We start from the raw sequence: 272,555 nt of genomic DNA, 5'->3' as shown, positions 1-272,555 counted from the left end.
GCAGCATCTCCTAGCAGAGAAATGGGAACCCCAAATGCATTGCCATGTGCAGTTAACAGAACAAACGGGAGACACCCTACGCAGACCCTGGTCAGGAGAGCTGGGCAGACGCCTGAGCTGCAGGGGCCTCGGCCCGAGCCCAGACCTGCTTGGGCGGGGCGGGTGCGGCCAGCCCCGGGTCCTGAGGGATTGTCTGGAAGTGGCCCCAGCCCGGCCACCTCCCCGGCTTCTATGAAATAAGCAGCCTCACTTGTCACCACGGATACAGGGCAGCCCCTTTCGTGATGCTGAGAAAGGTGGCAGGGAGTGGGCAGATGGCCGAGGGCACAGCGTGGGGCAGCCTAGTGTGAAGATGGCCTCGGGGACCTGGTTGTCCCCCACGGGCGGACAGTATAGGGGCAACCTAGGTGTAGAAGATGACCTCGGGGATCTGACCGTCTTCCACGGAAGTGCCGTTGTTGTTCCCGGCCGCATAGCAGAAGGTGAAGCAGGTCTTGGCCCCCGTCGTGGGTGACTCATGGGTCACCTTGCGCAGGCCTTTGGTGCCGTAGTGGGAGTCCGGGCCCTGTGGGGTGGGGCACAGCGAGGTCAGGACCCCGACCAGGGCCAGGTCCCCAGACACCTGGGTCCCGATAGCCAGGGAGGGAGTCTGTGCCAGAGGCCTCCGGCCCCGCCGGCCACCCCTCCCACCCAGTCCCGTCCCTGCCAGCCCCTGTCCCACCGCATGACCTTGAGCGTGGCGCAGGCCGTGTAGTTGACGTTGGGCAGCACCTCCACCGGCTCCTTGAACATGACGCGGAACGTGCTAGCCGAGCCGTCGCAGCTAAAGCCCGTGTCGTTCTGGCCCAGCACAGTGTTGCTGTCCGTGTGGATGATCTGCAGGTGTGGGGCGCTCAGCGCCTGGGGGAGCAGGTGGGACCCGCCACGCCCACACCCACCTGCCCAGGTTCATGGGCTCCGGAACATTCTCTACCACCACAAGGTAAAGAGGGGACGGAGCAGGCCTGGGGGGAGTGGGGCGGGGCCTGTGGGTGGGGCGGGGCCTGCGGGGAGTGGGGCGGGGCCTGTGGGTGGGGCGGGGCCTGCGGGGAGTGGGGCGGGGCCTGGCCACAGACCTGGATGTTCACTTGGTAGTCCGTGGGCCCGTGGATGGATCCGTAGAGCCCAAAGCCCACCACAAAGATGCGCTTGTTGACCGAGAACCTGCAGCAGCAGGTGGCAGAGGCCGGCAGGTTAACATCCAGGGACCGAGAAGGTGACCAGAAGGGGCCCCTGCTGTGCTGTGACCTCCCAGGTGGGCACAGACCCGGCCACAGGAAAACACCACCCACCACCTACATCCCCCTCCCATGGGGGGGCATCTCTCCATCTGTGCCCCGCCCCCTGCCCACCTGCTCCCACCCCCTCACCCCTCCGCACCCCACCTGATGCGGTCGCTAGTGCCGCTGTAGCCCCAGCGGCTCTCGACCTGCTGGAAGCGGTTGATGCTGCACTCCTTCCCGCGCAGGCAGCAGCGCGGGCGGTCGATGAACTCCACGCGTGGCTTGGGGTTGACGGTGAAGTGCAGGAAGAGGCTGACCACCTCGCGGTCCACCAGGATGCCCGACTGCGCGGGGCCTGCGGGCACAGGAGGGCTGGCCTTGGGCTGGGGAGAGGGTGGGAGGGAAGGCCCAAGAACATACTCCTCCTCCTCCAATTCTCAGAATATGGGGGACCCCTACCGCCACCCACCACCCCTTCTGGTGTCTAGGGAGGGGTCCCACAGAGACCAGGGGCTGACTCGCTCCATGACTGGGCGGAACCTCAGAATCCAACCCCAGGGGGTGGGCACCAGGTCTCAGCACCGCCAGTGCAGCAACCACCCCTCACTTCGCAGTGGCAGAGGCGCTGCTCTGCCCGGCCATGCAGGGCCATGGCCTCGCAGAGGGTTACTCGCAGCTGGCACACCAGGCTACAGCCCTGGCTTCTAGGTGGCCCCAGGCTCCTGGCCGCAGGGTGGACCCTAAGCAGCCCATTCCTGAAGCGCTTACACCAGCAGGGAGGTGACCCCTGAGCTGTGGAAGAGTCTGGAAGGTTGAAATCCAGATGCAGAGATGCGACAGTGACTTGGACGCACCAGGCTCTGGGCCAGGAGGGGCAGACCCAGGTGGATCCAGAGGCCCCACCCCTGCATGGCTTCCAGAGTCACTCACTGAGCAACTTCAGGCTCATTTCTGTGTCACGCCCGGCGGCAAAACAGCCCAACGTTTAAGCAGAGATTTTAGTAACAGCTGAGAAGCCGCGCCCAGTGGCTCGTGCCCGAGGTCCCAGCCACTCAGCGGGCCGAGGCAGCAGCATCGCTTGACTCCGAGAGCTCGAGACCAGCCTGGGCAACACAGTGAGAAATGGTCTCTAAAGTAAAAATCACAACAGGTGAAAATATAGACTTACGTGGATTAAGTGAATAAGGAAGACTGAATAACAAAACTGAATGAAAAATGTTAACTGTATTTTTTAAAAATAAATCTCTGCATAAAACTGCAGAAAAAATACACCAGGACGTCACTGTGACCACACACTTGGCAGGCCGAGTCTCGGGGGCTCCTGCAGACCTCTGCCTGCTTTCTGAGCAGAGAGGGTCCTCTCTGCCACATACCAAGCAATCTGGGGCCAGGCCAAGCCTTTGGGGATCTGTCCCTGCCACCGCCCTGGTTTTTGTGGACACCCGGCCAGATTCTCGAGAGACGAAGGATCCTTCACTCGTGCCAGACACTCACCTGGCACCTTCTCTGACCCGACTGCCCGTGCCCTGGGGGCACCCACCAAGGCGGGACCGGCCAGGGAGAAGGCCCAACCCTAACACCAAGCGGGGGGGGGGGGGGGTGCACAGTGGGGGGTTCCATGGAGGTGTGAGGGAAGCTTCCAGACCCTGGTGGGGGTGGCCCCACGTGGGAGCAAGCAGACGGACCCCCGGGCCACAAGCAGGAGCTCCATTCGGCGAGGGAAGCCACTTTGGGATCTGGCCCAATGTGGTCCGGGATTTAGGGAAACGGCACAGCCCTTAGGCTGGGGGCTCAAGTGACAGCTGGGAGACCCTGTGGGGGCTCCCCTGTGTCTGGTCCTGCAGGTGGATGGCTGTCAGGGCCATTTCTGGGAACAGCAAAGGTTGGGGAGGATGCTCTTGGGGGAACACCTGGATTCAATCAAGTTAGCACGTGAGATCCAGACACACGGTATGTTCCAGAAGGTGAACCCTAGGGAAGGAGGTGGGACAGACAGAGCGACACAGAGGGAACCCAGGGGCTGCATGGGGATGGCACATGGAGGAGGTGGATGGTGTCCATGCTTTCCTGGCAGGGAGGACGGCGGTTTTTTGGGAGAGCTGGGCTGATGCGGCTCCAGCAGGGAGGGGTTGGGCGCACGCAGGGCCGCTTGGGCAGGTGTTTAGGACGGGGTGTGCCCGGGCTGCTGTCACTGCCACATTCGGGGCCTAGACTAGACCTGGTGCGTAGTAGGCGCTCAATAAATACTTGACGAATAGCAATGCCCACGACATGCAGACATTCCCTGGAGCCTCACCCAAACAGACACAGTCGTGGGAACTGCCCCACCCCATTCTCTGCTCAAGACACCCCGTCCTCGCCAGCCCCAGTCCCAGGATGGGGCAAACCCAGGGCTCAAGGGAGCCGCTGAGCCCACTGGCCAGGGCACCGGATGAGGGTGTGAGGGTCTCCAGGCAGTGAGTATGCATCGTCAGCACCAGCTGAGGGACACCTGGGGACAGGGGCACAGCCATCCCAGCCCTGCAGCTCCGACCTCCGTGCACTTGGGAAGTGAACCCCAGCGTCACGGAAGGGTCTGGGCATCAGCCCCGCCTGCACCTCAACCAATCAACTGTCCACCCCCCCCCCCCCCCACGAAACAGTGACCGCGTGTCCCCAGTGCTGGGCACAGACTTCGGCGGGTGACCCTCTCTGGGCCTCGATATTCCTCTATAAAACACAGACGACGCAAAGTCAGACGCGCAAGATACAACTCTGGGCCTCGAGGAGATGGCCCTGCGTCCAGGTGGGGATGGCACAGACCCCTCACAGCCTTCACGGACAGGCAGCCTCCCCCCGGGCCTCTTCCCGCCAGCGACGGCGCGCCAACCCCAACACCTGCTGACTGTTCCCTCAACAGGTCTTGTACGACCCAAGGCCACCCCACCCTGGGCAAAAGGTGGGCACTGGGACAACACATGACTTGTTGAAGACCCCCCCCCCCGAGGGCATCTCCTAAGCCCACAAACCCAGGGAGTATCCCCAGATAAAATGTCGGTTCCAGTTAAATCTGAATTCAGATCAATGAGGAATAATTTTTAGGGTAAGTATGTCACAAACAGTAGATGGGAGACACTTATGTTAAACTACTATTTGTTGTTGTTGCTAAATCTGATGACCCTAATTCAGGCAAGGGCAGGGGCCGCATGGACCCAGGAGCAACAGGACGGCGAGTGTGCACCAGCTCTGGAACCTTCCAGGACTATCTGGCTCCAGGGACACACAGCCCTGGATGTGAGCAGCCACACAAGCCACACACCGTCACCCCAGAGCTCCAGACCCTGCAACAGGGGACCCTGAGGGGCACAGGGACTGGCCCCGGCCACTTCAGACTTCTTCACATGGGCTTGTCATGGACGGTGACACCTGAGCTGACAGATAGGACGAGAGCCCTAGGCTGGTGACGCCAAAACCCAACCAGACATAGCAGCCAGCAGCGCACAAGCGTGTGCACAGACCAGGGCTGCAGAGGGGACAGGCGCGCCTGCATGCTCACGGTTCACAGATTAGGTTTGATGCCATCTTTATACTTTTATGCATTTTCCAAGTTTTCCACAATGAACACGGGAAACCACAGTTGTCAGCGCCAAGAAGCACGTCTGGGTTCCCGGCGGGGCAGATGCAATGTGGCCAACGAGCCCAGTGGGGTCACTGGGGGTCACACTCCTCCCGCGCCGGCCCCTCGGCCCAGGCCCCCTGGGCTCTGTTACCTGCGGCAAATTCCTCGATGGTCATCAGTGGGAAGCGGATGAGGCCCAGGGCCTTGCCCAGAACCTTCCGCTTGTTCTCGGGCGTCACCTGCAGCTGCTGCCGCTGACATTCGGCCTCAGACCAGCGGACAACGGCATTGAACAACCGCACCTCCCGGATTCCCAGAGTGTCACGCTCCAGGACGGCCACCAGCGTGTCTGCAGGGAAGGGGAAGTGGCTGTGTGAACCGCGGTGCCGACCCTGATGCGGAAGCCGTGGTTAAAGCTGGGGGTCGGCAACCCAGCCCCCTGCCTCTGTTTGTAAATAAAGTTTTATCGACACACACGGCCACTCCCATTCACTTCCCTATTGTCTAAGGTGGTTTAAAGCCACAAGGGCAGAGTTGAAGGGTCTCAACAGAAGCTGTTTGCCAGCAAAGCCAAAAACATTGACCACTGGGCCCTCTGCCAGAGAAGTTTGCTGGCCTTAAGAGGATAAGGTGGTCTCCGTGGCTGTGACTGTGGTGACCCCAGGATGGGGGGTCACCTCCTGCCACGACTGATAGTAGGGCCCCATTTGCGCCCTTCACGGAGGCTGCAGCCCAGACTGCCCGTGCGTGTGCTCACCCGAGCTCCTGAGGGCGGCGAGGGCCCGGCTCACCTGTGGGTCTCCCTCGGGTGGGCCCCAGCCAGAGCCCCCACCACCTACCCCCAGCCCTCCGGCTGCGGCCCAGCTCAGATTCCCGCCTGAGGCTCCCTCAGGCCCTCAACAGTGCCCGAGGTGGCCGGGCCTTACCCAGGTCGATGTCGGTGAAGCCCTCGGCAGTGATGGCGTCTGACGTGTTCTTGTCAATGTTCTCCAGGCACAGGCTGGCCAGCTGTGGCTCGTCAAACAGTCTCGCCTGGTGGGAGGCGTCCGGGGAGACGTCAGTGCCCAGCCCCAGGACAGAGCCACCAGTGGGGCCACAGCGAGGTCGGGGGAGCTGGTGAGGCCCCTCCTGGACGGCAGAGGCGGAGGAAGGAAGGGACCTGTGCCCACACAGCCCCGCCAGGCGTGTGCTTTAGGGCGGCATCCTGACCCTGACCCTGACCCTGACCCTGACCCTGAGCAGGATGCAGTGAGTGGGCCAGGCAGGGGCGACCTGATGAAGCTTCCGGGCCTCAAGACGCCCTCGTCCTCTGGCTGGAGGGGTCACGTCCCAGGGCACCAGCTCCACCCCGGGACTGTGGCAGGGCAGTGCCATGCTACGGGGCACCGGGAGGGCTGTGCCGACGGGATGGCGGCCACCGGGGCTCCTCCCCAGCCACAAGGGAGAAGGTTCTGGCTCGGTCCACCAGGGAAGCTGAGCCTCTAGCCCCAGTTGGAAACTCGGTAGCGCTCGCCCCAGCCCTGAGCCTTACGGACACGGGATGGGAAAGGGCGCCAGAAAACTCATCAATCGAGGTAAATAATATCGTGCTATAATTATTTTCAAATAGCGCAGCAAACCCACGAGGACCAGCCCCGCGGTTTCCCGCCCACCTGTGTGAGCAGCATGAAGGCGTTGTCCGCCCGGAGGTTCTTCTTGAGGAACTCCACGCAGTGGGCCTCGAGTGCCGGCACCGCGTACTTCTTGGCGGTGTACAGCGTGGTCATCACCGTCTCGGGCCCGATCTGAACCTCGTCCGAGTACAGAAACCTGAGGGCGCCACATGGTGGCTGTGAGACGGGGCCACCGAGGCTGAGTCCGGGGACAGCCCAGGTGACCGCTCAGATGTCAGACTCGGCCGCCCTCTCTCAAGCCGGCAGGATCCAACCACTCCACCTCACCGGCTGGAAGGTTCCAGAATTGGTGCCCTCTGACCTGGGGATACTTGTGAAAACATGCCAGAGGCTGAACTCATCTATAGGCAAACTCCATCCGAGTGTACACACAGAAACACGTGTGTTCTGGCCTTGGAAAATGAGTTGGGAAATGTTTCCTCCTCTTTTTTTTTCTTTTTTTTTTAGAAGCAGGGTCTCACTGTCACCCAGGCTGCAGTGCAGTGGCGTCATCACAGCTCACTGCAGCCTCCAACTCCTGGGCTCAAGCGATCCTCCTGCCTCAGTCTCCAAAGTAGCTAGGACTACAGGTGCCACCACCACACCCAGCTAATTTTTAAAATTTTTTGTAGAGACGGGGTCTCTCTATATTGCCCAGGCTGGTCTCAAACCCCTGGGCTGAAGCGATCCTCCCACCTCAGCCTCCCAATGTCCTGGGACTACAGGCCTGAGCCACACCTGGCCCTACATTGTACACTTTATTTATTTATTTTTTTTGAGACAGAGTCTCGCTCTGTTGTCCAGGCTAGAGTGCCATGGCGTCAGCCTAGCTCACAGCAACCTCAAACTCCTGGGCTCAAGCGATCCTCCTGCCTCAGCCTCCCGAGCAGCTGGGACTACAGGCATGTGCCACCATGCCCGGCTGATTTTTTCTATATATATTTTTAGCTGTCCAGATCATTTCTTTCTATTTTTAGTAGAGATGGGGTCTCACTCTTGCTCAGGCTGGTCTTGAACTCCTGACCTCAAGCGATCCTCCCGCCTCGGCCTCCCAGAGTGCTAGGATTACAGGCGTGAGCCACCTCGCCCAGCCCATTGTACACTTTAAATGTGTGAATTGTACGGTATGAGAATTATATCTCAACATAAAAGATACAAAAATAATTTTTAAAAGGGGAAGCCTCTGGAGCCCAGCCCTCCCCATGCAGGCAGGTTCTAGAAACCTCCACGGAGGGGTGGCTCCATTCTGAATCTCGATACCCAGCTTCCCCTCCCCAGGACCCCGCCCCCCGCGTCAGGACGGGCCGGCGAGCCTTACTTGAGCAGGGCCAGGAAGGCGGCCGGCTCCACGTCGGGCAGCTCGATCTCGGTGGACGTGGTGGCCATTCCCCCATTGAACATGGCGTCGAAGACGGCGCTGCCCACGGCCAGCACGAACCTGGCGTGGGAGAGAGGAGACCGTCAGCTGCCACCGCACAGCGGCAGGAGGGCAGGAGCTGGATGGCTGTAGCGGGGTCTGAGGGTGGCTCCCCACTGGGACCCTCGGCCAGCCCCCAGCAGACACCGCGCCCAGCACCATGGCAGCGGAAGCTTCCTGAAGGATGGTGTCATGAGGAGGTAGCAGTTCAGAGGGGTCAGTAGCAACAAGAGGCCAGAGCTGGACAGATGTCCCTCAAGTCACATAGGGTCGGATCCCCTCTGCCCCCTCCAGCTGCCCGTCTGTCCCTGTAACACCACTCACTCACTCAGCCACTCAGCCATGTGCTCATCCACCCATTCATCCACTCACTCATTCATTCACTCATCCACTTGCTCAATCATTCACTCACTCAGGCACTCAGTTATTCATTCCCTCACCCATTCATTCACTCACTCATGCGCTCATCCACTCACTCATTCATTCACTCATCCATTCGCTCACTCACTCACTCATTCATTCATTCCCTCACTCATTCATTCAGTCACCCGTTCCCTCACTCGCTCACTCACTCAATCAACACCGCTTCTCCAGGGCTGCAGGCTGGGGCTTTGGCCCTCATGGAGGGGAGCAGACGAGGTCCGAGCGGCTGGACAGCCCCAGAGTGGGTAAGAGGGAGGGCAATGTGCCATTGTCGGGAGCACGAGGCCTTGGCAGCCCTGTGGGGTCATCTGGGCCGGGCTGAGTCTGAGAAGGGTGTGGAGGCCCAGGGAGCAGCGGGAGCACGGAGGAGCGTTAGGAGGCAGGTGGGGACAGCCCTGGCCCTGGCAGGTGGTGACCAGGGGAAGGCCTGGGGGCTCCACCCAGCACAGGGTGCTGTGGGCACGGACAGGCTGTGGGGGCCTCCTGGGCCTCTAAGAGAGCCAGCCGTGACCCCTGCTCTCGGCCTGGCCGTACGGGGCTAGGGAGGACTCCACAGTGACCAGGCTGAGGACGGCGACAGTCCATAAGGATGGTGCTGTCCATACACAGCCCCCGGGGGGCAGACAACCAGGAGGGGGCGCAGGGGGAGATGCAGCCACAGCCACACGGCCGGCCTGGTACAGAGCGCCTGCCCTCAGCCTGTGAGGTCCCTGAGTGCCCTCCCCTTGGGTTGTCCCCTCCTAGGGTCCCCACTTGGCAAATGCTGGGCTGAGAAGCCACCCCCTGCCCGGAAACCTCTGGAGCCGGCAGACGGGTCCACATGTCCCAGGTGGGGCGGAGCCTGCAAGCCCCAACAGGATGGCCTCCCACTGCCGCATGACACCAGCCCCCCACAGCTCCTGGGGCGCCCAGCCCGGGAGGCTCCCGCCTCTCAAGGGGAGACGCTGCTCTCTCTCCCGTCTCAGGGCTCCCCCCGCCAGCCCCGCTGCGTGCCCAGCTCAGCTCCCGGGGCCCAGGCCAGAAGCCAAGTGCAGCGGGCTCACCAGCATCCCCAGGAGGGTGCCCGTGCCCGGCCGGAACTGCGGACAGCGCGCCCACCCTTCCCGGCCCCAGGACTCAGGAAAATCCGCTGCTCTGCGCGCCCCCAGCCTCCAGCGCGCGTGACCACCCGACAGCCCGGCAGCCCCGCCACGGCCAGCCCCGCCACCACCACGGCCGGTGCCCCAGGCCCACACGCTTCCCTCCCACGAGACATTCTGGAAACAAAGTGCCTCCGTGTGGGGAAACCTCTGACAACTCAGAAGCAGAAAGTGAGAGGCGCAGACCCGGCCCGGTGTGGCCGTCGGTGCCCAGGGCGGAGTCGCAGCCGCCCTGGCATGGGCAGGGGCCCCGTCAGCACCTCCCGTGCCCTGCGAGGTGGAGACCACGACCCCGTCGCAGGCAGGTCCTCAGGCGGCTCCACTGCCACCACCCCCTGCCCTCAGTCACCCTCACGAGAAGTTCAGCTCGAGCCCCAGCCCACGCCCAGCCGGCCACCCCTTCACATGTCTTTAGCCCCCTGCTCCTTTCAAAAGAATCAGAAATGGCCGGGCGCGGTGGCTCACGCCTGTAATCCTAGCACTCTGGGAGGCCGAGGCGGGTGGATCGCTCAAGGTCAGGAGTTCGAGACCAGCCTGAGCGAGACCCCGTCTCTACTAAAAATAGAAAGACATTATATGGACAACTAAAAATCTATATAGAAAAAATTAGCCGGGCATGGTGGCGCATGCCTGTAGTCCCAGCTACTCGGGAGGCTGAGGCAGTAGGATCGCTTAAGCCGAGGAGTCTGAGGTTGCTGTGAGCTAAGCTGACGCCACGGCACTCACCCTAGCCTGGGCAACAAAGTGAGACTCTGTCTCAACAAAAAAAAAAAAAAAAAAAGAATCAGAAACGTCTGTCCACGCAAAGACTTGTACCCAAAGGTGCACAGCAGCAAGATCCCCAACAGCCACAAGGTAGAAACAGCCAGTGCCCGTCGACAGAGGAGTGGACACATACACGTGGTCCGTCCACACTGGAGTATCATTCGGCCATGACAAGGGACGAGGCTCTGACACAGGCCACAGTGTGGATGGACCTTGAGGACGTCGTGCTCAGTGAGAGACGCCAGACACAGAAGGACACACAGTGTGTGACTCCATTTATATGAAATGTCCCCAACAGGCAGATCCAGAGACGGGACGTGGATTCGTGGGTGCCAGGGGCTGGGGAGGGGGTGGGGAGTGAGTGTTTCATGGGGACAGAGTCAGTTTGGGGAGACGAGAAAGTTCTGGAGACGGAGGGTGGTGCCGGCTGCACAGCACTGTGCGTGTGCTTAATGATGCTGAGCCGGGCACTCAAAAATGGTTAAGATGGTACATTTTATGTTATGTGGATTTTACCACAATTTATAAACTAAACAAAAAGCAGAACGACATACCACTCTGAAGGCGCAGAGAAGAATCCCCTACGTAGCTTTGGAAAACAAGTTAAAGGCTGAAAGAGCTGCACGGCACCCAAACAGGTGAAGATGTGACGACTTTATCCTACGTCACGGAACCTTCCTGAACACCCTTAAACCTCGGGGTTCAGAGAGTTTCCAACTGGGTGAATTCACCACTGCTGGGGGGTGACCCACCCCAGCACCACGGGGACAGAGGCTCCTGCGCCCGGGACCCTCCTGGACCTTGCCCCACGGACCTCCCCACCACCTGACTGCTCAACTGTACTGTTATTAGATCTTTACAATAAACTGGTCAATGTAACGTGTAATAAAAGCAAATGTTAAGAGTGTCCCTACGCTGTGACAGGAAATTACCAGGCTGAGGTTTAGGCTGAGGGAACCCTTGACTCCAGGCCAGTTGCACAAAAGTGTGGGTAACCCGGGGCCTCCGCTCGCGACTGGCGTCTGCAGCAGGGGCAGGTGTGGGCCTGAGCAGGTGCGGGGTCTGTGCTAACGCCGGGCAGTTAGTGCCAGAATTGAATTAAATGGCAGGACACTGGCTGGGCGCAGTGGCGCACGCCTGTAATCCCAGCATTCTGGGAGGCCGAGGAGGGAGGATCGCTTGAGGTCAGGTAGAGGCTGCAGTGTGCTGTGATGATGCCACTGCACTCCAGCCTGGGTGACAGAGCAAGGCCCTGTCTCTAAAAAGAAAAAAAGAAAAGAGGAGGAAACATTTCATGGCTCCTTTTCCAAGGCCAGAATTACAAGGACACCCAAGCCAGACAAAGACGTTATTGGACTCCTCCTGCGTGGCTGCTGGGATGTGAAATGGTGCAGCTACTTTGGAAAACACTTTAGCAGTTTCTTAAAATGTTAAACATCCGGGTTACCCTGTCACACACCAGTCCACTCTGAGGAATTCATACAAGAGAAAAGGAGATATACGGCCCCACGTAGACTTGTGCATGAATGCTCACAGCAGCATGATTCACCATAGCCAAAAACCGGGAATACCCATACAGCAACTGCCTATATGGATGTTATGTGGACAAACCGTGGTCCAGCCATTCGATGGAATTCAGCAGCAAAAATATCACCTTAGCAATCAAAAGAAATGAACCACTGATGCACACAACAGCATGGACCTCACAAACTTGATACAAAATGAAAGAAGCCAGACCAAAGACTACACACTGTATGGTCCTAATTCTATGAAAGTTCTAAAAATAGCAAAATTGTAGAGCCAGAAACCAGCTCGGTGTTGCCTGGTGACCGGGGCAGGAGCAGGCACCAACTGCCACAGAGCAAAAGGGAATCTTTGGGGTCGTTGAAGCGTTAAAGAACTGGACTATGGCCAGGCGCAGTGGCTCACACCTGTAATCCCAGCTACCTGGGAGGGTGACGTGGGAGGCTCCATTAAACCCAGGAGTTTGAGACCAGCCTGGGCAATATAGCAAGACCCCATCTCTAAAAAAATTTTTTTTTTTAATTAGCTGGGCATGGTATAGTCCCAGCTTACTCAGGAGGATCATTTGAGCCCAGGAGTTTGAGACCAGCCTGGACGACATAGCAAGACTCCATCTCTAAAGAATTAAAAACTAAAAACTAGGCTATGGTGATTGTTACACAACTGTATGCATTTTCTACATAGGCAATTGTCAGATCAAATAAACCAAACTCCAGCAAAAATAACATTCCACACCCACACGTCATAAAAACTCTTAATACAAAGAGTACAAAGAAACTTTCTTACCTTAATAAATCGAATTTGTGAGAAACCTATATCAACGATCATACTTAACCGTGAAAAACAGGCTGCGGCTACCACCTCTGTTACGTGAACAATGGTCAGAAATGCAGAAAAAACAGAAAAAATAAGAGAGAGGAAGGAAAATATATGTCCACAACCAGAGTCTCAAATTTAAAAGTCTAAGCATGCACCACCCAGAGAGGTCAGTACCAGCCAGGCATGGCTGTTCAAATCTCAATTTAAATTTAAATGATTTAAAAATTCAATTTCTCGGTCACACCATCCACATGTCCAGTCCTCAGTGGCCACAGGTGACCAGTGTCCAGTACTAGACAGAACAGACGCAGAACATTCCCACCAGCACAGAAAATCCTATGGGACCAGAACGCAGGACCAACAGCAAAATCACTAAAACTAGTAAGTGTTCAGGAAGAAATCATCTGAATCAGATAAAAGTAAACATGCAAAAATCTACAGCTTTCCAGAAACAATCAGCTGGAAAAATATAATGGAAAAAAGGTAATATTCACAATAGAATGAAAATCCTATGAAATAAATGAAAAGGTCAAGCACAGTGGCTCAGGGCTATAACCCCAACACTTTGGGAGACCAGCCTAGGCAACACAGCAAGATCCTGTCTATAAAAATGTTTTAAAAATTAGCCAGGGTGGTGGTGGCAAGAGCCTGTAGTCCTAGCTACTCGGGAGGCCGAGGCAGGAGGATCATTTGAGCCCAGGTGTTGGAGGCTGCAGTGAGCTGTGATAATGCCACTGCACTCCAGCCTGGGTAACAGAGTGAGACCCTATCTCTAGCAAAAAAAATTACCAAATTTGGTATCTTTGGGAAGACCAAGTTCCCGTATAAAATCCTTTAGCATTTAACAAATTGATTCTGCAAATCAAAGGGTACCAGAAGGCCAGGGGCCAGCCCTCAGGGCAAACCCGGCCCACCACTTATTTTTGTTAATAAAGTTTTATTGGAACACAGCCACCCCCATTCATTTTCAGGTTGCTGATTTATGGGAGTTTTTGTGCTGCAGCAGGAGGCAAAAGACCCACCAGAAATATTCACTCTCTAGCCTTTTCCATTAATCTGCTGGCGCTATGTGAGAATTTAAGTTCCACAGTGGAAGAGATTTTTTCCAGCTACCTTCAGCCCCTGCACCCAGCCCTGTGTCTCAGTGGACGTACCTGTAGGATATAGACGGGTCGATGGATGGGAGAGGATTCTGGGAGAGCAAATGCCTGAGACCACCTGAAAAGTCTTGGCAAAGAATAAAGTTAGGAAGAATTTGCTCGGCGGTTCTCAAACCACGCCAGAAAGCAAGAATCCTCGAACACTGTGTTTGCTAAGAGTACACAAACTGATCAATGAAACAGAAGAGACCCCAGAACAGACTGTCTACTTTCTAGAGAGTTCTCCATTTCCCACGATGGAAAGAACATATTTCAGATACTGATGTTAGGGGCCTGGCTGATCCATACCTTTAAAACAACGCCGCCCTGAAGATACTCAATACCTCCTTCGAGCCCCATGAGAGAACAGAGACTCCTAGTTTCAGCAGGTTGTCCAACACGTGTTTACTGAGCACCTACTGTGCGCCAGGCCTCCAGGCAAAGCCTTGCAGAGATAAGATGGGATGTGAGCTTATCCAGGCCCAGAGAACAGCCCAGAAGCCGTGTGAAATCACAAATGCCAACCGCTATGCTTCGGTCCCAGGTACGGGGCCTTCCGTCTGCCACGCCCAGTCCACCCCTGCACCCAGAGTTCAGGCCACTCTGAGCCCCAACCCTTGGCTATGCCCACCGAGGACTATGGGTCCAGACCACCCGGAGAGCAGCCCTCCTAGCAACTCGCGCGGGCCCCTGCCCCAATCTGCTTTGTAAGCGAACTCCAGACTCCACTACACTGTCCCACAGTCCTCTTCCTGTCCCGGGACCCCCTCCACGGTCCCACGTGGCATGTAGTCCTTGCCTCTCCCTGGGCTCCTCTGGGCTGTGAGGGTTTCTCAGGTGCTCCTTGTCTTCTGCGACCTTGTCAGTCTCAGGAGGCCCGGCCAGCTGTCTTGCTGGTCGCCCCGATCTGGGTGCGTCGGTTTTCTCGTGGTTAGACCGGGTGTTACCGGTTTCTTGTCGCAGCGGCAAGAAACGACCACAAGCTGGGTGGCTCAGAGCAACAGGAATCTGCACACGCACAGTCCCAGAGGCCAAAAATGTGACGTGAAGGTGTCTCGGGGCCATGCTCTCTCCAGAGGCTCCAGGGGAGGGTCCTCCTGCCTCTTCCAGCTCTGGGGGCTCCGGGTGTCCCTTGGTTTGTGGCCACATCACTCCAGCCTCTGCCTCTCTCTGCACGAGGCCTTCTACGCTGACTTCTCTCTTATAGGGACATTTGTCACTAGGTTTAGGGCCACCTGGATAACCAGAACGAGCGCATCTTGGGACCTTTCACTTAACCACACCTGCAAAGACTCGTTTACCAAATAAGGTCACACTCAACAGGTTCCGGGGATTAGGATGTGGACATCTTGTGGGGCCACCATTGAGGCCATTGGGGTTATGGGTTTTGGGGACATCCAACCAGGGACATCTCATACCCACACGACATCACCCGTGATGTTGGCCGTGGCCACCTGGTGAAGGTGGGGTCCCAGGGTCCCTGGGGCCAGGTTACCATCTTCCTCTTTCTGCTCTGTTCCTTACAGAGAGCCCGAGGCTGGCCCAGCCTGGACGTGGGGCGGGGACTAAGGTCCGAGGGGCATCTCTCCGCCTGCTGTTTGGGGCCCTCCGGTGGGATGCTCCACATCCCCTCCCATGGAGGCACGTCTCTACCCACATGGCCTCTGGCGTAGTCATCTCATGCTTTGGGTCTGTCCCCACCTCCTGTTTTTATCTCGGGGACGAGCCTGTGCCACCATTATAAGCACTCCATCCGGGGATGGATGCACCTGAGAGCCCATTTCACAGCTGTGGAAACTGAGGCACAGCACTCGGGATGCGTCGCTCAGCCAGGCAGCTCAGCCCCTCCAATGCCCGTGCTTGTCCCTTCCAAGCCTGTCGTCACCATGACACTCCAGCCAGAAGTCTGAGAGACCCCCACTGCAGGCCCCCACTGTCCCTCACCTGCCACCTCCTCACCTGGCCATAGGGATGAGGCACTGCTGAATCCTCCTTCCCCTTTCTGCCGCCACCCCCCCCCCCACCAAGCCCACTGTCCGTCTCGAGTCTGTGGCTGCCATTCCGCAGGCCTCGCCCATGACCCACTCCATGCCTCAAAGCAGATCTGGTCCCTCTGGGCCACAGCGAAACCCTCGCTGCTCCCACTCTGGCCTTGCTGTGGCTCCCAGGTGCCCAGATCCTCTGGCCTTGAGGGCTCACACAGAGCCCAGGGAACCGTACATGCCCTCAGCATCACACGCTCAGAGGGGCGTTCTGGACCCCGTCGGTGCCCAGCCTCTGCTACCACCCCCCAGACTCTCCTGAAATGCTGGGCATAAACAGCTGACCCTTGAGCCACACTGCGGTCCACTCACACGTGGATTTTCTTCTGCCTCTGCCACGCCAGAGACAGCAAGACCCACCGTCCTCTTGCTCCTCCTGCACAGCGCAAAGACAGCAAGGACGGAGACCTTTAGGACAGCCCACTTCCATTTCATGAACAGTAAATCTGTTTTCTCTTCTTTGTGAGTTTCTTAATAGCATTTTCTTTTCTCCAGCTCATGTTATTAAAATACGCACCTGATGCATCTAACGCACAGAACATGTGTTCACCATTTACGTTACTGGTAAGGCCCCATCAGCAGAAACCTATCAGTAGTTAAGTTTTGGGGGAGTCAAATGTTATACACGGATTTTTGACTGAGCGGGGGGGGGGGGGGGGTGCCCCTGACCCCGCGTTGTTCCAGGGTCAACTGTACTGCACCCACCAAGGCCAGACCCCTAACCTGCCTCTCTCCAGGGGTCCTCATCCCACTTTTCCACCAAGCCAATGGACCCTCAAGCACAATCAAGTACATGTCCCAAGGTCAGCCGGCGCCTGGGGGGTCCCCTCCAGCCCTCTCCAACAGAAACCTTGGGATTCTCCAATTCCACCTGCTGCGGGGTGGGACCTAGCTGGATGCGCCCCTCCCCAAAGCTCCAGGAGAGTGAGCCCACGTGGGGGTGCAAACCAGGCAGCCCCCCACTCCCAGCCTGTGGGGGAAGGGGAGAGGCCAGCCCCTCTGGAGGACAGATAGGGAAGGGGAAGGCCACATGAGGTCCCAGGACCCTCCACGGGCCGGAACCTCTGCTGAGCACTGCAGGGGGATCCCCAGCTATACACAGACACCCAGGAAGGAGCCAGAAAGGCACCAGTCAGGAGGCATCAACTGCTCACAGCAGGCTCTGGGGAACATTCCAGGCCCCAGAGGCAAGAAAGCCTGAGCCCCTCCCAACAAGCCCCCTGAAATGAGGGACTGGGAGTGCACAGGGGCCTGGACCAGACCCCCTCCTTTTCCAGAAAGGAGGTCTGGGGGCTGGGGACGGTCCTGGATGGGGGGTGGGTGTTCCGGAGCTGGAGATCTCTGGGTAGGAGGCGTTTGCAAGCTGGGCGCCTCGGGCAGGGGTGTGGGGTGATGGCCCAGGAAGGATGGGTGGGAGCCACGGGGCAGCCTCAGGCCCAGGGTCAGGGCCTGGACTTGGTGGAGCTGGGGGAGGGGTGGCCAAGGTGGCAGGTGGCAGGGCGCAAGGGTCTCTGGCAGAGGTGCTGGAGCGGGGCTATCAGGGTCTCAGGGCCTGAAGGTTGCTGGGCTTGGGGAGGGGGGTGGCTGTGACCTGTGACCTGACTCACAGGGCTGGGGGAGCACCGGACACCAGAATGGGTGCCACGAGGAGTGAGGGTCTCTGGTGGAGACGGCAGGGCCCAGGACTGCAGAACTGGGGGTCACAGACGGAGGTGGCAGAGCCTCAGTTCGGCCTGGGTTGCATGGGAGAGTGGCGGGGTCACGGGTTCGGGGATGCAGAGGGGTGGCGGACCTGAGGGGTCGTGGGGGTCCCGGAGCGCAGGGGTGGAGGGGTGGCAGGTCGCAGAGGTGGGGAATCCCCAGAGTAGAGGGTCCCGGGTGCCACGGTCCTGGGTGGGGGGTCCCAGATAGGGGTTCCCAGGCAGAGGGTCCCAGGTGGGGGTCCCAGGCGGAGGATCCCGGTCAGGTGTCCCAAATGGGGGTTCCCCAGGCGGAGGGTTCCCCAGGCGGAGGGGTCCCCAGGCGGAGGGTCCCGGATTGGGGTCTCTAGGCAGAGGCTCCCAGGCCGAGGGTGCCGGTCGGGGCTTCCCAGGCGGAGGGGTCCTGGCAGGAGGGTCCCGGATGGGGGGTCCCAAATAGGGGTCCCCAGGCGGAGTGTCCCTGGGCGGTGGGTCCCCGGGCGGAGGGTCGCCTGGTGGAAGGTCCCGGGCCGGGGTCCCGGATGGGGGTCCCCGGGTGGAGGGTCCGGGGCGGGGGAGGGTCCCAGGGCGGGGGTCCCGGGCGTTGGCCCCCTGGCCCCGTGGCGCCCGCGCGGCCCACCTGTGCGCCGGGATGCGCTGCGAGCTGAGCCCCTTGCCCACCAGGAAGTGCACGTCGCACAGCACCTCGTTGTTGAAGAGGAAGGCGAAGCGCTCCTGCACGGTGGGCTTGGTGGCCTGCCAGTTGTACACGGGCTCGCGCAGCAGCGCCGCCCCCGCGTCCTCCGCCCGCTCCGCGCCCGCGGCCTGCGCGTCCGCCCCGGAACCCGGCGCTGGGGGCGCGGCGGGGGCGGCGGGCCCGGGGGCGGCGGCGGCGGCGGCGGCCGCATTGCCGGGGGCCGGGGCGGCGGCGTTGGCGCTTGGCCCCGGGGCGCCCCCGACCCCCGGCGGGCAGGACGCGCGCCCGCCGCTCCCACCCGCCGCCATCTTGTCGCTGCGGCGCGGGCGGGGGCGGGGCGGAGCGAGGGGGTGGGGCGGGAGGGGAGGAGGAGGGAGGAGGGAGGAGGGGGAGGAGAGATGGGGAGGGGATGGGAGAGGAGGAGAGGGAGGTTAGGAGGGAAGGGGGAGGGGCAGAGGAGAGGCGAGAATGGGCTGAGCGTCACAGAGGACCCCTGTTCCACTCCGTGCCTGGAGGCCACCAGGCCCTTGGAGCCAGGATCGCAGCCCAGACACTGGACCCTGAACCCCGGGACCCAGATCCTGACCCCAACCAGCACCCAGACAGAGGCCAGACCCAACAACTCAAGACGCCAGACTCCAGACCCCTGTTCTATTAATAGATCCCAGAGCCCAGACCCTGGAGCCCAGACCCCAGGAGGCAGACCCCAGACTCAGGGATCCCAAACACGGGACCACAGCACCCAGGTGGTCTGCATGCCCAGCAGAGGGCCCCTCTGAACACAGGGCAACCCCAGCCCCTGACGTTGCTGACTGAGGGGGGAGCAGGTATGCTCTATGCGTTTAAGACACAGAGATACACAGGGCCCCCTCTGGGCCAGGTCTGGGGTGCAGTGTGGATGGAGCTGGGACTCCCCCAAAACGCTGACCACATCCACAGAGTCGCAGTGGACAAATGCCACAAGCTGGGGTGTGGAAGGCAGGGAGGATAGGAGAGCATAAATGGGGTTCCTCCAGCAACCTGGAGGTGCAGCCCACGGAGGGCTTCCTGCAGGAAGGTTGGGGGTGCCTAAGCCGGGGGCAGGGTCCTGAGTGGCCTCAAGATGGCTGGAAGGCCTGGTGGGGCAGAGGGTTGGGGAGAGGTCACCGCCAGTCAGCGCAGACCCAATGCCCCATGATAACTTGGCATCTACTAAGTAGATAGGAGACCCTCCACCCCCTGAGGTCTTAGGCCTGCCCCTTCACACGGAGAAGGGACTTCTTCTGTGGGCTGCGGCCGGTCAACACCAGCAGAGCCACTGGCAGGACATTCCGCACTTAGTGGCCAGTCTCTGCCCAAATCTTATCTGTTTCTTTACCTCCAAAGCAGACCTCGAATCCGTCACCTTCCTTGGGTCCCCACCAGGGCTGGTTTCAGGGGTTTGCAGCCATTGTGGCTGCCCTGATTACTGTCACCCTGTTACTGTCTGGAAAAATTCTTAGTTGTGTGTTTTTGTTTTTGTTTTTTTTAAGAGACAGGGTCTCACTCTGTCCCCCAGGCTGGAGTGCAGTGGCGTCATCACAGCTCACTGCAGCCTCCAACCCCTGGCCTCAAGCGATCCTCCTGCCTCAGCCTCCCGAGTAGCTGGGACTACAGGCAGGCACCACCACTGGGGCCGGCCAACGTTCTTAGTTTTTGAACCAGAGGCCCCAAGTTCATTTCCCACTGTCCCCCAGAACTCTGTAGCAGTCCTCCCCTCCTCAGTTCCTTTTAGAACCTGTCCTCCAAACTCCCTGCTTAAGGTCTTCCTGCAGCTTGCCTTGGACAGATACCCAACTCCCTGGTCCTGGGGACAGGACAACCTCCTCCCCCTGATGTTGGCCGCCGCCCCCAGCTCAACCTCCCAGCCCCGGCCCCCCAGAACCCTCCGCCTCCAGCCTCCGGTGCTGGATTGTATAAAACCCCACTTGTAGCACTGCCTTGTTCTTCAGGGCTGAGAAGTTTACCTAAGGCCAAAACCATAAAACTTTACAACCAGGGACATCAAACAAAGGCAACAAAGACATGGAACCTGGAGATTAAAGTTTTTTCACTCCAGCTGGCCCTCGAACAGCACAGGGCTTAGGAGCGCCCAGCCCCCCCACGAAGTCAAAAATCCGGGTATTAATATAACTTCTGACTCCCGCGAAACTACTAACAGCCTCCCCTTGATGGGAACCCTAATCGATAACAGAAACAGTGGATGAACTCACATTTCGTGTGCGATGTGTGTTATCACTGTATTCTTCCAATAAAGTAAGCTGGGGGAAAAATATTAAGAACATCATGAGGAAGAGAAAATAGATTTACTGCTCATGGAGTGGAAGTGGATCATCCTAAAGGTCTTCATCCTCCTCAGCTTCACATTGAGGAGGAGGAGGAGGAAGAAGGCAGGGGGCGGGGGGCTTGCTGTTTTGGGGGTCGCAGATGAAGAACACCCACCCATGAGTGGACTCGTGCAGCTCAAGCCCGTTTAGTTCAAAGGTCAAATGTCCATGAGAAATAAAGGCCAACCTTGGAAAAGCCAGAAACATCAAGAAAGAGAAAACAAATGTATCATCTCTGGCCCTACGACCCAACAATGAGGGATGTTAACACTTTGTTGTATTTTCTTATTGTCTTTTTGTTTCCTTGTTTGTTTTATACAAAGAGTAGCATGTTTTTATATAAGCAGTTGGGATCATGATGAATATGTATAATTTGATAAGGGGGGTTTACCTTTTTGTGTGGAGGTGCCAAAAAATGCTTCATCTGCATAAAATCAGGCTTGAATATAGTACTTGTTACTTGATAAAGAACAAAAAATCGGTTTCGTCTCCACTGAGGATAAATATGGACGTGTGGCATTTAGTCACACATAGTTTTAATTAACTATAATTATTGATAAATGACATACTTAGTGGGCTCCCAGGTCCTTCCAGTATCACCCAGAACTTTATTTTTTAATCTCGAATAATCTCTGCTGGGAGCCCTGCAACTTTAAGGAGCACCCTGCTTTCCCACAACCCGATATCCCAGGAAGCCCCACACTGCACCTTTCCTGACTCAAGACACAAAATCAGCTACTCTACGAAGATAAGCGTATGGATAACCACAGTTTAGGTGTTGGGGAGACCACTCCAATTATTGTACACAAATTTTTGATGGAAAACTCCCCTAATGACTATTTCAGTGATCCACTAGGAAAGGCACATTTTTAAGGATCATGAGTTTATATCAGTATTTCCAATTTAACTCTTTTTTTATTATTTTATTTATTTACTTATTTATTTTGAGACAGAGTCTCGCTCTGTTGCCCGGGCTAGAGTGCTGTGGCATCAGCCTAGCTCACAGCAACCTCAAACTCCTGGGCTCAAGCGATCCTCCTGCCTCAGCCTCCCAAGTAGCTGGGACTACAGGCATGTGCCACCATGCCTGGCTAATTTTTTTTTCTATATATATTTTTAGTTGTTCAAATCATTTCTTTTTATTTTTAGTAGAGATGGGGTCTTGCTCTTGCTCAGGCTGGTGTCAAACTCCTGACCTCGAGCGATCCTGCCACCTCAGCCTCCCAGAGTGCTAAGATTACAGGCGTGAGCCACGGTGCCCGGCCTCCAATTTAAGTCTGACAATACTCCATAACAGACGCCTCTCTGGGGGCCAAATCTGGCCCACTACTTGTTGTAAATAAAGTTTTATTGGCACACGGCCATGCCCGTTCATTTGCAGGTTGTCTAGGGCTGCTTCCCGACTTTGAACAGCAGAGCCAAAAATATGTTCTATTTGGCTCTTTGTTGAAAATGTTTGTCAACCTCTGCCTTATCAATGCCTATTTAACTTTTTAGCCCTTCACCCAAAGTATAATTTTACACTTTTCTTTAGTTATTAAGTGAACCATGTAAGTTTCTGAAGATCTTGGTTACAACTTGTGTAATTTCTTATGCATTTTTCCTGTCCACATACAATGTAAGTACAGACTGTAATAGTGATACCAGCAGTATCTAAAATAAAGAAATTGAAAACGAGGATCTGAGATAACAGCTTCCATGTCCAGCATGGATAACTCCCCGGGCCTGCATGTGAACAGACTTGGCCAATGAGGAAAGGTCTGCATGGGCAGAGGATTCTGGAAAAAGTTTCTATAGAGAGACCAGGAGAGGAGGGGGCCTGACCCCCGTCCCCCAGGCCACATGGGGTGGCAGACAGAGCCATTGGAAGAATTCTGGGTCAGGGACAATATCCCTGAATGGCCTTGATCATTCTGTGCCTGAAGGCTGATCTGGCTTGGGGCTTTTTGTTCTGTGAGCTAATAAATGTCTTTACGGTGTTAAGCAGGTTGAGTCAGGTCTTCTGTTACTCGTGGCCAAAGGCATGTAACTTAGGCACCTGCTCCTGGTGGCCTGCTTTGAACACCTCCCTGTAATGGCAGACAGGGAAGGGACTTTGTTCTCGCTTCTCTAAAAATAGTCCCTCGTGCTGTGTGGTTATTTATATAAACAGGTGCCCGGTGAGTAGGTTTTGTTACCTAGTAGCACACAACCTACCACGGAAAGACTTACAGGCTTCACCTGCGGGGAGAGAGCGGGAATTGGCTGGGAAGAGGCGTGGAAATGTAGGGAAGTATGTATTATTAATAGTTTCCTGTGTCTGCTGTAACACATTGTCAGAACAGAGTGGCTTAAAACAACAAAGATGCGTTATCTCACAGCTCTGGAATTCAGAAGTCTGGCATGGGGCTTACGGCTGACATCAACGTGTGGGCAGGGTTGATTCCCTCTAGGGACTCCAGGGGAGAACCCATCTCCCACCTTTCCCAGCATCTACCGGCTGCCCAGCCAACAGCCAGCACCAGCCGCCCAAGACCTAGGCTCTTCCAACTGAGCCAGGTGTCTGCAGCCTCATGAGTTAGCCCAGGTGAGACCAGCAGAGGAACTGCCCACCCAACACCCCACGATGGTAAAAAATAAGTGATTCCAAACATATAGCAAAGTTTAAATAATTTCACAGTGAACATCCACATAGCAAACACATAAACTCTATCATTACCATTTCATTGTATCCATCACCTCTTCCTTGGTCATCACTCCATCTCATTTTCTGATACATTCCAAAGTTGCAGACATCAGTCCGCTGCCCTCTCCAAGAATAATTGGCATGCATATCATTTGCATAAGATTAACACCAGTTTGATATTTGCTTACATTTTTTCTTTTACAGTAACATTTTCAGCCAATAACTTGGGCAAATATTAAGTATATGTGTGCTGGGTTTTGATGAATGCACACATCTGTGCAACTGAAATCTCTACTAAGATATAGAACATTTAAGGTCAGGCACGGTGGCTCACGCCTGTAATCCTAGCACTCTGGGAGGCCAAAGTGGGCAGATCGTTTGAGCTCAGGAGTTTGAGACCAGCCTGAGCAACAGCAAGACCCCATCTCTACTAAACATAGAAAAATTAGCCAGGTGTCACAGTGCATGCCTGTAGTCCCAGCTATTCCAGAGGGCCTCCCAGACTCTAAGAAGCCACACAGCTTCCTTACATCATGGCGGCTGAGTTCTCACACCTCACTCTGCCACATTCCATTGGCCAACGCAAGTCACATGGCCATGGCTGGAGTCAAAGGAGCGGAGAAATAGTCACCCCTCTAGATGGGAGGAGCATCAAAGCCCCATTGCGATGGGAAGGCACAATGAGACGGGAGGAATTGTGGCTGTTGCCCAATCCACACCAAGTGCTTTGGTCTAGATGTTTAAGTTCACAACAAGTTAGAAGGGGTTTGTGTTTTGACTCCTGAAACTTCTCACTTGGTAGCTTTAGTTTGTCAGTTCTTACCTGATAACGGTGTTTATCTACCGCAGGAGCACGGTGGGCTGCTCTAAACAGTTCACACTATGAGACAGAATGACACAGTGAAAGCCATTCCACATGTGAAGGTTTCACAAGGAGACTCTGCAACCAACTACCCACCTGCAAAAGCATCTGTGGGTGGCAGGAAATTAAGATTGAAATGCATGCAGCCGGATCAGGTCCCACTGGGTTTTATGGCTGGGTGCCCAGATAGTAGCTCCGAGAGTTTGCAACTCTTCAGGGAAGTATCGATGCAGGCAAAGGTTATCAATGGCACTGAGACCTTCAGTGCACAGAGACATTGAAGCTTTATACGTGCGGACGCTCATCATCCGCACTAGTATTGCTATAGAGACTCCTCACACAGATACAGCCATTAAGATGGGCTTAGGATAGAAAAATGGGTAGGTCGGGAGCCCTAAGACAGACCATACCTGCATCTGGAGGGTTGATTTACAACAGAGGTGGCAGTGTGAGGTAGCACAGAAAAAAACTACCTCTTCGATAAATGGTGCTGGGACAATTAGATGTCACTATAGAGGAAACACAAAACGTGACTCCTACCTAACACCATATACACAGAGTCAACTTGGGGAGGACTTTACACCTAAATATTTTTACTTTTTTTTTTTTAATTTTTTTTCCTAACAATAGAGATGGAGTCTCACTCTTGCTCAGGCTGGTCTCAAACTCTTGACCTCAAGCAATCCTCCCACTTCGGTCTCCAAAAGTGCTGGGATTATAGGTGTGAGCCACAGTGCCCAGCCTTATATTGTATTAAAATTAAGAACTGTTCAAAACACATCATGAAGTGGGTGGCAAAAAAAAAAGCCTGGGCAACACAGTGAGACCCCATATCTAAAAATATTTTGTAAAAAAATTATCTGGGCATGGTGGTGCATGCTTGAAGTCTCAGCTACTCAGCAGGCCGCAGTGGGAGGATCACTTGAGGTCAGGAGTTGGAGGCTGCAGTGAGCTGTGATGATGCCACTGCACTCCAGCCTGGGCCACAGAGTGAGACCCTGTTTCAAAAAAAAAAAAATTACAATTTTTTCCTTCAGGTCCTGGCATCTTTCCAAAGACACAAAGATTATCTGTGAAGGCAGAAAGTTAAGCCTGCCCCAGCCCCAGGAGTTACCAGGGGAGTGTGCCAAGCCTTTTTGCTCCCCGTCAGTGACATTTTTTGCTGTGTGCAGATCATACACCTGCCCCAAGTCCGTGGCAGTGACAGTCCAGCCTATGTGGTGGTGGCCTCTAGGGGGCGCCCCTTACAAAGCTGAGCCCTGGGACTATCGTTTCTTTCAGGAGAGTCTGCAAGTTTTACGCAAAATCCTTTTCTTCCGTCCCTCCTCCCCACCCCTCGCCCCTGATTCAAGGACACTGGGGCTTTCATGTAGGAATATTATTCACACCAAAAATGCCTGACATTGAAGAAAAAATTGGATAGTCAGCAAAAACATTTGGAGGGTGTAACTGAGGGAGATCAGGATATGCCACCCCAAAATATGCCACCGTGGCATGGGAATTATTTTGAGCTGAAATAATTTGAGTTGCAGAAATCTCTTATCTTCTTTCCTAAAGGGAGATTTTTTTTTTTTTTTTTTTGAAACAGGGTCTCTCTCTGTCACCCGGGCTGGAGTGCAGTGGCATCATCACTGTTCACTGCAGCCTCCAACTCCTGGGCTCAAGCAATCCTCCTGCCTCAGCCTCCCGAGTAGCTGGGGCTACAGGTGTGCACCACGACACCTGGCTAATTTTTCTATTTTTTTGTGGAGACAGGGTCTCACTCTTACTCAGACTGGTCTCCAACTCCTGGCCTCAAGCAATCCTCCCACCTTGGCCTCTCAAAGTGCTGGGATTACAGGCATGAGCCACCATGCCCAGCCAATACCTATTTTTTAAATGGCTTTATTTAGCTATAATTCACATACTATACAATTCACCCATTTTAAGTGTATAGATTCAGTGGTTTTAGTATATTCACAGAGTTGTGCTTTTATCATCATAATCAATGTTAGAACATTCCATCACCCAGAAATGCAACCTCATCCTGATCAGCAGTCACTCCCCAGCCCGTCCCAGCCACTGGCAGCCACGAGTCCACGTCCCGTCTCTGTGGATCTGCCTGTTCTGGACATTTCATATAAATGGAGTCTCACACTGTGTGTATCCTTCTGTGTCTGGCGTCTCTCACTGAGCACGATGTCCTCAAGGTCCATCCACGCCGTGGCCTGTGTCAGAGCCTCATCCCTTTCCATGGCTGAATGATATTCCAGTGTGTGGATGCACCATGTTGTGTTTGTTCATCTGTCCACAGACACTTGGGTTGTTTCCTTTCTTTGGCTTCTAAAAATAATGCTGCTATGAATATTCACAAACAATTTTTTTGTAGTAGCCCAAACCTACGTGGCTTCAAGCCACTCAGATGCTGGGGCTATTTGTTCCTGTAGCATAACTGAGCTTGTCCTGACAGACACAGAGGAGGCAGAGAGAAAGGGACCTGGGCCACTGCTGTGCCTCCTTCCTTTCCATCTCAAACATTTATTGAATTCTTATTGAGTACTCGGCCCTGGGAGACAGAGGACTGTGCAGGTAAACCACATGCCAGGTGGGTGTCTCTTCTTTGAGGTCTAAATGACACTGCCTTGGCAAGACACTGTGGCTCATACCTGTAGTCCCAGCTACTCGGGAGGCTGAGGCAGGAGGATCACTTGAGCCCAGGAGTTGGAGGCTGCTGTGAGCTGTGATGATGCCACTGCACTCCAGCCTGGGGGACAGAGTGAGACCCTGTCCCTAAAGAAATAAAAAATAAATAAATGACACTGTCTCAACACACCTGGTGGGAGCTTGTTTCCAAGATGATGGCCTTGGTTTCTTTCTTCCTAACAGGTGGTGGAGTCTATTCCTTCACCTCCTTGAATCCGGGTGTCCTCCTTCCCGGCCACCCCAGCTGATACCATGTGGATCCAAGACAAACTTCCCAGGTGAGATGAACCACCCAGCTGAGCCCTTCCCAAATTCCTGACCCACAAAACCACAAGCAAAATCAAGTGGTTGTTTTAAGCTGTTAAGTTTGGGGGTTGTTTTTTTGCATAGACCACTGGAACACAGCCTCCCTCCAATTCCTTGCTGGGGAAGTGTGCTAGACCTGTAGCTCAGCTTGGTCCTGGGTCCCTGCCACAGAGTGGGTGGGGCATCATCCCAACCTTGGTCCCACTTCCCTGGGTACTGTGTCTGGTGTCTGTCCCCCCTGTCTGCCTGGGACATGGACCCAAACTGCAGAGCCCAGCCCTTATCAGCTCTCACAAGATATCTCACACCATTGATGTTGTCCTTTCTGGCAATTTGGGACAGAGGAAAGGTCCCATCTGAAGCCCCTCCCATTACTCTCCCTCCTTCTCCATTTCCAGAATGTTCTGGATTTCCAAATTCTCCTTGCAGTTCTCACAGAGAAATCCAGCCCTCCCCACCCTGCCCAACCATGAACACAAAACCAAACAAGACCAGACCAAGCAAGACAAAGAGGTGAGCCCCTTGCTCACAAAACCTGATGTCTCCTGATGTCCCCAGGGTGGAACAGGGTGATGTGGAGAGCTACTTCTCTCCCTAGCAGCTGGCAGGAGAAACCTGCCCCAAGAGGGGGGTCTCTGGGGCTTGGATTTTGTGCAGGGGTAGGAGGTTTTCCTTCATACTGAGGGAGGGAGGAGGCCAGGCATGCGGAAGTGTAGACTTGAAATCCTGTCCAACGGGGACAAGGAGAAAAGACCTGGGTGTGAAATAAGAAAAAGAAACTTGCACAGAAAGAGGCCAATCCAAGAGCCAGAGACACCCTGGCTGTTTGGCTGTGACTGGACATCATCCCTCAGTTTCCCCATCTGAAAACTGCCTCCTCCTCCCTCTTTGGGACACTCAGACGCCCCCTCCCTGCCCACACATGAAGGGGTGGGGGGGTTCTCCATTCTCACTGGGTCCTCATCCTCTGCCCTCTCCCTTGCTCTAGAGTGGGAGTCCCAGTGACCCCCTGAGATGCCACCACTGCTGCAGAGTGTGTTACCCTAGGTGGCTGTCGGGGCACAGGACCCGTGCATGGAATGGCACCAGCGAAGGGCGAAGGCTTGATAGACAGGAGGATTGTATCAATGTGGACACCCTGGCTGTGACATTGTAGCAGACTCTTGCAAAATGTTATCCTTGGGGTAAATCTGGACAAAGTGTTACTTCTCAGAATGGCTGCATCTACAACTGTTGCAGCAAACGCTCCAGTTACAAAATATCTTCATGCCAGAGAAGTGGGAAATAGGCAAAGATTCACAATAAAAAATAAAAAACAAAACAAAGTATCTAGATGCAGGAGGTTTTGGGAACTCCCTCCCCTTATATTTTGCTCCCAGGTTTGGGCAGTCTTGAGTGGGGTTTGACACCACCCAGGCCCCTGTGGAAGGGACACAGTCATCCCCGGACACAGGGGTGGGGGTGAGGACCAGGGCTCCACAGGGGGACAGCAACTCAGCCTATGACCCCAGGTTGGAACCCATAACCGCTGCGTGGCCTCCTGCACCTGGAGGCGGGTGACGCTTTTGACATGCAGACAAAATCCCTGCTCGTCTGTCTATGAATGACTGTTCCAGGGACACACTGGCGCCAGACAGGACACTCTCCCCCCAGGGTCGTTGGAAGGGGTGTCCAGGACCCTGAGGCCTCTGTGGCCTCCCGAGCCAAGGGTGCAGGGTCTCGGCGAGCACCCCCGCCCCCACCTTGTTGGTGTTCGAGCCTTCCACTGTCTCACAAAAAGTGCTTGCCAAAGGGAAACTGAGGCAGGAGAGAGTGGAGCTGTTGCCCTCACATTCCACATGGGGAAACTGAGTCTCCATGGACAGGGCGGGGCAAGGAGTGCGATACCTCCTTGACAAAAGGAAGGAACACAGCCCAGAGAGGGGATGAGAGAGGGCCAGCGCCACCAGCGGACGCCCGACCTCACTCAGGTGCCCTGACCAGGGACTCCAGCAGGTCCTCCCTGCCCTCCTCACCCAAGCTCACGCCACCAGTCTTTGACCAACAGGGTAAGTCCTTCCTCAGGTCTGACTTGATTCCATTACACTTCACTTCAAACCAGTTTCTCCTCCTCCAGGGTGAGTCAAAGACCAGGACAGGACACAGGGGTTTCCTGTGGCCACGGGACAATTAAAGACCAGACAGAGACATGGGAGGCTCAACTTAATAACTGGTGACAATTACAGGGACTACTAATATAATAAAGTGTGAGTCCCTCTGTGCTGGGGAGGGAGGGCTCCTGCTGGCCTGCCCCCACACCCCCGGGGCGACAGGTCATTCCTCAATGCATTTATTGAGCATTTACTGTGTACCAGAGCCTATGCAGACTTGGTCCTGTTGGCTCTTTTATTGAGGTGAAATTCACAGAGTATGACCCGCCCTTTTAAAGTGAATGATTCAGTGTCATCTAGCACATTCACAATATTGTGCCACCATCACCTCTAATTCCAGAACATTCCATCCCCCTAAGGAAGACCCCATCCCCATCAGCAGTCCCTCCCCAGCCCCTGCCACCCACGAATCCACGTCCCGTCTCTGTGGATCTGCCTGTTTTGGACATTTCATATAATTGGAGTCACACAGTGTGGCCTTTTGTGACTGGCTTCTCTCAACTTTATATTTTTTTTAATAAAAATTATTTTTTAACAAGTTTTAGGTTTACAGAAAAATTGTGAAGCTCACAGAGTTTCCATACACCCCACATCCAGTTTCTCTCCCCCATGAGCAGTGTGTCCCCTTATAATATCTTTTCCAAGGAACCCCCAAATCACAGATGTGACAGAGATGGGGTTTCGACGTGGCAGGACTCAGTTTGTTCACGTCCCTTACCGGGCTGGGACACGGAGCCCACCCCCAGCTGGGCGCCTGGCAAGCCCCAAGCTGGCGGCTCCCTTACCCAGATGGAGCCTGGGCCCCAGAGGCCAGGCGCGGCCACGGTGACACGGCCTGAGACAGGCTTCCGGCTTCTCCAGCTCCGGAATTTTCCTGCCACTCCACAAGAAGAGAGGCGTGGAAGAGGGCGGGAGCAGCAGAGAGGAAACCACAAAAACAAAATCTAGAGCAGCAGCTCAGAGGACAAGCTGTTCCTGGCAGGCGGCAGGGGGCAGGGAGCGGTCAGCGCGAGGCCTGGCAGGGCCGGTCGGGGCCAGTGCCACTGGGGAGGGAGGGTGGTGACTTGGCACGTGGAGCCCCCCACGCCCCCTTCGCGCACACACACACACACACATGCCAGGCCAGGCAAGTGGGCCAGGGAGCCCCCAGGGGTGGCTGGGCAGAGTCCAGCTGCTCTTCATGCATTCATTCATTCATTCAGTACCTGCTGAGCAAGCGCCCTGGAAGATCACACCCCACGCCCAGGAAACCCTGGGCCCAGGCAGCATTCGGGGTTGGTAGCTGAGTCACCACAGAGCCAGAAATGTTCCTAGTAGGGCAGGCGAGCTGGAGTAGGGGAACACCTACGGCAGTGACCCTTGAACCGGGGGCTGAAGGATGCAGAGGAGAGACCAGGTGCGGTGGAGCGGGGAGCTCTGAGCAAGTGCCAAGGCCGAGCATGCAGAGGGAGCTGGGTTGGAGAAATTGACAGGACTGCAGGGCTCAAAGGGGAGGCACTTTGTCTTGGAGCAGTGGGCAATGTGGAGCCACAGGAGGTGTTAGAGTATGGGAGGGGATGGGGTTGCTTTTAGGTCATTAGGACAAAGGAGGTAGAGGAGCCTGGCAGGGACAAGAGGGAGTCATTTTGACAGGGAGACTTTGGGTGCAAATGGGCCGTGTGCAAAGGGGAAAGAGCAGGAGACAACAGAGCAGATCATAGCCAGGAAGGGGAGAGACTTCAGCTGGGGTGAGGGTGGAGAGCCCAGATGAGGCCTGGCTGGGTGAGGGAGCTGGAGAGAGGATCACTTTGTTCTCCAGATGGGGAAACTGAGGCCCAGGGGTGGACAGCCCTTGCCCTGCTGGCTCCTTCAGCTCCCACATCCAGGATCTGAAGTCAGCCCTCGGCTGTCCAGCATGTCTCCCAGGCCACTGGCCCCAGCAGAGTCCCGCATACAGCAAGGGCTTCATTATGGCTAAGGGGATGGACTCCAGAGAGGGCAGGGGCCAGCCAAGCAGGGAAGGTTTGAATCGCTAGGGCTTGTGAGATTGCATTGCTTAAAGGCAGCCACGACAATGTCTCCCTCTCCCTTCCCCAGGGAGATCAGAGCTGGGAATCAGCAGCCATGTCGTGAGGAAGCCCAAGCCACAGGGGGCGGCTCCTTGCAGCCAGGCAGGCGCTGTGCGCTGCTGAGCCCTACCTGGGAGTCACCCCAGCTCGCCTGCGAGAAGACTCCCGAGGAGGATGAGCTCAGCTAAGGATCCAGACGTCCCAGAGGAGAGAAAAACCAACGCCATCGAGCCCCCCTCCGAATTCCTGACTCAAGCATCACTGGCAACGTGGTGTTTGTACCGGCAGGTTTGGGCCAGCTCTGATATGAAGCAACAGAAAACCAGAACTCAGACACACGTGACCGGTTTTTACAACTTTTATTAAATCCTTACAAAACAGAATACAAAATTCCGGCTTTCGACAGTTGGTGGAAAGGAAAACTTTTGAGCTCGATCAGTTCACCTGGTACAATGGAATTAAAGTGCTTGGATGTTTTTCCCCCACTTTAAAAAATTTTTGAGGTTTTTTTTTTTGTTGTTGTTTTATCTTTTTTGAACATCTTGACATTGATGTACGGCCGTTCTCCCAGTGCCCGGGCCGCTCCAGATCTTCTGCTCATTCACAGTTAACGGTTACCAGTCCTCCAGGCCGCCACGAGACGGGGTGGGGGGAGGGAGGAAGTGACTGTCCCACCTTCAGAAAAACAGAAGCTGCAGCCGCCAAGCTTTCCAGGCACAACAGCCATTGGTGCCTGCAGCATTTGTTCTTTTATACAAAAAGGCAGAAAAATCCCCAGTTGCAAAATGTGGAATCGCTGCTGGGTGATAGGTGATGCGGGGGCAGGAGACCTCCTCCCGCCCCACGGGGGGTCTTTGGAAAGGCCAGTCCGCAGATACAGGCAGGGGACTGGGGAGGGCGCAGCAGCCCCATCGGCCATGAGACTAGAGAGGGAGAGGGGGGCTGGGCAGACGGTGTCTGAGGCCCCCACCCAGAGGCCCCTCCGACATTCAAGTATTCTTCAAGAACAGGGAAGCGAAGTCAACTGATGTTTTCTTTAAAAAACTAAACACGACGACAATCCCCGACCACGGTTTAGAGGCCAGAGGGGCTGCCCTGGCAGACACCTGAGCGCACCCTGGGCTGGGCTGGCAGGAAAGCGACACCCCAGCTGCCACCCCTCCCCACCAGCAGAGCCACATGTGCACATAGAAAAATGGAAACTCGTATTGCATAGTACTTCACCGCCGAGCAGGGGGTGGGGGACCGAGCAGACTCTTCCTCGCCATTTCTGGGTGCCCAAAGAGAGGCTGAGGTCGTGGCAGCAGCGGCCGTTTTCCTGAAGGTGGGCAGACCAAAAACGCTGCCCTCGCGGGTGGGGGAGTCAGCGGACCCTCCGGGTCTGGCCCCAGCCGCGGGGATGGGGAGGGGGCTGACAGTTTCTGTGCCAGACCCACGTGGGGGTGCAGGGCAGGACGTGCCCATGGTCAGACTGAGCCCTGAGAAGGGGCACTCGGGTGCCCCGAGGGGGTGTTGGGTACCCCCAGGTTGGCTGACGGGCACCTGTCCAGCCCCTCCCACCCGCCGTGACGTGGTAGATGCCTGGCTCCTGCTGCTTCAGTCCCTGGTGGGGTGGGGAAGAGGCAGTGGGTGTGTCCCCGACATCAGCTGCAGTTTAAGGTCAAGGTCAGAGGTCGAGTCCCACCATCAGGGACCTGGACAGCTAGACTTGGAAGATGCCCCGATTGTCAACTCTCATGGGGACAGGGCGCTTAGGTGAGGGTCTGGGAGAGCTTGGAGGGTGGGCGGCCCTCTGCCCTGCCTGCCTGCACCCAGGCCCACCCTCTGGGGACAGGGCACGCCCTGTACCCAAGCCACCAGGGTGTCTGGGGTGAGGGATTCAGGAGCTGCTGTTCCTGTGAAACAAGGGGGAGGGAGAGCCATCCCTGAAAATTCTGAGGGCTGGGGAGGCAGACAGGGAGGGGATGTCCCTGGGAGATGGCAAACCGGCTGGGAGCAGGCTCCCGAGTCACCGTGCAGGCGATGGGGGCAAGGAGGTGGCGGTGGGGTGCAGTGACCTTGACAGTCCAGGTGAGCTTGGGGACAGGAAAAACCCAGCCACAGGCACCCTCCACTCTCCACCCCATCAAAAGGAAAAAAACAAAAGAAACGGGGAGGGGGAAACAGGAAAAAAACCCCAAAGCAAAAACCTTCTATAAAAAACAGCCCCTCCACTGAGCTTAACGCTGGGGAATGCAGCCAGAGGAGGGAGCGGCCTGCGGGTCGCGGGCTCGCGATAGCTTAAAAAAAGTTTAGATCTGGGGGGCACCTATGTACAGAGGGAAGGCAGGAGGGCGTCAGGCGCGGTCTCCCACGAGGACCACGGGGGCCGTGGACAGGCTGGCTCTCTGCCGCCGCTGGGCCAGCTTGGACTCAGAGGGCGGGGACAGCTGCAGGCAGCGTGAGGTAGCTCGGACGAGGACGGGCTGGCCCTGCCCCACGGCCTCCTCCTCCGCCAAGTCCTCTTCGCGCTGGGCCAGCTGCCGGTTCATGGCGATGGCCTCGGCCGCAAAGGACGTGAGGTCTTTGGCACAGCTGTTCCTTGGGGGGGGGCGGGGGGGGGCAGAACAGGGGACAGTCACTGAGGTTGCACCCCTTCCCACTTCGCTGGGGGACCCTTGGGGTCTGCGTAGTGCCCTTTCTGGACACCAGAACCCCAAGGGCGGCTCTAGCAAGTCATCGGTATGAGGACATCCAAGGCTTGAGTTGGGTGTCTTTTCCCCACCTGAAGAGGTTTTTTGCATTTTTGAAACATTTGAACATTTAACCCATTCCCCCCACTGGCTTGGGTGGCCCAAGACCCCCCGCGGGCCTCACCTTTGCAGGACCATGGGCGTGGGCAGGGTGTTCTCTGGGGCGCACTGCAACAAGACAGGAGGGGGTAGCTAGAGCAGGCCTGGCTGGCCCTGAGGATGTCCTGCCGGCTCTGGTGGCACCAGGGGAGACCCCAAGCACACCCCCATTGCCAGGACCCGCCTGGAGACAGGGGCGCGACTGGTGCCCATGAGCCGAGGCTGTACGTGCACCTGCCTAGGGACCCTGAGCCAGTCGGGGGGCAGGACGGTGTGCGGCCCCAGGCTCCAAAGCCACACCCCTCCTGGAGGTTTTCAGCCCAAGCCCACCCCCAGCACACAGGTCTCCGGAGGCTCCAGAAGGGCTTGGAGCCCTCCCTTGCTGTGGAAAATAGAGTGACCCAGGCTTCTATTTTTAGTAAAGCCTGCTGCCCTGGTGGCCTCACTCCCCTGGGGTGGCAGCTTGGCTCAGATGACCCCTGGCCAGGAGCAATGCAGGGGGTGGCGGAGGGGCAGAGCCCTGGGCTGACACTGGCAGTCTCAGGCATGAGGCCTCTGCGCCTCCACTCAGGGGCCCAGGGCCAGGCGGGCCAGGAGGATCCTCTGAGCCACTACTCCTGCCAGTCCCCACGTGGCCACAGCCATTCTATGGGAGTGCCAGGGGGGATTTCAGTAGCGCCCCCGGATCCCATCTCATCTCCAGGTCTCCACATTGCACCCTTGGGGTGTTTCATATGCATGCTCAGAGCCCTGTGCCCTCCCCAGCCCCGGCATCCGCGCTCACCCCCTGCACCCAGGGGTGCTGCAGGACTTGGGCGGCGCTCAGCCGCTGCTTGGCGTCCCGCACAAGCAGCTTGGAGATGAGGTCTTTGGCAGCGAGGGAGATGTGGGCCCAGTCCTTGTCAGGGAACTCGTACTTGCCCTCCTGAATGCTCTCGAACAGCATGCTCTGCGGGACACAGCGGGGCAGGGGGGTCAGCTACAGCTGGCAAGGTTGGCCAAGCCCCTGCCACCCAGACAGCAAACTGGACTGATGGTACCCCAGGATGGGCAGACGGCTGCAGGGCCCAGGGTCCTGAGATCCGTGGGCAGTGCTGGGGCCTGTGGGGGGTGTCACATGAAGGGGAGGGGACATAGGTCCAGAGGTGGCTAGGAGGCTGGGCCGGCAGGGTGGTTAAGTGGCGCTCAATTTACAAAGGTGGTGCCAGGGAGCACCAGGCAGGGATTGCTGAACCATGAGCCCTGCGCAGGAGGCCCAGACCCAATCACCCCAGCCACAGACCTCACCCGCTTCTTTGCTCCCGGACCCCTGTGTCCCTGTCTGACTCCCTTGGGCGGGGAAACCCAAAAGCCTTCAAAACCCTGGAGAATGGGTGGTCACTGCCCCGTGGATGTTGTCAGTGCTTGGTGTTGGGGGGGCAGGTCCCCAAGGGATGAGGATGGGTGCACTAGGCAGGTCCCCAAGAGAGGAGAGATGTATGGGGCAGGTCCCCAGAAGCAGGAAGGAGGGGTGCACAGGGCAGGTCCCCAGGGGTACATGGGGTGGTGGGGGCCAAGTCCTGGGCGTGGGCAGAGGAGCTGAGGGGGCAGGTCCTGGGCGTGGGGACGCAGGGTAACAGGGGCGTACGGGGAGGAAGGGCCCTCGAGGGCACACGGCGGGGGGGGGGGGGGGGCGGTCCCCGGGGGCGCACCTGGCAGGCAGGGCAGGCCTCCCCGCGGTCCCAGCCGCAGTCACTGCCACAGTGGCCCACGAAGGGCGGATAGCCGCTAAGCAGGATGTACAGGATGACGCCCAGGCTCCACAGGTCGCAGCGCTTGTCGTAGATGCTGGCCTCCTCGCTGAAGGCTTCCACCACCTCAGGGGCCATGTATTCGGCGGAGCCGCACTGCCGGGGCGGCGCGTCACGTGAGCGCCGGGACCGGCAACTGTGGCCACCGAAGCCCGCCCGCTCGGCCCCGCCACAAGCAGCTCGGCCCAGCCAATCAGCGGCTGCCCGGAGCCTGCCCCGCCCAATCAGCAGGTTCTGGGAGTCTCCTGCTGCGTCTGGCCAATCAGCGACAGGTGTTGGACCCCATCCCACTCACCCAGCCAATCAGCGGCTGTTGCTAGGCGGAAGCGGAGATCCGCGGCCTGAGCCACCAGGCCAGCCAAGCGGACGAGGTTACGCAACCGCAGAGGCGGCCATCTGTCCGGGCCCTGCACCCCCTGCCCTGCCCTGCCCTGCCCCGCACCCCTCCGGGCGCCTCGGCTGCGCAGGCTCACCGGGGTGAGCAGCTCCGGGGTAGAGATGGGGGAGCAGTCTCCATTGAGCTTGATGCCACTGCCCAGGTCGAAGTCACAGATCTTCACAGGGGACACCTGGGCGGGGTGGGGGCATGAGCGCTGGGGTGCCCCACCTGGCCGGGGTGCCTCACCTGGCCGGGGTTCTGCACCTGGCCGGGGTTCTGCACTTGGCCTGGGTTCTGCACCTGGCCGGGGTGCCTCACCTGGTTGGGGTGCTCGCAGAGGATGTTTTCTGGCTTCAGATCCCTGTGGGCAATGCCTGGAAGGAAGCCACACAAGGGCATTGGGGTAGGGCATCTCCCAGGAGTCCTGGGCAGGTGGACCCGGCCTGCGCTGAGGACTCACCTTTGTTGTGCAGGAAGTCCAGGGCGCTGGCCACGTCCTGCACCACCACACTGGCCTCCAGCTCGTTAAAGTGCCGCCGCTTGTGGATGTGACTCAGGATGGAACCTGCGGTGGGGCCCAGGCAGAGGGAGAATAGGCGGGGTCACTTCCCAAGGTCCTGGGCCCAAGCACTGCACCCACACCAGCTCCCTTGGGCCCAGAGTCCTGGACCCTGTGCCACAGGTGCACAGGATGCTCAGACCCCACAGATCCCCTCCCATGTGCAGGACCCTCTGAAAGGTCATTCCTGCTGGCTCTAAGCCCCTATCCCATAAGGGGGGTTGAAAATATCTCCCAGCTCCTGCCCTCCCCACAACCAGGAGCTGCCACGTACCACCCCGCATCTTCTCAAACACCAGGTAGAAGCGGTCCTCCTCCTCGAAGAACTCAATCAGCTCTAGGACGTTCCTGGGGGAGGGGTTAGGAGAGGAGCTGAGGCTCCCTGAGGCCCCTGGGCACCCAATACCCAGCCTAGGAGGAGCCCTTGCTCTCTGTGCCCACCTGCCCACCTGCGGCTTCAGCCACACTGCCACTGGGTCCACCCACATACCCAGCCTGGCAAACAGTGGGTGCTCAATAAATGCTTGCTAGGGGTGATGTGGCACTTAGGCTCATTCATCTACTGAAAGATGGCTCTGGGCCTGGTGCTGTGGCAAGAGCAGGTCACTTTACCTGTGTCCCTGGCACTGATACAGCATCTCCACCTCCCGGAAAACCCTGCTCCGAATGTGGCCCGGTTGCTTCTCAATGATCTGCAACAGAGAAGGGACATGTGCCTGGGTCAGCCAGATCTGCCATAGCTGGAAAGAGACAGGCAAGGCCCCACGACACTTTTGTGCCACGTCTGAAATTCCATTAGAGCTCTGGAAAGCAGGGCTCTCCTGAATTTGCCAGAAGTCAAAACTTAGGAGTCAGCAGGGGGCTTAGCGAAGTGGACCAGAAAAGAAAAGCTGATAGAAGACAAGCCAGCTGGGGCAGCCCTGCACCCCTACCCTGATGGGCCTCAGGGGCGTATTGGGGACCGGGGGCCTCTGAAAAATACCCCCACATACCGTGTCAGGGTCCCTTGGACTGGTGGTCACCCCTCTCTGACCAAGAGACCAGCCAGCTATACTTCTTGGCTCCCATAGGACCCGTGGAATAAGGGAAGCTTCCAGGTACCTAGCTGCCAGCCAGGCTGGTCCCCACGCGCCATGTGGCCACAGCACCAAATTCTGCATCCCTGGCTCCACCCCAACCTGGGCAGGTGCCTCCCCGGGGCCCATCAGCCTGCGTCTGTTTCAGGGCAGCCCTGAGTGTCCACCCCAGAGAGGGGGCCCAGAGCCCAGGAAGCCGGCCCGAGCCCCACCCCACTGCCCTCTGGCACCTAGTACCTTCTAAGGACCAGAGGGTTCTGCCCCCATCACATGCCCCCCAGCCACTTTCGCTGGCAGAGATGGGGTCAGAAGGTGGGGCCAGCTCTCCCTAGCACCTGCCGGGCACCTCTTCCCACGCTGGACACCCTGGCCCCCCTCTCACTGGGCAGGTGGGTGGAGGGTGACCACGTGTGCCCAGGGGAGGTCTGGTGGGGGACAGAGGATGTGTTTTTCCATACTTGAGCCCCCTGGCTACCGCCTACACACTGTTGCTCATGTCTTAGTGACAGACACACCTGCCTTAGCGAGGGGCAACAGAACCACCTGATTCCAACGTCTCTTGAGACACCTCCACCACCCAGGCTGACCTCACCCTGTCCCTTGGGAAGCCGGCTAGGATGGCCAAGTCCCTCCTGGCAGGGGAGCGGCCTACTCTGAGGTCCCAGCTGGGGGTCTGCACACCGCCGCAGCCTCCTCCAGCTACAAGCCCCCGAGCTCCCCACCTGCAGGCCCAGGCCACATTCCTCAAACCCACAGGCATAGCAATCTGGCTGCTCTACCCTGGGGCCCACCTGGTTTTTGTCTCCTCCACCCAGGACACCTCTGCCCTTGGCTGGGCCACCTCCTCCCAGACTTCAGTGGTCTTCAACACACTCCCGCCAGGAAGGCCCCCAGATCCCAGCACTGACCACACCGGGTCATGGTGTCAAGGTGACCAAGGAGGCAGCCCCAAGACGGCAGTCAGGAGCCCCAGTGAGGCCACGTAGTGCAACTCAGGCTACCTTACTCCTCTGAGCCTCAGTTTCCCCGTCTGTCAAACGAGGACAGGAAGCCAGGGCCATTGGGAGGACCATGCTCAGAAGGACGCCCGCTGTGCAAAAGTGCTCCATGAGTGTCCAAGTCTCCGGCACCTTCGCCCTGCCCCACCTGTGAGCTCCCAGGGAGCCGGGACCACAACTGTATCTGTCACCACCTGTGGCAGCCATGGCCCCAGCGCCTGGCCAACAGCCTCCCTTGACTTGCAAAAGCGAGGCTCCCTCCTCCCTCCACAGTGGGCTGAGCATTCCCGTTCCTCTCTCCTCTAACACAGTCACTGGTGTGGCCTGGCTTCCCACCAGCCCTGCCTACCAGGGAGCACCTGGCCTCCTCCCTGGGCAGCTGGCCCTCCAGTGACCCCAGCCAGCCCGGGAGCCGGATATGGGATCACGAGGGAAGCCTGGAAGGTTTCTTGGAACACAAGACCCAACTGCATGCCCTGCAAGGTCACAAGGCCAGTGCCAGGGTCTCAGCAGAGTCCTGCTCCCAGACCGCTGGCTGCGTGGGACTGGGGGCCACACGGGAAGCTCCCAGGCGCCTGCACTGGGCTTCCCCAAATGCAGAGCCCCCTGCGACACCCCCTGGGAGGGTTCTGAGGCGGGGCACCTGCCCAAGGGACCCAGCAGGCAACCTCAGACCAAATTCCCCAGCTCTGGGCAGCTACTCTGGCACCAGGTCTTCGGCCACCAGGACACAGGGTGGGCAGGGGGCCGCCCTCACTGCCACTCCTGTCTGGACTCGGGGGCTTAGCAGAGGCTGACCTGATTTCCCAAAAGTGGCCTGAGTCACCAGGCCTGGGGACCATTTTTAGATACTGGTTTTCCCTGGCTGTCAGTCTGGGAGCTCGAATGCCACCCCCCTCCTCCTGTCACCCCCAGTCGGTGCCAGATCCCGGGGACTGCCGGGAAGGGCCAGGAAGCAGCTCCAACGGCCAGAGCTCACCTTGACAGCGTACTCCTGGTTGGTGATGAGGTTGACACAGGTCTGTACGCGGGCATGGGCACCTTCCCCAAGCACGTCCTCCTGCAGCTGGTAGACATCTGTGGAGCGGCGGGGTTGGGGTGAGGGAATCCGCAGCTGGCCCTGCCTCCCCACCGCCCCACACCCGCCACCCTCTCACCTTCGAACCTGCCCGAGAAGCTGTCGGTGGCTCGGCTGCGCTTCTTCTTCTTGCTCCTCTTCTTGGCATCCGGGATGTCAATGGGCTGGCTGGCGGGCATGTCTGCGTGGAGGGACACCCGCCAGGGTTCAGAAGGGAGCCCTGCCCTGCCAGCACCCCCTGCCACAGGGGAGTCGGCTGCCACGTGCCCCCACCTCTCGGGCCTCTCACCAGGGCGGGCCGCGTGCTGCAGGCTGAAGTCAGGGTCCTCAGGGTCCCCGTGGTGGGCCTGGTCTAGGGAGAAGGCCAGCTCGAAAGGGTTCTGCCCCTGCAGGACAGGACAGGAGAACACTCAGGCCCCGTCCTGCTCAGCATGGCCCCAGCACGGAGAACGGTCCTGGCTGAACGTCCACAGGCCAAGGCTGAGAACCCCCCAGTTAGTTATCCGGAAACAAATTCAGTCTGACCCTGCTCACACTGGACACCAGATAAACTCCCGATGGGACAGATGGACAGACCAGGCGACCTCCAGCTCCTGGGACTCCCCGCCTCTCTCCCTCCCAACTCAGTGTGGATTTAAACCTGTGCAGCCTCCTAGGACCTCAGTAGGGCAGGGGATCACGGGACACAGAGTCTCCTGGGTGTCAGTGGAATCCCCTAATCCAGTGGTTCTCAGCTAGGGGAGATTCCAACCCCCCAGGGGACCTGGGGCAATGCTGGGTACATTTACGGTTGTCATAATTGGGGCTACTCCTGGCAGAGTGGGTGGGGGCAGGACGCTGCTCAGCACCTGCAGCGCCCAGGACGGCCCCTCCCCAGGGAATGACCCGGCCCCAAATACCAACAGTGTCGAAATGGGGAAACCTCATTCTCCCCCTGAAGGAACCTGACCCTCTGCCTCCAGCCCAGGTCCCTGGGCGCCCCAGGGAGAGGGTGCAGTGTGGGGCAGGGACAGATGCAGGCAGACAGCTGCCTGGGGGCCCTGCCTCTGATGCCAGGGCTGAGTCACTGCAGGGCCCAAGCCACATCTCATGCCTCAGTTTGCTCGTGTGCAGAATGGGGGCCGCCTGGCTGACCTCTGGGGATCAAAGGCAGTGGGGCGGCACAGGGAGGTGACTCACCGGGCAGGGCTCCCAGCCTGGCAGCCGGACCTGCTTTCCCACGGCCTGCTGGGCTGTCTCAGGCCCGCTTGGCCCTGCCTGGGCCTCAGTTTCCCCCCTCCTTCCCTACCTTGCCTGGGGAGGGGGTGGGGGCTGAATCCAGTCCCTGTTGCCCCGCCTGCCGCCTGCCCTGAACAGTCTCAGGCCCACCTGTGCTGGGCCCTGAAGCTGCATGAACACCTCCCCACCCCCAGCTCTGTGTATCCAAACCCTCTGTATCCTCTGAGGACCACAGCCCCCTGCTGAAGTGACCGACTTGGAGCTTGTGGCACCGCACCTGCTGGTGGCCAGGGTCCAGCTGGGTCCCTGCCTGGCCCCCGGAGGCTCATGGGAGAGGGCCGTGCCCAGGCCACAGCCTGCGTGGTCCCATTTCAGTGCCAGACACCCCTGGAGGGAGCCCCCTCGCACGCTCTGGTACCCAGCTAAGCCCACCCCTCTCAGGGAGGGGCTGTGGCAGGCAGGATCTGCATTCGGGCCTTTCGCAATCAACAGCCTGGAGCTTGGGCGAGAGACGACAGGAGAGTATGACACCCTCATCTGCGGTGGGAGGATGCTGGAGGTCCGACAGACCTTTTCCTAGCCCCAGACACATGATGGCTGAAAAAACAGTTTCTGCAGAGCGGGTGTCATCCAGTCGGGGATGGAGGGTCCCTGGCGGGAAGGGGCGGGGCCTGGTTCCTGGGCGGCTGAGCTCTATGCTCTAAGGCAGTGTCCCCAGCCAGGGAGGCCTTGGCAGGCAGGGGGACTGCAGATGCGGTGGCAGGTCCTAGTCCCAGCGAGGATGCTGGGTGGCCTGGGCTGAGTAGCTGCCCCTCTCTGAGCTCCTAGACAAGTGGGGCGGGGCTCTGACAGGAGGATCATCTGGCAGAAAAGCAATACCAGGAAAGCCCAGTGCAGAGGGGCCAGGCCAGACACTTCGGCTGACACGGAGGGGCAGGTGGTGGCCAGATAGTGGGAGGGTCTGAGAACCAGGCTGCAGTCCCTGCCTCCCGCCCACCCTGCCCTGGGCAGATAGTTCCTAGGAGGCCTGGCAGGGGAGAGGAACGGGGGTACTCCAGCTGCCCTACAGGGCACCAGGCACACCCAGCTCCGATAAGGTCCCCCATCCAGAGGACCTGGTGGCCACCCTGGGGCCACCACAAAAGCAGCATGACTAGAGTCAAAAGCCAGGCACAGCTCTCACTTCCTCTCTAACCTTGACCTAGTGACCACCTTAGGCCTGTCAGGGGCACAGGAGGCAGGTGCCTGCAACCTGTGGGCCCTCAAGAAGGTGAAAGGACTCGGGGCTGCAGGGGCCAGTTTGAGCCTGGCTTGATCTGGTCACCGTCCCTACAAGCCCATCACGGCCTCCCAATTAGAAAAGCAGAGACAGATAGGCAGGCCAGAGCGACCATGGGGAAGGGACAGATCTGCTGTCACCAGGCGCTGCGTACTGTCACTCCTGTGTCCTCGAGCAGAAGGGCCCCAGGCAGACGCCCACTGTCTGGGAACCTCCACCTTCCCAGCGTGCCTGCACACGTCCTCCCCACTGCGTTGTGGCTGACAGGGGCAGGGAGGGCATCTCAGGAGAGGTGGCCCCATCCAAAGGGAGCTGGTGGATGTCCTGGGAGGGGATTCCTAATGTGATCAGACCCTGGCCACCTGGAAGGACCCCTTCTAACCACCCCCCACCTGGGTCCCAACTCTGAGTGGGGCTGTCCGGCAGCCATGCAGACAGGCCAGCCCAGTCCCGATCAGTGTGGGCGGTCCCGCCCAGCCCGCCCTGGGTCTGGCTGCAGGATGCGAGTCAGCAGTCCTTGGCAGGAGGCAGCCTGGAACCATCCGGAAAGTTCGAGTTTGCTTTGGCTGCCTTGCTGGCCCCATGTGCTGACCTGGTCTCGGCTCACGCCCAGCCCCAGGAGGGGAAAGCCCACAGTCGGAGATATCTCAGGTCCAGCCCGGTCCCGCCCAGCCCCAGACACTCTGAAGGCGGCCGCTGCCCTGGGGGAAACCGCAGGTGACAGGCATGCCACAGGGCCAGGGGGGTAGGGGAGCTGGCCTGGGACACTGGCTGGACAGGTCTGGGAATTGTTCCGGAGCAGCCTCCATTTGCTCCTCCCACTCTGGTGCGCAGCATGTGTACACACCACACACCACCCACACACACACACAGTCCTGCCTTCCACCGGGCAACAGGTCCCTGCCCAAGGAAGCCGGGGAGGCCATTACATAACCCGGCCTGTGGGGTGGGGCGGCCGGCTGACATCACTGCGTCCCCTGGGCCAGGCCCTGTAGGGCCCTTGCCCAGCACCTGCCCTTCCCACCCCTCCAGATTTGCTCAGCTGAGACCAGGGCTTACCAGCCGCTACCGCCAGGCTGCTGCAAACTTCCCGCTCTGACAGGAAGCAGCACTTGGGCCTGGGTGTCTGGGAGGTGCGGGGCGGAGGGGACATGCAACCCACTCTCTCCTTTCACAGGCCACCTGGGCGAGGGTGGTGAGGAGCACCTGACCAGGCCCAGGAGCCTGGAGCAAGGGCCCCACAAGCCACACCACGGTAGGGACAGGGCTGTTGTGCACTGAACCCTCCCCCCTCAGTGCACAACAACTGGGGCTTGCAGGGGACACCCAGGCCCACCTGGGATACTGGACGAGGGACCCCACAGGCCACACGCAGGGCTTGGGACAGGACTACGGCTTGCAGACTCCTGCCCCACAGAACACAGCGGACGCGGGCTTGCAGGGAACACACAGCCAGGCACCCCCACAGGCACGGTCGGCCCAGCCCCCCCTGGGGTTCCCACGGGCCACAGCTGGGGAGGGGCCTGCGGCCTGCGGACGCCCCGTTGGCGCACCACTGGCTGGGACAGCCCAGGCGCAGGGCGGGGGCCTGCACGAGCCCGGGCCGACCCCCGAGGCGGGCTCCGCGCCCCCCCTCACCGGCCGCTCGGGGGGCCAGCCCGGAGTGCCCCGAACTGATCCGGCCCTCACCTTGAACGAACGGTGGAAGCCCTGAAGTTCGGCTGTTTTCTTCTGCACCATCTTCCGTCCGGGCCCCGCCAGCGGGGGAGGGGACGACGGGCCGGGGGGCGGCCTGGGGGCGGGCGGCCAGGCGGGGGGCGGCCGGGGACGGGCCCCTGCGGGCGGAAGCAGACAAAGGGAGCGCGGTGAGCGGCAGCGGCGGCGGCGGCCGCCGGAGCGCGGCCCGGGCGGGGGCGGCGAAGGTGCCGCGGGGGCGGTTCCCCGCGCCCGGGCCGGGGTCCCCAGTGCCGCCCCGGGCTCGCACTCACCGGGGTCGGGCTCGGGTCGGGGCCGCAGTGCCGCCGCCGCCGCCGCCCGACGTCGCGCAGCCCGGACCCCGCTCCGCGGACCGCGCGGGGAACAGCGCCGCCACCGCCGCCGCCACCGCGGACTCCTCCGCCTGGGCCGCCGCCGCCGAGAGGAGCCGGGCGCGCTGCCGCCGCCTTCGCCTTTATAGGCCCGGCCCGCCCAGGCCCCGCCCCCGACGCAGGCCCCGCTTTGGACACGCCTCCGCACGCCAGGGGCGGAGCGTCGTGGAGCCGGGAAGGCGATCCGGGCGCCGAGTGCGGCTGCGCGCTCTGAGTTGGGGGTGGGGGGGCGTGCCCGCGCCGCCGCTCTCGCGCCTGCGCTGTGCGGCGGTCGGGCTCCTGGCTGTGCAGCTGCTCGGCGTCCAGCCTCTGTCTGGCCGCCTGGGGCTCGGGGGTTCCTGGGGCCCTGCGGGGCCTGGCACCGAGCCGAGGCCTGCCGTATGCCCCATGCAGGGCACCTCCCTCAGCCTGTCAGTCGAGGCCCAGCATACACTGACTCCTTTGCGCGATGCCCCTGCTCTAGAACCTGCCATGGCTCCCGCTTGCAGCTCCCCGATGCTGGTCCCGTCCTGGCCCCTCGCACACCACCAATGCGCTTCGAGGCCCAGCCGCTCCCTCCTTCTTGTGTTGGGGGACCGGCCGCCACCACCTGCTTCCTTCCCCAGCAGGGCCACCCCTGCTCAAGGAGCAGGGAGCGCCCCCAAGAGTTCGCCTCGCACTTGGCAGGCCCCAGAGTGGCGGGTGGGGACTGAGATCTGTGAAGGACCCTTCTTCAGTCCCGGGACAGTATTTCAGGGAGAACTTTGGGGCTCCAGACTGCGCAAGAGCCCAGAGGGTGGATGGAGGCCAGGGCAGGAGGTGAAACTCAATCCCACCCTGGCTGGGCCCCCAAACCAGGCTTGGACAGGATCAGAGAGTCGGCCCCTCCTGAGCCTCCTGAGCCGGGCCAGCTCCCCATCCCGCCACACCTGTTCAGCGTCCTCACCAGGCCCCATGCCTTGGGCTTCTCCTGCTGGATGGAATGCCGTTTCTCTTCTCCTGGCCTCAGCTTGGCCTTCCAGAAGCTTCCAACAGCCCATCTCCACTGTCCCCCAAGCAGGCCCTGAGCTCAGAGAGGCTGGAGCCCCAGTGACCTGAAGCCAGACAGGGCCCTTTCCCAGTGGGGCAGCCTCTGTCTACCTGCTGCCCCCCAGGTCTCAGGCCATAGGAGGGGCATCAGTCACTCCCAGGGCGCTGAGGAGAACCTGCGGGGAACTCCCCAGCCAGACCCCAGTCCTTGGTGTTGCCCTGCGTCTCGGCCATAGAGGGATAGACAACCTTGAGCCCCCAGCCTCCCCATTCTTGCGTGCGTGTGTGTGTGTGTGTGTGTGTGTGTGCGCGCGCGCGCGTAGACACACGTTGGCTCCAGCTGCCTGGGGTGGGGCCACTAGACTTGCCTGCCCAGGTGAGAGACCTCAGGCTCCCTCCCCTCCCCGCCACTGGCCTCACCTGGCTGTCCCTCTGCCCTGCCTGTGTGCAGGTGGTCCCTTGCAGGTCTTGCGTACCAGGTGCAGGCTTTGCTCTAACGTGCCTGCGCTCCTCTGTGGGGAGGACAGGAGCAGAGAGGGCTTTGCCCCGGCCCAGAACGTCAGCTCTGGGAGAGCTCAGATCTGTCCGCCGTGTGCACAGTGATGCTGCCCACCAGTGTTTGAAAGACGTGTTTGAGCACGTGTGTGTCTGTGTGTGCACGGCATGCAGGGGCTGTGTGAGGGCAGGAGCGTCCTGGGGCCACTGTAACAAAGCACCACAAACCCGGGGGCTCAAAACAATGGAGATTTATGTTTTCGCAGTCCTGGGGGGCAGAGGTCTGAAACCAAGGTATGGGCAGGGCAGTGCTCCCTCCGGAGGGTCCCAGGGTGGATCCTTCCTGCCTCTCCCAGCTCTGGGGGCTCCAGGCGCAACCTGGGAGGAAGACCCCACCTGCCTGCTGGAGGCAGGAAGCCTGGTCCTTCCTTCATCCTTCCGCAGTGTAGTCTGGGGTTGTGAAGGTGACAGACCGGCACTGGGCGGGGCGGGGGGGGGGGTGCTGACCAGGAAGGGCCCAGGGCCAGGACAGCCCCCCAGTGCTCCCAGGGGAGGCAGCCAGCCTGGGAGGGGGGCTCAGGAGTGCGGGGGGGGGGTGGCCTGAGGCCACCCCGAGAGGCACTGGCCCTGGGAGGCCTGGCCCCCAAAAGGGACAAACAGGAAGTGAGGCGGCAGCAGGCGGGGCAAGCGCCTGCATCAGATGGGGCTGTTCCCGCCCGCACGGCCCGCCCCTACTCCTGCATGCAGCTCCCCCACTAGCAAACCCACACCTGAAATGCACAGGCTCCCAGACACAAGGACAGTGGCCTTGGCCCCAAATGATCTCACATTTCCCCCCACACTCCATGGGTCCCCATTCCTGGTGTGGCCACCAGGTGCCCTCTCCCAGCCTACCTTGGTGCACCTGACCAAAGCTGGGGGGGGCCTCCCTGTGTCTCCCCTGGAGCCCCACCCCCACCCCATTGGGCACCTGCAGGCATCCTCACATGGGCAGGTGGAAGTCAACCCAGCAGCTCCTTGACCCCCCAGGACCTGTTTTGGGGTATGCTGGGGCCCGATTGGCCCCAGAGAGACAGGGAGGGTGTGAGGGGCCATGCAGGGGCTGGACAAGTGGGTGGGCTCTGGGACCCTCCCAGCCCCAGGACTCACTCTGGCTGGGACATTTCTGCCACAGTCTCCGCCTCTGCCAATGTGCACCTGCTGTCCCTCACCAGAGACCCCAGTGGCCATGTGTGTGGTGCCCACCCTGTGTCCCTTCTCCCCTGGGAGACCCCCAGCAAGCAGACCCAGCCTCTGCTCCAGGCTGGCCTGCCACAGGTCCCACCTCCAGGGGGTTCCCCGGGGCCCTGGCAGAGTGGCCTGGGGACCACACAATGCACAGGGATGAGCCTGTATTCCCTGCGGGCCACCCCCACCCTGCCCACCACCCTCCTGGCCACCTGCCCAGGCTCCCACAGCCGGGAGGGGAATCCCTGCCCACTGGGCGGTGGCAGACTCCTGCTTGCCTCGAGGGATGACAGGTGGGTGGTGACAGGCCCAACAGATGCTGCCCTTCCACCCTGAGACTCCACAGGGATGGAAACCCAGAAAGCTCAGCCTGCTGGGACCCTGCAGCTCCCCAGAGGCCCCTCCTGCACCCAGCCTTGGAAGGGGCTCAGCCAGCCTGAGCTGAAAACTGCAGACCACCTGCTTTCTCAGGGAGGGGGTCCTGTTGGCCTTCGACAACCCCCCAAGAAGCCCCTTGCTTCTACAGGGTGATTTCAGCCTGTGTGATACATAGGGTCTCCCTGAAACCCTAGAGGAAGTGTCTGGGCACGTCCTTGACTTGCCGGCTGGGGCCTTGGCTTCCCTTGTCCTCGCTTGAGCCAGGGGGAGGCAGGCTGGCCAGGTGATGGCCACTGTGACCTCCTCCCTCTGGGCCTGGGGTGTCCAGGGGCTCCGTAATCCAGAGTCCCCCTCCTGAGCCATATAGTGGAGCTCAGGTCCTCTGCAGCCTGTAGGCACGGCCACCAGATCTAGCAAACATTTAATAAAAATATAGGACGCCCAGTTCACTTTGCATTTCAAACAGTGAATAACTTTTCAGATGTCCCAGCTGTGAGTAAGCCTAGCTGTCAGTACACCAGATGATTATTCCTTGTTTAGCTGGAATTCCAAGGTAGCCCAAGGTCTCGTATTTTATCAGACAACCCTACAAGGGAGTGACAGTAAAAGACCTTTACCCCCAACATAAAAAAAAAAGAAGAGTGTGGCGTGGGTTGTGCAAATGTGAGCAGATAGGCATGTCTGGGTGTGCCTGAGAGAGGCACCCAGCTTAGGTCCACTCGGGGCCAGCATGTGCACCTGTGGGAGCTGGGTGGGGACGCAGGGCGTGGGGCCGTGCACACCTGCCCATGTGTGTGTGCACGCACTGGAGAGTGCGGTGGGTGCCCATGGGAGCCCACCTCCTGGTTCCCAGCTGTTTGGGCATCCCCGGGACAAGAACCTCAGCCTGGGAGTGGGGGTCCCAACTATGTGAGAGGCCTGGGCAGAGTCGTCACGGGACCCCGCTGGCTAGGACCTGTGGCCATGTGGCAGGAACGTCTGATGCAAGTGGCTGCAAGCGTCCCTTCCTGCTGGCTGACTCACCCTCGCCTCATTCCAGTGGCTCAGCAGTCCTGGGGACAGAGCCAGGGCCTGCTGTCCTCCGCTGGGGGCTGGGAGCAGGCAGGGCAGGTGTGGCCAGGAGCTCGGGGCTGCCCATCTGCCCAGGCCTGCTGTGGGGCCTGTCCACCCTGCCGTGATGCAGGGAGGGTAGCACTGTGCATGTCCCACTTCGCTGGGGCCAGTCTCTGCACAGTTCCCAAGGGAAGTGTGGGGGCAGGGCCAGGTGGCTGGGCAGGGCTGGCCCAGGAGACAGCCAAAGGCCACCACCCTGCCCCAGTGACCGTGGAAGAAGCCCTTGGCTGGGAGGCTGGTCACCTGGTTTCCTCTCCTCCTCCGCCGCCTCCTCCAAGGATGAGGAGCCCAGATGACACCCAGGCCCAGGTGGCTCTCACGAGGAGCCTGGTGTCCTGCTCCCAACAGGGACCTGGGCATCACATACAAAGGAACCTTGTTTTGAGAGTGGTCTTTTGGGGTACATGTGCAGATCCTGAAAGGGGAATGGCCACGGCACCTTCCATAGCAAAAGGGACTCTGCAGATGGGATTGTGTTGAGGACCCGGAGACGGGAGGTCACCCAGTGTCAGCACAAGGTCCTCGCACGAGGGGACAGGAGGGTCGGAGGCAGAGAGACTGGAAAACGCTGTGCTGCTGGCTCCGAAGGTGGAGGAAGGGCTCCTCTAGACGCTGGGAAACGGGGTGAGCCCTGGTGCTGGACTCGGACCTGTGGGGCTGTGAAAGCCCCTGCCCTGGTGGTGACCTGCGACAGCCGCACCGGGGGACTCCTGCGGCACCTCAGAGGCTCCGGGGTCCCCGTGCTGCAGAAGCAGGGAGGGAGGAGGGCGTGGCCAGGCGGGCAGGGGGCCGCCCTGGGCTTCTTGGCCGGGACCCCCGACGGTCACAGGCCCGCAGGGCTGGGGACACGCGGTGCCTCCGGGCGGGCAGGGCCTGGCCGCCGGGCTTGGGGTGGTGGGGGGGACGGGCACCCGCTCCCCGCAGGTGCACTGCGGTGTCGCCCAGACACAGGAGCCCCGCAGGCGCCCACCAGGCGGGTCCCCAGGCCGTGGCCCCGCAACTGCCCCGGAGTGACGGCAGCGAGGGTACACAGCAAGTGCGCCTGGCCGCGCGCGCCTGCGCACTGGCTGGCCCAGGTGCCAGGGCCCCTACGCCCAGCGGGGTGGGCGGCGGTTGTCGGGCAACGCATTTGCGTCATCCAACCTGGCGCGGCGCCCGGGACTCCAAGGCCGAGGGAGGCGGGGCCCTGGATCTGGACCAATAAGACTCCAGAGACCAAGCGTGAGAGGCGTGGCCAGAGCTTGCTCTCAAGCCAATGGAATTGTTGTTGTCGGGCCGCGCGAGCAGGGCCGCGCCCCTCTTAAAGAGGCCGCGCGCGTTGCTGCACGCCTGGCTCGCCTGTGGATTCTGGGCAGCGGCTTGGGGTTAGGGGTTGGGGGTCAGGGGACCGGGCTAAGCCCTACCCCGTCCTCTGACAGGCTGTGTGACTCCAGGTCAGGCCTCGGCCTCCAGAGCCTCAGTTTCCCCAGGGGCGCAGAAAGGGGTGGCGCATCCAGGCTGACTTTTATTTATTTTTTTCTTTTATTTCTCTACTATTCCAGGTTCACAGCAGCAGGATTCACGGGAGCTAAAAGGCAGAAACAACCCCTCATGTCCATGGACGGATGGATGGACAAACACATGCTCTATCCACACTCAGTAATATCACGCAGCCATGAAAAGGGACGAGGCTCTGACACAGGCCACAGCGTGGATGGACCTTGAGGACATCGTGCTCAGTGAGAGACGCCAGACACAGAAGGACACATCCTGTGTGATTCTATTCACAGGAGGTCCCTGGAGTCGTCAGATCCACAGAGACAGGAAATAGGATGGTGGGTGCCGGGGCTGGGGAGGGGGTGGGGAGTGAGTGTTTCACGAGGAGAGAGCATCAGTTTGGGAAGATGAGAAAGTTCTGGAGACGGAGGGTGGTGATGGCTGCAGAACCACGTGCATTTACTTAGTGCTGCTGAGCTGTGCGCTTAAGAATGGTTAAGATGGTAAATTTCATATTATGTGCATATTATTAAATACCATAAGTAAAAATGTTATAAAAAGGGAAGTCATGTTCATTATACATAGTAAAACAAACTGATCACCTGTTTGCTATCCTCATCCCCTCCCCAGAAGAAGCTGGGGCATCAGGAACAGTGTGGCGCCTGCAGTTCCAGATGTTTCCATCCACTCACATTCGCACGGGGGTTTGTAGCAGCTGTGCTGGAAAAGGCAAAAATAAACACAAAATCTGGAGCCATCCCCAGAGTCTGGTCACGGGGGAATCCGTGGACACACGGCAGTCTGTTCCCACAACGGAATACTAAGTAGCTACAGGCACTCGGGAGGGGCAGACGCCAGGCATCACCAGACAGCAGCTGCGGGAAGAGCCAGGAGCGCAGCGAAGGTCAGCAGAGACGCGGCACGCATGTGGGAGACTCACGTGGCACACAATCCCAGTGTTAGGTTGAATAGCGCAGGGGCATTCACAAGTGCACTCACACCACTGTGCAGCCACCACTTCTAATTCCAGAACATTCCATCACCCCAAAGGAAGCCCCATCCCCATCAGCAGTCATCCCCCCCCAGCCCCTGGCGACCACGAATCCACGTCCCATCTCTGTGGATCTTCCTGTTCTGGACATTTTATATAAACGGAGTCACACACTGTGTGTCCTTCTGTCCTCAAGGTCCCTCCACGCTGTGGCCTGTGTCAGAGCCTCATCCCTGTTCATGGCTGAGCAATATTCCAGTGTGTGGATGGAGCATGTTGGGCTGATGTATTCCTTCATGGCTGGACACTTGGGCTGTGTCCACATTGTGGCTGTCGGGGATCGTGCTGATGTGAACATTTGTGTACTAACGTCCCTTTGAATCCCTGCTGTGACTTCTCTTGGGTACACACTTAGAAATGGGATTGCTGCATCATATGGTAATTCCATGTTTAAGTTTTTGAAGAACGGTCAGACCGTCTTCCTCTGCGCTGCACCATTTCGCCTTCCCGCCAGCCGCGCGCGGTGAGGGTTCCAATTTCTCCACATCCTCTCCGGCACTTGTTGTCATCCATGTTTTTTTCTTTATTTTTTTTTTCTTTATTTATTTATTTATTTATTTTTTGAGACAGAGTCTCACTTTGTTGCCCAGGCTAGAGTGAGTGCCATGGCGTCAGCCTAGCTCACAGCAACCTCAAACTCCTGAGCTCAAGGGATCCTCCTGTCTCAGCCTCCCAAGTAGCTGGGACTACAGGCATGTGCCACCATGCCCGGCTAATTTTTCCTATATATATTTTTAGCTGTCCATATAATTTCTTTCTATTTTTAGTAGAGACGGGGTCTCGCTCTTGCTCAGGCTGGTCTCGAACTCCTGAGCTCAAACGATCCGCCCACCTCGGCCTCCCAGAGTGCTAGGATTACAGGCGTGAGCCACCGCGCCCGGTCCATCCATATTTTTGATTAAAGCCATCCCAGGGAGAGTGAAGTGGTGTCGCGCTGTGGTTTGATTTGCATTTCCCTGATGGTTCGTGGTCTACAGACACTGGCCAGCACTCGTGTCAATGTTTAGGAGCCATGGATTTAAAAAGCAAAAAGAATCAGTTGAAACTAATTTTAGTAATATGTTTAATCTAATCCAATGGAGCCAAAATATTATCATTTCAATGTGTAACCAACATGAGAACAATACATGAGATCGTTTGTATATTTTTTTTCCAGCAATGTTTTTGAAATCTGGCATGTATATCAGACTTCAGGCTTCTCAGCTGAGATAAAAACACAAAAGCGATGAAGCTACATTTAACACGAAAATATCGCGCACTGTTTCCGTTTTAAAATTTACATTGTAATTAATTAAAGTTAAAATTCTGTTCCTCAGTCTCACTTGCCGCGTTTTAAGTGCCAATATCCACCCTGGGTGGTGGCAGTTTATTAAACAGTGCAAGGCTACTGTGTGAGACTGTTTTTATAAAGTCTACAAAAAGACAAAATTTTTTATTTTTTGTTTTCATTTCAGGACATTATGAGGGTACAAAGGTTTTGGTTACACTTTATGTCTTTGCCTCACCCAAGCGAGGATTAGAGGCTTGCCCTTCCCCTCTACAATGCACACCGTGACCATTAGTTGTGAGTTTACCCCCCCAACCCCCTAATGCCTGGAGAATATTACTACTGTGTGAGCACCACAGTGTTGACCAGTCAGTGCCAATTTGATGGCGAGTCCATATGGAGCCTATTCTTCTGATCTTGTGATACCTCACTGCGGATAATGGGCTCAAGCTCTATCCAGGAAAATATAACAGGTGCTAGATCACTGTCGTTTCTTATTATTGAGTAGTATTCCATTGTATACATATACCAAATTTTAATAATCCACTCATGAATCGACGGGTACTTGGGTTGTTTCCACATCCTTGCAATAGTGAATTGTGCTGCCATAAACATTCGGGTGCAGATGTCTTTATTATAGAATGTCTTTTGCTCTCTTGGGTAGATGCCTAATAGTGCTATTGCTGGATCGAATGGTATTTCTATTTTTAGCTGTTTGAGGTATCTCCAAATTCTTTTCCACAGGGGTTGCACTAATTTGCGGTCCCACCAGCAGTGTAAGAGTGTTCCTGTCTCTCCACATCCTCGCCAGCATTTGTTGTTTTGGGATTTTTTGACAGAGGCCATTCTCACTGGGGTTAGGTGATATCTCATTGTGGTTTTGATTTGTATTTCTCTAATGATTAGAGATGCAAAAAAGACAAAATTAAACACATATATTTAGGGATAGACACATACGAGGTAAAACTGTACAGAAAAGCATGAAAAAGATTTTTTTTTTTTTTAATTGAAGATTTGGCTGGAAGCAGTGGCTCATGCCTGTAATCCCAGCACTCTGGGAAGCCAAGGTGGGAGGATCGCTTGAGCTCAGGAGTTTGAGACCAGCCTGAGCAAGAGCGAGACCCCGTCTCTACTAAAAATAGAAAAATTATCCGGCATGGTGGTGGGCACCTTGGGGTGCTGGAAGGTGGGCCAGAGGTTGGGAAAACAGTGGGGCCGAGCCTCGGCAAGACACCTGCAGCTACCCCAGGCTGGCGTCCACCTCCCAGCCAGTTGTGACCTTCCAGGGACCTTGCCACAGTGTTTCAGCCAGCCTGCGTCCATCACATGCTGCAGCCGGTGCCTGGCAAGGCAAAGAAGTTTCCAGCAACTTTGGTGGATCAGGGATGGGGGCCTGGGGTGAGGGGATCTGGAGTGACCACACTGGAGCCCAGGTTCTATACTTTCCAATAAAGTGCTGGGAATGGCCAAGGGTCCCAGCCGGCAAAGGCAGGTGCACCCTCTGCCTGTGATCAGAGCCCAGTCCGATCCCCATGCTGGCAGCAGGCAGAGCCACCGGGAAGCTGGCCTGGCGGGGCGGGGACAGCCTGGGAGCTGCTCTCCAGGACAGACAGACAGAGCTGTTTCCAGGCCGGGCTTCCCAGGAGCAGAGCCCCATCCGGGCCCACGAGGCCGTGGCGGGGCGGGGCAGCTGCTTTTGTTTTCCATCCACTTCTCTGGCTTGGTCACACGGCCGTGGCAGCTCCAGAAATATCTAGGAACGTGGGCCACGCCCCCGGGGTGGCCGCCTGGCAGTAGCACCAGAAGGTCAGCAGAGGTGCAGTGTAAACAGCGGCTGCAAAACACCAGTGCGGGACGCAAGCCCTGTGGGCAGGTGGGCACAGCACGTGACCCGCCACAGCCACGGGGCAGAGACAGCCCACGTGGTTTAGCCAGCAGGGAACGGAGACACAACGTGGCCGGCCCAGAATGTGATTCAGTAAAAAAAAGGGACGAGGCTCTGACACAGGCTGCAGCGTGGAGGGACCTTGAGGACATCATGCTCAGTGAGAGACGCCAGACACAGAAGGACACACAGTGTGAGACTCCATTTATATGAAACGTCCACAACAGGCAGATCCACAGAGACAGGACATGGATTCGTGGGTGCCAGGGGCTGGGGAGGGGATAATCGGGGGTGACTGCTGATGGGGCTTCTTTGTAGAATGTTCTGGAATTAGAGAGAGGTGGTCGCACACATTGTGAGTGCACTAAAAACCACTGGACCATTACACCTTCAGTGAGCAAATTGCATGGTGTGTGGATTATATCTCAATAAAGATATTTTAACGGCAACCAAATCCCAGCCAGCACCTTGGCGGTTATGACCTTGCCCTCGAAGAAGCAAACACGCCCAAGCCCTGATGCCCAGCGCATGTCCTGGCCCCTGACACGTCCTTGAAGGGGAGAATCTTTTTTTTTTTTTTTTTTTTTTTTGAGACAGAGTCTCGCTCTGTTGCCCGGGCTAGAGTGAGTGCCGTGGCGTCAGCCTAGCTCACAGCAACCTCAAACTCCTGGGTTCAAGCAATCCTCCTGCCTCAGCCTCCTGAGTAGCTGGGACTACAGGCATGTGCCACCATGCCCGGCTAATTTTTTCTATATATATATTTAGCTGTCTATATAATTTCTTTCTATTTTTAGTAGAGATGGGGTCTCGATCTTGCTCAGGCTGGTCTCGAACTCCTGAGCTCAAACGATCCGCCCACCTCGGCCTCCCAGAGTGCTAGGATTACAGGTGTGAGCCACCGCGCCCGGCCGGGAGAATCTTTGAACAACGCCCAGGACAGGGTGGGCAGCGCCCACATCAGGGCTCAGTGGTGAAGACCCGGCTCCTCGGAAAATATTGACAGCAGTGAAATAAGGGAAATACCTGCTTGCTTTGCTTTCCTTTTTTAATATGAAGGGGGAGGGGAGTGAGGAGGAGGTTCAATTGCCTTTCTTAGACCAAGACTTTTTTTTTTGAGACGGAGTCCCACTCTGTCGCCCAGGCTGGAGAGCAGTGGCGTCATCACAGCTCATTGCAGCCTCCAACTCCTGGGCTCAAGTGATCCTCCCACCTCGGCCTCCCAAGGTGCTGGGATTATAGGTGCGAGCCACCGTGACTGGCCAAACTCCTGCTTTTCACTCATAGGACATCTCTGGGATAGAACTGTGCAGGGAGACAGGACAGGAGGAAAAGTAACCCCACGGCACTGGGAGGGTGCAGGCTCAGCAGTAGCTCCTGGGTCCTGTCTGGTGATGGGACAGGCACAGACGTCCCGTGTCAGGAATGAGGCCCAGAGTAGGGCTCATCTGGGGGTGATCCCACCTCCAGGGGACACTGGGCAGTGTCTGGGGACACCTGTGGTTGTCAGGACTGGGTTGGGTGGAGCTCCTGGCATGGGGTGGGTGGGGGCAGGGACGCTGCTCTGCACCCTGCAGTGCCCGGATGGCCTCTCCCCAGAGAACGCCCCAACCCCACTGTCCACAGCTCCGTGGGGAGATTCTGGTCTAGTGAGATTCTCAGCAAGATGAGAACATCAAGAATGTTCCCAAAACACTGCCTCTAGAGGGCAAAAGTTCCAACTACTGGCCCGGTGCAGTGGCTCACACCTGTAATCCCAGCACTTTGGGAGACTGAGGTGGGAGGATCCCTTGAGGTCAGGAGTTTGAGACCAGCCTGGCCAACATAGTGAGACCCCTATCTCTACAAAAATAGAAAAATTATCCAGCATGGTGGTGCACACCTATAGTCCCAGCTACTCAGGAGGCTGAGGCAGGAGGATCGCTTGAGCCCAGGAGTTGGAGGCTACAGTGAGCTGTGATGATACCACTGTACTCCAACTTGGTGACAGAGCAAGACCCTGTCTCAAAATAAATAAATATAATAAACATAAATATGTGTGTATATACATATATATATTTCAGCCTTGTGGGCCACATGGTCTGTGTCAAAATTACTCAATTCTGCAGCCACAAATGATATGTAAATGATGAGTATGGCTGTGTGCCAATAAAACTTTATTTACAAAAACAGTCAACCCCTGATCCATAAATGATCCGGTTGGCTTTACTTGTACTAATCTCATTTTCTGCTTTAAAAACATGTGTCCGTGCTGTTTTATTTAGCACCTTTTGTTTTCACAGATGATGTTGTTCCAGTCTTTTGCCCACTCTAGTTTAATCTAAAGGCACAACATGTACTGTTTTAAATTTTCCTAGTGGTTAACTCTATGTTGTTTTTAAAAAAACATAGTGAATTGAATTTTGCCAGTTATCATTTATGCAACAGAATGTACTGATTCTGGCCATACACAATGAATATACTTAATTATCGTCATCTGCAAATGTGAATTCCCGCTGAGAAAATGCCAGCAAAATTAACTTAAAATTCAGAAAAGAAGCCAGTTTCTAAATCAATTCCAAAATCATGAGATGTTCCATATATAGCAGACTTAACCATTTAAGAAGTGCAATGGAAAAAAAGACGTCATGGAAAAATATCTCATTCGTATTAACAACCAGAAATAACTTCATATATTTACCCTTTAAAAGAAACGTGCAGATAAAAGATGCCCTACAAAAAATAGAAAACTTAGCCGGCTGTCGTGGTGCGTGTCTGTGGTCCCAGCAGCTCAGGAGGCTGAGGCAAAAGGATCGCTTGAGCCCAGGAGTTGGAGGCTGCAGTGAGCTGTGATGACGCCACTGCACTCCAGCCTGGGCGACAGAGCAAGACTCTGTCTCAAAAAGAAAAAAATTTTTTTTGCAAAAGGTGTATGAGTTTCCTATAGCTGCTGTAACAAGTGACCACAAAGTTAGTGGCTTAAATGAAACAAACTTACTGTCCCACAGTTCTGGGGTCAGAAATCTGACATGGTCTCCCTGAGCTAAAATCAAGGTGTGGCAGGGCCTATCCCTCCTGGGGGATCCAGGGGAGGACCCCTCTCCAGCCTTTCCCAGTGTCTAGCAGCCGCCCGTGTCCCTCGGCTCGGGGCCCTTCCTCTCCCTCCAGAGCCAGCAGCGCAGCGTCTTCCAGTCTCTCTGCCTCCGACCCTCCTGCCCCCTCGTGGGAGGACCCTGTGCTGACACTGGGCCCCTGGGTCATCCAGAATGACCTCCCATCTCGAGGTCCTTATCCCTTTTGCCACATGAGGTGACATACCCACAGGCCCCAGGATTAGAATGGGGACGTCTTTGGGGGCTGTAATTAAGCTGACCAGAAAATGATGATTTAGAAGTCCTGTAAGCTCCATAATTCTTAAACTGGCCCTGGAAGTAGCTGGGGTGTGTTGCAAAACCAGAGTCACAAGGCAGTGTAGGAAACAGCGGCATCTGTGGAAGGCATTTCTCAGGCATCTGCACTTGGCAGGAGAGAAATTGTCCCTTCCTGGAGCCGCTGCGCCCTCTGGGGGAGCGACGTTGCGCACGGCTGTTGAGCGTGGCGGGGCTGAGGTCTCCTGTGCCCTGGTTGCCTCCGTCTAGCCCTTCCCTGCAGCCAGAGCTGCAAAAAACCGCATCTGTGAGTCCAAGCTGCTCTCCTGTCAGCTCCTGGAACAATGTTCCACATCGAAAGGGACCCCAGAGATTGTCACCTGGTCCCCACATATTTCACATATATAAGGAAAAAGGTTTGTGGCAAAGTCACTTGTCTAAGGCTGCGGAGCTGGTTAGCAGCGGCTGGGCCACAAACTGCCCGTCTTTTCCCTGAGTCTATTCTTTGATGGCTGGTTAAAAGTTTTCTGCCATGTTTTCTTTTTCAAGGCAAACAGGGCAGAGAGTAAAGTCACATTCGGTGAGAGCAGGAAGTAACTCTCGGGCAAAATGAAAACACAAAGTCGATATGGGCCCCTTCACACACCAGCTTTTCCCAATCTCTATTTTCTAGACGTTTCTATCTCAGTGGTCCTAACTTCCCACCCCGTGAAATTTAAACCCAGCGACAACACACTGTGTCTTTAAGTATTTGGGTCCCTTGTGATATCTAAGATGTTCTTGAGGCCCAAGAACCGAGACTCAGCCCCTGGGCACAGGCATCCTGTTGACAAAGGCAGGAAAACACAATTGTGACTACCGGCAGCAGCCGTGGGCACCAAACGACACAATTTATTCTGAAGTTCACATCTGGCTCATGAGGGCGGCCAGGACTGGGACCCTCCCCGCCACCCCTGACCCACATGGGAAGCTGCCTGGCCAGGCCACTGGGGACACCCTGCATCCTTGGGGACACGGTGGTGCCGAGCTTTGGGCGTCATCTTGCAGGGACAAGGAGATACATTCAAGCAAACAGTTCCCGGTTTCCTGAAGTCCCACTCGGGCTGGGCTGTGAGGTCTGTTTCCTGGGTGCCCTAAGAGCTGGACCCCAGACTCGGGTGGTTTCTGCGAGGACCAGGGCACGTGCCTGGAGCTCTGGACTTAGGCAGTGACAGTGGGCTAATTGCACTTGTTCCATTTCCCAGCAGACACCGGGAGACAGGTGGACAGTGCCCCTCTTGCGATCATCCGGAACACCTGGAGATAACCCGAGCTGCGTGTGTTCTGGGATGGTGCGGGGGCCGGGCAGGAAGGGCTGCCGCTGACAAAGGCCACTGGCTACTCTGGAGGGGCGGGAATGGAAGGGGCTCGCAGGGGCAGGACGTGGCCTCCTTTGGTCACGGGCCCTGGTCCAGGCCCCCAGATGAGCAGACAGTGCTCACGGATTTTGGTGCCGAAGCCCCTGGGGCCATGGATTCCAAGGCTGCCTAGCAGCCGGCAGGCATCCCAAGTAAGGCCCGTTACCGCAGATGCAAGGACACCGCATCGCAGCAGGGAGAGAAGTTCCCCGGGACAGAGTCACTCCCGGGTCAGTCACAGGGAAGTGGGTGCTGTTCCGGTGAGGGGGCTGATGAACTTCTGGTGAAGAAAAGCTCTTTTAAAAAGATATCTTGCCAGGCGCGGTGGGTGGCTCACGACTGTGACCCCCAGCACACTGGGAGGCCGAGGCGGGAGGATCCCTTGATCCAAGGAGATCGAGACTAGCCTGGGCAACACAGTGAGACCCCGTCTCAAAATAAAACAACTCAAGGTGGTCATCAATGAAACTGTATAAAAGTTAGATCTTTTATGACACACAAAGGGGCGCTTAGGAACTGACTCAAACACGGGACGCAGGACCTAGAGTCGCAGCGTCCAGGAAACCCCAGAGAGCGAGTGGCACACTCGGGGGAACCGCAGAGACGGAGTGAGTTAGGAAGAGCGGGGGCGAGTGGTCACGTCGTACCTGTGTGTGAGCTCAGCAGCGGCTCCAGTGTGCGCTGAGAGGAGCGGCAGCGGTGTATTCCCGCCCTCCACTGGCCGGGGATGGCTGTACTCTCTCCTCCAGGCAGGGCCAAGGCTATGCCTACCCAGCACCCAGCGGGGGCCAGGCAGGTTGGGGTGGGGGCCGGAGTGGGGACAGAATTTCCTGGGAGGCCAGTGGCCACAAGGGCTGGGGCAGCTGAGGACGTTCTCCAGCTCGCTGAGAAATGCAAGTGGTTTAAAAACACAGGGTTTTCCAGTTGCTGACAATGCACAGAATTAGAGTTCAGGTTCAATCCCTCTTCACAGGCGGGAGACAGGCTCAGAGAGGCGGGCGCTGGGCCTGTCAGCCCTATGTGGCCAGGCTCGAGACTGGGGGTAAGGAACCCGCCGTCCAGGGCTGGGGTCTCCTGGCGACACCCCAACAGCGGTGGGAGCACAGGTTTGAGGGAAGAAAAGCTCCTGAGGTGCTCGGGTCGGAGAGAGATGCTGCTGTCCCCAGGCATCCTCCTCCAAGTCTCTGCAGCCTGGCGGGGTCCGCACCGAGGGGCCCTCGGGGCTCTTAGTGGCACATCCGAGCAGTCATTTCTTTCTGTTAAGAGCAAGCAGGACGTGAGATAGGGCAGCCAATCACAAAAGGGGCAGCATGGATAGCACACACATGGAAATTCATGGCAATGCAGGTAGGGGGGCACCCGAGGGCTTCCCTGAACCCCAAACTGACAACACATGCCCTCGACCAGGCGGCAGCAAACTACCTCAGAGTCAGAGTCAGCATTGTCGGATTTGTGGGCTACATGGTCCCTGTCTCGAAGACTCAACCCTATTGTGCAGCTCACGAGCTGCCAAAGACAACTGGTGATCTGATGTGTGGGCCCATGTGCCAATAAAACTTTATTTACAAGAACAGCAGCCAGCCCGAAGGGCGGGAGTTTGCGGAGCCTCGTATGGTTTTTGGGACACTGAAAGGAAAGTTCTGGAAGGCAGCCTGCAGATAAAGATGAAGCCCTTACACCCACCAAGCATGTGTGCTATCGATTTTAAATCCAGCAAAACTTTCACTGGCAGGCAAAGCGGGCAAGGGAATATACGAAAATGAAGAAGTCGTGTGAAGATGTTTTGAACCATTTTTAGAAGTTGTGAAAAACAGACTTCCAGAGATCTGAGTAAACGAGGGCATCTCCAGCCAACGCTGGACTCCAGGATCCCAAGAGAAAATGAAGCCAGTGAACTCACAGAGCCTCGGCCTTGATCTTCCCTGAGGAGCAAACCCGCGAGCCCTCCTGCCGCCACGCGTTTCTAGCCGGAGATGCCCCCTGGCCCTGTGACTGTGACTGCCCTAAGGTTGCTGCTGAAAGAGGCTCTGGACCCCTGAATCCACCCAGCTCCTGGGCAGGTGACCCCCTTCTGGGGAGGCTGGTGGGGCCCCCAGGTCCACATTGGGGTACCCACATCCCTAAGATGCCCCGGGGGCGGGTCTCAGGTGCCAGGTCCTACATCGCCCTTTCAGACCTTCCCACCCAGAATTGGGTGACCAGTGCAGCGCAGGTCCCTGTCACTCCATCACAAATGTGGGCCCCAATCTCCAGAAAGGACACTGGCTTCAGGAGCTCTGGTTTTGTGCGAGAGACCCGAGGGTGAGAACAGCATCCCTGCGTCTGTCTCCTGATAAAACCCGGAAATGGACAGGCCAGGCAGGCGCCAGAGGCTGGAACCCCCCACGCTGGCCTGCGTGTCCCTGTTGTAAGTGACACTTAGAGGATGATTTCTGGACACCTCTGAGTTCAGAACCACGAAGGCGGAATGAACCAGAGGCGGGGGTTGCATGGAGGCTGGTGAGGAACCCGTGCTCCTCCCAGATCTTTTGCGGGGGGACCCGGGATCCCTCCTGTTATCCCGCCTCCTGCCCCACCAGGAAACTCCCCAGGGCTGTGACCCAGAGAAGGAGGGGCCCGAGAGCTCACCAGCGGCTCCAGCTCCTTGGTGTCGATGAGGCCGAACTCCCTGACGAAGTAGTAGAAGTGCTTGTAGCAGGTGTTCACGTGGGCCTCGGAGCCCATCTGCGCGATGCGGTCGAAGTGGTGGATGTAGACGTGCACGAACACGCGGAACAGCCGAGACAGGATCTTCCGCACGGCCTGCAGGAAGTTCTTGGGGAAGGGAGTGCCTGGGGGTGGTGGGAGGGGCATGGGGAGAGGTCAGGGTCGATCCTCGGCCGCCTGGAGTGCTGCGATCACAGGCTGAGCTGTGCGGCCGGCCCTGCCAGGCACTTGGGCAGCATCTACCTCGACTCTACGTACATGTTCCCAGGGAGGGAACTCATTTGTAGACATTTCTCCTAGAGGGTGTGACAAACGAGTGGACATAGATGCATGTTTAAGGAAGGTCGTGGGAGCAGTGTCTGCAGGACCCTGGGAAGGGCCAGTCCCGGCAGTGGGATCAGAGAAACATCGGGTGCGACGTGGCTCTTGCCCCAGGGAGGGATCTCAATGGATCAGGAGAAGGCGGCAGACTGGAACGAACAGGCATTCCCAGGGCTCCCGCGAGCTGGGCCAGGCCCTGACCCGGGGCCTTCCCCAGTGAACTTCACCATGAACGTTCCGGTTTCCACCCAGCTCCCTTCTCTGTGTTTGAGACAAGTTGATCTCCCAGGCTGCACCCTTCCCTACAGAGCACCGCACTGCCCCCAGCATGTCGGTGCCTGTGTTTCGTCACCTTTAGGCTTCTGTGTGTGGCTATGACACAGGCCCTGGGAGACCGACTGGGGAAGGTGCGTTCCCCATCTGTGAGGACCCTGGGTTTCCTCCTCTGTCGCTGTGACAGGAGGAAAGGACTGAACACAAGGTATGCTCTACTCTCGAGATGCACCCTAACAATCGTCCACAAACCGACATTTATGGGGTGTCCCTGAAAACCTCTGAAAGCCACAAGGTGCGTCACAAACACTGAGTGGGGTGGGGAGTCCCACCCAGGGGTGGTAATCCTGATGGACTGCTGGGTCCGTGACAGTGGTGACAAAGCTGACAGTGCCTGGCACCAGACCTGCTAGGGACTCTGGGCTTGATGCTGACGCCACCCTTCTCCCCTAGGATGGGAGTGAGGGTGACAGGAGCCCCCAGGAACGAGCCAGGGTGAAGGACAAGCTCATTTTGGTTTTTGAGATAGGGTCTTGCTCTGTTGCCCAGGCTGGAGTGCCGTGGCGTCATCACAGCTCACTGCAGCCTCTAACTCCTAGGCTCAAGTGACCCTCCTGCCTCAGCCTCCCAGTGTGCTGGGATTACAGGCGTGAGCCACCACACCCGGCCAAGGAAGAGCTATTGAAAAGACCCAGCTTAGGCAAAGGATTCAGAAATGGAAGCTTTGAGGGCTTCACTGCCCACACCTGTGATGATGCCCTTACACGGGGGTGCAAACTGCAGCCTGAGGGCCAAACCTGGCCTGTTGGATAAATAAAGTTTTATTGGCACAGCCGTGCCCTTGTTCACACACTGTCCACACCCATGGTTCCTGCCAAGGTTATTCTCTGCTCTTCTTGGTACCACGACAAGAACTGACTTTCCATGCATGGGGAGCTGACCAGAGGTGCTTGGGGTACTTCCTGCTCTGAAGTTCTGGGATTTGGACCCCTCAGGAGCTGGGTAGGACATCAGGGGGTCCCAGGAAGTCCAAGGTCAGAACCCTAGGCAGTGTAGGCACAAAGACCCTACCCAGATCTGATCTTGGGGATTGGGAAACCCAGTAATCCCTATTTTGAGAAAAAGCCGATTCTGGGACGCCCAGCTTCCAGATGGGCATCCGAGAGCCCCCTGTCAGAGTCCGGCCCCGCCCACCAGGCAGACGCAGGTGAGGCCACAGCAGCAAGAACCTAGACCAGGGTGCGCAGCTGCAGTGTCCACAGGCTGGGACCGCAGGCCCCCAAGTGCATCTGGGACGCTTCCCCCCGTAGGTTCCCAGGGCCGCCATGCTGACTCCGACGGGAACAGTGAGAGAGACCCCTGAATGCACCCTGCACCTGCCGTGCCAACCACCAAAAACACAGGGGCTTAAAACAGCACACGCGTCCGCCCCCTGTTCTGGGGGCCGGGAGTCCACACCCTGCCCCTCCCAGAGGGTCCAGGGAGACCCGTGTGCCACTCACCGACGTTTGTGGGGAACAGGTCCTCGTTGTTGATCTGCACCTCGATCCAGTCCATGAGCAGGTCCATGTACCGTGGCGCGGACAGTGCCGTGGGCTTGCGGAACCTGTGCTCGTCCTGCCAGCGGTACTCATACTTGGGGCCCCCCGACATGACCGGGCAGGACTCCTCTGTGCAGCCGTCACTGATGGTGCCGTAGATGAGGTTGACGCGGTTGAAGAAGTCCACCACATGCACGGCCACCCAGTCGTTGAGGTCCTCGCCTGGGGGCAGCTGCACCGCCAGCCTCAGGTCCAGACCCGCGTTCAGCGACGCCTGCGCCTTCTTGTGCAGCTCGAAGCGCTGGGTGCCCGGCTCGAACTTGCGCTTCGGGCGGAACGTCTTGTCCTTGTTGAAGACTTGCTTCAGGAAAGGGTTGGACATCCTGGTGGCGCCTGCTGTCTCACGTTTCCTGGGAGAGGTCCCGGTGGGCTGGCTCCCCCCAGAGATCTGAAACAAGAGAGGGAATAACTGTGACCTGCCCCATTGACAGGGTTCCCTGGACACTCGGTTCTGGAGGCAACAACGGGACAGATTTGGAACGTTCCCCAGGACTTTTGGTTTCAAAGTGTTTCACCAGAAGGTGTCAGTTTCTCAGAGGATAAAGCCTCCACGCAGCATGGCCTGGACGGCCCAGAGCAGAAGGCGCCAACAGCTGGGGCCCGAGTGACCCAGAGTGGCTGCGTCCTTCCCCCAAGCCTGGCCCAGATGCTCTGAGCACGCTGGGATGCCACAGAGGTCACAGGTGAGCGTAGCAGCTGAACTGTGGCCTCCACAAAGGGACATCCCTGTCCTGATGCCTGGAATCTGTGCATGTGGTCTGAGGTTTCTTGCAATGAGGCCACCCTTGCTTATGTGTATGGGCCTAAGGCCAGTGACGAGTGTCCTCACAGGAACAGAAGAAGAGAGACACACAGGGGACACTGAGGCAGGGATCGGGGTGATATGTCCAGAAGCCATGGGATGCCAGGATGGCAGCAGCCCGCAGAGCTGGGAGAGGCCTGGGCGGACCCTCCCTCAGGGCCTCATGGGGCGCCAGCCCTGCCCACACCCTGACCTTGGACTTCCGGCCTCCAGATCTGGGCGAGGGTGAAGTGCTATTGCATCTGTGTCCTGGCCATGTGACTGTGTCCAAACCCCAGACACTGGATCAGGGCCCCTAAGCCACTGTGACCTTGTCTTCACCTAATTACATCTGCAAAGATCCTACTTCCAAACAAGGTAACTCGGTGGGCTCCAGGTAGATGTGAATCTTGGGGCAATACTATTCACCCCAGTGCACCATCTAAATGAAGAAACCAGTGGGCGTGGTGGTGGTGCCTGTAGTCTCAAAGCTTTGGGAGGCTGAGGCGGGAGGATAGCATGAGCCCAGGAGTTGGAGGCTGCAGTGAGCTATGATGACGCCCCTGCACTCCAGCCTGGGCGACAGAGCCAGACCCTGTCTCTAAAAACAAAAACAAAAACCCCAAAACAAACAACTAACAAAAATAAACCTCCCCAAGTGGCTCTAAGTCTTGTCCGTGCCTACGCAGTAGCTCGGCAGCCGCCCGCCAGTGCCCTAGATGGGGCCCTAGCTCCCCCACCCGCTCCCCCCGAGACTCCTGTGTGCTGAGTGGGGACAGCGGCTGATTCCAATGCACACTGGGAGGTGAGGGGACGACACGATCCCACGGTGCACAGGTGCCTGGCTCACACTCACAACCGGTCCCTGTGTCACCACTCCCTCGTTACTGTCACTGCTAGGATGATGGCACAGTGGCCCCGTGCCTTGTCCTCTGTTTGCAGCGGAGCAGGCCATATCCTCCCACGATGTGCACCTGGCTGTGACAGACAGGGGCGAGGCCCGTATGGGGCCTGGAAGAGGAAGTGCAGAAAGGGGAAGTGTCAGAGAGCAGGGTGGGGGAGGTGGAAGCTGCGGTGGCTGCGCCCCGCAAGGCCTGGCAGTGTCACGGTCACCCACCCCGAGTATAACAATAACCATTTATAATGTTATAATAAACCACACCACTGTTTTTTGTTTGTTTTTTGCTTAAACTGCTGGAGTTAGTTTCTCTACTTGTGGCCAGTAAGTCTTGTCCTTTGCCCACATCTCTAGACCTAGAGCTGGGTTGGAGGAGTCTCCTGTGGCTGCTGTGACAAACTAGGGGCTTAAACGAACACAAATTTGTCATTAGAAAGGAGGCAGAGGGACTGGGAGACGCTACGCTGCTGGCTCTGGAGGGGGAGGGAGGGCCCTAAGTGGAGGGACGTGGGCGACAGCTAGACGCTGGGAAAGGCGGGAGACGGTTCTCCCCTGGAGCCCCCAGAAGGGACCGGCCCCACCACACCTTGACATCAGCCCAGTGAGGCCATGTCAGATTTCTGACCCCAGAACTGTGAGATGACAAATGTTGTTTTAAGCCCCTCAGACTGTGGCATCCCCAGGAGACCCACATAAGAGCAAACAGTAAAAGGCTACTCTGATATTCCCAAGAGCGGCAGTCAGAACAAAGCGCAGGTCCCTTGCCACGGGCCCCCTGAGCCTCCCTGTCTCTGTGGCTTCACCTGGGGGGTCATCCCTCCTGCCCACCACCAGGCCCTGCCGTTCCTCTGGGCCGTGGGTGTGGAGGGCAGACTCCGGGCAGCACACACGGACACGGCAGCCGGGCAGAGGAATTGGACACGCCCTGTGAGAGGAGGGGACCTCTTCACCTGCACTAGGAAGGTGACTGCCCAGAAGGGTGGTGATCACAGTGTGGGTGAGGATGTGCAGACATTGGACCCTCCCACGGCTGGTGGGAACGCGATGTGGTACAGCTGCTATGGCAAGTTCCTCAGGGGTTGATCAGAGACACTAGCTGACCCAGCAATCCCCCTGACCTGCATATCCACGTCCACAGTGGCCTAACGGGGAAACAGCTCAAGTGTCCCTGACAGATGGATGGACAAGGACAACGTGGTCCATCCACACACTAGAGTATCACTCAGCCATGACAAGAGATGAGGCTCTGACACAGGCCACAGTGTGGATGGACCTTGAGGACATCGTGCTCAGTGAGAGATGCCAGACACAGAAGGACACACAGTGTGTGACTCCATTTATATGAAATGTCCAGAACAGGCAGATCCACAGAGACGGGACGTGGATTTGTGGGTGCCAGGCGCTGGGGAGGAAATGGGGAGTGACTACTGATAGGGACAGGTGCCTTTTGGTGCAATCAAAGTTCTAAAATAGAATGCAGTGATGGTTGTACAACTCTGTCAATGGTCTAGAAACACTGAATTGTATACTTTAAGTGGGTGCGTTACACAGTACGTGATTTATATCTCAGCAAAGCGAGTGTATAAAAACGTGGTGCTCACACACCCAAAAGCACTAAAGCCAGCCGTCTCGGGCCCAAACTTAGTCAAGGACAATCTTGTTTGCTGCGAAATGTGAGCACAACCACAGAAAACATAACGGTGCGGGTCGGTGGTTTATCACAGAGGGAACCCCGGGTAAGGACCCAGGAAAGCTGCTCAGGAAGGAGGACACAGGCCCTCCCCACCACGAGTGCTGACCAGAAAGGCCTGTGCTTCCGCAGAGCCACCGGGGGCCCAGGGCACCGTGGTTACTTCCTGCCACCTGGGTGAATATCCGCTAAGCGCTTCACACTGTCCTGAAAGGAAAAGGCTATCACCACTTTACAGCAGAAATACCAAGAAACAAAGCAGAGATGTGAAGCCCCTGGGCCCCCCGGCGGGGCATAGCTAGCTGGGCCCAGGCCAAGCCCTGGGCCTCACCTACTCCCAGCTGTACTTGTGGGCCCCTTCGCGATTCTGTCACTGACTTTCTAACACAACAGAAGTCACAAAACAAAGAAAAACTCCACCTGCCACTGCCCGGCTGCTGATTTGCTCAGGGCAGGTGGGGAGGGTCTTCCAGGGGCCTCCGAGGCCTCTGCGGACAGGGCCACCCTGGGCAGACTCCAGCCTTGGGAGGAGACCCCTGCCTGGGCCGAGCCTCTCGGAGAGTGTGGCTGCCCCCACGGCCTCGGCTTGTCTCTTTCTACGTCTTTACGCTTGTCTACCACACGCCCACCAGGACCGTTCCAGAAAATGGGGCCAGGGTGGCCGAAGGGGCTTACAAAGGTCGGGCTTGCGTTTCTGTCTCCTCTCACAAAGTGGGAGGCCTGTTTTTTAAGTGGAAGTAATTATTTTCCAAAAAACTTCCTGGACAGGCAGAGTTCCCACCCCAAGCAGACAGTCTTCTATCAGAAACAAAGACATGTGGGGCAGCCCGGGTGGCCCCCGGGTGACAACCTCCCTGTCGCTGTCCCCCACGCCCTACTCACCGTGCCCGGGACTCCGTTCTCTCTGCTCCGGTCAGAGCCGTCCAGAGTCTGTGTGGGGACGATGCTGGCACGAGCTTCTCAGAATCCAATGCCACGCCTTGTGGTTCCCCTGGTCTTCCCACGGAAAAGATGCCAATGGCCCTTGGAAACTTCTAGAGGGACAGAAGGTAAGATAAATTCCCCCGCCCCAACTCACACTTCTTTTCTGAAAGCACAACACGACACAGCATAGTTCCTCTAAATAACCAACTGGGCTGATCCCTCCCCGGGCGAGGTGCAGCAGCAGCTCAGGGCCCACAGTCCCCACTTCCTTCCGGAGGCTTCCACATCCTGCCACCGCCTCGGGGACAGCTACCCCAGAGCACAAGAGAGACAAGCCCTGAGCTCAGAAGTCAGCTTGTTTGTTCTCGATCAGTGTGCAACACTAGCTCCCCTTCTGGCAGCCCCAATATTTAGCTGGAAGATGCTTGAAGCCCAGAATCTGTCCTGTTAAAAAAGGCAGAGGCCGGGCACAGTGGCTCACACCTATATACCTGGTACTCTGGGAGGCCAAGGCGGGAGGATCGCTTGAGCTCAGTTCGAAACCAGCCTGAGCAAGAGCAAGACCCTGTCTCTACTAAAAGTAGAAAAATTAGCCAGGGTCGTGGTGCCTATAGTCCCAGCTACTCGGGAGGCTGAGGCAGGAGGATTACTTGAGGCTAGGAGTTGGAGGCTGTAGTGAGTTACGATGACACCACTGCACTACAGCCTGGGTGACAGAGTGAGGCGCTGTCTCAAAAAAACAGAAAGAAGGCCAACTAAAATATATATAGAAAAAATTAGCCGGGCATGGTGGCGCATGCCTGTAGTCCCAGCTATCCGGGAGGCTGAGGCAGTAGGATCGCTTAAGCCCAGGAGTTTGAGGTTGCTGTGAGCTAGGTTGACGCCACGGCACTCACTCTAGCCCGGGCAACAAAGCGAGACTCTGTCTCAAAAAAAAAAAAAAAAAACAGAAAGAAAAATGACTGTGCCCAGAACTGTCTTCCATAACCTAAATGCTTATTTTCAAACATCACAACTGCTCCTGGTGCTGGAAGGCCATCCTCAACCCTGTAGGACCTGCAGGATGATGGCTGTGGCTTCCCCAAATCCCACGTGCGTGTCCTACTGTTTCGTGCACCCGTCTTTCTTTACTGGGTGAAGTTCTCCAACTTCTGCGGTACGAAGGCAGACAGGCGGGAAGTGAGGCACTGGGCCACGGGGTCAGCATAGTTTTCTAACCCTCCTGCCAATCTTTTCTTTTTTTAGATTGAGATAAAATTCATGTACTGCAAATTTCAACCTTTTAAAGTACACAATTAAGTGGATCTTAGTATGTTTAGAGTTATACATCCGCCACCTCTATCTAAATCCACAACGTTGTCATCACCCCAAAAAGAAACTCCAACTCTATCAGCAGTCACTCCCCAAGTCCCCTGTTGTGAGCTGAACTGTGTTCCCCAAAAATATAGCTTCTAGTCCTAAGCCCCGGACCTGTGAATGGGAATTTCTTTGGGAAAAGGGACTTTGCAGATGTCATCAGTGAAGACCAGGTGTTAACTAGACCCGGAGCAGGGGGGCCCTGGTCCAGTGACCAGTGACCTTATAAGGTGACAGAAATGTGGACACAGACATACAGAGGGGACAGCCCAGAGAAGATGCAGGTAGAGACTGGAGTGACCTGGGCACAAGCTAAGGGATGCCTGGAGCCCCCAGAAGCTGGGAGAGGCAGGAAGGACCCTGCCCTGGAGCCTTTGAGAGCTCAGTGTGCACAGCAAGTGAAACAGAGGACATGCACTTGAACTTGAGGTTCCCACTGCTAATGCCCCTGTTCTACCAGGACAGAGAAAGGGGAGCTGGGTGTGGACAGGCTGGGGTTCTCGTTCTGCACCTCACAGGACTCTGACTCTGTCTCCCCTGGCCTCGGTCTGCCACAGGGGCAGGTACAAACACATCCTTTGACAAGATGGTGTCGGCTGGGGGACGGTTACAGAGAAATGTGAGATGTCATCAAAGCCCGAGGTGCCCCCTAACAGGTTTCCAGAGACACCACGGAGACTGAGCTCGGCACAAGGCCAAGTGTTAGAGACAGGAAGACGCAAGGAGGAGCACCCCCACACTTGTCCATACGCTACAGCGCAGTCCTTGCTGAGGAAGTGCCCTGGGACGCTGGGGCCCAGGGGTCTGGGCTTAACCTCACGCTGCCTTCTCAGCCCCTAGACGCTTCTTGTCTGAAAGGGGAAGGGGTGTGGAGGGAGGAGTCCGTCCAGGGGAAGCCGGGTGGCCCACTCGGGGTCTCACTTCACTCGGGTTGCTGTAAAGAGCTCTCAGTGACACTGTGGGTTTCATGGGGGTGATTCAGCCCCTGCAGGGGACACTGGGCCATGTCTGGGGACATCTGTGGTCATCACAACTGGGGGTGCTCCTGGCATGGGGTGGGTGGAGGCTCAGCACCTTGCAGTGCCCAGGACGCCCCACCCCTGAGAATGACCCAGACCCAACATCCTCAGGGCTAAGGGGAAAAAGCTTGTTCTGCAAGTGGCAGAGCAGGGCCAGGCCCAAGTGTTTTGGACTGTTTGCCTCTTTTCCCTCTTTTTTTTTTTTTAACAAAATTGTAGCAAAGGAAATCTTTCCTACATTCTCCTGAGTGCTTAGTATTAAAATTGAGAATATAGTGCAGGCCACTCATTTCCCTCTTTAATGAGTAATATTTTAAATGGCCAGCCTCATTATTAGCTAGTCGGCAGCAACTGGGGCTGTCAGAGGTGCTGACATGTTCTTGTCTCTTCCCATATCTGTTCCTGCAGCTCCCTGCGAAGCCACCAACCTACTCGTCAGAAAGGAAGCCAGGCAGGGCGCACCCTCCCGTGTGGAGAGGCTGCCTGAGGGTGGACAGGGACGCTTGTTCCCGCTAAGTGATGGGACAACCCCTGACTCTCAGCCTGGAATGGCTGCTTGCAGAGCTTTTGGTGTTATTAATAAACCAACCTAATGTTTGCTGAGGCCCTGGCTGGAAAGCTCATGAACTCATCATTTCCTGGAAGGTGGGAGGGACTGGCTCATCCCGCACACCAGGAAGCGGGTCCGCTGCCTCGCCCAAGGGCAGGAATGACCTGGCCCAATGTCCACAGTGCTGGGGGGGACCCTGGCCCAGAGCCCCACCCAGGAGTAACAGCTCCCTACTCCCCAGTGAAACATGACATTAAAACACAGCAACAATAAATACACGTGTGTGACTTTAACATACTTTTTAAACTAAAAAACAAAATATAAGCTCTGCATCAAGACAAGAAGAATGTAGAGGAAAAAGCCAGAGAAATCTAAGTGAGACTGACCCCGAGTGGCAAGGAGGCTGACAACCCCGAGACCAGGGCGTGCGGCTTCTGACAAAGTCATCCCGCCCATCTGACTGGAGGGAAAAGCCTTAAACCTGAGCCAAAACCTCCCGACCAGGAGGCGCTCTCTCCACCCTTGCCTAACGAGGACGGCGCGCCCTCGCGGCCTCAAAAGGAGCTAGACAGCGGCGCTCATGTCCAAGGAGGGACATCCAGTATCCGCTCCGTGGAAAAGTAAGTCGCAAAACAATGTGCACATCAGGCCTTTGTTGTTAAATAATAATGAACAAAATAAAGATGAACTATTATTTCCTCTGGAAGGTGAAATTCCCTTTGTGAACCTTTATGAGAAGCGTACATCTAGTTTTCCAGTCTGAGTAAACAGGAAAATATAATAGTCAATTTGATAGAATCAAAAGAGAAAGGGAAGAGGTCGGGCATGGCCCTCAGAAGGCATCGTGTGAAAGTCCCCGAGAAAACAGAAGTGTCACCTTTCCCGGTGGGCAGCAGGGCACACACAGTACCACAGGCGCTGGTTTCTGAACCTGGATTCACCTTTTCTGGTTAAGCCATTTGAGCTTGTAAATTCCAGGAAACAGGAACAGAGCTCCTCGGCTGGGGAATGTCTAAAACTTCCCAAAGTAAAAAGCCCCACTTCTCGGTCAGCGGCCGGGAAATTCTCCTGAAATCTCTAATCTACGAGGCCCTTAAGGTGGGAGAACAACTCCCTGGAAGATGATTAATGGCTGAGTTTTCAAAGAACTCGGTGGCCTAGGACGTTTTTACATATAGAACAGATCTCCGTTCACCTTGTTTATAGAACATGAAACATTTACAAAGCTCAGGAACTAAAATGGCACTTTCACAGACCTCCTGACAGACTAAAACAACCCCTGATGCTTTTGCTGGGTGAGAAAGAGAGGGGAACTCAGAAGCCAGTTTGCCAAAAATAGCCTTAAAAAAATATTCAGTTTGTCGCAGTTACTTTGGGGCACCTGCTACGTGAACACTGTGGCAGGCTTTTCGAGAGATGTGAAGATATTAAAACACAGTCCCTTCCGACACGGGGGTTCACAAGAGGCTGTGCGTGTGGGGACAGGGTGGGGCGACATGGGAGCTCTCCGTTCCTTCTACTCAATTTTGCTATGAATCTAAACTGCTCTTAAATATACTCTATATAAAAAACTGTGGCTGACAATAATTCATCCATCACTAAACACCAAGCATTTGTCCAAAGCCTTTGAGAAACTCATCCCATTTAAGAAATAACCAAACACGAAGGTAGAACTTGATGTATCCCACGGGCAGAGGGGCATCACATGCGTTTACTGAAAGAATAAATGCCCTGGAAACGCTGGGGTGCGCTGGGAGCTGCATACGTAATGTGTGTAATTCCAAATTTTCTGGTGGCCACATCAAAAAGCAAAAATAAAAAAATAAAAAAAAGAAAGAAAAAGAAAGGAGGGAAAAGAACTGGGTGAAATTACACTAAGGAGATATTCTGCGGTCCGGGTCTGGTGTGTATTTGCACCCCAGCTGCCTCGGGGGCCAGCTCAGCTCTAGAGAGTTAAAGAGAAACACCGACCTTTGAAAGGAGGAGACGCTGGGAAGGCTGCAATGGGACAAGTGTCCTTTGAGGTAGGCTCCTGAGTAGGACAGCCACCCGGCAACACACCGGGAGCGCTGGGGACAGCAGCATGCTGGACTTCCACTCCCCTTGTCCTCACTCATAACCAGCACCCTTGCTCTTGAGTTCTAATGACAGACCTCTGCCAGCTGGGTTGTTAAAAGCCTGGCTTCCGGAAGTTCTCAGAGTGGCGACTGTGGCAGGCTGGGGCTCCTGCTGCTTTCCACCCTCTCTGCGGGTGTGGGCCTGGGCAGTAAGGTCTGAGGGTCCTCCCCAGTGTTGCTTCCCTAAATCTCCAGTTCTGAAGCACCAACCAGAGGGCCAGACACCAAACAAACATCCACCTCCCTACACTAAAGCAGAGCTGGCCTGAAGAAGTGATCCAGGAGAACAGAAGAGGAAAGTGAGTTTTATCTCACAGGTCGAAACCCAGCTCACCCCACACACTGGGAGATCACTACTCGGTCCTTGAGACATCACTGGGGACTCCAGGGCTCCAGCCTCAGGGAGGCTGCAGCAGCCACTCAGCTGAGCCCCACCTCCTCTGTAAAATGGGGCTGCTCAAGCCAGGTGTCACACCATACTCCCAACACTTGGGGAGGCTGAGGCAGGTGGATCACTTGAGGCCAGGTGTTCGAGACTAGTCTGGGCAACATAACAAGACCCCACCTTGACAAAAAATAAAAAAATTAGCTGGGTGTGTTGGTGTGCACCTGTAGTCCCAGCTACTCGGGAGGCTGAGGCAGGAGGATCACTTGAGCCAGGAGTTGGAGGCTGCAGTGAGCTATGATGACACCACTGCACTCCAGCCTGGGCAACAGAGCAAGACCCTGTCTCTAAAAAATAAAATGGGGCTGCTCACAGCCCTGGTGAACTCAAGATGTGCAGGAAGGAAGGAGGAAGCAGCTGGCAGTTCTGGGGTTGGCCAGGCACTGCCCACAGCCTGTGCGGGGAGCAAGTCCCAGACCAGAAAGTACAGGTAGGCAGTGGCACGTGAGATGTGCACTAACTGCACGTGTGGCATCTCAGCATCTCCCCAACCGTCCACTTGGCATATGGGGGGTTTACTGTATGTCAATTAAACGTAGATGAAACTGTTAAAGAAAGAAAAATGCAAAGAGGGAAAAGCAACGTGCAGAGACCAGAGTCCTTCCCCCGAACGGTCGGTCCCGCCCTGGGACTGTACGTCCGGGTCTCCCCTCCCTTGTCAGTGACCCTATAACCCACAAGGCGGTTTAACGCCATCTCGAGCCCGGCAGGAAGAGGGGCTTCTCCGGCCAGGGAGCTACGCGGGGTCGTCCTCAGCCGCCCCTCGCCCCGACCTGCCACGTGCTCAGGGGACGCTGCAGGGACCCGACTCCGCGTCGGTTTGGGGGGCCGGAAAAGGATTTTATCCAAACCAGGAGGATCGGGGCCCGCGAGAGCTTGATCAGTGGACCGAGGGTTGGCCCCAAACCGGCTTTTGTACCCACAGCCTGACCCGGCCCGGGGACGCGGCCTCCCCGCCGTCGGCCGCGTCGCCCCGGGGACCCACCCGGCCTCCCCTAGCCGCCCGCCTCGTCCCCTCGGTGACCCACCTGGCTCCGCTGGCCGCCGCCTCAGCGCCGGGCCCACCCCACCTCAGCGCCCGCGGAGGGACACGGCGCGGAGGGACACGGCGCGGAGGGACACGTCCCGCTCGTCCCGCCCGGCCGCACCCACGGAAGCCGGGCCTACTTCCCTTAAAGGGCCGGGGCCTCGCGGGGAAGCGGTGCACGGGGGTCACCAGGCCCGTCCCGCGGGCTGTCAGCGCGGAGCCTCGTCCCGGAGGCCGCCGTGGAGGCCGGACACACCGATGGGGCCGGGGCCGGGGCCGGGGCCGGGTCCGCTGGGCATGTTCCCGGTTGCCTAGCAACCGGGCGCCGGCCGGTGCCGCCATTGGTGGGAGTCCCCGGCACCGTCTTATGGGCGGAGCTTGCGCGGCTGTTGGGGGAGCAGGGCGGGGCCTCAGGGGGAGGCGGCCAAGGAAGAGGAGCTGGCGCCCGCGTTGGAGTATGCGTGGGCGAGGCCGGGAGCGCGGAGCCAATCCGGAAGCGGAGTCCTCTCTTAGTGGAGGCTTGTAGGCGGGGCCTAGGGGCGGAATTTGCGGCGTCACTTGTCGGTTGAGGACGGGTGGGCGGGACCCGGTGTGGGGGCGGGGCCTGAGATGGGGGCGAGGACGGAGGTGCGTCCCAGAGCCGGAGGGGCGCTGTTGGTTGGTGTGCGGTCGAGGGGCGTGGCGCGGGAGGGAGGCAACATTGGTTGGTACACAGCCGAGGGGCGTGGCGCGGGGGGTCGCCGTTGGTTGGTGCGCGGCCGAGGGGCGTGGCAGGAGCGCCGTTGGTTGGTGCGCGGCCGAGGGCGTGGCGCGGGTGCGCGGTTGGTTGGCCGGCGGCGGGCGGGCCATGGCACTGCTGCTGTGCCTGGGCATGACTGCGGCGCTGGCCCGCGGCTGCCTGCACTGCCACCACAACTTCTCGGAGAAGTTCTCCTTCTACCGCCACCATGTGAACCTCAAGTCCTGGTGGGTGGGCGACATCCCCGTGTCGGGGGCGCTGCTCACCGACTGGAGCCAGGACACGATGAAGGAGCTGCACCTGGCCATCCCCGCGGAGATCAGTGAGCGCTGAGCCGAGCCCGGGGCGCCCGGCACCGGCCAGACCCCCCGAGCCGGCCGCTCACCTGGCTCCTCCCCACCCGCAGCCCTGGAGAAGCTGGAACAAGTGGCGAGAATCGTGTACCAGAAAATGGATCAATTGTACCAGGGGAAGATGTACTTCCCGGGTAAGGGGAGGGAAACAGGCAGGGACGGCCCACCCCATACACACACCTCCGCCCGCCATCTGCGCCTGACCTCCCTTCTCCTGCCTCCCCCATCAGGGTATTTCCCCAGTGAGCTGCGAGCCATCTTCCGGGAGCAGGTGCACCTCATCCAGAACGCTATCATCGAAAGTGAGTGAGGGGGGCCGCGGGACCAGGTGCACTGAAGGTGTCGCCGGTCCCCACAGGGCTTGAGCTCCTTCGAGGCTGGGGCCCCGGGAGCAGGGCTTGGCTGGGGCTGAATGATGTGAACAGACCATCTGGATAGGGCAGGCCCCAGGGAGGGACCCCTGTCATCCCATGGTCACCAGTACAGCCCAAAAGATACATGCCACCACCTCCCTGGCACCTCCCCAAACTAGTCCCCTGGAGGTACCAGGAGTGGTACTGCCACCTTCCCCAGGTGTCCGCCATCCTGTGCTGGGAGCCACCCTGGGGACCCCTTCCCTCTGGGTCTTGGACACACACATGTATGTAACCAGGTGGCTGAGGGCGGGCCCCTGAGCCTTTGGCAGGGCTGGGGGACCAAGCTGGGTCTGGTAAAACCACGCTGTCCTGTCCTCCCACAGGCCGCATTGACTGTCAGCGTCACTGTGGTGAGTGAGCTTCCATCCAGGCTGAGGGGTTCGGCACTGGCAGCAGCAGCTCAGGACCCCAGAGGCTGAGGGAGCCTGCAGCTGCCTCTCCTGTGTTGCAGGCATTTTCCAGTACCAGACCATCTCCTGCAACAACTGCACAGACTCGCACGTCGTCTGCTTTGGCTACAACTGCGAGTAGGGCTCAGGCACTGGCACCCGCCTGTGCCAAGGGCCCTGCTGTCCCTGGGGTCCCAGGCTCTCCTGGGATAAGGCTCCTCCGCCTTCCACCTAGCTCTCGTCACCTGGGGAGGGTGGGGTCTGGGGCTGGGGGACACACCACCTCCAAGCCCATGTCCTCACAGGTCCTCGGAGCAGTGGGAGGCAGCTGTGCAGGGCCTTCTCAGTTACATGTGAGTTGGGGTCTCTGGGCAGCAGCAAACTTGCCACCTGGGCTCGGAGAGGGGACACCAAGCCAGGCCACTTGGCCCCCTGACTCCAAATCTGCTGTTGCTGTCATTGTAGAAGTGACTGGCACAAGTAAGTCCCCTCCTCAAACCCAACATGCCTTACCAGAGGTAGTGTGCATGTGAGCACCCAGCCGGTGAGTACGTGCGGGAAGCTGGCTCCCATGGCTCCCATGGCTCCCATGGCCTAGGCAGGCCACAAGGAGGCAGGACCTGGACCCAGCTCTCTGAGGTAGTGCAGGGGGCGGCCCCAGCCCCTCCTCCCTCAAAGGTCTCTGAACTCAGGTGGAGGAAGGGGGAATCATCCTGGCTAAAGGATCCCCATAGAGCCCGGTCCCAGCCTGCCCCATGTGTGTGGCAGAAACGTGGCCAGAGTCTGGGAGGGCTCCCCATGGTGGATGGATGGGGTGCCCGTGGGGGGGCCTGACTGGGCCCCATGTTGTCTTTCAGACAGGACACGAGCTTGAGGTAAGGCCACCCCGACCCAGCCTTCCACAGGGGAGGGAGGGACAAGGGAGTGAGGGGAGACGTGGGGTGGGCTCTTCAGTTCAGTGGGCACAGCAGGCATGGCTCTCTGTGCCTAGAACGTGCTAATGTCACCTCTACAACTATGCCTATGTGTCATTTCATGAACAAACCATGCACTGCTGCTCCTCCTCTGGGCCTGGGACATACAGAACCACCCCAGCCTTGTGAGTGAGCCAGGGAAGGGGGGGCCTCCAGGGTCAGGGTGCACCTAAACCAGGGATTAAATGTTCCACAGGCCCCACCCAACACCCTTTTGCAGTCCCAGTCACACGAGTGACCCACCCTGAGAACAAGCAGGGCTTTTGCCACGCATAGGACCTCCCCATGTCCCAGCTGGGAGGAGAGGCCAGGGCCCCCCCAGGTAATACCCACTGAAAAGGCAGAGGGAGGCACGAGGGGGGCTGAGACACCCCTGTCTACCTGCAGCCTGGTATCCCCAAGCTTCACGTGTCTGGAGCCCCAACACCTGGCCTACCTGACCTTGGAGAATGCCACTGAGTGCCTGACTCAGCACTGACAGCCGGCAGGCCCACCCCAGTGCACGGGAGGCCAGGACTCCTCTGGACTGTTCCAGCCTGTCCCCTGGAGCAGGCTGAGCCTGGTCCCCCTCCAACCCCCGACAGAGCCCAGCCACCCGAGCTGGGAGAGAGGGGAGAGGGGTGGGTTTGTAGGTAGCATTGGCACTTGGCAGGACCACAGAGCTATTCAATAGGATTAAAGTACCTGATGTTTTTCATGGAAGCACGGTTCTTACTTGGGGGACTGAAGGAGCTGGCAGTGTGCTTCTGGGGAGGCCTAAAGGTCCCCCAAATGACCTGGCAGGCCTGCTGGTGCAGAGCCATGCTCCAGGGCCTCAGGTCCTGGGATGGAGATGTTCTACTGTGACCCATCTGGGCATACCTGGCTAGGCCCGCAGAGGTGTACACAATGGGGGGTCGTCATGAAAGATGAGGCTGCAGTTTGGTGGCAGCCGGGGCCAGATGCACCCAAGGCAAAGGGATGCAAGGCCCATGGGCTCTGCCACCTCCATCCTCTGTGACCAGGACGACAGCTACCCGCCAGCTGAGTAGTCCCCGACAGATGGGAGGGGAAGCCGGGAACCCGTGTGCATGTCTGTGCAACCACATGGTGGAATGGTTCTGAGCGCCTGAGCACTCTCTCTCACAGCCCGTTTTCACTCATGTGACCTAAGCCTGCAGCCTCCCCTGCTGCCACTGTACGCACAGGAACGTCTGTGTGCTGGTCGGAAGAGGCATGCAGGTCGGGGGTGGCACTCGGGAAGGCTCCAGGGCACCCTTACAGACCACCCATTGTCAGAGCCAAATGTGGCATGTCGGGGAGACTAAAGGGATATTGGGGGTCTGTCAGGAGCCCATCTCAAGTGTCGGCTGGTCACCAACTGTGTCCTGGCTGTTACTGACACCAAGTGCTTCCTCTTGGGCCCCTCATAGGGACACCAGCAGTTGGGGGCAGGGGAGAAGCTCATGGCTGCTGTTTCCAGGGCATAACGTTGCAGAGGGGATACAGGGCAGGGGCGGGGAACAAGCCGGGGCTGGGTTGAGGGCCTCATCTGGGTTGGCACACCCCACCCTCCCACACTGGGGTTTACGTTCGTGCGGACTGTCCCCTGTCTACATGGCTAAGGTGGAAACCAGGCCAACTGACACAGGCAAGGCTGGGTGCTCTCCTGCCTCTGTCCCCACAGTCCTGAGCAATGCCTGGTCATGGCCCTGTGGCGCCCTGGGGTCCCAGGAGCCTGGATGGCACACTGGGGGCCAAGGTCACCTCAGGGGATGTGAGCCAAGGGAGGCTCAGTCCCTGTAGCACCTGTGACCCCAGTAAGGACAGGAGACCCCACGTGGAAATGTCTGTTTTGCAGCTTTATTGGATCATCTTGACACAAAATCATTACAGCAGCGTGATACGTCTCTCTCTTCTTTATACGGGAATGTCGATAGCAAATAAATTCTTATGTAACACATCATACAATTTCAAAATTCTAGAATCACTGCACGGGATTCTGTAATAGATTATTATTCTACATGCTAAAGTGACAGTTTTCATCAAAAGGACAAGTTAAAATGTCATGGAGGACCATCATCTCTGAGGAATGTCCAGTCTCAGCCTCAGCTGCTGCCTAGGGATCAGGCAGGTGAGGTCCCCTGCCCTGGGGCTGCTCTGCCCGAGGTGCCAGCTGGAGGTCAGTCCCCACACAAGTCCTCCACCGTCCAGCCTGGCCCCTCCCAGCAGCGATGGGACAATGCAGAGAGGAGTCCTGCGGTGTGCGCGGTGGGGAGCAGAGAGTGCCCAAAGGATCGCACAACGCCACCACTCACCAGCCCAAGCCCAGAGAGACACACTTCTGTGGACAGGGAAGAAAGGAAACAGAAAGGCCCAGCCCTCTCCCCTCAGTGGTGCTGACTGCAGCCCTCCTGGGCACCCACAGCCCCTCCCTGCCTGCAGCCTGGCCCATGGCCTGGGGTCCTACAGACCACGTTCCCACCACGGGTTCTGGGGAGAAGGGCCTCCGAGATAGCTGGCCCGTCCTTCACCCCCGTGCAGAAACGCTGGTCAGGATGTTGGAGGACAGAAGCCGTTGGAGAGGAAGAGGTGGGTAAGACAGAAGATGGGGGCCACATCAGCCCCCCTGCCGTGTACCCCTCACCCTGGTGCCTGCTAAGCCCTGACCCAGATGGTGGGTCAGCACTCCGCAGGCAGCCCCTGAGACCACAATCAAGGACCTGGCACGCAGCGTGGGGTGGGGCGTGGAGCAGGTGGGGAGCCCCTGCTGGTCTGGGGACTGGAACGGGGCTTCTTGTCAAAGAGTGGGGAGAGTCCAGGTGACAAGGATGGCCAAATAAATCAATGCGACATACAACCTCGATGTCTAAACAGCATACGACAGTGGAGTTAAATTAACACTCGGGCTTGGGTACAGTACACACAACAGAGGAGTGGTGAGACACGTGGATGTGCGGGTCCACTGGTGCCTGCTCCGAGATGGGCTCCCAGGTGGGGCTCGCGGGCGGCTCAGCACGTGGCCAGCGTGGCCTTCATCTCCTCCAGCACGTTGCTCAGCAGGGTCGCGTCGCTGCACTTCCCGTCCACCGACACGGAGTTCTCCCCCTGCACCAGGGAGAGAGACTGGCGTTCACCAAACTGTGCACATACAGCCTTGGGACCTCACATGTTGTGCTTTTAATCCTGCAAAATACTTTCTAGAGGTGGATGGTGGTGATGGCACAACACATGAATGTACCAAATGCCACCGAACTGTGCGCACTTAAAAACAGTGAAGATGGTAACTTTCATGTGTTTTGTCATGATAATCAGTAAAAATAGCTGAAAACTTCCCAAATGTTAAGAAAGACATAAACACAGGGAGGGATTCAAGAAGTTCGGCAAACTCCTAAAGGATTAATCCCAAAGAAATCCACACTTAGACTCATCAAAAACTGCTGAAAACTAAAGCCAAAGAAAAATTTTAGGCCGGGTGCGGTGGCTCATGCCTGTAATCCTAGCACTCTGGGAGGCCGAGGCGGGTGGATCGCTTGAGGTCAGGAGTTCGAGACCAGCCTGAGCAAGAGCGAGACCCCGTCTCTACTAAAAATAGAAAGAAATTATCTGGCCAACTAAAAATATATATAGAAAAAATTAGCCGGGCATGGTGGCGCATGCCTGTAGTCCCAGCTACTCGGGAGGCTGAGGCAGGATTGCTTGAGTCCGGGAGTTTAAGTTTGTTGTGAGCTAGGCTGACGCCACGGCACTCTAGCCCAGGCGACACAGTGAGACTGTCTCAAAAAAAAGAAAAAAAAAAAGAAAAAGAAAAATTTTACCAACAGCCTGAAATAAATGGTGCATTACCTGTAGAAAGAACAATTGTTCAGATGACTACGGGTCTCTCACCAGAAACCACGGATGCCAAGAGAAAAGTGGCACAATGTTGTTTAAGTACAGAAAGAGACCTGTTTAGCGAGAATGCCATATCCAGCAAACACGGCCGTGAGGAATGAAGGCAGAGTAACAGCCACATGAAGGACAACTGAAGGCTGCTGGGAGACCTGTTCTAAAAGAATCACTAACAGACATTCTTCAGACGGGAGGGAAAGAACCAAAAGAAAAGTGGAACACCAGGAATGAAAACAAAACAGAAATGATAAACGTGTGTGCAAAGACAATAGACTATTCTTCTCTTTAGTTCTTTAGAGTGTGTCTGAGGGTTGAAAGCCAAACCATCACATGTGGGGTGGAGTTTTTCACGAATGTCAACACAACCGTGTGACAGCCAGGAGAGACGAGGGCAGAGGGTGAGCGGCCTGACGACTGCGAGAATTTTACATCCCCCTTGAAGGGTAAAATATTAATCCAAGTATACTATGCAAAGCTAAATAGGTACCGTAGAATCTCTAGACACCCCCACACACAAAGTACAGAGAGGATCCAAACCACAACACATGTTTACAAACAAAAGAGGCCCAGGCATCACCAGGACTCACCTTCTTCACCAGGAGACAGATGTGGTGGCCCTGGATGGAGCGGCTGTACATGGAGGCGCAGGAGTCCACTCGCTCCACAACTGCAATAGAGCGGGTGGGTGAGGCGCCCTGCCCGCCCCGAGCAGGGGCACCTTCCCAGGGCTGCCCTCCCCAACAGCTGCCAGAGGCCCGGCAAGGGCAGGAGGTGGCCCTGTGTGGCCTGGACAGTCGGGGGACAGGAGTCCAGGCGGGAGCTACCAGCCTCTGTGGCACAGGCACCTGCCACAGCGGATCCCAAAGGGTGTGAGTCTCGGAACAAGGGCTGCAGGCCAAGCTCCAAGGAGGAAGGGGCTGGCAGGGCTGGGGCTGGGGCCCGGCCAAGGGAGAACCGGGTGTATAAACACCGTGCCATCCACCAGCCTTTTCATTTTCTTACCGGAAAAGTGGTGGTGAAAACAGATCTTTGTCAGAAGGTTCTGGAAGGACATGCTAATGCCGTCGACTCTGATTGAGCTCATGCTCAGGTCCCCAGACTCCAGCAGCTTGGCAAAGGCATCGCTGTGAGAAGGACACAGGACAGGGAGGGGTGACGCCAGGCCCCCAGGACACCGAACACCAATGCAGACTGAACCGCGCCACAAATGCTGTGGCGGGACCCTCCTTTGCGTGTCTTCAACTTGAGAGGTCGCCATGGTTTTGGAAGGTGTTATTCAGATTGACAGGTCAAAGTCCCAACCTACAGAACCTCAGAATGGGACTTTATTTAAAAACGGGTCTTTTTTTTTTTTTTTTTTTTTTTTTTTTGAGATGGGGTCCCACTCTGTCGCCCAGGCTGGAGTGCAGTGATGTCATCACAGCTCACTGCGGCCTCCAACTCCTGGGCTAAAGGGATCCTCCCTCCTGCTGGGACTACAAGGGTGAGGCACTGCCCAGGGCTTGGAAACACGTCTTTAAAGAGGTCATTACAGGCCGGACGCGGTGGCTCACGCCTGTAATCCTAGCACTCTGGGAGGCCGAGGCGGGTGGATTGCTCAAGGTCAGGAGTTCGAGACCAGCCTGAACAAGAGTGAGACCCTGTCTCTACTAAAAATAGAAAGAATTATCTGGACAACTAAAAATATATATAGAAAATATTAGCCAGGCATGGTGGCACATGCCTGTAGTCCCAGCTACTCGGGAGGCTGAGGCAGTAGGATCGCTTAAGCCCAGGAGTTTGAGGTTGCTGTGAGCTAGGCTGATGCCACGGCACTCACTCTAGCCCGGGCAACAGAGCGAGACTCTGTCTCAAAAAGAAAAAAGAAAGAGGTCATTACAAAAAAAAATAATAATAATAAATAAGAGGACGTCCTGATCCAAGACTTCTGGGGTCCCTACACAGCAGATGAGGACACAGAGGGGACACACGCGAGGATTCAGGGAGAAGGGGCTCACCCTGCCACACCTGACCTTGGACTTCCAGCCCCCAGGACTGTGAGGGACTAAAGTCCTGATGTCTATCTAAGCGTATGGTCTGTGGCCTTGGCTGCCCAAGCAGGTGCAGACACGAGGCAGCTGGACCTGTCACACCGAGGACAAGCAGTGAACAGAGCCTTCGTCCTCGACTTTCACAAGTTAGGTCAAAAGACGCCACTGAGGTAACCACCTAGAAAGTCTCAGGGCCTGGGTGCAGGTGTCTCCGTGGTGGAGGCGGCATACCTGTAGCAGGGCGTCGTGGTCAAGTACGAGGAGCAGCTGAAGTGCAGCTTGAAGTCCAGCTTCTCATGGGTGGCGCCTTCGTCATCCTACAGCGGAGTGGAGGCCACAGCTGAGCAGGTAGCCTCGCCTGGCACACCCAGACACCCCACGGTGGGGGCGACCAGGAGCAGCAGCCAGCTGGGGCCCAGAGCTCCCTGATGCCAACCCGTGCCCCACGCGCAGGTGCGAAGCAGCCCGTACCTTGGCGATGAAGGACAGGGTGCCCTTGAGCTTCTGGGCCATGACGATGCTCTGGACGGTGAACACAAACTGGGCTTCGTTGGAGACACCTGGAGGGGACAAGCAGCAGCAGGGCCTAAGCCTTGGCCCTGGGTGCCCCTTGCCTGATGGGCAAGAGCTCACCCAAGAGCTCCAGGGTTCAGGAGCAAACACAGGGGCTCCTGGTGTCACCCCGCCCCAACCTGGTCCCACTGCCACCCATAGATGGTAGACTTGGCCATTGGGCCTGCCCTTGGGGCACAGATAGCCCGAAAGACCCCAGACGCCTGGGGGCTCACCCGGGGGCAGTTGGAAAGGCACGGGGACACCGTCGTGGACGGAGGAGCCCTCCGGCCGGGCCATCCTGGTATTGAGCGAGTCCAGCACACTGAGCTCCATGCTCTTGAGGACGCTGCCACTGAGGTTCTCCAGGATGATGGACACGGTGACCTGGCTATCCTGTAGGCTGCCCTGGATGCCGTAGGTCTGCAGGAGCAAGGCTATCATCAGCAGCAGCAGCCTGAGGGCTGGAGCTCCTTTCTCTCCAATGGCCACAGAAACAGCAGGCCTTCTGCACGTGCAGAGATGAGCAGGGAGGGGCACACTCCCGACCCGAGACCCACAGCCCATCTCTTTGCGAACACACCAGTCACCCTCCGGTCCCCTGGCCCGCAGTGGGCCAGCATCCAATACCACCACGGCCAAGTACTGCCTCTCGGACGTGATCCTGGGTGCACTGAGGCTCTGGTGCCCCCAGGGGTTCCCACACAATCCTTTGTGTCAACGGAGGTCACCTGCCCCACCCCAGACCCTAGTAACGCCCACGGCACTCACCATTTTAATGTAAGAATTTTCGGCCAGGAGGGAGTAGCTGGACATAGGCTGCGGAGAAGAAAAGACATTTCAGCTTGGGGTGACAAGGACCCACAAGCTCCATTCCTTGCAGGACTGCAGGAACCCTGGGCGAGGGTGCCAGGCTGGGAGCCCCGGCTCACGAGAGCACAGCCTCCAATCCAACACAGGGTTTGACCAAGCCCCAGGCCCCGCCGCCCCCAACAGCATCTCGGCTCCGTCTAGAATCAGCTCAGTTCTTTCCCCGAATGAGGCACAGGCACCGGAGAAGCCCCAGCCCCGGCCGCCCTCTGCGGGAGGGGCTGGGCGCTGAAGTACCCCTCACCGGGAGAGGCCCCTCCTCGAGTGCGCCATTCTGCACGGGCTCCCCAGGCGCCTCCTCGCTCCCCAGCAGCTTCTTCCTGGATCTCTTCTTGTCCTTGGGCCGCTCCTCCTTCTCCTTCTTGTGCTTCTTCTTATGCTTGGAAGGTTTCTGGGGCGGGGAGTCTGGGGTCAGTGAGTGACACCCCACAGGGACCCACTGCAGCTCTCAGAAGGCCTGGCAGCACCCGGTGCTCTCCCTGCACGAGGGTGGGGTCACCTATGCCAGGGTGTGATTGAAGGACTGGCCGTGCCCCAGGGCCACGGAGACCCAGCTGCAGCAAGGACCTCACTCCCTGGCAGTGGCAGGAGCTGCTGTGACTCAGAGAGCAGCCACTGCTCACTGGGGGAGCCACACAGGGGAAGGACAACAAGAACCCCAGACATGATGCACAGGGACACGCCCAAGAGAGAAAACACATCCACACAGAAGCTTGTACATGAACGTTCACAGCAGCACGATTCGCAACAGCCAAGAGTGGGAACAGCCCAAGTGTCCACTGATAGGTGAATGGTCCATCCACACACTGGAGTACCACTCAGCTGTGACAATGGACTAGGCTCTGACACAGGATGCTGCGTGGAGGGACCTTGGGGACATTGTGCTCAGTGAGAGACGCCAGACACAGAAGGACACACAGTATGAAACTCCATTTATATGAAATATCCCAAACAGGCAGATCTACGGAGACGGGGTATGGATTTGTGGTCTCCTGGGGCTGGGGGAAGGAATGCAGAGGGACTGCTGATGAGGACAGGTGTGCTTTTGGGATGATGGAATGTCTGGAATTAGAGGTAGTGGTTGCACAACTCTGTGAAAATCTTAAAAGCACTAAATCACACATTTAGGAAAAGTGAAATCTATGGGTTGTGAATTATATCCCAAAAAGCTGTTATGAGAAAACAGAACCATAACCACCCCAAAGACCAGTGTGAGATCACAGAGGTGAAGGTGGGTGCTTGGCTGTCCTTCCCGTGGGATCCAGGGGCAGCCCCATCACCACGTGGGTGGCACCCGGTGCGCATGGCCAGAGGCTCAGGCCCATCCGCCCCACCCGGCGTCTGCAGGCCGCCTGCCCCGGGCCTCACCTTCTCCTGATCTTGGTCCTCATCCTCCTCATCCTGGGCCTCTCTCCTGGGTTCCACCACCTCGTCTTTGGGGGCAGTGTCAGTGTGTGTGTTCACACTGAGCGTGTCCTGCAGGGAGCCAGGATGGGGGGCTCGCGGCTGCCAGCGAGGGTCCTGTGCCCACCCTCAGCCCTCAGTGAGGAGAAAGGGACCCGGGCACCCCTGTGAGTCCTGTGCCCTCACTCCCTGAGAGGCTGGGGTCCCCTATGAGTAGCAGAGAAGTGACAGAGCCTGCGGGTGCCGAGGCCTGGTGGGGTTCCCCTTCCAGTTCGCACCTTGCCCAGCACAGGACACGAACCCTCCAGCCCTGCTGGCAGACAGGTGCTGACAGGGAGGCACAAGGCCCGCCAGGGGAGACCTCAGAGCTGGGGACCTGATGTGACCTCTGCAAGACAGGTCAGTACCCGCCAGGCTCTTACCGTGGATGGGACCGCGGCAGGCGGTGGGGTGGTAGACAGCCAGAAGTCTAAGTCCTCGCCCTGAAACCATAGCAGGACAGCGGGGAGAGCTCAGGACGCGGCCGGGCCCAGGGCGGCCCCACCCTCCCTCACTGCTCCCACCAGGGCTCTGGGCCAAGTGGGATTTGCAGAACCTTCCAGTCAAGGAGCTGAGGACACACTAAGTGTCCAAGGCTGACTCTGGCTACACTGCTAAAGCAACGCCCACAAACCGATCGGGACGTGGGTGTGCGCTGTTCCTGCAATCTACAGCTGCAACAGCCCACACTCCTGTTAGCGCAGAACAGGCCGTACGGATGCACTTCTTTAAAAAACCCAGTTCATTCCTGTGTGGCATTATGTGGACACTGAGGAAAAGGTTCTGCGGCTGCGCGAGAGTGGCTTCCCCTCCTTGCAGGGCTGACCAGTGCCACGGAGGACTCGTTCGCTCAGGGATGATCTGGTCCTCATGGGGCCCCTAAACGCGAGCTCATGGACAGCCCCCTGCCTGGGTTCGGAGTCACCGTGTCCCGTGTACTCGCCGTTGTCCCTGACGCCCAGCTCCAGGGCAAGGACAGGGACAGGGACCGGCCTGGGTGCCGACCTCACCTTCCTCTCCTTCTCCTTCTTCTTCTCTTTCTCTCTCTCCTTTTCTTTGTGCTTCTTCTCTTTTTTTTTTGGTTTCTTGCTCTTTTTTTCTACCACGGGAACATCTTCTTTTTCGGGGGACTTGGAGTTCTCAGCGTTCCTGTGTTTCTGGACTGGCAGCTTCTCGCTGTCAGCCAGGGGCCTTGTGAGGGGAGGGGCCGGAGGTCAGGAGAGAGCGCGGCCCATGCCTGCCACCCAGCCCCACAGCCGGGTCTACCCCGGCCACTGGGGTCCCTGCCGAAGTCTCCATGGATGCACCCTGATGGCCACACCCTCCCCAGTGTCCCAGGACCTCAGACCGCAGAACCCACGCTGGGTCAGGGTCGGTCTTGGTCAGAAAATGGCTGTCAAGCAGTGCTGCCAGCCACTGCCCAGGGAGAGCCCAGCCCACATGTCCCTGCCTGGTCGCCCCACCCAAGCCTGGCGCCCAGCCCAGAGGGGGAGCCCCTTGGTCTGTGCCTGGCCGCATGGCAGCCCCCTACCCCAACACCAGATGCCCACCAGCACCCTTCCTTACTTATCCAGGTCGATGTCCAGGGCCCTGTAGGGGTCATTGGGGTCTTTATCGTCCTCGTCACTGGGCAGAGCATTCTGAGAGAACAAAGGGGAACTCGGTGTCTGTGGAGCCTGCTCTGTGGCCTGGTGAGGTCCCCTATCCCTGACACAGTGGGACTGCTGGAGACAACCAGGGCTGTAGGCAGTGACATGGCCCCGATAGGGAGGATGCCGCTCATCATCCTCACGTGCCAAGGGCCGCTGGGCCCCAGAAACGTAGCAGATGTGCTTCTGCCCTGGGAGCTGCAAGGAGGGGCTTCTGGCCTCTTGGGGCGGCATGTGGGGCGTGTCCACTCGCGGCCAGCGAGACCCTCCCCAGGATCCTGGCCAGGACAGGCTTAACCACCGGGAGGTGCAGAAAAGACACATCTCCCAGGGCCAGCCCCCGAGGCCACCATGGCAAAAGCCCCCAGCTGACCTCAGGCATCTCCTCGGTGACAATGTCCACCTGCTGGGCAGGGGCAATGTCCTCGTCGCTCTCTGTAGGCAGAGAGCCGTGGCGGCGCTTGCCCTTCTTCTCCTTGTCCCTGCGCTTCTTCCTGCGCTTGTCCTTCTCCAGCCTCTGCCGGTGCCTCCGCTCCTCCTCCAGCCGCACGTACTGGTCTGACAGGGGCAGCCCTGTGGGTGTCAGCGGGCTGAGCGCAGGGCCCTGGAGCCCCGGGGGGGATGGCAGCAGCCCTGGGAGCCGTGGGGCCGGTGGACACTTGCCTGGGACCTTCAGCGGGACAGAGAGGTCGATCTGCACCACGGGGATGTGCTCCACGCCGGGCGAGTCCTGGTAGCGCTACAAAGGCAATTGCGAGGTGTTACTGGCCGCCGGGTAGGGTGTGCCTCCCAGGAACACAAAGCCTGGGGCCAGAATGTATCAACGCCTCCATGGGCGCCAGGTGCCAGGGCCCTGGGCTGCGAGAGCTCCTGTGGGCACAGCTCGGCCCCTGCTGCACATTTTCTCAACAACGGGGGTGAATGTTGTGGTTCTAGGAAGACAGCACAGGTCTGTGGCACCAGGAACAGCGCAGTTTTCTTCAGTTTTTTCCCTCAGAATCTTTCTGGTTCAGATTAGAAAAGCAACGCAACCTCTCAGCCAGAGTGGAGCAACACGTCACGCCTGCCAGGACGGACACGTTCAGACAGTTGGACAACACCCGGCACCACCAAGGGCGTGAAGAAACGAGCCACATGACCCCCAACTCCACTTCCAGGATCTGCCCGAGAAGCACCAAGGACGACCCAGGGGCCTAAAAGGCCGAGCAGGACGTGCTCCGTGGGTGCTGGGCAGAGGACGCAGACGCAGGATGGGCTGAGATACCAGAGACACCGAGGGACATGCCCACGTGTGCTACCTTCCTGTCGAGAGGCATGAACTCCTCCCCCTCTTAGCGTGGAAGCCTGTGTTCCCGCTGCAGCCCTCTCCATCCCTCCCTTCCCCCTCTGCAGCGGCTGAGCACCACACGCTACTGTGCTCAGTGGCCACCTCCGCCACGTGGATCTGCCCTACGACTTGGCACTCCCTGAAGACAGGTCCTCGAGTGCTGCTGGTGGCTGGGGACACTTAGCCCTGGGCACCTGCTGAGCAACCATTGTCCCTCGGACATGTGCTCTGGAACTCGCCTCACCTTCTGCGGGGATGGAGAACTTTTGATGTAGAACGGGTTGTTGGCCTGCTCCTGCTTCCGGGCCTCTCGACGCTGCGGGGACAGGACTCCCGTGAACACAGGTAAGCTGGGACAGGGATGCCCAGGGACTGGGCCCCGCCAATGGCTCCCCAGCCTGGGGAGGGAGAAGCTGGATCTCTTATTTTCACTGTTGGCCTTTTACTAACAAGGAACTGAAGCCCGTGGCTGGAAAGAGCATGTGTTGTAGAAAAGGCACTGCTCAGGGTCCAGGGGGCAGGGACACCCATCTCCACCGCAGGGATCAGGGCTCAGAGAGGTCAGGTCGGCTGCCCTGCCTGGGGTCTCGCTGCCCGAAGGCTCACCAGCAGGGCACAGGAGCACAGGACTTGGCACCACCCTGGGCATCCTCCACTGTGGGGCCAGGACAGGAGGCAGAGTTCGAGGGAGGGCTGCCCTCTCCCCATGCATGAGAGCAGGGCGAGGGAGCACTTGATGACTTCAGAAAGTGAGAGGCTGACGCCAGAGCAGAGATGCGGGCAGGTGCCACCTCCAGTGGGACCCAGGGGCTGCCCTGTCTCTGCCCTTTTTGGGCCATGCAGACACTGCACATGTTTATAGCGTGCCATGACAGCAGCACCCCAGAGGGCCAGGCCCAGCGGAGCTCCCACAGGTCTGTGGGGAGGTCAGGCTAACGGGTTCTCCCAGGGAGGCTCCAGAATTCGGAGAATCCGCTCCCCATGGCAACAAGACCCAACCTGATGTCAGGTGTCTGCTCCGGGCGCAGGGAGCCTGCCTGGGAAACCCGGGGATGGAGAGGGACAGGAGGAGGCCACGCCCCCCCGGCCCTTACCCGGGCCAGCTCTTCCTCGTCCACCTCAGGCAGCCGGTGCTTGGCCTGCCGCTGCTCCTCCTCGTGGAACATGGCCTTGGGCTTCTCGTCTTCAGACTCACTGTCCGAGAGTGGCTCGTTGATCCAGGCATCCAGGTCCAGGCTGTGCCAGACAGGGAAGTCATACAGCGCCCCGCCTCCCCGGCCAGCTGAGTTCTGCACCGAGATGACCATGGGCGCCCACCCCGAGCAGGGTCACTGTGTTTGGCCCTGCCCCTTCAGACACAAGGTTACGGCAGGGCCCACACTGCCTCAGAGGCTCGTGGCAAGGGCTGGGACAGACCCAATCCCCGGGCACAGCACCAGGCCCATGTACGGCCTATAGGAACTGGCCAGAGCCCAGGTCAGTCCACACAAGGGGGTCGCCAGCCCGATGGGCGCCCCTCGCCCCCGACACCCTCCTGGCCAGCGGTGGGTCCTGGGTGCAGTCAGCCTATGGTCCCTCCCGGCATTGGGGACATCAGCAGGCTCACCCTTCAGGGACTGGAACCTTCTTCTGGGCCTTAGGAGCCACTGGGTTCAGCTCCCCAGCAAAGAGGGCGCTCACTTCCTCTGCCACGGGCACAGCCTTGGCCTGCAGCTTCTGCACATGCTTGACCAGCTGCAAGATGCAGGACGCCTGAGGGAAACAGGCGGGTCACAGACAGCAGAGACGGCCACTTGGCCACCCTCAGGGACAACAATGCTCAGACACCCCAACTGGAACCACATCAGCCATGACCCAGCCCACGAGCCACTGTCTTGGTCTCCATCAGGACAACAAGGGTGTGACAGAGGGAACTTCACGCCTAATGTGAAGACATCCCCCCCCACCGAGTGTGCACCCCAAGAAACCCGTAGCGCCACCCCCCTTAGGGGCTGCTTCGGGGCTCTGGGCCTTGGTGCTGGCTCCCCCAGAGGACAGAGACCATAGGCCAAGGCCACAGCCAGCCCTGCCAACGCCAGCATGTGCAGGGTCCAGATCCACGGCCCACATGCACCTCCTCAGCCAGTGTCACACGCCAGACTCTATTACAGGGAAACCACGGACGTGGTGGGCGATGCCGGGCACTGGTGTGTGGCCTAGTCCGCAGAGAAGCCATGTCACCCACAGGGCACTAGGCCCCCAAGTGTGGAAATAAAGGACACTCTTGGGGCCCCCCAGGGGAAGTTTCCAGCCCCAGCTGGCCCTGAGAAGAGAACGGGTGACCTGAGAGAACTGTGGCCTCCAAGCAGCCGGAGCCACAGGAGTTCTGGTCCCTGCGGACACTTCAACAGCACCTTATTAACACATGTTCTCAGAGGCTTTTCAGAAACCCCCACTGCATGGAAAATGCAGATACGAGAGGAACAGAGGACTGAACTCTGAGCACAGTCCTGTGGTCTAAATCCCCCAGCTACTCAAGGGTCCACAGAGGGCTAAGACGGATGCTGCAGGCTCACAACTGGGGAGGACGGAGGGGGAGGGATAAAGAATTACCTGGTGAGTACAAGAAAACGTATAAAAAGATTTAAGAAAGGGAAAAAAACCAAAAAACACTAGAAAAAAAAAATGAAATTCCCTGATGGTCCTGTCATACCCACGTTAACATTCCTTTCCACTAATCCGAAAATCTCCGATCTACCTGTGCCCACCCCGACTTTAGGATATGCCTTTTGGGCCACATCTGCCTGAAATGTCCCCACCCCTGTAAAGCGTGGCTGTGAGACATCAGGGAGTCTGGGGCTTGAGTGTTAGTGGTCCCTTCTCCTTGCAGGGTGCCCTGCAATAAAGCACCTCTTTCTCCTGCCACAGCCCTTGACGTCAGTGTCTGCCCGTCTGGGCTGGTGGCAGAGCCACAGCCACGTGGCCCCGGAAGCCCAGGCTCCCACCCAGTTGTGTGGCCACCTGCTGTGCACCACATGGGCCAGCAGGGTCCCCGCCCTCCCAGCACCCCACAGAAACCTGCTGCCACCTAAGGCCACTCTCGAAGGCCGATGAACCCCCAGGCCCGGGGTGGGGAGGGACCGTGACAAGGGATTGGGAAAGGTACAAAAGCACCACACAAACTGGCCACCGCTGGGCAGAAAGAACTGGTGGCTCATTGAGGCCTCTCCCCAGGTTCAGACACTGTCATTGGCCCCGACGGAAGCCACAGCTGGTCCAACACAGGGCCCAGCGTGCACACCTGGCCTTCCTTACCCGTTCCTGCACCTCCAGGTCCGCACTCTGCACAAACTGGGGTAGCCGGTCTATCATGAGCTGGGTGACTGCCTGGGCCGCCTCTGTCTCCGCCGCCTGCTCCTTCTGCTGCAGGATGGATGCGTACAGCTTGACGACATTCTGCACGTACACGGCCTGGATGTGGCCGGGCAGCGTGGTGACTTTGGGCCGCAGCATGGCCTCCAGTGTGTGCTGGGGCTCCTGCAGGTGCCTGGGGATAGGAGGCCGGGGTGAGGCCTCCGCAGACACCCACCCCGGCAGCTCCTCACAAGGTGAGGAGCGGAGGCCTGGGATTGTCACACAGGGGGTGACTCTGGGGGTCCCTCATTCCCTGATCGGGCAGAGAGATGGGATTTGAAGGTATCAGGGACCATAACGGCTGTAACAGAGACATGACAGAGACATAAGCATCACAGGGCAGCTAGATGGATCAAAGGCAGAGAACCACGGGAGGAAGGCCCTGCCAGCACCAGGGGCTGGCTTCAGAGAGACGGAAGGGAGAAGAGGAGGAAGAAACTTGGGGAAAAGACCGAGCAGTCTGAGAGACCAGGGCTCTGTGGTGTGGTCAACACTTGAGCTGCTGCATTTTTTGTGATCAAAAAAATGTTTATGGTAAACTCTTTTCCCAGTGAGAGGATGACAGAACTGCTCATCTGCAGAACACAGGCCGGTCTTCACTGAAGAGGCAGAGGCTCAGACGCTGGCGGGGGGCAATGATGGGATGGAGGGGCAGCCGCCCTGCAGCGCCTGCTGAGCCAGGCCTGGGCTGCAGGGCAGGGGACAGCAGCAAATCTTGGCCTTTCCAGGAGAAATCAGGAATCCAGATTTCTGTGCGACAGCCCCTAAGCTGAGGCTTTAGCAACACACCCCACTTTCAAGGGGCTCAGGGACCAAGTCTGCTCAGCAGTGGCTGCCATTATCCTCTTGGGGCCGGTGCGCCCCTGGACCAGGGAGTCCCTACCGTCTACCTAGAGCCTGGCACTGAGACCCTTGGAACCCCAGAAGGACCTGGCAGCAGGCAGGCTGGGGCGGAGTGCCTTCCAGAGCTCCTGTCTTCAGGGCAGGCCTGACATGGGGGCAGATCTCACTGTTGCCCACCTCCCAGGTGTCTGAGCAGAGCCAGGACTCCCCCCTGAGCCTCACATATGCCAGGGGCCAGCCCCCTTTCACAGCTACCCAGGGCAAAGGGGACCCCGTGTACCCCACCAGCTCCTAGTCCCAGGGCCCAGGGGTCTATGGTCTCGTGGGCACCACAGAGCCAGAGCAGGGCAGAGTGGAAGGGCCGCAGCACCCCAGCTGCACGGAAGGTCAGCCGACACACCTCGTCCCTCCATCCCATCACTGCCAGGGAGCCTGGGGGGCAGCTGAGCCTGTCCCCACACCCACTCACTCCGAGAACTCCCCGCAGATCCAGGTGGCAGCGTAGAGCACCTCGCAGATCCCGTTCCGCTGGGTGCTACTGGCCACCAGGTGGGCATTGTCGAGCAGCGTGGACATCTGGGACACGGCAAACTTGCGGATGGCCTTCACGCGGATGGCCACGTCCAGCATCTGCGCAGCAATGAGGTGGCCGTGGCGGGTGCCCTCCAGCCGGGTGAGCTCTACCAGGATGCTGATGTACCACTCAAAGTTGGTGATGTGCTGGTAGTTGGACTGGCTGCAGATGTCGATGATCTTGGTGAGGAGCTCGTCGCGGTAGGTGGTACCCTCGGCCTTGTCCACGTGGGTCATCAGCTTCTTGACAATCTCCATCAGGTTCTTCTTGGACACCTGGGGCGGGACAGGTAAGGGAAGCCAAACTCTGAATCCATGGTTCACGGGTGGACCTGCGTGTCCAGGTCTACGCCAGGGAGGCTGCGCGTCCCTGTGACAGTTGGATGAGGAGCACACGGCCCCCACGGTCACTCAGGAGGGCCTGGCGCCAGCCCCCGAGTCCAGATGCGCCCTTGGAGCAGAGGTCAGACCTGGTCCCCAGTGCCCAGCCCCCACACGCTGCTGACCCTGAACCTGAGGGTCTCCTGACACCCACGTGCTCCTCAGGGCTCTGATACCCAAGGGTTAAAGTCCCTCAAAGCGCTAAGGCGTGGTGGGGAAGCCGGGCGGGCACGCACCATTCCATATAGCAGGTCCAGGGCCCGCAGCCGGATGGACTCATCCTTGTCGTCCAGACACTGCAGGATGAGGTCCTTGTGGGACTGCACGGACTTGGGATGTGTTTTCAGGATCTTGGACATGGCCAACAGCCCCAGATACTTCACTGCAGAGATGGCAGGAGGCGATTAGCCCGGACACGAGAAGGTGCTGGCGCCACGGCAGGGCACAGAGCACGTGAGCCAGTCTCTGCCTCAGACAGCAAAGCCTCGAAGGAGGATGAGGAGGATGAAGAGTGCTCTGTTTATTGCCCGGGCCTTCATAGAGGCAGCGTGCCCAGCCCTGCTCTAAAGGAAATCTGGCTTTCAATGAGCACCCTAAACACAGTCCCGCATGTGGGTCCAGGTGCCAGGCGGGTGGCCCTGAGCTGGAATCCCTCACAAGGATAGAGGTGCCCGAGGGCAGGAGTGCTGTGTGCTGTGCTACTGACCAATCGACCATACCCACCCCCAGAGATGCAGAGTCTTATATGTCAGGACACCACGGACCAGACGCTCAGTGAGCACGTGTCAGTGTAGCTGTCCCCCTGCCCGATCCCGCTTACAAGCTTTACCACGCGTTCCCCTCCCCGCAATGTCCCCCCTGGGACCAGGCAGGTCTTCCTCGACACCCCTGCCCTGGCTGTCTGCGCACAGCTCAGCACACACCAAGCCTCCTCAAAACCTTCCAGCCTGGACAGAGGGGCTGCCCACCACATGGGACGAGGGCAGCGGGCACAAGTGCGCCGCAGGGTACTGGCGGGGCTGTCTCTGAAGCCCGTGTTGCTCTGCCAGCACCGGGTCTATGAGGAAGATGACTGGGCATCGCTGACACTGTGCACGCTCTCCTCCCATGCAGGGAAGAGGCCTGACCTCACAAAGGCGTAGGAAATGGAAATGAAAGAATGGAGCAGAAGAACAACTCACAGTTCTGATCGGAGTCTTCTATCAGTATCCTCAACTTCTGAACACAGAGCTGGAAAGAAGGAACATGACGCTGGACTCGTCTTCGGAAACCAGCGCTGTCTAGCCGGCCCTGGCCCCAGCCCTCTACCCGCCTGCCCCACAGATGGGAGGGAAGCAGGCAGGGCCCTCACAGTGGCACTGGGGGCCGGCCTGTCTGGGGCCCACACCATGACCCCGCTGCGCTGGGGACAGCAGTGAGTCTGCAGGCATCAGCGAGGACAGATGTTGCCACCTCCTCAAATACACTGCGTGGGGACACACATCCAACTGCACAGCATGCCTCCTGGGAGGGACTGGGATCCAGGGACTTATTTTACACATTAATCACATAACTAAAATAAACTTGAACCCAACAACATGGAAACAAGGAAACGACCATTCCAAAGGCCTCCAGGCCAGGCAGCTTGGGGACAGAGGAAGGCTGTCCCCCAACATGGATAACACCCAGAGACACAGCCTGGGTGGCTACCATGAGCGCTCAGATAGGAGCACCAGGGGCACAGCTCAGTGGGCGTAGACACCCCACAACACGGCACACAGAACAGAGAGGGCAGACAGCGGGACAGGGGCTTCTGCGGGCTACACCCAGTGAGTAAAGGACTCCCAGCCCGAGGAGGAGCACAGCAGCCCGGGGAGTACCTGGATGCTGGCGCTGTGGTTGGGCATGCCGGAAGACAGCGAGATGAGCACTGAAACAGACAGCCGCCCAGTCAGCGCCACGCCGTGGCCATGGCACCACCCCAGTGTCCACTGTGGCTCCTGCCCCTCGCCCAGTGTGGGGATGGGGTAAGGGCAGAAACGCCACCATGTGGAACTGCTCCTCCCAACAGTGCCCACACAGGACAGAGCCACAGCGCAGGGTTGGGGCTGTGTCCTCAGAAGGCGCCGGTAAGGCTTCCCTTGGGGCGTCTGGGAACCTGGCCAGCCCCACCTCGCTGATAGCAGGGGCTGCTGGGCCTAAACTGCCCCTGCAAACACCGTGGTCTGCGCCCGACCCTGCTGTCCTCTGAGTCTGGAATCCCGGCACAGGCCAGGCAAGGGGGCCACATGACCAGCCCCCACAGACACCCAGGTGGAGTCACTGTGAGCTTCCCTGGGGACAACACTCTACACATGTCATCACGGCTTGCTGCTGGGGGTGGAGCGAGTCCTGCGTGACTCCATGAGGAGAGGGTTCTGGAAGCTGGGCCTGGCCTCCCCGGCTCACCCCGTGCCCCATCCCCTTTGCTCACTCTGCTGTGTCCCTTTGCTATCATGAACCACGGCTGCCAGGACGACCGTGTGCTGAGTCCGGGGGCCCGCCCTACACACCCCTGTGCTACCAGCTACCCGGAGGTCTGGGACCCAACTGGATGTCTGCGCCTCCAGGCCTGTACCTCCGCCCCGCCCCTCACCAGGCCCCCAGGGAGTTGGGAAGGCCGAGTCCAATCACAGCCCCAGGGTGTCGGGAACACAGCATCCTGTCCAGGGCAAGTTCCACAGGAGCCTGGGCTGCACACGGTGTTGGGGCCACACCCCACGTGCCAACTCTTGGTACTGTCACCCAAGAGCCACTGCTCCCGATGTGCCTGGCCCCGGAGACACCTCACCTGTACCCACTGCCTCTCCCTGCACCCCAAAATTCTCCCACCCCATCACTTCTGATCCTCCTGCCCCACCACACCCTCCTTCCTGATGAAGGTTGCCTCCCACTGTCCCAGAGCTTCAGGGACGCTCACAGCCCACACAGCTGTCACAGAGCAGACCTGGGCCGGCTTCTCATGAATCACTGAACGTCAGGCCCCCTCATGGGTCCATAAGCAGCACCTGCTGGACCAGGGACAAATGCCCACCCCATACCCCCCGCAGGTATAGGCAGGCAATGAGACCCCAAACCTCATGCAGCCCGGCTCTGACACCAGCTTACGAGAAACGCATGAAGCCAACAGCCAGCCGGCCCTGCCAGGAGCCAAGACCCTGCTTTTCCAACAAAACGATGGTGTTGGCTGAAAGGGTGACCAGAACTCCTAATTTACCAACCACAAGGAAGTGCGTCAGCCAAATGCACCCAGACAGACAGACTGGCTCTAAGGAGACTGTCCTCGACCCCTGGGGACACTGTCAGCCTGGCCAGGCCTGAGGGGCAGCTTCTGATTCCGCCTTACAAACTGATTTTGTTGTAGACACCAATGCTTAGTATCTATGGTGAAACAACGTGCCTCAGGTTGCTTTAAAGAATTTTCAAAAATAACAGCTGTTGGTAGGTCTGACAGTGGACACAGAACAGCAGGACCCGACAGCTCTGGAAGGCGGGAGACGGGCAGGCAAGCTCCACCTGCAGATGCGAGATGACTCTGGAACGTGGCTGGGGGCTGAGCTACTCCAGAGTCCTGAGCAACACCTACCGTGGAGGGCAGTGGGGAGCTGGGCAGAGATGCATGACCACGAGGAAGCCCGGCCAGTCGCAGGCCCTGCCACCCGGCTTTCCACCTCAATTCCAGTAGGGGCGATGCTTGGGGGCACCTTGTCCCCTCTCCCCCCACTGAGGACAGCCGCCCCTTCCAGAACAGGACCCGTGTCACCTCTCACCTGCAATCACAGTGTTCACACACTCGTAGAGAAGGGACATGGCAGACGTGCTACAGAGGGAGGGCAGAGAAGTGGCATGAGGATAGGAGTTGTGTCAGAGCAGGGGACGGCCCCCTGCACTGCCTGCCAGGCAAGGCCACCAGCAGCTCTGGCCCCGGACCTCTGGCTGCCCGAGGGTGCGAGGACATGTGGGGGTGCGTGCTCACCTGTGGATGAGGTTGGTGAGAGGCTCAATCAGCTTCTTGCCCAACCTCGGCTCCAGAGGCGTCAGAGCACCAAACTGCAGGGTGAGAGGGGCGGTCACCACGCAGGACGGTGTCGAGGCAGAAATGGCTGCCCACAGCAATACCGACCAGGCACCCGGGAAGAGGTGAGCGTGAGGGGAAACATCCTGTGCTACTTGCCAGCTTGATGATCTTGATGAGGACCCAGTTGTTGGTGGAGGACGTCATCAGCTTGAAGAACAGTGGGGCGAGGGACAGGTAGTTCTTGGGGTTGCGTCTGGCCAGCTCACAGATGACGTTGACAGCGGCCGACTGAACCCCTGGGGAGCAAGGGGGTCCTCATCAGCAAGAAGGGGCATCCTCACAACCAGGTGGACTCACCAACGGGAACCCTGCGGCATGGGCCTCGAAGCACAGGTATGGGAACAAACTCATGACTGTCACCACGTACACGGCCAGCCAGGGCAGCTGACATGGCGTGGGCAAGTGGTAGTGTCGACACACCCACACACACACTTCCTAGCTCTGTGTGCTGAGTGGTGGGCCCAGTGGCTACAAAACCCCAGCACCTCGAGCACATGCAGTGCCAGATCTTCAACAATGAAGGAAGCAGGGCTGCGTGGAGAAACATGGACCCCAGGGCCGGGAAAGGACACATGAACCTGGCATCTTGTGGTGCCAGAAAGCAAAGAGATGCTCAAGAAATAAGGGGAAATGGCAGCTGGGCACTGGAACCCATGCAAAAGGGCACCCGATGGCCAACCTGAGACAATGTGAACAAAAATACTGACAACGAAGGTGTGGATACAGCCCATAGAATAAAACAGGTACCTACGAGTCCATCCTGATGTAAACCGACAAGTGACAGAACGGACAGCGCCTCCTGCCCTAGGACCCCAACAAACAAAGAGGAGGAGGAGGAGGAGGAGGAGGAGGAGGAGGAAGACGGGGGAAGCATCATCTGGCAGGACCAGAGCTGTAACCGGTTCAGGCCAGGCCACAAAGGCCGACGTCAGCAGGGAAGCAAGCATCTACGCTGCTGAGTATCCCCACAAGACACTGAATCACAAAGGGAAAGACTGGCCTGTGCAAGTGGCGTCGACACAGACAAGACACGTCGGCCCCACAAGCCCTGGGACAGTCCCCAGAGGAGACACACTGGGGACGCAGCTCCTCCGTCTGACCGGGAGGGAACAGCAGACCAACCCACTGAGAGACATCCTGCAGGACGACTGACCCCTTCTCTATAAAAGTCACAGTCACGAAAGAAACACCCAGGGACTCTGATCAGAAAGGGTCCAGGCACTGGATAATGAAACGTGGTCAGCCCAGAGAGGGGATGTGAGTGCAGCAAATGTACTGTGTGATAAAGACTCTGTCTGAGGCCAGACTCGGTGGCTCACACCTGTAATCCCGGGAGGATCACTTGAGGCCAGGAGTTCAAGACTGGCCTAAGCAAGAGTGAGACCCCATCTCTACTAAAAATAGAAACAAATTAGCTGGGCATGGTGGAGCCTGTAGTCCCAGCTACTCTGGAGGCTGAGGCAGGAGGATTGCTTGAGCCCAGGAGTTGGAGGTTGCTGTGAGCTAGGCTGATGCCACGGCACTCTAGCCTGAGCAACAGAGCGAGACTCTGCCTCAAAAAAAAAAAAAAAAAAGTTCTGGAAAGTTGGGTGAAGGGCACATGGGAATTCTTTGTACTATTTTTTTCAAGTTTTTTATAAATCTGACATTATTTTAAAACAAAAAGGTAAACTAAAAACTTTTAGTGATTAAAACAAACAAACAAAAAAAAAAAAACTGAGGGGAAAAATAAGCCTTCGGGTCCGCCTGCAGCTCTCCGTGGACAGAAGGAGAGCCCCAGGCGTAAAACCCGGCTCACCAAGGAGAAGGAACAGACTTGGACTGGGCGGAGGCCGCAGGCAGAACAGGAGACCCGAGGATGCTCCCGGGAGCTGTGTGCCTCCTGCCCCTTCCACACTTCAAAACTCTCAGTTCTGAAAATCCCGCCACAGCCCTACCGACCAGAGAGGAGGTCCTGGTGCCTGTGGCAGCTCCCACCAGGCTGTAGGAACCCCAGCTTGTGGCACAGGCTCTGCCACCTCCTCCTGGGGACGGGGACACCAGCCCAGGCCCAGACCATCCAGGCAACAGGTCCAAGGCAGAGGGCTCATGGCGTTATGGGAAAGCAGCAGGACCCTGCGACGCAACGCTGCACAGCAAGGTGCGCAATGCGAGCACAAACAGGCGTCACCACACACTTGGGACAGCCTCGAAGAACAGCCCTCTGGCTCCATCTCTCTCCGTCAAGTCAGGGAGGAAAACAGGGCTGGGGGTTTCTGCACAGGGAAGGGACAGCGTCCGGAAACATCTGCCCGGCCGTTGGCCTGGAGGGCACCATTGGGCAAAGCTTGGGACCCGCCCAGCCGTCCTGATCTGACTGAGCCAGGGCCCCAGGGAGGAGCTGGCCTGGATCCCAGCTCCTGCACAGGTCAGGTTTGCTCTCCCAAAGGCAGGGCCTGCACAGTCCTGCTGGCTGGCTTCGGTTCCACAGACCCCTGCCAAGTGCCTGCCGCAAGCCAGAGGCTCTAACACATGTGATCTTGGGCTACGCTGCCCAGTAGATGCCAGGGCCACAGGTGACTATTTAAACCTCAGTTATTAACCTCAGTGAAATAAAATCTGGAACTGCATCTCTCAGTTACCACGCTGCAAATGCTCAATAGCCCCGTGAGGCTCGAGGTGGCCCTGTGTCCGACAGCGCAGTATAGCTGTCCCCTGCACTGCAGAAGGTGGCCTGGCGGCATGGGAGCCATCTGACTGGCTCCCAACCTCCCTGGCTCAGGGATGCTGCGGCCACGGGGAATGCCCCCCAGGGCTCTGCCGCCTCACCCTCGCTGCAAGTGTGCTGCACTAGACTGCACTGTCCCCGGGCCCAGGAGGAACCTGAGGCCACCCACACTGAGCCTCCCCACTCTGTCCACTGCGTCTCAAGGCTGCCCCACGGTAAGAAAGCCTGGCATGTTCCATGGGCAGGAAGCCCTCCCACCTCCTCCCTTCAGCCCCTGTGGCAGCTCCCGGGGGGGCTGGGTGCCCCACCCAACCTGAACTCAAATCCACCAACCAGGGTCGGGGTCCTCCAGCTTCTCCTTGAGCCGGGGGAAGGCAGGGCGGAGTGACTCAGGGTACTTCAGGAACACCTTGTACATGATCAGCACGGCCTTCTTCCGGATGTAGGGCTTGGTGTGCGACATCTGCCGAGACAGTGGGGGCATCTGCACCAGTCTCCTCCACCCGCCTCACCCCTGCCCTGCGCCCCACCCGCGTCTAATCACCTCCGCCCAGAGGAAAGAGCCCCCAGTCCCTCTGGCCATGGCCTACACACCTCACCACACTGCCCACCACCCAGGGACCACAGAGCAACGTCTCAGAGGAGTGGTAACCTGCCTGTGCCCGTGCCCACGCCTGGGCCCTGGAGGTCGCCCTCCTGCCTCTGACTGTCCTGGCCCGGCAGTCCTGGACCCAGGAGGGAGGGAGGAGGCCCAAAGGAAAGTCACACAGGGAGCCCTGATCTGCATGGTCAGAGCCTGCAGCCCTGCAGCACAGCCCACCCTGAGAACACTAAGGGCCCTCCTTTGCTGCCAGACCATCCTCTCGTCCCTGGTGAGCCCCTCCTCACCTGTCAGGCCTAGGGAGCCCCACCTCTCCACTGCTTGGCCCTGACAGAGCCCCTAGTCCACTGTGACAGGGCGCCCACATCCACCCCTCCTCTGGGCTCTCAACTGCTCTGGTCTGGGGGAGCACGCTGCCCATGAAGGCCAGTTACTGTTTCGGCTCTGCAGGCCAGATGACCTCTGTAGGGACCACACAGCTCTGCTGTGGCCACTGTGTACAACGTGGGAGGAAGGGGCAGGCCAGGTGCCTGGTTCACACATGGGGGGCAGGCGGGGGGCAAGTAATGGATGTGGCCCTGGGCCACAAACTGCTGACCCCAATTGGACTACAGACAGGGTCCAATCTAGAGCTGGGCAGGCTGTGCCCACAATCTCTAGGCCATCAGCCGAGAGCTACGCGTCTTCTGGTAGACGGACTGCTCACGCAGGGCCAGCACCCTGAGGCAGAAGCCAAGCCCCTTCCCCCGTCAGTGTGGCCCTGTTTAGTTAGTGAAAGGGAAAAAGAGTCCCGCTAAGCTGGGGACGAGCTGGGCACACAACAGATGTCCTGAGGCTGCCATTTCTCAGGACTTGCATGTTCTAGAAGGTCACTGGGGCCCCTGTGAGAGAACGACAGGCCTGGCCATTTGCTTTAAGGCCAGCTGGGTAGCCGTGAGCTATGTGGGGTGGAGAGGGCCAGACAGGGCCACACTGAGACGACCACCACCAGCACCCGCACCTCAGCAAGGAACCGACGTCCCTGCCAGGGCCTGGCCCACCAGATGGTGGTGGGGGTGACAGTGACTCGGCTCCCACCCCACCAGGCCACACACCCATACCTGGCCCGTTCCCGCAGGGCCAAGCTTCCTTGGTGTGACATTTTAACCTGGGCATGCTTGCAACTCACCAGCGTCATGATGTCATTTGCCAGGTCTCTGGCAAGATCTGGGGTGACAAAACAGGACAGACCAGTCAGTGCAACGCCAGTGTCGTACTGGCTGGGGCTGCTCAGGTCCTGGAAAGGGAGGGAAAGGGATTTAGCGGGTGGGTTCCGTGGCTATGCATCACCGTGCACGTCCCAGAAGGGGGTACACCCACTCGGGGTGCAGTTGTACCCCCATCCCCGCTGCAGAGGGCTCTGGATCTGACCCTGGATGAGCAGGAATGATCTATAGCCCACTCGACATTGTCACCAAGAGAGGAGCCAGGCCTCATCTGGGGACAGACAGGGTCTGAGGAGGATGGGAACACGCTGCACCCGAGAGCCCAGTCTCTGAGAGCCTAGCCTCTCGGGACAGAGGCTCATTGACCACTGCACGTCTGGGCGAAGGCTGCACTGGCTCTGAGTATGGCCTGCGTCCCGGGGCTGCGGTCAGGGCTGCCCACCCCTGGCCGAAGGGCAGCTCCCAGACTGCAGACACCCCGTGCACAGCCCGCTGACCATCACCCAGGCACAGAGCAGGCAGGGAGCCCCACAGGACAGGACCCCCAGAGACTGCCACCATTTCAGGTCCTGTCCTCCTAACAACCAAGGGAAGAGACCAGGAACAACTCCTGTGGGTCCCTCTCAAAGCATGGAAAAGCTTCGGGCTGGGGACAATTCCATCTTGGGACCATGAGACACGAGGAGAAGCTGACGGCCACCCCACAGCCTCCTCTAGACGCGCGATCCACTAGCTCAACCCTACAGCAAAGGCTCAAACACGGGTCCACGCCCACGCACCAGATCTGCACACCTGGGGAAATTCTCTTGCTCTCTCAAACTTGCTCTTGGGGAGATTTTCGTAAGGAGTGTGCTGAGAAACACTTTAAGAGCTGCCTTCTGTGGTCACAAATACGAAAACACTAGTTTTTTGTTTTGTTGTTTTTTTTGAGACAGAGTCTCGCTCTGTTGGGCCAGAGTACTGTGGTGTCAGCCTAGCTCACAGCAACCTCAAAGTCCTGGGCTCAAGCAATCCTTCTGCCTCAGCCTCCTGAGTAGCTGGGACTACAGGCATGTGCCACCATGCCCGGCTAATTTTTTTTTTATATATTTTTAACTGTCCAGATCATTTCTTTCTATTTTTAGTAGAGATGGGGGGTCTCACTCTTGCTCAGGCTGGTCTCGAACTCCTGACCTTGAGCCATCCTCCCGCCTCGGTCTCCCAGAGTGCTAGGATTACAAGCGTGAGCCACCGCACCTAGCCAACACTAGCTTTAAAAGCCACTCCACTCCCAGCTGACGGGCGAGACGGCAGCAGAACCCACAGTGCAGCACAATGCACCAAACGGTGGGAGGAGGGGAGCAGGGACCCTGGGAGGCTGCCATAGGAAGTTTCAGAAAGGAAGGTGTGTCCGGAGATGTCCAGGTATTCGTAAAGCTGCCAGAAGACCCCAGCCTGACCCCAGGCCCCTGCAGGAGATGTGTTTCAAAAGTCACGGGTTCATTTAAAATGACACAGGGAGCGTAAACACCTGGGGTACACTCCCATCCGGATCCTACGCAAAGGAAGCATATCACTAACTGGCAGCAAGAGCTGTGGCCACACAGAGAGGCTCCTGAGTCTGGGGCCAGGACAGAGACAGGCAAAGGCGGGAACAGCGGCAGAAAGGACAGTTAACTGCCTGAATCACTCCTGATTTAGGAGAAGCAGTGTGTGCTCCCGGGACAAGGAGTCTCAGGCTGGAGCACTCGGGTGGAACAGAACGCCCTGAGCGAGTTTCCCAGGGAAGCAGTGGGAGACCTGAGGCCATATCAAGGTGCCCACGGCGGGGGTGGGGCCTGGCTGGGCAGCTGGCACCTGGGCACCTAGGATGCCGCACCTCCACCCTCCTCAGTCCAGTCGTCTGCCCACTCTCCTCGGCAACCCTCTCCTCTCCCCTCTTGGAACGTCCAACTCCCACCGGGCAACCCGCTCTCCTCCTGCTGTGCATCCCGACCAGCACTAGCGGCCAAGCTGGACCCTCGAGCCATGGCACCTAGACCACAGGCCACATATGGCCGAGACAGACACCCAGCTCCATAACCTTGCCCACAACGGACAGCCCAACAGGGCCAACAGCAGCGGGGTCTGCACCACCCCCCATGCAGGGCATCAGCACACGGCCAGCACCTACAGAGCCCGCCCCTCAGCATGCTAGGACCCCAGCCCGAGAAGCCAGGTCACCTCCCGAGGGCCTAGCCTTTGCACTGGGCACTTGCGGGGCAGGACTGTGGGCCAGGAATGGAAAGGGACAAGCTGCCCAAATAACGTGGCCTTGGTTCCCCAACACCCCCGGCTTCTCCACAAGGAGAGGGAAACAAAAGATGCGCAAAGTGCTGGGGCCAAAGAGGAAATTTATTACTCGATGGTCTTCAAAGACCATTTCAAATGTAAAAAAAAGTACACACAACTGAAGATACACATGTCAGGTAGCTCAAAAGAGCCCATGGATGGAAAGCCCGAGGGCAGGGAGGGGAGTGGGATCTCGGGAGGTGCTGCCACAGGGGCAGGATGGAAAGAGAGCAGGGTGACCAGAGGCTAGCTGCAGCGCAGATGCCTGGAGGCCACCAGCCTTCCAAGAAGCGAGGTTGAGAAGGCGGGTGTTCAGCAGCCCCCAGCCTTGCACACCTGCCAGGGACCAGAGCTCGACCCACTAAGGCCATCTCTTCGTGTCTCCTGGGAAACACAACGGCCCAGAGAAGCCAGGCCCACTTGCTAAGGGACCCACAGACGTTGGGTCTGTGGACCCTCGGAGCCCAGGGCTCCTGCTTCCTGCTCTCCCACACATGTGATGGGAAAATCAGCACAGAGACAGAGGCTTGGCTGGGGAGACCTGCCCAGGACTCAGCACGAGGGGAGGCCTACCTTGCGGATCTGATTCGTGGTCAGCATGATGACATCGGTGCCCTCATGAAAGCTCTGGGAGGCGGCGAGGTAGCCAATGCGCTGTGAGGAGGACAGACACTGCGTCAGGAACACACCAGGGGCCATAGGAGGGTGGGGCGGTGGGTCCCCCCCAGCTGGGTGCCAGGAAGTCACTTATGAACCAAGCCAGGTCTCTTCCAGCTCCAGAGGAGGAAATTCCCACTGAGGTTTGTCAAAGCCACCTGGTCCTGCCGCTAACGTTCTGCACTCCCCTAGCTCGCTGGCAGCCAGGGACTGCTTTCCCACAGCAAGTCTAAATGTGGGATCTTATGACGGCTTAATTCTCTCTGCCAGGCTGAAGTGACAGCTAAAACCACACTCACAAATGTATTTGATGCTTTAAAAACACATGCACAGGGAGCTGCCACAAATTTTGGCAAATACAATATTCTATTTCTTTACCAAGCGTGACCCATAGGCAGGGGCTCAGGGCCCTCAGGATAGAAACCACAGGGGTGCTCAGCCACCACGTAACAGGCCACGTGTGGGAAAAATTATTTTTGTGGGAGTTTACTAACGTGGCAGACATGCTTATATGATACCGAAAGGAAATAACATCCAAAATTGTTCACAAGGGAGATCACAATGCAAACAAAAAATGCTCAGGAATGTCCAAGAGGCAACAGGACACGCTGACAAGTGGAGGCCTCCGGGCAGGGACCAGCATCTGGCTGGGTTTTTGAGGAGTTACGAGTTTATCTGAATTTGCAGCCCCTTGCTGGCACCCGCTCACTCAGGAAAGCTGGACCGTGTCCCGTGCCAGCCGGGCCGTGGCCAGAGGACAGATCTGCGGGGACGTCCAGTGGGGCATCCTTCCTCCCACCACCCTGCCAGCCTCCCCATCCCAAAGCCTACCTTGAACGTGAATTTGGAGGCACTCATCACTTCTATGATGTTGAAGGCGGCCCAGCTGATGTCGTACCCCAGCATCTGTAACTGTTGTGAGAGGAAGGTAGTCACTTTTACTCATAAGCCAAGGTGGACACGGTGCTAAAGCCATGACATCTAATACTCCGTCCCGGCATGTGAAGGACACACCTCATTTACAATTTCTCTCTCTTTTTTTTTTTGAAACAGGGTCTCACTCTGTCACCCAGGCTGGAGTGTAGTGGCATCGTCATGGATCACTGCAGCCTCCAACTCCTGGACTCACGTGATCCTCCTGCCTCAGCCTCTCAAAATGCTGTGACTACAGGAGCAAGCCACCACGCCCGGCTCCATTCACAGTCTTAACACACAAAGTTAGGCCCGGCGCGCTGGCTCACGCCTGTAAACCTAGCACTCTGGGAGGCTGAGGCGGGAGGATCGTTTGAGCTCAGGAGTTCCAGGCCAGCCTGAGCAAGAGTGAGACCCTGTCTCTACTAAAAATAGAAATTATGTGGACAGCTAAAAATAAATATAGAAAATTAGCCAGGCATGGTGGCGCATGCCTGTAGTCCCAGCTACTCGGGGGGCTGAGGCAGAAGGATTGCTTAAGCTCAGGAGTCTGAGGTTGCTGTGAGCTAAGCTGATGCCACATCACTCTAGCCAGGGCAACAGAGCGAGCGAGACTCTGTCTCCGGGTGAAAAAAAAAACAAAAAAACAAAAAAACCCACACACACAAAGTTCATCCAACATGTACCCCTGGGGCCTTTTTTTCTTCTCTTGAGAAACAACTCTTACTTTTAAAAACTACCGAGAGGGCCGGGCGCGGTGGCTCACGCCTGTAATCCTAGCACTCTGGGAGGCCGAGGCGGGTGGATCGCTCGAGGTCAGGAGTTCGAGACCAGCCTGAACAAGAGTGAGACCCCGTCTCTACTAAAAATAGAAAGAAATTATATGGACAACTAAAATATATATATACAAAAAATTAGCCGGGCATGGTGGCGCATGCCTGTAGTCCCAGCTACTCGGGAGGCTGAGGCAGTAGGATCGCTTAAGCCGAGGAGTCTGAGGTTGCTGTGAGCTAGACTGACGCCACGGCACTCACTCTAGCCCGGGCAACAGAGTGAGACTCTGTCTCAAAAAAAATAAATAAATAAAAACTACTGAGATAGGCTAGTAACAGACCCTAAAAGAGGATAAACCCCTGCAATTGAGAAGCTAGTGCATCCTTGCACTGGCTGAACTCCCCTACCGCCCTCGGGGAATGGGCTGACTCACAACAACTACATGAGACAAAGGCCAACATTAGGGAGAAGCCCTTTGCTCCCTGTCTCCAACAAGGAAACAGGCCATGGCGGGGATAGGGGTGCCCGTCCTCTGCCCATGTGCTGACCTAGAACAGCAGCCAGGCAGGGAACCTGGCCCAGGAAGGTTCAGAGCCCCAGCTCCACCCAGCAGGCTTCCCGGCGGGAGCTGAGACTGCAGGAGAGGGCTGCCCCTGCCCACATCCACTCAGGAGAGGGCCCTCCGGGGCCACCACCACGCCCTGAGTGCTGCCATCTGCCCACGCCAGCCACGTGACAATTATAGCACGCCTCTCCAGGACTCCGAGTTTACCCTGCACGGCTCACTGACAGCACAGACACAAGAGCTCTGTGCAGTGGCACCAGTGAAAGTCTGATGGGCAGATGCACGGCAGACACGCAGTGGAGCAGAGGGCAGCCCGACAGCGCTGGGGCACGGGCCCAGGGCCGCTGAGCAGACAGAGCACTTACATACGTCAGCTTGCAGACCGCGTTTGCCTTCACCGCAATGTTGTCCTGCTTCAGCTCCTGCTTGATTTCATCAATGCACTGAGAGATGTATTTTGCCTAAAAGGGGGAAAAAATAGAAATTACAAATGTTTAGCTAGAACAGTTAAAAATAGCTATTTCAGAAAGGAGCCAGACACAAAAGGCCACGCAGTGTGAGATTCCATTTAAATGAAATATCCAGAACAGGCAGATCCACAGAGACAGGACATGGATTCCTGGGTGCCAAGGTGGGGAGTGGGTGGGAAGGACATGGTTTCTCTCTGGGGTGATGAGAATGTTCTGGAACTATGTAGTGGTGGAGGAAGGTGCACACACCCTGCCCTATGTGCCCACTCCTCAGACTGGATCCCCCCACCGTCAGCTGCTGTGGCACGTGCTGCGTGAACATCTGTGTGAAGATTTCACAGCGGGTGTGTTCCCAGGTGTGTCCCTGGAGCCCACTCACTAACCCAGCGTGTCTACTGAACACCACCCGAGACAGCCTGACCCAAGGAGAACTGATGCACGAGGTCCAGAGTGACAGACAGCGGCCCCTCTGGGAGTGGCAGTCTCGAGGCTTTTACCACACCGTGAGAGACAGACAGGCAGAGTTGGCTCCACGTCGGCTCTAAAGAGAACCCAGCCCTTCCCAGGAGGAGAGGGTGGTCACCATGGGGTCAGGAGCAACTCCGTCAGCCGATGCATGAGGGCTCCACACCTGTGAGGCGGGCTTGGCCCCAGCCCCCAATGCCAAGCACCCTGTGAGGGATGAGGAGCCCCCTCCATCATCTGACCGTGGGACCAAGAGCTGCAACTGCTAGGACCCTGTCCTGCTGTGCCCCTGACCGTGGGGTTCAACATTCCTCCTGCTGCACTGTCTGCCGTGTTGCCCCTCCCCAGAGGTCCTCCTGTCCCAAGTCCTCTGCTCCCAGTCCTTCCTGTGTCACCCTAGGACCACACCCCACCCAGCCTGAGACCCTCAGCTGCCACCAGCACAGGTGCAGGGGAAGAGCCACAGCTGTCCGGGTGCTCTCGCAGCTGCAGGGAACATGCTGAATATTTTACAACCAAGGTACAGCTCAGTGAAACAAGCATCGCCATATCCTTCCAACACGCTTCAAGTTACTAAATCCCATGAGGGATCCTCAGTTCCTGTCCCTGGTGCATGGGAGACCCTTTTCTGCACAGGTGGATGCTTGTTAATGATTTAAAAGAGAAAGAACAAAAAGGCAACCACAAGTGTCAGTGTCCCCCCCATGGCAGGAGGACAGTGGAGGGCAGCCTGGGGCTCCCCCAGAGGTTAAGCTGGGAGCTGCCACATGGCCCCTGTGTGTGCCCAAGAATCCTGAAAACCAGCACATGGGTGTTCACCATAGCACTATTCCTAACAGGTCAAACAGAAGCCAGCCAAACGTTCCTCAGCTGACGAACAGGTAGACATGATGTGACAGACCTGGGCCCACCAGTTTCCCAGGCAGTCCAGGGACTCCCAAGTCAGTCCCAAACCTGGGACACCATCTCCGCTTTTCGGCTTCTGGTAACAGCCAGGTAGCTCTTCCCAGTGCAAGCCTCCCGTGAGTATCTTGAAAGCACATTCCCAGGAGGCGCTGGGAACCAGCAAAGCAGCAGCGCTGGGGGGGGTGCGGTTTCTCACGGCTCTTCCCTACCCACATTCTACACACAGAGTCAGCCCAGATCTCCAGCTGACCCCAGAACAACGCTTGCGGGGGACACATTTCAACAGCCCAGTGGACACTAAAGGAAATAAATAGGCCAGGTGCAGTGGCTCACACCTGTGATCCCAGAACTCTGGGGCCAAGGAGGAAGGATTGCTTGAGCCCAGGAATTTGAGACCAGCCTGAGCAACAGCGAGACCCTGTTTCTACTACAAATAGAAAAATTTAGCCAGGCGTGGTGGTAGTCCCTGTAGTCCCTGCTACTCAGGAGGCTGAGGCAGGAGGATCCCTTCAGCCCAGGAGTTGGAGGCTGCAGTGAGCTATGATGACCAGCCTGGGTGACAGAGTGAGACTCTGTCTCAAAAAAAAAAAAAAGTATAAAGTATTACAAAAAAAGGAAATTAGAGGGCCGGGCGCAGTGGCTCATGCCTGTAATCCTAACACTCTGGGAGGCCGAGGCGAGCAGATTGAGCTCAGAAGTTTGAGACCAGCCTGAGCAAAAGTGAGACCCCGTCTCTACTAAAAATAGAAACAAATTATATGGACAGATAAAAATATATATAGAAAAAGTTAGCTGGGCATGGTGGTGCATGCCTGTAGTCCCAGCTACTTGGGAGGCTGAGGCAGTAGGATTGCTTGAGCCCAGGAGCTGGAGGTTGCTGTGAGCAAGGCTGACGCCATGGCACTCTAGCCCGGGCAACAGAGTGAGACTCTGTCTCAAAAAAAAAAAAAAAGGAAATTAGAGGTGCAACATGATGAAATTTCTCAAACACCTCAGCCAGTTCCATGCAAAGTTCACACTTCACACGGAGCAAAAGCAGCACCGAAATATTGATGCTGGTTTCAGCATCTATTTAATCATTCCGGAATTTAATCTAGAACACAGGACACGTACTTCCTTTCTGAATGAACTCCTTGGGGCCATAAGATGGGCTGTTTCAACCCTGGATGGACATCAGGATTTCTGGGGCACGTTTTCTTTTTTTAAAGTTCAGATTCTCCCCTCCCTGCTGACAAACTAATGCAGACTATCTGGGAGACCAGAGAACCTGTATGACCGCAGGGCTCACAGCTGACCCAAGCTGCCATCCCAGTCGTGCACCACCCAGGCTCCATGCCGTTGGCCTAGAGGGCGCCTTTGTAAAAAAATCCCTGGGAATGGGAAAAGCAGACAAGCGGAAGAGGCCACAGACCTGAAGGAGCTTCATGAAGAACACAGATGACTGAGACACTAGAGAGAGGGAACCACGTTCACAACCAGGGAGGGGATCACAGCTACACCCCACCCCACCCCACCCCAGCCCGGGGCCGTCACCCCTGCTGCAGGCCGTTGACACTAGCTGCAAGGCTGGAGCTACTCCACTGCAACAGCTCCACTCCCACCCGGAAACGCCCCGTGTCCATGGGCGCAGAATGGTGAACGCAGTAGCTGCATGACAGAACACAGCACCCACAACAAGCCCGGCTCTCATGGCAGGAGCCGGGGAAGCCAGGCAGCAAAAACGTACACCTTCGGCTACATGGCCCTCTACGGTTTAGGGACACAAATTTAAGTGATAACACTGTAAGCAAATCAAGGAAATTATACTCATAAAACTCAGGATAACTGGATAATTACCATAATAATTAGCTATACCACGTCCTATACATTGCATATTTCATAATTAAAGAGATTTAGAAGGGGAAGACAACACTGTGACAACGTGGGGACAAGAGGCCACCAGGATGAATGGGAGAGTGTCCGGGAATTCTGGGAGATTTTTCTTACCATCACGTTGGGTCAGGGGTTCTTGACCTGGGGACAATTCCACCCCCAGGAGACACTGAGCAATGTCTGGGAACATCAGTGGCTGTCACAACTGAGGGAAGGGGAGCTCCTGGCATGAGGTGGGTGGAAGCAGGCATGCTGCTTCTCAGCACCTGCAGTGCCCCGTATGGACCATACAGAGAGGATCCGGCCAGGTGTCCACAGTGTGGGGGTGGGGGGAGACTTTTTAGGGGAATGGTCAGTGTTATTAAAGGAAAAATCACTCAGTTCAAACTTGGTATCTTTTTTCTCCTCAGAAGCTGTTAAAATAGAAGAACTACTACAAAACAACAGCCATCATGTCTTGAGTGTCACCCCGTGCCAGGCATGCTAAGTCTTCAAGTCACAGTCCCTGAGGTGCAGGCCAGGGTGACCGCCAGCCCTGCACACTCTCATGGGCAGAGGCCACACACACCTGAGCCCGGGGCAGAGCCACACGGAATCAGCACTTTGAGGTCAGAGGCAACAGAACATCACCACTGCCACGTGTTCTATCCTACCCCTCGATTATGCCCAACTTTAAATTACCATTCTACATGATTAAACTAAATTTTAATAAAATAAACATTTAGACACTTCAGTTAAACGGGCTGTAAATTTTTATACTCACATGAAAATATTTTGACACTGGTTTAGGGTGGTAAAAATCCAGAAATGACATCCTTTTAGTTTGCTCACGAGTCCCGAGGCATGTGCATGCCTGCTCCCAGGGTGCTCTGCCCACCTCTCCCAGGTGAACCAGACTCCCGCACTGGGCTCTTGGACCGGCCACGGAGGACAGAGCCTGGCCCCTGATGCGGCAGCACTGGAGGGACTTGTTACGGACACTGCATGAACTCGACACCACACAGCAGACATGGCCTCACAAGACAGTCAGCCGGCACAGGGGAGGTGTCCATCCAGTCCCTCAACAGGCATCTCCTGAGCCCCCACCACTGCCAGCTGCTGGGCCAGTGACCAAATGTTAGCAGGTATGGGGGCAGAGGGACTCCGGGCCAAGGACAGGTGTACAAAGGCCTGGAGGTCGAGAGAAGGTTTGGCAGGCTGGGGGCTCTATCCAGAGCGCAGCAAGGCTGGAGCCCAGGGCTGCGTGTGGCTGGAGGGGGTTGACAAGAGACCAGGCCGGAAGGAGAGCAGGGTGCCAGATCACGCGGGCTGAGAGCCACACCACTGGGGCAGATGGGCCCACGCAGGGGTCTGGGGCAGGCATGGACCTGGGGGAAAGCTGGGAGGTAACTGAGGTCAGGAGCCCAGCAGAGGTGGCTTCTGCAAACACGTGGGTGAGATCACGAGGACAGTGGCCCAAACCAAAACTGCAGCAGGGACCCAGGAAGCCCAGAAAAGACACCAGAAACTCAGTGCGGCGAGTGACGGGGATGGCCTGAGGCTTTCCCAGAGCCAAGAAAGGCAAAGAAAGGAAGGGATGGGGCAAGGGAAGAGCCCATCGCAACATGCTGAGCTGGAGGGGCCCCAAGACGCCCCGGTGGTGATGTCCAGGTGATAGCTAGACAGGCAGATACAGAGTGCCAAGATCTGAGCTGGAGAGAATGAGGTTAGAGGGCAGGAGGCCGGAGGCAGAACAGGAAGCCCAGAGGGCAAGGGGGAGGGGCCCAAGGAGACCATCCAGGGCGGGAAGAGGAGGAAGCCAGTAGCCAGGGAAACCCACTAAGCAGAGGGGAGAGAGGGAGGTGTGACCTGAGGCCCACAATGGCCCAGGCACAGAGCTGCAAAGCCCACCTGGCAGCCACTGGCCACGTGTGGTCTGGAGCACCTGAAACATGGCCAGCCAGACTGAGATGTGCTGTGGGGGCCAAATACACACAGACCCCCTTCAAAGACCCCACAGGGAACAAGAGTGTGAAGGAGGAACTCGATAACCTTTAAGGACGGCCTGAGAAACTGCAGCGCCTGGGCTGGACTGGGAAAGAAAACATTGTTACCATTAACAGCACCCCTTTCTCCTAACAGAACTGCTGGAAAACCTTAAACTGCCCACAGCTCCAGTTGTTTCTACAGGACAGCACTATGAGAGCAGTGGCACCTGTCAGCTCCTGCCTCCTGGCCCACCCCTGGTGCTCAGGATGGGGTCCTCCCACAGGGGCAGCAACTCATGCCCAGGTCAGCGCGGGTGGGAGCCTTCCTGCTCCATGCTGTTGCAGGTCCTCCGCCTGCTTCTCCAGTGTCTCCATGGTCCTGTGTGGTGTGCTCATCAGGGAGTCCAGCCTCCTGAGGCAGGATAGACCTGTCCCCAACCAGCCACCCACCCTTGCATTTTTTCCTACAGTGGTTTTAGTGAACAGAAGTTTTAACTTTTACATAGCTGAATCTGCTCTTTCCACGTGACTTCTTTGTAAAGATGGGAGCTGCTTTCCTGTGTTTAAATGCTGATAAGGGGCCTGGCACAGTGGCTCACGTCTATAGTCCCAGCACTTTGGGAGGCCAAGACAGGAGGATCGCTTGAGCCTAGGAGTTGGAGGCTGCAGTGAGCTGTGATGACACCACTGGACTCCAGCTTGGGCAACAGAGACCCTGTCTCAAAATAAAAGTGTTCCCCCAAATACAAAAAGTAACAGAGAATAAATTATTAAAGGTCATTTGGTTTTTTCCCAAGTTATATCTAAGTTTTAGAAGCAACGGACAACCCCGGTGGACCCCCCCCCCAACCTGCCAACATTATCCTTGCTGCATCTTAAGGATTCAAATAACCTTGAGCAGCCCCAAAATTGTGCAAATTGGACCACTACTTTGCAAACTTTTTGGACTCATTTTAAGAAATATTTTTTGCATGGTAACCCAACTCACTCACATACACACTCATGCACAAATCATATGCAGAAACAAAGTGTTAAGAAAGAACAGTGACTCTACATGCCTACTGTCGAGTATTTCCTAGTTTCTTTTCTCTCTCTCTCTCTCTCTCTCTCTTTTTCTTTTTTTTGTAGAAACAGGGTTTCGCTGTGTTGACCAGGCTGGTCTTGAACTCCTGGATTCAAGCGATCCTCCCAAAGTGCTGGGATTACAGGTGTGGGCCACTGCGCCCAGCCTTCCTTTTTCTTACTTAGCATAACCCATTAAATTGAATTCACAACGTGCTAAGGGATGACAGTCTGAGGTTTGGAAAACAGCGAACTAGACAACCCTTATGGTGCTCTGACGCTTGCAGAAGACAGAAGACTGTGCATCCTCAGAACCGCTGGCAAGGAGGGAGGGACTGCCACCTGATGTTACAGATGATGACACAGAGCAGGGGCCTCTCCTGGGTCACCCAGTTAAGGAAGTCCAAGAACTTGGAATTAAGTCCCCGAAACTTCATACCATTTCCACTCAACCACACTGCCTTTCCACATGGCTTTTGAAGTTACTGCTAAGCCCTGTTTGCACAATGTCACACGAAGTTTTAAGCAAATACCTATTATAAAATGGAAATCTTTTTTGGAAATTAAACTGCTGCAGAAAAAGCACACTGTCAGCAATCTGTTCCGGGTGCAGTGGGTGGGAGGGAAGAACCCACAACAGTCTACATGGTAGCTGCTTCTGCACAAGGGGGAGGGTGGGACTACAACCGTCACCAATCACCAAACCATCACTGCTCTCCAATCAGGAGACGCCAGCAGTCAGACACATCCCAGGAGTGAACACCTGAATGATCACTCTCCAGGCCATAAGGATGATCTTCGAATGAGAAAACCAAGGCCCCAGGCACCATGTGTCCTGCCCCGTGCCACCAACTGGCCAACAGCAGGGCCCACGAGGAAACCTGGGACTTTCAAGGACTTCCAGCACCAGCCTGGTCCTGTGCTTTTAAAAACATGTTTCCACAACCAATACCCCGTTGAACAGGCCCAAGCCTGTGGGGAAGGTGCCATCAATTCACACCAATTCCAAATGAAGAAACCAAGGCCCAGGGGACTTCCAGGGATGACAGACACAGCCCCCTGAAAACCAGATTCCCTGACTAGAAGGTGCAGTCCTCCACCAGACAGACCCTGTGGCTCGTCCTCAAGATCCCACAGCAGGCTGCTCAGGGACACCCACTGAAGGTGGGGAAAGCCTAGGAGCTCCTACCAGTGCAGAAGTCATCTCAGGAAGCAAGCCACGTCCCAAATGTGCTCAACCATGCTCAGTAAATAAAATCCAGGCCAATCAGCTACTCTTTTAACTCACAAAGAAACTGAAGACCACACATGAGTTAGTTACAGAGGATGCAAAACCAAGGAGTGGCCTAAGAAAAGGGAAGGGGGCTGTGGAGACGAACAAGTATAACCTCATGACACAGCAGAGAAGGTCACACCACTTCTGAAAAAGTGCAACAACATGGTAAGAACTCAGGTTCCCAGGGAGGGGACCTGCGCTGAGGGCGCCTCCCAGCAAATTCCTGAGCTTCTCTGCCCCTGCTGGGGGCCACTGTGAGGAGGACGAGATAGCATATGGTATTAGGACCCGCAGGGTATCAGGGTATCAGACAGCTGCACTCCTTCAGGGACAGCGGCAGGCAGACGCAAGGCGGGAGAGAGGCTTTTCAATGCTTCGGCTGCACTGGCATCCTTTGAAGAGGCTGGATGCCTGGTGGCCACTAACTACCCCCATTCTTCCCCAATCTAGGTCACAGGCCGGGGGAAGGGAGGGGCGGGAAGGAAAAGGTGCCCACAGTTACCATTTCACTTCTGGAAAACCATTTCCTTGCCCTGGCTTTCGGGTTCCCCATTCCAGGTTCCCGTGGGCTGCTCCCTCACTGTTGTCCTCCCTGTCAGAGATAAGGCCCTGAGACCTCGCCCGCTTCCCAGCCAGGCCCCAGGAAGCGACGTGGACACGCATTTACCCTCCAAGAGCAGCCCGGGACCCCCTGCCTCATTATTCTAGGCAGGGTCCCCACTGGAGGTCCTGGGGCAGAGCCCTGGACTCTGCATTTCTCATAGGTGATGTGGAAACGCACATAGGTTGGAGAATCTCTCCTCGGAGACTTGGCAAGTCTCTTCGAGCGGGACAAAGCAGGCCCGAATCTCCCTCCGAACCGGGAAACTGAGGCACAGAAGGGAGGCCACCCAGCGGCGGGGCCCGGGGCTTTCCCCCAGGGGATCCGACACCCGCGGGAGCCCGGGAGCAGCTGCTCGGGCGCCTTTGCCCCTTGGGGTAAACTGCGGCTGGGGAGGAGGTGTGCGGCACCCCAGGGTCCGGAGCGGCGCGAGAAGGGGGCACGCAGGGCAGGGCAGGGCCGGGGCGGGGGGAATCAGGCCGGGCCGCCCCGCTCGGCGCGACGGGCTCACCTCGTCCTCCTTGTGGTTGCGGATGCCGCGGACCAGGTCCTGAAGGTTCTTGTCGAACATGCGGTCGATGCTGCCCTTGACCATCTTGAGGGCCATCGCGGCGGCCGACGGGCTCTGGCCCCAGGAGGCCCGCGGCCGGGAGCCGGGAGGGGACCCGGGGGCCGCGCCTGCCGCCCGCGGAGCGCTGAGCTGCCGGCCGCCGCGGCGGGGCAAGCTCCCAGGCCAGGGCTGCGGCGGGGGTCGGTGGACGGCGGCGGCGGCGGCGACCCGCTCAGCAAGGCCCGCACTCCCGCTCCGGGCAGCTCGCAAATGGCGGACAAGATGGCGGCTGGTCAGCTGACGGCGGGCGCTCCTTCTCAGAGGACCCGCCCCCGGAAGCCCCGCCTCCTCGTAAGCCCCGCCTCCTCACCTCCGGGACTCCGCGTTTCCCTGACGACGACAGGCCGCCCAATGGCAGTATGGGCACCGCCTTCTCTGTCTCATTAGCCTCTCCCCTAACGGAGCAGAGCTCTGCGCTCTCATTGGTCAGTAGCCTCCGAAGCTCCACCTACTTCCTCGTTCCGGGTTCCAACCACGCCTCTTAGGTGCCTCTAGTCAATGTGACAGCTGTGGGCGGGGCCTGAGGTGGGCGGGGCGCCCACGTGGAGCTTAGCCTGCAAGTTCCCGCAGACAACCCAGCTCCGCCTTCTCCGAATCTAAACGCTGACGCTGCCCTAGAGCCTTCAAAACCCAAAGCTGGGGTGGATGAATCCTGATTCCCACGGCCTCACAAAATCCTGTGGTATGGGCAGGACCGGGATAAACATGCCCACAGGAGGAAAGTGAGCCCAGAGCTGGGACTCAACGTGGCCACTCATTCAATAACCGTTGATCCTACTGTGTGCCCGGCGTGACAAAGGGCAGACTGCAGTGGGTGAGGTAGGCCGAGTCCTTGCTCTCTGAAAATATAGCATTGAGAGAGTGAAAAAAGCAAGCCACAAACTGGGATGAGATATTTACAATAATATATCTGACAAACATTTATCCAGAATGCAGTTACAAAAAACAAAGCAGGCTGGGCCCGGTGGCTCACGCCTGTAATCCTAGCACTCTGGGAGGCCGAGGTGGGCGGATCCTTTGAGCTCAGGAGCTCGAGACCAGCCTGAGCAAGAGCGAGACCCCCGTCTCTACCAAAAAAATAAAAAGAAATTATCTGGACAGCTAAAAATATATAGAAAAAATTAGCCAGACATGGTGGCACATACCTGTAGTCCCAGCTACTTGGGAGGCTGAGGCAGAAGGATTGCTTGAGCCCAGGAGTTTGAGGTTGCTGTGAGGTAGGCTGATGCCATGGCACTCTAGCCCAGGCAACAGAGTGAGACTCTGTCTCAAAAAAAAAAATCAAAGCAGAAAAAAGCAAAAATTCCTGCAAATAACGAAGAAAAGGACAACTCAGTTAAAACATGACAAAAGAGTAATACGCACCACACAAAATATTTCATCCAAATGGCCACTCAGGTATACACAAAAGGTGTTCCTCCATACCATCAGTGATCAGGGAAATGTAAATTAAAGCCGCAACGAGATAGCACTGCGCTCCCTACAAGAATGGCTAAACATACAAGGTTTGACAATATCAAGTGTTCCAGGGATGTGGAGCAACTGGAACTCTCCTGTCGTACACTCCAGGAAAGAACATAAAACATTGCAGCTACATTGGAAAACTGTTTGGCAGTACGTAGGAAAGATAGCACCTGTATACACTAAAACCCAGCAATGCCACTGCCTTTCCCAACAGGAATGCATGAATACGTCCACCACATACATGGACAAGAATGTTCAAAACAGCTGTCTTCAGGACGGTGGCCATGGAAGTCAGAATCCGCTAAGGAGTGTGTAACAACTCACCTGCCGAATCAACTAGCCCTGAAAATGGATGGCGTTGGAGCGTCGGGCCCATACCTGGCCATCGCCGTTTTCTTTTTTTTTATTAAAAAAAAAAAACAAAAAACCCAGCTGTCTTTATATCAGCTAAATATCCAAAACAACTCAAATGTAAAATCAGCAGAAAATAGTAAATAAACTGTGGTAGATTCGTGTCATAGAATATTACGCAGCAATGAAAAAAAGAGCCAATTACCGACACAGAGAACAAAGTGGGTGAATTACACAGACTCAGTGCTTAATAAGATAAGCCAGACACAAAAGACTGTCCACGGTATTATTTCATTAATGTGAAGTTCAAGAAATAATCTATGGTGATAGAGTGCTGAATGTTCCCCAAAATTTGTGTGTTGAAACTTAATCGCTAAGGTGATAAGAGGTGGGGGCTCTAGGAGGTGATTAAGTCATGAATACAGGGCCCTCATAGATGGAAGTAGAGCTCTTATAAAAGGGCTTCAGGGCCTGAGCACAGTGGTTCACACCTGTAATCCCAGCACTTTGGGAGGCCGAGGCAGGAGGATGGCTTGAAACCAGAAGTTAGAGACCACCCTGAGCAAGAGCAAGATCTGGTCTCTACAAAAAATACAAAAAAATTAGGCAGGTATGGTGGCAGTGGCACCCACATGTAGTTCCACCCACTTGGGAAGCTGAAGCAGGAGGATCCCTTGAGCCCAAGAGTTTGAGGCTGCACTGACCTATGGTGAAACCATTGCACTCTAGCTCAGGGACAAAGCAACATCTTGTCTTAAAAAAAAAAGTAGGAATTTCTGCCACATGTAATAGCAATGAACGTTAAGAACATTTTGCTAAGGGAAATAAACCAGTCACAAAAGGATAAGCACTGTATGATTCCACTCCTTAGGAATATTTAAAGTAGTCAAAATCATAGAAACAGGAAGTATTAATAGAAAGGTAGTTGGCAAGGTATGAAGGGCAGGGAGAGGGGAGGAGGAATTACGTACTGGGTATACATTTTCAGTGTTGAAAGATCAAAAAGCGATAAGAGAGTCCTACCACAACCGTGTGAACATGCTTAATGCTACTAGACTGTACACTTAAAAATGGTTACAATGGTAAATTTAATGTGAGGTGTTTTTTACTACAATAAAAAAAAAATAAATAAAAGTCAGACAAGATGGCTCACGCCTGTCATCCTAGCACTCTGGGAGGCCAAGGCCGGAGGATCACTTGAGGTCAGGAGTTTGAGACCAGCCTGAGCAAAAGCAAGATCCCATCTTTACAAAAAAAATAGGAAAATTTTCCAGGTGTGGTGGCAAATTTGCCACCTGTAGGCCTAGCTATTCAGGAGGCTGAGGCAGGAGGATTGTTTGAGCCCAGGAGTTGGAGGCTGCAGTGAACTATGATGACATCACTGCACTCCAGCCAGGGCAACAGAGCGAGCCCTGTCTCTTAAAAATTTTTTTAAAAAAAGAAATGTTTAAGTATATACAGAGGCCTGTGATTTATGTTAACAAACAAACAAAATAAATGTTTATGTTGATATAGAACGAAGAATGTTTTTGACAAGGGCTGAGTTTTTACATCCTGGAAGCTGGTGGGCTGTCTGCAATCGCTGAGGTGGCCAGCAGAGAGCAGTGCTAGACAGGTTCAGAAAAGGGGCAGCTCCTCTGGAAGGATCTTGGCCTGGAGCCCTGAGCTCTGGCACCCAATAGGAGGTTCGGACATCTGTCATCAGTCCCAGCTACAGCCCTGAATTAGTTCTCTGGTCCACAAATGATCCATCCATCCATTCCATCTACCCACCCACCCACTCACCCATCCATCCAGCCATCCTCCCATCCATCCATCCACCTACCCACCCATTCACCCATTCATCCATCCACCCACACATCCATCCACCCAGCCATTTCATCTACCTACCCACCCACTCACCTATCCATCCTACCATCCATCCATCCACCCATCCATCCACCCACTCACCCATCCATCCATCCATCCTACCATCCATCCACCCACCCAACCATCCATCCATCCAGCCTATCATCTATGTACTCACCCATCTATCCATCCATCCATCCACCCATCCATCCACCCACCCACACCCCCATTCATCCACCCATCCTCCCATCCGTCCATCCACCTACCCACCCACTCACCCATTCATCCATCCACCCACCCACCCACTCACCCATCCATCCATCCACTCACCCACCCACTTACTCACCCACTCATCCATCCTCCCATCCATCCATCTACCTACCCATCCACTCACCCATTCATCCATCCACCCACACATCCATCCACCCAGACATTTCATCTACCTACCCACCCACTCACCTATCCTCCCACCCATCCATCCATCCATCCACCCACTCACCCATCCATCTACCCATGCATCCATCCATCCATCCACCCATCCATCCATCCATCTATTCACCCACCCATCCATCCACCCATCCAATAACATACTATCTACCGTATGCCAACTTTGGCAAGGAGCAGAGACGGAGGACAAAGTCACAGCTGGGAGAAAGTTTTGGGGAAAAGTGGTCCAGGCAGATGTGAGGACAAAGTGCAGGGTCCACTCAAGCTTAGCAGCAGGAGGAGCAGAGAGGAGGCTGGCGGGGCTGGTGGGGATTGAGGAAGGTGAACTCGGCGGGGATAGCAAGGGCCAGATCAGGCACCATTTTACAGGAGCATTCGTTGAGTGACTATGGAATACCCAACATATGTTCTTGTATTTTGATCCTATGAAAATGGATGAAGGCGGTAGATACCCACTGCAATCAATTGACCAGGTTTCATGAAGCTGTAGTGATAATACCAGCACTGGGCCACCAAATAGACATCATTAGCTTTTTTTGCTGAATATTCGGTTTTGGACTGTGTTTTGGCACTTCATCATTATCCAACCATTATGCCAAATGCTTGCAATTGTCAAAAAGAATCCAGTTTTCTTTTTCTTTTTTCTTTTTTTTTTTTTTTGAGCTAGAGTCTCACTCTCTTGCCTGGGCTAGAGTGCCATGGTGTCAGCCTAGCTCACAGCAACCTCAAACTCCTGGGCTCACGCAATCCTCCTGCCTCAGACTCCCAGGTAGCTGGGACGACAGGCACGCACCACCATGCCTGGCTAATCTTTTCTAATTTTAGTTGTTTGGCTAATTTCTTTCTATTTTTAGTAGAGACAGGGTCTTGCTCTTGCTCAGGCTGGTCTCAAACTCCTGAGCTCAAGCAACCCTCCCGCCTAGGCCTCCCAGAGTGCTAGGATTATAGGCGTGAGTCACCACGCCCAGCCAAGAATCCATTTTTCATCATAGGTCACAATACGGTGTAGAAATGGTTTACCTTTATGTCGTGACAGCAAAGAAAGGCAAGCTTCCAGACAATTTCTCTTTTGACCTTCATTTAATTCATGCAGAACCCATTTATCCAGCTTCTTTACCTTGCCAATTTGTTTGAAATCATCCAATATTTTTGGAATAGTATTAATAACATCAAACCTTGCTGCTAATTCACACGTAGGTTGAGATGGATTCGCTTCCACTACAGCTTTCAGCTCATCATTATCCACCTTGGTCTCAGGTCACCCATGTGGCTCATTTTCAAGATTAAAATCACCACAACGGAACTTCTCAAACCATTGACGTACTATGCGTTCATTAGCCACATCCTTCCCAAACACTTCATTGATATTTCGTGCTGTCTGTGCTGCATTGGTTCCACAACGGAACTTGTATTTGAAAATAGCATGAATTTTTGACTTATGCCTGGTTTCACAAAAATTGCTCTTAAAAAAAGATTTGAAAGATAATCACAAGCCAAAACATGCGTTTGAAAGACTGTACCTTCACAATGAAGATAAAACAAGAAGTGTCAAAGTGAAATGTCAGAGATATCAACTGTCAAAGTTAGTACTTAAGGAAATCAGATATTTCATACTTAAAAACCTAATATTATTGAGTTGTAAGAATACTTTATATATTCTAGACACGAGTCCCTTATAAGATACATGATTTGCAAGCATTTTCTCCTATCTTTACAGGTTGTCTTTTCACTTCTCAATGATGCTCTTTCAGCTGGAAAAGTTTTCATTTAGATGATATGTAACTTATCATTACTACGTACATTTTTTGGTTTTATATATATATATATATATATATTTTTTTTTTTTTTTTTTTTGAGACAGAGTCTCACTCTGTTGCCCCGGCTAGAGTGCCGTGGCATCAGCCTACCTCACAGCAGCCTCCAACTCCTGGGCTCAAGCGATCCTTCTGCCTCAGCCTCCTGAGTAGCTGGGACTACAGGCATGTGCCATGATGCCTGGCTAATTTTTTCTATATATTTTTAGTTGCCCACATAGTTTCTTTCTATTTTTCGTAGAGACAGGGTCTCGCTCTTGCTCAGGCTGGTCTCGAACTCCTGAGCTCGAATGATCCGCTCACCTCGGCCTCCCAGAGTGCTAGGATTACAGGCGTGAGCCACTGCACCCGGCCTGTACATTTTGTTTTGAAACAGGGTCTCACTCTGTCACCCAGGCTAGAGTGCAGTGGTGTCGTCATAGCTCACTTCAGCCTCCAATTTCTGGGGTCAAGCAATCCTCCTGCCTCAGCCTCCCGAGTAGCTGGGACTACAGGTTTGCACCACCACGCCTGGCTAATATTTTATTTTTTGTAGAGATGAGGTCTCACTATGTCGTTCAGTCTGGTCTCAAACTCCTGGTCTCAAGTGATCCTCTTGCCCCGTTCTCCCAGAGTGCTGGGATTACAGGCATGAGCCACTGTGTCTGGCCCATATGAACATTCTCCTACATGATTTTTGGTGGACCTATGTCCTGGTGTAAGTGTATGTTTAGTTTTAATTAGGCGACAGCAGTTTTCCAAAAGGGTGGTAGGAATTTGCAATCCCAACATCAGTGAGTGAGCGTTCCCAGTGAGCTCCATTCTTGTTACCACTTGTTTCATTTTGTTCTTTCAATTTTATTTTTAATTACCATGGGTACATAATAGTTGTAATGCTTGGTTTTGCCAACAACGTTTGTTGAATGAATACATGAACATGACGCAATCCTGACGGTGCCACTTGGCAGTTGTGGAAGTCTCAGAGGTCAGGTCACCCAGCAGAGCTGTCTGGCTCAGAGTCAGAAGCACTTGGTGCCTCTGTCTTTGCGCAGCAGCAGGTCCTGAGGATGGAGCCAGGTGCGTGGGTGAGTGATCAAGCACTCCCCACCCCTCGAGACACCCATCGGGCCCTTGGTGGCTCCAGAGGTCCAAGGCGAGGCCCAGCAAGGAATCCATCATCTTACATCACCTGTGGCCCTGGTAACCACAGGTACCATGTCCACTGGGAGGTGGGGGAGGGCCTGACAATTCCTGGAGAGATGGTGTAAGGTCAGGCTGCCAGGGAGTAGGCTGAGGAGCCAGGACAGAGGATGGAGCCTGCTCCTCGCCAAGGCCCTACTGGACATTCAGCCTGACAGTATGATCCTGGGCCTCAGTTTCCACAATTGTATAGGGGAGTCATTACCTTCCCTGTTTGCCTGAGCCCATGGAAAGTAAGAGGGACAAAGGTGTTAATAATGCTGACATTGATTATCATAATTATAGGCATATTTACTGAGCGTATGCTGTAAGTTTATCTATGGCACCTCATTTAACTCCCATATGAGGTTTATATAAAAATCAGAGACTGGGGACCATGGCCCGAAGGCAAACAACTGCTAAGGGACCAAACTGGGATTGGAACCCTCAACTGCCAGGTGACACCATGACTCCAGAATTTATGTTCTTCTTACCTCCACCCCATCCCAAGAACAGGAGTATTCTCCTACGTAACCACAGTAAGGTAACCATGTTCAGGAAATTTAACATTGATACAATAATATGTTTAGCTTTTGCTTTTTTTTTTTTTTTTTTTTAGAAAGGGGGTCTCGCTCTGTCTCCCAGGCTGGAGCGCAGGGGTATGATCATAGCTCACTGCAGCCTCCAACTCCTGGGCTCAAGCGATCCTCCTGCCTTGGCCTCCCAAAGTGCTGGCATTACAGGCATAAGATACCACCCTCAGCAACGTAGCAAGACCCTATCTCGGCCGGGTGCAGTAGCTCACACCTGTAATCCTAGCACTCTGGGAGGCTGAGGCGGGAGGATCATTTGAGCTCAGGAGTTCGAGACCAGCCTGAACAAGAGGGAGACGCCGTCTCTACTAAAAATAGAAATTACATGGACAGATAAAAATATACATAGAAAATTAGCCGGGCATGGTGGCGCATGCCTGTAGTCCCAGATACTCGGGAGGCTGAGGCAGGAGGATTGCTTGAGCCCAGGAGTTTGAGGTTGCTGTGAGCTAGGCTGATGCCACGGCACTCTAGCCTGGGCAACAGAGTGACACTCTGTCTCAAAAAGAAGAAAAAGAAAAAGAAAAATTATAGGAAGCCATTATTTGGAACCAAGCTCCTGCACGAGGCCCCCACAGCCCAGACTAAAAATCAACATGTGGTCACTCACGCCAAGGTTCTAGGGTTGCAAACCCAAACTGAGTTATCTGACTCTCCCTAGCAGTCAGGATATACAACAGCCAAATTTCCCAAAACAGGCCAGTTTCTTTGGCATGACCATGGGGTTCCCTCTGCTGTAATACTTGGCATGGCATCACCTGCTGCCACCCACTCAGTGCTCTGTCATTCTGTCCCCGTCCCAGCCTCACAAGGAAAATGACTTTAAAATGACGAATCTACTTCTTGTTTTGTGTCTGCCTCCTTCAGCCCCTGGTCTGTCTACACAGCCCATCACCTCTGCCCACCTGCTGGGACACTCATTCTATTCTGTGGAGTGAAGTGCACCCAATTCTAGAAGCACAATAAAGTTAATTGAGATCTTTAAAGAAAACTTATAGGAATCTTTTTTTTTTTTTCTTCTTTGTCATTATTTTTTGTCTCAATTTTTGTTTCCTTCCCCAAAATCATGGCTTGTTGGAGGAATCTTGTCCTTTGACACTTCTAGGGCCCCATTTGCCAGGTGCCATAGTAGTACCTTGGCACCCACAGTTGCAAAGAGGAAACAGGGGGACATGGTGACTCTCTTGGGGTCACCCAGCTGGGCAGGGATGCGTGGACCCTGGCAGTGCCAGGCAGGTCCTGGACTTACCTAGGGAGCAGGGATAGTTCTGGAGGCACTGAGTGTGAGCTGAGCCCAGGGAGGAGGTGGAGGATGGAGGGAGGAGTCCCAGGAAGAACGTTCCAGGCAGGGGACAGCATGTACCCTGGGCTCCGGGTCTCTCCTGGCCAGGGTTGGCCCTGACCATCCTGCAATGGAGAAGTGGGGTTGGGGGGAGGGGAGCAAGGGCCTGAGAGCCATGTTCTCTGATGGACAGCCCAGATCTGGGTGTGGGGAACCCTGGGGGGATGGCCTCTGCCGAGAGGGAGAGAGGGAGACAGAGAGACAGAGACAGACAGAGATAAAGAGAGAGACAGAGAGAGACAGAGAGAGACAGAGAGGGAGAGACAGAGACAGAGAAATAGAGAGAGAGAGAGACAGAGACAGACAGGGAAAGACAGAGACAAAGAGATAGAGACAGAGACACAGAGACAGAGAGATAGAGATAGAGAGACAGGGAGAGACAGAGAGAGAAACAGAGAGATAGAGAGACAGGGAAAGAGAGACAGAGACACAGAGAGACAGAGAGAGAGAAGAGACAGAGATAGACAGAGATAGGGAGACAGAGAAGGGAGGTGACAAGGAGACAGCACAGAGGGAGCCAGGGTTCTCTGCCAGCTCAGACTGTGCCCTAAGGGATGGAAGCTTAAATATAAGTAGCTGTGGCTCTGGGAGGCAGAGGATCCAGCTTGTCCCTCGGGCAGGGGCTGGGTCTGGGTTTCTAGGGCTCAAGGGGGTTACAAGCAGGGAGGGAGCAGAGACCCCTCCCTCTGGGAGCCCAGGGCTGTCCCTGGAGGGCCACGAGGCCCATCTGCTCCTGGCGAGGGGGGGGGTGTGGGGGTTGGGGGGCTGTCCATCCTCATCTTCCCACCTGTCCCCTGGACAACGCCCCTCCTCTCCCAGCGGCTTCCTTTTCCCCATCCCTAAACCTCCCAGTTTGTTCTCACAGCCACCAGGGGAGTCTCTTTTTAAAAAGCTTTTTACTGACACACATACACAAAAGTTCACGATGGGGACATGGCACAAACTCACGGCCCCTGTAACACAGCCAGCTCCGCAACCCCGGCCTCACCTCCGCAGCCCCCCCAGGGCAAACACTGTCCCTAGCTCACTGTCTTCTGACCCCATACATATGGACCCTACTGCGTCCTTCCGATCTGGTCTGCTTCGCAAAACATAGTTTGGGAGAGTCACCCATGTGCATGCATGTAGGGTAGATGGTTCCATGACATCTATTTGTTGTATCGTTTGAGAACACTCAATGCTACTATGGAGAATAAGAGAAAGAAATCGTGCCAATGAAGGATTTATTTAACAAAGAGACAGACACAGAGAGAAAGAAATAGGATGGGAGAGACCCCTGGGATGCGTTAAGTCCAGGCAGGGAGTCAGGGGCAGGGCTTGTAACTCCTGAGACTTCTAAAGTGGATCTCCCCCCAAAGCCCCCTGGGTACTGTGGACACTGGGGCCAGATCTTTCTCTGTGTAGGGCTGTCCTGGGCATTGAAGGTGCTGAGCGGTGTCCCTGCTTCCACCCACCCCATGCCAGGAGCACCCCCCCCAATGTGACAATCACAAATATCCCCAGACATCACCCAGTGTCTCCTGGGGGTAAAATCATCCCTTGTTGAGAACCCCTGGTCTGGACAGCAAAGTAGTAACATGTTGTAAGCTCAACATAGACAGCATGAGTGGAGTCTCTGATAAAAAAGACAGAACAAACAAGAAACTGAGTTAAGGACGTGCTGACCCTAGACTGGCAGGCATGGCATCCCCAAAACAGCCACCCATGGTGACCCTTCCCATCCCATGAATGCTGTGCCCCCGAGAAGCAGACACAAGGCTGAGCTGAACCCAGAGTTTCCCAAGGGACAACTATGTGGAGGGTGTTGGCTCCAGGCACCCCTCCCCCTGCTAAGCCTGCCCTGGTCCTGGCCCAGAGCAGATGGCTGGCGCAGCAGGGGGGACGCCCATGAGCAGCAAGTCATCAAGTTCAGGTCACCTGGCACTTCCTCCTGCAGGAGGTGCCACACCCGAACCCCATCTCCTTCCTGGTGAGATTTAAGTTGATCCACACGAGCCATATGAGTCCATAGGGGTGGATGGAGTTTTCCATAATACACACAGAAAATAAACACAGATGAATATTTTTGGCTTTGCTGGGCTCATGGGCTGTGGACTCCACCCCACTCGTTCCCCATAAGCATCATCCATCCATCCGTCACCTGCTCAATGCCGGGCTCTGAACTGGTGCCCAACAGTGGAGACCTGTGTGAAGGTGCCAGGGTGGCTGAGTCTACACTGGGGTTCAGGAAGGCCCTTCTTGCTGCCTGAAGACTTAGCTGGGTCCTGGCTGAGCATAGCCTCTGCTATTAGAACTCCACCTGTGCTGAAATCTCAGCCTCTCCACCTCTTGCCCATGGGCCCCTGGGCCAGCTGCTGCCCCTGTCCAATGCTCAGGTACCTCACCTGGGCAGAGCAGACGCCAGCACCACCTGCCCCCCTGGGAAGTTTCCACATGGAAGGGAGAAGGACAGCAGGTGCTCAGTGGTAAATAGAGGTGGCTGCATTCCTTGGGGCGGGGGCACAAGGGGCACTGAGGAGGATGCCCTGTACAGAACAGAGAGTTTTATTTTAAGGAACTAACGCATGCAATCGTGAGGCAGCAGGTCTGAGATTTGCAGGGCAGGCTGGCAGGCTGGACACCAGGAAGAATGGATGGATGCTGCAGCCTGGAGGCCGAATTCCCTCTTCCTTGGGGGTAGGGAACCTCGTTTTCTTTTTCTCTTAAGGTCTTCAATTGATTGGATGAGGCCTGTTAAAGAAGAAATGATTCAATGACACTTGCTACAAGCACAGTAGGGCAGACTTTACTCAGGACCCTCTGAGCAGGTGTAGGGACCACGCAACAGGGTTTTGAGGTAGGGGTGAGAGACTGGCCTCACCTGACTCTAAATACAGCCAGGAAAAATAGGAACTCACAGCCAAGGAGCAAGGGAGGCAGGAGTCAGTGGACGGAAAATCACTAAAAGGCAGCCCGGGGAGGAAGGAGGATTCTGGCAAAACCGACCTAACAGGATTCTTGCTGAAGGCAGGCTGGGGTGACTAGACAGCAGAAGGCCAAGGCAGCAAGGCCAAGGTTGGGGGTGAGGAATTTGGTCAGATACCTAGCTATGGAGGATGGGCAATGCCTGCTAAACAGACTTTTTTTTTTTTTTTTTTTGAAACAGAGTCTCACTCTGTTGCCTGGGCTAGAGTCCCATGGCATCAGCCTAGCTCACAGCAACCTCAAACTCCTGGGCTCAAGCAATCCTCCTGCCTCAGCCTCCCGGGTAGCTGGGACTACAAGCATGCGCCACCATGCCCGGCTAATTTTTTCTACATATTTTTAGTTGTCCATATAATTTCTTTTTATTTTTTTTAGTAGAGATGGGGGTCTCGCTCTTGCTCGGGCTGGTCTCGAACCCCTGAGCTCAAGTGATCCTCCCACCTCTGCCTCCCAGAGTGCTAGGATTACAGGCGTGAGCCATCGCGCCCAGCCTAAACTGACTTAATAGCAGGATTCTTGTTAGAGCTGGACTCCACTGGAAAGCCAAAGAGGCCAGGCACGGTGGCTCCACCTGTAATCCTAGCACTCTGGGAGGCAGAGGCGGGAGGATCACTTGAACTCAGGGGTTCAAGACCAGCCCGAGCAAGAGCGAGATCCCATCTCTACTAAAAAATAGAAAAATTAGCCCGGGTGTAGTAGTGCCTGTAGTCCCAGCTGCTGGGGAGGCTGAGGCAGGAAAATCCCTTGATTGCCACTGCACTCTAGCTCAGGTGACAAAGACTCTGTGCAAAAAAAAAAAATAAGTTTAGTCCAGGAGGGAATCTTGGGCAGGCCCACCCACATCACGAGAACCATTTGCTTTACTCAAAGGCCCTGATTTAAATGATAATCGAGTCTGAAAATATCTTTATGGGGACATCTAGAATAAAGTTTGGCCTAGCCAGTGGACACACAGATTAACATGGGAGGAGGGGCATTTTTGACACTGTCATTATCTTTCCCTCTGACCATTATTACAACTATTCCTATAAAGTAGAAGCCCTCTGCGGGCAGGGCGTTTCATTTTTCTACTGGGCCAGCAGGGAGTGCCCAGTGTCTGGCGCATCCTAGATGCTCAACCAACAGCATTATATGCATGAATCCCACACTTGGAGCTAGCGTTGGGGCCAGCACTGGGGCTCTTGCGTTGCACGAGGATTTGTGGTTTTATTACACGGTGCGCGGGGCGGCAGGCCGAGTCCTCTTCTGGGGACGGGATTCGAACCCGCAGCCCCCGCAGGGTCTCCCGGAGTCCCCGCTTCGGGAGGCGGGGCGGACGGGTGTGGGCGGGGCGGCCGAGGGCACCCGAGGACGCGCGTGCGTGCGTGCGTACTTGCGTGCGTGGGTCCCGGTGGGCGGGCGAGTCCACGGGGCGGGGCGGCGGGGGGGTGGCGCGCGCGGCGCGCGGGCGGAGTTGGCGGGCGCGCGCCGGCCTCCTCGCGCCGGGCCCCCCCGCGCGCGCGCGGCGAGTGGTTGCGCCCGGCCCCCGGCTCATTGTGCTCGACTCACGCCGGCTCAAGATGGCGGCGGCGCTGGAGGCCCCGAGCCTGTGACCACAAAGAGGGAGCCGGGGGCTGGACGGGAGCGCGGCGGCGGCGGCGGCGGCGGCGGCGGCGGCGGCGGCGGCTGAGGCCAGGCCCCCTCCCCTCAGCCTCCCGCCCCTCCCTCCCGCCCGCCCTCCTCCGCCCGCCCTCCCGCCGGCGGCCCCGCCCCTCCCCCAACCGCCCGCCTAGCATGGTGCGGCGGTCGCGCTCGCTGACATGGGGGAGAAGCTCGAGCTGAGACTCAAGTCGCCCGTGGGGGCCGAGCCCGCCGTCTACCCGTGGCCGCTGCCGGTCTACGTGAGTGCCGCCCCTCCCCCGCCTCCGGGCCGCCCCTCCCCCGTGACCTGGGACCCCCGGCCCCTCCACCGCGCGCTCCGGGCCCCGAGGGGACGCCGAGCCGGCAGCCGGGCCGCGAAGTGCCTGTTGGGGACCCGCGTTCGCGCCCTGCCGGGGTCCGCGGCCGTTCCCCGGGGGGTGGCAGCCGGCGCGCGCGGGACCGGAGCGGGACCCTGTGCCTCTCGGCAGTTCGCGTTGCTGTTGCCCCCAGGCGCCGTTGGCGGCTCGCTCCTGGCGCTGTCAGCGCGCTGCGCTCCCCTGTTGCTATTTTTGAGGACACCCTTTTCCTGTTCCTTCTCCCTTTTCCTCTTGGCTCATTTTTTTTTTTAAATTAGGAATTTTGTCCCGCTAATCTTGAATGGGCGGGACTGGCCTGACCCTGGGAAGTTAGGAAATTTTGTTCCCCTAATCTTGAGTGCGTTTGGGTTGGCCCGACCCTGGGAAGTTAGGAATTACTGTCCCCTTGATCTTGGGGACCCTTGGAAACGACAGGCCGGGTGGAACTTGGAAATGAGACCCCCAGGTGGTTCCAGAAGCCCACGCGGGGCGCCGGGGGTCGGTGTCACGGCGTCGGCCCGTGGCGGAGGCGGTGTGCCTGCGTCCGCGTGTCCCACTCTCTCGGTTCACGCTCCGGGCTGGGCAGCGCGCCTTTTGGGTGGGAAACGGAGTAGGCGCTGTTGGCGAGCGACTTCGGGGCGTCTGTTTTTGCACGCACTGTTTTCGGGGGGGACGGCCCTGCAGGGGACCCCGGCGGGGGAAACCCGCAAGCCCGGGGACTCCCGCGCGCGCTCGGCGTGTGTCAGTTGTTGGAAACGTGGTGTCCGGGGGCGGAGTCAGCGCGCAGCGAGCGCCCGGGTAGCCCGGGCTGGCGCGCGGCCCCGGGTCCTGGCGACTTGGAGGGTTCCGTGCGGCTTCCAGCCCGGCCGCGCGCTCACGCCCAGAGGCTGCCAGGTCTGGCCCTGGGGCTCTGGCTTTTCCGGTTGGGCAGCTCCGGGTGTGTGCCCGCGCCCGGAGCAGGGCGGGGAGATGTCCAACGACAGAAACTGAAAGCAGAGGTGCCCTAGCGCGCTTACAGATTTCCACCTTCAAACATTCAAAGCTCTCCAAGCCCTTCCTCGCCTTCCCCCCTCCGCTGTGTGCTCATCCTAGGAGGTGGTAGAAGACGTCTCACCATTTTAAACTTAATTTTTATTTCTTCCTCTTTTAGTTAGCATACAGTATAGCTCACCGTAGGGCACAGTTGTGTGAGTTTTGACAAATGCATGAAGTCTCTGAACCACTGTCACAGACCAGATGTGCAATGGTTCAGTCACCCCCCCACCCGCCTACACTTGGCTGATCCGTTCTTATCTGAAAGTTTTGCGTTTTCCAGAAAGTCAGGTGAATAGGCTCAGCCACATGTAGCCTTTTTGGATTTGGGGGGGGAGGGCTCGCTCAGAATGTTTCCGAGATTCACCCATATTGCTGGGGGTTTCAAAATTATCCCCTTTATTTTGCTGAGTCAAAGCCATTGGAGGGAGGACCAGCGATTGTCCCTTTGCGGTGGGTCACAAGACACATGGGCTGTGTCTAGTGTTTAGGGATTAGAATGAAACTGCCTTAAACATCTGGCAGGTCTTCCTGTGAACTTAGCGCTCACCTCACTGGGGAAGGTTGTCGGAATGGGACTGCTGGGCAGGTGTAAGTGTGCATCTCACATTTCTCCATCGTCAGAGTTGTAGGTTTTGAGTGTTGAAAGAGTTAAGAAATCCGTGGAGCCTGGTATCTGGGCCTTGGGCAGTGGTCTTGCCAGCTGCCTCTGTCCTTGTCCCCAATACTAAACTGAAAGTTCACGTGGAGACAGCTCCACTGTCCCGGCCTGGGCAATTTGTGACCTGACTGGCAGGCGCTGGTTGTAAGTAAGGCCTTCTGCTCAGGGCTGGCGGGAGCGCGCTTTCTAGTGGAGGGCGGGACTGAGCTGCCCAGTGCCTTGTCCTTGCTGGCCTGGACTCAGCTTGGCAGGGGACAGTGTGTGCTGGGCCAGCGGGCGGGCGGGCCCAGTAGAATTCTTAGCATGAGTAGCCAGCAGCTACCTTCTTACAACCTTGTGGTGACGGCTTCTAACTTTCCGTTCCCATTGAGGAATCTGGCTTCCTATGGGGAACGAGGGGGCAGTACTTTGTAGGAATTCATGTGCAGTGAGAATTCTGTGATTGCCACGTGAGGAACGTGGACTGTTTGAGAAGTGTAGGTTTTCGGAGGGCCAGAGTACTCAACCACACATTCGAAAGGACCGAGCACGTTTATTCCTGATATATTCCAAAAGCCCCTACTGAATACCTTCCCTATTTATGGGGGGTGCAGAGGCCAGTGAGCCAGCATTCTTAGTCTCAAGAAATTCATGGAATGAAGGTAGGTAGATGATAAACAAAAGAGTTGAGCAGATAAAATGCTGAGTACAGTGAGGTCCCAGAGGGAGAGCTGCCAGTTTTGTTCTGGGAGAGGTTGTGGGTGGCTTCTTGGGGGGAGGGGCTCATATTGGAGGAAGCGGAAACAAACCTCTGTCCATGCTCGGAAATGAGCCCTTTGGAAATGGGGTTTACCCTTTGCCAATAGAAGGGAGGGAGGGTGGTTTTTGTTACATGGCTTTAGAGTTCCTGGGGAACCACTTCCTGAGAGCAGTGCATGGTGGCACTTGTAAGGCAGGATGGACTTGCCCTTCTTTTGGTGGGAAAGGCGCAGGTGGACGGGAAGAACCTGAGAGGGCAGGGAGTGGGACCTTCCCCTTCCTGACTCACCGGCCTGTGGGCGGGCAGAGAGCCTCCCTGGCTGAGTGTCCCTGTTCTCTGATGAGCGCACGCTAGCCTGACCGTGGGCGGCAGTTAGTGGGTGAGTAGTAGCTGAGGGGGCGGAGTGAGCCATCCCGTCGTGACTCAGAAGTTATTTTCTGACTCTGACCTCTCTGTGCATGAGTGTCCTGCTTAATCCGAGCTCATGTGGGAGGCAGATTAACCTTTAGACTACTTTGTGTGGCTAAAGAAGTTGCCTTAGTAAAGGAAGGAATAGTAGGAGAAACCTGGTATTCCACATAGGGGTCCTAATAACACAGGCTGCTTCATCCTTATAGCGCAAGATGGGCTGTTCAGGAACTAGATACCCGGCCTAGTCTCCCTGAGATCGTACTGCTCTTTTTTTCTTCTTTTTTTTTTTTCCTTTCTTTGTTTCTTTTTTTTTTTTTTTAATTTAAGAGATGGGGTCTGCTTTGTTGCCCAGGCTGGCTTTGAACTCGTGGGCCCAAGCGATCATCCCACCTCAGTCTCCCGAGTAGCTGGGACTACAGGGCGCCACCACCACTGTGCACAGCTAATGTTATTTTTTTGTAATTAAAAAATTGGTTTTGAGATAATTGTAGATTTACACCGTTGACCTAAAAGAAGAAAACTGGGGCAAAGTTAATATAAGTAGAGATTTTATTTGGGCTAAGTTTGAGGACTGCACCTGGGAACATAGGCTCTAAGTTGCCCTGAACGTACAGTGAAAAGAAGAGCCAGTTCCTAAGTTGTTTGCCAAGAACTTAAAGTAATGTGAGTGATTGATTGACTGTATGCGTTGATCTTTGTGTCACAGAGTCCAGGGACCTGGAGATAAAGGGTGACGCTGCTAGGCTCCCGGGTTAGGCATCAGTGACTGAAGTCCCTGCTCCCAGCTCTGGGCCTGGCAAACTTTGGACACCTCCCACAGCTCAGACACCCTGGGCTGCTTCTCTTTCCTCAGCACTGGTGATGTGTAGGAAGAAAGCCAACGCGTTTCTCCTGTATTCATTCAACAGTCAGCACTCGGAATTCCAAATGTTTGGGGGTTTTTCACCATAGGCCCAGCAACCAACCAGTTCTGCAGCCGACAGCAGCTGGACCCTTCAGTTCAGTTCTGGGGCCAGAGGTTGAGGGCTCAGCCCCCAAGACTGCCCCTGCTTTAGATGCCAGTTGTGAGCCCTGGGTTCTTTTACCTGCTGTAAGTCGGGGGTCCCGTGACCCGTGACCCCCCTCAGGCTTGGTTAGCCTCCTTGAGCGGCCCACTGGACACAGGGAAACGCTCTCGTTGGCTGGTTCATGATAAAGGACCCGACAGACAGAGGATACCTGTGGACAGGGAGGAAGAGCCGCACCGGGTGCCACCCTTTAGGCACCTCTGGAGTTTGGCCATCTGGAAGCTCCCAGAAGCCAGTCCTTTGGGGCTTTTATGGAAGCTCCATTACCTGGGCTGGAGTGATCACATCCTTGACCACAGGTCACCTACTCCACCTTCTGCCCCTTGCCCCTTGCCCCTTGCCCCTCCCCACAGTTGGGGTGGGGCTAGAGTCCCAGCACTCTAATCCCGAAGCTCCCTGGGTGGCCAGCCACCAGTCAGCTCATTAGCATACAGCTGGACACTTATCACTTAGGAGATACCTAGGATTTTAGGAGGTAAGAGGACAAAGACCAAATGCATATGTCACAGGGTCACACTCTCCCAGTTATAAGAGATCACATAGAGAACCTGTTCGTTTACCCAGTTCCCCAGTGGTGGCCTCTTAGGAAGTAGTATAATTATGTCCTTGATGTTGATATTGGTGCAGGCAGGTACAGAATATTTTGGGGCCTCCTTTCCTCGCTGGAATCTGCAGGTGCTCATGTGTTTGCAGGTGGCGGGCCCCGGGCAGCATCCCTCCCTGCTCTTTCGACCTGATGTTCCCTCTTCCCTGGGTGCTGTCTCCTCCCTGCCTGGGGAGTGTGTCCTGGCCTCCCTAGTGGGTGGATGCTGTGCCTCGGTTCCCTTCTCTCGCCTGTGGTTTTATACCTAAGCCGCCTCTGTGCCCCGTCTGTCCCCCCACACCATTCCTGCCGGTCCCAGCAGTGGGTGCAGGCAGGGTGTGGGGTGTCTTGCAGTGATGCTGCCAGTGTCGACTGAGCACCTGCTGCCCCCAAGCAAGGCATTGGGGTGCTGGTGCAGCGGGGACCTGCGCTCTGTCCTCTCTGGTCCGCCGGGGCCCATGGTGGCCTTCAGTGTGTCCCAGGAACTCGCCTCCTTCTTTGGGTCCTTCTCTTCCCAGACTCCGTGTCCCCAGCTGCATTTTCTAGCGCCTCTCAGGGTCCCTGCCTTGCAGTGCTTGGGCCCTCTCCCTGCCCACAGCACAGGTTAGTGGCTAAGGTTTGAATACTGGCTCTGCCACTTCATGTGGCCATTGGAATAATCCGCATCTCTGTGGCGCAGTTGTGTCCCCTCTGTTATGGGATGAGTGGGACAGAGCACAGGAAGCATGTTAGAATCCCACCTGGCGCTTATGCGTGGTAAATGATGTTAACTTTGTTAATACTTTTGTGAACGTAATTTTAAAAACCTGACACTTTTTGTCAGAATTCTGACCAGTGGTGGGATCGGACCTGTGCGTAGCGGCTGCGTTCTGGCCTGGGCAGCACAGCTGGGCTCTGCACTCAGCCCCAGGCTGTGTCTGGGGCCTGAGGGGAGGGCCCAGAGGACCTGCATCCTGAAGGCAGCCTGCGAATGGGCAGAAGGTTTCTTTCCTGAAGGGATTTTTACGTTTGATGGCTCTTTTGGCTGTGATCTGTGAGGGATGTATAATGGAATTCTGTCCCCCACTTTGTCCCCATGAGGCCAGGGTCTGGGGCGAGGGGCTCACCCCTTGCCCTGCAGGACTTCAGGGGGGTGAGTGTGCTGGGGCTGGGGGTACGGCAGAAGGGACTGGTTTGGGAGAGGTTCCAACAGCAGGCAGGGCTGGTTCTGCCCCCAGGGGACACCACACCTGGTGATGTCGGGAGACATTGGGTTGTCACCGCTGGGCCTCAGGGAAGCCCAGGGACGCTGCTCAACACCCCACTGTGCACAGGGTGGCCCCAACACAGAGTGTGGGACCCTGAATGCCAGTAGCACTGAGGCTTAGCGGTGCTGCCCCATACACCATGCGCAGTTGTCCTCGCTGGTACTGAGGACCGAGTGCGTCTGATGGGCTCAAGGCCCAAACCTAGGCTTTCTGAAGACACTCACCCTAAGTGTCAGCAGTTCTTGTTAGGTCTGTCAAAAGCAACGCACTGTGTCCACCTAGAGGAGGAAACTGAGGCAGGGTTGACTTAACTAGGAGCTTACTGGGGCCAAATTTGAGGACTGCAGCCCCAAGACACATCCCAGTTGCTCTGAGCTTTGGCTGGAGGAGGGCAGTTAGGAGCGGGTTTCAAAGGAAAGAGCAGGGCAGTTCTTACGTTGCCTCATTAAAATAACATGATGCTCCTCCAGTGTTCTTTGTTTCACAGATAATAATGGGTGAGGGTCACCTTTTGCAACTGAGATACCTTCTGCAGGGGTTTATCAGCTGGGCTGGAAACTGCTGGGAAGGGAAGGAAGGACAGCTGCCTGTAAACAATGGCCCTTGGGCATGGGGACTGCCGTCACCTGCTGGCTCTCTGGGCCTGATGGGTTTTGCTTATCTCACCATCCCACTGCTCCGAGCTACTTTTCCTGCTCAATTGAGTGACACAAGCCGGTCTGCTCCTCCTGGGGTGGGCGTCACTGCCTTGGGGCCTGAGAGCCCCCTGCCCTCAGAGCTCTTACCCTCCAACAGGAAAGATGGCCTTGGGGCGGGTGGTGCTGCACCAGCCCTGGGTGTGGGAGAGGGAGTGCCCAGAGGGGAGAGTGGAGGAGCAGTGGGCAGGGCTGTGTGCCCAGGGTGGGGCTCCAAGTCACTGGCGCCTTTTCACATACAATAAAATTCACCCATTTAAAGTGTACAATGCAGTGGTTTTTAGTATATTCATAGATTGTGCAGCTTTCACTACTATCTACTTCTAGAACATTGTAGTCACTCCAAAAAGCCCCCTCCCCTTGAGCAGTCACTCTCCATCTCCTCCTGAGACCCTGACAACCATGAATCCACGTCCTGTTTCTGTGGCTCTGCCTATTCTGGACATTTCATATAAATGGAGTCACACACTGTGTGTCCTTCTGTGTCTGGCGTCTCTCACTGAGCACGATGTCCTCAAGGTCCCTCCACGCTGTGGCCTGTGTCAGAGCCTCGTTCCTTTTCGTGGCTGAGTGATATTCCAGTATGCGGAGGGACCAGGTGGTGGGGCTTTTGGCCTTCATCCTGGGGTGTGGTGCTGATGTCGAACCCCATGCCCAGGATGGGGAAGGGGTGGGATTGGCAGCACACAGCGCCCCTGGCTGTGTGGGTCCGGGGTAGGGTCTGAGCTCGCTGCTCGGGGAAGGGAGTCCTGGACTGAGCTGCTGAGCGAAGGTCTCACCAGTGCCCGGGCTTTTCTCTCCTCCTGTTACACCCGTGGCTGTGGCCTCAGCTTGGCATGGTCTGTGGTGGTGAGGCCTTTCCTTGGCTGAGGGCAGGAAGAGTTCTGGCGAGAACTCTTGGTCCACATGCCCAGCCTCCCTTCTGTGCCACTTCATGGCAAGTCGCTGGGCACTCACAGAGGGCACCTGCGTGGTTGCTGGGCAGCTGAGCAGTCAGAGGGCTATTGTTAGGAAATCCGTGGGAATGATCTTGTTAGCCCTCCTTGGTTGCAGCTGTGCCCTGGAGCTGCATGGCGCGCTCCGGTCATGTGGCACTCTTGCTCCTGTCCCAGCCCTGTTGTGAGCTGTGTGGACTTGGGCCAGGACCTTTGGGGACCATGGGTTCAGGGTCAAGTCTAAAGATGCTCTGGCAATTGGGCGCTGTAGGGTGACACTACAGAAAAGTGGGGTCACTGGCTGCTGTTGGGACAGTGCAGCTCTGGAGCCTGCTTCCCTGTGAGGTCCCCTCCCCAGCTGCCACAGTACAGTGTGCCGGGCTGAGGGGGCATTGCACAGTGACCACAAGAGTGCTCAGCACCCCACAGCTGGAGCAAGTTCGCACCGGGCTGTCCTGCTGGTCTTCTGGTCATCTGCTCTCGATGGTGGGAAGGGGCTGCTGTGCCTACTGTCTCACCTGCAGGGGCGTCCTGCTTCTGGGGGAGACCCTTCTCTCCCACTGTCTGGCCCCCCGGGCAGGTTCTCTGCCGAGGTTGCCTCTGCTGCCTGTGGCCCCTTCCTGCTTCTCCACAGTGACGGGGATGTTTCTGCATTGGCAATCATTCGCCAGAGGGCCCTGCCTCGCCTGGGTTTGGGGTTTTCCTTGTCACCTAGCGCCACTGTCTGCTGTCTCGGTTGTAAGCCGCAGAAGCTGGAGGCTGGCTGGCTGGCAGGGTATTTTTAGCTGTGGTTTTGTCTTGCGAGTACCTCCTTTGTTGCAGGGCCCTCTCGGGTCAGAGTTGGTGCCCAGGGTGGGCGGCGTGGAGCCGAGCCCTCTTTCCTGGTGATTCATTGCCTGGTCGTGTTTCTCGGAGTTGTGTTTCATTTGAGCAGAAAACATTCCCAGGGAGCCAGATGAATCACAGGTATGAGTATGGGAAGGCGCTATTAAAGTGTTGACTCAGCACCCCCTGCCTGAGAAAGATTACTTGCAGAAACGTCATTTGCCCTTTTCTGCTCTCCTTTGCAGCGTGACATTATTTTGGGGGACCACGTAATAGTCATTCTTAACATCAGTGCCACGTAGAAGTTGCTGTGGGTGGACTTGACCTTTGCCGCAGCCCTGTGCATCCGCTGCTGCCCTCCTACGGACAGTGGTCCTGCCCACAGCTCGGGAGGCAGTTCCCCAGCCCAGCAGTGACCCTGTGTCCCTGTCACGTGCCTTTGGAGTAGCTTGTGCTCCCGCCAAGCACAGGAGTCCAGAGATAGCTTGCGGTGGCCATTGCTGTGTGGACCGAGGGCCATGAGCCTGGGGTGTGTCTCTGCTGTGCGGATCTCACCAGGCTTTTCTGAACCCTGAGGGTCAAGGAGAGATGTCCCCTCTCTGGGCGGGTGGGTGTGTGGTGCCTGCTGGACTCCGACCGAGATAGGAGGTCTGGGAGGGGGCTGGCACACAGTGTGCCTTTCCAGTCCACGCCTGCCCCGGGCCTGGGGGACAGATGGGGAGCTGGGCCGTAGACGCAGATGACCTGTCCAAGGCCCCCTTCCCGAAGTGGAGTTGGATTCAGACTCCTGGTCTGTGGGTCATGAACCTCCACGCAGAAGAGGCCCACGTTTGGTAGGCTCTGGCTATCTGGAATTCCTAAACTGTGCTTGGACAAGGAGCCCCAAGAATGCTGCCCGTCCTCTTGCCACCAGGCCTCCCCCAGTGCCCTCTGTTCCTGACCCTTACTCCCCTCTGTCCTGAGGGCGCCTGTGAGCCTCTGCCTTCCAGCCAGGTCCCATCAGTGACTCCAAGGTTCTTGCTGCCCTTTCCCGGGATGGGATGAAGGGTCTCACCCTGCCTGCCCTCCAAGCCAGTCTTGAGAATGGGGTCAGGCCGCCCGAGCCCTCGTGCTGGTATGCTTTGCTTTCTATTTATTTGGGCACGTGGCCTCTCTTTTTGGGTTCCTGCTAATTTTGACCTGGTGGTGAAGGTGCTGTCATTATACTGTATTTGGTCGTGTTAAGAACAAACCATAAATCAGTTACCTTTGTGCCTTGCAGAAGAATTCCTCCCTAATTAGCTTAACCGTGGACTGAGACAGTGTAGCTCGACTTAAAGCAATCAAAGGCCAGGCATGTAATCCTAGCACTCTGGGAGGCCAAGGCAGGAGGATTGCTTGAGGGCAGGAGTTTGAGGCTGCAGTGACCTATGATTGATGATGCCACTGTACTCTACTCACGGTGACAGAGCAAGACTCTGTTTCCAAAAAAAAAAAAAGCAATCAAGAAGGAAGGTATGGCCAGGGGCAGTAGTTTTAGAAAGCTGAGGCGGTATTGCTTGAGCCCAGGAGTTTGAGACTAGCCTGGGCAACATATTGAGACCCTGTCTCTACAAAAAATAAGAAAAATCACTGTCTCTATCAAAAATAGAAAAATTAGCTGGGCGTGGTGGCACCTGTAGTCCCAGCTACTCGGCAGGCTGAGGCAGGAGGATCGCTTGAGCCCAGGAGTTGGAGGCTGCAGTGAGCTATGATGACGCCATTGCACTGTAGCCTGGGAGACAGCAAGACCCCATCTCTGGAAAAAAAAAATAAAGTTTGTTACAAGATCATGTCATAACATCTGAGCAGCACTGAGGGGTGGCTCAGGAGCCTCCTGCCTCTGCCCCTGCCTCCGCCATGTGTCTCTGGCCTGGCTGGGCGTCAGGGAGCCCCCGTTGTAGTAAGCTTTTCTCAGGCATAATTCACACATTGTACAATTCACACCTTTTAAAGTATATAGTTCACTGGCTTGTAATATATTCACATAGTTGTGTAACAATCACCACAATCAATTTTAGGACACTTTGCACGAAGAAGCCCCGTCCCCATCAGCAGTCACTCCCTACCTCCTCCCCTAGCTCCTGGCACCCACGAATCCATGTCTCATCTCTGTGGTTTTGCCTGTTTTGGACATTTCATATAAATGGAATCTCACACTGTGTGTCCTTCTGTGTCTGGTGTCTCTCAGATGTAGACACCATGGTCAGGAATGTGGGGGCCCAGCATCTCCTGGTGGGGATGGGTTGGGCGTGTCCACTGCCATGAGTAGCTGGGGAAATGTGGTTGTCTGTAGTCCTTGGGATGGGGGAGGGGAGGAAGCCTCAGGCCGTGGTCTCCAGACTGGGGCCTACATGGGGTTCCACCACCTGGTGAGGGTTGAGGGGTGGGGAACAGCAGCCCCTGCTCTTCCTGTCCGCCTGTTCTGTTCTGTTAGTGGAGTAGTCCCCATGTAAATGCTTACGTGTGCACTGGCAGGAAACTGTCTGTTTCTTTTTTTTTTTTTCTTGGGGACGGGTCTCCCTGTGTCACTCAGGCTGGAGTGCAGTGGTGTCATCACAGCTCACTGCAGCCTCTAACTCCTGGGCTCAAGTGATCCTCCTGCCTCAGCCTCCTGCATAGCTGGGACTATAGGCATGTGCCATGGCGCCCAGCTGATTTTTTCTATTTTTAGTGGAGATGGGTTCTTGCTGTTGTTCAGGCTGGTCTCGAACTCTTGAGCTGAAGCAATCCTCCTGCCTCGGCCTCCCAGAGTGCTGGGATTACAGGTGTGAGCTACCTCGCCTGGCTGTGGTCTGTGTTTCTCACTGATGGCTGTTCAGTCAGGCTTGCCGATCCCTGCGGAATGACAGACCTGCCTGTGGCGTGGGCCTTGGGAGTGGGACAGATGGGAGCCTTGTGCAGGGGGAGGGGGTCCGGTTCTTTGGGCATGATGTGTCCCACATCTGCTGGCCCTGTGGTTTTTACAGATGAGGAAACAGAGGTCCAGGAAGCTCAGTCACTTGCAGTCATGTGCTGGGCATGCGTGGATTCAGGCCTCCTAGGCCATGGCTCCTAGACTGGACAGGCCTCAGGGAGGAGTCGCAGTGGGCACGTGGAGGCCGGGCGAGGTGCCTGCACTGCCAGGGTGTGGGCGAGGAACCCGTAGCCACAGGGAGAACACGGGGAGAGCAGGTGGGCGGGAGCCACAGACTCCACCCAGCCCTGTTCCCTCTTCCCTGCTGGGGGGAAGCGTGCCAGGAACAGGTCCCAGAGTGTCCCTGGTGGTCCCTGCCTGGAAGGTGGGCTTGGGAGCCATATCAGTAGGAAATGAAAAGAGCCGATGGCGTGGACCATCCAGGAGGAAGGGTGGCCTCTGGTTGTCCAGGATCAACTCCGAGATCGCACGGCCCGACGGCTCTGAACTGTCCCTTTCCTTTCCAGGACAAACATCATGATGCTGCTCACGAGATCATCGAGACCATCCGGTGAGTCCTGGCACCCACTGTGGGGCATGCGGGGCGCTCGTGGGCAGGGGTGTCTGTAGAGCTGCCTGTCCGTGCGCCCTGCTGACGGGTCACGGTCGGCGTCCTCTGGGTGTGCTCACGCCAAGACACCACCTGGGTCCTCGTCCCTGTGCGCTGTCAGCGTGCTTCCCCGCCTGGCCTGCCCTCAGGGTCTGCACCCACACGTGTGATGACCCCGCTGTGGTTTTCCGTTTCTGCCACTAAGGAGTGAATCTCAGTGATTAATGAGAGAAACGTCAGGTGACTTTTCCTTCCCAGAGGAGCCCCCTGGGCTGTGATGTGTGCTGAATTCCGCTTGCTAACACCTTTAAAGGAGTCTGTGTTCATGGGGGCTGTTGGTCTGTAGGGTTCCTGTCTCATAATGACGTTGACTTTGCAACCCTTTGTCTCTCCCTGGTTTGGTATCAGGATGGTGCTGGCCTTGTGAAACCCTGAGCAAGTTGTTGTGGGGTTAGTGTCACATCTTAAATGTTTGGTAGAATCTATCTCTGGGCCTGGAGCTTTCTTTGTGGGAAGGAACTTGATTAGGAAAATGGAAGCCAGGCGTGGTGGCACCTGTCATTCCAGCTACTTGGGAGGCTGAGGCAGGAGGATCACTGGAGCCCAGGAGTTCGAGGCTGCTGTGAGCTGTGATGACGCCACTGCACTGCAGCCTGGGCTACAGAACAAGACCCTGTCTAAAAAAAAGAAAAGAAAAAAGGAAATGGAGCTCTTTAATAGGTGTAGGGCTATTAGGACATTCTGTTTCTTCTTATGTCCGTTTGGGTAATTTTGACTTTCAAGGAATTTGCTTGTTCCATCTGAGTTGTTGGGTTTGTTGGCTTACCATTTCTCATGCTATCCCGTTTTCCTCTTACTGTCTGTGAACCTATAGTGATGACCCCGCTTTTGTGGTTTCATCTAAGGGTGTGTCGGGACCTGAGCGAGGCTTACGAGAGTGATGGGTTGGTGTGTTTTCCCGTCTCTTAATCTTGGGGCCCCTCTCCATCTCGCTTTTCCTTGCAATGTGTGTGTTGAGGTAGCTCCCGTGTGTTTTGAGATTAGCGAATTCTTCAAATAATAGTTTTCTTTAGTTTCTAGTCGATATATTGCTTTTCCGGCTCAGCTTTGAGCTGCTTGGTTCCCTACTAACCTTACGGCATGTGAGTTCACTCAACTCCCGACAGCCACCATCGTTGGACTTTGGAGCCACATAAAATCTGCAATTTGCAACTTCACCATAAACTTTCCAGCAGTTGTTCTGAAATAATTTCTCCCTTTTCTCCTTCACGTTTTGAGTTGAGTAATGGGGGTTTGTGTGTTTATATCTGGTAGTAAACAATGTTTAAGAAAGTTGAATGTGGAAAACAGAGCTTGAGTGATGATATTCATTGTTGTATCTGCATTTCTGTTCCAGATGGGTCTGTGAAGAAATCCCAGATCTCAAGCTCGCCATGGAGAACTACGTGCTGATAGACTATGACACCAAAAGGTGGGTGGGGCTCTGCTGAGCTGCTCCTCCCCTGGGGACAGGCTCAGGGCTCAGGGGACACAGCCTATAATTAGTTCTTCTTAGATAGTGCAAGCCCATCCGAAATTTCCTTTTAGAGTTGGCTGTAGCCGCCATAAAGTTATTTTGGGAGGAAATGTTTATCAACTATTGGCAAAGGCTGTCAGAGCGAGGACATAATTGGAAACTGCACATTGTGGAAACTTGAGTTGCTATGTGTAAAATCACCCGAGTTAGCAAGCGCTCTTTTTATAGCAGGCGGCTGACTGCCAGAAGTCAGTGTTGCCGCCCAGAGGCGTGCCGCCAGGCTGGCCTGGGAGGCTCGGGCGCAGCCCCGTTCAGGTCACAGTTAGGTTTGGTGAGTAACTGTGTCTTCAGCCCTGTGGCCGCTTCTAGCAATTTCTTCCCAGCATCTCCTGGGTCTCAGAGGAGAGTCTTGTGGGTGGAGACGGGCAAGGCCGTCTCTGGAATGCCTGCCTGGGATTGTTTTGTTTTTCTTTGTGAAAAAAGGAAGACATTCCAGGCTCATGCCTATTTCAGCCCTCCAGAGGCCGCAGATGGATAGGGCAGTCCTCCCTTGGGCTGTGTCGTCCCGAGCTTGGGTCACTCCCTCTGACAGAGGGTCAAGCCCAAAGTAGCCCTGAAGCCCCTGTGCACCCAGCACCCGGGTGGATTTACCTCATTCGCATTCCGCTGTCACATGCAGAGGGGACTTTGGTCTGCAGTTTTAGGTTCCATAAACCCAGCTCTTGCTTCCCTGGCCTCGAGCCTTTCCCCATTCCATAATCTTCACCCGCGTTGTTAATCAGCAAGAAGAGAGTCAGATTGTGTTCAGGTACGGCCACAGCACGGGGGGACACTGTCACCTTCACTGGTCAGTTACAGAGGGTGTGAGGCAGGTACGGCCACAGCACGAGGCCTGCAGCCAGGTCTGAAAGGCCCTGAGCCCAGGAGCTCTGTCCCTGTGGGGTTGGGGTGCCACCCTCATGGCAGGAGGATGTCTCTCCTGGCCCTGTCCTCACCCAGGTGTGATTAAATCAGTCTCTGCTGATCACTGCTCGAGCTTTCTGGTGATCGGCCTGTCAATGTCCCTGTCACCCGGGGAAGCTCCTGGGGATTAGGGGTTCTGTGTCAGGACACAGGGACGGAGGGCAGACGCACATTTCTTACGATGCCACAGTGTTGCAGCCTGTGGGGAGGGTGGGCATCCAGTTGGGGCTGACCCCTCGTGCTCGTCCCGAGGTCAGCTAAGCGCCTGTCACTCAGCTGGCCACACGTGCGCCTGGCCCTGAGCCGTGAGGGTGTCAGCTGCTTTGCTGGCAGCAGCCCTGCTCTGGGTGTGGGTGTCCTTCCTCTCTGAGTTCGAGCCACTTAGGGAGTCAGAGAAGGCTGGAAGGATGTCAGAGCTGGAGCGGGGAGTGGGGCGGTCTCCTGGCATCTGCCTGAGGGATCAGTGTGACCTGGTGTCGGCACGCAGTGGAAGGTCCTGGTTCTCTCCCCATGCCTCCTGTCTGAGCAATGAGCCCGAGTTTCAGCCCCCAGTTCCTCTGAGCTTCCGCATTTACACGTTCTCCAGGAAAGGCTTCCAGGGAGTATGTAGAGGTTTTGGGTGGGTTTCCAGTGTCAAGGTCAAAGGCGAGATGTAAAAGTTTGAATACAAGGAAATGAAAATGCAAAACGGTGTTGCATTTATTCCTTTTTTGTCTGAGAACTGCGTAAGAAAACATGAGCCGGAGGCTGGGCGCAGTGGCTCACACCTGTAATCCTAGCACTCTGGGAGGCCAAGGCAGGAGGATAGCTCGGGGTCACGAGTTTGAGACCAGCCTGAGCAAGAGCGAGACCCCGTCTCCACTAAAAATAGAAAGAAATTATCTGGCCAACTAAAAATGTATATGGAAAAATTGGCTGGGCATGGTGGCGCATTCCTGTTGTCCCAGCTACTTGGGAGGCTGAGGCAGGAGGATTGCTTGAGCCCAGGAGTTTGAGGTTGCTGTGAGCTAGGCTGACGCCACAGTACTCTAGCCCAGGCAACAGAGCGAGACTCTGTCTCAAAAAAAAAAAAAAAACAAAAACACGAGCCGGAGATTTAGGTCTGTTGTTTAATCCACCCTTCCCTTCCGACGGTCGGGAGGGTGTGCGCATGGCTGCATGCGGCAGGGCTCTGCTGTCCCACCTCCCCGGCCCGGCCAGTGTCCCAAGTCCTTCGAGTGCAGTGATGCAGCCTTCACTCCAGGATTTTGATTTCAGGGTAGTGTCTTGTTCGCTGCTCCTGAATTCTCATGCTTGCTCATCTGCAGCTGCTGTTTAAGGAGACTGGATTTGTCCCGTTGAGTACTAGTCTTGAGTTGGAAAGGGAGAACAGGGAACACGGCCATGCAGAGCAGTTGCCCCGGTTATTTAGGGCAAGGAGGGGGCTGGGCGGCCGGGGGCTCCCCTCGTATCAAGAGGGTGCGACTGTGTAGCCCTGTCCGGCCGGCATCTTTGGGGAGAAAACCACCCCCTGCACGTGCGTGGAGTAGCAGCGAAAGGGCCCTGAGCTGGCCTTCCTGCCACAGACCCAGGGTTTCCCAACACTGTGGACATCGGGCTGCCATGCTCTGGGGGGCCGTCCTGGACACTACAGGTGTGCAGCCGTGTCCCTGGCCGCCACCCACTCTGTGCCTTTCCACATGTCTCCTGGGGTCCCCAGGTGAGAACCACATTGTGTGACAGTGTTTTCAGAGCAGGTCACTCCTTTGTTTCTTAATGCTCTGGACAGCATTGCTGTCCCTGTTTGCCAGTGGGGAGCCGGCAGCCGGGAAGATAAGTGGGTTACTCCAGGCAGAGACTGTGCAGCAATCAGCAGTTCCCCCGCCCCCAGTTCTGAGTCTGGACAGGCAAGGCTGGGGGTCCTGCCTCCATGGCTGGAAGGGGCGCCTCCTGTCGTCACAGCCGCAAGTCGCTGGGTCTTCCTGGGGCCCGACCAGGCTGCACCGTGTGGGACCCTGTAGAAGGTGGAAGCGTACGTACTAGACATGGCACACTGTTTGGTCAGGGCTGCAGAGTAACACCTGGAATCGTTCTGGAGAATTGAGTAGCATTGAAAGATCTCCAGCAATTTCCTCCTCCTGTATTTAGCACATACTACTTGTACATTTGGACATGTCAGAGCTTTTTAAAACATTTTATGCACAGAAGCAATGGTGCCCCCCTCCCTCCTGCAGAGCTGGGCTGTCGTGGTACTCAGTCCTGGCTGTTCAGGTAGAGGGAGGCCTGCTGGCCTCCACCCAGGCGTCCTGGCCTGGGTGAGGTGGTGGCTCTCTCCGCCAGGGAAGGGAAGAGAAGGGTCCCCGGCTGGGTCTGTCCACACGTGGCTGGGTGCAGAGAGGGAGGGCCCTGAGTTGGTCCCACACTAAGGCCTGCTGGGTGCCCTCGGCCGTGGGTTTGACCTGTGAGCTCAGCCTGTCCAGGCTGTGGTGCCTGTGCGTGTGCGTTGGTTGCGGGTTTCCCCTCGTTGGGCCGGAGGCGAGGCTCCTGCCCAAGGGTTGCGGTGGTTGGTGGCTGCCGTGGGCACCCGGCCCCATCTGACGCTGCCAAGTCCGACACTCTGCCCTCCCTGGGAAGGTCCTGGGGCTTGTGCTGAGCTTCTGGTGACCGGTGTCTTCCCTTGCCTTTTCCAGCTTCGAGAGCATGCAGAGGCTCTGTGACAAGTACAACCGGGCCATCGACAGCATCCATCAGCTGGTAGGTGGCCTTGCCCTCTTGGCCTGTCGCCTTATGTGGGCCCAGTTGTGGCTCTGGTCCCCATCCCTGGGGTGGTTCTTCACAGTGCTGGCCCCAGAACCCTCTAGACCACTTAAGTCACCACCTGGGAGCTCTGGGAGCCCCTCTAGAAACCCAGGATCGAATATGTAGGTGGGGTGAGAACCACTGCCATCGCAGCAGGCATGGCGTGGGGTGTCCTAGGCCGTCTACGAGCTGGGGGCCACTTGCTGGGTGGGAGCTGGTCACGATTTGCTGTCTGAGGCTGCTCCCTGGGAGCTATCGTGTTCGCACACACCTGCACTCCTGCGCCCTGTCCCCTGGGCGGTGGCAGGGGTGGGTGGCCGGCAGCAAGTGCATGGGGGTCTCTCCTGCAAGTGGGGAGGCCGGGGCAGGAGCAGGCTCCGGGGCCCAGGCTGCAGATCGGGTTCTACCCCAGGCTGAGCCTTTCACAGGAAGTGGGTGCCTGGTTAGAGAGTGACCCGTGCAGCAAGTGCCCAGCAAGCTGCCAGGCCAGGCAGAGGCAGAAGGAATTGTCCCGCCCCTCCTGTCCCAGCTGCAAGTTAGAACTGAGAAAAAGGGTACGTGTGCCCGCTCATGCACATACAGGAGCACACACCCTCATGCACACGCACACTCGTGTGCACGTTTTCCCAACTGGGGAAAGTACCCAGGTCTCAGTGTGGAGGGGCTGCCTGTGGCCTGTGTGACGTGTCTGTGTCCCTTCCTGTCCCCAGTGGAAGGGCACCACCCAGCCCATGAAGCTGAACACGCGGCCGTCCAACGGGCTCCTGCGGCATGTCCTGCAGCAGGTCTACAACCACTCGGTGACTGACCCTGAGAAGCTCAACAACTATGAGCCCTTCTCGCCCGAGGTATACGGGGAGACGTCCTTCGACCTGGTGGCCCAGATGATCGACGAGATCAAGATGACCGAGGATGACCTATTCGTGGACTTGGGGAGTGGTGAGTGTCGGTGTCGGCGGCCGGGGTTCGCTCTCCCAGGCCATACTTTCGAAACTCCACTCAGGGAGGAGTTTCGGCTGGAGAAGGGCGGAGGTTCCAGGCGTCTCACCCTGAGGGCTTCCGTGTCCCCAGCCCCGGCCCGTGCCTGCAGCGGACCTGCCTCTACCCTTCAGAGCCTTTGGGGAGCAGCCCGGCTCACGGTTGGCAGACACGCATGCGGTGGACACTCTCTCATTCAGTGAACTCGTTAGGCTGATGGATTCCTGACCAGACCCCCAGTGCGGGTCACAGTGCTGAGGGGGTGTCTGTCGGGGCCGTCCTGGAGCCGTCCCGAGGCACCTCGGGCCTCACCAGACACCAGACCTGGAGCTCAGATGCAGAAACCCTGTCTTGGTGCCAAGGAAGGGGCCCAAGGACAGGGATGAAGGGGACTTCTTTGTGATGTTACCTTTAGTTTACGCCCTTTTTAAGTGGACAGTTGGTAACTGATGTGCCATTAAGAATGCACATCTCTAGTTCCCAAGTCAGTATCTTTCCATATGGCCCTGCAAAGCCATGTGGTTTATACGTGTCTGCGGTCTCTGTCCCTCCCTGCTATAACAGAACACTGGAGCCTGGGTGACACGTAAACAGCAGACATTTATTCTCACAGTTCTGGGGGCTGGAGGTCCACGGCCAAGGCTTTGGCAGGGTCGGTGTCTTGTAGGAGCCGGGACCCAGCCTCTGAGATGGTGCTGCCTGCCGTGTCCTCACAGGGCAGAGGGCCATGGCCTGGTCACTTCCTGGGATCCCACCTCTTACTCTTGTTGCCCTGGAGCTTTGTAGCATCTCCTCAGGCTCATCCTTTCTAGATGAGGCTCCAGTGTCCTCAGGCCACCGTTGTACGTGTTTCTAATTAGCGTGTTTATGGTTGTTCACATTCAATATGGAAAGCGAAGTGGCTCAGGCACATCACGTGAAATGCAGACTGGCCTCCCAGGAGGAGAGAGGGTTGTGCAGGCCCTGCTGCCCGGTGGTACCAGTCTGCAGGCCTGGCCCTTGCCTTCTGGCCCAGACCACCTGGCAGCACGTGGATACTGTGGTCAGAGGCTCCGTTCTGGCTTATGGGGTCCTCTGCTGCCCCCAACCCTGCTTGGGCCTTGGCCGGCTCCCGTTGAGCTTTCAGGAGGCACTCGGTTCTGCTTAGGCGCGATGCCAACTGCCCCTGCCCTGCAGTGGTGGCCTGGAGGGTAACTTGGGGTGTTGAGGAGCCACTCAGCCTGCTGAACCTCCAGGAGCCATGTCTGAGTCTGAACAGTGACTCAGTCTGAACAGCGGGGCCCTTAGACTGAGACCAGATTCCAGTTTTGGGGGCCATGGCGTGGTGTCCACGGGAGACAAGACGTGCCAGGTGCCCTTGTGGCTCTGTCGGGGGCCTGGCTCCTCAGAGGCCTCCTGAGTGAGCCCAGAGAGCGTCCCATGGCTTCCCTGTTGGCTTCAGTGCCGTGTCCTGCGGCTCATGCCCTGACTCTGGCATGGGCCTCCCCGGGTGGTGTCCCGGCCTCTTTCCTGGGCACCATGGGTGTCTGACACACTGCCTCTCTCTTTGATTGAAGGTGTGGGCCAGGTCGTACTCCAGGTCGCTGCAGCCACCAACTGCAAGCATCACTATGGCGTCGAGAAAGCAGACATCCCAGCCAAGTACGCGGAGGTGAGTGGTCCTGGGGGCCCGGGATGTGTGTTGGAGGTGGGGGCTGCTCAGAGGAGGCGGGCGCCCTGGGTGGGCTTCCCTCTTGCGTGGTGGTGTTTCTGGGCCTGGATGGTTTGGCTAAATCAAGGGAGGCCTGTGTGTGCAGTGCTTCCAGCCTCCCAGCAGATCTAGGTGGAAGCCCTGGTGGAGTCCCTGTACCATCGGGGTGGTGGAGTGGCCTGTGATGGAGATGACTTGGTTCCGCCCCTGGCATGGCCCCTCTTGGCAGCCATCCTAGGCTGATGCGGCCCCCAGCCCGGCCCCTACCTGACTCTGGTTCCTGCTGGGGCGCTGGCCTCCCTGCTGTCCCTGTACCTATTGTCCTGGGTCTGCCCAGGTTTGGGGGTCAGGGGTCTCCCCACCACAGAATGTGGTTGGAGTTTGGGGCACACTGTGGTTTCTGGTTGACTGAGAGTCAGGAGGCTGTGTGGGCCCCACGTTGCCCTTCCTGGCTCTGTGTCCCCTGGGGCCCCCACCTGTCTATCCAGCCTGTCCCTGTGGGCCTTGTGGGCCCTGGGCATGTGGAGGGCCTGGCCGGCTGGGTCTGTGACAGGCTTTGGTTTCTCCCCTGCAGACCATGGACCGAGAGTTCAGGAAGTGGATGAAATGGTATGGAAAAAAGCATGCAGAATACACAGTGAGTGCCATCGCGCCATGCCCGCGGCTACGACGCCAGCGCCAGCCTCCTTTCCTCCTCTCCCTCACCCCTCCTTTTTGTTGTGTGGACACATGGCACTCCCTTCTGACTCTCATGGGACCACCTGGCTCCCGAGTGGGGCTGGCACTGTGAGCCTTTGTTAGCGCCTCCCCTTCCTTCCCTCTGGCGGGAGCCTCTGTGTCCTTCAAACGCATGTGGTGAACACAAGCCGTGTGAAGGACAAGGGACTTGTGGTTCTGTGGCACAGAGGCCTCAGAGACGGGTCAGGCCCATTGGCTCTGGGGCAGCTCTGGGGTCACCCAGGGGGCCCTGGCTTCTCCCCTCACCTGTCCTCATTCGCGACTCCCTCGTGGAGGGCTCCAGCCTCCCCACTGACAAGGTGGCGGATGTGGCACGGGCGGGGTTCCTTCCTAGCCCTTACGTGATACGGTCTCAGGAGTGCTCGGGCTCCCCCGATGACCGTCCCCTGGGAGCTGTGCGTATCTGGCCGTGCACATGGGCGCCAGTGTCAGTGGAACGCGCTGGGGGTGGGAAGGGGATGCTCTTTAGGTAACAGGAAGGACGGCTCTCCTGATTGAGGCGGTTCATTCTTTAGACGGCGCTCGTGAGAGTAGCAGCTCCTCCATCGTCCTCTCAGGACGTCTTCCTACTCTGTGCTGTTCCCCTCAGACACCAGAGCCAGCGTTGTGTCTGCACACACAGCCATGGCTGCGGCAGGCACTGCTCCCAGGGCAGCATCCCAGGCGTGCGTGAGGCGGTGTGCCCGCTCCGACGTCCTCACACGTGCCTGGCCTGCAGAGTGCGTCAGCCCGGGTCCCTCACCTCTGCGCTCCTCAGTATCCCCCGTCATCCCAGCACCACGGGCCGAGGTTGGGGCCGGATCACTGAGGTCCCCTGGCCCTGCACGGCCTCCTCCTCTCCCTGTCGGGGTGGTGTGGGGTGCTGACTGGAGCTGGACCCAGAGTGTCGGAAGTGGGAAGGAGGCTGCTTCCCGCTCCCCAGACTGAGAAGGAGCCATGAGCGCAGGGCGGCCTTTGGGCACCCCCAATCCAAAGAGAGGTCCCTCCTGACCAGGCAAGAGGAGCTGTGGGGACAGGAGCAGTGAGTGCTGGCAGGACAGGGTGTGGTGGCGTGAGGATCAGTAAACCCCAGCAAGGGGTATGTGACGAGACACACTGAGGCCGACTGCTTGTCCTGGGTGCTGGTGCTGACCCAGCTGCGGATTGAAGTTTGCTTGTTTCGGAGTCCGGCGGTGGCAGGGCTTGCACGTGTGAGGCTGGGGCCCAGCTGCCCTTCCCTCCTCTTGGCGAAAGGCTCTTCCAGAATTTCCTCCCAGCAGAAGGCGCGTGTTGTTCTCTGTCCCCTGATGTTTCTGAGTGTCGTTCAGGGTGACCATGCGGTGAGCCCATTTGGGTGGTTCTGCTAGCCTGGTGCCTGTGTCCGTTGTATTCTGGCTGGAGGTTCCTGAGGCTTCACGCACCCGGGAGGGAGAGCCATGTGGTTCCAAGCGCAGTGTGGACGTCGGAGGAGGACGCAGGAGGAGGGAGTGTTGGCGGTGGGGCTGCCCTGGGCAGTCGTTCCTCCTTCCTTCTTCCGCGTCTTTGTCGTTGACAGTGGCAGCACCTGGCCTGCTGGGTTTGGGGTCAGTGAGGCGGCTGCGAGTGGTGCCGTCTCATGGGGCACAAAGGAGGTGCTCCTCGCGCTGCCCTTGTGCGGGTTAGGGTGTCACGGTCGTGCCAGTGGCTCCTGAGATGTGGCTGGGAGTGGGATTCTCGGAAAAGGATGCCATTCCTTGTGGCCTTGGTGTTGGTGTCCAGAGCAACCCACTGCAGGGACGTGGCGGCATCTGTGCCAGCCTGTGCTTCAGCATCGGCCCTCGGCTTCTGAGAGCGCCCATGTCACGGCCAGCCCTGCTGTCAGTCAAACAGCCTTAGCCTGTTTCAGTGCCCTTTTTGGCGGGAACTTGTATCCTGAAATTTGAAAAACCCCTCCCTGCAGCTTCCTGTGGCTTTGACCAGGTGCCCTGGTTGGCATGCTGGAGTCCTGCCTTCCGTTCCTCAAGAAGCAAAGAGGAAAACCAGGAGCCTAAAAATAGCACGGTGACTTTTTCCAGGCCCAGAACCTGCTTCTGGGCTGAGGCGGGCTCACCGCCCCGCCACAGAGGCTGGCACGGACCAGGCCGGCAAGGACCGGGCCAGTGCTGCCGGCTGCTGCCAACTCTGCCCTGGTCCTCCTGGAGCCTGGAGCCAGCCCCCGGGCAGAAACTAGGCCAGGCTCAGCTCTGTGCTGTCGGCCCCTTGCAGTGGTTGCTTGCGTCCAGAGCGTGAGCAGAGCTAGCAGCACCTCTGGTGGCTGTGGCATCAGTGAAGTACCACGTGAGGAAGGCCCACAGCTGCGGGTGGGGCTGCCTCTGCAGAGGCTCTTCCTGGTACTCTGTGTAAGATCTGCCACCCTCCAGGGATATATGTCAGGACTGTGACAGGGCTGGCCCCAAGACAGGGTGGCTGCCCTGATGGGACAGTTGGCCAGGGCTGTGTTTGAGGCCCTGGCACATCCTGGCCTGGGTCACGTCCACTGTGGCCTCCCTGGGAATGGCTCTGGTGATGGTGCCGGGCTGCTCGGCACATTGGCAGGACAACAGGGCTGCAGAGGTCTATGGCCTCCCTGGAGGTGCCGCCCATGGTAGAGACAGTTTAGGCCCAGCAGCACCTGAGGTGATACAAGGTGGGGCCCATCCAGGCTCCCGGACACCCCAAGGGCAGCCTCACCGGCGCCTTCTGTGGACACAGCCTGCACTGCCATCAGGGACTATGGGCCTGAGTCACATCTCCAGGCCTGGTGGCTTATCTGGGGTGCCAGGGAGATGCCGGGGCTGCTCAGGGCGGAGGGAGGCAGAGACGGGGACGTGGGGGCCTGGGGATGTGGAGGCGTCCCAACACCCAAGGCTCAGGGTGGTCACCTGTCCTTCCTACGTCATGCCCCGTCTCTCCCATCTGTGGGTGGCCTCTTGGAGGACGTGTGGCTGCTGCTGGCCCAGGTGGACGGCCTTGTCGCAGTGGGGTAGCCACCCGCTCGTGGGGCCATTTCTGGGCTGGGCACCAGGCCTGCGGTGCCATGTGAGGTGGGTGTCCTGGTCACTGCATGGCCCACAGGGGTGCCGGCGTGGGCAGCCGTGACGCGTAAGCTGGTACTCCTCGTCCCCCCAACCCTGGCACCCACGAATCCATGTCCCGTCTGTGTGGATCTGCCTGTTCTGAACATTTCATATGAATGAAATCACACACTGTGTGTCCTTCTGTGTCTGGCATCTCTCACGGAGCACGATGTTCTCAAGGTCCATCCACGCTGCAGCCTGTGTCAGAGCCTCGTCCCTTTTCGTGGCTAAGTGATATTCCACGTGTGGATGGGCCACGTGTGACGCTAGGCTATTCCCACCTGGCTGTTGTGAGTCATGTCGTCCATCATAGGCATTTGTGTGCTGATTCCTGTGGACATATTTTTATTTCTCTTGGGTGTAGATCTAGGAACAGAGGAGGTGGTGTCTTTTTGAAGAAATATGAAACCAGATACGTCGGTTTTCTGAACGTTGTGGCTCTGGACGTAGGTTAATGAGAGCTGCTCTCCCTGACAGACCTTGGTCTGTGGAGGGTGGAGGACAGTAGTCTATAACCAGAGCTGCTGTGTAGCAGGCAGTCGCCTGGTAGAAACTGCTCTGTGTCCAGCAGGGGCCGAGGGACATATGCTGCAGGGACCCTCCCCTGCCCTCCGCCATCCACAGACGGTCCACCTTCTCTGCCTGCGCGTCTGTGGTCAGCTGAGAAGGAGGGAGCCACGTGCATGTGTCCTGCAGCCTGTGTGCGGTGTTGGCATACCCCAGTACCATGCTGCCTCCCTCGGGGTGGCTTGGGGTCAACACAGTGGGGACCTAGGCACCGCTGCCTCGTCCTGGGGTGCCCGGAGCCTCTGAGTTTGAGCTTCTGTAGGAAAGCGTCTGGGCAGGGCACTGGGGTTTCCCAGTGTGTACTTGTGCCCAGGTGGGCTCTGCCCTCTGCCTCGAGTGAGTGCTGGAGCGTTTGCCCACCTGGCTCTGCTGTGGACCCCTCGGTGGTCTTGCCCCACCCCCACTCGTTCCTCCACTGTCCCCTCCTGCCTTCAGAGCAGCGGCTGGTGGTGCCCTGGGCTCCTCCTGCGTCATTCTGTCGAGCGACCGTGTGCCCATTTCATTGTTTCTTTGTGGGATGGGGCGGGCTGGGCTGGGCTGGGCAATGAAGCCAGATGAGGCCTCGGGAATGAATGCCACTGCTGTCTTTTCTTGCAGTTGGAGAGAGGCGACTTCCTCTCGGAAGAGTGGAGAGAGCGCATCGCCAATACGAGGTACGCGGGCTGTGGGGCACAGTGCCAGGGCGGGTGGTGGGCATGGGGCCAGGCTCAGGGCAGGCCATGGTCCCTGTGCACCCCAGGCCTCTCCTCATGCCAGGAACTCCCTCTGAGTGTCAGCAGGGCAGAAACGCCCCTGCCCGTCACCTGCCTTTGCAGTGGCACTTGTCACCAAGCCTAACCTCGAGCCCGTGTACAGGTTCTCGCCCTGTTGTCTCCTCTGCACTGGGCTCCTTTGCTGCCCCTGAGCTGGGTCTGGGTGTTTTCCTGTCTCCTCGTCCCTTGTCCCTCCCGCCTTGAGCGACTTGTGTACGCCGCACCTCTGGGCAGGTTGCTCTCCGCTCGGCTCCCACGCACCTCACCTGGAGGCTCCTGGTGCCAGCAGCTCATGGAGCCGAGTCTTGGGGTCCCCCTCACCCCGCCCCATCTAGGCACAACTGCCTGCATGGCATGTGCCTCCCACTGATATGTGTGTGAGTGGAGCGTGGGGATCTCTCCCAGGTGGTGCCACCGGGAGGTGGCCAGGCCTGCTGTGCCCATGGGCAGGTATCCTGCCCTGTCTGGGGGAATCCCGCTGCCCTGTGGGTGGCCCCATCCAGGGGGTTGGGAGTGCAGCAGGGTCCCTCCTGTGGGAGCTCCCTGAGACACCAGGCTTGTGCTGACCAGCCGCACTCAGGCCGTGGTCACTGTCTGTTAACCCCTTAAGCTGAGGGCTTTCCTGGCGTCCTGTTGGCTTCCCAATTCTAGCTCAAGTGGGCCTTGCATCCTCGGCCTCCGGGACTGAGTCTCTGCTTGCCATCTGCCCCGTTGGCGGCTCTGTGGGCTCTGCCCCGCGGCCTGCGTCTGGCTTGCCTTTCCTGTGGGCGGACCGTGAGCAGGCCTTGGCCATGTGAGGCAGCTCCTCAGGTCTGCTTCCTGGCTGGGGCATCTCCTGGTGTCCTTGTGGGGACCAATGGCGCTTTGCCTTGCTTCTAAAACACAGCAGGGTGGTAGCTGTGGAGCTAGGTGTCCTGGGGCTTCCGTTTCTGTAAACACCAGTTCCCAAGGGTCTTTTCTGGCCCCTGCTCCCATCCTGTGGCCTCCTGAACTCACGGCTCTCACTCCCAGCCTGCCCCTGTGCAGTCCCTGGGGACACCCTGACAGATGGGGACAGTGGGCCCAGCACCCCGGGCCCATGCGTGTCTGATCTCCCAGTGGTGCCCGAGGACGCCTCTACCTGGGCCCACGCTCTGGTGTCTTGCCCCTCCTGTGGGTGGGGGCAGGATGGGAGCCCTGCTTGGTGTCCCATCTCCATTGCCTTCCTGGGGCTGAGGCCCTTCTCGCTGTGCTGAGTACCCGGGAGGGGTTGCTGGTGAATATTTCCAGATTGTTGATTTTAAAACTGTCAGGGTTCAAAACAAGCAGCTTACCCTGTTTTCTGCCCCGTTCCAAAGAAGTGCTTCTCTCCGCCTGCACTGGCAGCACCCGGTGTGGCTCTCACTGGGGACTCGCAGCCGCGGCAGGCAGGCTGGGTTGTGGGCAGAGCCTGGCGCCGGCAGGCGGTCACTGCAGACTGCACTGGATGCTTTGCGCCTGCGGAGACGGAGCCTTGGTCTTACTCAACTGGCACGTTGTTTTGCAGTGTTATATTTGTGAATAACTTTGCCTTTGGTCCTGAGGTGGATCACCAGCTGAAGGAGCGGTTCGCAAATATGAAGGAAGGTACGTGCCCCGCCCCCCCTGTGTCCTCCTCGCGTTCCTTCCCAGAGTCCACAGTCCCAGGGTACCCAGACGTGGCCCTGATGGGGTGGTGGCTGCAGAGACCCTGGGCTCCTGCAGGGGCTGCCCTGGCGCCAGGCACCTCCCTGTGTTCCCTGTTCCACCGTACCTTAGTTTGCAGTGTCACATTGGAGGTGAGTGCTGGACACTCCCCACCCAGGCCTGGGGCTGTCACTGCGGGAAGCTAATGGGGCCTGAGCTCTGAGCTGGTGCTGCAGCTCTAGGGCTGCCTCCTGAGGTGGGAGACCAGTACAATGGGTTCTCCCATGGTTTTGTAAAGATGGCAGGCAGGCGAGAGGCCACAGGCCCAGCAGGACCCAGTCTCCAGCTGCCTTTAGCACTGACGACTTGTGTCCACGGGGGCTTGGCGTGCACGTGTGTGTGTATGTGTGTGTGTGCATGTGCACTCGTGCCCTCCTGTGGGCAGAGGGTGGTCCTAAATTATCTTAAACCTTAACTGAGGACACACTTCCTTCTCTAGCCAAGCACTTCTCCTGGGCTTAGGGCCTCCTGACCCCGCTATCACGCTCAGGAGAGCCAGGGATTCCCAGGGCCCTGCCGCCTGCTCCCTGGCCCCACCTCACAGCCTAGGAGCACCCCTTGGGGGTGTTTCCCCGACTCCCCAGGCAGCACCTGGGCCTGGCTGTGGATGGTGGTTGTGGCTGTGGCTGTTGCGGGGACCTCTCGTCTCCAGCCCTGCCACCTGTCTGTAGTGATGCCTATCTGGCATGCTGGGCGCCCGGCATCCTGGGCAGATCTCTTCACGTGTGCTTTTTTTTTTTTTTTTTTTTTGGAGACAGAGTCTTGCTCTGTTGGCCGGGCTAGAGTGCTATGGCGTCAGCCTAGCTCACAGCAACTTCCAACTCTTAGGCTCAAGCCATCCTTCTGCCTCAGCCTCCCAGTAGCTGGGACTACAGACGTGTGCTACCATGCCCGGCTAAGTTTTTTATATTTTTAGTGGTCTAGCTAATTTTTTTCTATTTTTAGTAGAGATGGGGTCTCGCTCTTGCTCAGGCTGGTCTCAAACTCGTGACCCCGAGCTATCCTCCCGCCTTGGCATCCCAGAGTGCTAGGATTACAGGCGTGAGCCACCACGCCTGGCCTGCACTTTTGCTTTGATGTGTCTCTCCTTGCTCTGCTTCCTGCACGTGGGACACCAGGTTGTTGCACATGCCTGGGCCCAGGTGCCCTGCAGCGGCAGTGCTTTGTCATGTCACGTGGCGCTGCCCAGAACCCCCACTTCCTATTGGAGGTCCCTCCTGGCCCCTGAGTGCATAGTAGCTTGCCCGCCCGGGTGGTCTCTGGTGAGAGCACTGCTTCCCAACATCCCCATGGTGTCCTCCCAACCCCCTAGTTGGAGCACTGCCGCCTGGTGGACCTCACGTGTCCTTGGAAGAGCGGCTGTCACCAGCGTGGTCCTTGTGTGGCAGAGATCGCCGTGTGCCACTGAGAGCCTGTCAGGCTGCCCTGCAACCTTTTGACATGGCCCTATTAGCTTTTGAGCTTGTTTGCTTGTTTCCTGACATGATGGAGCATCGGCCTGACCTTGTCTGTGCCTGGCCCAGCCCTAGGACCATCCCTTCCCTGCTCCTCCTGATCACAGGGTGGTGCGGCTTTGGGAGGAGAGAGCTGGGTTGGGGGTGTGTGTATATAAATGGATTCGTTTTGAGTTTTCCAATTTAAATTTAAGATTATGATCTTTGATTTTTGTATTTGTTTCTTTTTTACACTGAGAAATTTGGTTCCTGAAAGGGCTAATGTATTTACTTATGATGTATTTTACATAGTCTGCATGGAAGTTCCATGATTGCTGTTAATAGTAATACTGATATTTAACAGCAGACTTACTGGTGAAGGTCAGGATTTCTCTGTGGTTCTTTTCATCCTTGAATTTGTCACATTAAGGACGCACAGACGCGTGTTGAAGAGTTGGTTGAGATAATTACTTTTGCTCTGTGGCTGCTGCCTGTTGGAACCTGCAGCTGGGTTGGTTTACCTGTGGCCCATTGGGGGTTTGCCTTCGTTCCTCTCAGGTCTTAGTCTGGGATGAGTGGCACCTTTGCCCACGTTCCGTGACCTGGAGAGGCCCAGCCTTGTCCCTCTGGCCCCAATGGGCTCCCTTCTTGGGACCCCTGCTTGGTCCTTGTGGGGTGTTCAAAGAACCTGCTATGTGCATACTGGTCTGCCCTCTTTTTGTCATTTAACAAGAAGTCCTGGAAATCACCCCAGACGAGCTCCACCTCTGGCCGCACCTTCCCCTGAAGTGTCCATCCTGGGCCCTGCACCTCGGGGTGTCCTGTGTGGGCTGAGCCTGTGGCTGGCTGAGCAGCTTCCTCCGTGGAGCCCACCCCATGTGTGCAAGTGCTGGGTTGGGGTCCGTGCTTGGGATTTTTTGAGGACTTGGGGACATTTTTTAAAGGAAGGTTGTACGACAGGCTCAAACACAGAAGGTAGTGCATAGTTTTGGTTCAACTTGTAGGAAGACAGATGGGACTCCAAGCCATGGTTGTTGTGTGTTCAGTTCCTTCTGTGTGACTTGCTCCATGCTTGTCTGTATGTGTGTCCACTTTCCCACACATGGCAGTGATCGGTGTTTATGTTTCAGGTGGCAGGATCGTGTCCTCGAAGCCCTTTGCACCTCTAAACTTCAGAATAAACAGTAGAAACTTGAGTGGTAAGACACTGTCATGTTGCTTTGATTAGTATCGGTAATTTTAAGCATCTGACATGCATCTGCTGAAGGTGCCTTTGGCGGGTGGTTAAGGCGGGGGCAGCTGTGGCACTGACCCGTGTGTTGTGTGTGCAGACATCGGCACCATCATGCGCGTCGTGGAGCTGTCGCCCCTGAAGGGCTCCGTGTCGTGGACGGGGAAGCCAGTCTCCTACTACTTGCACACTATTGACCGGACCATAGTGAGTGTCCTGGCGGGACCCCTGCTCTGTGGCCCATTACGACCCCGCTGGGGCCTCTGTCAGCCTGTTGGACCTGAGGGAGCCGAGTCAGCTCCTGTCCAGGGAGTCCTGGTCCTGACCACCCGCCACCTCTGTTTGCGGCTCACTCCGTGTCCAGGGAACATGGCCCACGTGCCCAGCTGTGGCTCGTTGGTGAATTGAGGATGATGCCTGCCATGGCAGGGTTGGGTCACACCGTTGTCTGTTGCCAGCGGGATCCAGCCATGTGCTTGGTGTCCCAGAATATGTGATGTCATCTGGGGTGTCCCGTTCGTCCTGACAGAGTGTGGGACTCCCTTCTAATGAGAGTTTTTCTTTTCTTTTCTTTTTAGCTTGAAAACTATTTTTCTAGTCTGAAAAATCCAAAACTCAGGGTAAGTTCATGTGTTTTCTTCCTTGAGCTAATGATGTGGACGTGCAGCTGTGTGAAAACCTGACACGTTCCCGAGTGGCTGGGCCAAGGCAGGGTAGTGGCAGTGATGGGTCCCGCAGGTAGCCCTGCGGTTCCCACGGGGTCTGAGCCCGCAGCCTTTCCCACCCCCGTCCTCCCCACCTCTCTCTGTCCCTCTCTGTCTCTGTCTGCGCTTGTCCTCGTCTTTGATAGGTTGACCAGGGCCAGTCTTCTTAATAACAATCTGGGGGTGGTCATTGGGTGAGTCGTGGCGTCCTAAAGGTTATTTTTGGTGATTGGCGACTGGCTGTAAGTTCAGGACGAGGGATCTGCTCCCCCTTGTGCTGCCCTGGTGCGCCTGTGGGCTGTGGTCTGTGCTGCCGCCGCCTGGGGCTGGAGCGTTCCTTGTTTCCGGTGCAGAGCGGTTGCTTCTTGGCACTGCCATTAGGCGCCATCGAAGGCTGATCGCACCGCGTGCGCCTCCCATCTAGAGGGCGTTTCCAGTAACTCACTGAAGGGAACACAGTGTGCACAGAGCACCCACTGGTGGGGCCTTGGTGCATCTCACCAAGAGGGTAGGCGGGAGGGACAGGCAAGGAGGGGCTTCTCATCCTTGCGCCTGGGGGTCTGTCCTTGGTGTGGTTCATGGTTCAGAGGTTGCCTGGCTTCTTGCGGGTGAGGGTGTCTGCTTTTGTGCATGCGGCTGTGGGTGCCGCGTTGGGTGGCCTGTGGGAGCTCGAGATGTCTGTGTGTCGGCTCCCTCTTCTGTGCCGACGGCCCCTTGGGTGCGGGATCCAAGTCCCCGGGCACAGGAGGGGCTCTGGCCAGTGCCAGACTCTGCAGCACCATCCAGCTCTTCCTCTGCAGGAGGAACAAGAGGCAGCTCGGCGCCGACAGCAGCGGGAGAATAAGAGCAACGCGACCACCCCCACCAAGGTGCCCGAGAGCAAGGCGGCCGGCCCCACGGACGCCCCCGTGGTAAGCCCTGCGCTGCCGTGGCCAGCAGGTACAGCTCCCGTGGTGTCCCGCCCTTGCCCTGCCATCACCCCCTGTGTTGTGCAGGATTCCGGCGCTGAGGAAGACAAAGCCGGAGCAGCCCCCATCAAGAAGCCGTCCCCCTCCAAGGCCCGCAAGAAGAAGCTGAACAAGAAAGGGCGGAAGATGGCCGGCCGCAAGCGCGGGCGCCCCAAGAAGATGAGCACTGCAAACCCCGAGCGAAGGCCGAAGAAGAGCCAAACTGCACTGGATCTCCTGCACACGCAGACCACGTCCCAGACAGCATCCCCCTCGCCCCAGGGTGAGTCCCGTCCCCACCGCCACCTCCAGGCCACGCCTCACCTGCTGTGCAGCAGCCTGGGGAGCCCCTCGGAGGGGATGCGCCTTCCTGGGTCTCAGGTGTACAGCGTCCCAGTAGCTCTGCCTCTGTGGTGGCTCCGCCCCAGGGTTCCTGGACCCCACCCCATCCCCATCCCGCCTGCAGAGGGGCCCCGCACACCAGGCTAGGGCCAGTCCTGGCAGGGTCTCACCAGTGGGCACAAGGGGCTTTTTCACCACATTGCCAGCCAGGGTCTGGCAGTGTAAATGCTGCTCCTGGGGGCTAGAGGGAGGCTTCCAGAGGGGCTTCCGCCTTGGCGCTCAGCCCTGTCTTGGACTCTGGGGTAACGTGTTGAGCTTCTCCTTAAGGAAGCGGGGAGTCCGTGGGATGGTCCTTGTCTCCTTGGGAGTGTGGTTGGGTTGACCCATGGTCTGTCCTCTTGTGCAGATGCCTACAGGTCACCTCACAGCCCCTTCTACCAGCTACCTCCGAGCGTGCAGCGGCCCTCCCCCAACCCGCTGCTGGGGGCACCCACCCCGCCCGCGCTGCAGAAGCTGCTAGGTGAGCTGTGCGGGGAGGGTGCTGCCCTGGGCATGTGGGGGTCCCAGCTGACAGAGGGTCACGACTCTAGCTTGGCAGCAGCCCCTGGGACAGTTGCGCTGGACCCCACACGAGTAGCAGGGCCTGGGATCCAGTCTGCTAGAGGTGTTAGCAGATGGGCTCTGGGGTTGTCTGAGGTCAAAATTCTCACCCCAGGCATCCTGCGTGATGTCTGGGGACATGTTCAGTTGTCACAATGAGGGGGGCTGCTCCTGGCATGGAGTCGGTGGCAACCAGGGACACTGCTCAGCACCCTGCAGTGCCCAGGGCAGTCCCCCAGAGGACGGTCAGCTGTCCAGGGGAGAGAGGGCCTGGGCAGGCCCCCCATGCTCTGGTGCTCCCCATGGCGTGAGGGTGCAGGCGTGTCCTGCTTTGATGAGCTCGTGACACTCCTGAGATGACAGGAGGGGGGAGGCCCTGGGCCAGAACAGGCACCCAAGGAGCTGCTCCGAGCAGGCTGTCGAGTGGGCGCTGGGTGGGCCGAGTCCAGAGCTTGTTTCTGTAGCACTGCTCCCTCTTCCCCATGGCCTCAGGTGGGTCACATGTATCAGAGCGCTTCCCCAAAACCACGTCACATGTCTCTCTCCCTAGAGTCCTTCAAGATTCAGTACCTGCAGTTCTTGGCATACACAAAAACCCCTCAGTACAAGGCCAACCTGCAGCAGCTGCTGGACCAGGAGAAGGTGGGTCCCACCCGCACTGTGCCTGTCTCCTGCTGCGTGGCATTCGCTCTGGTGCCATGCAGGCCCTGGGGAGCAGCACGCCTGAGTAGGCTCTCCTGCCCCTTACCTGCCCCTCGCTGGCTGACCTTCACACCTGAGGCCCCTGCTGTCAAGGCTGCCTGGGGCCCAGCCGTGGGGAGGCAGCCCCCTCCAGTCAGGGCCCCAGCGCCCTTGGTGCCCAGTGGGTGTCATTGCCTTAGGGGTGAGGGTGCACAGCTCAGAGAGGCTGGGTCGTCCCTGGCTCTGTGTCTCCCTGTGGCTCTGAGCTTGGCATGGTCCATCTTCCCGTCATAGCCCTAGGGCTTGGGTGCGGGTGACTGCACTGTCTGCAGGCTGGCGGAGCACAGCTGAACCCAGAGACTGCCTTGCTGCCTGGTCCTTTGTCTCAGCTAAGGGATGTGGGGAACAGTGATTCTGGCACTTGAAGGTGCTGCAGTCTAGAAACATCTCTGGCAGGAGGCTTAAGTGACCTGTGATCCCACGGTCGAGTTGTGGCTGAGCCTTGTTTTTTTGTTGGGACTTGGATGTTGCTGTAAAAGCTGAGGAGGCTCGTGCCATACTGTTCACAGACATGTGCACATCTCTCCCTGCTCAGCTGACAGCTGCTGAGGCCGTATTTTCCGTTGGTGTCTGGAGGTTGTCACGTTTAAGTGGCTCCCGGTATCGTGTTGCATTTAGGAACCAGCCCTTTCTGTGTAGATAGGCTGTTGGGATGGTCTGAAGTTTTGCTGTTATAGTAGCAGACTTCTCGTAAATTCATGGGGAAAGCCCACTTTTGGTACTTCCTGGGATAAATCCCCCAAGAAATTGGTGGTCTCCTGGCCACTGGGATGTGCGGTGGCCTCGCGCCTGGAGCCCCCATGCATGGAGCTCTTCATCAGCGTGTCTGTGGGGGCGCGTTTGAGGGTGTTGTGGAGGGTCAGGGCCTGGGGCCTTCCCTGGCAGGCCCTGGGGTCACCTGCCCCATCCCCTGCAGGAGAAGAACACCCAGCTGCTGGGCACGGCGCAGCAGCTTTTCAGCCACTGTCAGGCACAGAAGGAGGAGATCAGGAGGCTTTTCCAGCAGAAACTGGATGAGGTCTGGCCCGGGACTGGGCTGGGGTGGGCAGGCAGGTACAGCCTGGGGTGGCCCGGATCTGGCAGGGCATCTCCTATTGGCCCCCTTGCCTTTATGGATGCATCCCCCAGACAGGGAGAGGACTGGGGTCTGGGGAGTCGAGTGGGCTGCCCTGGGGCTGGGTTGTGGGGTGGCTACCCCCTCGGGGCCCAGTGTGCCCACCGCCTGTGTGTCCATGTGTGTCCACAGCTGGGAGTGAAGGCCCTGACCTATAACGACCTGATCCAGGCACAGAAGGAGATCTCTGCGCACAACCAGCAGCTGCGAGAGCAGTCGGAGCAGCTGGAAAAGGACAACAGCCAGCTCCGCAGTCAGAGCCTGCAGCTGGTGGGTACCCACGTCAGTGCTCCGCGGTGCTCTGGCAGGGCGGCCTCCCCCAGGCTGCCGGGGCTGGAAGCCTGTCAACCCAACTCCCTAATCAGCGGGGCAGGGGCTGGACTCCTCAGTGACCAGAGGGCCCTGCCTGGGGCTGGTTGGGCTTTCCATAGTCCTGCTTATCTCCAGCGGGAGATTCTGGATCCTCCCCTCTGATCCCTCTGTCCTTAGCTCCTCCGTAGACTTAGAGCACTAGGATGGACGGGCCTGCATGTGTGTGGCTGCCCTGTGCTCTGCCCCTGCTGGGGCTCCTGGAGCCTGTACAGACGGCACAGACCGCTTGGGCCGTGGTGCTCACGCACCTGCCGCACCCTTCCCCGCCCCAGGTGTGGCACTGAGGCCATGTCTGTGTGTCCTGGGGGCCTCGGCCTGGCGTTCTGGAGAGCATGGATCCCCACCCCGTTCTGTGCATGGGCCCTGCTTGCCAGGCCATTGCTGCAGCCGCCGCATCCTGTCCCCGCAGCTCAAGGCCCGGTGTGAGGAGCTGAAGCTGGACTGGGCCACACTGTCCCTGGAGAAGCTGCTGAAGGAGAAACAGGCCCTGCGGACCCAGATCTCGGAGAAGCAGCGGCACTGCCTGGAGCTGCAGGTGGGCGTCTCGGGGCTTCCTACCGTGTACATAGGACAAGCCGGCTGCTTCCTCCCAGGACGGCCTCAGCTTTGGGGTCACCTTGGTGGCAGTGGCCCAGGAGCCTCCATGTTGCAGCCCTCGGAAGAGGGTTTGTGGGGGCGGAGGGACAGGTGGGTTGCACCTAGACGCTCGCCATGCCAGGCCCCTGCATGGCATGGGGAGGCTCTGCTCACTCTTTTTTTGAGACAGAGTCTCACTCTGTTGCCCAGGCTAGAGTGCAGTGGCCTCGTCATAGCTCACGGCAACCTCCAACTCCTGGGCTCAAGCGATCCTCCTGCCTCAGCCTCCTGAGTAGCTGGGACTACAGGCATGTGCCACCGTGCCCAGCTAATTTTTTTATATAATATATGTATGTGTGTGTATATATATATATATATATATATTTTGTTTTGTTTTGTTTTGAGACAGAGTCTCACTCTGTTGCACAGGCTAGAGTGAGTGCCGTGGCGTCAGCCTAGCTCACAGCAACCTCAAACTCCTGAGCTCAAGCGATCCTCCTGTCTCAGCCTCCCGAGTAGCTGGGACTACAGGCATGCACCACAATGCCCGGCTAATTTTTTCTATATGTATTTTTAGCTGTCCATATAATTTTTATTTTTAGTAGAGATGGGGTCTCGCTCTTGCTCAGGCTAGTCTCAAACTCCTGAGCTCAAACGATCCGCCCACCTCGGCCTCCCAGAGTGTTAGGATTACAGGCGTGAGCCACCGCGCCCGGCCTAATTTTTTTATATATATATTTTTAGTTGTCCATATAATGTCTTTGTATTTTTAGTAGAGACAGGGTCTCGCTGTTGTTCAGGCTGATCTCAAACTCCTGACCTCGAGTGATCCTCCTGCCTCGGCCTCCCAGAGTGTTAGGATTACAGGCGTGAGCCACCGTGCCTGGCCACTCTGCTCACTCTTGTCCCCTCGGCTCCAGCGTCTCAGGGCTCATTTATTAGCCAAGCACTCATTGCTGAACTAAGATTTCCTGGCTGCCTTCCCGTAAATGGTTTCTGAAAGAGTCACCAAAGAATTTGCTCACTAAAATAAAATAGTTTGTGACCATCTTGAGCAAGAGCAAGACCTGGTCTCTACAAAGAATAGAAAAATTAGCCAGGTGTGGCGGCACCTGTAGTCCCAGCTACTCAGGAGGCTGAGGCAGGAGGATCTCTTGAGCCCAGGAGTTGGAGGCTGTCGTGAACTGTGATGACGCCACTGCATTCCAGCCTGGGTGACAGAGCAAGACCCTGTCTCAAAAACAACAACAACAAAAACAACCTTAGTAGCAGAAACGTGAGGTGAGTTAGAAGGTGCAAGGAGGATGGAGAGGCACGGTGTGTGGTGCGTTTCCTTTCAAAATGCTTCCAGGAGTTGATTTTTGTGTGTGTAGCTGTCATGCGGTACCAAGAATAAAGCAGAAAGATGGGTGGCGTCAGCATTTCCATTATGGAGGCTCCATCCGTGAGGGCTGTGTCCTCCTAGCGTGTCCCCCTCCTTGCGGCAGAGTTTTGTCATTTATGTAACGTGTTCCCTGCCGCTAGGCCCTTGGAGTCCTTTCAAACATCTAATTCTTGCTGTAAAATGATGCTGTGATGCATTTCTTGACTAATTCTCACGCTTCCCTTAAAGGCGTGCTCCTGAAAGCAGATTTCTTAGTGTTTGAGGGTTGCAGGATACATCGCTCTCTGACATGAGCGTGTGACAGAGGGGTTTGCTGGCCTCGTTCCCATGGTTTTCCCATCTCTGTGAGAGGATGAGTTTGGGTTCTGACTCTTTCTGTCATGTTTCTGTGTCATAACGAAACCACATGTGCCTGTCGTAGGAAGGAAACAGAGCAACAGTGAACAGACCAAGAGGCAGAAACTTCCCTCAGGCTGATGGCTTGGAGGAAACACCGCTCCATTTGAGAGGGGTGCGATCCTTCCTCCGGTCTTCCTGGTGGTCTTTGTGCTGACAAATCTATTTTTCACAGGACGAGATCTCTCTGTGTATGTTTGTGTTTCTTGCTGTTCTTGCTGGCATGTTTCCTGTTGTACACGTCCTGAGTACATGTCTACGGAGCTGTCCCCGCCTCTCGTGCCATTTTATCCACACTCCCCTCGGCTTCCCGGCCCGACGCTAGACCATGGGCTGCTTTGGTTTTTCCGTCATACTCAGTTGATTGGCATCCGGCAGTTCCCCCTGGGTGCCGTGCGTGGCAGGGTCCTAGGGATGGCACCCCAGTCTGTCGTGGCTCTGGGTCTGACGTTGCCTCCCTCCCACAGATCAGCATTGTGGAGCTGGAGAAGAGCCAGCGGCAGCAGGAGCTTCTGCAGCTCAAGTCCTGCCTGCCACCCGATGACGCCCTGTCCACGCACCTGCGTGGGAAAGGCACCCTGGGCCGCGAGCTGGAGGCTGACCCCGGCAGGCTGCACCTTGAGCTGGACTGCGCCAAGTTCTCGCTGCCCCGCTTCAGCAACATGAGCCCAGAACTCTCCATGAACGGCCACGCCACCAGCTATGAGCTCTGCGGCGCCTTGAGCCGGCCCTCATCTAAGCAGAACACCCCTCAGTACCTGGCCTCTCCCTTGGACCAGGAGGTGGTGCCCTGCACGCCCAGCCATGGCGGCCGGCCACGGCTGGAGAAACTGTCCGGCCTGGCCGTGCCTGATTACACCAGGCTCTCCCCGGCCAAGATCGTGCTGCGGCGGCACCTGAGCCAGGACCACGCAGCGTCCAGCAGGGCGGCCGCCAGCGAGCTGCACCCGCGGTGAGTCCCCCAGGGTCTGTGGGGGGACCTTCTTTTCGGGAGTGCCTCAGTTGGGAAGAACTTCAGGGCTGTGTGCCTGGGCTGCCCCAGGAGGGCTCCCCAAGTGACCAGGGCTTCTCTTCCCAGAGCTGAGCACGCCAAGGAGAACGGCCTTCCCTACCAGAGCCCCAGTACCTCCAGCAGCCTGAAGCTGAGCCCTCAGGACCCTCGTCCCCCATCCCCTGGGGCCTTGCAGCTCACCGGGGATAAGAACAGCGAGAAGGTGCGGCCCAGGCCCCTCCCACCCTCTGCCTGTGCTCCTGGGGCTCACGCTGAAGTGGCAACGCCCAGGGCTTAGGGTTAGCAGGAGACGGGGCCCTGGTCACCTCGGGGTGGAGGAGAACGTGTGCCCCGAGTTGGGGCTGGTGGGAATGGCATAGGCGACACTGGGCAGGCATGGTGGAGGGCGCAGTGTCTGGGTGGCAGACGGGGTTTGTCTGCGTTGTCGGGCTGGGAGCACTGGTGTGACGCAGAGCCCCCCTCAGGAGGCCTCCGTGTCCTTTGGAAGTGACAGGAGTGTACCTAGAACATTCCAGCGCAGCTTCCACAGAGAGGAGCTGGGGCCCGAGGGTCTGGGACTGTGGGGGGCAGTCGGTTGGGGGCCCCTGGTCCCATGGCCTGGGGCCTGCTGACCTGCGTGGTTGCCGGCGTGTGCTGCAGGGTCTGAAGGAGCGTGCCTACGGCAGCAGCGGGGAGGCCATCACCAGCCTGCCCATCAGCATCCCGCTGAGCACGGTGCAGCCCAGCAAGCTGCCCGTCAGCATCCCGCTGGCCAGTGTGGTGCTGCCCAGCCGTGCGGAGAGAGTGGTGAGTGTCCCATGTGCCAGCTGAGGCAAGATGGAGTAGGGGGGCTTTTGCAATTTTTAAAAAATTGTGCATTTAAATTTCAAGCACACTGTAATGCGAGAAAAATAGAATATCACAAACCCACATTAATTATGATATATTTTGCAGTTTTTATCTCCAGTCTGTTTCTCTGATAGAAGGCAGTGTATGCAGGTAGAGAGGGAATGGACCGCAGGTCAGGAGGACCCCAGCCTCCCTCCTCCTCCAAGGCTGTCTGCAGCGGCCGCAGCCTGGCTCCCACACCTGGTTCTCCTGTCCCACATCAGTGGACACATGGATGACCGTCTGTGTAGCGTGTGGCGGGGTTTCCTGGGCAATGAGTCATTTCTCTTTTTGTTTTTTCATTAAATACAATTTACCCACTTCAGTAGTTTTTAGTATATTCACAGAGTTGTGCAACCAGCTATCTCTAACTCCAGAACATTCCATCGCCCCCAAAAAGAAGCTCCATCACCCCCAAAAAGAAGCCCCATCCCTGCCGGGCGTGGTGGCTCACGCCTGTAATCCTAGCACTCTGGGAGGCCAAAGTGGACAGATTGTTTGAGCTCAGGAGTTTGAGACCAGCCTGAGCAAGAGTGAGACCCCATCTCTACTAAAAAAATAGAAAGAAATTAGCTGGACAACTAATAAAAATATATAAAAAAAATTAGCCGGGCATGGTGGGCGCATGCCTGTAGTCCCAGGTACTCAGGAGTCTGAGGCAGGAGAATTGCTTGAGCCCAGGAGTTTGAGGTTGCTGTGAGCTAGGCTGATGCCACAGCACTCTAGCCTGGGCAACAGAGTGAGACTCTGTCTCAAAAAAAAGAAGCCCCATCCCCTCCCTAGCCCCTGCTGACCACAGATCTACCTCCTGACACACTGGCTTTCCATCCGCAGAGGAGCACCCCGAGCCCCGTGCCGCAGCCCCGAGACTCCGCATCTACACTTGAAAAGCAGATCGGTGCTAATGCCCATGGTGCTGTGAGCAAGAGCCTTGCCCTGGCCCCCGCAGGTAAGGCCCGTCCTGCCCCCACGACCCGGGGATGCCCGCCAGGCTGGCTACGGCCTGAGTACCTCCTGGCAGCGGGTCTGAGCTGCAGCCACAGTGAGCCCCAGGGACCTGGTCAGGCCTGAGTCTCCCTGACGCTGATGCACGCATTGGCTGTTCCAGCCTGTGCTGTGCCCTGCTCCCATCAGGAGTGGTCTTGTCGCTTACCCAGCTGCGAAGCGTCGGGGTCTCTGAGGTCCAGGACTCGGGGATCAGGTGCGCATACAGTGGTGCCTGATGCAGGCAGCCGTGGGTGTTGGGTGTGTAGCTGCCTGCTGGGTTCTGTTCTCCTTCGGAAAGCTCCGGCCACACGGAGTTATGTTAACACAGGGCTTCGCAAACGCTTTTGCTGTAACCTCCCTCCTATCATCCTACCTACCTACCGCTCAGCGTGCAAGCAGCCAGTGCCAACATGGAAACGGGTGGGCGTGGCTGTGCGCCAGTAGAACTTTATTTGCTACAATAAGGCCATGGGCCAAACTCGCGGGCTATAGTGTGCTGGCCCTGTATTAACTAACACATGGTGTGACGTGGCAGTTACGTTTTTAGGAGTAAAAAGTAAAGTGCAAGAGGCTGCTATTTAGACAGGTGCAGCCCGTGGACAGTTGTCTTTCTTAGGCCTAGGGAGGCCACCCGAGGCCACCAGGTCCCTGGGGACGCCCTCAAGTCCAGGGATGGCCCGTCCTGTGCCCAGCACAGGTGACGCAGGGCTGTTCTCTCTGAAATAGTTACATTGTCAGGAAATTTGTGACCAGGGCTTTGGAGACGTCTAGGAAGGGGCTCCCTGGCAGGCCCAGCATGTGGAGTGGGAACTGTTGGTGCAGTTGCGTGCAAGTCTCAGACCCACCCACAGCATCATCCCTCCCTCGCAGTGTGGGAGGAGCCTCAGCCTGAGCCGGCCCTGCCTCCCCCATCAGTCACTGCTGTTCTTCTGCGTTCTCCCTGCGGCTTGTGTCCCTCAGCGGGCTCTCCTCCTCCCCTCCCGAGCCTCCCTGATCCTCTAGGAACCTTCCCTGCTGAGTGCTCAGCGTTCTGACGCGCCCAGGAGTGGAGAGATGTCTCAAGGACTGTTCTGCAACTCACATGAGGTGGCTGTACCAGGGTTTTTTTTTTTTTTTTTAGAGACAGGTTTTTGCTCTGTCACCCAGGCTGGAGTGCAGTGGCGTCATCACAGCTCACTGCAGCCTCCAACTCCTGTGCTCAAGCGATCCTCCTGCCTCAGCCTTCCAAAGTGCTGGGACTGCAGGTGGAAGCCACTGCACCCAACCAGGGGCATTTTTTAGGGCCCTTGCCTGGTACCTTTGTGCCTGGAATGTGCCACGGGCCCCACCTCCCATGGACACCATGCTGCCAGTGGCCAGGCCCTAGAGAGGAGAGTGCGCTGGGGCTGGACTTGTGATGAGCTCCAGCCAGAGAACCCACACATCCCTCACACCCAAGCTGGGCCCACGGCTCCCTTGTCCCTGGGGTGGTCCTGAAGTGCAATTGCGGCCTGGGGAGGAGGGGCCCAAGAGGGCCCTTGGCGTTCATGGTTTCCACAGCAAGTGGCCTCGTGCTTCTGAGCCCAGAGCTGTCCTCTGTGGCCAGGAGGGAGGAGGTGGTTCTGGGGGTCAGGCCAGCCTGGGGCTCTTGCCAGGGCGGTGTCTCTGGGGCAGGATCGTGGCCAGGCACACTTTGCTGTCTAGGGATACTTAACCCAGCCCAGGGCCAGTTCAGGATAGATGTCCTGGCATAGGTGATGTCTCAGCTGAGACTTGGGGGCCTGGGCAGCTCAGCCTGGTGGTCGGGGCCCAGGTATGCCAAGGCTCAACCCCTGAGGGTCTGAAGGTGGGAGTAGGCCGGCCAGGCTGGTGGGACCCACCAAGGGGCACTACCGGGGCGTGGTCACGGTTGGGGTGGGAGTCGGTGGCAGTGAGCGTCCCCAAGACTCCATGGGGCAGTGTGGCAGATCTCTCCCACTTCTGACTCCCTGTCCCCTCCCACTCCCTCTCCTCCCACATGACCCCAGAACACAGAACCCTCAGTGTCGTCATCTCCCACGCGAGATTGACTGTGGAACCTTCCAGATCCACACCCAGGGCCATTTCTGACTCCAGGACCATCCCCGCTTCCCTGGGCTCTGCCGGCTCTGCCCTGGGTAGCCCCTGGAGGAAGGCCTTCCCGAGACCAGCTCCCTCCTCTGCCAAGATGGGTCCTGGCGTCCACACCGTGGGCTCCAGCCATCCTGCATCCCCTGAGAAATTGTGTCCCCCACAGGCTTCTCCTACTCGGGCTCAGTGGCCATCAGTGGGGCCCTGTCCGGCAGCCCCGCCCCACTGGCCCCGGGAGCCGAGCCGGCCACCTTCGAGGACTCCTCTGGCTCGGGGAGCATCTTTGCTGCTGTGGGGTCCCGCAGCTCGACGCCACAGCACCCGCCCTTGCTGGTGCAACCCCGCAGCTCCCGTCCAGCCTCTCCCGCCCACCAGCTCTCCGCCAGCCCCCGACTGGGTGGGGCCACCCAGGGCCCCTTCCCTGACTCCAGCAAGGGGGACCTGCCCTCTGACGCTGGCTTCTCGGATCCGGAGAGTGAGGCCAAGCGGAGGATCGTCTTCACCATTTCCGCCGGCATGGGCAGCGCCAAGCAGTCGCCTTCCAGCAAGCACAGCCCTCTGAGCACGGGCGCCCGCGGGGACTGCGGGCAGAACCATGGACAGGACAGCCGGAAGCGGGGCCGGAGGAAGCGAGCGTCGGCTGGGACCCCCAGCCTGAGCACGGGCGTGTCCCCCAAGCGCCGGGCCTTGCCACCTGTGGCTGGCCTCTTCACGCAGCCGTCGGGGTCCCCCCTCAACCTCAACTCCATGGTGAGGACGGGGCCCTCGGGCAGGTCGGGGTGCGAGGGGGATCGGGACAGGGATAGGGAGGCAGACACATGCCTGACCACACAGCCCCATCCATGTGAGCACAGGGAGGGGTCAGATGTGCCACCGCCATGTTGGGAGGCAGAAACCCCATGACACCTGTCAGGTGTCCTGTCCTGGGGACCTGTCTGTCTGCGGAGCCTGTGCAAATCTGCTTTGTCTCTGCCCCTCAGGTCAGTAACATCAACCAGCCCTTGGAGATCACGGCCATCTCGTCCCCAGAGAACTCCCTGAAGAACTCCCCCATCCCCTACCAGGACCACGACCAGCCTCCCGTGCTCAAAAAGGAGCGGCCCCTGGGCCAGACCAACGGAGCACACTACTCCCCACTGACCTCAGATGAGGAGCCCGGCTCGGAGGACGAGCCCAGCAGCGCCCGGCAAGTTGCGGGGCAGGCAGGCAGCAGGGCCTGGTGGGCGCGGGTGGGTTCAGTGTCAGGTGCCGGCTGGTGCTGGCTCAGAGGAAGGTGTCAACTTTGTAGGAAGCATCTTCTTGAAAGTCCTGCGAATATGTTGGGCGTCATCTGCCTCCCAGGCAGCGTGGGGTGGGGTCTGTGTGCCTGAGGCTGGGCAGGGTGGCTTCCCTGGGGTCAGCACGGTGTCTTGACACACGTTTAACATCTCTGGGTTAGAAGAGATAAGGGAGTGGAGTCGGCCACAGCACGCCTGGCCCAGTTTATCTTATTGTGAAGAACCATTTATTTTTTAAATAATAGCTTTATCATGTGTAATTCGTGTACCATGCCACTCATTTATAGAATTCAGAATTTTTCAGTATATTCACAGGGCTGTGTGAACATCACCATTATTTAAATCCAGAACATTCAATCCATCACTTCATCCCCATGAAACACTAATTCCCCAGTCCTCCCCAGCTCCTGGCACCCACGAATCCACGTCCCGTCTCTGTGGATCTGCCTGTTCTGGACATTTCATATAAATGGAGTCTCACACTGTGTGTCCTTCTGTGTCTGGCGTCTCTCACGGAGCACGATGTCCTCAAGGTCCATCCACGCCGTGGCCTGTGTCAGAGCCTCGTCCCTTTTCATGGCTGAGTGATACTCCAGTGTGTGGATGGACCATGTCGTATGTGTCCATTTACCCATCGATGGACAGTTGGGTTATGTCTACCTTTTGGGCCATTATGAATCATGCTGATGTGAACAGGGGTGTACCAACAGCTCTTTGAGACTTGCTTTCAGTTCTCTTGGTGTATACTCAGAACTGGAATTGCCAGATCACATGGTAACATCGTATCTAAGTTTTTGAAGAACCGCCTTATTTTATGTAGCAGCCACGCCATTTGCATTCCTATAGGCTGTGCACAAGGGTTCCAATTTCTCCACATCCTTGCCAACACTTCTTTTCTTTTCTTTTCTTTTTTAATTGTAGCCATCTGAGTAGGTGTGAAGTGGTATCTTGTCGTTTTTTTTCTTTATTTGCTTAAATTTAGGGGTGGGTACAAGTGGTTTCCCATTTGATGGCCGAAACAGATACAAGCCCCTTATCAGATACATGATCTGCAGATCTCCTTGGTCTCACTTTGCCACTGGTGTCCTTTGAAGCACAAAGGAGTTAACTTTTGATGAGGTCCCATTTGTCTCTTTGCTTCTGGCGTCTCTGCTTTTGGTGTTGTGTTAAGGTGTCCATTTTGTTCCTATTCCATATGCGTGTGTTATATTAAAAACACATTTTGCACTTGGGTGCTCTGTTTTTCTGTTGGGAACGCCCAAGGCAGGGATTCCAGAATCTTTTAGGGATTCCTCTGTGTCCTGGAGGTCACAGTGTTTGGGGTATACAGTAAAACTACTGACACATTGGACACGTGATTTGACACACCTCAAATCCTAGCTCCATGCACAGCTGGGACCGTGTGCCGGGACAAACATGGAGGGGCTTGTGGGAGGAAAGAACAGCTCCCCTGGGGACCTGTTTGCTTCCCCAGTTGAGTGCTGTGGCTGAGCTCTCAGCCCGTCGCCCCAGCAGAGGTCCTGGAGTCCCCACCAGGACAGTGCCCTGTGCTGGGCCTGGCACGATGAGGGCAGGTCCTGGCCCTGGGAATCCGGCCTCGCCAGCGGGTCCTCCTGTCGGGTGGATAGTGCGCTGCACCTCACCTGCCTCCCCCTTCCCCGAGCTAGTCGGTGTTGGCGTTTATACAGCTCTATTAGTGCACGGTTGGATTTCAAACATTAATGATCTTTTTTTCCCTCAGAATTGAGAGAAAAATTGCAACGATTTCTTTAGAAAGCAAGTCTCCCCCGAAAACCCTGGAGAATGGTGAGTAGCGAGTGCTCCTGGGGTCTCAGATGTCCAGGGCCAGTTCCCCTGCTTGGGGCTAAACCGCCTGCTAGACTTGTCTCTGGCAGAGGGTGAGCACCCGCTAAGCTGGCACCTGTTGGGTGGCGGCCGTGGGGGCCTCTTCACATTCCTGGCCACACAGCCATCTTTGTCCTCACACCCTGCCGCCCCAGGCTGCCATGGCCCCGTCTGCCTATGCCTGTGTGGCCTCTCAGTCACCCAGGGACAGCCCGTCCTTGCTGCTTAGAGCTGTGTGCAACTTGGTACCTTTCCCTCCCTGGGAGGCACCAGTTCTGGGCAGAGTCTGGCCCTGCTGGACTTCTCCCTGTCCCCAGACTGCCCCAGCCTCCAGCTCTGCTGCCCTGTCTCAGCCCCGGGCCTGGCAGGGGTAGGGGGTTAGGGGGGTGGGGGCCACAGCCCTGTAGGGCCACTGTCTGGGGCACCTGGGTCTCAAGCCTCTGCCTGTCCTCCCTGTCAGGTGGCAGCTTGGCGGGAAGGAAGCTGACGCCCGCGAGCGAGCCTGTCAACAGCAGCAAGTGGAAATCCACCTTCTCGCCCATCTCCGACATTAGCCTGGCCAAGTCCGCGGACAGCCCGCTACAGGCTGGCTCCGCCCTGAGCCAGAACTCCCTGTTTGCGTTCCGGCCCGCCCTGGAGGAGCCTGTCGCCACCGACGCCAAGCTCGCCGCTCACCCCAGGAAAGGCTTTTCCAGCACCCTGGCCGGGGCTGACACACTCAGCCCAAGCGCCAACCCCTCCCATGGCTTTGCCTTTAGCGGGGGCCTGGCCGCGGAACTCAACTTACACAGCTTCAGTGACGGTGCTTCTCTCGCCCACAAGGGCCCCGAGGCTCTGGGCTCCCCGCTGAGCTTCCCTTCACAGCGGGGCAAGGAGGCTGCGGAGGCCAACCCCTTCCTCGGCAAGAGGCAGCTGGACGGCCTATCTGGCCTAAAGGCCGAGGGCGCCAAAGGCAAGGAGGCGGGCGAGGGCAGCCTAGCCCTGTGCGGGCCTGGGGAGAAGGTGCCCCCGCCACTGGGCATCAAGGCCAGCAAGGGCCGGGACCGCGAGCTCGACCTCAAGAATGGCCACAATCTCTTCATCTCCGCGGCAGCCGTGCCTCCCGGGGGCCTCCTCAGCGGCCCAGGCCTGGCCCCCGCGGCATCCTCTGCAGGCGGTGCGGCCCCCGCTGCCCAGACTCACCGGCCCTTCCTGGGCGCCTTCGCCCCGGGCCCACAGTTCACACTGGGGCCCGTGTCCCTGCAGGCTAACCTCAGCTCGGTGGCCGGCTCATCTGTGCTCCAGTCCTTGTTCAGCTCGGTGCCAGCCGCTGCGGGCCTGGTCCACGTGTCCTCTGCCGCCACCAGACTGACCAATTCGCACGCCATGGGCAACTTCTCCTCCGGGGTGACAGGCGGAACAGTTGGAGGTAGGCAAGAGCGCCTCTCCTGCCTGTCAGTCCCGAGGGCAGGGCTCTGGCTCCCGTGCAGGTGACGACGACTCCTGGACAGCTGGGGCTGGTCACCAGCTGCCTCGCAGGGTCCCTTGCAGGGCCCAGCACAGGGGGAGCAGCTGCGCCCTTGAGGCCCCTCGTCTGCCCTGGTACCTGCTGCCTCGTTGCCGTCAGGAAATCCCAGCAATGGTTGTGTGGGCAGCAGACTCCTTGCCGAGCCGCCGGTCGGGTTCTCTGGTTGTAACAGCGTCCCTCTCGTTTTCAGAAGGCCACGGTGCACATGGTCACTAGGGCATTACTCTCTCCTGTGGAGGTCACCTGTTTAAGAGTGACCGCCCTGGGCCCTGGCACAGCCCGGGAGCTGGTGCTGTAGGAGTGAGTCCTGCGGCGCCTGCCTTAGACGCAGGCGGGAGCGGAGCCGGGCCGAAGCGGCGCCCTGGGCCGGGCGGGCTCCCTGCGGGGCGGGCGGCAGGTGGGCCCGGAGGGGCGGGCGCCCCGCGCAGGTAAGCTGGTGCCTGCGCTGCCGCTGCCTGCGCTTCGAGCCTGCACGCGCTGGAGCTGGCCTGCGACCTGCTTCCCCTCTGTGCTGCGCTTCTCTTCGCTTGGACTGGACAGTGCCCACCTGTTGAAGCTGAGTTTTTCTCTCCTGTTTGCAGGTGTCTTTAACCACGCGGTGCCTTCCGCCTCTGCTCATCCGTTTGGAGCCCGTGTCGGCCGCGGGGCCGTGTGTGGCAGCGCCACGCTGGGCCCGAGCCCGCTACAGGCGGCGGCCAGCGCCTCGGCCTCTTCCTTTCAGGCCCCGGCCTCGGTCGAGCCTCGGCCGCCCCCTCCGCCTCCGCCTCCCCCGCTCCCTCTGCCTCCGCATCTGGGCCGGCCCCCTGCGGGGCCACCCACCCTCCACACACCCCCTAACGCCGCCTTGCCTCCTCCCCCCACGCTGCTGGCCGCTAACCCTGAGCCCGTGCTTCTGCAGAGCCTTGCGTCCATCCCACCTAACCGCGCTTTCTTGCCCCCCACCTCTGCCGCCTCCCTGCAGCCTGCTAACGCCTCTTTGTCTGCCAAGCTGGCCTCCCTCCCGCACAAGGGCGCCCGCCCCTCCTTCACGGTGCACCACCAGCCCCTGCCTCGGCTGGCCCTGGCGCAGACCGCGCCTGGGATCCCACAGGCCAGCGCCACGGGGCCATCAGCTGTGTGGGTTTCCCTTGGCATGCCGCCTCCTTATGCCGCGCACCTTTCGGGGGTTAAGCCGCGATAAAGACTTGCTTAGCTAGCAGTTCGTATTGTGTAAGGTAAGGCCAGAGCCACGCCTGCTGGCTCATTCGAGACTGAACTGCCCTTCCCCTGGCACAGAGGACAGCTGCAGGGCCCCACGGAAGGGCCGGGGGTTCTGAGGTGGAAAGAGGGAGACAGCGCCGTAGGCGGGCCTCAGGATGGGCAGCGAGCACCGGTCACGGTGTGGCCCAAGCGTGGGGCCTGTGGAGTTCAAGAGCGTTTTGGGGCTGTGGCTGCCCGCAGTGATCCTGGTCCTGCACTGGCCCTGGCAGGGGAGGCTCCCAGAGTGCCCTCCAGGCCCCGGTGACCTGGGCGCCGTTCTAGTTCCGGGGTTCCTGGCACGTGGCAGTCATAGTGTCCATGGCGGAGTTGCCAGGAACCAGGGTGGTGTGATGGCAGCCCCACGCCAGCGTTGAGCACAGCTCCCAGGGCAGGGTGGGGAACCTGCAGCCTGAAGGCCACTGTGGCCTTCTGGGTCCTCAAGTGCAGCTTTTTGGCTACATTCAGATTTTACAGAACAAATCCTTTTATTAAAAGGGGAGCAGTGGAGAAAGATGAAGCTTTTCTTGCCTCTTTTGGTGCTTAAAATTTAAGAACAATCTTGAAATCAGGAGGCCTAGGTCATTAAGAAAGTGCACCGCCCGTGAGGCCCCAGTGCTGCCTGCCTTCTAAGATGGGCAGAATCCTCCAGATGGGGGCCCGCCTGCCTGCTCTGGGGGAGCTGGGGGTGACAGGTGGGGCCACCAGGGCAGGCTCTGCGCCTTATCAGTCCTGTGGCGCCCTGTGGCTCTGGTGCATAGCTGAGGGCTCTCAGTCCCAGAACATCAGGGCTGAGTTGGACCCGCCAGTTAAGACAGCAATACCTTGGGGGCCAGGAGGAAGTTGGGGCGAGAGTTTTTTGGGTGCAAGGCTGGCAGAGAGCGTGCCACCCCTTTCCCCCAGGGAGACAGTGTCGCCTGTAGCCCCCGGTGAGGACTGGGACAGGAGCTGGGTGCAGGGCCGTGTGCTGCCTGCTGCCCTCCCGTGTGTGTGAGTGGACGCAGACCTGAGACTTGGCTGCTGGGTGGGATCAGCGACTTGGTCAGTGCCAGTCACCAAAGGGCTGGGGACAGGTATGCCGGGTCCTGCCGGAGTCCTGAATGTAGGGTGGCTTTAGCTGGACTCGGTCTCTCATCCTCAGAGGAGGCAGTGGTGCGCTGGGCTGTGTCTCCTTGCGGGTGCTGCTGGAGGAAGGCAGGCAATTGGTGGTGGGCTCGCCGCGTTGGCCCACAGGGTCACTTGCCTCCAGCAGAGGGAGCTGGCCCTACGCCTGCCTCAGACGGTCCCACTGCACGGGGCAGCCCCGGCCCAGTGTGGCTTGTGTGCGCAGACCTTCGGTCCCCTGGCCTGGGTGCGTGTGGGGCGCCTCAGAGCGAGGTGTTAACAGCTCTCCCCTGCTGTGCCCCTGCAGGTAACTAGGATTTCTACCTCAACCGCGAGACCTATGCAAGGACGGTGTGGACCAAGGCGCCCGCTGCACGGTGCTCGCCGGCCTGCCGGGCTTCCCTGAGCAGTGAGGAGGACGGGAGGACGAGCTCTACTGTGAATCGCGGCACACCCGCAGGAGAGGCTGGGCCTGGTCCAGTTGTACTGTCGATAGTTTTAGATAAAGTATTTATCGTTTTTTAAAAAGTATAAACAATTCTGACTTATTTTATTCCATCTAAGTCGTCAGAGGCAACTTATTAAGAAATATAAATATCTATATATAAGAGGATCTATATAAAGACGCGTGTGAAGGGCTGGCCCGCCAGCGGAGTCGCCGACAGCCCGCCCTGGTGCTATCGTCCCGGCCGCGCCCTCCACCGTGCTTGGTGCTGAGCCTAGACGCTGACCAACGCCGACGCCCGTTCTCAAGCTCCCACCCGCCCCGCCCTGTTCCTATACCAAAGGCAAAGGCATGCCCACCCCTCCTCCCCGTCCCTGCGCCCGTCTGGGCCTTCCCCTCCCAACCCTGCACTGTGAACACCCAGACTGTTAACCCCGGGGCTCAGGATCCTGCCTTTGGCATAGGAACGGCTGGGCAGGCCCCTCCCCGTGTGCGTGGCGATGTGGCCTTGCGGGCCGAAAGGAGTAGGCCCCACACTCAGCTCTGTGGTCTGTTCTGAGTGGTGCTCTGAGGAGGGGTCACCCGGGACCCCCAGCAGCTGGGTGGGCCTGCGTAACAAGTGCATTTACTTTGTATCTCTTTGCTGTTGTGGCTCGGAGCACGCGTGTGACGTGGCAGGTCGGTCGTGGGTCCCTGGTGTTTCTGTATAGGAGAGAGTCACGCTGACGAGTGACAGTATTTTATAGACGTGATGAGAATTTATACATTTCATAGACTTGACTGCATTTATTTTTAGATGGTATAATGCACAGTGAACTTAAAAAAAAAAAAAAAAAAAACAAGGGGAAAATCTTTTATTTATTCAAGTGCACAAAAGTGGCCCCAAGGCCAGCCCCACCCCAGACCCTGCCTGGCTGCAGCTCCAGGAGCCTGGAACTGAACTGCCACCCCTGCCACGAGTCACCCAGGCCCGCATGACCTGTCAAGTTCATGTTCACGTGCATCACGCATGTCTGCAGGTTCTTGCGGCTCCTGTGGGTACACCGCGACAGGATATGTCTGCTGGAGCCTCGTGTCTCTGGCCCCAGGCCTGGGTTGACGCACCTCCCACCCCACACCCTGCCCCAGCCTTGGGATGGGGTGTGGATGGTAGAGTAGAGCGGAGGCTGAGCTTGGCAGGAAGGCAGGACTGTTCCAGGTGCTTCCAGAGGTTTGTGAAGGGTCTGGGGCTTCTCTGTTGTCTGAGCAGTGGTGTCTGGGCGGAGCCCTAGATCCCCTGACGTGGTCAGCATTGGCCACAGGCCACCCACTGGGGTCGGTAAATGGCAGCAGGTCCTGGCAGGGGGTGTCCTCGACCCCCACGGTTTGTGTGTCCAGGCCCCAACAGGCCTGTTGTCAAGTGCTTGCCCCTATAAGGTGGCATCAGGGACCCGCCTTCCCAGTGCTGCCCTGCCCCGCCTACCTTCCCTTCCCAGAGACTGCTGGCCGCTGGCCCTGGCAGTCTGCTGTGCTCAGCCAGAGCAGGTGTGTCCCGTCCCGTCCGTCCCCCAGCGCCCTGCTGCCTGCCACCACCAGTGGAGGGAGCCCTATAGTGGGCTCCCAGCTGGGGGAGGGCCTGGAAGAACCCTGCTTGCCCCTGGGGGCCGTCCCGTCCCACCCCCCGCCCCATCCCCAACAGCGCGTATCTCAGATCCCTCCACCCCAGCAGTAGACTCTGAAGATGGTGCTCAAGACCTGCATTCACACTGGCCCGTCCTCCCTTAGGTGGCTGCTCTGGGTTCCTTCCTCCCTCCACGTTGGTGCTCTCAGCTCGTAGGTGCTGTGCCCTGGCCTTCAGGACAGGGTGGCCACTGGGCCCAGGGAGCCAGGGCTGAGCCACCCAGTACAGCTCCCTGAGATGCTATGGGGTTGAAGCAGAGAAAGTGGCACGTCCCTAGAACAAAACACATTCTTTCATAAACACTGTACGCTTCTACCCACCACCCCGGGGACACGGGCAGCTCGGGTGCCAGTGCAGGTCTTGCCAATAAATGCTGGGCTTCAGCTGATGTGCCACGTGTAGCTCATCCTACAGAACCAATGTCCATGTATAACTTGAGTGTTGGGATACCAAGTACCACATGTCTGGACACGCTGGGTCTCAGGTGCAGCTGGCATGGGCACAGTCTCAAGCCCGTTGGGGGCCATGCATGCATCCACACACACAATAACCGTGGTACGGATGGCTGTGGTGGCCCCCGTTATCTGAGCCCCAGTACTGTGCCCACCCAGATGCCCCCAGAGTAGCGTCAAGATACCACTGCACAGGGAGACAGGTGGCAGGTGTAGGATAACCGTGGGGCCCCGTGACCCAGGGGTCTGGTACTGGTGCCTGGGCTGGCTTTGCCAGGGCAGCTGTCTCGGGGCATCATGCTGCTGACTATGGGCCGCTATAGGAAAGCCTGGGGGCTGCCCGGTGACCCTTGCTCAGGAACCCCCTAATGATTAAGACAGCCCCCTCTGAGGCCCTGTGAGGCCCCTTGACTGGCCAGCAGGGACTAGCCCCCAAATGGTGACTTATTTATTTATCCACCCCCAGGACACATCCTTCTGCTCAGGGGCGGCGGGGGGGGGCCCTTCCCTCCCACCCACCCATCATTTGGTCAAATGGTCCATCCACCGGCTGCTTCTTTTTCTCATGTCTCAGCCTGTTTGTAACTCAAGCTTTGCTGTCTTTACGGTGAACTCTTGTATCTAAACTGCGTGCATTGTCACGGTCCCCTGCGGGCTGCTGCCTGGCCCTTCCCATGGCACTCCGCCACATCCTGCGTTTCCACCTCTAAATGCTGTAATAAAGAGACTGTTTTCACTTGGATCTGGTCTGAGAGATTTATTCCTGAGTGACACAAGGCATCCCTGAAGCGGGACTGTCCCCTGGCAGCGGCTATGGGCCCCAAGGCCAGCAGAGTTGCCCAGGAGGGCTCACACTGGTCGAGCCAGGCCCCCAGGACAGCCTTTCCTCTGTCTTCCCTCTGAGGAACTCAAACCCTAGCAACACGGGCAACACCCTTGGCCTTTACCTAGTCCCATGGGTGAAAGGCCAGTGGAGGTCCCGGCCACACCCAAGGGCAGTGCCCTGAACACCAGGGCTAGGACTACACTCACCTTAGGATTCCTGTGACCCCACTGCACCCTCACCCGTGGGGTCCCAACTGCCCACACCTTCCCCGGCTTGGGGTCTTAGGTCTCCCTCAGCACAGGTGACCCAGCCCCTGTCCCTCAGGCACTTAAAACACTCAAGATGGAAAAGACCCCACCCTTGAATGCCTCCCCTCTCTCAAAGTAAGGGGCTCCCCAGCCCCTCTTCCTTCACTGCACCATCATCCACCACAGAATAGAGGTACCTTTATTTAAACAAAACAAGACGCTGGCCTGGGGTGACCCCTCCCCAGGAGTCCGGCAGATTCACAGCTGGCTGAGGGAAACAGCCATTCACAGCATCGTCTAGCTTAGTCTAGCTGAGTACATTTGCTCAGCGCAGGACAGGAGCTGCACCAGCCCAGGTGCGTGCCAGGCCCTGGAGGGACACGGCTGAGGGGCTGGGGCAGAGCTCCAGGGAGTGTAGCCTCGTGCCTGGCAGTAGCGCATGGCACCAAGTGCCACACCAGTCCAGTGGGTCCCAAGGCACGGGGAGAGCAGCTTGCCAGGTCATTTCTCCAAAAAGGCAGCCCCTGCCCACCCTCACCCTGCCTCTGGCTTTGGTCTTCAAACCCAAACGCCTCCCACTGAAAATCCAGGCTTGGGTGGGGCAGGCGGCTGCCCATCTCATGCCTTCAAGCTGCTCAGCTGGAACCTGGCCTCCTCGGATATGCCGAACTGCTCCAAGGGGTCCTGCGGGGCAGACGGGTGCCATGAGCTGGGCCTGGAGGACCACCCCTGCTCCCCCCAGCCCTGCACGCACCTTGCCTGTCATCTTCTGAATCTCCTTCCTATAAAAGATGAGGCTTCTCCGCATGAACTCGTAGCTGCAAGAGAGGGCAGCGCTCCAACAGATTCCCATTTGGCTGAGCAGCTGTGCCCCAGCCCCCAGCTGTCCCCACACCCCACCGGGCCCCACCTGGCCCGACGTAGAGCCTCGGTCCACTCCTCACACTGCTCCTCACTGCAGCACTCAAAGTAGTACTTCCTCTCCGGGTCCTCGATGAAGCCTGGGGAGGGAGCCAGTCCCTGCTCTGCCAGCCACAAGGCTCAGCTTCCTCCTTCCGGTGCCCCAAAACCATACCCCTCTGGACCCAGCATCTGGTCACCATTCTGCCTGTTATGAGCTGAATTTCAGCCCCCAGAACCTAGGAAGATGGCCCTAAATCCTATCTGACTGGTCTCTTTACAAAAGGGAGAAATTTGGGACACCAAAGTGCACACAGGGAGAACTCCCTGTGAACAGCAAGGTGACGGTTCTACAAAACAAGGAGCCCAAAGATTGCCGGCCACCACCCGAAAGCCCAGAGAGAGGCCCCCAAAGGACCTAGCCTTGATCTCGGACCTCTAGCCTCGGAAACTGTAGACAGGTGTTTCTGGTACTCAAAACACTCAGTCTGCGGAACTCTTACGGAAACCCTGGCAAACGGGGAGAGGCCCCACAGTCCCCTGCACACGTGCATCTCCCACGGAGACCCGGGATCACCCCCCAGTCCACAGCACCTGGCTTGGCAACCCCAGAGAGCGACGGTTCTGGTGGCTGCTCAGGAAGCGACTCGGCCGGCTTGCCCACCGGGCCCCGTGCGCACAGGCGGCGTCCCACGAGCGGGAGCCTCTAGGGCACCTGGCAGGTGCGCGGGGCGGCCCGGGGAGAGGGCCTGACCTTGAGCTGCCCGCGGACAAGGGACTCTCGTGCCCGGGGAGGGCCCGCGGCCGCGCCCCCCCGCCCACTCACTGATGGAAAAGCCGCTGGGCTCCTCCCGGGCGACTCTGCAGCGCTCCAGCAGCAGGGCTCCGACAGGCTGGGGAAACACGGGGCGCCGGCCGTGAGCGCGCGGCCCGCGGGGACCCCCGCCCGGGCCCGCACCCCGCGCGCCCCTACCTCGGCCTCGTCCGTGCGGAAGTAGAAGAGAAAATTCACCACCAGCTTCACCAGTCGCCGCTTCACCACTGCGGGCACAGAGCGGGCTCAGGGCGGCCGCGGGACCCCGCCCGGTCCCCCGTTCGTCCGCGCCCCGCGCCCCGGCCCCCGGCCCCGCTCACCGCTGCCCTTCTTGGGGCCCCGCATGCCCAGTTCGGCCGCCAGCTCGGCCGGCTGCCGAGACAGCGCCTGCAGCTCCTTCTCGTTGTAGCGCATGGCGCCGGAGACCACAGGCACCTCGGGGAGCAGGGCGCGGGCCGAGCCGCGGCCGGCGCCAAAAAGGTCTCGGGGCGCAGTTCCGGAAGCGCCGCGCGAGCTGCTGCCCCTGCGCATCCGGGGCCGACCGTTCCCGCCGGCACCACTGGGGGGCGCTGGCGCCCCGGGGCCGCACGTAGCCTTGAAACCGGAAATAAGCCGGACCTGGGTGGAAGCAGAACCAAAGCACCACCCCCCTGCGAATGGCGGCGCCCTCCCCCACGGCTGCCGAGAGCAGGCAGAGGGACTAGTAACATCTCAGGGAGGCTCAGCCCGCCCTCTCGCGAGAGCGGGTCCCGCGCGGCCGGGAGCCTCCAGAGCACTCGCTGAGCGTGTTGTGCGCACGCGCACCCCGACTTCCGGCCGCAAGTTCAGCCCCGCCCCCCTTGAGCCCTTTCCCTCGCGTCTCCACAGCCTCTGGCTCGCGCTGGACGGGCCGGGCATGCGCACACGGTTGCCTCCGTCCCGTTTACCCCGGAAGTGCTTGTTTTGCTCGCGACGCGCGTGCGCAGAGCCAAGTCGGGGAGGTGTCCGATAAGGCGGCGACAGCAAGGCCTCAGGCGCGGGTGAGTAGCGGTCCCAGGTGTAGGCGGCGGCCGCCGGGGTCCAGGAGTTCCCTAGAGTTGAGTGAATGTGGAAGCGAGGCGCCCGCGGCGTGGGGTGCGGGCTGCGGGGCGGGCGGCCGACCTCCCTCGTCCCGCGGGCGTCCGGCCTCCCGCACCCCGCGCCCTCCGGCGCCCCGCGCTGGGCGAGACCCTTCTCCCTGCCCGCTCGGCGTTCTTCCGTCAGACCGTTGGGGTCTGTTCGGGGATCGCGGCTAAAATGGCCTCAGGCGCCTTCCGTGTATCCCAGGACTTTTCCGAGTTCTAATTTACATCCTTTAGTTGACTGGCTTTGGGATCGTGGCGGGTCACCAAAGAACACCGCGAGCATCAGTTGTCTTAACTGTTAAGACGGGAGTAACAGTCTAAGCTCCACGCCGAGGGCGACCTGAGACAGTAGGTAGCCTGCTTTGCAGGTGCATCCCTGGGCGCTCAGACGTAGGTGTCCGGGTCCACCGCTCCCATCTGTCCTTTGGCAGCACAGAACAGCGGGGAAGAGCTCTGAAAAACAGATTGCTTGCTCTTAAGGAGATGGTATTTCCACCCAAAACAGCAATTAGTCCCTGATCGCTGGTCCAATTCCAGGCCCCCGAGGCTGCTTCTCCTCGTTTTTTGTTTGTTTTTTTTTTTTTTTGAGACAGAGTCTCGCTCTGTTGCCTGGGGTAGAGTGAGTGCCGTGGCGTCAGCCTAGCTCACAGAACCTCAAACTCCTGGGCTCAAGCGATCCTACTGCCTCAGCCTCCCGAGTAGCTGGGACTACAGGCATGTGCCACCACGCCCGGCTAATTTTTTTCTATATATATTTTTAGTTGGCCAGATAATTTCTTTCTATTTTTAGTAGAGATGGGGGGTCTCACTCTTGCTTAGGCTGGTCTCGAACTCCTGACCTTGAGCAATCCACCCGCCTCGGCCTCCCAGAGTGCTAGGATTACAGGCGTGAGCCACCGTGTCCGGCCCTCCTCAGTTGTTAAAGCCGTTTTCGCTGGTCTTTACCTTCATAAATAACGTACTTCTTTCTGGATATATCGACTTTTAGATACCATCTGCTGATTTCCTATCATGGGCGGTGAGATCTTACTTTTCCCTCCCATCCTCCCACTGCAGGGTCACCTTCTATATCCTAAATGAATTTATATCATGAGCTTTAGTCAAATTAGTGGTTGTATTTTCTAAGGCTGAAAATACTGTTGGCTGATAAACCAAGTAATACGTTCAACCAGACTTCTTTTCTTTTACCTCTCCCCTGGCAAAGCTAATTAACTTCGGGATTTTCTTGTTTGTTTCATTAGCCTGGTTTTTATTTCACCTGTTAATTTTTTCCTTGTGGCTTCAACATCTCACACACCTATCCAAGTGTATTTTCCACAGGTTTTGATAAAGTGATCTCCCTTCTCCTGCCAGACTCCCAAATCCTCCTGCTCCAAATTGGACTGGTTGCTCTCTAGCCTTGCAGCAGAGCTGTTCTCCTAGACCTTTGTGTCATTGCTCTCCTGGGCTGGCTTCTGTTTTCCATCTGGCCCCTTGTTTTCTTTTCTTTCTTTCTTTTTTTTTTTTTTACAAGTGCGAAATGAAGTTTATTGAGGAAGGACAAGGTAGATTTACAGAACAAGAGCAAGATACATTTGCCACAGAACAGTGAATGGACCCCTCTATTGTAACAAAAGTGCTCTATGGTCACCAAAATGTCAGGGTTCAGGGTTGGTAATCTTGTTTGTTCTCGGTTCTTGGTGTGCTCTTGGACGAAGAATGAGCAGGCACACCAAAAGCAAGGGAAGCATGAAATGAAGTTTATTGAGGAAGGACGTGATAGATTTATGGAGCAAGATACAGGTTTACAGAGTAAGAGCAAGATACATTTGCCGCAGGACAGAGAACGGACACCTGTTATAACAAAAGGGGCCCTTTTTTCTTCATTCTATCAGCAGATCTCCTGGTAGCTTCTGAAGTAATAAGTGATTTTTTTTTTTGAGTCTGTGATTATCTAAAAAATGACTTTATATTATTGCTCAAATACTTAGAAGTTTGGCTGGGTATACAAATCTAGATTGAAAGTCCATGTTCAGATAGTGACAGCGTTGCTTTAGTTTTCGGTGTTGCTCTTAAAAGGTCTGACCCTAGGCCGGGCGTGGTGGCTCACGCCTGTAATCCTAGCACTCTGGGAGGCCGAGGCGGGTGGATCGCTCGAGGTCAGGAGTTCGAGACCAGCCTGAGCAAGAGTGAGACCCCGTCTCTACTAAAAATAGAAAGAAATTATATGGACAACTAAAATATACATATACAAAAAATTAGCCGGGCATGGTGGCACATGCCTGTAGTCCCAGCTACTCGGGAGGCTGAGGCAGTAGGATCGCTTAAGCCCAGGAGTTTGAGGTTGCTGTGAGCTAAGCTGACGCCACAGCACTCACTCTAGCCCGGGCAACAGAGTGAGACTCTGTCTCAAAAAAAAAAAAAAAGGTCTGACCGTATTCTGGTTTCTGATCTTTTGTTTCCAGTTCTTATTCTGTCTAGCAGAAGCCTAAGATTTCCCTTGGTGGTATAAAATTTCCCGATTCATTTATTGAAGGTCTCTTTATTTGTTGATCTGGGTGGATCCTTTCTATCTGGACAATTAGGTCCTTTTCATCCTGAGAGTTTTCTAAAAATTTTATTTGATAACACTCTTATTTGTTTCATAATATTTTGCAGTTTTTATTTTGTTGGATTTTATTTTTTCCTGTTCTCACTCTGGAATTTCATCTAGGCTCTTTTTTTCCTATTTTTTTCAATCTTTTGTTGTTCTTTATGAAAGATTTGACCCTTACCTTGTGGCTCTGGTATTGAATTTTTTGTTTGGATCGGCCCTTTTTTACTTTTCAAGGGCTTCTTTTTGTTTTAATCTGACTTGTTATCACTTGGCTTCCTATTCTAGTTTCAGAGTACAGTGACTTCCAGATAATGAAGAAGAATGTTAACAATGTCTTTGTTGGGGTTTCCATCTAGTTTCTTTTTTCTCAGATACATGTTGAACGTCTCCTGTGCATTAGGTGGTCTTCCTGCCTCCAGCGAATTGATAGCTGAGCCCAAGAAATAGGTTGGGATGAGTCAATGTAGTCAACCAGAAAGGGACTTTGAAGGAAGGAGTGAACACTGGAGGGTTGGGCAGTCAGGGAAGACTTCCTGGAGGTGGTGACTCGTTGTGAGAACTTGGCCTTGTCTTGCCTGATTGGGCCTTCTATGGGCTCCTCATTGCCATATCACTCTGGGCTGTGACCTCCTTGCCACCCTCCTCCAGAGTCACTTGCAGAGGTGCCCATGATCCTTTAGGACCCATGTCAGGAGCCTCTCAAAACAGGTTCTGGCTTCCTGTTTCAGTGCCTGTCCCACAAGGGCCCCAGCTCCTGGAACAGACTCTGTGGACTACGGCGTGGTCCCTGGACCTGGCTGGATTCTGCGTGGTGGGAGTGCAGAGTGAGGGCCGGTCCCAGCCGCAGCCACTGCACCTGCACCTATAGTCACTCTCCTTTTTCTCCACAGGCTTCACCCCAGTCTGCTGAACCCCCAAGGCCGGCACCATGGACTTCCAGCATCGGCCCGGGGGCAAGACCGGGAGCGGGGGCGTGGCCTCCTCCTCCGAGAGCAACCGCGACCGGCGGGAGCGCCTCCGGCAGCTGGCCCTGGAAACCATCGACATCAACAAGGTGGGCCTTGTGTGGGGGGCACGTGGAGGGGGCAAGCAGAGGCCTGTGGTGAGGGCAGGGATCCAAGGTGGCCAGGAAGAGGCTCTGCAGGGCTCTACCCAAGACCCGGTCCCTGCCCACACTGGACGTGCTCTTCACAGCCCGGGAGCTCAACCTCGGGACTTGACCCTAGCTTGTACAGAGACCCCGGGGGGGCCTGGGCCAGATGGTTCTCTGGGGTGGGGCCGTCATGGGCACCATAGGGTGCTGAGCATCGTCCCTGCCTCCACCCACTCTGTGCCAGGGGCCCTCCCCAGCTGTGACAACCAGTGTCCCCAGACATTGTCCTCTGGGGTAAGACCCTTGGCATCAGTGTGTGGTTCCCCTTAGATTCTGAAGTCCACCAAGACGTGCCGAGCCCTTGCTGTGTGCTGGCTGCCCTTGAAGTGCCCCTAGGTCTGGCCCATGAAGTTGTTCTGTTACTGTCCCCATCTTCCAGATGAGGAAGCAGGCTTAGAGGGGGGTGGCACAGCTGTGGGTGGTGGGGTTGGGATTTGAGCCCTGGTCTGTCTGCTCTGGTGCCTGAGGTGAGAAGTGTACGCCCTGGCGCCTGTGCTTCCAGAAGGAGGGAGCCCAGCTGCCCTGGCTCAGGGCCTGCGGAATCGTGGGTCTTCAGGCCACTTGTTTGGCCCATTTGCTTTTCTTCTGCCTGTGTCTGGCTCGTGCCGACACTTGGCCCGTTGGCGTGCTTAGGGGACAGACCCCTGGCCCGGGAGACAGTGACCAGCAGTGCTATCCTGGCTCTGCCCCCTTAGACTGAGAACTGCCCGGAATGTGGGCCTGGGATTCCCCGGAGTCAGGTGCCAGGCCCTGCTGAGTTGGCCCCTGCACTTTCATGAGACCCCAGGTGGTTTGCACCAGTGTCACCAAGGCCTCCTGGCAGGCCACTGACCCCAGTCTTGCCTGGTCCTGCATCTCAGAGACACTTGACCAGCCACAAAGGACAGCTGAGGAAACGACTGTCCCACCTTGGAGTGCCCTGACCACAGGGCAGGGACAGCTCAGGGTGGGTGTGATCGCCTGCTATCTAACCGGACTGTTTGTTCCCTCCGCAGGACCCATATTTTATGAAAAACCACCTGGGTTCGTACGAATGCAAACTCTGCCTGACGCTGCACAACAACGAGGTGTGTTCTCGCAGCTCCCGTGGGTCTGCCTCCCGGGCTTCCCGAGGTGCTGCCCTGCCCCAAAGCTTCCTCCCGCTGCCCAGCAAGGCGTATCCCTCCACCGCTGTGCCACCCCATTCCTGGCACGTCCCGGCCCCCACACCTGTCCCCTGAGACAGTATTACAAGCCTGGGCCCACCACTCAGAACTTACCACTCACTGGCTGGGGAGTTTGCTTCGAGTTTTGTCTTTCTGTGGAAGAAATTGATGGTTGTAGGTACAGGCTGAGTCCTGTTGTCCCTAGCTCTGTCCTGGACTCCTGGCCCCCGAGGCCACCGCCACTGCCAGTTTGCTGGGTGTCCTTCAGTCCACTTTCTTTGGACAGTGTTGATACCATGTCTCACATAAGTATGTGTCTGTGAGCAGGAGGTACGGCGTGAGTGACAGGCACTATCACGTGCCTTTTGTGTTAAGTCTCCCACAAATAATAATGCACCTGTCACTTGGTGGTGGTTTTCATGCTACGTTGCGGTTTCAAGATCTACTCAGCTGGGTGTGGCTTCAGGTCACTTTTAAGGGTCGTAAGATTGTCCAAGTAACACTCCAATGAATAGCCACAATTGTCCAAGTGATACTCCAGTGAATAGCCACTGGACCGTCCTCCACATTGGACTAATTCGTTCACTAAGGAACAGGTTTTGTTTATTTTTTTGCATGTTGAACATTTGGTTTGCTTCTGACTCATTCACGTCTGCAGACAGGGCTGAAGGGAGCAGTCCCAGAGACCAGGGTCTCCCTGCCAACCCCGACTCCTAGATGGTTCTCTGGGGCGGGTGTCCTGGGCACTGCAGGTGCTGAGCAGTATCCCTGCCACCACCCACTCCTTGCCAGGAGCACCCCCAGTGTGACAACCACAGATGTCCCCCATACATGGCCCAGTGTCCCCCGGGGGTTGCAGGGTCACCACCAGTGAGACCCCCTGATAGATGCATTGCGTGCTGCCTGTGCGGGTATGCTGGAGATGGAACGGTGGGTCACAGAGCACGCTGGTTGCCGAGCAGCTGTCTACAGCCCAGGCGGGTCCAGCTGTACACGCTGCAGTGTCCCGCACTCCTGAGGCTTCCCATCTCCCTCTGCAAACCAGCTAGAACTGGTTTCCTCAGCACAGGTCAGGTGCCCGCTTCGTTCTAGGCCCCTCCAGTTACTCTGTCCCTGCGGACAGGCCAGCCTGGCTCCTCTCTGGGCCCTGCTCTCAGCAGGCCTTGGCGAGGGCTGCCAGGCTGGGTGGTGATGGCTCAACTTTGGAGCAGGGACCTGCCCCCTTTGGGAGTGCACTTGGCCTTGACTTGTGTTTGCTTCTCCACCCCAGGGGAGCTACCTCGCACACACTCAAGGAAAGAAGCACCAGACCAACTTGTGAGTACCTCACGCTCATGCCCCCAACCCCTGGCTGACACTCGCACCCCCGTGAGGCCCCGTGCTGGTGCCAGAGTGAGGTCTCCGATGGGTGTTGGAAAGAAAGGAGGTGTGGCGAGAACCCATCGCTGTTTCATCCCCAGAGTAGATGAGCACCAAGGTCGGGGGCGGGGGGGGGACTGGCAGCACCAGGGCCTGTGGCCTTGGTGATCTGCACGGGGAGGGGCCCCAGTGCCGCGTCCATCCTGCCCACAGGGCCCGGCGAGCAGCCAAGGAGGCGAAGGAGGCCCCTGCCCAGCCCGCGCCCGAGAAGGTCAAAGTGGAGGTGAAGAAGTTTGTGAAGATCGGCCGCCCAGGCTACAAAGGTGAGTCTGTCCGGGAGTGGCGCCGACTGGCAGCTGCTTGGCAGCATGAATGGGCTCTCTGGGCTCAAGAACAGGAGGTGGGACCTGACACCCTCATCCCTGAGCCTCAGAGCCACTGTCCTTTGGCCTTTGAGGCCATCCCTCGCCCACATGCAGCCTCTTGCTGCTGTCCAGGATGCTGGGTGAGCGTCTGTCCCATCTGGCAGACCTTCCCTGGCCGAGCCCGGGTCCACACCCTCCTTGCCCCACTGGCCCGTGCGTGTGGAGCTCGGCCTCCCCTCTGCGCACTCCTATCAGAGTGTCCTGGAATCTCTTGGGAGTTCCTTACATTCCAAGCAAAGTAAAAGCAGTGTGAGGGTACCAGGACCCTGGTACATGCTTGTCACCTCAGGAGAGGACAGGGAGAGGAGTCTGGGAGCAGCTCACCGAGTGGGACTGTCTGGGGTTGGCTGTCCCAGCAAGTTGGGCGGGTGGCCAGGCTGGAACAGGGATTGACTTCTGCAAGTTGAGGAGGGAAGAGGGCCATCTGCCTAGCCAATGTGCTTCACAGACGCTGGGGCGTGCTGTGCGCCTAGCACTGCACACGGGACACCACAGTGCTGGGGCCTGGGCAGGCCTACGTGACCAACGAGGGCCGGCTGGAGCCCTGGGGCCTGGGTGGGCAGGCCATGGCAAGGTCCTAGGTCTGTCCTTGGTACACTGGGAAGACGGAGGGCTTATGGGTAATGGGGCCATGTAGGGAACAGACAGGAGGCAGGTGGCTCTGCAGGGATGGGGCTACCACCCCTAGCAGCTGAGCTGTGATGTGCAGGGGTTCAGGCTGGCCTCACTCTGGTGGCAAAGTGGTCTCTCCCAGCCGCGAAGTCCCCGGCTCCTGCCTGGCGGTGTCCCAGCGTCCTGGGATAAGGGACAAGGTCAATGCCAGGGCCTCCAGGAGCTGTGAGAATGAGCACCATGTTGGATGGCATTTCCTGGTGGGCTCTGGGGACGGGGCCCACCTTCCATCCCCTGCCTGGGTGATCTTGGGTAGGTGACCTGGCCCTGGTATACCTGCGCCTCACCTGTAGCACAGAGTGCCTGGGCCAAGTGAGCCCATCCAGCCTCGGAACCTCCCTGGCGTCCTGCCCTCCTGTTGAGTGGGCGGAGTTAGCTGGGGCGAGTCTGCCCTGACCCAAGTTTCTTGTGTGTTGCAGTGACCAAGCAGAGGGACTCGGAGATGGGCCAGCAGAGTCTCCTCTTCCAGGTGAGATGAGGCTTCCAGGTGTCGGCATGAGGGGAGGGGGTCCCAGAGGTGCCCCCTGAAGGGTGGTGCTGCCACCCGGCTGTGTCCCCACAGATTGACTACCCCGAGATCGCTGAGGGCATCATGCCGCGCCACCGCTTCATGTCCGCCTATGAGCAGAGGATCGAGCCCCCAGACCGGCGCTGGCAGTACCTGCTGATGGCCGCAGAGCCCTATGAGACCATCGCCTTCAAGGTAGCATGGCCGCTGGGGCCCCTCAAGACCCCATGACACGTGGGATCAAGGAGTGTCTGCACAGTTGAGGTGGGGTCAGCTGCCAGCCCACTCCAGGGCACCCCTCCCTTCTGCTGGAGGTGTTCCCCCTTAGTGTACCCTTCTTCCTGGGGAAGGTGTTTCTAGTGACTCCCACTGTGGCCACGAAGTGCAGACCCTGATGTGGGCTCTGTACCCAGATCTGTGAGGCTTTGGCCAGGTGACTTAACCCCCAGGGGCTACTGTAACCTGTGTCTCATGCCTGCACTGGGCAGCAGTAAGTAACATAACTGCAGCCTCCCCAGGGTGGCGGGATTGGCAAGGAGCTGAGCCAGAATCTGCCCCAAGTCTGTGTCACCCCAAACCTGAACCTTGTCCCCCTACAAAAAGCCATATTAGGCTGGGCCTCCCCGAGGCTCCAAGGAGGAGTCCCCTTGAGGACCCGGGAAGCTGGTGCCTCAGGCTCCGTTGAGTGCTTGGCCTGAGTGGCAGCCCTGCAGCCCTGGGCCTTTGTCCTGAAGGCCAGAGGCTAGGAGTCCTCTCTGTCACCCCTGCCCTCCAGGTGCCCAGCAGAGAGATTGACAAGGCTGAAGGCAAGTTTTGGACTCACTGGAATAGGGAAACCAAGCAGGTCAGTTGTGCGGGCCCTGGGCAGTTTGGGCCTTCTGGCAGCACCCTGCCTGGCCAAGTCCTTGTGCCAGGGCCCTGCCGAACCTCTTCGTTTCTCTCTAGTTTTTCCTCCAGTTCCACTTTAAGATGGAGAAGCCCCCAGCTCCACCCAGCCTCCCCGCTGGGCCTCCCGGGGTGAAGCGGCCTCCACCGCCACTGATGAACGGGTTGCCCCCGAGACCACCGCTGCCTGAGTCCCTGCCACCACCCCCACCAGGAGGCCTGCCTCTGCCACCTATGCCTCCCACAGGGCCTGCACCCTCAGGGCCCCCAGGACCTCCCCAGCTGCCCCCGCCAGCCCCTGGGGTCCACCCCCCGGCACCAGTGGTCCACCCCCCCACCTCTGGGGTCCACCCACCAGCTCCTGGGGTTCACCCCCCAGCACCAGTGGTCCACCCTCCCACGTCTGGGGTCCACCCCCCAGCCCCTGGGGTTCACCCCCCGGCACCAGTGGTCCACCCACCGGCATCAGGGGTCCACCCCCCAGCTCCAGGGGTCCACCCCCCAGCTCCAGGGGTCCACCCTCCCCCATCGGCTGGGGTTCATCCCCAGGCCCCTGGAGTGCACCCTTCAGCTACTGCAGTTCACCCCCAGGCTCCAGGGGTGCACCCACCAGCCCCAGGGATCCACCCCCAGCCTCCTGGGGTCCACCCCTCAGCTCCTGGGGTGCATCCTCCAGCTCCTGGGGTCCATCCCTCAGCTCCTGGGGTCCACCCCTCAAATCCCGGGGTGCACCCCCCAACTCCCTTGCCTCCCATGCTGAGGCCCCCACTCCCCTCCGAAGGCCCAGGGAACATACCTCCTCCTCCCCCGACCAACTGAAGAGCCGCCCCCTGGCCCAGCACCCTTGGTGTTCTGTGTTCCTGCGTTTTCCCAGAAGAGAAGTTCCGTCTTTTGTACTGTCCCGAGCTCATTAAACAGACTCCCTCGTGCCTGGCGGGACTGATGTGTGGCAGCTGTGGGGCCCAGGGGACTGCTAGTCAATGCTCAAGTGTTCTGGGTGGGGACCCCACCACCACCACGCACAGGGCAGCTCAGGGCCCGGACTGACTAGGGGGACGCTGCAGCCCCCCAGGAGACACTTGTGGGTGGCTCAGGCGACAGCTGGTCCCTAGAGGCCACCATGTGGAGGACAGACCTGACAGGAGTGGGTCTGGGGGCCAATCCTTGGGGAGGGGAAGAGCAAAGACTCCTCACTGTCCTTTGGGGTCTCTAGGCAGCCCCCCAGGGGTGGGGAGACCAAGCTGAGTTTGGGGCCATCCTCCTCCAGGCCCACCCACCCATGGGCCAGAACACAGGACATCTGGTCTCTACGCTCCCAGCACCACCCCTGCCCAGACCCGCCGCTGTCTAGTCTGGCCGCCCCTGCCACTCACTCCCTGCTCTGGTTCCCAGCCCTCCAGAGGGGAGAGCTCCTCAAGGACAGGGTTTGACACATCCCTCAGGCTGAGAGGGGAGATAGGCTGCTGGCCTGCACAGAAAAGGCCCTTTGAGAAGATCGCTCGGGCCTGGGCTCCGGGATGCTGGGCATTGTCCACCAAGGTCACACAGAGGAGATAGGGCCTACCCTCCCGCACAAACATCCTGCCCTCGGCTGGGCCCATTTAAGCCCAGGCAGCGCGGCCCTGGCAGCTCCCAGGATGTGGGGCCTGCCTCTCCCTCACCTGGCTGTGCTGCTGCTGGCCATGGGGGCTCTACTGGTGGCTGAGACCCCGCAAACAAAGGAGCCAGCTGCCAGCACAGGGGGTCTCATCTTTCAGGAAGACTGGGACTGGCCAGCAGGCAGCCTGCAGGACCCACTGTGCTTGGTGACCCTGGATGGGGGTGGCAACCACAGCAGTGCCCTGCTACGGGTGGCAGGATCCCTAAGTAGCTACGAGCAGGCCTTCCTGGGGGCTGTGCAGCGGGCTCACTGGGGACTCCGAGACCTGGCCACCTTTGGAGTCTGCAGCCCCAGCGACAAGCAGGCCACTCTGCCCTTCCTGCAGCGCCTGGGGGCCTGGCTGGGGGCGCCACAGGGGCAGCAGCTGCTGATCCTGCGCCTGGAGGAAGGTAGGTGGGGGCCCAGAAGGCAGCACCACCTGCATCCTTTAAGGCAGCTGGGGTCCTCCCAAGGGAGACTGGGTGCTGGGCAGCCCCACCCCCACAGTCCATGGCCTGGGAGGTGGGCACTGCTATCTTCCTGTCTGGGGTCAAGTCCCCAATGTCCCGCTCTCAGACCCGCCCCCCCCCCCACAGTGCCCAGGGAAGGTATCACTCACCCCACCCACAGAGAGTCCAAAGGTGTGTGGCCACCAGAACTCCAGAGTTTCACACACACACACCCCAGGCAGACTGCCCCCCTGAGAACCCCCACCCCAACCCTGACATTGCCACCGTCCACCGGTCACTCCTTCCAGGCTGCAGGAGGCAGCAGAGGGGGGCTGCCAGTGTCCCTCCCTTCAAGGTTCAGGGCGGCAAGAATGGATCCCAAAGGCTCCTGGCTGGGGTGGGGGCTCTCCCTGCAGGACAGATAGGGGAGAGGCTCGGGCCTCAGTGGTTCAGCTGTCCCCTTGTCCTGGCTGCAGTGACCTGGGAGCCGACACCCTCGCTGAGGTTCCAGGAACCCCCACCTGGAGGAGCCAGCCCCCCAGAGCTGGCGCTGCTGGTGTTGTATCCGGGGCACGGCCCCGAGGTCACTGTCACTGGGGCTGGGCTGCTGGGCGCCCAGGTACCAGGGAGGTGCAGGCCCTGGGCCCCGGGAGTCCTCACGTTGCAGGGGAGGGGGTGTGGGTTTCTTAAAAGGTGGGCGCTTCACAGGAGGGGTGAGTCAAGTCTGGGATTTGGAGGGGTGGTGGGAGCAAGGGATGGACAGCAGGGCTGGGCAAGTCGCTGCTGCCACCCCACCCAGCCGGGCCGGGGCCATCCTGCAGAGCCTCTGCCCGTCTCGGGACACCCGGTACCTGGCGCTGGTCCTGGACCGCCCGGCGGGGGCCTGGAGCGGTTCCGGGCTCGCCCTGACGCTGAGGCCCCGCGAAGACGGTAAGGTCCGCGGAGAGGGGCTGGGCGTCGGGCCGGCTGCCCAGGGCCCCAGCGCCTGAGCCAGCCCGGCGCCCGCCCGCCGCAGGTGCCCCCCTGAATACGGCCCAGCTGCAGGCGCTGCTGTTCGGCGACGACCCCCACTGCTTCACGCGGATGACCCCCGCCCTGCTCCTGTTGCCGCGGTCCCAGCCCGCGCCGCAGCCCGCGCACGGCCAGCTAGACACTATGCCCTTCCCGCCGCCCAGGTGCGCGCAGGCGGGGATTGGGGGGCCTGGGGCGGCGGGAGCGGCGCTGCCTGGCGCCCGCTCTCAACTCTCCTCACTGCGGGTTTCAGGCCGTCCCGGGAGCCCGAGGAGCCGCCGCCCAGCGTCGACCCCTTCCTAGAGACGCTCACGCGCCTGGTGCGGGCGCTGCGGGGCTCCCCGGCCCCGGCCTCGGCGCGGCACCTGGCCCTGGACCCGGGCGTGCTGGCCAGCTTCCCGCAGGACCTGGTCAACCTGTCGGACCCCGCGGCACTGGAGCGGCTGCTCGACGGCGAAGAGCCGCTGCTGTTGCTGCTACCGCCCGCCGCGGCCAGCGCCGGGGACCCCGCGCCGCCACAGGGCCCCGCGTCGGGGCCGTGGGCCGAGAGCCTGGCGCGCCGTGTGGCTGCCGAGCTGCAAGCGGCAGCCGCCGAGCTGCGCGGCCTCCCGGGCCTGCCACCGGCCGTGGCCCCGCTGCTGGCGCGCCTGCTCGCGCTGTGCCCGGGGGACCCCGGCGGCCCAGGCGGCCCGCTGCGCGCGCTGCTGCTCTTAAAGGCGCTGCAGGGGCTGCGAGCAGAGTGGCGCGGGCGGGACCTGCGCGGGCCGGGGCGGGCGCAGCGCAGCGCGGGGACGACCACGGCCGACGGGCCGTGCGCGCTGCGCGAGCTGAGCGTAGACCTCCGCGCCGAGCGCTCGGTGCTCATCCCGGAGACGTACCAGGCCAACAACTGCCAGGGCGCGTGCGGCTGGCCGCAGTCCGACCGCAACCCGCGCTACGGCAACCATGTGGTTCTGCTGCTCAAGATGCAGGCGCGCGGGGCCACTCTGGCGCGCCCGCCCTGCTGTGTGCCCACCGCCTACGCGGGCAAGCTCCTCATCAGCCTGTCGGAGGAGCGCATCAGCGCGCACCACGTGCCCAACATGGTGGCCACCGAGTGCGGATGCCGGTGAGCGCGCGCCATGCGGACCGCTGTCCCTGAGGGGCTCGGCGCGCCCCTTCCCATATTTATTCGGACCCCAGGCATCGCCCCAATAAAGGCCACCAAGCACCCGGCTGGAGTGTCCGTGCGTGTTCAGGAGCCCGTGAGGCCCCCTACGGGCACTCTCGGCGCACTCCCGCTGCCTCTTTCCCTGTCGGAAGCACCCCGACACCCTCATTCAGGCCCCGCGTGTGGCTCCGGGGTCCAGGCGCAAAGGAGCAGGCGACGCGGCGGCCGCAGCACTCGCTTTTATTTCGCTGGAGCCGCGGGGCGTCGAGAAGGCGTCCCGGGACTCGTGCGCGGACCCAAGCCGGCTCAGTCCCGCCCCTTGCCTGCGCGGTGCTTGTGGCGGCCCGGGGGCCGGTCCTGCTCGTCGGGGCGCCGCGGGGAGGCCCAGGCCTGCCTCTTCCTGGGCTCCGCGTCCCTGGAGTCCCGCGCCCACGGCCGACGGCCCCCTTCGCGAGCCTCCCAGCTCCGGGGCTCGGCTTCCCGGGGCTCCCTGGCTGCCCGCGGTCTCTCCTTCCTCGGCCTCTCCTCCTTCCGCGGCCTCTCCGCCTTCCTCTCCTCCTTTCTCTCCGCCCTTCTCGGCCTCTCCGCCTTCTTCGGCCTTTTCTTGGGACCTGGGTCTGCGAGGGGCGCGCGGTCCTCCCCAGTTGCCTCCCCGGCTTCCCCCTCTTCCTTCTTTGCGGCCTCTCGAGTCCCGGGAATCTCGGGCTTGTCCTCTGGCTTCACCTGGGGCGCAGGCGGCCCGGATGGGGGTGCCCAGGCCGTGGGCTTAGGCTGCAAAGCAGACAGCGCGGTCCTGGTGTCAGCACCCACCTTCCCCGAGGTCTGGCCCCTAACCCCCATGAAGGCCCGCTGTCACTGGGAGGAAGCGCTTACCCGGGGTGACTGTGTTTCTTTCTGGGCTGAGATTGGCGGGACCCACGACTCAGGGGCAGGCGCGGGGGCGGCCACCTCTCCAACCACGGCGTCTAGGGGGATAGGGTCAGGACGAGTCATCCAGGGCGGAGGGAACGACCATACCGTCCATCCCTCCCTCGCGCCTAGAGCCCGCCTCCCCGGGACAGATGGAGCGAGCGGCGCGCGCCACCGGGTGCGCGGAGGCTGGCTGGTCCGGATCGCTCCGAGAGACCCGCTTCCCTCGGAACCGTCCTTTTTCCAGGCACAAAAGGATTGGTCATTCTTTCTCCGCGGGTTGTAGGAGCGTCCCAACAAGGAAGGGACGCAGGCCTGCCCTGGGGGCGCTCACTAGGTGTCCTTAGCGGACAAGGCAGGCCGCGGAACAATATGGAAAACTTTGCACAAGGTCCGTGGGGAGGCGAAAGCCGGCTGACGTGGGACAGGGGTGCACAGGGCGCACCCTAGAAGGGGAAGAGCCCCTGCGAGGTCCACAGTGGGGGCCACAGGCCTGACCATGGGGCGCACCAGGTCCATCCCTACGGAGGGAGTGCACAAGGTGGGGGCGCGGGAAGGGAGGTCCCCGCACAAGGCCCATCCTGGGGTGAGAGGGGCGCTAGGCCGGTGGCTTAAGGGGAGATGCGCAAAGCTCTAGGGAGGGACGCAGGCCTGGCTACCGGGGCGCACAAGACCCTGCCTGGAGAGAAGGCTCCCAGCCCGGGCCCTTCTGGCCCTTCCCTGGAGAGGTGGGCGGGCGCTCAGGTCGACCCCAACCCCGCCCCGCCTCTGGGGAGCCCAGCTCACCGCGGCACAGCTGGAAAGCCGAGCCCAGCAGCGCCACCAGCGAGGCCAGCACCAGGCACTTGTTGAGCGTCACGTCTCCCCAGGGCAGCTCCTCGCTCAGGGCCGGGGGCGGCGGCGGCGGCGGCTGCGGGGGAGGCGCTGCCTGCGCCTTCTTGCGCGCAGGGGCGCTCCGAGGGGCTGCGGGGGCAAGTGTGGGCTGCGCTCTGGCCACCGGTCCGAGCAGCCCGTGCCCACCGCCCACCGCAGGCGCAGGGAGCAAGGGGTGACCTGCGTCCTGAACCCAGCCCCACCCTACATGGCTGTGTGGCCCTGGGCAGCTTCCCATGGACGCTCAGAGACTCCTGGAAGATAACTTGCTGGAGCTTAGGGCACCTTAGCTGCTGTCTTCACGCATTAGTGGAGGCTCCCAGCCCACTTCGTCTCTGCCTGCCACTCATGGATGCCACCCAGGCAGAAGCCCTGGCCGCATGCCCCACTCACACCTCCAGATCCAAGAACTCAGGCCCAGGGACCTGCCCCATGCTGTCCCATGCCCACCTCACCCACGCCCCCTGCAAACCCACTTGCTCCAGGTTTTAGCCTCTCCTTCCCCGATCCTGGGGCCCCGTTGGCCACAGGCTCCTTTTCTATCTTCTTGGGCCTGGTATCTGCACCGCCACCTTCAGCCATGGGCTCCTGAGAGTCCTGTGAGAATCACAAGATGTTCTGGGTGTTTCCTTCCAGCCCCAGACCCTTCCCATGGGCTTTAGAAACCCACCGCCCTTGACCTGCGTGTCCCTGGCTCAGGCTGAAACCCAGAGGGCCCTGCTACTCACGTGGGGCCAGCTGCTGGGGTTGGCCAGCCTGGGTGTCACTGTTGGTGGGAACAGAGGGGAGAGTCAGGGTGGCAGGGACCCCCCAGGCCAATCCTACCCTCTCTCCCCGGCACTGCTGGGTGGGTGTGGGTGATTGTTCCCACGTCACAAGCAGGAAAGCAGATGGGCTCAGAGACAGCCTTGCCCAGGGCGAATATGGCTTCAGTGGCAAGGTGGGACTCTAGCCCGGGCATGTGTGGACCAGCACCTGCATTCCTCGGGGACACTTTACAGACCCCTGGGGCAGAAATAGGGGCCTCGGGTTGGAAGTGGGGAGGGAGCACAGTTCAAGCCAGTCCAATATGGAGACTGTACGCTGGTCTCTGAAGCTGAGCCACCTGGCTCAACAGCACCACTGGGGATGGGCGTCATCCCGCCAGCGCCCGGCGGTACCTCCAGCCCTGTTGTCCGGGGGCTCAGCCAGCGCAGAGAGGTCCTCATCGGCCTGGCAACTGCCCAGGCCTCCATCCAGCTCCTCCCAGCCTCTGGTTGCCATGGAGATGGCCAGAGCGCTGCAGGTCCAGAGCACCTGGGCGAGGTGGGAAAAGGGGTCTCGCATATCCTTGAGCCCCTGCCTCGGCCTGGGCCTGACCTGCGGGCTCTGTGGACACACGTTCACCAGCCTCTGCACTCCTATGTCCTGGTCCTTGTTCTCGGCCTGGGGCACCCTTCACTTGACAAATTCATCCTCACACCAGGCCTGGCCCCGCGGCCCTCCCGGAGCACCCTCCCTGGCCCCACATGCCTGCCTTGGGACCCCGCCCTAGAGCCCAGCCTCTCTCAACACCCATGAGCACAGCAGCAAAGGCCACTGGGGCCCAGAGAAGGCTGGAGCCCACTCAAGGTCACACAGCAGTGTGTCAAAGATGCAGCCTAAAACAGAACCCTTAGCCCCGCGTCGGCTCATGTTCTCTGAGACCAGGGACTATTTTTATCTGGTGCCCAAGGCCAGCGGGACAGGCCAACGGGTGGCACAGCCCCTCCCAGGCCTTTGCTCCCACGGGGTCTCCCTCCACACCATCCCGACTTGCTATTCCTGGCACCCGGACCCCCTGCCTGACCCTGTGACTCTAGAAGCACAAGCCCTGGCGGCCAGGTCCAGCCTGGCTCTTTCCCATGTGCCAGATAAGGAAACTGAGGCGGGAGACCAGGCGTTGGCTGAAGGCTGCATGAGCTTCAAGTCAGACCCTGTTTTTTGGGGTCCCCGTGGCCTCCAGCTGCTGGCAGTAAAGTGTCCCCATCCCTGGGGCTCCAAAGCAGGGAAGGGGCCTGGATCATGGAGTGGGGGAGGGGCCCCATGGGCAGGGGAACCTGGTGTGCGCCTCCTTGGTGTGTGTGTGTATGGGGGGCAGCCACAGGAGATGAGGACCCCTATGGACCTTGGCGACACCCTCCCAGACCTGGGGGACCCATACCACTGCCCAGGCCACCCCCAGCCCCGCTTACCCACCAGCCGCTGCGCTGAGACTTGTGGCCGGGATGAAGTATGGGGAGGGTGGCCACAAGACAGACAGCAACAGGTGGCCGGACACAGCCGCGTAGGCCAATCAGCATGGCCTCGGAGCAGGGGGGTGGGGCTGGCACGAGGTCATGGCCAGGGAGTCCCCCACCCACCTGCTATTGGAGGAGGGCAGGGCATTAGCCTGGAGGGGAGACCCCACCCCTATATCAGCCCAGAGCCACTGTCAGGCCAGGGAGTCTCCTCCTCTCTCCCCATTGGGGGCTCAGCAGTAGCTCACAGGGACGAAGGGGACCCTAACCGGTGGCTGGCAGAACCCAGTGGCAGCAGGGAGGGCTCCCTGGAGGAGATGGCGTCCCACACACCTGCCCCAAAAGAGCTGCCTGGAATCCGGGCTGTGCTGGCAGATGAGCCCAGAGACCTGTTTCCTCATCTAGAAAGTGGGGCCACTGCCTCCCAGGATGGTGGCGGGGTGGAAGTGAGTTAATGCTCACTATGTGACCACCCGATAGCCGCGGGCTGCCTCTGCACATGGTTTTTCATCAGTCTACCTGTTCACATGCCGCTACCTTGGTTGGATCAGTCACCAAACACAGTTTGGGGACCAACACCCAGAGGTGAAGCTCCTTCTCCTCACACCCTATCGGGGACACCGAGTACCCAGGCGACATCACCTGATGCAGGTGGGGTGCCCGGGTTCCCCACAGCCAATCACCGTCTTCCCTTCCCACCCCCTTCTTAGCCCAGCCCGCCCTTGGGGATGGCTCGAGTGTTTCATCTCTGCCTCCCGGATAGGGGGTGTCCACACCTCGGACATGGGGTTCTTCTGAGAGGGAGACACCCCCGTACATTTTACGAGATCACTTTGAGCAAGGAAGCCAAGACTGCAGGGCGAAGGCCGCCGCAGAAGCCACATCATTCCTGGGGAGTTGGGAGAGAGTGGCTGGAACCTCGCCTTGTGTCCCCCCAATGTCGGGGGCTCCCTAGTCCATGCCCTACTCAGCTGAGCAACATCTCCCTCCGCACCACCGGGCACCCCCACAGCTCACCCGAGCCCTCTATGCCAGGTGGACCTGGAGGGGTCATCCTTCCGCACCCTGCTCCCCCTGTTATGGGTGGAATCGTGTCTCCAAAACACATGTCCAAGTCCCAACCCCTGGGACCCCAGAAAGTGATCGTATTTGAGAATGGGGTCTTTGTAGATGGAACTAGTCGAGATGAGGTCGGACTAGAGTAGGGTGGGCTGTAATGCAACGGGTGGTGTCCTCATGAGAAGAGACACAGCGTCACTTAGAGACACAGCAGAAACCACGTGGAGGCGGAGGCAGAGGCTAGAGTGATGTGGCCACAAACCAAGGGACACCTGGAGCCCCCGGAAGCTGGGAGAGACGGGAGGACCCTCCCCTGCAGCCTCTGGATGTGCAGAGGCGTAGATTTTGGCCTTCTGGCCTCCAGGACAGCGACAGGAAAAACTCCTGTTGTTTTAAGCACCCCATTGTGTGGCCACACACCCTGAAACTTCATTCTGCCCATGTGGCTTTGCAGAGAAACCCAGCACCCCTTTTCTGGGGGGGTTCAGGCTTCTTCTCAACCCCCAAGGGTGCATTCCCAGGCCTGTACCCAGATGTTTGTGCCCCCGCTGGAAACCGTGGGCCCCTTTGGGAGCGCCGAGGGGAACAAGGAAGTGGATCTTAGCGGTGAGTCACCACCGTTAAAAATCTTGAGCAAATACAGCCACCAAGAAACCCGACAAACCAGCCCACCCGCATAGCGAAGGCACAGGCTTCCCTGTCCCCTCTTGTACCCGATGCAAAAACAGCTCTAGTTCCTTCCTTTCCACACACGCCAAACATGCACATTTAGAAAATGCAGACAAATTGGAAAAAAAAAAACCAAAAACTTTTTAACACCTGTCATCTCACCAAGCAGTAACAGCCACTGTGGAATAGTTTGGTGTTTTCTTCTTCCCTCTGGCGTTTGTTTTCGTAACTGTTAATTTTATTATTAGTTACATATTTATTTTTATAAAACTGAGCGATCATCCTTCCTGAAGGTCTGAACATCTTGTTTGGTAACGTAGATTTTTTTTCTGTCTCTTTAAAGTGTATTATGGCTTGGCAATTCCTCAAAAAGCTAAACACAGACGGACCATATGAGGCAGAAATTCCATTCCTGGGTACTTCCTCGAGGGGATTGAAGGCAGAGAATCAAACAGGCGTTTGCACACCCACGTTCAGAGCAGCACGAGAGCGGGAACAACCCAAGTGTCCACCAACACATGAGTGGACACACACAACGTGGTCCATCCAGACACTGGAACATCACTCAGCCACAAAAACAGACGAGGCTCTGACACAGGCCACAGCGTGGATGGACCCTGAGGACATGATGCTCAGTGAGAGAAGCCAGACACAGAAGGACACACAGGGTGTGACTCCATTTATATGATGTCCAGAACAGGCGGATCCACAGAGACAGGACGTGGATTCGTGGTCACCAGGGGCTGGGGAGGGGATGGGAGTGACTGCTGATGGGGACAGGGCTTCCTTTTATGGTGCTATTTAATGTTTCAAGAAGCTACCAGACTGTTTTCCAAAGTGGCCACACCATTTTACTCTCCCACCCGCAGCATAGGAGGGTTCCACTTTTTCCACATCGAACACTTATCATTTTCCAATTTGTGTGTTTGTTTGATGGCCAGCCTAGTGGCTGTGAAGTGGTGTGACCTCATTGTGGCTTTGATTTGCATATCCCTGGCTGATGGCATTTTTCCGTTCCCAGGACTGCAGTTTCTTCCTTTGGACGCCTGTCCTGGGAGGCTCAGCTCTCCCAGAAGCAAAGCCTGGACTCGAACGTGGGGCTTTGGAGAGACTTCTCTGCAGGCTTTGTTTTGAAAGAGCCTGAGGGATTCCAGGCAGGCCCTGCTGCAGCAAGTTCTCCCCTCCCCGGGGCCTGGGCAGGTCCCAAACCTTATCAACAGAAGGTCCCTGGTGTGGGTCATTTGGTGATGTTGACATTCAGCTAATGAGAGAAGAAACTAAAATATGCAAACTCATTTCTCCCAGGGCAGGAGCGAAATAGCAAAACAGAGGCCACCTATGACATCATCTACCCAAGCTTCTTCCTCCCGCCCCCCTCCTGGGCCACCAGAATGGGGCATCACCGGACACACTCTGCCTGGCGTGGACACTGTGCCCACCCATAACCTCACCACGTCCCGGTCTGCGGTGGCGAGATGGGCGGGTTCCGAGGGAGCAGAAGCTTTCCCTCTGCCCCCACTAATCCTCTCTCCAGATCTGTTGTCAGAGATCGTTCTAGATTTTTCCCTGATGTCAATTTTGTAAGAGGCGGTGGCATCTGAGAGCGTCAGCTCTGGATGTCCACTGCCCAGAGTCGAACCCTTGCTGCTTTGCCGCTTCCTGGCTGTGCCTCAGTTTCCCTTCCTGTAAAATGGAAACATAACGGAGACCCCAGATCGTGGGCTTATTGTGAGAATTATGCCAAGCGGTTGGGCGGGTGCCTGGATCCTGGAAATGGCCACCACTGCCATCTCTGTCGTGGATGCCTGGCCACAGCTAGCCATGGCAGGGCCCTTCCGGCCCCTAGAAGACAAAACACCCCCATGGGAAATCCCCAGGGGGCCTTGGGACTCGCCATTGACGTGCCTGAGAACTCTGGGGAGTGTCGGGCAGGGGGTGTGGGTGGCCGCCTTCCCTGTCCCTGCAAGGGCAGCACCCCAATCTCTTTTGGGTGTCTATAGCCTCCTTGTCCTCAGGGAAAAGTGTCCCCGTTCCTGGGGTGACTCCCAGGCTGGGTCTTTTAATAGGAGAAGTGAGACCTTCTATGGTCCTCCTCTCTCTGCTATAATGACATTCAAGATGGCAGGAGTGGGCCGGGCGCAGTGGCTCACACCTGTAATCCTAGCACTCTGGGAGGCCGAGGTGGGAGGATTGCTCGAGGTCAGGAGTTCGAGACCAGCCTGAGCAAGAGTGAGACCCCCGTCTCTACTAAAAATAGAAAGAAATAAATTAGCTGGACAACTAAAAATATATAGAAAATATTATCCGGGCATGGTGGCACTTGCCTGTCATCCCAGCTACTCGGGAGGCTGAGACAGGAGGATTGCTTGAGCCCAAGAGTTTGAGGTTGCTGTGAGCTAGGCTGACGCCACGGCACTCACTCTAGCCTGGGCAACAGAGTGAGACTCTGTCTCAAAAAAAAAAAAAAGAAAAGATGGCAGGGGCGACAGGCAGTGCCCCCATCAGCCAACAAGGTCACAGAGGGAGAGCAAGAAATAATCCTTCCCTGGTTTGCAGGGGTGTTTTAATTTTAATTTTTTTATTGTAGTAAAAGATACATAACAAAATTTACAATCTTAATTTTTAAGTCTACAGTTCAGTATTATTAAGCACATTCACACTGTGGTGCAGCCATCACCACTCTCCACTTCCAGAACTTTCTCATCTTCCCAAACTGACGCTCTGTCCCCATGAAACACTCACTCCCCGCCCCCTCCCCAGCCCCCGGCACCCACCGTCCTACTTCCTGTCTCTGTGGATCTGACGACTCCAGGGACCTCCTGTGAGTGGAATCACACAGGATGTGTCCTTCTGTGTCTGGCGTCTCTCACTGAGCACGATGTCCTCAGGGTCCCTCCACGCTGTGGCCTGTGTCAGAGCCTCGTCCCTTTTTAAGGCAACACACCTTTTTTTTTTTTTTTTCATACAGGGTCTCTCACTCTGTCACCCCGGGTAAAATGCAATGGTGTCATCGTAGCTCACTGCAGCCTCCAACTTCTGGGCTGGAGTGATCTTCCTGCCTCAGCCTCCTTAGGAGGAGGCTGCAGTGAGCTATGATGATGCCACTGCACTCCAGCCTGTGCGACAGAGCGAGACCCCCATCTCAAAAAAAAAAAAAAAAAAGAAAAAAGAAAAAAACACACAAAAAACAAACAAACAAAAAAAAACTTCGTGCAAACAGAGGCCTGGGAAAGTGAACAGGAAACGTTCAGAGCTGCACGATTTTGTTCAGGCATTCGGCCTGGGAATCGTCTTGTGTTCTAGAATGAGACCTTTGTAAAAACACTGGAAATACTGCAAAATAAAATAATGAAGGCGGGGATGGAGGACGAGAATTGGCTAATGGGGACAATGTATATTATTGGGGCGATGGATACCGTAAAAGCCCAGCCTAGACCACTATGCATGTAACAAGACTGCACCTGCATCCCATGTATTTTCATACACTTAGAAAAAATAAAATAGCAGGCAAATGTAAGAAAAATAATGACAGTCTAGTGGGGAGCATCAACCTAACAAACATAAGCAACGTGAAGTGAGAAACAGCCACCTGCCCAAGATAAGCCCGTCATCTGGGCCCAGGCTTCGCCAAGGCTGTTGTGTGCATGTTTGCACAGCTGGTCTCAAGGCTGCAAGCACGATTCTGGGTCCTGGGTCTTATCGCCGGGCAGCAGATGCCCCTGTGAATTTGTGGCCAAATTCCAGCCGTTCACAGCCTCCATCGGGCCTGATTTCATCGCTGGCGGCTTGATGCGTATTAGAAATGGTCGATTCTTGGTTACTTCCTTTTTTTCATACTGTTCGCTCAGAAGAGCCCAAAGGCCTTCTGACTTCTTGTTTTAGAGACTCGTGACCAGGAGGCAGAGGCAGGCTTGAAGATGACACCAAGCGAAGGCTCAATCCTTCTTCCTTCTTTGCTAATTTAAAAAATATATATATTTGTAGAGATGGGGTCTTGCTATGTTGCCCTGGCTGGTCTCAAACTCCTGGCTTCAAGTGATCCTCCCAGCTTGGGCTCCCCAAGTGCTGGGATTACAGGGGTGAGCCACTGCGCCCAGCCATAGGTCCTCTGTTCTTGACGCGCACCCCCCTATCTGCTGTCCCTCTCAGGCTGTTCAACTGTCACCACCTCCAAGAAGCCCTCCCTGATACGCCTCTTTCCCTCCCTGCTGTCTGGGGGCCTCTCACTTCCCACCAGATCCCATGTCTCTGTGGGTCCCCAGCAAGGCTGGGCTGGCAGGACACCTTTGCCCATGCTGAGCTCCAGCGAGGCCATGTGAGGTTGGGGTTTTCCCCTTCAAATAGTCTCACAGCATCTGAAGGCGGCCACCAGAGTTAGACACAGAGGGGAGGTGAACTGTCCCGGTAGGAACAGACAAAGCTCCCCTGGACTTGGTTATGTCTGGGGACATCTGTGGTTGCCACGACTGGGGAGCTCCTGGCATGGGGTGGGTGGGGGCAGGGACACTGCTCAGCACCTGCAGTGTCCAGGACGGCCCCACCCCAGAGAGTGACCCAGGCCTGAATGTCAACAGTGGGAATGAATTTCTGTGTCAACACCGCATAGTGAACACTCAGGGACCACGACAGACAGCCTTTGGGTGCCCTGTGAAATCTCCAAAGAGTTTTGGGTCTGGCTGCAGGATTTGTAGTCTGTGGAGGTGGCAGGAAAGTGCCCCCACAACCCTGCCCAGAGCTGAGATCCCTCAGACGCCCCGAGACCCCTGCAGAAACTTCCTTTGAAACCACCCCCCCAACACCACACACACACACCTGACTTTTCCGCCAGCCCGACTTTCTTGCAAGCTGCTCCTGCTCTGGTTTGTTTTTACCAAGAAATTCTTTTTATTTTTTTCTTTCCACCCACGATGCTTCCAAATTAAAGCCCGTTCTGCCCAGTGGCCCCGCAAGACCTGCCAATGAGGAAGGAGCCCTGCCCGCCCCACATCTCGGCTCCAGGCCTCTGCTGGTTCCATGTGGCCCACGCAGGCCTGGGTGTGGCCCAGATGTCCCCCCTCCCCTGGAGACAGCCCAGCAGGCCAGAAGCTCTTGGACACCCCACTAGACCAGGCTCTGCATTGGCTCAGGGCCAGACGGCCTGGCACCCACCGTGCTGGGGGGGCAGTGGCGACTTCCCCCACTTCCTGGCTTGAGTTCTGGGGGTAAACACAGCGTGACCCGGTGACCAGGGGCCAGCCATTGGCAGGTCTGCATTCTGGACTCTTGCCCCAGAATCGCCTGTGCAAGCCCTGGGTAACTACCAAGAGGTCAAAAAACAGATTTTGAAACCTGATCTCCTGGCCTCAAGAAACAGCCTAAATAATAACAAAGATGTGAATCCTCCTGCCAAGGAGGACACTGGATCCTCCCTGCAGCGGCTGGCGGGAGTGGCCCCTCGCAGTGAAGGCCTGCACCCTCTGCAGGAAAATTTAAAACAACTATAAAGTTCGCCAAACACCCCATTTGGTTTTTATTATCCCCATGAGCTGCCACTCCTAAGATATACCTTCCCTGGAAAAGTTCTCTGGTTGGCCTAACATCTGTACTCAATACAGTTTGCCTTGAGTCTTAATAATGTGTACAGGGAAGCTTCAATTTAGGCTTTTTTTTAAAGATATATTTTAATAAATATCGCAGTCCACGTGGAAGGGAATTTGGAGACACGTGGGACACAGCCCCACCCATGGCAGAGTAAGTCTCTGTGGGTTTGTAATTATTCCTGATCATCAAAGGTCCCTTTCGGGAAAGTTTGTGTCTCTAACTCAAACCAACACAGCAGATTCAAAATCAGATGAGAGCCTGAGATTCTACAGACAAGGAAACAAGTAAGTGGATGAGTCCAAATTTTAGTTCACACACGAAATAGTTTACCCAACCCAACATAACTGCAAGAGGAATAATATTTTTGCTTGGGAGATCCAGATTTTAGTTTATATGTGAAATGTGTTTCTGAATTTTAACTCCCAGGAGTAATGCTTTTTCACTGGTGGGCAAATTTTAGTTCTCACAGGAAAAATCTTTCTGGCTTTATCTGCGAAGAGCAAAATTTTTGTCTAAGTCTAAATTTAACATGAAATATTTTATTAAACTAGATTTGAATATCTTTAACATTGAAAGTTCTTTTTTTGTAAATGTAACCTGTTTTAAAACTTAAAAGAATTAAAAGAACTATAATTAGTACCGATTATTACAAGGTTATTACAGAAAATAATTTTCTATCGGGGTATGGGTGTGGTGGGACAACCTCCTCCCAATACCCGAGGGCCTTTGTCGCCTCAAGCCGCCCGGGGAGGGGGTCCCGCGGGATGAAGGGACCCTAGTGAGGGCGACAGGCACGATGACGGAAACGAGGACACCGCCAGACCCCTAAAAAACCCGACCCCAGCGCTACGCCCCCGCCCCGAAGCCTGGCTGTGGGGGCGGGGCGGCGTGGGGCGGGCGCGGCGCGTACCCGGCGCCACAGTAGCTCCGCCCCCCGAGCGCCCGCAGAGTGTCCTCCCCGGCAGGGGCGAGGTTCGAGGTATACTGACCAATCACCTGCGCGTCCCTGCTCCTGATCCCCTCCCCCTCCACCAATCAGACGCCTGGATGGGAGGGAGAGCTTGGGTTTCCTGGAGGCCCTGAGGCTCTGCCCCCTTGTGCGGCCGCGCTCCCGGCGGCGTGGGGGGCGTGGCCAGAACGCGATGTCTATAAAAGCGGGCGGTGGCGGCGGCGCCATTTTGTGAACGGCGAGCAGCGGCGGCGGCGCGGAGAGGCGCAGCGGAGGTTTTCCTGGTTTCGGACCCCAGCGGCCGGATGGTGAAATCCTCCCTGCAGCGGATCCTCAACAGCCACTGCTTCGCCAGAGAAAAGGAGGGGGATAAACCCAGCGCCACCGTCCACGCTAGCCTGACCATGCCGCTCCTTGGCCTCCATAGCCGCGGCGGCCGCAGCAGCGAGAAGTGAGCGCCCCGCCCCCGCCCGAAGCTTCCAGAAGCGCCGGCCGCGCAAGCCCGCGGGGGGCCGGCCTCGGGGCGCCAGATCCGTCCTGGGAGCGCGAGATCCGCCCCTTTCTCAAGGCCACGGGCGCCCCGGGGGCGGGGCCGGTCCCGAGGTCCCCCCAAGGCCTGGCGGCAAACTAGGGGTGTCAGGTTTTGGGGGGCGCAGAAAGGGAAACTGATGTTGGACAGACTTGCGTGGCTGGGGGCACGGGCTGGGGGATTGGATTGGGAGAGGGGCGTGGGGTCGGGGGTCAGGTGGGGAGGGGCACAGATGAGTCGGATTTTGGGCAGGGTCGCGGAGTCCAGTCAGATTTGGGGGACGCAGGATGCAGAAAACAGGTGGGGGCGGGGTCGCTGTCGGACAGCTGGCCCGAGGCCGAGCGGGGCCCGCAGGGCCCATGAATCTGCACTTTTATGTCGCCGGCGACGAGCGTTGGCTGCAGGAGCCGCGAGCTCTTCCCGGGTGGACCAACTTGAACGCGGCCTCCCGGCTCCGCGACGCGGCCCCCGGACGCGACCTTCCTTGTGGGCTCGGTTTTCAGCGAGCCGCCGTGGTTACCCAGGCCCCAGAGGACGCGCGACTTGGCCGCCCACGTAGACGGTGCCCGCGGCTTTTCCTCGCGTGACCGCCGGCCGGACAGCGCCCCGGAGCGCGCGTGTCGACCCGTCGCGGGGTCGCTGGCCCGATGTGCTGGTGGTGGTGGTGTGGCTCGCAGCGTCGTGGCCGCGTCTCCCCGAGGGGCGTCTCGGCCCGAGGTGGGCGTCGGTGGGGACCGGAGCCTGAGCCCGCGCGCAGTGGCACCTGCCGGCGGGGCCCGGGTGGCAGCAAAATGGAGGCGACTCTGGGGCCTGTTTACGCCGCGCGGCAAATGGCTGCTGGCGCTGTCGGCTGCGCGATTGTGAAAATCTTCCCCGGGGCGCTGGGCGCGTCTGCCGAGATGACGCAACCGGGAGGCCCGGGCCGGGGTGGGGGTGGGGGTGGGGGGGCGGCCGGAGCGAGCGCTGCGCCTGGCCAAGTTAGGAGCCGGGGGCCGCGCCCCCCCGGTGTTTTAATGACGCAGGGCCTGGGCCGGGGGTTTCTCTGGAAAGGCTGGTGGCTGAGCCGGAGCCAGGCTTGGGACTCTCGCTGCGGCGACGTGCAAAAGGAGAAGCTGCGGAGCCCGAGTTAGAAAGGGGAAATGAAACTGGAGGGGCTGGTTCTTGAAGAGACTGCCTACCTTGAGGTGGCCCGGCGGAGTGCGGCCAGCATCTTAGCGTCTTTTGCTTTTCGCCGTGGGGTGGGGGTGGAGCCGCGCCCGCAATGCCCCACGTTTGGCAGGGCCGGGTCCTGCAGGGCGGTGGGCGGTGGGCGGTGGGCAGTGGACCCCGGCCGAGGCTGAGCGGGTGGACAGCCCCCGGGGCTACCTCTTAGCTGGCCGCGTTGTGATGGCCACTTCCTGCAGTTCCAGGGTCTCACTCAGTTGCTGTAGTAACCTGGGTCCGGGGCCTCGGTGGTGCTCCTGATGTCCCTCACCCACCCCTGAAGATCCCAGGTGGGCGAGGGAATAGCCAGCGGGATCACAGTCTTTCAGCTAACTTACTGTACTCCGTGAGTATCCGCGCGACGCATTCCTGTGCACCTGCTGCTGGCAGGTAGCTTCAGTGGGACCCCCACCTGCCCTGCGCCCCAGCCCCCCTTGGCCCCCCACTATGACACTGCTGGGTGGTCTTCGTGTTTTTCTGCCTTTTCCAAACTGCAAGATTGGGACGTGTCTTCCCGCAGGATAATCGGCTGAATGTAACAGAGGAACTAACGTCTAACAACAAGACGAGGATTCTTAACGTCCAGTCCAGGCTCACGGACGCCAAACACATCACCTGGAGGGCAGTGCTGCGCGGTGACAGCCTGTACATCGAGATCCCGGGCGGCGCGCTGCCCGAGGGGAGCAAAGACAGGTGAGGGGGCTGCCACCGCCGCTGCGTTGTGGGGAGGGGGCTCCCGTTTTAAACACTGCACCCCCAGGAGCCCTGCTCCTTGGGGGACGCCGTGCAACCTGTGGGAGCCTTTCCTGTTGCCACGGTCGGTGGGGTGAGAGCCGGGTTGGGCAGGGAAGGGCTCATCACCCCGCAGTGCTGGGGCGTCCCCACTCCAGACGAGAAGCCCTGCTCAGTGTGAATAAGGCCCGGGGAGTGTGGGGGGGGCCGGCCCGGCGGGGTGTGCTGAGGGCCGGCTCAGTTTTGCAGTTCTCCTTGAGTTTGCCGAGGAACAGCTCCGCGCCGACCACGTCTTCATCTGCTTCCACAAGAATCGAGAAGACAGAGGTAGGTGCCACCGTCCCCTCCTGGTCCTGGGGAAGGAGGGGGTGGGCCTGCCGGACCCTGGTGTAACGCCCTGTATCCCACAGCCGCGCTGCTTCGCACCTTCAGCTTTCTGGGCTTTGAGATTGTGAGACCGGGGCATCCCCTCGTCCCCAAGAGACCCGACGCTTGCTTCATGGCCTACACGTTCGAGAAAGAGTCCTCAGGCGAGGAGGAGTAGCAGCAGCGGCGTGGCCTGCGCCCCGCTCTAGAGATGGGGCTGGAGGCAGGAGCTCTCCTCCCTGGCAGCCCCTGGTGTCACCGCGGGGTGGGGTGGCCGCTGCTGCGCTGGGGGTGGAAATGTCAGACTCGTTCATCTCTTCTGGGTTTGTCGCATGTTGTAATTGTGCAAATAAATGCTCACTCCAAATTAGCGGTATATTTCTTGAAGTTTAATATTGTGTTTGTGATACTGAAGTATTTGCTTTAATTCTAAATAAAAATTTATATTTTACTTTTTTATTGCTGGTTTAAGATGATTCAGATTATCCTTGTACTTTGAAAAGTTTCTTATTTGAAGTCTTTTGGAAACAGTCTTAGGTCTCTTAACTTGGAAAGATCGGTATTAATCTACCCTTCTACTCAAACATCCAAATAAAGTGATCACACCTCCAAGACCGCGTTGCTGGTGATGTTGCTGGGGACTGGGAGGGGCTCCCTGGAGGGGTGGAGGGTCTGACCACACCTGCAGGCACCTGTCTCCGGAGAGGAAAGTGGGCCTGTGGCCTAGGCCAGGGCCACAGCGCTCTGCTGTCAGAGCTGCCCTCATTCGGGCCCCTCAAGCCTTGCTTTCTGTCCCACCCTGGAAGCTCTGGGGGCGGCTGGGGGTGTGGCCGGGCTCGCCAGGTCCCTACTGGCTCTTACGCCCCACCTCCGGTCTGCTGGGTCCTCCAGGGCGTCCGGTGTCCCGGCGCGGACTTTCCCAGCTGGGGCGCGCGTGCAGAGGCTGGGTAGGGTGTGCCTGTGGGGCCCCGTGTCCCCCAGTCGCTCCTGGGGGCGCCTCGCAGCGCAGTGCTGGGGACAGGAACCCTCCCTGGGGGGGTGTCACCTGGGCAGGGGTGGGGCAAGCCCGAGGCACCGCGGAGGCGAAGGGCCACCCGGGTCGTGCGGTGAGGCCGGGCCGAGAGCTCCGGGCGCCGGGCGGGGCCTACTGGACAGTCACTTCCGGGCCCGCCCCCGCTAAGGTCCGCGTGGCCGCAGTGCCACCTGCCGGCCGCATCCGGGAGCGCCGCCCAGCCGGGCCTTGGCTGGGACTGACGGGAAAGGGGCCCTTCTACAGGAGGGGGAAGCTGGAGGGTGGGGCAGACCTGGAGGAGTGAGACATCCAGGCATCTGAGCGACGGTGGGGTCGGCTGTGAAGACAGGGCCGGACAAACGCTCTCAGCCCGTTTGGGCGATGCAAATACAGGGAAAGGGCTTTGAAGCCCAGATGTTGAGGGATGAATAGGAGTCTGAAGCGGAGCGGAGGAAAGGTAACGTGGGCAAAGGCCTGGCGGCCAGAAAGCATCTCCACGAATGAGCAGTGTGGCATGAGAGGTTGGCCAGAGAGAGTTCGCAGAGCTTTTGCAGGAGCCTTGTGTGTATCCTGAGGGCACTAAGGAGCCATAGGAGATGTTTGAGCAGGAGAGGGGCCTGGTCATACCTGGGGATTAGAAAGATCCCCCCAGGATTGCTGTGGGGGATGGGATGGGGGCACGTCCAGGGAGGAAGCCTCACGCAAGGGCAAAGGGGCCCCTCAGAGCTCCTGAGTTCATATTTCAGAGGTGTAAACAGGGACCCCTGAGAAGTCTTGCCTCTGCCCGCTTGCTCATTCTATCATCTTAGGCTATAATTGAGCACCTACTGTGTGCCTGGCCTTGCCCTCAGGGAGCTCACAGCCTCACAGAAGCTAACAGTAAATACAAAAAGTCCAAGTGGTGACACCTGCTGTGGCGGGAAGAGAACAGAGCTAGGAGGCAGCAAGCAACTGGAGGGGTGACTTTATTTGCTTAGAGGAGGTGGGATTGGAACAGTCTGGCAGAGGAACAGCCCATACAAAGGCTTGGAGGCTGGAAGGAACAGGGAGGGGGCCGGAGGGTGGGGAGAGAGTGGGGAAGTGGCAGGGACAGCATGGGAGGCTTGGGTGCAGGACAGTCCGGACTCCCCCTGGGTGGGCTGGGTGTCTAAAGTTCCAGAAAGCCCCACCCCCGGCGTGTGAGCCCCAGGCAGTTCTCCACGAGGGACTGAGCCGTTCACATTCTCGGAGTCACTCGCTGTCCTCAGCACAAGGGGGTGCTCCCGGCCAGAAATGCCTTTGGCCAGGCTTTGGAAGGAGTGTCCGCGCTCCCATGGAGACAGCGACAGGCCCGGAAGGTGGGACATATTCAAAGAGACATTGATTGGCACGGGGTGTGTACCCCTGGAAGAGGGTTGGTGGTGGCCCTGGCATCAGAGAAGTGCCCTGGAGTAGGCAGCTGCACTCTTGGGGAGCCCTGGGCCTAAGTCCCCACCATAGGAGGGGACAGGCATTGGAGGGGCCTGCACTCTGTGTTGCCTATGGCGGAGACACAGGCGGGTCATGGGCCCCCAGCCCTGGGAAGAGGTGTCTGCCTCCTGGACAGGCCCTGGGCAAGGTGTGGGCTCCAGGTTGTGGTCAGTCCCACAGCAGCACCAGGGCCTGGCTCAGCAAGGCCTCGGTGGCCTCGGCCAGGTATTCACAGCACAGCCAGTCCTCCAGGCCGGGCGCCTCTCCACCCGCTGCCCGCTCGGCCAGGTGCAGGACCAGCAGCGCGCGGCGCGCCCGCAGCCAGGGCCCGAGCTGGGCTCCGCGGCCGCGCAGCTCCGGCCCCGGCCCCCAGAGCAGCGCCTGCAGCGCGCCGCGGGTCCGGGCCGCAGAGGGCCGCAAGCGGGGCAGCTGGGCCGCCAGGCGCTCCAGGCCCGCGGCCAAGGGCGAGGCCAAGGACGCGGCCAAGAGCCCGGCGGGGCCCAGCAGTGCGCGGAGCAGGCGGCCCAGCTGCGGAGCGTGGGTGCCCGGGGCTCCCAGGGACCACCGGCGGACGCGGCCAAAGTCAGCCAGCAGCAGGCGCGGGGGCTCCGAGGCTGCGCAGCCCCGCGGCGCCACCAGCAGCAGGTTCTCAGGCCGAAGCTCTGCCAGGGCCGCGCCCTGCGCCTCCAGGTGCTCCAGGGCCGCGCTCAGCTGCAGCAGCAGAAGGGCCACGGCCCACGCGAACTCCTGGGACCGCTGCGCGCCGACCTCCGCCAGCCACTGGGCCACCGTGCGCTCAGGCACCTCCGCCACCAGCACCGCAGGGCCTCTCCAGGGCGCCCCGGGCAGCGCGCCCTCAGGCACCAGGCCACACAGCCCCTGCAGGTTGAAGTGTGGGGGCAGGGAGGCCTGCAACTCCAGGCCCCATGGGTGGGGCACCTCCGCTCCGGGCTTGGGCACCTGCAGGGTAGAGGGGGCGTCAGGGCCTGGACCACTAAGCCCCCAACCAGCACAGCCTGCCCCAGTGCTCTACTTGCCCTGAACCCTTCCCCTCCCATCCCCAAATTGTCCCTGCCTCGGCTGTGGGTGGGGGGCTGACTGCGTCACCTCCAGAGCCGGGGTCAATGTTAATTCGGATCTTAGTCGCAGATAATGACTTTCAGGAAAATTAACCAGGGAGGGTGGTGTTCAGGGGTTAAAGTGTGTTTGCCAAAGGGCCGGTTCTTCCTGATGGCTTGGTAAGGAGGAGGTGTCAGCTACAGGCCAGAGTTGGGCTGTCCGATACCAACATGCCACCGGCCACCAGGACATGTAACATTTTCCCATAGCCACATTGGAGGGAAAAGTGAAATGAACCCAGGTGAAGGTGATTCTCATAATACATTTTATTTAACCCAGTAGATCCAAAATACTATCATTTCAACTGGTCCTTCAGAAATTCTGAGATAGTTTATATAATCATTACTAGTATCATTTTTGGATACTGAGTCTTCCAGATCCAGTGTGTATTTGACACTCAGCGTATCTCCATTGGGACCAGCCACAGTTCAAGTGCTCAGAAGTCACATGTGGCCAATGGCTGCAATGCTGGACAGCGAAGCTCTTTCTAGAAGTCAGCACTGGGCATTACATTAGACTCACCTGGGGTGGGGGTGTTTAAAAGGCACAGTTGCCGGGTTGGGGATCTGGAGTGAGTATTTTAAAAATAAACGTGGCCCGTTGCAGTGGCTCACACTTGTGATCCTAATAATTTGGGAAGCCGAGGTGAGAGGATCACTTGAGGCCAGGAGTTTGACACTAGCCTGGGCAACACAGCAAGACCCCCATCTCTACAAAAAACAATTTTTTTTGTTTTTTTTTTTGTTTGTTTGTTTTGTAAATTTTCTATTTTCTTTTTAGCACAATGGAGTTAGTAAAATTTTTTTTTAAATAGTAGTACAAAAAAGCAGATTCCCGGCCCTCTGAGAGGCGTGGGGAGGGATTCTCACAAGACTCCCAGGTGATTCAAATGTCAGTGGCCTCACACTTTACAAACTTGGTTCCAAGGGTTGACTGTTGATTCATATGTTAGTTGCAAAATAAGCTACTAAACCCAAGCTGAACAAGCCCCTGGTTATGTCTAAGATGGAAAATCAGGAAGACCTCCAAGAAGGTGGGGCGGCAGGGCTCACCTTGGCGGCCAGGATGTGCCACCTCTCCTCGTGCATCCGCACCACCCGGTAGTACAGGGCTTCCCCGCTCTCCATGCAGGGTGAGCTGTCCAGGAGGCGGAAGCCATCACCAGGGCAGCAGGGGCCGGGGTGGCCCCCCATGAGCCGGGCCCTGAGCAGGGCGCGGATGACACGGAGGCCCTCCAGCTGCCTGGCGGCCACTGCAGCATGCACGGCCTCCAGGCTGCTCAGGTCTCGGAACAAGAGGCCCAGTGTGGAATCGGGCACGCTGAAGGTCAGCTCTGCGGGGGGACAGGCTGGCCCAGCCTTGGCTTGGGTCTCGTCCACACTGTGGGACCCTAGAAGGAGCTGCCGAGGCTGCTGTGCCCTGGCAGAGCCGGGGGTGGGGGGCCCCTGGGTGGGCAGAGACTGCGTCCGGGTTAAAGTTTTCTTGGGCAGGGGTGGGGGCAAGGGCTGAGGGTCCGGGGAAGGGGACCCATGGGTCCGGGGGCGGCAGGCCTTGGAGGGCAGCAGGTGGGCTCGGACCTCACCTGTGGGGTGAGAGAGTGGGGGGAGTTGAGGACAAGGTGGAGTGTGGGACCCCAGATATGTGACTCCGCCCCTCAGCCTCAATTTCCCCATCTCTAAAATGGAAATAATATCCAACCGCCCTCTACCCTCTGTGATGCCAACCCCGAGGTACGGAGGAGAGAACTGAGGGCAGTTGCAGAGTCGTGGCATCCAGCCCCGGGTGACCCTGTTTCCCTGTGTGGCTCTGGGCTGGTGACTCACTTTCACGAGCCACTGTTCCCGGTGTCCCCCTAGCCCGGTCCCGCGAGGTACTGCTCACCAAGGTTGCTGTACGTGGGCTGAGCGGGCCAGGTGGGGCCGTCCGGCTCGAGGGTCTCGGGGACTGGCTCGGAGCTGGTCATGTTGCTGGAGAAAGGTCAGAGGTGGAGGCCTGTGCGGGTGGGCTCGGGCTCCGGGTCTGCGTGTGCTTGATGGGTGGTGTCGCCAGGGGAGGGGGGCTGCTCCAGGGCCCTTGGGGAGGGCAGGGGCACCCAGACTCCAGCTCCCCTGCCCAGCGGTGACCCTGCTGTGTGACCCTGAGTGGGTCTCTCGCCCTCTCTGGGGTCACTTCCTCATTCATGAGACAGACGTGCTACCCATCAATCTTGACCGTGGGCAGGGCCCCCACTGTGCGTGTGGGACGGGGACAGAATGTCCAGCCCAGATGACGGGCGTCAGGGGCATGGCTGGGATGAGCGACAAGACACAGAGACCCCAGGACCCACCCTCAGGCCTGTCCCCAAGAGCTCAGCCGATGGTTGCCGACAGCAGCCAGCGCCTGGCCCTCCCCCGCCACACCCCCAACCTTAGAAAGTGGCCGCTTCTGTCCAGCCACCCTCCGGGGAGCCCCTACCTTCAGACCGGAGTGACTTCAGGGGAAGGAGGGGGTCCCTGGGGACAAACTCCCAAGGGCTGCAATGCCTGGCCTCCCAGGAGAGGTCTGGCCGGGAAGCGAACAGGAAACGTCCATCCGGGCGACTGTTAGACCGCAGCCAGGCGGGGTGGGGCTGGGGGCCCCTGCGGGACTTCCACAGCTGGGGCGGGATGGAGGTGGCATCCCAAAGGAAACAGTTTAGGGCTGGAGGTGGGATTGGGGAGGTGGGAGACAGGCTGTTCTTCTGCAGGCCAAGCTGGGGTGCGGTGCAACGGGGGACTCCTGGGATTGGGGGTGGGACACGTCCTCCTCCCCCACCCTAGGTGAGGGCAGACAACCCCAGCCGTGGCTGTTCAGGGAGAAACGCAACCAGGGCGCCGCTTCCCCTGTGGCTTTCGCTTCCCTGAGAACTTCATCCCCTCCTGCAGGACCATTGAAGAACCCCCAGCGCACCCCTTGCCCTGTCCCAGAGCCCTGGCAGCGTGGGCTGGGCCCCTCCGGCTCCGTTTCCCTGTACTGTGTGACCGTGGGCAAGTCTCCACCCCTCTCTGTGCTCCAGTGAGTCAAGGAAAGCATCTCCCACATCCCACCTCATAAGAGCTGCACTTGCTGGATTCCTCTTTAAAAAATTATCTCACTTCCCCACCTCCCCCTCCTCCACTGCCTTAATGCATTCTTTTTTTTCTTTTTTTCTTTTTTTTTGAGACGGAGTCTCACTCTGTTGCCCGGGCTAGAGTGCAGTGGCATCAGCCTAGCTCACAGCAACCTCAAACTCCTGGGCTCAAGCGATCCTCCTGCCTCAGCCTCCCGAGTAGCTGGGACTACAGGCATGCGCCACCATGCCCGGCTAATTTTTTCTATATATATTTTTAGTTGTCCATATAATTTCTTTCTATTTTTTTTTTTTTTTTTTTTTTTTTAGTAGAGACGGGATCTTGCTCTTGCTCAGGCTGGTCTCAAACTCCTGAGCTCAAACAATCCACCCGCCTCGGCCTCGCAGAGTGCTAGGATTACAGGCGTGAGCCACCGCGCCCAGCCGCATTCTTTTTTTTGTTTTTTGAGAAAAGACGTTTTATATATAATCACCATAACTGGAAAATCAAGAATGGTTAAAACCTAAGAAGCCATCTTCTGGCCCCCCGCCCTTGGCCCACCTGTAGAGTGGGTTCATAACAGGACCCAGCTCCCGGAGTGGTCATCGGTGTGAAAGGACAGTGCCTGGAACAGGACCGGGAACAGCATGGGCACTCCCAAGGTGTGACCTCCAAACACTGTCACTACGTGCCATTCTTTCAAATGTCAGCTCTCACCTGCCAGGGGCCCCAGCAGCCCGCTTATCCCTCAGCCCTGCCTCCTGCCTTCTACCTCTCCCACGGGAATTAAAAAAAAGCAGAAGTTTGTTATTAAATCAGTTTCATTTTTTATTGGATTTTAACCAAATACAGCAGGGTTGGGGGTGGAGGGCTGGGGGGCTCTTGGTTCAGGTTGGGACGGTGGGGAGGGTGGGGGGCTGTGAATCCCACTACACTGACGCTCTGTAAACCCGAATGCTGCGGAGAACGTGCCCCCTCCCGTCTTTGATGATCTAAAGGCACTTGGATGTCGTTTTGAGGGGCCCTTGGGGTTGTCATAGCAACCAGGGCCAGGTGGATGCTAGGGGAAAACAAATAGTTCTGCCCAACTTAGGGGTGGAATTTGGGGGTGCAGGGTCTTCAGTCCTCACTCACGTCCAGTCCAGGGGCCTCCCAGCGCCCCCAGCCACAGCCTGGGGAAAACAAGCTTCACCTGAGTCCTTTGCTCAACACCCCCAGGGTTGCGCCAGCTTTCTCTCTGGCTGACATAGAAGCAGTTTAGGGGGATCCAGGATCCCAGTCAAGCCATCGAGCCCATCTGTGGGCCTGGCCTCTGAGTACAGGTCAACGGGTTTGACCCTCGGACCCACTTCACAGACAAGGACACTGATGGTCTGAGTGGTTCTCAGTTGGCAGCTGAGACCGCAAAGCTGGGTGGGAGCAGAGCTGGCTTTAAGCTTTCCTGCAGAGTCCTTCAGGACTGTCCTAACCTCCCAGTCAGTGGCCAAGCCCCTTTCTGGCCAAGATCAGGCCCCATGATGTTTCCTGGGCCCCTTCTCCCAATGTTGTCCCAACTGTCGCCTGGCCAAGGTGGAGGGTGCTGGGGCAGGAACTTGGGAGTGGGGAGGCCGATCATAGGTGGTCCCTGTCTGGTGTCTGAATCCTGCAAAACCTCAGCTCCTGTTTGCTTAGCCCTAGCGATGGGGAACTCATCACCTGTAGCACAACAGAGCAGTGACCTTGGGGAAACTCTTCCTTACCCAGAACTGCAATCTGCCTGTGACCCCCACTCTGGTCCTAGATTTGCCCCACCCTGAACGTTGCAGAGACCAAGGACCTGGGTCCAGGCCTCCCTGTAGTGTGAAGCCCTTGCTCTGTCCTTGTCCCCATCTCTGCCCCTGTGGTGCACATAGCAGGAACCGAGAACCGCCCATGCTCTCTGGTCTCATTCCGCACCTGAGCCATGGGCCAGCAGGGGCTGGGCACGGTGGTGCCACACTCGGGGCCTGTCCAAGGCCGGCTCAGGGGTCAGTGTGTACTTAGGGCTGAAGGTCCCTCCAGCTGGCCTGTTCGAGGGACACCGACACCCCAGAAGCCATGCTCCTGGGCCAGGGGCCAAGGCACCTGCCTGTCCCGTGCAGGGTGGGCACCCTCTTGCTGGCTGCCCCAGGGAAGCAGGTGGCAGCGGCGAGGGTGGTTTTGGAAGCTGGAAAATGGCTTCTCCTAGTGGCGGCTCTGCTGGGCAGGGGGCCCTGGTGGGAGGGTGGAGGGCAGGGTGTGGGGACCTGCGACAGGGACCACCCAGAGAGTGCTGGGCCCCTCAGAGTGAGGCTGACCTGCTCCACAAGACCTTGACCAGGTCTCGGAGGTCTGCTGGGAGACGCTGGGCTCAGCAGGACCTGGGGGTGAGCTGTGACTGTGGCAGGTGTGAGCCGAGTGTGTCCTTAGTGTGATTTGTGACTGCCTCAGGTGTGAGGTGAGTGTGTCCCTGGTGTGAGCTGTGACTGTCCTAGGTGTGAATTGAATGTGTCTCAGGTGTGAGCTGAATGTGTGACAGGTGTGAGCTGAGTTCATCCCTGGTGTGAGCTGAATGCGGTCCTGGTGTGAGTTGTGCATATCCTGAGTGTGAGTTTAGCATGGCCCAGGTGTGAACTTAGCATGTCTCTGGCATGAGATGAGCGTGTACCAGGTGTGAGTTGTACATGTCCCGGGTATGAGCCGAGCATGTCCAGATGCGAGCTCTCACGAGAGCCCTGCATGCCCCCACGGTCAGCTCTGGAGCCTGGGCCTGGTTTTGGTGTCGGTTGCGTGTGAGGTGCCCGTGTTTCACCTCTGAGCTTTGTGTCTGATTGTGTCCCGGATGCGAGTGAGCTCTGGGTGTGCCACCCACGTGTGAACGGCGTGGACTTTCTGTGCAGCCGCCCCTCGGGGCTGTGGGCCCTTGGTGGGTCCTGGGTGTAGACCACCCCCCCAGGTGTGAGCTGTGCAAAGAGGCCGGGCAGGGGCAGGAGTCCTGGGGCAGCAGCGGTGTGTGTCCTGGGTGTGGCTGTGGGCCCTGAGGACCCCGGGGTCTCTGAGCTCCCCACCCGCTCATCCGTTCACACCCCCTCCACCCCCGCCAGCTCCGCGACCACAGCAGGGGCAGGAAGACAGGTTGAAACCTTTAGAAAACGTTTGAGAAACTGCAAAAGATGCATCCGGATGAAAAACAGTCCTGCGGTTGGTTGGGTGTCTACAAAAAAAAAAAAACAACGGGAAGTTCTGCCGGGAGCTGCCTCGCAGCCGCCCCTCCCCCTCGGGAAAATGCATAGGTAGAATCAGCCCGGCCCTCCCGGCTGGGACGGGATCCAGTGGGGGTGCGGAGGGGAGGCCCCTGGAGACCCTTCAGATCATCTTCATGTTGAACTTGCGCGCGCCGCCCTGGCCCGCGGCGGCGGCTGGGCCGTCCACCTTGCGGAAGGAGTACTCCACGGAGAAGTTGTTCTTGTGCTGGCCGCGGCCGCGGCTCCACACGAACAGCAGCAGGAAGCAGAATAGGACCACGCCGAGGAAGGTGATGCAGCCCATGGCTGTAGACACCAGGATGGTGGTGAGGTCCAGCGGCGCACGCGCTGCCGCCTGCGTCTCGTTGCGTGCCTCGGCCAGGGTCCGGTTGGCCGCCGGCTCGGGCTGCACGGTCAGCGTGGCGAAGTAGGTGTCGTTGCCGCCCGCGTTGCTGGCCACGCAGGTGTAGGTGCCGCTGTCCTGCGGCCGCGTGTCTCGGATCTCCAGGGTGCCCCCGGGCAGCACGCGCGCCCGGCCCGCGCTGGCGGCCGTCACCGCGCGGTGCTGGGGCGTCACCCAGGCCACCGTGGGCGCCGGCTCGCCCTCCGCGCGGCAGAGGAAGCGCACGTCGTCGCCCGCAGTGGCCGTGACGTGCTGCAACCGCCGTTCGCGAATCTTGGGCTTGCGGCACACGAAGTACTCGAACAGCACGGAGTCGGGCAGGTTGCGCAGGGCGTCGCCACGCACCTCGGCCGGGGTGGCGCAGGCCGGCAGTCTCCCGTCAAAGTTGAGGGTTTTGCGGCGCTGCACGATCCACAGCAGGCGACAGTCGCAGGCCAGCGGGTTGCCGTCCACGCGCAACGTCTCCAGCGTGTTCACAGAGTGGAACGTGCTCTCTTCCAGCGTGGACAGCAGGTTGTTGGAGAGGTTGAGCAGGCGGATCTGTCGCAGCCCCAAGAAGGCCTGCGGCTCCACCACGGCCAGCAGGGCCCCGGCCAGGTGCAGCTCGCGCAGGCGGACCAGGTCCCGGAAGGACCCGCGCGGCACCGTGCTGATGGGGTTGTGGGAGAGGTTGAGGCAGGTCAGGTGCGCCTGGTGGCGCAGTGCAGCGGCCGGCACAGCGGTGATGTTGGTGTGGGTGACTGACAGCGACGTGAGGTTGAGGCCCTGCAGGCTGCCCGCGGCCACCTCCTCCAGCAGGGGCCAGTTGTCGATCTCCAGGTGCAACAGCCCGGGAAGCTTCTGGAAGTTCTGGTCCTCCAGGGCAGCGATGGCCAGGTGCCGCAGCCGCAGGGCTCCCAGGCCCCGCAGGTGGCCCAGCGACTCTCCCGACAGCGCTGTGAGGTTGCAGCGCTCCAGGGTGAGCTCCTCCAGCGCCAGCAGCCCTGCAAAGGCCCGGCGTGAGATGAACACCAGGTCGTTGTCGCCCACCTCGAGCCTGCGGAGGCTGTGCAGGTCCTGGAAGGTGTAGTCCAGCAGGATGACCAGCTTGTTCTCGCTCAGGTCCAGCAGCGTGAGGTTGTCCAGGCGCGTGAAGACCCCAGGCGGGATGAGCTTCAGCTGGTTGCCGCGGAGGCGCAGGACGCGCAGGTGCGGCAGGTTGGCGAAGGCGCCCGGCTCCACGTGCGCGATCACGTTCTCGCTGAGGTCCAGCTCCTCCAGCGCGGGCAGCGCCGCCAGGTCGCCCGGGTTCAGGCAGCGGATGCGGTTGCGGCTGAGCTCCAGCACACGCGTCTCGGCCGGGATGCCGTCGGGCACGGCGGTGAGCCGGCGGCGCGCACAGGCCACGGCGCGCGTCAGGGCGGTGCACTCGCAGCGGGCCGGGCAGCCCCCGGCCGGGGGCGGCGCCGCGGGCAGCAGCAGCAGGTGCAGGCTCAGGACGCACAGCCAGCAGCTCATGGTGCGGGGCCTGGGCCTAGGGCCGCGCCACCATCCTCCTGCGCACCTGAGGACGGGCAGGGCAGCGTTAGCACGGGCGCCTGTGTCTCCAGCCGCCCCCAGCGCGCCCCGCAGTCCCAGGCCTGGGGATATGCATGCACAAGAGCTGAACACATGGAAACCTGTACAGGTCGTTCACAGGGGCAGCATTTGTGACAGGCAAACAGCAGAAGCAGCTCAAATGTCCACCAGTGCATGATGGACACACACACATGGTCCATCCACACTGGAACCTCACTCAGCCATGAAAAGGGACGAGGCTCTGACACAGGCCACAGCGTGGAGGGACCTTGAGGACATCGTGCTCAGTGAGAGACGCCAGACACAGAAGGACACACAGTGTGAGACTCCATTTATATGAAACGTCCACAACAGGCAGATCCACAGAGACGGGACGTGGATTCGTGGGTGCCAGGGGCTGGGGGAGGCAGACAGGGTTTCTTTTGGGGTGATGGAGTGTTCTGGAATTAGGGCAATGGTTGCACTCCCTTGTAACTATACTAAAAACTACTGAATTGTAAATTTTAAAAGGGCGATTTGGGGGTACAATGAACACTATTCTGGTGGAGGGGACACCAAAAACCCTGGCTTAAGCATTATACAAGATATCCACATAACAAAAGCACTTGTACCCCTTAATATTTTGGAATAATAAAAGGGTGATTTTTATTTTATGTGAATTTTATCTCAATAAGAACATTGCAAAACAAAAGATTGGCTGGACTGAGGAGGAACCATACATGTAATGTAAAAATTTTTGTTTAAAAATCATTCATTCCAGGAGTTGGAGGCTGCAGTGAGCTATGATGATGCCACTGCACTCCAGCCTGGGCGACAGAGTAAGACTCTGTCTCAAAAAAAAAAAAAAAAGGCCAGGCATGGTGGTTCACGCCCGTAGTCCCAGCTACTTGGGAGGCTGAAGAGGGAGGATCTCTTGAGGCCAGGATTTTGAGACTAGCCTGGGCAACATAGCAAGATCCCTTCTATAAAAAATTTTAAAATTAGCTGGGCAGGGTGGCTCATGCCTGTAATCCCAGCACTCTGGGAGGCCAAGGTGGGAGGATCACTTGAGCTCAGAAGTTCGAGACAAACCTGAGCAACAATGAGACCCTATCTCTACTAAAAATAGAAAAATTAGCCAGGCGTGATGGTGCCTGTAGTCCCAGCTACTCGGGAGGCTGAGGCAGGAGGATCACATGAGCCCAGGAGTTGGAGGCTGCACTGAGTTCTGATGATGCCACTGCACTCTACCCAGGGAGACAGAGCAAGACTCTGTCTCAAAAAAAAAAAAAAAAAAAAATATTGAGTGCCTACTATGTACCAGGCTCACATACACCAGTGAATAAATTAGACATGGATCCTGCCCTCCTGGGGCTCATGGCTATAGGGTGGGGACACAGGTGGCCCAAACAGCCCCCAACCCCCCGAGAAGCCTCACCTGCTAAAAGCCACCCCCTGTCTTGTCCTCCATGTGTTACCCTGTTTGTCTACCTGGCACCGTCACCTGAAATTATGGTGTATCTTTTTTTTTTTTTTTTTTTTTGAGACAGAGTCTCACTCTGTTGCCCGGGCTAGAGTGCCGTGGCGTCAGCCTAGCTCACAGCAACTTCAGACTCCTGGGCTCAAGCGATCCTCCTGCCTCAGCCTCCCGAGTAGCTGGGACCACAGGCATGCGCCACTGTGCCGGGCTAATTTCTTCTATTTTTAGTTGTTTGCCTAATTTCTTTCTATATATAGTAGAGACGGGGTCTCGCTCTTGCTCAGGCTGGTCTTGAACTCCCGAGCTCAAGCAATCCTCCCGCCTCAGTCTCCCGGAGTGCTAGGATTACAGGCGTGAGCCACCACTCCCGGCCTATGGTGTATCTTAAAGCCCTGCTTGCTGTCACTTCCAAATGCGTGGTCACTCTCCAAGGCCTTTGTCTCCATCACAGCTGTCGCCCCAGGGCCTAGAACTGTGCCTGGGACGTAATAGCTTGCTAAACATGGATGCGTTCAATAAACACGGGCAACAAGGCCGCAGGATGCCCGTTACGGCTCTGCAGGGAGTAGCCTGATGGGTGACCAGGGCTGAAGGAGGCTGTGACTTCAGGCTGGGAAAGGTGACATTGGACCTGAGACTCCATTGTGGGAAGGACTGTGTCCCCCCAAAGGACATGTTCAAGTCCTACCGTCTGGTACCTGGGAACGGGACCCTATTTGGAAACGAAGTCTTTGCAGATGGGCTCGGGTCACAGTGAGGCTGCACTGGAGTCGGGTGTTCGCATAGCGGAGGGGATCTGGACACACACACAGCCACGCAGAGGGAACAAAGCCGCGTGAAGACAAGGCAGGGACTGGCGAGATGCAGGCACAGGCAGGCTTTCCCAGAAGCCGGGAGGGACAAGGGTCCTCCCTAGGAGCCTTTGGCAGGAGCAGGGTGGTGCGGATGCCTTGATTTTGCACCTCTGCCCTCCAGAACAGGCAGAGAATGCGTTTCTGTCATTTGAAGCCCCCACTACCTGGCGCTTTCTCACAGCAGCCCTGGCAAACTCAGACCCAAGGGATGCGCAGAAATGTGCCCTGTGGGTGTCCTAGGGAAAGGTCTCCCAGGTTGGGGAAACAGCCTGTGCAAAGGCCCTGTGGCGGAGCAGGCAGCTGGTGGAGCCGCAAGGGGCGTGAGTGGGGGAGGGGTGGGAAGTAAGTTGGGAGGGGTCTCGGGGGGCAGGACGGGGGAGATTGTGTGGACCTGTGGTGACCGGAGGAACAGATGACACCAACACACCCTGGGTCCCAGTGGCTGTGACTTTCCAGCTGCTCCCATCTCTCCCGGAAGCCTGCTGGCCACCCCTCACCCACCCCTGACTCTGTTTGGCCACAGCCCAGCTCCCGGGGGTCGAGGTGGGGTCAGGGTGGGTAGGGAACAGCTGGGAGGCAGCTAGACAGCACGGCCCAGCCTCCTCTGCCTCATTTGCCAGGCAGCTATTTTCGGCATCTGAGCAGCTGAGCACCCCCAGGCCTCCCGACACCCCTCGGCCCACACCAGGCCGTCTGTTCCCCACGGTTCCCCCAGGCCTGGCTCAGCCGGGACGGGCTGTGGATCCTCCTCTGCTAAATAAACACCCGTGCGGGCCACTCCCGCCCTCCCCGGCGCTCTGGAGAATTGAAGGCAACACGTGCGAGCCCGAGCGCCCGCTTGCTTAGCGCCGGAGACGACGCGTAGGTAACGGGGAGAGTTTGTGTTTGCAGATGTGATTAGCTAAGATGAGGTCACAACGGATTCGGGTGGGCCCCGATCCAATGACTGGTGTCCTTACACAACGGAAATGTGGACACAGAGACGCAGGGAGATGGCCGTGTGACAACAGAAGCAGAGACTGGAGTGATATGTCTACGAGCCAAGGGACACGAAGGATTGCCAGCAGCCACCAGTGGGGCAAGGAAAGATCTTTCTCTGGAGCCTGCGGACGCAGCCTGGCCCTGCTGACGCCTTGGTCGTGGACGGCTGAGTGCCAGGACCGCAAGAGAATCAGTCTCTATTGTTTTAAGCCACCAGTTTGTGGTGTGTGGTGATGGCAGCGCTGGCAGCCCCCTAGAAGACTCGAATGAGGACAGAGGTATCCTTGAGAAAAATTTATATGTAGGACCAGAGCTTGGCGGATGAGTAGGGTTTCTGCAGTATTGTCAGAAACACTGAAAAAAACTGGAACTAACCGAAGTGTCCACCAATAGGGGATCAGACCAGTCGCCTGAAGTCCATGCCTGTCCTGAAATGTGGGGAGATTGTAGGTACGGCCGGGGAAAGGTGGCAGGAATGCAGTCATGCAGGGGGTGGCAATGGAACTAACCTTGGTGTCCATCAGTTGGGGATCAGTGAAATAAACTGTGATCCATAGCTGTCGTGGAATTGTGGAATGCAGGGAGATTCGCACATCCCCACATTGACAGTCAGCTGAGACCTAAGGGGGTGTGTGTGTATTTGGGGGAAACAGAACTAATCTAGGTGTCCATCAGTTGGGGATCACTCAGATAAGCTGTGATCTGTGGTACTGTGACGAGATCTTTGTCGGGGGAGGGGAGGAAGACGGCTGAGATGTCTTTACATGGGGGGAAAAAAAATCAAGGTTGCCAAACAATTGCAGATGGTGCAAGCCTCTCCGTGGCAAAATAAAACGAAATGCCAAACTGAATTCTAGAGTTGGGTGGACACGTGTTTATGTGCAGATGCCCAGAAAACGTCTGGGAATTCGCACACCACATGGGGTGGCACCAGTGAGTGGCGGGAAGTTGCTGTCGCTGAGAGTGTGGTCACACCACAAGAAAGCGGAGGGACCCCGGGTCTCCCGGAGCTCAGCAGCCCTCGCCTTCTGCCCCCAGCTTGGGGACACGGGAGGACAGAGGACTGGACGGGATCCTCCCGCTGGAATTGTCCTTAATCCGACCTGGGCATTGCAGGAAACATAATCTCTCACTGCAAACTCCTTCTTGGGCTGTTTTTCTAGGTCATTCTTTCCCGAGCTATTGCCCCTGGACAGCACACGGAGAGGCTGTGTCCCAGGATGTGACAAGAGAGCCTGAACAGCCGACAGGTCCCCTATTTCAGGCCCCGTCTCGCACCTCTGGCAACTTCCTACCTTAAACCTGTCCTGGGTTCTCTGGCCAGCACCAGGTCCCTGTCCCGGCCTGTGCTTCTCCCTGGGGTCAGGGGCAACTGCACCCTCCCCCGGGAGTCGGGACTAGAGTCCCAGCAGCCTGCTTTGGAGGGGTCGGGGTCCCGAAAGGAGGTCCCTCCCAGCCCCCGAAACACACACTCCCTGTAGGAACAGAGGTGTTTGGTTTTCCCTCTGCCAGAGAGCACTTCATGACCCTAGAATAAAATTTCAGGTCTTACACGTGGCCCACAGACCCTGCCTCCCCTGGCCCTGTCCCCTCCCCAGCCTCCCCTCCTCCCTCTCTCCCCCTCCTCACTCTGCCCCGGCCACACGGGCCTCCTCGCTGTGCCCCCAACACACCAGGCATGGTCCGGCCCCAGGGCCTTTGCACGGGCTGTGCCTGCCACCTGGGACACATTCCCTGCATGGCTCTCTCTCTCACTTCATTTTGGTCTCACCTCAAATGTCACTTCCCTGCTTGCTCTCTCTAACAAAGTCCCCACCCCACCCTCCCTTAAATGTCATTTAAACTTGTTGAATTTGAGTATTTCTTCCTGGATGGTGCAGATAATGACATTCAAAGCTCTCTCCCACCTCCCTGGCCTAATCCTGGCTGCCGTGAGCTCCCTCCCCTCAGCGGGAGACCCTCACGCACCCTGCTCCCAGCTGCCCCAGGGCCTTTGCACAAGCCCTCCCTCCCACTGCTCCTTCTTTGAACAGACTCTCAACAACTCTGCACGAAGTGGTTCTGTGCTCCTCATGTCTGGTTGGAGGGGCCACTCTGGGAGCTCAAAGTCGAGGCGTCCAACATCACGGACCCCTGTAGGGAGACAGTCGCTCCCTTCTCGAGCACCACTGAATCCCTCCTGTCAGGGGCAGGGGAAACTCTTGGGGTGGAGCTCAGTGGTCCTTGCACCCTGACAGCCCTAGGACGCTTGCTAATTTTTTTTTTATTTTTTATTTTTTATTTTTATTTTTTTATTTTTTTATTTTATTTTTTTTTTTTGAGACAGAGTCTCACTCTGTTGCCCAGGCTAGAGTGAGTGCCGTGGCGTCAGCCTAGCTCACAGCAACCTCAAACTCCTGAGCTCGAGCGATCCTCCTGTCTCAGCCTCCCGAGTAGCTGGGACTACAGGCATGCGCCACCATGCCCGGCTAATTTTTTCTATATATATATTTTTAGCTGTCCATATAATTTCTTTCTATTTTTAGTAGAGATGGGGTCTCGCTCTTGCTCAGGCTGGTCTCGAACTCCTGAGCTCAAACGATCCGCCCACCTCAGCCTCCCAGAGTGCTAGGATTACAGGCATGAGCCACCGCGCCCGGCCACTAATTTTTTTTTTTAAACAGAGTAAAGACAGAGTCCTGGAAACTCCTCCATCTAGAACTTAAAACATGCTTGCGTTTTTGCTGGACCTACTTTTATCATTACCTCCCAAGAGACCACAAAGCTGGTTTCCCCTCGTTCATGGATGCAGTTGGTCAATTAGTCAGTCAACAAACATCGACAAGTGCACCAAGCATTTCCCAGGGGAAGGGGACACAGCAGCGCATAAGACAAAGAGCTCAGCTTTCTCGGCGCAGACAGATGCTAAACAAGGTGAATACAGACACCCTGTCCCACTTCAGGAGGCGATTAGCAGAGACAAATCCAGGGAGGGGCGTTGGTGAGTCTCTAGGGAATTACAGTTGTGCAATTTACTCAGAAAGCACGTAAGACTCACAGGATATGAGGAAAGAGGCCACAGCCAGGAGGCCATGGGGGCCCTGTTGTCTTAGAGATGACAGTGAACTTTTTCTTTTATTTTTTTAGAGACAGCGTCTCCCTCCGTCACCTGGGCTAGAGTGCAGTGGTGTCATCACAGCTCACTGCAGCCTCCAACTCCTGGGCTCAAGCGATCCTCCTGTCTCAGCCTCCCGAGTAGCTGGGACTACAGGCACCACCACGCCCGGCTCATTTTTCTATTTTTTGTAGAGACGGGGTCTCGATATATCGCCCAGGCTGGTCTCAAACTCCTGACTTCAGTGATCCTCCTGCCTCAGCCTCCCGGAGTGCTGGGATTACAGGTGCCCAGCTGACATTTTTTGAACAAGTTATTTTTTTTTAAGTTTGAAAGAATTCTTTAAAAAGTAATTCCCATAGGATGCAGATAAGGACAAAATCAGGAAGTTCTCAAGTAACGGAAGGTCAGGAATCGTGCGGTCACGGCTACTGAGTCCCAGCAGCAGGAAGTGCCGGCAGGAGACCTCAGTTCTGATGCGCTGTGTGACCTCCAGTGAGAAATGCACCCTCTCTGGACCTCGCCTGTCAGAGCCCGGGCATGAGAACCCTCCGGGGCGCCCTCGGAGCTCTGGCTCTATAATTACTCCCGGGCTGAGAGGACAGCTGATCCCCGTGCCGTGACCTAGTTTCTCAACCCTTACCTCTCCCCGCGGGCCTGGCCCGATCATCTTCTCTGCGGGGTGTTGAGAAGGGTTGGGGGGGCAGGAAACTGCAGCTGGACTAAAGCCTCTAACGTTGCCCCTACAGGAGCTGGTGCCCCCAATTTGGGAGGAAGGGCTGGTGGGAACGTGGGTTCTGCCTATTGGACCCCATTCGTCTGCTGTGTGGCCCCAGGGAACAGCATCGGCCTCTCTGGTCTTCCTTCCCCGACACTCACTACTTGGGAGGCGTAGGAGGGTGGGCGTGGGGGGAGGTCTTCGGGGGCTCTAGCCGAGATGCCCAAGTACCCCCTCTATTCTTCCACTGTCGGGCGAGGAAGAGGCTGGGCGCCCTGAGCAGGCGGGTGACCCTCTCTGGGCCTGCAACCTCACCCTAGAGCCTTGTCCTCACGTAAGGTGGGGTGAGGAGGCCAGGCCCCCAGTTCCTCATTAGGGTGGGGCATCTGGATCCCAGTCTTGCTTCTGCGGCGAGCTTTAAGACATTAGGCCCATTTCCGGGTCATTTGTGCAAAGACTTGAGGGAGCTGAGCAAGTCGGCCCCTTGGGAGAGGACCTCGGGGCGCAGGCCCCGGGCAGGACCCTGCTGGGCCAGGAGGGGCTGACTTTGATGCTATACATTTCTCTGCCCTTCCCTTTGCCTCAGCCTGTGGCCCTGGGAGAGGTGACACTGCAGGGCTGTCTCTGTCTGTCCCCACCCCCTCCCAGGGACCTGCCTGGGGCATCTCCTCCTACGTCCCAGGACACAAATACCATCTGTTCACTGACGCCTCTTCCTGGTGCGTCTCAGCCACGGCGTGTGCCCTGAGCACCAGCCCTGGGGACCCAGCCGCATCCCCGACCTCTGCTGGGACGACCCACTGTGTCCTGGACTCACCCCCGGTGGCCACACGGGCGGACCCCGGCTCCACCCTCCCCCTTGCTTGGGCCAGAATCCTCACCCACAGCCCGGCCAGTCTGTCACCTGGCGCCATCGGCTCGACCTCCAAACACATCCAGGACCTGCGCCCCAGCAGACGAGTCGCTCCTCCTACTTCTGGCCTCACGGTTCCCACCTGCAGATTGGGACTGGGGGTCGTGTGAGGGCCCCATAGGCCCCATGTCCTGCGGGGAGAGAACTGGCCCAAGCAAGAGCCCCTGCCGTAGCAGGTGCGGTACAGAGCAGGCATCCCACGGGTGCCCCAGGAGGAAACAGAATGACTCAGCCTGTTATAGACAGGGAAGCAGAGGCCCAGAGAGGGCAAGCAACGTGCCCAGGGACACACCGCATTCAAGGAACAGCTGCAGGACTCAACCCTATGACCACACACTCCGGGTTCCTCCCACGGCTCTCCCAGGGCTGGGGGGACCCCATCCTCCACGGGACCCAGGCGCCCGGCCCATGCCAGCCTGGCAGAGCCACGAGGCCCCCAGGAGCTGCCCTGGCTGAGCGAGGCTTCCTCCTCTCACACCGCCCCAGGGCCCCACCGCAAAAACATCGGGGCCAGCGAGGCCACGGGCAGCTCAGCAGATGGTCGGGTGACGCAGGTGGGGCAGCCCCTGGGGATGCTGTGTGGCCGCTGCCACCAGAGGAAAGTCCTCATGGACGTGGATTGGGTGTTTGCAGAATCCCAGGGCCTGCGCTAAGCATGTTACAGACCCCCAAACACCTCAGCCACGCTCGGGACCAAAGCCCTCTACCACCCCCACTTTCCAGATGGAGAAACTGAGGCTCAGAGATAAATGAGAGACCCTCCCAAGCCACTACTGAACGTTTATAAAGCACTTCCTATATGCCGGGTCTCGGGATTCATCCGTCTGTTCGTTCATTCGTCTCTCTTCCCTGAGCTGGGAATACAACAGGGAACAGAGACACGCAGACAGTCTCTGTCCTTAAGGAGCTTATATTGTGGTGCAGTGACACACAATGAAACAAGGATATGGCGCATCAAAAGCTGGGCACAGTGGCTCATGCCTGTAGTCCCAGCTACTGGGGAGGCTGAGGCAGGAGGATCACTTGAGCCCGGGAGTTGGAGGCTGCAGTGAGCTGTGATGATGCCACTGCACTCCAGCCTGGTGAGACCCTGTCTCTAAAAATAAAAAAAAAAAGGGGAAAAAAAGCATATGGCATATCAGTTGCTAATAAATACTAAGGCAGGAGGGGACAGCTGTGTCCCCGGGTGATGTCACCTCCTCAGCTCTGTGCCCCGCCATTCATAGGCGTGAAGCTGGAGCTGGGGCCGGTGGCTGAGGACGTTCCTGCCTCCCCTCCCCAGCAAGGGGCGCACCCCACAAGAGCCAGGCTGCCCATCTGTCCCCATGGGGCCCTGCTCAGGCCCTGGCCTCGGGCAGCGTCCGCTGCTTGGCCGTGGGGGGCCGGGGGATGCAGTATCGACCCCTGTGGACAGACTACGCCCGTTTCAAGGACAGAGGTTCATTACCATGCACGACGAGCCACAGCAGAGGCCGCAAAGGCCTTTGGCAGGGGGGCTGGGCCGGGCGGCAGGGACGGCGGCCTTGGGGGTTGTGGGCAGGAGTCGGGGGCCTGCCCTGAGGAGGCGGGGACAGCCCGTGTGCAGACACCCCGATACGCGATCACACCCCAGGACTCGAGTTTGCTTGCTAAACCGCAGCACGTGCAGGCCCTGGGCTGGCACGGGGCGGGGGCGGCATCCCGGCCTGCACACGGTGCGTTTTGCCCCATGCCAAGTCTCCCATTGAATGCTTTGTATATTCAGAGTTGTGCAACCATCACCGCTATCTAATTCCAGAACATTCCATCACCCCCACGAGAGGCCCTGTCCCCATCAGCAGTCACTCCCCACCCTCTCCCCAGTCCCTGGGGACCACAAATCCACGTCCTGTCTCTGTGGAGCTGCCTGTTCTGGACATTTCATATAAATGGAGTCACACACTGTGTGTCCTTCTGTGTCTGGCGTCTCTCACTGAGTAGGACGTTGGGGGGACAAACGGACAAGAATCGTAGAAACAAATGAGTGAACTAGTCGTCTAGGAAAGGGCCGAGGGGTCTGTCCCGGTCTGTTGCTTTGCTCTGCGTGGCCGGGGGCCTGGACGGTGAGCAGGAACCCACCAGGCGAGGCGCAGGGAACAGCGTTCCAGCTGGAGGGAACTGCCTGGGCAAGGGAGGCTGGGGGCTGGGTGTGTCTGAGTTTGGGGGTGGGGGTTGGGGTTGGCAAGTGTAAAACCGCACGGGGAACTGAACCCACAGTGAGGTGTTTGGACTTGGATCTATGAGCACTGGTGAGCCACGGAGGATGCTGAGAGAGAGCATGACGTGATTGGAGTTGCAGTTTGAAGATGTGTCCAGCTCCGTGTGATGTGACCCCGGGTCACCCCACCTCACCTGAGCCTGGAAAGCCTTGTCTCCTGCCTAGACCTTGACCATGAGACAGCAGGAATCTAGTATTCCCCTCTCCAAGTCCCTCCCCACCACCACACAGAGCTGGGTGCGCCAAGGGCTCAGCGACACCCAGTGAACTCAGCACAGACTCAGAGGAGGCGCAATCGCAAACCTAGCGCCCGTCCCACTCGGGAGCCAGGACAAGGACTCACGGGCCTCTGCCTGAGCCTGCCACTGACCGCCTTGGGCAGAGACATTTAACTCTCTGAGCCTCAGTTTCCACTTTTGCACAAGGGACTCGGAGGACACCTAACCGCCTCCCGGGTCTGACACGAAGAGCAGGAGAGAAGTCAGCGGGAAGGTGCTTCCTGACCTGGTGCCTTTTGGACGCGTCTCCACCAGGTGCCAACTGGGGGCAGGCTCTGTGCTGCTCCTGGCCAAGTCTTCACCTCATTCATTCATTTGGCAAGCATTTAATGGGCGCCAGCTGTGTGCCAGGCACTGTTCTTGTTCTTAAGGCAAATAGCAATGAACAAAACACAGAAGCCCGGCCATTCTGTCTAGGGGGTTTTGAACTATGGCCTCCCCACAGACGTCCCTGTCCTAATCCCTGGGACCTGTGGATATGTCACCTCACATAGCAGAAGGGACTCTGCAGATGGAATTAGGCTAAGGATCTTGAGATGGGAGGTCACCCTGGGTGACCCGGGCGCCCAGTGTCAGCACAGGGCCCTCCCACGAGGGGGCAGGAGGGTCGGAGGCAGAGAGACTGGAAGACGCTGCGCTGCTGGCTCTGGAGGGGGAGGAAGGGCCTGAGCCGAGGGATGCTGGGAAAGACTGGAGGCGGGTTCTCCCCTGGAGCCCCCAGGAGGGACCGGCCTCGCCACACCTTGATTTTAGCCCAGGGAGACCATGTCAGATTCTGACCCCAGAACTGTGGGATGACAAACGTATGTGGTTCCAGTCATTCCTGGTGGCTGTGCCAGCTGCAAGAGGAAGCTCGCACAAGGCCGTGAAGACCAGGGGCACAGGCATCCCGGAGCTGTGCACCTGCTTCCTGGGCTCGGAAGGTGGGAGGCACTGCGCTCGCCACGGGGTCTGACACCTGCTTAGCCGCAGTGCAGGCGCCTGTCTAGGGCGTCCCCTGAAAACTGACCCTCACGGCGGGACCCGGGAAGTTGAGGCCCCTCTTCCCCACGCCCCGAGCTGTCCTTCGATATGATCCTGGACGAATCTGCCAGGAAACTCTCAGCCTAAGCGGGAGGCGGAGTGTGGGGTCCTTTCCCTAGAACAGCGGCAGCTCCCTCCCTGCGCCCCTGGCCAAGCCCCAGCTCCTTTCTGTCCACCTGCGCCCGCCCCCACCAAGGTTACTCTGGACACATCCTCCCTGTGGCCACTCTTGGGGCAGGGGATGCTGACGTGGTCCCTCCTGGAGGCAGCAGCTGGACCTACATGGGGCCAGGGAGACCGAAGCTTGGCAACTGGCCCCTCTGTCCCCAGGCCCCCCACCACAATTGGGGCGACACACTGCAGGTCCCCCAGGACTGGTGCAATCTATGTCCTAGATCTGGGCCCTCCCGGGGCTTCATCCATGAAATTCATTAAGCCCTAATTAGCTTCCATCTGCTGTTCCTCCCTGTCAACCCCTCCAGGGGCTGGGGGCCTCTCAACCCACTTTCCTTGCCAGCCTGGGGATGGGGGCGACAGACTGCCCTCTGCAGGCAGGGCCTCCAGATCTGGAACCACTGTATACCCTGGCTGCTTCACCCACTAGCTCAGCCTTGAGGGTGGGGATAATGAAGCTTATTCTGGAGAAAAAGAGACTGAGGGTCAGAGTGAGCCCCAGCTCACCTGCCATCGCTCAGCTGGAGACAGCATTTGAACCTAGGATGGATGCCAGCTCCTACTCACAAAATCCCAGCTCCCTCCTGGAGGCTGGAGGGCACTCCTCCGAGGCCCAGGATTGACATGCGGTGGTGGGCGGCTCTCTGGGGCCCCCCTGGGACAAGTTTGCCAGGAGAGCTCTCTGAGAGGCTCGCTACCTGGTGACTAGGTGATGACTCAGGGGCACCCAGGAATGACAGCATGGTGGGAAGAGACATCAAACTGCCGCTTTAGACCTGCTTTCTGTTCCCACTCAGCAAGGCACCTTCAGATCCCGTGATTAGGCTGGGGGTGACAGCCATGGCCACCCCCATTGTGCAGACATGAACACTGAGGCTGAGCAGGATGAGGCAGGGCTGGTGTCATAACCTTTGTGACCCTATGGAGCACCTGTTTGGGGGCAGCACCATGCCAGGGTCTCCATGGGCCAGTCTCATTTAGCCCTGTGTCAGGTAAAGCCGACAGAGGGGATGTCATTTGTCTAAAGTCACGGCCCAGCCCCCGGACAATCCCCCACTCCCTGAACCTGCTGGCCTGCGTCCTCAGCCTCTCCTCCCTCCCACACCACCAAACCCTTTCCGTCCTGCACACCTCTCCCAGGAAGCCCTCCCAGGTTGTTCTGGGCCTCACGGCTGTGCTGTTTCTGAAAGGTCTCCCCAGCCAGCCCTCTGCCTGCTACGGCGCCATGCCAGAAGCCCCCTCCCCACCCCTGCCGGAGCAAGGGGTTCTCAAGCATAGCTGTGTGCACATGTGCTCGCCAGAGGCTGCTGGCTAAAAATGTTCTGGGGCCCATCCCCCTGAGAAGTTGTGACTCCTCAGAAACGGGGAGTTTGGGGGGAATCAGCAGCTTTAGTGTCCGAGGCACATACTGAGAAACCCAGTTACAAGGTGGTCTCCAAAATGAGGACCCAGATCTTTTCTCACGCCCAGATGGAGGTACGAAGTGCTGCTCCCCCAACTTGTTGAATGGGGTTTAGGGGCACCCATTGGCCAGACCCCAGATGCGCGGGGGCACCCAGGCTCAGCCTCAGGGGATGGAGAGAAGCCCCTACTACCATCCTTGGCACTGCCTGGACACGGGCCCACAGAGCAGGGGCTCAGCCCTGTGCCCCCACGTTCCTCCCAGCCAGACTGAGCTGTCTCCAGCTCCAGGGACCCCAAACACCCTGTCTGCCTTCCTGCTCCGGCACCCCCAGGCTGGACCAGAGCCGGCTGAGGGAGACAGGAAGGTGGGGCGCTGAGGCTCCGTCCAGACGGCCCCCATCCCCAGACCCAGCCAGTCTCCCTTCATCCGCCCTGAAGGGGGGCGCATCCTCCCTGGCGTCTGGGAGATGCCCACCCGGTTCCCCGCTCCTTGGCGCCCCAGGGGAGGGGCGGGGGGACCCCAGCGTGGGGAGTTGCCCCCCAAAGTTTCCAGGGGGAGCGCCGGGGGCCTGGCCAGGAGCGTGCGCCCGGGAGGGGCGCGCGGGGTGAGTCCCCTGGCCAAGGATGGGGATGCCGATCGGGGGCTGCGGGCTTCAGGGGCGCGGGGCACAGGGAGCGGGATCCCCGGCCTGCGGACGCGCCCTGCCCGGGCCCCGCGCGCGGCCACTCACCTGGGCGGCTCCGCTGTGGACACGGCGCGGGCTGCGGCGCGGGGGCCGCGCGGAGCTGACTCGAGCCACCGCCACCGCCACCGCCGCCTGCCAGGCTCCGCCGTGCGCGCCCCCGCCGCGCGCGCCCGCCGCCGGCCTCCCCAGCACGCACGGCGGGAGCGCGCGGGGGCTGCGCCGGGGCGCGCGCGGCTGCCGGGGCCGCAGGTGTGCGGGGACACGTGGGCGCAGGTGCGGGGGGTGGGGGCGGATGCCAGCCGGGCGCAGCGAGGACGGGCGCCAGGGCGGCTCGGGGGGCTGCGGGCGGGACCAGCGTGTATGCTGCCCGCACCGTGTCCGAGACCCTCTGTCCCCACGGCCTCGGCAGGCCCGCGCAGACTGCCGTGCAGGAGACGCAGGGGCTCCCCAAGTGCGCAGGTTGTCCCATCTGGAACCTTCTGGAACCTGCCACCTCCTCCGCCCCCCTGTCCTCAGTTCAGGCCTCCACCATCTGCACCTGGACACCTCCCCTGGCCCAGCCCTCAGGTCCAGTCCGCAGAGGAAGCTTAGCCACTGCGCTCCGGAACCTCCTATGGCTCCCCATTGCCCTGAGACCTGCCTAAACTGCACGTGAGCCGTTGGACCTGCCCACTCGCCTCCTCCCACCGCGCCTCAGGTCCCCTGCCTGACACACCGCCCCCTTGGTGCCAAGTTCCTCTGGTCCCAGGGCCTCTACACTTGCTGTTCCCTAGCCTGGAATGCCTTTCCCTCCGTGCTTGTGTGGAGCAGTCTGTGACAATTGTGTTAGTCTAGCCTGACTCATACACCGTGGCACCCCCTGCCCGGCGTGCGGGGACACACAGGAAGTGCTCAGTGAGTGTTTGCGGAAAGAGTAAGTCTTTTCCTTTCATATGTGGTGACCAGTCTGGGGAGTGTGGGTGCCTCCGTACTTGGGAACTTTGTCCTCATCTAATAATGGGCCTCCCGCCCGAGGACACGCCAAGAACCACTGAATGTGGGGGTGGAGGGTCCTACTCCCATGCCCCAAGCTGGGACACTGGGGGTCCACAGGGGGCAGGAGTGGGACCAGGACTGGGACCAAGGGTGGGGGGTGCTGAGCCCCAGGACAGGGTCTTCCCGGCGACAGCCAGGAGTGAGTGCTGCCCCACGCAGGGGCTCACCCTGCGGAGTCTGGCGTGGGTGGTGGGACGTTCTGCAGCATGGCGGGTGCAGGGTCAAAGGGGAGAGGGTGGGGTCACCCCCGATCATACAAAAAACACCAGCCGAGACCCGCCAAGCATTTGCTGTGTGCTGGGCTCGGTTCCCAGCACCGGCCTTTGATCCTTGCTGCATCTGCACTGTCGCAAGGTGTACACTTATTCCCATTTCTCAGATGAACAGACTGAGGCTTAGAGATGCCACTTGTCCCACGAGAGGGGCAAGAAGCCTGGCTGCCTTGGGGGCCTGGGCCTGTAACCCTGCACTGTTCCCCCTGCAGTCCTCCCTACCCGCTGCATCCTCCCAGTGGCTTTGGTGGTGGCTTGGCATCCACTTGGCCACCTGTGACTCAAGCAGGCTCCGGTCCCAGACTGTCGCGTTGGCTGGAGGCCCAGAAACTGCATCCCGGGAGGCCGCAGGCCAGTGCCCCCATGGGACGCTGCAGGGGGAGCGGTTCCCTCCCTGGCTCCTGGAGAGGCCCAGAAGGACCACATGACCCCTCCCGCAGTCCCCCTCCCCCACCGGCCGGCCTGAGCAGGAGTGTGGAGGTGCCACTGCGCTGTGTGACCTCAGGGGAGTTGCTTCACCTCTCTGGTCTTCAGTTTCTCCCTCTGCAGAATAATTTCCCCATCTCTGCCTCTTGGGGCTTTTGGGGGAAGGCATTCATTGAGCACCTACTGTGTACCAGGCCAAGCTCTGGAGGGAGGAAACTTCGAGGAACAAGGGGGAGCAGGTGCATGAAATAATCGCAGAGAGGGGGTGGGAGAGACAGCAGAGACACCCAGCGCCCGACCTAAGCCGGGTATAGGAGGCTCCCCTAGGAGAGGACACTTGCTGTGAGTCCTGGAGGGCAAGGGACGTTAGTCAACCCCCTGTGTTCTAGTCTAGGTCCTGCCACACCCTGGCTGTGTGACCGTGGGGGACTCCCCTCCAGCCTCAGTTTCTCCATCTGTACAATGGGGACAGGAGCAGTTCTCATCTTCCAGGGCCCCCAGTGACAGGGGCACACGCCTGTGGCCGGACGGCAGGGGTGAGAATGCGGGGTGGGGGCATCGGGCCAAGCTGTTCCCTCGTCCTAGAGCGCCCTTCCCACGGACGTCTGCCCTGCCGCCCCGCTTCCCCTCACGCACGCACGTCCCCGTCTGTTCCTCCTTCCCAGCCTCCTGTACGTTCCTGTTACGATCCTCTGAGATTCAGTGACTTACCCTGCGTGTCTCTGCCCTCCCCTTCACCGCTGCGTCGTACACAGCGCGCGTCTGACAGACTGGTTGGATGCATGAAGGATCCAGAGGCATTGAGGCGGGCAGAGTTTGCTCCCAGGACAAGGGTTTCTGGGGGTCCGAGCGGTTTCCCTGGAGGTGTTTCCTGCTCCCAGAAACCAGGGCCTCACGTCTCCCTTTCTTTCCTCGGCAGGGCAGGGACCGCACCTGGGCGCAGCATGGGGCCGGTACACAGTAGGCGTCAGCGGATGACGAGAATGTGCAGGTTCTGTTGCTTGTAGCAAGATGAGGGAGGTGAGTTTGAAGTTCCGTGGAGAATCCCAGGCCGGGCCGCTCCCGGACGCTGGGTGACCTTGGGGCATGCCTTGTTGTCTCTGGGCCTGGCATCCCGGGTGGGTGTCTCCCCGGTCCCTCCCTGAGACCTGCCCTGGAAGGGTGTAGGGGGCTTGGGAGGAGGACGCGGGTGCAGGTTAGAGCCTCCCAGGCACTGGGGCCGGAGTACCTGGTTGCTAAGGTTACGACCACCTGTGATGGGGACGTTGCCATGGAGACGGGCCACCTGGGGTGACTCCAGATGAGAAGCCGTGGGAGGGGCTGGGGGCAGGGAGGCAGCAGTCTGCACAGGGGTCTGCCCAATGGGGCTTCTGAGCCCCCGCGTGCCCCTCTGGGGAGGGGCTCTGCCCATCCCGTGCCCCCTGCCGGGCAAAGCCAGCGGGGGACCTTATGTGGCAGGAATTATTTCTAAAATTAAAAGCTCTCCAGCTCTCGCCCTCTCTCTCTAGCGCCATGCACGGGACCAGGTGCGGTGGTCACAGCCCCGTGATGGGAGGCTGGGGGGCAGGTGGCCTGGGAGACTCAGGTGTGGCCCCGGACCATGGGGCTCCCCTTCTGTCAGTGGGGTACAGTCATCAGTCTTGAGGGGGCAAACACTGGGAGTAACTGAAGCCTTGTGCTCCAATGGCCTGGGGAACAGCTCCGGCTTTGCTGTGTGACTAGCCTAGTGACCTAACCTCTCTGAGCCCCGACAGCCTCATCTGTAATTTGAGAATAACAATAACTACTCCTTATTGCTTTGGGAGGATTAGATGGGCATATCATGTTTACAAGACTGCCTGACCCACAACTGTGAAAGATGAGCTGTTGTTATTTACTGAGTCAACAGTTGCTCAGCACGTGCATAGAGCAAGGAGCTGGGGACACCGGGCCCCCCCAAACTGTCCCCACTGTGACAGGTTGGGGACACGAACGGGCACCAAATCGAGGCTGCAAGGCGAGCTTCACGGCAAAGCTGGGCCCTGAAGGACGAGTTCTGTAGGCCAAAGAGGGTGGCAGAGAGCACTGTGTGTTTGGAAACCTGCAGAGTAGAGCAACAAAGGTAGAAAATGCAGAAGGGGCGCTCAGACATCATCTTAAGGGAAGGTGGGAGCCATAGAGGGTTCCAGGCGAGGAGGAAGAGGATTAGGATTGGATGTGTGGCCGTGTGGGAGGATTCTAGGCACAGAAGTCAGGAGCTGCTAAAACTGTTCCCCTAATAAGTAACCCCCAGAGCAAGAATGGGGGTCATCCATCCCCCATTAAAAAAAAATCTCTCCTCTGATATACATAAAAATTAATAGTCTCCATTGGATTCTGAAGGAACCTCTTGTTTATATCAACTTTTTTTCCCTTGAGACTACATCTCACTCTGTCACCCAGGCTTAATTGCTGTGCTGTCAGCCTAGCTCACAGCAACCTCAAACTCCTGGGCTCAACCGATCCTCCCACCTCACCCTCCCAAAGTGTTAGGATTATAGGCATGAGCCACTGCACTGGGCCCCAAGTTTTTAATCTGAATGGGGGTTGAATTTTTGTCTAAGGAGGTGTTGAATTTTCCCCATCTCCTGAGGTTTTCTTCCTTTATGCTGTGATTGTAGCTAATTGCATTGGGTTTTGGGTATTAAACCAACCTTGCGTTCCTGGGATAAGCCCCACCTGGTGGTCACGGCGTATCCGGCTTTTTATAGACTGCTGCATTCAAGTTGTTACTATTTTATTGAGGATTTTTGCATCTATATTCATGAGGGATGTCGGCCGGTGATTTTCTTTTCTGTAATGTCTTTGTCAGTGTTTGATTACGCAGGGCTCGTAACACGAGTTGGGAAATGTTTCCTCCTCCTCTGGTCTCGGAAAAGGTTTGGGGAGATCAGTGCTGTGTGTTCCTTAACAGCTTCTGGGTCCTTCTGAAGGTGGAGTTTTCCACATTTGCCGATGGAGGGGGTGTCAGGGCTGGTGGGGAGGGGTATCCCAAGGTTTGGGGCCTGAATATAGGGCTGTTTTCTCTGATGCGGGAAGCTGGGAGGCACCCAGTGGATGGGGGAGCAGTGGCTTGGGACATGTCAATTTTGGGGTTTCTCTCTGGTGCTGGGGCAGAGCCAGGGGCATGGAAAGGCAGGGAACTCAGATGCCTTTTCCAGCAACAAGATTGGGAGCCCAGGTCACCTGTGTCTCAGGCTCTGCTTCCTGGCCCTCTGCCTGCCACCTGCCTGTCCCCTGTCCCCAGACCTGCTCCTGTGCATTTTGCCAGCTGAGCTTACAGGAAGCCCGGTGGCTGCGGGGCCCTCATCCCCGGGTGAATGCTGACACCTGCTGGCTCTGGGAGCGTGGCCAGCCGCGGACAGGGTGGGCAGGTGGTGGGTAGAGGTTTGCTGGCCCCAGTCCCGAAGGGAGGCAGAAAATGTAGGAGGGCCCCGGTTCACCCATTCAAGGCAAACGCTTCCTGCGCGACAGACCCAGGCCGCCCCCAGGAAGCTCCTGGTCTAACAGGCAGGTGGGGCAGTGGGACCCCCAGAGGCAGTGAGGGCTCTGGGCGGTGTGGAGCCGGGAGGGCCGTGGCGAGATCCCGGGGGCTCCAGCCTGGGCAGTGGGGCTGGATCCCTGGGGTGTCCCAGCTCTGTCACCCTGGGAAGTCCCCCACCGAGTCCTAGGACTCCTCCCCACTCACACAGACCCCCGTTTACAAACCTTCTTCCTTTCACACCCACGTGTTTGTCTGAGTCCAGGCAGGAAACCGAGCCCCGAAACTCATTCCCCAGTGGCTGTGGCATGGGGTCCTCCGTGGTAGGAAGTCACTCGCTACACAGCGTCGTCTGGGTGCCCAGGTGGGCGCTCTGGGCCGCAGGGAGGCCTCCCCTCGGCAGCTGGAGGAAGGAGGGGACCGAGGGTGAGGCCGGGGTGGCCGCTGTCTCTCAGCTCCAGGGGCCAGGGTGGGTTCATTCCCTCCACTCTTTGTCCCTGTCATACACTTAGGGGCTGGGTCTCCGCACCCACGAGGTGAGGAGCCCGGGGCCAGGGGCAGAGGAAGGGTGTGCGGGGTGGGGGAAGATGGTGCTGAAGGCAGCCCCCCCTAACCTGGTTAGAATCCTGGTTGTGTGACCCTGTGCTAGTTGCTTAACCTCTCTGGGCCTCAGATAATACCAGGACCTACTAGAGGGTCTTGGGGAGACTCCCATGAACCTCAGGGAGGTGCAGGGCTGACCGTCAGCAAGGTCAAGATCTTGTCCACCTTCGGAAGCCTCTGGAACCTGCTGTGAGGTGGTGTCCTGGGGGTCCCTGGCGGGTCTGGGGTTGAGCTGGGGCCTGCCCTGTCTGGCGGGGCTCCTGCAGATGCTTCCCAGAGGGGAGCCTCTGAGGACAAGACCCGAGGCCTCTCGGCCAGCACTCGGAAGCCGAGGGCCGTGGTGACCAGGGGCACGTGCAGCAGGGCAGGCGCCTGGTCTGAGGGCCGCAGCCCCCGCGGCCTGACCCAGGATCTGCGCTGGCCGCGGGCAGGGAGTTCAAACGGCGGGATCCCAGCTGGGGTCAGTGGGCCGTGTGCGGGCCACATGGCGGGCGGTGGCAGGACCGCTGGGGCCAGGGATTTATACTGGGGTGAGGGTGCGGGCCCGGGGGATCCAGTGTCTGCGGTGTCCTCATTTCTCTCTGGCTTCCTACTCTGTCACCGCCTGTTTCTGCCTCTCCTTGTCTCTAAATCTCTCTGCGTCTCCCTGTTTCTGGCTTTGTCTTCTCTGACTCTTTGTAAAATATTCAATTTTGAAAGTGATACTAAATGTAAGATATTAAATATTAAATTTCAACTTTTAAAATATTCAAACCTTGTGAATAGGCTGGAGTCCCCCTGTGACCACCATTTAAATCCCAGGTCAGCACGGATCCTTCCAGATCGCTTTTTTTCTTTTTTTTAGAGACAGGGTCTTGCCCTGTCACCCAGGCTGGAGTACAGTGGTGTCATCATAGCTCACTGCAGTCTTGAACTCCTGGGCTCAAGTGATCCTCCTGCCTCAGCGCCCCAAGTAGCTGGGACTACAGGTGTGTGCCACCATGACCGGCTAATATTCCTATTTTTAGTAGAGACGGGGTCTCGCTATGTTATGTTGCCCAGGCTGGTCTCAAACTCCTGCCCTCAAGGGACCCTCCTGCCTCGGCCTCCCAAAGTGCTGGGATTACAGGTGTGAGCCACTGCACCCGGCATTTAAACGTGCAGAAATGAGACCTTTTTAAAAATGGTTACCTTAACTAAGTGGTAGTATTCCAACCATAGTGCTAAACTTGCATTTTCACTCTGCGATTTGCCACAGCAGGTTTCTGTTTCTATTGCTGTGTAACAAATACCCCCAAACCCAAGACACAGAGGCACAAAACAGCAGCTTGTTACTTCTCATGGTGCTGTGGGTCAGCTGCAGTTCCCAGGCTGGTCTCCCCTGGGTTACCCTGTGAGGCCTCAGACACCTGCAGGTCACCTGGGCTGCAAAGTCTGAGGCCCCTGGGCAGCTGGTCTCCATGGCAGCATGTCGGCCAAGCAGGCCGCTCGGCTTCCTGAGTCCTGGCCGCCTTGGGGCAGCGTTCCAAGAGAGCACAGGTGGAAGCCACAAGGCCCCTCCCTTTGTGAACTGGGCTCTAAATCCCCACGTTGCTTCCACCGTATTTTCGTGGTCAGATCAAGTCCCTCTCCCGGGCCCCCACGGCACTTTCTCTTTGGGCCTGAACACAAAGCTTAGCACCCGGCCACAGAGCAGACACTCAATGCCTTATCTAAACCTAAGAGAGACGGAGATGGATTTCAGAGAGGTTGGGACACTTACCCTAAGTTACACAGCAAGTGGTGGGAAGAGATTTGAGCCTGGGACTCTGTGGCTGCAGGGGGTGGCTTTTGCCTTCACCTGCTCGCTGGGAGGCGACAGAGTGGGCAGAGAGCAGTCTGGGGCCGGCGGGGGGTGGGGAGGCTGCTTTGAGGGGTGCAATGGTGGGGCAGGGGTGCCAAGACGAGCCTTGCTTCCTTGTCCTCGAGACTGGGGGCCAAACTTCCTCATCGTTCGCCCCCGCTGGCCCTGGGGGCTCAAACGAGGCCTCATTAGCCTGTAAGTCCTTGGGTCTTCCTCCCAGCCGAGGTCAGGCCTCTGGGCGTCTGGGCCACCCAGTTTCTGCCTTTGCCCACCCTGCCTGGGCTGGGGCTTGTGGAGGCCTCTGGTAGGCAGCGGTGGGGCAGGGCCGGGCCAGATGGCCGGTGGGCGGACGGATGGGCTTGGCTGCCGGATTGACAACTAATTCCCCAGCTTAGGGGGCTAATGCTGCCTGGGCCACAGCAAAGCCGCGTCCCTGGGGCCCAGATCCCGCCGTAAGCCCAGAAGCTGGCTGGTTCAGGTTTCTTTGCAGGCAACTAGGGATGAGGGTGGGTGGGGGGAGCCCTTCCAGCTCAAGGCTGAGCCCTGCCCGCCCTGAGGCCGCTCCGCGCCTGCGGCTGGGACTGAGGGGTCAGCGCTCCTGCCGGGAGGACCCTCTCAAGCTCACTCCTGGCCCCCTGGTTGGGTCACCAGGGATGCCCTGGTCCTGTGCCACTCTCGGCCTCCTGCGCGATGACCAGGCAGACACGCCCTGCCCTCAGCATGGGGACAGAGTCCGGACAAGGACAAGGATGGAGGGAACGACCCGCCTGGCAGGAAGGGCATTTAGAGGTGTTCAGTGACCTGAGCCGGTCACCTGGAGAGCGTGTGGGGTCCTGGTGCAGGTGGGAGGCTGTCAGGTGGGCGCGCAGGGCTGAACGTGAGAGGGTGTGTGACTCGGGGAGGCGGCCAAGCCCGGCAGGACCACAGGAGCCGGGCTGAGGAGCCAATGCCAGGGCTGGCCTGTCTGCCATGCTTTACAGGGCAGGGACCTGGGCTTTATGTGGCGGGTGCGGGTCGTAGGTGGAGGAGGCACCGCGGGCACAGGCATTAGCAGGTGCAGGCTGCTGGGGTCCAGCCTCCCGACGCGCACAGGCCAATGTTGTCTCAGGGGCCAGGCTGGGGGCTCCCTGGAGCCCCTCAGAAGAGTGAGGCTCCCGACTCGCCTGTCCCCATCCCCCGGCCTGGGCCCGCCGTGGTTACCTCAGAACTGCTGTCTGTGCCCCGCTGGGACCACGGCCGGCGCTCAACAAACTCCAGGGGCCGAAAGCACATCTTGGGGCCCCGGGTTTCCCTGGAAGGTCAAGGCTGAAGCAGCAAGACCCCGGGGCTGGGCACTTGAGGTTTGCAATTTTATTAAGAAAACAAAAGTTCAACCTACACAAAAAGGAAAGACCTTCCGTTCCAGCGGCGGTGGGTGCTGTGGGGGCGGCAGCTGAGTCGCGGAGACCGCGCTGGGCCCGCTGCGCCGCCCGCTAGGCGTCCTGCTGCTGGATGAAGGGGTTGGGGATGGCCTCCATGCCGTCCTGTGGGCAGATGAGCACCACGGACGTGCCCCTGCACACCACCAGGCCCAGCTGCCGCGTGTCCTCCGTCAGCTTGTACTGGTCATCGGGGTCTGGTGGGACAGACAGAGGCTGAGGTCCCAGAGGTCCCGGCTGAAGGGCCTCTAGACAATGTCCCCACCTGCATCCCACAGGTGCTGGCCAAGACCCAGGACTTCAGTGGGGACAAGCCCCGCCCACCCCCACTCCCTGAGCCCAGCGGGGGCTCCAGAGACAGCAGCCGCACCTGCCCTGCTCCACGAACGCCAGAACAGAGGACAGCGGTTACGCTGCTCTCCGCGCTAAGTGGGGCACCAGGGCCTGGGACCAGCTGTCGGCCGGGCAGGTGGGACAGAGCAGCCTGGGCCCCTGGTTCCTGGGTGCAGCAAGAGGAAGCCCAGGGAAGTGACTGGGTGCTCCAGGTCACAGGAAATCAAAACTCTTCATTCCCACCGTCCCGTGGTATTGGGGGAGGGGAGAACCCGGGGTCCAGCTTTGGAAATCAGAGACCCAGCCTGAGATCTGGCTCTGCCACTACAGGGTCCCTTGGGGACAACTGCTCTGTACCCACCTCTCCCTCACCTGCCTGAGAGGATGGTTTTAGCGCCCGTGTGAACGGGTGGTTCTGGGGACGAAACCACAGATCAAACAGACTCCGCAGCAAAGCGGCCCCCACTCCCTAGGTACCCGGTGCTGGGCCGCAGCCCGTTTCTCCGCAACGGCACCCCAAAGCGGAGGACGTCCTTCTATGGGCCAGGAAAGCCCTGCCCACGGAGGCCGCACTGGGATCCCAACCACACGGCCACGCCAGGAACGGGGACAGACCCGGGCAGGAAGAAACGAAGACAGGGAAAAGCAACAAGCCCCAGAGGGGTCAACACACGAGGCTGAACTCCCACTTCTTGTACAGCCCCAGACGCTGCCGTGGTGGGTTAAGCTGTTTATCTTTGCAAGAGAGTGAATCTTGTCTGGCCTTGCTGTTGGGCCCCGGAGGGGCAAGACCCCTCCACCCCCCGCAAGGTCTTGGCGTCCCCAAAATGCCTCCGTTGGGCTGAGGTGAGGGCTCGCTGGCTGCTGGGGACCGCCTGGCCATAAGGGACTTGGGGCCCTCACATGCGGGAGGGCTCCGCAGGGAGGGAACCAGGGAGTGACCGGCAAAATACTCCCACATCTCTCAGGTCCCTAAGGCAACGATGGTCTTTCAAGCTCCGTTGACCGGCGGAGACCAAGCTCGCCTGTCAGCTGTCTAATCTGCACGGCTTCGCGCCCCCTCAACTCAGGGGGGTGTCTCGGGTTTGAGAAAGAGATTAAAAAAAAAAAGGCCCAGCTCACCTCGCATGTACTCGATGGTCCCGTCAAGCACGAGGTTGAGGAGCGGGTCGAACCCTTTCAGGATTCCACTGGCTTGGAAAAACCACAGGGGGAGAGAGAAACAGGAAGGCATGAGATTTGCCCTGGGGACAGGCGCCCACCCCAGCATTGCCCAGCATGACGCAGTGGGGGCCACCACCTCTCCAGGGAAGGGAGACAGAGGGCCTTGAAGACAGCTGCCGCCAGGCCGTCCCCGCCATAGCACGTCTGCAAACGCTTTCTGCAGAGCACCGATGGCAGATACGTTAAGACTGAGCGGGCCGCAGGGGTCAGTCACAACCGCTCAGCTCCGTCTGGCGTGGAAGCAGCTGCAGACAACATGCGCAGGCCTGGTGGTGGCCGGAAAACTTTATTTATGGGCGCCGAAATGTGAATTTCACATAATTTTCATGTCACGAGCTAGCCTTCTTTTGATTCTTTCTCAACTGTTTAAAAATTGTAAAAACCATTCTCAGCTCACGAGCAGCACCACAGTAGGCAGGGGTCCGGCCACTCACTGGAATGTCACTCAGCCATGAAAAGGGACGAGGCTCTGGCACAGGCCCCAGCATGGATGGACCTTGAGGACATCGTGCTCAGTGAGACGCCAGACACAGAAGGACACACAGTGTGAGACTCCGTTTATATGCAATGTCCAGAACAGGCAGATCCACAGAGACGGGGACGTGGATTCGTGGTCACCAGGGGCTGGGGGTGGAAGGGGAGTGACTGCTGATGGGATGGGGTTTCCTTTTGGGCTATGGAATGTTCTGGAATTAAATAGAGGTGCTGGTTGCACAACATGGTGCCTGATCTCTGTCATCTTCTTGCTCTGCGGTGTCTGGTGACCGCCCCTGGGAAAGGGTGAGCCGGGTGGCCCTGCAGGACTGCACACTGTCTCTGCCTGGAACCCCCCCTGTGCTTCCTCTGCAGGTTCATCTCAGCCACGGCTCCCCAAGGGGGCGGTTCCTGCCTCTGTGCTCACTGACGTCTCTTCCTGCCACCATCTGCCCCCAGCCCTCCCAACTCCTCTCCTCTTTCAGGCCCCTCTCCTGGTTTGCCCTATGGAAGTGGTACCCCGGGTCATGACTCCATCCGCCCGTCTCCCTGAAAGGCAGGGAGCAGGTGCCCACCTGTGGCTGTACCACCCACACTGAGGGCAGCCCCGTGCCATGGTGTGTGTGGTGGGGTCTGTAACGATGTCCCTCAGGTCAAATCTGCTCCACTGTCAGATTTTGTAAATAAGTTTTCTTGGCGCACAGCCACGCTCACCCGGTTAGGTATTGTTTGTGGCTGTTTTCCTGCTGCAACGGCAGAGCTGAGTGGTTGTCACAGAGACCATCTGAGCTGCAAAGGTGAAGATGTTCACTGTCTGGCCCTTTCCAGAGAAGCCTGCCTGGCCCTGCGGATTTCCATCCAGCTGCCTATGTTTGAGCCCCTGGCTCTATGGCTTCCTCTCTCTATGCTCGGGTCCCTCCCTTGCAAAATGAAGGTCACAGTCTCATGGGGTGGCGGGAAGTCAGGTGCAACACGCATTCAAGCACCGGACACTGGCCAGGTGCGCAGTGACCTGAGTCTGCCCTCCTTGAGGGGATGTGAGCCCCAGGCAGGTAGGCAATGTTCCTCCACCCTGGTGATCTGGGCATACACTCCTCTCCCCTGAGTGTGGGAAGGGACCTGTGACTTGGATGCGATGTCACCCCCATGCTTAGGTTATGTGACAAAGATGAAGGAGCTTTGTAGCTGGAGTTAAGGTGCCCGCATCAGCTTGGCTTTGAGCTAATCTAAAGGGAGGGGCAATCCTGGGTGAGCCTGACCTAACCAGGTGGGCCCTTCAAGGACAGAACACTTTCTGAGACAAGAGATTGTCCCTCTGGCCTGAATAATTTGAATCTGACACGTTTGCTCAACCTACACCACCGCAGGAGCAAACTGCCCTCTGTGGAGAGTCCCAAGGCAGGCAGCCCTCAGAAGCTGGGAGCATCCCAGCCAACACCAGCCAGAAAATGGGGATCCCAGGCCTATACCCAAAAGGAACTGAGTTCTGCCAACAGCCAGGGGGCGTGGAGGACGCTGAGCCTGACATGATGGGCCCCAGAGACACCGGTCTATTACGATGTCATGAGACCTTGAGTTTGAGGTACCTGGGCTCCTGACCCACACATTCTGCGAGATCTGTGTTTGGGCAACTAAACTGGCGGTAATTTGCTACACAGGGTAGAAAACAAACAAAGGCATCTTGAAAGGCAAGGGTGGCATCTTACTCATCTGTCCTGGAGCTGGCATGGCATAGATTGAACATTTGTTCAGATTGAAATTCTCATGCCAGGTACCTGGACTTTTGGGTACCACCACCGACTCTGATGCCACCCAACTGTCCACGGTCTCAGGGAGGAAGGGGTTTGGATCCCCATCTTATGAGAAAAAGAAATCGAAGCTCAAAGAGGCTGCTGAGTAAGTGAGATGTTGATCAAGGGCTTACTACGTGCTAGGAACTGCCTCAGTTACGTTACATGCCTTTAACCCTTTAACTCTCACTACCACCTGGTGAAGAAGGTTGAGTGACCAGCCTCATTTGACAAATGAGGAAACTGAGGCTCAGAGGGAGTAGCTACTTGCCCAAAGTCAAGAGCGGAAGAGCTGGGGTTCTAACCTGGGCTGTCCAGAGCTAGAACCCAGGGGTCAGGCTGTCCGGCTGCTGCTCTCACCCCCAGACCGGACTACCCACGTGAACATGCAGCACCAACCTGGTTCCTGCCCTCTGAGAGCTCGCACTCTCCTCATTAGAGTCTATGGAAAAGTCAGATGGAGAGTTAGGCATCATGTTAATGAAATTGCAAACTGTGACAAGTGCTACCAGGAGGGTAAGACGAAGGGGCCCGACCTGGGATGGGAGGGGCGAGGAAGGCTTCCCAGAGCAAGTACCTGGAGCTGAACAGAAAAGTGACTCTGGGAGTTCCCCTGGCAAGAGAATGGCAGGTAGAGGGAAGCATGTGCCTTTGTAGCCTGTGGCAGTCAAGAGCTTGACACCTTACTCAGAGGTTCAGGAGGTTTGGACTTTACCCTGGAAAAATGGGGAGCCCCAGAGGATTTCAGCAGGGAGCAAGGAGATTCCATTTGTTTTTAACAGGTTCATGGAGCTGTGGTTCTCAACAGGTGCACTTCTGCCCCCAGCGACAGTTCTGGTTGTCACACTGTGGGGGGGAATGGGGAGGGTTCCTGGCATGGGGTGGGTGGAAGCCAGGAACACTGCTCAGCACCCTGCCGTGCCCAGGACGGCCCCACCCCAGAGAATAATCCAGCCCCAAATATCCACAATGCAGAAGGGGAGAGACCTTGGCTTATAGGGAGAAGAAACATAAGCCAGGGGATCGTTAACGAGCTTGGGCTGCTCCTGGGCGGAAAAGCTGGAGAGACAGAACCTCATGGGAGGCAAAGCCGTGAATCCCAACCCCAGCTGCCCCACTGTGACTTTGGGTTACGTTTGTTCCCCGCTCCGTGCCTCAGTTTCCCCACCTGCAAAATGGGCTACCAGTTCCCATCTCCGGCGTTATTAGGGAGACTGCACGAGGTAGCCCGACTTAGAGCAGCGCCTCGGCATCCGTGCCCGTCATCGCTGCTGCCGCGTTTATTTATTCCAAGTTGTTAAGAGAAAGCGCCGGCGGCAGGGAGCTCACCTTCACGGCCTCCCTGGAACTTCACGCGGATCGTTTTGTCGATGTACTTGGACAGGTCCAAGATGCTCTCCTTCTTCTTCTTCTCTTTGTCCTGCGGGGAAAGCAGAGCGCGTGAGGCTGGGAGCGGCGGCCCGGCCCCACGCCGCCCGGCTCCCGGCCCCGCCGCTGCACGCTTACAGCCATCTTGCCGCGCCGCGCCAGTGTGCGCAGGCGCCACCCTCGCGTCCTTTGACCTCTGCCCATGCGCATGCGCAACGCATGCGCGGGCCGGTGCCCCGGGGCGTTGCTGGGAAACGTCTGCCGACGGCTACGACTGGCACCGGCCGACATGGCGGCGGCTGCGACGGCGGCGGCGGCGGTGCTGGCGCGGCTCGCGGCGGCCTTTCTGCTTCTCGCGGCCCAGGTGAGCGCTGCACCGGCCGTGCCGGGCCCGCAGCCTTAGTCTTCCCGGGTCCTCGGCTCCTGGGCCCCGCGCAGGACCGCGCCCGGCCCAGCTTGTGAGGGGGCCAGCTTCGGGGATCTGCGGTCCTCTAGCGACCGGGGCCCGGCAGTGACCTTGCGGGCCCGTCCCGGGCTCTTGTCCCTTCTTCGTCTCGGAAACGCTCCCCCGCTGCAGTGCCACTCCCCCCGGACTGGGTCTGAAGTTTGTGGCCCCCTCCCTCCCCGGGTTCTGTTTGTCCGTTTCTGAGTCTCCAGCCGCAGCCGGGGACGCCCCTCTCCGGCTCTGTGGCCTTGGGTAGGTGGCTGCCCCCTGCTCTCCGAGCCTCCCTTTCCCCTTAGAGGGAATGGCACGGAGCTAGCTGGCGAGCCCCCACCCTGGAGGTTGCGGTGAGGGTCCCGGAGGCATCCCGCGCGTCCCCCGCTGCCAGCAGCCGAGAGCCCAGCTCGGGAGCAGGGTCAGATCCCCGCTCCGTCTTTTACTCCGTGACCTTGGGCGAGGGAGCTCCTTGCTTTGAGCGTCACTTGCCCGTCTGCAGAAGAGTGTGGAGTGGATTCAGAAGGTGATGCGCAGGGTGTCGAGGTCGAGGATCTGCGTGCGCTGTGTCAGTTGTGTGTCCTTTAACATCAAGGGTGTTGGGTTCCAGTGGGGGACAGTCCATGAGATGGCCATGAGATATATACAGGCATAAGTGCATCTTTTATTTCCAAGTCCTCCCCCTTTCCTGGGTTCCTCGGCTTAGGGAATGCTGTCCCTAGTAGCCCTACAAATGTGGCCCTTGACTCCTCCCTGTAGTCCTGACTCAAACAGGGGCTCTCCAGTCCCTCTGCCTGTGGCTGCTTTTGTCCCCGACATCCCTAGTCCATTCTCAACACAGCGGGACTGACCCTTTGCAAAGTGTGTCAGAGCTTGTGGAATCCAGGTGAGAGCCGTCCCCTTGTGACCTGGCTGCTTGGGAAGCTGCCCTCCCTTTCTGGCTGCCTGGGACATATACAGTTCATCGCAGGCGCTTCGCTCTATGGTCTTTTCTGTTACCCTGGAATGCCGTGTGCTGGGCTGTCCCTCTCCCTCCCCGGCCCCTCTGCCAGCCTCCTGTACTGCCCTCATTGGTGTGTGAGCCTCCCTGTTGACTCACCATCTGTGAGCAGTCTGAGGACAGGGGCTTTGAGCTTTCCAGACATTTCGAAGGAGGGGAAACCAAGAGATGGAAGAAGAACTATGGGAACACTGTGGAGGGGGCTCAGTTTGCCTGGAAACGATTTTCAGAAGCAGTGGGACCAAGGGGTTTTCTGAAGGGTGGGAAGGAGTTTGCCAGGGCAGGTGGGAGATGAGGGTGTTGGAGGCAACTGGAGCTGGGGCTGGGAGGTGTGAGAGAGGGGTAGCTTCCGCTGGCAGGTATGGTGGAACGATGCTTGAAGGGGGAGCTTGCCCCTAAGAAAGCTGTCACCACAAAGGAGGCCCTTCAGGCAGGCCTTGGAGGGAGGCTGGGGTTTCCCCCTCAGAGCTAGAGGGCAGGGGCAGGGGCCGCAGTCGGTGACAGCAGGAGTGGCTCCAGACAGAGGATAAAGGACGTGGCAGAGCCTGTGGCCCCCAAGGCTGGAGGCTGGGATGGGCTGGGCCAGTCTAAGCAGGGGGTGGATGGCTCATGGCACTGGGGTGCTTGGACTTTATCCTGGGCGAGGGGAGCCCAGGAAGTGTCTGAGGGATTGTGAAGAGTGGGTGCGCCTGCCCTTCCCAGAATGTCAGTGGTAAACACACTCTTGGAGATGGAGATGCCGCGTCCCCTGGGGGTGTGCATCCCCTGGAGTGTGGTTCATGGAGGTGGAAATTTGAGTCCGTGCTCCCAAGGGTGGGACTGGCTCTTCTCTGGGCAGGGGGCTGCTTGATAACAATCCTAAACTCACTTGCTACCCTTTTGTGACCACTGGCAAAGGGTCTGACCTCCCTAGTGACACCCCCCTCCTCCAGTTACTACCCTTGGCACAGGCCCCTCAGAGTGACGGAGCTGTCACTTGGCATATCAGAACTAAGGTCTGTTAACTGTGGACGGTTCTGAGGTGGCTGCCTGCACTCTGGCCTGTCCTCAGTGGTCCTCAGGTGCCAGCAGGCCCTACTAGAACTCAGAGCCCTCTTAGAACTGTGTTGTTTGGAAGAAGCTCTCCTGGTTCCTTTGACTCAGCCGGCGAGGAAACTGTACGCAGAGCAAACTGAACGCAGAGCGAGAGTTCTCTGGCCTTGGGTAAAGGCACAGGCGGGCGTATTTTTGAGGGAAAACCAGTTTTGCAAATTGTGGGAAGGAAGATCTGTGAATACGCTTTTGTGCTTTTAAAGGCCGTTTTTACAGAGAAGCAGTTGTGTCAATTCCCACTTTATACAAAAGACACTTTTCACCAAAAACCCTGATCCCGTGGAACAGGGCTTGGCAAATGTTTTCTGGAAAGGGCCAGGCAGTAAATATCTTGGGCTTTGCAGGCCACGTGGTCTCTGTTGCAGTTACTCAACTGTTGTGGCTCCAGGGTCTCCGGCCATAAATAATGTTTTGTGTTCCAATAAAACTTTATTTACAAACGGAGAAGGTGGGCCAGGTTCTGTCTCTGGACTGTAGATTCCCGGCCCTTGCCGCGGCCCATAAACTCCCTCCTGGAGCAGGCACCAGAGGCCTCTGAATGCTGGGTGGCCGTGTTGAAAGGGGCACGTTCTGGGCCTGGCACCAGGGCCAGACTGAGGGGTGTCCTCAGGGGCGGGCAGTCTGATGGGAAGAGCCTGGGAGAAGGGGCTCCGAGCTCTGCCTCCAGTTGGGAGGTGGGCAGGGGTAGGGATAGGTGGGGGAAGGACTGCTTCAGCCTTGTGCTCTGAGACCCTGGTCCGCCTCAGGCCACCCTCCTGCCCTTGCTTTCTGAGAGCTCTGTTGACTCGGGTTCCATTCACCTGGCTCCTGCTCAGTGCTCTGTGAACCTGCTTCCCTCAGCTCCTCGGCAGGAGGACACAGCTGTGTTCTCATTAGACAGTGGGTCCCGGAGCCTGGCCCTCTCTCAAGATGGCGCAGCCAGCAGAGCCCCAGAGCTGGTGCTGGCTGACGGGAGCACGGGCCTGGGGACCCACAGGCCTTGGCTGCTAGTGGGGCAGACTGGCGCCTGGGCTTCTTGTGCCAGGTGGTGGGTGTGGGGTCTTAGCCCCAGGCTATGGGGACTGGGCGCGGTGGGCTCTCACCAAGCCCTGGGCCACATCAGAGCTCCCCTCCCCAGCCCCTGACTCAGCAAAGCCACAGCTGTGGTGGGGGCCGGGCTGTCACGGTGTGGACCCTGAGATGCTGGCCTTGCCACTCCAAAGTGTTCATTGTCAGGGCGGTTTGTTTTCTTGACTGCTTCTGTGGCAGGTCCCCCTGGGGACGACAGGGGGTGTGGTTCTCTCTGCCCCAGGAAGTTTACAGCCTGGGGAAGGAGCAGGGAGTCTCCGAGGGGGCCACAGGAGCCTGAAGTGTGCAGATGTGCTGGGGGCTAGGCTGGGCTCTCTGGAGGGGTCAACGGGCCCAGGGCACGTGGGCAGGCGGTGGCTGGGCTGTGTGGGCCTCCTCGGTCCCCAGCACAAGGCTTCTCTCCCGGGACCCCTCCTCCCTCTGCGGGCCTGGGGTGCACAGTGTGGCAGAGCCACCAAGACCTGGGCCCCCACCCTGTGAGTCCCCTCAGTGACAGGCATCCCTGAGATGGCGCCTTCTCTCCACTCCTTCAAAACGTGAGCCAAGAGCCAGGGCCGTGTGGTGGACGGGCCTGCCTTGCCTGCCCTGTCCCATCTGGGAGCTGGAATCTGCCTGCTGGGGTCTTGCAGGGAGCAGGAGTGGGGACAGCTATCTGTCCTGCTGGTATGGGCATGACCTCAGCCTGCCTGGAGGAGGCACACCTCTCACCCAGCCACTTAGGACTTGTGGCCCCTTGGGCTATCTGATAACTGCTGTGCTTTTGAGGGGAGATGAGGGGTGCTGACCTGGGGATCCCCCTGGCCAGTGCCCTGGTGGGCTGGTCATGTGACTGGGGCTCCAGTGGGCCCTGGGACATCAACAGACAGTTTTCACGCAGGCCTGTGGGTCAAGGGCCATCTCCAAACCCGCCTGCTGGAAGCTCGTCCAGGCCTCTGGCCTTGCTCTGTGGTCCAGACCATTGTCCCTCGGCTGCAGATGGCCCAGGGCCTGGGGACGGATATGCTGGCTCGCTCTGTCCCTCCCTCTGAGGGTTCTTCCCGGGCTGCGGTGGTGCAATCCCAGTTTATTGATGTGGAAACTCAGGAGCCACAGAGAGGTGGCTTGATACCCTTGTGGTCACAAGCCCAGGTCTCCCTGGGGAAGGCACGCTCCTCTGTGTTCTTGCCACGTGACTGTGTGCGGTCATACCCTGCCTGTCCTGTAGAAGGGAGGGAAACATCCCAAACCACCTTGTGGGTGTGGCCGCCTGGGCCCTGTTTCTTGTGGGCCGTCCAGCCTCTGTGTCTCCCCAGTTTCTCTGACCACCACCTTGTCACTGCAGGTGGCCTGCGAGTACGGCATGGTGCACGTGATCTCTGAGGCCGGGGGCCCCAAAGGCAAAGACTACTGCATCCTCTACAACCCGCAGTGGGCCCACCTGCCGCACGACCTCGGCAAAGCGGTGAGTGCCCGCCGGGCTCTGGGCTCTTTAGGGACCCGTCTTGCAGGGAGCTGCCGGGGAAGACCTGAGTTAGGAAACAGGGTGCCGTCTGGTCAGAGTTAAGAGGTGGCCACTTGCCGCCAGGACTGCTGAGGCCATCCTGCTGAGGATGGGCCCCAGCCCCCGGCCTCAGTTTTCCTGGTTGTAAATGAAAGCTGTCCAGAGGGGCGTCTGGCCATGGGCACGTGCTGATCTGTGCCAGGGTCCTTGTAGCGCGGGCAAAGACCAAGAGGTCCTGTGATAAGTGACAGAGGGCAGGCGGAGCGCTGGGGATGAGGCCACGTCCCTCACCCGCTTCGCTCTGAGATGTGGCTGCCACTCCTCAACCCAGAGGGCCCTGGGAAGCTCTGGCAGGGGAGTGTCTGCAGATGGCTGGTCGATGCCGATCGATCCACGTCTCACCTCAGAGACCGCCGCTCCCTCTGCCCCCACCTCCTCCACCCTCTCGTGGTCCTGAGAGGCGTGTCCTCCACGCCGCCACCTCCCCACTTCCTGTCTGCTCTTTGCAGCGTGTGTGCGTGTGAGCTTGTGTGAGCGCCTGTGTGTACGTTTGTGTATGTCTACGTGTATGTGGGTGTGTATATTTGTGTGCCTGTGTGCTCACTTACGTCTGAGTGCATGTGTGTATGCGTGCCCCTGTGTTTTTGCCTGTATGCATGCATGTGTACATGTTTGTGCTTGTTCATGTGTGCTGTGAATGTATGTATGCAAAGGTGTCTTGTGTGTGCCTGTGTGCCTTTAAGTGTGTGCATGCGTGTGTACCTGTGTGTTTGTTACGCGTGCTGTGGGTGAGAGCATGTGTGTATGTACAGGTGCCTTGTGTGTCCATGTGCATGTGCTCACCTCTCCCTGGCAGGGGCCTTGCTTTCTCCACTTGGGGACCCCTCCCCAGCACAAGGTGGGGACCTCCTTGGTCTTGCTGGACGAATGGTGACACCATCACAGCTGGGGACCCTGCACCAGGCATCTCAGATGTTCGGAGGAAGCTCTAGTCTGGTTAGCTCTAGCCTTGTGAGGCTGGACACGGGTCTCCTGTCAGTACGTGTTGTGTGGGCACTGACAGAGAAGCCAGCAGGGGGATGGACACGTCCCAAGCCAGGCTGCACCTCCCCGACCCTGGGGCCCAAGAGACGCTGGCCCTGCTCCCCAGCTGGCAGCGGGATGGGCAGCGACTGGCTTTCTGGGCAGGTTCTGGGGTGCAGCAGGTCATAGGCCCAGAGCTTGGGACCTCAGGCTTGGGATGGCAGACGCGGGCCGCAGCCCAGCTCTGTCCCACAGGGGCTGCTGGACCTGGGGCATCTCAGCCTCCAACTGGACAGACATGTGAGCACCTCTCCCTGGGCTGCTGGAGCTTCCTGCTTAAGGACCGCTTGGCAGACCTGGAGAGCCAAGTCTTTCTAACGGACACTGAGCCTTGGGCCACTAGCGCCCCTCAGTGGCCCTGCAGACCCTGCCCGAGCCCTCTCAGATGAGCCCGGCGCTGTCCAGCAACGGGGCCTGCTGGTGGGAGACCGCTCAGAGCAGCCCTGCCTGGCCCCGCTGCCTGTCATCATGGGTGGGCTGAGACCACGTGGGGAGCTTGGGGAGGGGCGGCGAGTGGCCCAGGCAGTTGTCCCTGACAGCGTGGTTCCAGGGAGCGTTCCGACTCTTCTAGCAGTGGTGTCCCCCCCAGTCTCTCCTGCAGCTGCGCAACTGGACGGCCTCCCTGCTCTGCTCTCCCGCCGACCTCCCCGCCCACGGCTTCAGCAACCAGATCCCGCTGGTGGCTCGTGGCAACTGCACCTTCTACGAGAAAGTGAGGCTGGCGCAGGGCAGTGGGGCACGCGGGCTACTGGTCGTCAGCAAGGAGAAGCTGGTACGGTGGCCCCTGAGAACAGGGGACTGGGCCAGCGCGCCTTGGTCCCTGCCTGCCTCACCAGGGCCCCAGGGGCTTCTCGCTATGGTAGACCCTCCTGTGCGGAGGAGCCCGCCAGCTGGCGGTGGGGGTGCTGGGGGAGTCGGGGAGCCAGTGGCAGGGCCAGTGTTCATGGGTGGTGTCACTACAGGGCCCGTGGAACCTCACACATGGTCCTGGAGGGGCCTGTCCTAGAACAGTCTTGAGGGGTGGCTGGAGACCCCACCCTCCAGCGGCCTCAGCGTGGACTTGGGGTGACTCTGAGGAGCGGTTGGCACGGCCCCCAAGCTGGCCTCTCCCCCAGCGTTCTGGTGCCCTGGCCTGTAGACTAGCCAAGCCCAGGCCTGGCAGGGGGGGCTTACGTCTGTGGTCTCGGCCAGGTGGCCCGAAGCCCAGCTTGTTTCCCTTCTGCACAGTGGGGCTGTGGCTGCAGCTGGGCCCTGTCAGGGCGGCTGCAGCCGGGGCTGGGCCAGTGCATGGCCTCCTCTGAAGTGCAGTTTTGGAGTGGGAAGGGGCAGGCTTGGGAATTCCCTTACAGTCCTGCCTGTGCCTGCGCTGGTCCTTGCTGGCACCCTGGCCTAGGCCCAGCTATCCCAGGGGCCTGGCATGGGGCGGGGCTTATGGCAGCGCGGGCCTGGGCAGGGCAGCGTGCCTTCTCCCCCCAGGGGCTGCGCAGTCAGGAGGGAAGCCCTCAGCCGGATCTGGACTCAGGGTGGCTTGGGTGGGCACTGGGTGGCGGTGAGGCTGGGCCATGCCTGGGATCCACAGGTCCTCTGTGGGGACGTGTCTGTGCAGCCAGTGAGCCACACACCCGGGGGAAGGGCTGATGGCTCTTTTTAATCCCGGGCCCTTCATCTAAGTGGGGACAGGTCTCAGTGCCCTTGGGCCTCACTGCCCCGCAGTCCTGCTGGAGGCTGTCGGGTGCAGTGGTAGGACATGTGAGCTCACCCTGCCTGCACCCGAGCTCCAAGCGAGGGTCCCTGGAGAGGAGGCAGGTGGGGACAGGGCTTGGAGCCTGTCCACTGCTGTGAGCAGTTCAGCCTGCCACCGCGCTGGAGGTGACAGTCCCTCCCTCCTCGGCCCAGGTCCCCCCAGGGGGCAACAAGACGCAGTATGATGAGATCGGCATTCCTGTGGCCCTGCTCAGCTACAAAGACATGCTGGACATCTTCAGGGTAGGCTCTGCCGCCCGCTCAGGCCGGAGGCCCCAGGGCAGGCCGGGCAGGGGCCTCGGGACAGCTGCCGGGGCGTTCTTGCCCGTCAGTGCAGTCGGGAGTGGAGGGTGAGGGCACGGCCCCTGCAGGGCGGGGTCCCCAGCCCCGACACTCAGCCCTGGTGTGTTCTCCGAGGCAGCGTTTCGGCCGTGCGGTGCGGGTGGCGCTGTACGCCCCCAACGAGCCGGTGCTGGACTACAACATGGTGGTCATCTTCATCATGGCTGTGGGCACCGTCGCCATCGGGGGCCACTGGGCCGGGAGCCGGGACGTGAAGAAGTGAGTCCACATGCTTTGCCTGCATGCGTGACAGGCGAGCGGCTCTGCGGCTGGCAGTGGGGCAGCTGGGAGGGGTCCCGAGGACAGTCAAGGGCTGGGTCGCCCTCAGCGTGGGTGGGGTGAGGCTGGGGGAGAGAACGTTCATCTATCTTCCTGTCAAAAACAATCACTGAAGCTTCGGCCCTCAGGTGGGTCGGGGCTCCCCTCCCTGCAGCCCTTCCCCAGAGGACGTTGAGCAGCCATCTTAGTCTGTGAAGTCCTTGGAGCAGGACCTGGCTTTGGACGCCCCTGTTGAGGTGGATGCCAGGGACATGTGGGGGAAGTGGAGCGATTTGGCCAATGTGGCGTGTGGCAGTGGGGCAGTGGTTCCTGCCAGCTGCCTCTTCCTGACGAGCCACCTGTATCTGGGGGTCGTTCCCGCAGGGCACATGGGCCGCGCCAGGCTCTGGCCTGGACAAGTGGCCGCCCGCGGGGCCGTCCCCGTGGATGTTGGCCCTGGCGCCCTCAGCAGTTTGTCTCTTTCTCTGCCCTGGGCACGTTTGGGGTCAGTGGCTCCACGTCCCTCCCTGGTCTTGGGTTTCTGCCTGTGCCCCAGGGCTGTGCCCTCCCAGGCGCCCCGTGACCCCGCGGTATCTCCCAAGAAGGTATATGAAGCACAAGCGGGACGACGGGCTGGAGAAGCAGGAGGACGAGGCGGTGGACGTGACGCCGGTCATGACCTGCGTGTTCGTGGTCATGTGCTGCTCCATGCTGGTCCTGCTCTACTACTTCTACGACCACCTCGGTGCGCCTGGCCTCCAGGGGTGGGAGCAGGTGGCGGCTGGGGGACTCCCGCCTCACAGCTGTGTCCCCACAGTCTACGTCGTCATCGGGATCTTCTGCCTGGCATCCGCCACGGGCCTGTACAGCTGCCTGGCGCCCTTGGTGCGGAGGCTGCCGTTCTGCAAGTGCAGGTGAGCCTGTCCCCACAGGCAGCCGTCCCCACCCCGCCCTCCAGCACTGGGCCTCTCCTGGGCCCTGCAGCTTCCCTCTCCTGTCTCCCAGCCCCTGAAGCTCCGACTCTGCCTGCTGAGGGCCTCTGCCCCGCCTGTCCCACAGTCGGGGTGGGTGCCCGGTTCTCAGGTCCCCTCCCCTCCCCTCCTCACACACTGTCTGGCAAAGCTATTAACGGACTCCACCCCCCACCCCCCACAGGAGCCAAATGTGGTAGAGGATATGGGGGATGGGGTGTCCCGGGCTGACTCGGGCCTCTCTGGGCTCCGAGGGGTCTCTGGGTCAGCCCTGCTCAGGGCGCCCCAGCTGGCTGCAGCCCCGGAGCTTGGTCTGGCTCTTGCAGGGTACATGGGGGGCTACTGGAGGGTCTTTAGTTAGGGCCAGGTTAGTGTCTGGGGAGCTGGGCCCGTCCCGGAAGAGCGGGTAGGGAGGGCGGAGCAGGCAGGGCCTCGGAGGGGAGACCTGCGAGGATGGGGGTCTGGGTGCAGCCAGCCCAAGAGCCCCGCACCTGCCCCATAGCGGGCTTTGCTCTGTAACGCAGGCGTGTTGTGTCTAAGGAGGGGAGGGCGGGGCTGGGTCATGCGGCGGCTCTGGGGGCCTCAGCAGAGCGGCAGCGGGTGGGGGCGGTGGGCTCCTTGGTGGTGGGGGCGTTGGCTCTCTGACCGCCCCGCCCCCGCCAGGGTGCCAGACAACAGCCTGCCCTACTTCCACAAGCGCCCTCAGGCCCGCATGCTGCTCCTGGCACTCTTCTGCGTGGCCATCAGCGTGGTGTGGGGCATCTTCCGCAACGAGGACCAGTAAGTGCCGTCCCCTCCCTGGCCCCTGCTGGGCTGCGGGCCACCACCCCCTCCCACGCCTGTCCTCAGATGCTCCGGGAGGCCCCGACTCCCCCTCCCTGGAGGCCACTCAGGGCAGCCTGGAACAGGATGAAAGGCCCCCGCCTGCCGCCCGAGTCCAGTTTCACTGGGTTTGTCTGGGTGCCATGAGGCCCGATTGGAATCTGGATAGGAGAGGCCTCGACCCCCCTGGCCCAGTGCCTGGCCCTCCAAGCACGCCTGGGCAGGGCTGGGGGACACTGCCCAGAGCCACTGTCCTCGCCCCGTCTTCATTGCAGGCCCCAAGGCGTAGGGCCCAGGCTCCACCGACACCTGATCCTCCTGTCCCACCTGCCACAGCCTCTGAGCAGTGGCAGGAGGAGGGGCGGGCGCCACTCCCGCAACACTAACTTGCCACGTGTCACTGGCTTGTGGGTGCCTCTAGCCAGCCTCCCCAGTGAGGCAGCCCTCCTGGCACTGTGGCCGAGGAGGACAGAGCCGCCTGTCCCTGCCCGGCTCCGCCGCTGTTGCTGGCACCATCTGGTGCTTTCTCTGAGCCTTTCCCGAGGCAGCCAAATGCTCTTGGCTTCAGCGCCGATCAGAGCCACAACAGATTTGACTGGCAGAAGGAAAACGTGAAAATATTTTGAGTCCTTTGTACACAAAGGGAAAACGAACTCTTTCAGTTAAATCTGAGCCAGGAAACTCTCTGTATTGCATGAAATTAGAACAGGCCGCGGTTTCCGGCCGAATCTGGGAGCGTGCAGTGCGCGGCCCTCTGAAACTGGCTTTCGGAAGCCTCTTTGTTCTTGACGACTGCGCTGCCCGGGAGATATTTTTATCCCACTTTCAAATGAAGCATTTGATTCTTGGAGGCTCCAAGGAACACCAGAGGTGACTTGCCCAGCTAGTGGCAGGCAGAGCCCGAATCCAGGAGGTGGGCTGGTGGGAAGGGGGACTAGGAGAGAGCTGGTTGAGGCTGGGAGGCTGTGGGGGCCATGGTCTCTTGAGGAAGGTTTTTTGTGTTTTGCCCCCTGGGCGCCCGCCTATCCACCCAGAGATTCCGTGTGACAGTGGGTGCAGGTTTCACTTGAATAGGTAGCTGGGACAGAGCCCAGTCCCTCCAGCACATGCACCCCCTGCCCGCCCCTGCCCGTGGTCTGCGATCTGTGAAGCCGCCGCTGTACCCAGCCCTGTGTCTGCCCCTCGGTGTGGGGCGACAGCAGACCGGCTCCATTCCCGTGTGACGAGGGGCCCCTCCCAGGGGTCTCGTTGTCCCTCCCTGCCTTCCTTGGTGTCCTGCTCTGGGCAGGGCGGATGGTGGCTTGGACAGTTGGTGGCTGAGGTGGCCGAGGAGCGAGGGACCCTGAGGGTTGTGGCTGGTTGGTGGAAGATGAGGCTGGGGTCCAGAGTCCCGGGTCACTGCGGAGCCCCCGTGCCGGCAGTGACACAGCATTGCCTTCCAGGTGGGCCTGGATTCTGCAGGATGCCCTGGGCATCGCCTTCTGCCTCTACATGCTGAAAACCATCCGGCTTCCCACGTTCAAGGTGAGTGGTAGGGCCTGAGCTGCGGGGTAGGGGCCCAGCGATGGCACCCAGGGTTAATTTCTCACTGAAGGGAGTGACAGGAAGCAGCTTGACCTCCAGGGGCTGCTCAGCCCAACTGAGCAGGGGTCGGCGGGCGGGTCATCGGCTGGGCTGTCGAGAGAGGGCTCCCCTTGAGTTTTAGGAAACAGACGTTAGCTGGTGCTCACTGGACGGGGACCGCCCCTTCACTTGCGTTGTCCTTGAACCTTGACCTGAAGTTGCCTCCAAACCACTTTCCCTCTTGTTACCCCGGGGACTGAACTTGCTTTGCTTAGATTTTCCTGTGAAGGACTCAGGAAAATGAAGAGGGTGGCGGGGGTGTGTCCCGGGTGGGGCCTTTGGGGGTGAGTCCTTGGTGGTACATTGGGGGCGTGCCCCAGGAGTGGGGCGTGCCCCAGGAGTGGGCGTGCCCCAGGAGTGGGGCGTGCCCCAGGAGTGGGGCGTGCCCCAGGAGTGGGCGTGCCCCCAGGAGTGGGCGTGCCCCCAGGAGTGGGGCGTGCCCCAGGAGTGGGGCGTGTCCTGGGAGGGAGGCGTGCCCCAGGAGTGGGGAGTGTCCCCAGCAGGGTCGTTTCCTGGGAGTGGGGCATGTTCTGGGTAGGGGTGTGTCCCAGGAGTGGGGCGTGTCCTGAGCGGGGCCTTTGGAATGAGTCCTTGGTGGTACATTGGGGGCGTGTCCTGGGAATGGGGCGTGTCCCCAGCAGGGTTGTTTCCTGGGAATGGGGTGTGTTCTGGGTGGGGGCGTGCCCCAGGAGTAGGGTGTGTCCTGGGCGGGGCCTTTGGGGTGAGTCCTTGGTGGTACGTTGGGGGCGTGCCCCAGGAGTGGGGCGTATCCCGGGTGGGGCCTTTGGGGTGAGTCCTTGGTGGTACATTGGGGGCGTGCCCCAGGAGTGGGGTGTGTCCTGGGCCGGCGCTGCTCCTCTCAGGCCGTGGCTTCCCCAGGCCTGCACGCTGCTGCTGCTGGTGCTCTTCCTCTACGACGTCTTCTTCGTGTTCATCACGCCCTTCCTGACCAAGGTAGGCGCCCTGCCATCCTGCCCTGCCCCTCTCCCTGTTCCCCGCCCCACCCAGAAGGCACAGCTGTATCACCGCTGGGGTAGGGGCTCTACGATGACCCAGAGCCCCTACCCACTGTAAGGCCTGTCTTGTGCAGAGTGGGAACAGCATCATGGTGGAGGTGGCCACCGGGCCCTCTGACTCGGCCACCCACGAGAAGGTACGTCCCTTGGCCGTATGGGGCGGGGAGTTCCCTGGCGCGGCCAGTCCTGGAGGAGGTGTCTCCTTCCTTCTCTGCAGCTGCCCATGGTCCTGAAGGTGCCCAGACTGAACTCCTCGCCTCTGGCCCTGTGTGACAGGCCCTTCTCCCTGCTGGGCTTTGGAGACATTTTGGTGCCAGGTATCGAGGCTGGTGGGGCACAGGGGTCCGTGCTCCAGACGGGCCCCAGCGGGCACTGAGCCAGCCTTCCTGTGGGGCAGGGCCTACCTGAGCCCAAGCCTGGCCCCTGGGCTTCCCAGGTCAGCCTTTAGGAGTGACGGGCCGGGGTAGAGGTGAGCCCAGGGCTCGGGATTTGGCAGGGGTGGGCGGCAGGGGCTGGTGCCTTGGTGGGGGGTCCTTGGTCGGGTTCCCAGGATCTGGGTGGCCCAGGGAGCTCATTGGCCATCCTAGTCACGACTGCGTTGTTGCCTGTGGGGAGCCCCCTGCTGCAGAAGGCAGAGTGTGTCCTTGCCACCCCCGCCCCCCCAAGATCACTGTGGGGTTCATGCTCACTCACTGTCTCAGTTCACCCACGGAGTATCGGGTGGCACCATCCCAGCTCCACCGAAGCCAGTGGTGTGGCCTCCTGTGAAATGACAGTGATGGCCATGTGCCCAACAGGCGTTCAGAGGCAGCCTGGTTCTTCCCCGGGAAACAGCTGCCCCGAGGCTCTGGGGGCAGACCGGGTGCCCTGTGGCAACCGGGTGAGTCTCTGCCCTCCTCCCCCTAGGGCTGCTTGTGGCCTACTGCCACAGGTTCGACATCCAGGTGCAGTCCTCCCGGGTGTACTTCGTGGCATGCACTGTCGGTATGTAACCCACACATGCCCTTGGCGCCCAGGCCATGCCTGAGGGCTGGGAGCTCCAACTGCAACCCCCACAACCCGTACTCGGCCTCTGTCCTACCTCTAACCCTGACCCTGACCCTAACTCTAGCCCTAGCCCTGACCCTGATCCTGACCCTAACTCTAGCCCTAGCCCTGACCCTGACCCTGACCCTAGCCACTCTAGAAGCTGGGCTTTTTGGTGGCGCAGCCTTGTGCCGGCATCTCCACCCTTTTTCTCACTTTATGGCTTCTGTTCTCTTACCTTTTCTTCCTGCTGTTTTTCTTCTTGTCTCCTCTTGTTTGCCTCGGCTTCCGCTTGTTCTTTGGTTACCAACCCATTCACACAGAACAGCCGTTTCTGTGGGGGCCAGGTTGTCTGTAACATTTCCAAAGCAGTTTGCCCTGCCCAGCGGCTCTCACACCACATGCTTTCTCCCGCGCGGTGCACATGTGTGCACACACGTGCTGGGGGAGAGCCAGGCCTCGGGAGCACACGCTGGACCCCCTCCTTCCGCTGCGCCTCCACCCTCAGTCTGCACCTCTGCCCCGGCTCCCGCAGTGGCGCGCACGTCCCCGGGCCTTCCCTGCCCGTCGTATAGACCTCGGTCCTCCCTCGAGGTTTTACAGTCTTTATCCTTAAAAACGCAACTGCAGAGATTTCCCTCTCTGCTGAACCACAACTTGTCAGCTCTTCTTCCCTGGAGAAAGTGTTCTAGAAGAAAATTTATTTTCTTGTCACTTTTTATTTTGGACTGATTTCAAATTGACACTTGCAAGGTTAGTACAAAGAAGCCCTGTATGTCCTGCTCTCAGATTTATTGACTGTTAACATTTCTTCACATTTCACATATTAAAGTCTCACTGACTTCCTAGGTATTTACATGCAGTCCGCACTCTGCATCCACAAGTCAACCAAACGTGGATCAAAATACGCAGGAAAAAATTTAGGGTCCAAATGTCCCCATGCTGAGCACGGACAGATCTGTTTTCTTGTCATGATTCCGTGAACGATCAGTGTAGCAGCTATTCACACAGCACCGGCATCGCATCAGCTCTCACAGGAAACCCAGAGGTGACAGCACACGGGAGGACGTGCGCAGGTTATGTGCAAACCCTGTGCCACTCGTGGCAGGGACTTGGGCATCTGTGGAGTTCGGTCCCCGAGGGCTCCTGGAACACTGGCCGTGCGCACGCGTGTGGACTTGTGCACACACACGCAAGTTGGCAGCATCTTTCAGGCCCGTGAGAGCAGCTTGTGGGCACCGTGGCCTTGTTCCCTAAATGCTTCCCTGAGTCTTTCCTTTTACGTGATCAAGAACAGGGGCATCCTTTTCTGTAGCCAGAGGCTGGGTTTTCTAGCTACGTAGCTGTGTTTCCACAATACCGTTTTTCTGCCTAAAGGTGCATAAACCCAGCTCCTTGGCCCCAGCTCCTGGCTCCTTCTCTGGCCTCTTCTGAGATCCAGACTCTTCCTGCAACCCTGGCTGCTGCCCCAGAGCTGCCTTCTCCCTGTCCCCTTCCTCACACCACACCCTCTCTGCGGCCCTTTCGTCACCTCCATGACCCCCGACCCCTCTCACCTGCTGAGGTGGGGGTGGGGTAGGCATGTGTCCCTGGAGGTGCGAGAAGGATCCGTGTGCCTGAGGATGTGTGCGACCCCACCGCCCACCTCTCACACCCCGAGTCCCCTCCATCCTCCCCTGTTGGTTCTTCCCACCCATCTCAAGGTGACACCCCCTCTCTCCCTCCAGCCTATGGCATCGGCCTCCTGGTGACGTTCATGGCCCTGGCCCTCATGCAGCGTGGCCAGCCTGCCCTGCTCTACCTGGTGCCCTGCACGCTGTTGACGAGCTTCACCGTGGCGCTGTGGCGCCGGGAGCTGGGCGTGTTCTGGACGGGCAGCGGCTTTGCGGTGAATACCAGTTTGCTATGACTGTCTGCAAGAAATAATAACTAATAAGCCCTAACTAGAGTTAAAGTTGAGTAAGACCTCCTAGTATTTAACTAAGCCCCGCGCCTGGCGGGTTCCACGGTCGGGTATCCCCTTGCCTGGAAGGTTTTGCTTTGGGCGCCAAGTGCGTGCGGCTCCTGCGCTGGGGGTGATCCGAGGATGCACGCTGCCTGTCGGGTGTAGGTTTGCTCACCAAAGGCTGCTCCCCGAGCACAGTGACGCCCCCCTGCTCCTGCCATTGTGAATGCAGCGCCACAGCGGGGGAGGAGGGTGGCCCGGGCTCGGCCTTCACGTGTGGGAACTGTGTCCCCATGACGGGTGTCTGGGTTGAAATGCGCCGACGCAGGGAGGGGCTCAGGGCTGCGTGGCTTTTGGGTTTTTAAAACCCAGGAGGGAGGGGGTGGGCCCTTGCTACATGACAGAGCGTTAACCTAACGGGGACGATGGCACACCTCCCACGTGCGCCTGCCCCCCAGACACTGGGAGCAGCCGCGGCAGCAACAGGGACCTGTTCAGACCCTCTGGCATCTGGATAAATGGTCCCGTGAATGAAGCTCCCTCCGTGGGAAATGCCTCATTCTCAGCGGTGCTGGTCACGTGGGGGCTGCTCTGCTGTTTCCGTGGAAGTGAAGCCTGTCCCTCCCATGTGGGTGGGAGAGCGCCGGGGCGGGCAGAGACCCTGGTGCCATGCTGGAGCTCGCAGGCGCTGCGGTTGGGCCTCTGGCTCTCGCCGGCCACTGAGGCTAGGGTCTCCTTTCTGGTGGGTGTTGCCTTGGCCACAAGAGTGAGGGGGTCAGTTCTAGAAGGTTCAGAAGAAGCTGGGGGACCAGAGGGAGGAGGGGCAGGCCAGGCCCCTGAGCTCTGAGGGGCGCTGGAGTCTGAGCTTTCTTCACGGCCATGTGGCCACGTCGGCTCCCTGCCTCAGGAGACCTCAGACTTCCCTCCTTAGCCCTGTGGCCAGGGCGCCCTCTCTCTCCCTGGGACGCCTTCCTGCTTGCCCTGAGCCTGGGCCCAGGCCCTTTGGGGACAGTGGCTCGTTCTGCCCCCTCGGGGGCTGTGGGTGTCGGGTGTCCTACTGTCCCCTCACCGGCATCCCTTCTCTTGCAGAAAGACCTACCTCAGCCTCCTTGGGCCCCAGCCCCTGCCGACAGCCCACAGCCTCCCAAGAACTCGGACGCACCCCTGTCCCCGTCCCCGCAGCCTCCCGGAGAAGAACTGGCCAAGTCTCCCCTGCCCACCGAGCAGTCCCTGGAACCTGTCACGTCGGAGGAGACGGGGGCCACAGCCACCACCCAGGAGCCTGGGAGCCCGGGTAGCAGCACCCCCGAACCCGTGGGCCGGGACCTGGCCCATCCTGACCCCGAGGCCCAGCCCGGCGCCTTGGCCTAGGGGAGAGGGAGCAGGACTCACCCGCCGCACCCGCAGGACAAGGACAGACGCAAGATGCCCGCGGACTGCACCCGCCCGGCCGCCCCGCCCCATGGTGCTCATGTCCTCCTGAGGTCCTCGCCGGCCCCTCACGCCCTGCGCCCAGCTCACGTGGTTGCCGCAAGCGCTGGGCAGCGGGGTCTTCCTCGCCCCGCCCTTCGCGGTCCCTGTTTGGCGGCAGCAGATTCTGCGGGCCCCAGGCCGTCCACATCTGGTGCTTCCCTGCCGCTTCCCCGGGCCCTGCTCCTGGCGGGGGAGGAGCCGCTTCTGCCCGCGAAGGCGCCGCTTTCCCTCTGGCCACAGCCCGCGCAGATTCCCTCTCACACCCGCTGGCGCTGGCGCAGACCTGAGACCGAGGTTCCCGCCACTGGGACGCAGACTCTGGGCTGGGGCAGCCCATGAGGAGGGTCGGGGGCCGCGGACGGCCTGCAGGGATGGGACAGGCTGCTCCTTCCCGGCCCAGAGGCGCCACACACGCACTTCTCCCGGTTTTAATAAAGTCACGACTTCTGGTTCTGGTAGTGTCGCATCAAAGGGTGTGCCTCAGGCTGCCCTTCTGATGGGGCGGACGCGGGGTCCCTGGAGCCAGGGAGGGGGCCTGGCCGTGCACGGCGCTCAACTTCGTCTTCCACGCCTTCGTTTCGCTCTGGTTGTCCCTGCTTCCCGGCCTTTGCGAGCAGCTTCCCGACCCTCCTGTGCCGGCGCCCGCCAGCCCAGCCCCCACGTCAAGCAGGCAGCGGCTTTTCGTGTCAACAGCAAGGGGCCCCCCCGGAATGTGCCGGCATGTCCTGGAGCTGGCGCTGGGTCTTCTACCTCACCGATGGGGCTCTCTGGCGCCCAGGGCA

The 272,555-nt window shown here is 58.3% G+C and overlaps 15 protein-coding genes across 28 annotated transcripts in view; 6 read left to right on the top strand and 9 right to left on the bottom strand.

The window, feature by feature from the left end:
* Positions 1–18,497, bottom strand: part of BTBD2 (BTB domain containing 2) — a 19,471-nt gene extending 974 nt beyond the window's left edge. The window contains exons 1-9 of the mRNA XM_069480918.1: positions 18,100–18,497; positions 7,831–7,950; positions 6,513–6,669; positions 5,787–5,892; positions 5,012–5,209; positions 1,425–1,617; positions 1,116–1,203; positions 730–876; positions 1–565 (exon numbers count right to left, since the gene is read on the bottom strand). The exon at positions 1–565 is cut by the window's left edge and continues 974 nt beyond it. Coding sequence (XP_069337019.1) covers positions 404–565; positions 730–876; positions 1,116–1,203; positions 1,425–1,617; positions 5,012–5,209; positions 5,787–5,892; positions 6,513–6,669; positions 7,831–7,950; positions 18,100–18,464 — 1,536 coding nt within the window. The 5' untranslated portion in view covers positions 18,465–18,497 and the 3' untranslated portion in view covers positions 1–403. The remainder of the gene's footprint in view (positions 566–729; positions 877–1,115; positions 1,204–1,424; positions 1,618–5,011; positions 5,210–5,786; positions 5,893–6,512; positions 6,670–7,830; positions 7,951–18,099) is intronic.
* A 13,065-nt stretch (positions 18,498–31,562) lies between these two features.
* On the bottom strand, positions 31,563–44,568 carry MKNK2 (MAPK interacting serine/threonine kinase 2). 3 transcript variants are annotated; one of them, XM_069480917.1, is made up of 14 exons: positions 44,411–44,568; positions 44,112–44,257; positions 40,215–40,311; positions 40,005–40,106; positions 39,827–39,924; positions 37,386–37,465; positions 37,048–37,121; positions 36,675–36,779; positions 36,533–36,588; positions 36,309–36,404; positions 35,737–35,931; positions 34,830–34,994; positions 34,071–34,114; positions 31,563–31,889 (listed from the first exon to the last, which is right to left on the bottom strand). In XM_069480917.1, the coding sequence occupies exons 2-14, from the start codon at positions 44,160–44,162 to the stop codon at positions 31,829–31,831; spliced, it is 1,224 nt and encodes a 407-aa protein (XP_069337018.1). In that variant the 5' UTR covers positions 44,163–44,257; positions 44,411–44,568; the 3' UTR covers positions 31,563–31,828. The 3 variants fall into 3 exon arrangements, with proteins under 3 accessions (XP_069337018.1, XP_069337010.1, XP_069337017.1); XM_069480909.1 differs by lacking the exon at positions 44,411–44,568 and having other exon boundaries at positions 31,816–33,794; positions 44,112–44,244; XM_069480916.1 differs by lacking the exon at positions 44,411–44,568 and having other exon boundaries at positions 31,816–33,788; positions 44,112–44,244.
* Positions 44,569–58,626: 14,058 nt separating this feature from the next.
* Positions 58,627–74,933, bottom strand: MOB3A (MOB kinase activator 3A). The gene is made up of 5 exons (XM_069456282.1): positions 74,860–74,933; positions 68,303–68,454; positions 63,953–64,439; positions 61,779–61,981; positions 58,627–60,406 (listed from the first exon to the last, which is right to left on the bottom strand). The coding sequence occupies exons 3-5, from the start codon at positions 64,371–64,373 to the stop codon at positions 60,377–60,379; spliced, it is 654 nt and encodes a 217-aa protein (XP_069312383.1). The 5' UTR covers positions 64,374–64,439; positions 68,303–68,454; positions 74,860–74,933; the 3' UTR covers positions 58,627–60,376.
* Positions 74,934–75,679: 746 nt separating this feature from the next.
* On the top strand, positions 75,680–78,390 carry IZUMO4 (IZUMO family member 4). Of its 2 annotated transcripts, XM_069456261.1 has the most exons (9): positions 75,680–75,919; positions 76,004–76,084; positions 76,181–76,252; positions 76,690–76,716; positions 76,818–76,893; positions 77,061–77,108; positions 77,221–77,235; positions 77,613–77,630; positions 78,117–78,390. In XM_069456261.1, the coding sequence occupies exons 1-9, from the start codon at positions 75,706–75,708 to the stop codon at positions 78,205–78,207; spliced, it is 642 nt and encodes a 213-aa protein (XP_069312362.1). In that variant the 5' UTR covers positions 75,680–75,705; the 3' UTR covers positions 78,208–78,390. The 2 variants fall into 2 exon arrangements, with proteins under 2 accessions (XP_069312362.1, XP_069312370.1); XM_069456269.1 differs by lacking the exon at positions 77,613–77,630.
* Positions 78,391–79,566: 1,176 nt separating this feature from the next.
* Positions 79,567–117,775, bottom strand: AP3D1 (adaptor related protein complex 3 subunit delta 1). 6 transcript variants are annotated; one of them, XM_069480849.1, is made up of 31 exons: positions 117,618–117,775; positions 108,853–108,948; positions 107,068–107,148; positions 106,153–106,233; positions 103,233–103,340; positions 101,797–101,926; positions 98,853–98,992; positions 98,655–98,728; positions 98,449–98,498; positions 96,520–96,569; positions 95,842–95,890; positions 94,897–95,042; positions 94,176–94,555; positions 92,765–92,996; positions 91,077–91,222; positions 90,565–90,706; positions 89,715–89,786; positions 88,807–88,882; positions 88,517–88,716; positions 88,061–88,134; positions 87,505–87,685; positions 86,878–86,937; positions 86,420–86,527; positions 85,296–85,442; positions 84,953–85,000; positions 84,418–84,604; positions 84,101–84,189; positions 83,861–83,946; positions 82,602–82,723; positions 82,187–82,266; positions 79,567–80,816 (listed from the first exon to the last, which is right to left on the bottom strand). In XM_069480849.1, exons 1-31 carry the CDS (start codon positions 117,711–117,713, stop codon positions 80,721–80,723), a joined length of 3,627 nt encoding a protein of 1,208 aa, XP_069336950.1. In that variant the 5' UTR covers positions 117,714–117,775; the 3' UTR covers positions 79,567–80,720. The 6 variants fall into 6 exon arrangements, with proteins under 6 accessions (XP_069336950.1, XP_069336970.1, XP_069336960.1 ...); XM_069480869.1 differs by having other exon boundaries at positions 86,420–86,495; positions 86,885–86,937; XM_069480859.1 differs by having other exon boundaries at positions 86,420–86,557; positions 86,893–86,937.
* Positions 117,776–131,229: 13,454 nt separating this feature from the next.
* Positions 131,230–180,863, top strand: DOT1L (DOT1 like histone lysine methyltransferase). Of its 2 annotated transcripts, none has more exons than XM_069480836.1 (28): positions 131,230–131,577; positions 143,310–143,353; positions 144,789–144,863; positions 148,541–148,604; positions 149,360–149,588; positions 151,184–151,278; positions 151,892–151,954; positions 156,294–156,349; positions 157,974–158,053; positions 160,716–160,784; positions 160,917–161,023; positions 161,395–161,436; positions 162,321–162,431; positions 162,516–162,750; positions 163,216–163,329; positions 163,960–164,051; positions 165,067–165,168; positions 165,397–165,534; positions 166,046–166,171; positions 168,460–168,944; positions 169,071–169,206; positions 169,644–169,790; positions 170,706–170,820; positions 173,113–173,696; positions 173,927–174,132; positions 175,965–176,029; positions 176,529–177,476; positions 180,223–180,863. In XM_069480836.1, the coding sequence occupies exons 1-28, from the start codon at positions 131,497–131,499 to the stop codon at positions 180,228–180,230; spliced, it is 4,617 nt and encodes a 1,538-aa protein (XP_069336937.1). In that variant the 5' UTR covers positions 131,230–131,496; the 3' UTR covers positions 180,231–180,863. The 2 variants fall into 2 exon arrangements, with proteins under 2 accessions (XP_069336937.1, XP_069336928.1); XM_069480827.1 differs by lacking the exon at positions 180,223–180,863 and adding an exon at positions 178,157–179,058.
* Positions 180,864–183,724: 2,861 nt separating this feature from the next.
* PLEKHJ1 (pleckstrin homology domain containing J1) lies at positions 183,725–185,902 on the bottom strand. 2 transcript variants are annotated; one of them, XM_069497964.1, is made up of 6 exons: positions 185,581–185,902; positions 185,420–185,487; positions 185,273–185,339; positions 184,457–184,547; positions 184,301–184,364; positions 183,725–184,230 (listed from the first exon to the last, which is right to left on the bottom strand). In XM_069497964.1, the coding sequence occupies exons 1-6, from the start codon at positions 185,789–185,791 to the stop codon at positions 184,165–184,167; spliced, it is 567 nt and encodes a 188-aa protein (XP_069354065.1). In that variant the 5' UTR covers positions 185,792–185,902; the 3' UTR covers positions 183,725–184,164. The 2 variants fall into 2 exon arrangements, with proteins under 2 accessions (XP_069354065.1, XP_069354055.1); XM_069497954.1 differs by having other exon boundaries at positions 184,167–184,230; positions 184,457–184,654.
* Positions 185,903–186,233: 331 nt separating this feature from the next.
* Positions 186,234–196,009, top strand: SF3A2 (splicing factor 3a subunit 2). Of its 3 annotated transcripts, none has more exons than XM_069497924.1 (9): positions 186,234–186,279; positions 189,829–189,992; positions 191,087–191,158; positions 192,507–192,553; positions 192,809–192,918; positions 194,112–194,161; positions 194,255–194,395; positions 194,976–195,044; positions 195,146–196,009. In XM_069497924.1, exons 2-9 carry the CDS (start codon positions 189,867–189,869, stop codon positions 195,902–195,904), a joined length of 1,374 nt encoding a protein of 457 aa, XP_069354025.1. In that variant the 5' UTR covers positions 186,234–186,279; positions 189,829–189,866; the 3' UTR covers positions 195,905–196,009. The 3 variants fall into 3 exon arrangements, with proteins under 3 accessions (XP_069354025.1, XP_069354046.1, XP_069354036.1); XM_069497945.1 differs by lacking the exon at positions 186,234–186,279 and adding an exon at positions 186,316–186,335; XM_069497935.1 differs by lacking the exon at positions 186,234–186,279 and adding an exon at positions 186,650–186,711.
* Positions 196,010–196,722: 713 nt separating this feature from the next.
* AMH (anti-Mullerian hormone) lies at positions 196,723–199,296 on the top strand. The gene is made up of 5 exons (XM_069497892.1): positions 196,723–197,134; positions 197,650–197,792; positions 197,995–198,103; positions 198,189–198,348; positions 198,438–199,296. Exons 1-5 carry the CDS (start codon positions 196,723–196,725, stop codon positions 199,294–199,296), a joined length of 1,683 nt encoding a protein of 560 aa, XP_069353993.1.
* A 344-nt stretch (positions 199,297–199,640) lies between these two features.
* JSRP1 (junctional sarcoplasmic reticulum protein 1) lies at positions 199,641–204,013 on the bottom strand. Its single transcript, XM_069491832.1, has 8 exons — positions 203,912–204,013; positions 203,330–203,500; positions 202,277–202,412; positions 201,845–201,882; positions 201,593–201,713; positions 201,030–201,206; positions 200,208–200,299; positions 199,641–200,105 (listed from the first exon to the last, which is right to left on the bottom strand). The coding sequence occupies exons 1-8, from the start codon at positions 204,011–204,013 to the stop codon at positions 199,641–199,643; spliced, it is 1,302 nt and encodes a 433-aa protein (XP_069347933.1).
* A 7,861-nt stretch (positions 204,014–211,874) lies between these two features.
* On the top strand, positions 211,875–214,837 carry OAZ1 (ornithine decarboxylase antizyme 1). Its single transcript, XM_069497882.1, is given in 6 exon segments — positions 211,875–212,082; positions 213,564–213,621; positions 213,623–213,709; positions 213,884–214,056; positions 214,337–214,422; positions 214,506–214,837. Coding segments are annotated over 6 exon segments (684 nt in total). The 5' UTR covers positions 211,875–211,936; the 3' UTR covers positions 214,640–214,837.
* Positions 214,838–217,090: 2,253 nt separating this feature from the next.
* Positions 217,091–220,004, bottom strand: PEAK3 (PEAK family member 3). The gene is made up of 3 exons (XM_069497870.1): positions 219,923–220,004; positions 219,094–219,623; positions 217,091–217,882 (listed from the first exon to the last, which is right to left on the bottom strand). Exons 1-3 carry the CDS (start codon positions 220,002–220,004, stop codon positions 217,091–217,093), a joined length of 1,404 nt encoding a protein of 467 aa, XP_069353971.1.
* Positions 220,005–224,472: 4,468 nt separating this feature from the next.
* Positions 224,473–226,251, bottom strand: LINGO3 (leucine rich repeat and Ig domain containing 3). Its single transcript, XM_069461866.1, has one exon. It carries the CDS (start codon positions 226,249–226,251, stop codon positions 224,473–224,475), a length of 1,779 nt encoding a protein of 592 aa, XP_069317967.1.
* A 22,872-nt stretch (positions 226,252–249,123) lies between these two features.
* Positions 249,124–254,558, bottom strand: LSM7 (LSM7 homolog, U6 small nuclear RNA and mRNA degradation associated). Its single transcript, XM_069497859.1, has 4 exons — positions 254,534–254,558; positions 254,357–254,447; positions 250,662–250,733; positions 249,124–249,403 (listed from the first exon to the last, which is right to left on the bottom strand). The coding sequence occupies exons 1-4, from the start codon at positions 254,537–254,539 to the stop codon at positions 249,261–249,263; spliced, it is 312 nt and encodes a 103-aa protein (XP_069353960.1). The 5' UTR covers positions 254,540–254,558; the 3' UTR covers positions 249,124–249,260.
* Positions 254,559–254,662: 104 nt separating this feature from the next.
* On the top strand, positions 254,663–272,225 carry SPPL2B (signal peptide peptidase like 2B). 2 transcript variants are annotated; one of them, XM_069480804.1, is made up of 15 exons: positions 254,663–254,759; positions 259,313–259,432; positions 261,144–261,326; positions 262,451–262,540; positions 262,719–262,858; positions 263,500–263,642; positions 263,715–263,811; positions 264,532–264,648; positions 266,133–266,214; positions 267,193–267,267; positions 267,404–267,466; positions 267,547–267,646; positions 268,236–268,313; positions 270,083–270,243; positions 271,390–272,225. In XM_069480804.1, exons 1-15 carry the CDS (start codon positions 254,685–254,687, stop codon positions 271,669–271,671), a joined length of 1,806 nt encoding a protein of 601 aa, XP_069336905.1. In that variant the 5' UTR covers positions 254,663–254,684; the 3' UTR covers positions 271,672–272,225. The 2 variants fall into 2 exon arrangements, with proteins under 2 accessions (XP_069336905.1, XP_069336914.1); XM_069480813.1 differs by having other exon boundaries at positions 270,083–270,309; positions 271,390–271,439.
* Positions 272,226–272,555: the final 330 nt, after the last annotated feature.

This window comes from Eulemur rufifrons, chromosome 2 (assembly GCF_041146395.1).
Source record: "Eulemur rufifrons isolate Redbay chromosome 2, OSU_ERuf_1, whole genome shotgun sequence".
Taxonomy (NCBI): Eukaryota; Metazoa; Chordata; class Mammalia; order Primates; family Lemuridae; genus Eulemur; species Eulemur rufifrons.
Note: the sequence above shows the minus strand (reverse complement) of the source record. Positions and strands in the feature narration are given on the sequence as shown.

Coding starts and splice junctions, on each gene's coding strand:
- MKNK2 (XM_069480909.1), bottom strand. CDS start 44,162: ATGGTGCAGAAGAAAACAGCCGAACTTCAGGGCTTCCACCGTTCGTTC. Junction 40,107..40,214: donor GCAGCACGCGGCCCGCCCTG/GTGAGAGGCCCG, acceptor CCCTCCACGCAG/ACATGCCCGCCAGCCAGCCC. Junction 36,589..36,674: donor GGACTTCCTGCACAACAAAG/GTGAGTCCTCAG, acceptor GCTTCCTTCCAG/GCATTGCCCACAGGGATCTG.
- MOB3A (XM_069456282.1), bottom strand. CDS start 64,373: ATGTCCAACCCTTTCCTGAAGCAAGTCTTCAACAAGGACAAGACGTTC. Junction 61,982..63,952: donor CCTGTTCCCCACAAACGTCG/GTGAGTGGCACA, acceptor CACCACCCCCAG/GCACTCCCTTCCCCAAGAAC. Junction 60,407..61,778: donor CCAAGGAGCTGGAGCCGCTG/GTGAGCTCTCGG, acceptor TGCTCTTAACAG/AAAGAAATGACTGCTCGGAT.
- IZUMO4 (XM_069456261.1), top strand. CDS start 75,706: ATGGCACTGCTGCTGTGCCTGGGCATGACTGCGGCGCTGGCCCGCGGC. Junction 75,920..76,003: donor GGCCATCCCCGCGGAGATCA/GTGAGCGCTGAG, acceptor CCCCACCCGCAG/CCCTGGAGAAGCTGGAACAA. Junction 76,717..76,817: donor TGACTGTCAGCGTCACTGTG/GTGAGTGAGCTT, acceptor CCTGTGTTGCAG/GCATTTTCCAGTACCAGACC.
- AP3D1 (XM_069480859.1), bottom strand. CDS start 117,713: ATGGCCCTCAAGATGGTCAAGGGCAGCATCGACCGCATGTTCGACAAG. Junction 88,717..88,806: donor TGTCCCGCTGAAGGTCCCAG/GCAAGTGTCCAC, acceptor TGACACCCACAG/GGCTGCCCCTGTCAGACCAG. Junction 86,938..87,504: donor AGAAGGAGAAGGAGAGGAAG/GTGAGGTCGGCA, acceptor CTATGGTTTCAG/GGCGAGGACTTAGACTTCTG.
- DOT1L (XM_069480827.1), top strand. CDS start 131,497: ATGGGGGAGAAGCTCGAGCTGAGACTCAAGTCGCCCGTGGGGGCCGAG. Junction 151,279..151,891: donor TCCCAGCCAAGTACGCGGAG/GTGAGTGGTCCT, acceptor TCTCCCCTGCAG/ACCATGGACCGAGAGTTCAG. Junction 162,432..162,515: donor GCCCCACGGACGCCCCCGTG/GTAAGCCCTGCG, acceptor TGTGTTGTGCAG/GATTCCGGCGCTGAGGAAGA.
- PLEKHJ1 (XM_069497954.1), bottom strand. CDS start 185,791: ATGCGCAGGGGCAGCAGCTCGCGCGGCGCTTCCGGAACTGCGCCCCGA. Junction 185,488..185,580: donor GGGCCCCAAGAAGGGCAGCG/GTGAGCGGGGCC, acceptor CTGTGCCCGCAG/TGGTGAAGCGGCGACTGGTG. Junction 184,655..185,272: donor GCCCAGCGGCTTTTCCATCA/GTGAGTGGGCGG, acceptor AGCTCATAACAG/GCAGAATGGTGACCAGATGC.
- SF3A2 (XM_069497924.1), top strand. CDS start 189,867: ATGGACTTCCAGCATCGGCCCGGGGGCAAGACCGGGAGCGGGGGCGTG. Junction 189,993..191,086: donor AAACCATCGACATCAACAAG/GTGGGCCTTGTG, acceptor TTCCCTCCGCAG/GACCCATATTTTATGAAAAA. Junction 192,554..192,808: donor AAGAAGCACCAGACCAACTT/GTGAGTACCTCA, acceptor TCCTGCCCACAG/GGCCCGGCGAGCAGCCAAGG.
- AMH (XM_069497892.1), top strand. CDS start 196,723: ATGTGGGGCCTGCCTCTCCCTCACCTGGCTGTGCTGCTGCTGGCCATG. Junction 198,104..198,188: donor GCTGAGGCCCCGCGAAGACG/GTAAGGTCCGCG, acceptor CGCCCGCCGCAG/GTGCCCCCCTGAATACGGCC. Junction 198,349..198,437: donor ATGCCCTTCCCGCCGCCCAG/GTGCGCGCAGGC, acceptor TGCGGGTTTCAG/GCCGTCCCGGGAGCCCGAGG.
- JSRP1 (XM_069491832.1), bottom strand. CDS start 204,013: ATGTCGCCTGGGTACTCGGTGTCCCCGATAGGGTGTGAGGAGAAGGAG. Junction 201,883..202,276: donor CCCGGACAACAGGGCTGGAG/GTACCGCCGGGC, acceptor TCCCACCAACAG/TGACACCCAGGCTGGCCAAC. Junction 200,300..201,029: donor GGCTTTCCAGCTGTGCCGCG/GTGAGCTGGGCT, acceptor CTATCCCCCTAG/ACGCCGTGGTTGGAGAGGTG.
- PEAK3 (XM_069497870.1), bottom strand. CDS start 220,004: ATGACCAGCTCCGAGCCAGTCCCCGAGACCCTCGAGCCGGACGGCCCC. Junction 219,624..219,922: donor GCCCACGTACAGCAACCTTG/GTGAGCAGTACC, acceptor CTCACCCCACAG/GTGAGGTCCGAGCCCACCTG. Junction 217,883..219,093: donor GGCACATCCTGGCCGCCAAG/GTGAGCCCTGCC, acceptor TCTACCCTGCAG/GTGCCCAAGCCCGGAGCGGA.
- LINGO3 (XM_069461866.1), bottom strand. CDS start 226,251: ATGAGCTGCTGGCTGTGCGTCCTGAGCCTGCACCTGCTGCTGCTGCCC.
- LSM7 (XM_069497859.1), bottom strand. Junction 250,734..254,356: donor GTTCCAGGGAGGCCGTGAAG/GTGAGCTCCCTG, acceptor GGTTTTTCCAAG/CCAGTGGAATCCTGAAAGGG. Junction 249,404..250,661: donor GACCATCGAGTACATGCGAG/GTGAGCTGGGCC, acceptor CTGTCCCACCAG/ACCCCGATGACCAGTACAAG.
- SPPL2B (XM_069480804.1), top strand. CDS start 254,685: ATGGCGGCGGCTGCGACGGCGGCGGCGGCGGTGCTGGCGCGGCTCGCG. Junction 254,760..259,312: donor TTCTGCTTCTCGCGGCCCAG/GTGAGCGCTGCA, acceptor TTGTCACTGCAG/GTGGCCTGCGAGTACGGCAT. Junction 262,859..263,499: donor GGGAGCCGGGACGTGAAGAA/GTGAGTCCACAT, acceptor GTATCTCCCAAG/AAGGTATATGAAGCACAAGC.